Source organism: Chanodichthys erythropterus, chromosome 18 (assembly GCF_024489055.1).
Source record: "Chanodichthys erythropterus isolate Z2021 chromosome 18, ASM2448905v1, whole genome shotgun sequence".
In the NCBI taxonomy this organism is placed as follows: Eukaryota; Metazoa; Chordata; class Actinopteri; order Cypriniformes; family Xenocyprididae; genus Chanodichthys; species Chanodichthys erythropterus.
The window spans coordinates 25,368,672-25,657,029 of record NC_090238.1 but is presented as its reverse complement, the minus strand read 5'-3'; the positions used below and the strand labels follow the sequence as shown (position 1 = coordinate 25,657,029).

At 37.4% G+C, this 288,358-nt stretch overlaps 8 protein-coding genes across 13 annotated transcripts; 2 read left to right on the top strand and 6 right to left on the bottom strand.

Annotated features, from left to right (window-relative positions):
* The first annotated feature begins 13,404 nt into the window (after positions 1 to 13,404).
* On the top strand, positions 13,405 to 67,435 carry prkd1 (protein kinase D1). 2 transcript variants are annotated; one of them, XM_067366781.1, is made up of 19 exons: positions 13,405 to 14,070; positions 40,398 to 40,536; positions 47,884 to 48,015; positions 48,113 to 48,273; positions 48,560 to 48,583; positions 51,722 to 51,929; positions 54,509 to 54,586; positions 55,027 to 55,225; positions 57,791 to 57,914; positions 58,034 to 58,111; positions 58,321 to 58,591; positions 60,160 to 60,212; positions 60,629 to 60,701; positions 60,977 to 61,083; positions 62,068 to 62,229; positions 62,398 to 62,496; positions 63,185 to 63,452; positions 65,986 to 66,071; positions 66,948 to 67,435. In XM_067366781.1, the coding sequence occupies exons 1-19, from the start codon at positions 13,906 to 13,908 to the stop codon at positions 67,164 to 67,166; spliced, it is 2,646 nt and encodes an 881-aa protein (XP_067222882.1). In that variant the 5' UTR covers positions 13,405 to 13,905; the 3' UTR covers positions 67,167 to 67,435. The 2 variants fall into 2 exon arrangements, with proteins under 2 accessions (XP_067222882.1, XP_067222883.1); XM_067366782.1 differs by lacking the exon at positions 48,560 to 48,583.
* An 86,792-nt stretch (positions 67,436 to 154,227) lies between these two features.
* On the bottom strand, positions 154,228 to 165,684 carry foxg1a (forkhead box G1a). Its single transcript, XM_067368319.1, has 2 exons — positions 164,412 to 165,684; positions 154,228 to 154,440 (listed from the first exon to the last, which is right to left on the bottom strand). The coding sequence occupies exon 1, from the start codon at positions 165,682 to 165,684 to the stop codon at positions 164,434 to 164,436; it is 1,251 nt and encodes a 416-aa protein (XP_067224420.1). The 3' UTR covers positions 154,228 to 154,440; positions 164,412 to 164,433.
* Positions 165,685 to 169,313: 3,629 nt separating this feature from the next.
* sptbn5 (spectrin, beta, non-erythrocytic 5) lies at positions 169,314 to 203,989 on the bottom strand. 2 transcript variants are annotated; one of them, XM_067367318.1, is made up of 71 exons: positions 203,854 to 203,989; positions 202,619 to 202,760; positions 200,695 to 200,862; positions 200,414 to 200,530; positions 199,489 to 199,646; positions 199,141 to 199,369; positions 196,456 to 197,090; positions 195,636 to 195,774; positions 194,344 to 194,570; positions 193,906 to 194,059; positions 193,498 to 193,698; positions 193,172 to 193,378; positions 192,831 to 192,969; positions 192,593 to 192,726; positions 192,262 to 192,465; positions 192,003 to 192,155; positions 190,614 to 190,744; positions 190,271 to 190,522; positions 189,789 to 190,076; positions 189,475 to 189,718; positions 189,192 to 189,331; positions 188,986 to 189,085; positions 188,691 to 188,861; positions 188,425 to 188,589; positions 188,056 to 188,282; positions 187,674 to 187,860; positions 187,274 to 187,474; positions 187,074 to 187,187; positions 186,838 to 186,995; positions 186,607 to 186,739; positions 185,878 to 186,023; positions 185,583 to 185,697; positions 185,390 to 185,500; positions 184,602 to 184,781; positions 184,270 to 184,473; positions 183,990 to 184,139; positions 183,717 to 183,821; positions 183,429 to 183,620; positions 183,190 to 183,345; positions 182,884 to 183,075; positions 182,676 to 182,771; positions 182,384 to 182,502; positions 182,160 to 182,274; positions 181,781 to 181,894; positions 181,363 to 181,484; positions 181,072 to 181,234; positions 180,685 to 180,873; positions 180,502 to 180,579; positions 180,192 to 180,364; positions 179,279 to 179,369; positions 179,030 to 179,176; positions 178,772 to 178,909; positions 178,369 to 178,625; positions 177,794 to 177,980; positions 177,416 to 177,628; positions 177,132 to 177,328; positions 176,293 to 176,497; positions 175,863 to 176,039; positions 175,600 to 175,755; positions 175,289 to 175,506; positions 175,019 to 175,208; positions 174,332 to 174,508; positions 174,082 to 174,189; positions 173,184 to 173,915; positions 173,045 to 173,110; positions 172,818 to 172,901; positions 172,451 to 172,542; positions 172,243 to 172,356; positions 171,097 to 171,200; positions 170,894 to 171,001; positions 169,314 to 170,670 (listed from the first exon to the last, which is right to left on the bottom strand). In XM_067367318.1, the coding sequence occupies exons 2-71, from the start codon at positions 202,739 to 202,741 to the stop codon at positions 170,522 to 170,524; spliced, it is 12,129 nt and encodes a 4,042-aa protein (XP_067223419.1). In that variant the 5' UTR covers positions 202,742 to 202,760; positions 203,854 to 203,989; the 3' UTR covers positions 169,314 to 170,521. The 2 variants fall into 2 exon arrangements, with proteins under 2 accessions (XP_067223419.1, XP_067223421.1); XM_067367320.1 differs by lacking the exon at positions 203,854 to 203,989 and having other exon boundaries at positions 200,695 to 200,824; positions 202,619 to 202,713.
* A 1,541-nt stretch (positions 203,990 to 205,530) lies between these two features.
* Positions 205,531 to 219,252, bottom strand: ehd4 (EH-domain containing 4). Its single transcript, XM_067367520.1, has 6 exons — positions 218,824 to 219,252; positions 217,245 to 217,421; positions 214,312 to 214,409; positions 210,555 to 210,967; positions 208,662 to 208,826; positions 205,531 to 207,058 (listed from the first exon to the last, which is right to left on the bottom strand). Exons 1-6 carry the CDS (start codon positions 219,051 to 219,053, stop codon positions 206,501 to 206,503), a joined length of 1,641 nt encoding a protein of 546 aa, XP_067223621.1. The 5' UTR covers positions 219,054 to 219,252; the 3' UTR covers positions 205,531 to 206,500.
* A 1,819-nt stretch (positions 219,253 to 221,071) lies between these two features.
* traf3 (TNF receptor-associated factor 3) lies at positions 221,072 to 236,587 on the bottom strand. Of its 2 annotated transcripts, none has more exons than XM_067366864.1 (11): positions 236,265 to 236,587; positions 229,255 to 229,511; positions 227,687 to 227,738; positions 227,404 to 227,508; positions 227,010 to 227,174; positions 226,507 to 226,587; positions 225,976 to 226,050; positions 224,807 to 224,899; positions 224,459 to 224,599; positions 222,780 to 222,963; positions 221,072 to 222,684 (listed from the first exon to the last, which is right to left on the bottom strand). In XM_067366864.1, the coding sequence occupies exons 2-11, from the start codon at positions 229,506 to 229,508 to the stop codon at positions 222,113 to 222,115; spliced, it is 1,722 nt and encodes a 573-aa protein (XP_067222965.1). In that variant the 5' UTR covers positions 229,509 to 229,511; positions 236,265 to 236,587; the 3' UTR covers positions 221,072 to 222,112. The 2 variants fall into 2 exon arrangements, with proteins under 2 accessions (XP_067222965.1, XP_067222966.1); XM_067366865.1 differs by lacking the exon at positions 236,265 to 236,587 and adding an exon at positions 232,953 to 233,049.
* A 484-nt stretch (positions 236,588 to 237,071) lies between these two features.
* On the bottom strand, positions 237,072 to 244,330 carry rcor1 (REST corepressor 1). 2 transcript variants are annotated; one of them, XM_067367162.1, is made up of 13 exons: positions 243,893 to 244,330; positions 243,736 to 243,795; positions 243,101 to 243,181; positions 241,236 to 241,288; positions 240,839 to 241,000; positions 240,419 to 240,537; positions 240,167 to 240,245; positions 239,890 to 239,940; positions 239,548 to 239,751; positions 239,286 to 239,363; positions 239,106 to 239,163; positions 238,772 to 239,007; positions 237,072 to 238,583 (listed from the first exon to the last, which is right to left on the bottom strand). In XM_067367162.1, exons 1-13 carry the CDS (start codon positions 244,047 to 244,049, stop codon positions 238,542 to 238,544), a joined length of 1,380 nt encoding a protein of 459 aa, XP_067223263.1. In that variant the 5' UTR covers positions 244,050 to 244,330; the 3' UTR covers positions 237,072 to 238,541. The 2 variants fall into 2 exon arrangements, with proteins under 2 accessions (XP_067223263.1, XP_067223264.1); XM_067367163.1 differs by having other exon boundaries at positions 243,736 to 243,789.
* A 4,329-nt stretch (positions 244,331 to 248,659) lies between these two features.
* On the top strand, positions 248,660 to 249,952 carry ankrd9 (ankyrin repeat domain 9). The gene has a single exon (XM_067368046.1). It carries the CDS (start codon positions 248,963 to 248,965, stop codon positions 249,824 to 249,826), a length of 864 nt encoding a protein of 287 aa, XP_067224147.1. The 5' UTR covers positions 248,660 to 248,962; the 3' UTR covers positions 249,827 to 249,952.
* A 4,945-nt stretch (positions 249,953 to 254,897) lies between these two features.
* tecpr2 (tectonin beta-propeller repeat containing 2) lies at positions 254,898 to 280,770 on the bottom strand. 2 transcript variants are annotated; one of them, XM_067366828.1, is made up of 20 exons: positions 280,636 to 280,770; positions 279,844 to 280,101; positions 279,622 to 279,750; positions 277,628 to 277,759; positions 277,111 to 277,268; positions 276,693 to 276,999; positions 276,456 to 276,588; positions 274,467 to 274,925; positions 273,647 to 274,380; positions 272,735 to 272,918; positions 271,164 to 271,337; positions 269,507 to 269,687; positions 267,760 to 267,901; positions 267,278 to 267,518; positions 267,066 to 267,155; positions 266,689 to 266,922; positions 259,740 to 259,888; positions 256,239 to 256,380; positions 255,685 to 255,834; positions 254,898 to 255,371 (listed from the first exon to the last, which is right to left on the bottom strand). In XM_067366828.1, exons 2-20 carry the CDS (start codon positions 280,060 to 280,062, stop codon positions 255,220 to 255,222), a joined length of 4,110 nt encoding a protein of 1,369 aa, XP_067222929.1. In that variant the 5' UTR covers positions 280,063 to 280,101; positions 280,636 to 280,770; the 3' UTR covers positions 254,898 to 255,219. The 2 variants fall into 2 exon arrangements, with proteins under 2 accessions (XP_067222929.1, XP_067222930.1); XM_067366829.1 differs by lacking the exon at positions 254,898 to 255,371 and having other exon boundaries at positions 255,710 to 255,834; positions 256,178 to 256,380.
* Between the last annotated feature and the right edge of the window lie 7,588 nt (positions 280,771 to 288,358).

The window sequence follows — 288,358 nt, the reverse complement described above, 5'->3', positions numbered from 1 at the left end:
TACAGCTTCGTATCTCCCTAACAGGACCTGTCAAAATGGCTACCGGGTGACAGACTCTTTGGCAAATTTCTCCCTTGTGGAGATTAATTAGACCACCAAATATGACACTGAAAGATGTGCAGAGCCCTGATGGAGAGCCAAATAAATATTTCAAAATGGGATTTTATAAAGCCATAATGTAGAGGAGACTGTGACTAGTCATGCGCTTTCTTTTATTTTCTTAATAGTATAACTGCATCATTTGAACCAGAGAGACACTAAATTGAAAAGGTTGTACCCAAATATATATTTTGCACAGAAGGCCCAGTGAGGCCTGCAATCATTTAAAAAATGAAATTTTCAGTAGCAAAGAATGGAGCACAGCAGTGCAGTATACTACAAATGCATGTTGTTGACCTAGTTATGTTGTAAGAAGAGTGTGGTAAAATAAGACCAAGACAGATCTTGTAGCCACAACACCATCAATACCTTCAAAAGAACCTATTTGAAAGCTGATATTTGGGAGAAAAGCTTCAGAATGATGCCACAAACCTGAGCCAAATTAACATCAAATGGACCAAGAGCGAAATGGTGAATGTCCATTTGTGGTCAATCAATTTGAATATGTGGCAAATCTCTCTTTAAGTATGGGCCAAAATACAAAAAATAAATGAATAAAAATAACAGTGTTTGAAGCTGGTACATATTCCGAAAAGACTTGACAGGAAAATTGTTTCACAAAAAGTCCTATAGCTTATTTCCATTTTTTGTCAAGAATGTTCTCTGATGTCAATGTCGCATTAAAATAATTGATTTCTTTAATAGTGCTTTTTGAAGGAAAAATGTCAGGGGTCAGAAAATTCAGTCTAGGATTTGAATTGTGTAAAACGAGAGAATTGTACTTAGCACACTTTTGTGGCCTATAGACATTCCTTGACATAATATTGTGACGGAAAGTCCTCTGGAGAGCAGGTACAAATGAAACACATTTAATATATGCTTTAATTAATATTCATGCATTTTTATGAGGGGCACCTGCAAGTTATTGGGTAGAGGACTGAATAAATTTGCAAATCACTGAAGAATTATAAAATCTGCAGCCTAAACATCAGTCAGCGGAGTTGTTGTGTGACGCCAGATGAATAAAAATAAACAAATAACTCCATACATTTGAACTAAAGAGCACAATTTGTAAGGGGCGGCGAGAGAAAGGCCAGACCACGGGTGTTCAATTTACAGGTTTGAAACTGTAGATTAATGTAGTCTCCCGGGAATCTATTATCAAGTGTACTCATACATGCAACAGTGACCACCATCCGCCCTAAATCCAGCCACACCCAGTACCCAATTAGGCCTGTCCCTGGCGACTGGGCAAGGGGAGGGCCTGCCGAGGTCTGCCCCGTGCTAACGAGATGGGTGACAAGCGAGTCATTAGCGGCCTGTGACTGTAGAACTAGTGATGTGAGCCATTAGGGGACAGTATCCGTCCTCATCAAGTCCCAACTGAACGCAGGCTATGCTTCCACAGTCCCTGCCTGCCTCCACAAGCCAATTAAAGTTGTTATTGGGAGACACAAAATAATTAAAGGTGCACTTTGTTGTTTTTTATTTGGGGTGCTGAGGGACCGCCCCTGGCAGTGTTGCAATATGTTTTCTGATGTTTGCTTTTCAATTTCCCAGTTAAGTATCAAAAATAAGCCCTGGCCAGCATAACGAAGAAGCAATTTCTCATGCGAGGGTGTTGTAATCATGTCAATTATTTACATACTGCCATGATTATGTTTCGTCATGATGTTATAAAAAATAAACATGCCACTTGTTGATAAATATCTATGCAAAGATGAGGTGTAGCAATGTTTTCTGTCTAAAGCTCTTTTTCTGTAAACACATATGTGCAGATTAATCCACGGAGAGGAAAAATTTGCTTTAATAGGTGTACTTCACACCATGTATAAATATATATGTGGATTATATATATATATATATATATATATATATATATATATATATATATATATATATATATATATATATATATATATATATATATTCATTCATTCATTCATTCATTCCTTTATTTAACCACATTAAAAAATGCTGGGTTAAAAACAACCCAAGTTGGGTTGAAAATGGACAAACCCAGCGGTTGGGTTAAATGTTTGCCCAACCTGCTGGGTAGTTTTATTTAACTCAACTATTGTTTAAAAAATACTGTATTGCTTAATTAAAATTAACCCAAAGTATGTTGGAAATGAACATTTATTAATGTTCAATGAATAATTATTAAACAATAAACACTTCTTAAATTGGTTATTAATAAATTTAAATTAATAAACTATTAAACTATTACATTTATATTAATAAAATATTAAAGCTTATTAATAAACATTCACCTTTTGTCTATTATTGTTGTCTCTAATTGCATCTGGTTTTTAATTTCCCAACTATTTTGGGTTCATTTTAAGCCAGCCATATAGCAATTCTTAAACAATAGTTTGTTTAAATAAAACTACCCAGCAGGTTGGGCAAACATTTAACCCAACCGCTGGGTTAAAACAACCCAATCGCTGGGTTTGTCCATTTTCAACCCAACTTGGGTTGTTTTTAACCCAGCATTTTTTAGAGTGCAGGTTAAAAAACTCACTGAGATTAAAATCTCTTTTACAAAAGTGACCTGGCAAAGAAAGCAGCAGAAATAACATATATACACACACACATATATACCCCATACACTGTTTTTCATAAGTAAAGAGAAGGGAAATAGAAAGGCAATAGAATGTTGTTCTAGCCTTCAATGAGCCAGGGGTTTTGCAAATATTGTTCGAAGGCACAGACTTTACCTTCTATTTCAAATGCAAGTTCTCAGCACTCCACTTGGGTTCCATCGTGCATAAATTATAATTCGTATAGATTTATAAATGCTCTGCAGAGGGCTCTGTGACTCTACATCTGTTTTGTGAGCACATTGTCACTAGAGGATTCCCAAGGCCTCAAATTAAATGTCCCGTAGGTTCCAGAAGTAGACAAGAGACAAAGCATAGAGAAGATACACAATATGCACACACCTGCAAACAAACATACATAAATCACAAACAATTTGCCACATCATTTCATCAACAGCCTAAAACAAATATGATACAATCAAGAATCAGCCATATATCTAATTGAAGTTATGCATCTGTCACCAGTCCACAAGCACCTTTACAATGCCTTAAAGGGATAGAGTATTCTGTCATCATTTACTCACCCTCATGCCATTCTAAACCTGATATGCATTTCTATCTTCTGTGTGAGAAAGGGGTCTGTATTTTTTTTGCCCATAAAGGAAAGTCAATAAGATGGACACAAACAGTCAAAATATTTTTCAAAATAGAAAGTCATACAGGCTTGGAATGACCCTGGTGGACTAATACTTTAACAGTTATTTAACTAAATAAGGTGTAAGTGCCTTTTACTAATGCATTTTGGTTGATCAAACAGAAAATAACAGCATTTAAGGCCTTACATTTTCGTTCACCCTCAATATCCTTTCCACCAATCAATATGATGCAGTTAAATGCTGCACAAACACAATAGATGTGCAGGCCCAACCCAAAACACTTTACTTCACACTTCTATCGGGGTATTGGCATTTACATACCCTGTTATATATGCTTCCTATTGTTATTTGAATTTCACCCAGCAAAACTACAACATTATAAACAGGACCTTTTTGCAGAGTCCTCAGAAGTGTCATTACAGAAAAGGCGTCTTCGCTGTGGGGATTTAAATCGCTGCCAAAGTCACAATCACAATGAATATAAAACAAACAGAATTAGCCAATAAAATGAAGACTTTTTCTCTCCAGATATTTAATATGCATCCCTGCTGACCACATACTAAATAAACAGGCCCTGTGCAAGAAAGTTTGTTCTGAAAAGATGAGCTGTCAGAGCCCAAATAAATAAATAAATACAAAATTCTTATTAGTTTATCATATGAATAAACCACTACATCATGAACCTGAGCATTAGCAAATAGTGCACAGTTTCATGGGAAAGCAGGCACCCAATTGCAAATCATTTGAATTGTAAGTTTTGTTAGCTTTGAAGATATCTGCAGAAAAGATAATGAATGATAACAAAAGGTCAGTGAATGAAGGACTGAATGAGATTGAGCATGCAGAGAGGGTGCAGTGGCTGAAGAGGCTCACAAAAGATTGATGAGTGGCTCTTACCAAACAATGGTTTCACATCAGACATGCGTATTTTCCTTTGATGCATCCACTTTAACCCTTTGATTGCCATAACAAGTTTATTTCAGTTCTATGTGAACCCATTTGATGACTGGTGATTTTACATTGTATGTTATGGAGATAAATATTTGATTCTGAGATTTGATAGAGAATTAAAAAAACTGTTTTAAATTGAATTACCTAAATATTTCTAAATTAATATACGCATATATCCAGATGATAATATTAGCGATATTATATAGCAATATAAAGTGATGATAATATAGCGATATAAAAGGTGTTGCATATTGTAAGTAAAAATGATTATTATTAATATTCGTGATACTTTAGTTCTTCTGTGGATATGGTTTAGTGTATAATTATTCAAAATATATTAGTATCTTTTTCTCACTTCTTTCATGAACTTTGGTGTGCCATTCAGTTATATGCTTGGCTCAATCTTAGTACGATTTTGGTTGCATAAAAGTGATTAAGTGTGTTAATGTACATTAAAGGGTTAGTTCACCCAAAAATGAAAATTCTGTCTTTAATTACTCACCATCATGTCGTTCCACACCTGTAAGATCTTCATTCATCTTCGGAACAGGAACAATATCTAGTGATGGGTGATTTCAAAACACCACTTCATGAAGCTTTGAAGCTTTACGAATCTTTTGTTTTAAATCAGTAGTTCGGAGCGTTTAAAACTGCCAAAGTCACATAATTTCAGTAAACGAGGCTTCATTATGTCATAAGTGTTTAGAAATTTCAATGGTTCAACTTCTGATTCGAAACAAAAGATTTTTAAAGCTTTGAAGCTTCAAGAAGCAGTTTTTTAAAATCGCCCTTCACTAGATATTGTTTAATGAAGTCGTTATTTTGGGGTTTTTTTTGGTGTACAAAAAGTGTTCTCGTCATTTCATAACATTAAAGTTTAACCACTGAGTCACATGAACTATTTTAAATATGCTTTTAGTACCTTTCTGGGCGTTTGAAAGTCTAAATTGCTCTCAATGCAGGCCTCACTGATCCATCGGATTTTATCAAAAATATCTTAATTTGTGTCTTACAGGTGTGGAATGACATGAGGGTGAGTAATTAATGACAGAATTTTCATTTTTGGATTAACTAACCCTTTAATGTCACAGCATATTTTAGTATTATTTACATACTATTATAGTTTAATTAGCTTTTATGTACTGTGCAAAAGTCTTAGGCCACCAGCTTTGTTGTTTTAGCAATGTTTTAATGACCATCTATATTTATTTTTCAGTCACTTTATTACAATACAAACAGAAAATACAGCAAATATGTACACAAAATTTAAATCAGTATTTAGTGTGACCTCCATAGACTTCTTCCATTTATTCAAAAAATGAGAGAGACAGGTTCCTGCCATTGCTCAAGTGTAAGGGGAGGTCACTAAATACTTGCCATTTTAGCCAATAAAAGCTATTTTTTTCTGATTTGTTTTCTTTTTTTTAATACTGCATACAAATGTCCTGTATTTTCTGGTTATATTCTAATAAAAAGACTGAGAAATATTTTTATATGGTCATTATATCATTGCTAAAACAACATCTAATTGTGGCCTAAGACTTTTGCACAGTACTGTATATATATATTTTTATTTCATCTTTAGTTAACAATAATAACCCTGTATATCACATTCACACAAACTGCTGTAAATAGTGGTAAATTTTCTTTTCTCCAATATTCATGTAAAATAACTATAAATATCGATATCAAAATTTTGATTTTCTCTATGCCACTAATTGACCATATGTTTCTTTCCTACTATAAGGAAAATATATTCGCTTTTTTATAGTTGGATTGTGTGAAATGCATCTTTAACCAAACCAAAGCACAACCTCCACTGCCCCGATATGCCACACCTGACACCAGCCGTATCAGTCAAAACCTTCATGTCACAAAAAGGCTTGATGGAGCAGTCACTCCACTCTCCATAATTATAAATATAGACATTTTCTCTGTCAGTCAGATCAGCACTGAGGATGTAATGGGCGTTGAGTTAATTGCTGAGTGAGCCACAGCTAGAGAAGAGAGAGAGAGCGAGAGAGAGAGTGAGAGTGGGGTACTAAACTGAAAACTGTCATTTCTGCCAAGCCCCTAATCATTTATTCTCCATTTTCGACCATGTTACTAAATCTCTTTCCCACTTATTACATAAATTGCAATTAGAAGTCATCATGACATGCTGCTGGGGGTCCTGACCTGTAATGGCTCCTAACACAGAGAAACCTTATTATCTGTCAAGAGGTGCTTTGGCATATGCCAGCGTTTTCTCGCTCTTTCTGTGTGACATGCTCCAATAATCTTTTGACTTCCTGTCTTCTGTAATTTAGACTTATTTAAGGAAGATTATTTTACAGGCTTATGAGTGGAATAATTTTAGTTCCTTTTGTCAAATGAGAAATTCGGTGTCACGAACAGTTTACGAAGTCAAACAAGAATTGATGCACATGGAAAGGTTAGCCACCTGGAATAGAAGCTGCATGCAAGATGTTTGCGTCACCTTAACAAAATGCTCTATCCTCATGTTTGTATTTTACAGAACAACCACAAATTCACCAAGAAACATGCACCGTGAAAGAAAAACATGAGTTAATGAAGAACAATGTCTTTGTTTACACTAAAAATAAAAATTCTGTCATAATTTACTCAACCTCATGTCATTCCAAACCTGTATGAAAACCTTTCATTCTCCTGTGGAACACAAAAGGTGATAACTCGAAAAATGTCTGTGTGTGTTTGGTTACATTTTATTTTAATGTGTCAGTATTACAGTGTAATTATGCATTTAAGTACTGTGTTATAATAATTAACTACGTGTACTTACTTTAGGTTTAGGGTTAGTTGCATGTAATTATGCATAATTTATAGTTATTACTACAGTAACTACATGTAACATGTAACAAACACTTAAATAAAGTGTTACCTTGCTTTTTTTTTTCTTTTCTCTTTTCTTTTTTGTCTTCCATACAATGAATGTTATTGGGGTTCAGTGTTGTTTTGGACCTGACTGACTTTAATTTTATGGACAAAACAGAGTCATACAGGTTTAGAAAGGCATGAGGACCTCTCAGAAAAAACATGGTACAAAAGCTATCACGAGGACAATACCCTTTAAAAAGGTTCTAATACCATTTAGGTACTAATATGCTTTAGGTACAAAGGTGTACCTTTTGAAAGAGTACTGCTCCAATGACAGCTTTTGTACCTTTTTTTCTGAGAGTGTAGGGAAAAGGGTTAGTGTTCAGATAGCTATAGTTATTTTAAAAAGGGAATGTATTTTTTTATTGCAAAGTGATCATGATTAAGTGCATTAGCCATTCAAAACATTATATCTTATGCAAATAATGCGCCTGACTCCACTGTAGTCATTTTTTTTCTATTAAAAAAACAATATAGCTTTAAATCCAACTTTCTGTTGTGAAAGAAGTTGACTGTAACAAATGTTGCCACAATCAACACATCATTTGTTTGGGGAAATTTGTCTGCTCTTTGACAAAAGAGGTAGATCTGTGTGGGTCTATTCTGACCTAAAACAAACAGTCTTATTAGTGATCTCTCTAATTGAATCAAGTAATATTGGTGGCCTTCTGTATCGTAGTACAGCAGTGATGAACACACAGTTGCTCTATGCGTGGGAGGCGAGCATCAGCTGGCCTCTCTCCTAGCAACTACAAGTCCTTGAGCCCTTCTGTTTACAAAATGCCGGCACACATGGAGGTGCATGAACACAGTTGGCCCACTCAAGCCTGGTCAGTTATTTGCATCCTAATAAGTTTCAATCTAAATAAAAGACATTTAATAAGCCACTCAACTCTGTCTGGGAAAAAGCTACAACTGGTGTGCCCTCATTAATGTGAACACTGGGCCGCACTAGGGCAAACACTAACTCCTCTCTAATCAGTTTAGAAAAGATTACATGGTCTGCCTGCATTGTCACCTGCTGGCATTTACTCATGACGCATGGCAGATTTAAATTCAGACTCAAATACAGACAGAAATAAAAATCAGAATTTTTTTATTGTATAATTTTTTTGTGAGTGGTGGCTTGAGAGTTGTAATATTTATTATAATATATATAATAATAATAATAATTCTAGATTATTCTATATATATTTTTTTTTTCTATTCTTTTCTTGATTTTTGCATACATTTTCTTGTAACTTCCACGATTTTCACCACACTTTATCTTGTAACAATGTTGTGCAATGTTTACCCGTCCCCCCAATAATTAGAAATGGCACTGTGCCCCCCAATATTTCATATTCTTGAAGCTCCTCTGCTGCACTCCATTATGCACCACCCTGTTTGTTGTTAGTATGACAAAAAGTGATAAAAGTTACATTTTTAGTCTGGTCTGCCTCAGTAGTCTAACAGTCTAACTGTCAGAATGATTGGGACGGCCAATCAAATCAAAGAAGGCGAGTGCGAATTCCAATGCAACACTTAAGTTTTAGCATTGAAAGAGTGTGTGGGGAGATGTAGGTAGCTAAACATTTAATATTTCACGACTGTTTACAATAGATATGTTCAGCGACCGACAGTAATGAGATGCAAACTACTTTTTTTTTTTTATGAAATTTCACTGTTTTATGTTATTATTTACATGATAATGTTATTCATAACTGAATATGATGAGACAAGAACATTTTGCGTTTTGATATTTAAAGCCCGGAAGCTGACGCCGACGAATTAGTGGCACCGAAAGCAGACTGCGGGGTTGGCTCACATCGATGAACAAAAAATGCCTGACGGCCGACTGTCAGCTTGGTGTGTTTCTGGGCTTTAGACATAATGAGAGTCAATGTATGCATATATATTATATATATATATATATATATATATATATATATATATATATATATATGTGTGTAAACATGGTTGACACATCCAAGCTAATACAAATTGCCCAGTTGGCCATTCATTTGAATTCTCTATAAAATACACATTAAGATACATTATTACCAAATACATTATTACAGGAAGGTATGAATATTTTAAAATAATGTTTTGAAAATTTGTATTTGAAAATAGTTTAAATTGATTACTTCATAACTACAATAGACTCAAATTTTGCTAAGAAGTATTTCCTACTAAAGCTGGTATTTGACTCTGGTAAGCATATCCATAGCAGACTGGTGGGAGTGCCATTTGATGGCAACATACCCAGTCTATTATGGGTGCTGAAGTTTTCCTACCTATTTGGCAAAAGGAAAGACAACAGCCTTTTTCTCTGTTTACTCTAGACAGAACCAATTTCAAACATGATTTTGCCTCTCTACTGTATATAGTCAGACAAGTTTTTCTGAAAGCCCATTTTGCCAGCAGTGAAGTGCCCCTTTAAGTAGTCTCAGCCTAAGATACCATGCCCACGGACAGTTGGCTTAACGTTTGATGCATATGGCACACAAAATTGGGAACACTTCATGAGTTTCGAAGTCATCACCTGATGGGTTGCATTCTACAGGATGTCCAGGAGATGTGTGTCACGATCTTTAACGGTCCCCCTTCAAACTAAAATGCTGTGGTGCGAACCTCCTCACGAAAGTGACAATAATGAGCGATTATCAGTATCAATTAAATGCTGGATTTGTGAAGTATAAAAAGTTTGCGGCATAGACTCTTTAAAATGCATCCAAGAGTTTTATACACCAGTCTGTTATTGTAGGGACATCGACGTTACATTTTAAACATGATGCGGAACAAAACGAACTGTGATTGGATGCTTTACATGTCAGCCACACAGCCTCTGGGCGGTCCTTGGCCGAAGAAAGCTGCTATGGAATCCAGACCTTCTGGCGTCAGTTTGAACCTTTGTGTGAACTAGGGTTAGTTCCAGTGTTAATTTTGACAGCAAATTTTGATTTTGTTTTAGTCCTATAGTCTTTTGACTAAAATGCCATTTAGTTTTAGTCATATTTTAGTCATCAGAAATTGTTTTAGTGTAGTTTTAGTCGACAAAATATCATAAGATTTTAGTTGACTAAATCTACAGTAGATTTAATCAACTAAAATTTAATTTAGTTAAATTGTAATGCATTAAGTAAGCACTTCTCTAAAGCCGTGCACACACTTAACGATTGTAAGGCCGATTATGAATGTAAATTGATACTTATGACTGATCGCGCTCAAACGCGTCCAGTCAGAGCCAGTTGCGTTCAGTCTGCGATTCAAATTCCGTGTTTAAGTATATAAATCTGCTTCAGTCGCAGGAAACAATCGCTTGTATGTTGAGCACAGTCTTAGAATGTTTTAGGTAGTTGTTAAATGTGTGCCCGGCTTAACAATATACAGATCCAATAAACAGTTTGGGGAATATCAGATGTATAACAGTGTATGTTCACTAAAGACAACCAAACATACTTTACTCACCAAAGCAGGCGGTTTTTGACCGTTCAAGTGCAAAAAGACACGAAAGAGAGCTCAATTCAGTACTTGTCAGGGATTGACACACTTATCATTGAGGTACTGTTATAGTTTTTTTTTTTTAAATGTATTAGATTTTATTTTTAGTTTTTCTGCTTTCATTGTAATTTTAGTTATGTTTTAGTAATTTTTTGTTTATGTCTGTTAGTTTTTGCTTTTAAATGTCTATAAAGTTTTTTTTATTTCTTTGTTAGTTTCTTATTTATATCTCATAGTTTTTTGTTTCTTATTTTAGTACATCAGGTTAAGCTAAAGCTTAGAAACTAGATGAAATAAAATAAGTTTACTTTATTTATTTATTTTTTATTTCAGTTAACGTTTATTTCAAGTAATGACTTTTTTTTATGGTTTTAGGTTTAGTTAATTATATAACCCTTATACTTGTAAAATATATTGAAAAATGTGTCAAATAATGTTCTTAGTCTTTCCTACCTGTGATTCGGGCTCAATTTGATACAGCAATATAATTAAATTGAGCATACAATATATCCGAAGCGCACGTAACCGGTAACAACTAAAATGGTAAGGGGCGTGTCATTTCCGGACGCTTCACGAATCACGATGGCTCTGGATACACTGGGCCAGCTAACCAATCTGAGCACATTGCGTATTTTGGAGGGAGTGGCTTCATAGAAGCAGGAAGTCAAACGAGCCGTTCGAATGACAGTGGAAACAGTCGGTGTAGAATAAAGGTAAAATATATGAAAAATACAGCATTTTCAAAAAAAAAAAACGAAGCATTAAGACATGTTAAACTGTGCCCCAAAAACACAATCAAGCCTAGAAAAAAAAAACATTGAACCAACCCTTTAAAGGAATAATGTAATATAATTACAGTATTTTTTTGTGTAAGCTATAGCATTTGTGTATTTATACTAAATGTATTTTGGCTAAAGTTTTCAAACAAATACCATAGGAACCTTTTAGTTACATTTGACCATGTTAATGTGTGGTTTTAACTGTAGTTATCATGATCTGAATATATGCTACTATGGATGAAGATTAACCAATAATTTTAATAAAACTCAATCAGTCAGATTATTTCAATTTTACCATAAAAATAAGATTGTTATCATTTTTACGATTATGGGACATTACAGTACTATTGCCTGAACCAGTCTGTCTTCTGCCTGTCTCGCTGGCCCTGCACAGCCCCCCTCTCCCACCACCTCTCCAGAAAAAGATTACAAATGCTCTATATTTTTTTTTTTTTGGTTTCTGTATTGGTCTTCAGTCTCTTCTCTAGTCCTCAGCCATCCGTGCCATCCTGTCTCCCATCAGTCCCTTGATTCCACCTCTTCCTCCTCTCAGTAGCGTGGAACAGCCTCAGACCTGTCGGGAGCCATCTACTCCTGAGCATGAGGAGCTTGAGGTTGTGCTACGATCTGCTTCGACCAGTCACTCTGGCTCCTGTGCCTGTGCTCCTTCTGCCCTCGACCCTTAGCGTGGACCATCAGCCTTTCGGCCTCGCTGGACTCCACCTGGGTCAAACATCGCTTCGCCCTCACTGCGGAGTTGCGGAGGGTTCTCTGGTCCTCCACCCCACCTCAGGCCTCACCTCCACCCTCAGTCACTCCAGCTCAACTTCAAACCTCCGGATCCCCACCTCGATCTCGGGAGGTTGTTGCGGTTGCCAAGATCTTCGCCACCACCTCGGCTCTTTGGATGCGTGGTGGGCTCCATCCATGCCGTCCTTGTCTCCTGTCATCCCCATGGCAGCCACTGTGGAGCACTCCCCTGCTCAAGGTCATCCCTTGGCCCTCTCCACCTTCATCGCCACCCTGGACTTTGTTGTTCGTCCTCCTTCCGGTCATCCGTCCACCTCCAGAACCTCCTCCTCCCTGTCTGTGCTATCCCTTTGACAGAGTTTTGTCCATCAGAAATTGATTCGATGGTTGAGTATTGCTATTGCTGTGACCTCATGTGAGTGATAGGTCATTCCGCCCTCATGCCAGTAATCACATCATCATAGAACAGAAGAGATGTCGCTGCAAGTGGGAGGGGAAGTTATTTTGATTAAAGATAAAAAAACAATAATGATGTGCAAGAATAAATAATTTAATAAAAAAAACAAAAACATGAATTGGCCATTTTTATTTCATGGTGACTTTAAATTCAGACCAAAAAACAGATTAATTATTTCTGAATCTTTTTTTAGTCATTTGTTGTTCAATCATTTTTGAGTGGTGACTTTAGGGGTATTATTTTAGACATTATTTTATTCTATTCTAGATTTCTAGTTTTCTACATAATGTTGTTTTCTTTAAGTGTCAAATGGATTTTTGGGGGTGGTTTGTGGTTACAATGGCTTTGCTATGGTGTTCTGAGCAGTTAAGCACGTTGCTAAGTGGTTGCTGATGTGTTTTGGGTGGTTGCTAGGGTGTTCTGCACAATGAAAAAAATCCCAACCTCTAATTGCTTAAGATTCCCTGCTCCCTATGGCTTATTGAGAAGATGCTGAAACAAAACCTCCCATAAACTTACACTGACAGAGTTTAACCTGGGCCAGTAATAAATTAAACTAGCAACCAAATAGCAACACATAGGCAGGCACACATAAAATAATCTACATAGCAACCAAATAGCAACATACACGCAAAACAATCAGAAAACTTTGGCAACCATATAACAAGAGTTTTTCTTTAGAAAATGTATCAAGTTGTTTAAATTACAACTCGCAACGTGGCATAAGCAACAACTGTTAAATAAAACAAAAACAAAATATTCCTCTTACACTGTTGGATATTCCCCATATGGTTTTGCGGAAGTATTTTGACGGAAACTATGGTTACCATGGCAATTTTTTTTTTTTTTTGTCAGGGTACCGACTCTATTCCATATGACCTGTAAACGAAAATAATTTTATCTATGTTTCAGAGCGGAAAGATTCAATCAATAGCACGTAAACTTTGACATTCACATCCCCGTTCGCCATTGCAGCATCATCTGAGCCTCCGTGATGAAGGAACCAGCCAGGAGGCGGTGTCTGATCAGAGCCCAACATTAAACATATCTGACGTCTATATCTCCATCATCATCATCATCATCATCATCGCCTCTCAATGTCCAAATAACTCTTTGCATTTCCGTGCTATAGGTTTTCCTTCAAATTCGCGTTTTTCGTCTGTTTACCCTCTGAACGTCTTTGGGAATCTGAAGTTTGCCTCAGTTTGCGCAACCGGTGTGTGAACTCGATCAAACAGCCCGATCTGATCGCTGTCCAGGCGTGCTTGTGGTGACACCAGGGGATTCATATGAGCGTGCCTCCGGTGATCCGACCGCCGAGCCCCCTCCCGGGGTCGCAAGGCATTTCCTTCCAAATCCAGATCGGATTGAGCCGGGAACCCGTCCTGCTGGACTCCGGCGAGTTCAGCCTGGCGCAGGTCCGAGAGATGGCATGCTCCATCGTAGACCAGAAGGTAAGACTTTCCATTTTCCTCATGTCTCATTCAGTGCCTTTCCCGTAAAAATACCATAAATGTCATCCTAAACACTATTTGAAGAAATGACGGTCCAGAGTTTGGAAATAACTTTTACTTGCTACTTGCACTTTTGTTGGAAGTGGGGCTTTGGCGCTTATTTTCTTTCCAAACTCACAGAATTTTAAGTTACGACAAACTTGAAAGCTTTATTTAAATATTGGCTTTTGTGTTAATATTAAAATGATCTGTCTTTTGGATTTTTTCCTTCTGTTAGGCAGAACATAGAAGCTTACAAATAACTTTCAAAATAGGCAATGAGGGGAAAAATGATAGAAAATATCAGTAAAAGGAATTCTTGTCAGAATATGAGTTTACTTCATAACCTGAAGCAGCAGAATCACACTGCTTGTGTAGCTTCATTTAGTGTTCTGCATTGTATTTTCCATTGACAGTGATGACGACATGGTGACGTTGGGTACTTATTGAACCAGTGAAGGGCTTGTACTAGCACACAGCAGCTGAGTACTGCAGGCCTGTCTCTCCTACTGAAATACATTCTTCCAAAACTATTCAGTGGATTGTGTCCAGGAACTTCCTCTGTTTGTTGATATTTGGGATGTCCTGTCACAGTACAAATTTATGTTACACTGAGTGAACATCAGGGCAAGTAAGGATTTTTTTTTTTGGCTGACCTGATCAGGTTGTTGTATAAGGTGGCCTTGAACTTCATAATTAAACAATCAGATTAAATGGATAGAAATTAGAAACAAATACACACTACCTGCATTGTTGCTATGGAGCTGTACCATGGTTTTCTGCCGTGAGATATACTGCTTTGACAAAATTACTCTAAAAATTTATGAATATGAGTAGTGACTATTGAAAATGGCATTCAATTTAACAACGGATTAAAACATATTTTGGCAGAATGGCACACCAGTTGTGATCTACTGAAGTAAACTTGAAATTTAGCTCTTATAGTAACAAGTGGAAATATCACTGTTTACCTACTTTTTTCTGGAACAGAAAAAAGTTCTTTAGCAACACCCAAGTTCAAGTTGCTCTATTCCATCCTATTCTTCTCCCAGTCAAACCTAATGCATTTTTGATACAGGAACTAAAGTGAAGTTTCATTCTTATATGGTGTCAAGTGCATTTTGCTTCCGGCGGCATGCAAAAAAGTTCTCTCGCGTATCAAGAAGGTATCAGGTTTGAACTATGGTTTCCAGTGAATGACGACTTATATTTCAGTTTTTCCTCACATAAAACTACTGTGTGGCTTTAAAAGACTTGGAATATAGTCATGTGGACTTTTGATTTTTTACCATCTACTCTTGTATGGAAATGATCGTTCTGATAAATACCTTTTAATGTCTTTCATTTTGATAAATATGGTTTATGGTTATGGTTTTTTGTGTAACTTTAATGTGTTTGGAATGACATGAAGGTGAAACCAAATCTAATGCAGTTCAAGAGCATGTGAACTCACAAGTGCTTGAGTAAAGTTCAAGTCTTCTGCGTAGATTCATATTCTCAGAAATCGCATAACACAGCAGTCAGATTGTCACCACCCCTTAAAATGCACATAAGATGACATCTGCACAGTTATTAATATCTTCTGGCAAAAAGTATTTTCTGTTTTGTAAGCACCTGTGCTGTGACACATCACCAGAATGATACTAGCTCCATAAATATTACACATTGTGTGCGTCTTACAAAGTTTGTGACGGGACGTGAGGTGTTGACAACAACATAATTTCCCACCGTTATCAAACATTGTTTTCTTCCTACATCTCTTTCTCTCCCTTGGGGCTTCCTAGTTTATTCTGTGACACAAAGTGAAAGGGTTGCAGTCTGTGTTTTTTAAGACATACAGGTGTTAAAATACAAAGCAGTATTTTGATAAGCATAACAACAACAAGCATCATGTGATGCTTAGCAAGAAACACCTTTTTTTTTTAGGCCTGACATTGTCAATATGAGTTTAGGAAAACAGAAGTACTTGTTTAAATATATTTAGTAGAAAAAAATGCGAATGAGAACAACAGATCTGCAACCTGAGCTCCTTCAACGCCTTGTATACCCGTTCTCTTGCTCTCTTGAGCATAAGCACTCAGAGCATTTAACACTTTAAATAGTTCGATGTGAGAAGTTGAATAAGTGTGTATGAGGTGAAGGTGACATTGTTGTGCAGACAGTCTCAAACAATGCTGTGCTTATATTGTTTGGTTGTATGTGTTAGCATGTGTTAGTGGGATGGAAGGAGTAAGTTTTGCTTAATTTTATCTACCTCCAGTACTGTGCTGTTGTACAGGTGTTCACATGTGAAAAAAACACGTAGCTCAGACTCAAACGTAACTCAGACAACCCAGAGCTGTCACTTTGAATCACACTTCACTTCTTTCTTTTCTCTTTTACTGTTACATATAGAGCATATGATGTGTGACAACACACGTGTGACAACAGATAAATCTAATCCTATAACACTAGAACTGTTAAGTTTGTTCATATCATATATTCAATTCCCTGTCACATTATAGGCAGATTTTGTCTTTAAAGGAATAGTGACATCATCACTGTTTACTCATCCTAATGTTTTTCCAAACCTGCATGATTTTCTCTCCTCCGTGGAACACAAAAGGAGACAGTTTAATAATGTATTTTCCATGTAATAACAATGAATGGGGATTGAAGCTTTCAAACTTCAAAAAAGATGCAAAGCACCATAAAATGTCATAAAAATATTGTAAATGTTGTCAATGCAACTTGTGTTTTATATTCCATTTGATAGCTTCAGATTACTGATTATTAATCATTGAGACAATGAGAACTTGGTTTGTGAACTGGATCAAATGATTCATTAAAGAGATCAGACTCAAAAGAAAGATTCATTCATGAATAGGACATTACTGCTTCTCTCTTTACTGATTTTTTTTTGGGCATCATTAGCCATTTTTCCATCATCGGGCCAAACAATTCTTGTTGTTGAACTGTTAAATTCTGTGCCAGTCTGGCCCAGCTGGTAAGGATATGGTTTTATTTTCCATTGTGGAGCTGATAACAGAACTCTTTAGAATGTAGGGACTGAAACAAATGTGTCAGTCCTTACCTTGGTAACGCAAGAGTTTACAGACAGTATGTAAATAGCGACTGCGTTATGGAGAATGATCACATATTCATTTTAATTGTATTATTTATTAACTTGTGTTTCTTGTGTGGCCATAGAGAAGCTAGTAGATAGGCAATAGACAAGTGACCAATCCTGAGTGGCGACGTCACTACACGCATTCTACCAGCAAGGTTCTGCATGGTTAGTCAACCGTGCTAAGAATTCCGGGCCAAGAACAGTTCGTAAGCTCTAGTCTAGTGGAAATATAATGGGGACCGTTCCTTTCAGTCCTTAGAACCGTTTGGCCCAATGGTGGAAAAGTGGCTATTGGTTCCTTTGACATTCCTAAAAACCTTCCATTGCACAAATTGTTCTTTATACTGGAATAGGATTTGTAGATTTTAGATAAAATGTAGATATGGTGAAAAAAACAAAAAAAAAAACATCTTTGGAATGACATGAGGGAGAGTGATAATAAAAGAAGTTGCATTTAGGTCAACTTTACCTTTAAGGTCAAGATGTTCCACACTTAAGCTGGCCTTGGAAATAAACTTCACTTCCTTTTTCATTTGGCCTCTTTGCTCAGTAATTATCTGAGCCAGTGGTTTAATACAGTCGAGGACAACAAATGTCTCTTGAGCTGTAAGGATCAAGGTCCATCCTTATTCAGATCACAAGTCATGAAAGGTGGAGCAAGACTACTTGACCATGAACCAACTGAAAGATTTTGATACCATTCTGTTATAATATGGCTACGTTCACACTGCAGGCTGAAACGACCCAATTCCGATTTTTTTTGCCCCATGCGACCTGTATCTGATCTTTTCATGACAGTCTGAACGACACAGATCCGATCTTTTCAAATGTGACCCAGGCCACTTGGGTATGTGGTCCTGAATCCGATACGTATCCGATCTTTTGAAATGCGACCTCCGTCTGAACGGCCAGGCCACATGTATCCGACCCGTACGTCATTGATACGCTACAAATGTCATAATTGTGCGTTGAAGTAGGCGGGAACGAGAAGATAAACAACAACCATGGCGGACGATGCTGCTGAGACCAGTCAATGGAAGGGAAGCGAGGTCACAGATTTAATTAATATTTGGGGTGACAGCTCTATTCAGGCCAAACTCGAGGGCTCTTATCGGAACCGGGCGGTTTACGATAACATTTCCAGCGTAATGGCCAAGCGTGGTTACAGACGATCCTGGCTCCAATGTCAGCGAAAAATAAAAAGCCTCCGATCCAAATACAAGGAGGTTAAAGACTGGAACAAACGAAGTGGCCGTCTACTTCCGCAAACAACGAGTGACGTCGTTGACCGTTGCGTACTCTTCTGCGCATGCGGGTCACTTCTGGGTCATTTCACGTTCACACAGGAGATCACAAAAGGTCGCATTTAATTGAAAATGTGAACGGCCTTGCAAAAAAATCTAATTTTTTCAAAAAATCGGAATTGAGCATTAAGCCCTGCAGTGTGAACGTAGCCTATACACTGTTCAAACTATTCTAACAAGTTAATGTGGTGGTTATACGTTTGTCAGTGTTGAGATTTATATAACTATAAACAGATTCACAGTTGAAGACATATACTTATATTTATATTATAATTATATTGTCATTTTATGAGCAGAACATGAGAATGTTGGCTGCATTGAAACTTTCTTCACAGCAATGGCAAGATTAAGGGTCAGACTGAGGGGGGAACTTATTTAGGATGGAGTGAATATGTCTTTTTATCATCACCATCATGTTTTATTGTATTACTCAGTGATTCAGAATCACATACCATTTTTTTTTTGATTACTCATATTGTCAGAACCACAATTGTCAAGGGATGATTGACAGTTAGCATACAGTTTGGTTTGGCTGTATGGTTCTGTTCTGGGTAAGAGCTCTCTGCCCATCCATGCCACCTAGCATGGATAAGAGCATGGAGAGCAACGATAACCTCCCCCTCTTAAGGTAAAAAGAACAGAACCAACATAAATGTATTGCAGATATCATTCATGTTCTCAATGACAGTGATTTAATGTAACAACATCATTAAAGAAGACTGAGTCTGATTCAAACATGAGAAGTTATCAGAAGGCCAAGTCCTAACTGGACTAGAGGAGGAGCTGGGGATGGAGGAGGGTAATTAGCTTCTGAGCAACACGATAAGCCTATATGGATGCTTTGATAGACGTCGTATTCCTGTGGGTAGACGTGGATCAGATGAGAATCAGCTGATGCAAGCTTAAAGGGTTAGTTCACCCAAAAATGAAAATGATGTCATTAATGACTCACCCTCATGTCGTTCCGAACCCGTAAGACCTTAAAAATCTAAAGATATTTTAGATTTAGTCCGAGAGCCTTCTGTCCCTCTATTGAAAATGTATGTACGGTATATTGTCCATGTCCAGAAAGGTAATAAAAACATCATCAAAGTAGTCCATGTGACATCAGTGGGTCAGTTTTTTGAAGCATCAAAAATACATTTTGGTCCAAAAATAACAAAAACTACGACTTTTTAACGTCTGTTTTCAATCCGCATTCACGACTCCGCAGTGACGCTGCTTGTGACAGCGGTTGCTGCTGTGTAGGAGCTTCTTCCATCGCTCCTAGTTCTTCTTCCATGTATTCAGGTTCAAATAAATATGTAAATGCCTCATTCTATGAACAAGCAGCACTTGCAATACGTCTAATAGGAAGGACAAATGGATTTGCAATGGTCGCTTTGTCACGCCCGGTGTAGAGAGTTTCTCGCTGTGTGGCACGGTAAGACGCGACAATGTTCCGAAAATGAACGGAGGTCTTGGAACGACATGAGGGTGAGTTATTAATGACATAATTTTCATTTTTGGGTGAACTAACCCTTTAACTGATGTGACCTGTGATTTGTCTTTGATGAAATGACAGTCATTCACACTTGGAATTGGAAGGACGAACACTTGATATTTCTATCTTGATAAGTGATTTTGAAAATAAACTTTATTTGAAATGTTAGTATAAAACAATATTTCAACTCCAACTAGCAACAAAGGGCAGCATTATGACCTGATCTTAGGCAGAAATGAAAAATCTCTTTACCATCTCCTCTTCTTTCTCACATTGACAAAAGTCCTTAGTGCTATCAAGGGGCTGCCTAATAGACTGTGAATCCATTAGTGCTCTGGATTATCAGGCTTAATTAAAGTGATAGCGCCTTTGTTTGAAGTTTGCACCTTTTTGCATTACCGCTCCTCAAAGTGTTCATATTAATCAGCGGGGCTGCCGCACTCTTCATGCTAAGCGCTAACCGATCCATTGCTCAGTCCATAGCATAGACGCGGCTGGCAGATGAGCACAGCTGATGACGGCTGTGTGGATAAGCTACTTGTGTTTGACGAGTGATTTCACGTCAGCCTAATGCATCCATCATGGGTCTAAAGTTTAAAAAAAAGGATCCTTGTTGTCGTGGAGCTAAGTTTAATGGAGTCTTTCTGTAAACGGCCATAAAAGACCTGCGGTGTATTTTGCACATTGTTACAATGAAATAGCCTTCAAAATGTAGATTTTAATGCAATTATACATTTACAGTACCTAAAACATTATTTTTGAATTATCGATATTAGCTTATATGGTCATCTCACCAGCACTGGTTTTTCTATGTGAGTCTTTCTAGTTGCTTGGCAACTGATTATGATTGCCTGTGAAGTACTTATCTGAGTGCCATTATGATGACGAGAGCCATGTGTGGTGGGGTCACGCACTCACACACACACACACACACACACACACACACACACACACACACACACACACACACACACACACACACACACACACACACACACACACACACACACACACACACACACACACACACACACACACACACACACACACACACACACACACACACACACACACACACACACACACACACACACACACACACACACACACACACACTCCCACACTGGGGTAAAAGATGAGAGCTGCACATAGCCCATTGTTAGGCAGCTGTTCTGGAGAGTATTCAAAGAGCTTTCATTATCATGAGATACATGTGCATGTGTGTACGCCTGTTTTTGAGTATCGTGGCTTCATAGCATCTCATTCATCTAGTTTTTCTCAACAATGTGTGACAGTGCTGCAAAACACTCTTTGGTCTTTAAACCAGTCAGGTGGCTGAATGGATTCTTGCTGTCATACATAATGCTGTGGCTCTGGCAAAATAGTCATGAAAGATTTCTTGAGTAAAGTGGACCGATGGAGCTTCACTTTTGCCTTTTCATTTAATAGCATTATTGAGATATGGATTCACATGCTGTCCAACAAGGAAATAAGAAGGAGAGTTAACAAAGAAAGTTGATAATTGCTTTCAGTAATGAAGTTAACACTGCATATTGCAGTAATTGAAATGCCTAAAAATATGTAGTGTTTGTCTCAGTGTCAATGCAGTTTACTGAGAAGTTACATCATTTTCATGGGTGTTCAAGCAGGATTGGAAAACACAATTATCTCTTCAAGATAACCAAGCACAAACATGGTCATGTAATGTTTTTTTCTTTTTAGTCTGTACATCTAGTCACTGAAAAAGCCCCTTATAACAAGATATACTTGAGTCACTCATATTGAGCCTTAAAGCATCAGCATGTACTGTACTTTACAGACCAAGTGCTTGATTTACTCAAGCATTTAGCACCTTTGACATTTTTGGGTACATCAAGGTAAAATACTTTTTTTTTTGTCAAAAGTATTCAAAAATGTAATTCATACAGTGCCTTTAATACACTTCTTCTATGATAAATATGTTTTTATATGGGGGGCATAAAGTAAAAATCATACAGCTGTCATTAGCATAATCTTTTATTTATTATATCTTAAAATAATATGCAGAAACAAACACATATGTTGGGTTTCCATGTTTTATGGGGACTTTCCAGAGAAATTTTTATACTGTACAAACTGTATATTTAGGAATGTACCTATTCCTAAACACAAACCTCACAGTAAAACTTTCTGCATTTTTACATTTTCAAAAAATGTAATTTATAATTTATAAGCTCAAAAAAATGTTTAAATAGATTTTGCAAAATAGGTTTTACCAGGACCACACACACACACACACTATTGTTCTAAATGGTAACACTTTATTTTGATGGTCCCCTTTAGACATTCTGTTGACTATAAGTAACTTTGCACCTACATGTCAACTAACTCTCATAAGAGTATGTGTAGACTAGGGGTGTAAATCGGACAGTTCTTCACGATTCTATACAATATCGATTCTCATAGCCAGCGATTCGATATTTTCCGATACCTCAAAAGGTTCTGTGATACGATTATGATACGATTCGATTTGATCAATATTTCGATATTTTGAGCCTATTTTACACAACCAGCTACATTTTTTTTTTATTAACTCACAACTGCAACCAAAATATATACAAACATTTATTTCAAAATTTCACATCCTGAACCCTGATTGGGACATCCACCAATAAAAAATTCACACAGTAATCTAATGACAGCTTATGACATGACAACAGTCAAGAAAGTATTTTAGTTCTGTGCTAAAATGTGTAATTTCAAAAAACTGATAAACAGGGAATACATATATACACACACACACACACACACACACACACACACACACACACACACACACACACACACACACACACATAATTAAAAGACATTTCTTTTAAATGTATAGGGCAGGTTTTTAATTAAGCAACAACATATTATAGGTAGGACAAAACAAGACAGGCTATTAATATTCTTTCATTGTGCAAATGTATTATAAAGGCTCTAATACAGAGTGGCACAAAGCACTTGCGCGCATCCCGTGTGCAGAATGATGCGCTTGAAGCAACACAGAGTCACAGCGCGCGGCGCTCCTATGCGGCAGTTTATTGACCATATTCTTTTAGTGACCGTTCCATCAACTGTCCCGAGTAACTTTCACAAGTTCTGAAAGGTAGTTTAAATGAGAATGCACGCGTTGGCGATAATGCATAGACTGATATTGTGTGAAAATGTGGAGAGAGTGTTAAAACAAAGGTGCCTCTATAATTAGCCCACAGGTATCGATTTTTTACACATTGCATCGATGTATCGATCTATATCGATGTATTGTTACACCCCTAGTGTAGACTGCTTAATATCTGCACTTTATTTGATGGTCCACCAATAGACATTCTACTGACTATGAGTAACTTTGCAACTACATGTCAATTTATTCTACCCTTTATTAACCCTAACAGTCTACTAACAGTCTACTAGCTGACGTGTTGGTGCAACGTTACTTAAAGTCAAAGTATGATTAAAGGGGGCCATCCAAATAAAGTGTAACCTTTTATTTATTTATTTATTTTTACGTATCTGTCCTTGGGTAATTTTATTTTAGATAAAGTCCATTTTGCTGTAATTGTTACACTACCAACTACCAACCCCATCAAAATTAATACTTTTATTCAGCAAGGATATATATATATAAAAAATCTATTTCAAATAAATGCAGTTCTTTTAAACTTTCTATTCATCAATGAATCCTTGAAAAATATGTATCACAGTTTTGCCAAAAAAAAAAAAAAAAAAAAATAAGCAGCACAACTGTTTTCAACATTGATAATAAACAGAAATGTTTCTTAATCACCAAATCAGCATATCAGAATGATTTCTGAAGGATCATGTTGACAATTTCTGAAGGATAAAGGATGAAGGATAAAGATTTTTCCTTAAAACAATTATATGTAATACCCTTTTAATAAAATATGCTCAAGAGGCACATGCAACAATTAATAAATATAAACAGCTTTGATAATCTCCCTTTAGGGGCCTCTACATGTTTAAACAAACTGAAATGAGTGCCAACTTCAGTAGAAATGTCACTCCTTAACTGCTTAAGACTTTAATTGTTCTAGTTTTATAAAACAACTGGAAGCAGTACATTGTTTGCAGAAGCACACGAAAGCTCGGCTTACGTATTGTTTCGTGTTTGTTGCACCTCATGCTGAGTGAGATAGTCCAGTTCACCTTATCATAGGCAAAATATCGAAATTAAAAAGTCAATTTAGAGGTGTACCACCCGCTAAGCCTGTCATGCTATTTTAATGATCTGCTGTAGCACCTCAAAACCCAACAGAACTTGCGCTGTCTCCAGCCGAGTGCACTTTGCCAAGGGTTAGTTAGTGGGCATGTCGGCACTGAGGAAGAGAGCTGTAAAATACTGACTAATAAAGTGTGAACATACAGCTATTAAGGTGACAATGAGAATCTTAGCAGTCCTAAAAGAGAGCTGTAATTAGATACAGTGTGCAGTCTCATCTTATAGTGTCGCTCATCCTAATGATTCTCCACAGGATTAAGCACATGGAAATGTACAGTATGTGAGTGAGAACTTAATGTTGAGCTTTGAATTGAGACCTAAACATCTTTTCTATTTCAATGAATAGGGCCTGATTTTTTTAAATCGATGCTCTACTCCTTTTTGGTCGATCTCATGCAAATTCTAGTAAATGTACCATTAGAATTCGTCAGTATATATATTTAATTAAAGAGAAAACAAACAGTATTTATATTATTTTTTACCTCTAATACACCACTATGTCCAACTGCGTTCAGCACTCGGTCAGTGAGGTCTGATTGGGCTCTGACAACGGAAGTGATGTCTCGCAGTCATTGAAGTTTAAGCACGAGACATCACTTCCATTATCAGAACGTGTTTTTTGTCCTCAATAACTGAGTGCTGAATGCAATTGGACATAGTGGTGTTTTAGAGGTAAAAAATGATATAAATACTGTTCGTTTTCTCGCACAAAACAATCGTTTCGTGTCTTAGGACATCAATGTGTTGTCACAAGCCGCAGGGTTTAATTTGGATTTTTCTATGCAAGTTTTTTCGACTCTTATTGATTGTGTTTCCATTCACTCGCATTAGAAGTCTGACAGACCGCAACAGTTGGAGTTAAAAATCATCATTTGTGTTCTACTGAAGAAACAAAGTCACCTACATCTTGGATGTGCTCGGGGTAAGCAGATAAACATCAAATTTTCATTTTTGGGAGAACTATCCCTTTAATGTGATGTGATATAAAATGAACCTCGACTATAACATCTTCATCCAGCAGCCATGTCTTTGGCAGAACACCTAAATGGTTTCCTTGTGTGTGTGTGTGTGTGTGTGTGTGTAGGGTGTATAAATAGAGAAGCAGTACTTCAGTAGTATTGATCAGTGGTTGTTACAGCACAGCCAGCAGCTACTAACCTGCAGACTACACATGGCTCGGGCAGACCGATTGACTGATGGTGGTTATGGTTCATGCTGTCCAGGCTCTTTGACTGGCTCTCTCTGAAATCAAGTGTGTTTGGTGTTCTGGTAGATGTACAAACCCCTTTATTTTATTGATAAAAAACAGTGACACACGATCCTTAAAAGGTTAGTTCACCCAAAAATGAAAATTATGTCATTAATGACTCACCCTCATGTCGTTCCGAACCCGTAAGACCTTAAAAATCTAAAGATATTTTAGATTTAGTCCGAGAGCTTTCTGTCCCTCCATTGAAAATGTATGTACGGTATACTGTCCATGTCCAGAAAGTTAATAAAAACATCATCAAAGTAGTCCATATGACATCAGTGGGTTAGTTAGAATTTTTTGAAGCATCGAAAATACATTTTGGTCCAAAAATAACAAAAACTACGACTTTATTCAGCAGTCTTCTCTTCTGGAATCCTTTTCATTGAATTGATTCCATTGAATCCTTCCATCTGTCGGCGTTGGTAATACACTTTTACGTCGCCGTGGTTTTTTTTGGCGATTAAGACATCCGCGACATGCACACTTACGCACCATTTTAAAAAATATAGCAATACCAAAATACAAACAATGCAGAATAGCTTGAATACAGTGTGTGTCTCCCTCAGACTGTAAACGAAGTTCTGGCGCACCAGATAACACGTCATCAGCGTCTTACGTCAGCAGCGTCACTGCGGAGTCGTGAACCACACTCCGGAGCAGAAGGGGGTGGTAATGCACCAATAAGCTGGATGCCAACCACCGTAAAACAGGAAAGAAGAAGAACAAGAAGCGGAGTCATGAACGCGGATTGACAACATACCCGGAAGAGAAGACAATGCTGAATAAAGTTGTAGTTTTTCTTATTTTTGGACCAAAATGTATTTTCAATGCTTCAAAATGTTGCGGATGTCCTAATTGCCAAAAACAACCACAGTGACGTTAAAGTGCATTACCAATGCAGACAGATGAAAGGATTCGTGTTGTGCTGCTTAATATATTTGTGGAAACCCTGATACATTTTTTTTTAAGATTTTTCAGAAGTTCAAAAGAACAGCATTTATTTGTAACAATGTAGTAGTAGTCTTTACTGTCACTGTTGATCAATTGAATTTATTGTTGAATAATTTATTTCTAAAATCTTATTGACTCCAAACTTTTGAATGGTACTGTATAGATGTTGTTTTTTTGTTTGTTTTTTTATTCTGTCATCATTGGGCCTGTTTACACCTGGTCACTATCTGATAGCTATCCGATCGTGTAAAGACCTGGTCTAAATGCCCTCCGAAACGCATTCAAGATGGATATAAATCCAATCACTCAAACCACTTCATGAGGTAGTCTGGGATCCATTCCAGTCAAAACTGAACAGGTCTAAATGCATCTGGTTGTTGAAACCACATATGTAAATTAAGCTCCTCCCAAAAATTCTAAAAAATAAATGTGTGAGAGGGTGTTATAGGCTATATGACATGTTATAGACAGATATGACAGCGCTACTGCAACACGCATCGCTGCAGATGAGCAGGCGTGTATCTCTTCAGCAAGACAACGCGCAAACTGCCGCAAATCAAACTGAAAGTAAGTTGCAGGCGCTCTTCTTTAAAAGTAATGAGACTAAATGATCTTCATCTTACCAGTGCTGTTGCGGTCTTTGATTTTGCTTATGATCAATAAAATACGGCTCATATTTGTTGCTTTCTGTGACGTGAACTTTATGAAATCTACATAACGCAGAAATTTAATCCCTTTTGCGGAGACACATTTATGTGACCAAGTGTAGATAGAATCATTTTTATAAATCAGATAGCTATCCGATCAGAGAAAACGCACAAAGTGACCAGGTGTAAAAAGGCCGATTTACTTACCTTCATATTGTTACAAAACTGCTTGGCTTTCTTTTTTTCTGTGGAAAAAGGAAGATATTTTTAAAAATATAAAATATCTTCTTTTGTTTTCCGCAGAAGATACAAAGTCATACTGGAGAATGACATGAGAGTGATTAAATGATGACAGAACTTTCATTTTTGGGTGAATTATCCCCCTAAGGTAGCATGCATGATGTATGGTGATGTGAGGAAGTATGACAGGAACTATAAGAGCTAACTGTGTCATAACAAAGCATTTATAGTTTTTTTTTTTTTTTTTAAGAAAATACAACTATCCCCTAAACACAGATTTGTACACAGTCATCTATTGGTTCCTCAGATACAGCCTTCTTAAATATTAAAAACAAGTCTTCAGCCACATCTTTAAGGCATGTTTTGGAAAGCATAATATTGCAAATGATATTTCTCAGTACAAAGCCTTCTCCCTTCTGGCACGTTCATACAGTTTCTCACAGCAAACTGCACTGCCAAAGTTACAACAGTGTTAAGTTCATTACACTTCACCCAACCACTCTGAATTTACTTATGGTGAAACTAATGAATAAAATCAAGATGAAACTCTGAGAACTCCTCTAGAACTGCCAGAAATTATTGTGACGAGTCAAATGGATGGAAATCATAATAATTTTTACAGTGTAAAAAACTGTACATGTAGTATTTGCATAGTATTGCATCTACTTAACATTTATATATTTGTGCCAAATATGAGAGTATGTCAGCCAAAAGTAATGAATCCTTTTTCCTTGACGTGCAACATTTGACTCATGCTTTGAATGCACAAAATGGCTTGTAATATTACAAGGAAACAAACCACCCTGTTCTACTGACTTTGGCACAGTGTGAACAGTTATTTCTCCTCTGCTCATAGCCTCTTGCTTATTTATCATCCTGAAAACTGATTACTCTGTGCGTCATGGGTGTCTGTTGTTCTACTGGCATGGATTTCATAGCCTAATATAGTTAGACATCACCGCATATGCACTGCTGCTGTTGTCGTTGTCATCTTTGTTGTTGATAACCCACATCTTTAGCCTGCAATCCTCACTGCAATTTGTGCTTGTTTTTAAGTGAAGTGTCACATAAACCACCCTGATTTTGCATCAGTTTGATATTTGTGTTTTCCTTTTACTTACATCTGCCATGATGTGTGACACATGGTTCTGATGTCATAGGGCCGCCCTCGTACATCCCAGTATTTACTTTAGCTCCATATATACCGTGTCTGAATTTGCCTACTTCCCTGCTATCCAGTTTATTTTTAATGTAAGAGCGGGTCTGGCCATTTGTAACTTGAATGGGCTTCCAGTTTTATCCACTTCCAGTTATTTTTAGCTATACAAAACAGCTTGTTATATTGCAAACTAGTATTTCTTATGATAATATTTTAATGTACTGTTGTAATTATAAACATGCTGGATTTTAGTGCAAATAATTTTACCGTTTAGTGCACTTTAGGGTTTTTCACACTGCGCTTAAGCACGGGTTATAGTAGTTGTAAACACCTCTTTTAACCCCAGGTAAACTTGTAATTTAGAAGCGGGGTTAGCACTGCTTTTGTGGTGTTAACCCCGCATCATGGTGCCAAACTTGTACAGTATGAAATGATACTGTGTTTGAATGTTACAGCTAGGCACTTTGCAACAGAATTTACTTGTATATAAACAGTAAATTCAGCATTTGAGAGGAAAAATGTTGAATGCTGACAGAAAATGCAACAATTTAAGTGAAGAAGAGACCGTTTCATTCTTACCTTTATAGTCCAAAATGTCCATTCAGTATAAACTCAATAATACAGTCAGCAATACAAGGATGCACAATGTTATAGCTGAAACAGGTCGCGTACTGCGTTTATCCAATCAATGACACAGACACCACAAATATGCAAATAAGAACGTTAACCCGAGGTTTAGGAATGTACAGTGTGAAACATCAGCTTATGAATACCCAGGATTAATTGTTAACCCCTTGTAACTTTAGAGCAGTGTGAAACGTGAAGCAAGATAACTCAGGATTCTGTCTAACTACTTCAAGTGTGAAAAGCCCTATTAGCCGCGTTTTCACCGCAGGAACTTTCCCCAGGAACTAGGGACTTTGGGGTGGTACTCGTGTTTCGACCGCTGGGACCAGGGTCTAAATGATGTTTCGGGTAAAAATTCCCCCCTCAGAAAATTCCCGCTCGCCAGGTAGTTTTTTAGAAAGTTTAAGAACTTTCAGGGGTGGGGTGCTGAACAAACTGAGCAACAGCAGTTTGATTGGTTGACTCCATGCAGCATTTTATTTCAACCACCATTTTTAAAAGTCTGTTGCGATGTGTGTAGAAAGAGTTGTCCGCTATTACAATACTGAGTTTAAAAAATACGCCTGATGGACCAACAATGAGGTTCAGGCTTTATTAAGCTTATACGCGGAGGATGAAATCCAGTGGGAACTGGAAAGTTGTGCGCAGTCCTATGTCACTGGGCTAATCTTCATTGTACATTAGATCGCAATGGAGATGCAAGCAGCAACAGGTCTGGGGAAAAAAATTCCTGGGACAAATTGTTCTGGGTAATTTCGGTGTTATACTTTTACAAACTTATCACCAAAAGTTAGCATTCTAACGCGAGCTCCCGTGCCGTCTCCATTCACAGAAACATGTCATGCCTCGTATCATTGTAAAGCTCTCAGTCTCATTAACAGCACTGTCTAATCCAAATATGGACATTTCCTTTGTAGAAATAACCAACCGCGAAAGTTTGCCGGGGAATCTACAGCCGAAAACCACATCTGATTGATCATGTGAATTTCCGTCTACGTGATTGGTTCTCAGGCGTCACGCTTCCTTGTTTATTCTGCGCCTGAGAGAAAATGCGACAGCACCGAAATCAAGTCATAAAATTTCACTGAAAATACGGCAACAGCTGTCACTTGCAAAAGCTAGTAAAAAAGAAAGTAAACAACAGATTAGACGATGAAACCCCATCAGCGAGTGTCTCATCGCGTAACCTATTGTTTGGAAAGGGAAAGAGTGTTGGAGGGATTGGGAATGACAGCCGCGCCACACAGGAATGGCTCATAATTCACGTCACACGATTGTATGAATTAGTCAGTGGTTTATGTTGTCCTAACTTTGCTGGATCAGGGCTGAAAATTAACATCGATCCACAGAATCGTGGGTTTTGTAGTAGTGTGTTGCTGGAGTGTAGTCTGTGTGAGAGAGATAGGTACTGCAGAAGTTTGCAGTTTTTGTGACTGCTGTTATGTGTGTTTGTTATGGTAGTTCTCTTCAGCTTAAGGCTATTGTTATTAATAATTTATTCATTTATCAATTTCCATGTGTTTTAAATATTAAATAATACTGATATTAATAAACTGAATATATATTTTGTTTGTAGGTTGGGTTTCAATAGAAATAAATGAAATTATACAATATAAAAACTTTAAAGGCCGTTTTCTCAAAATGATTTTTTTCTCACACTCAGAGTCAGATATCTCCACTTCAGTAGCACCTACAAGCACCAACCTTTCCAGACTTATACTTAGCTATATTCTGAAGGCTTTTACAGAGGGATTTGTTGATATATCATTCCTATCCTGAGTTACAGGTCATTTTACTCAAAAAAACATGGCGAAAATAGGTTTTTTAAGGCTATTGTCAGTGTTCTCTAATTTACTAAAGCACAAAATAAGATATCCAGAATCCCTTCTGTAAAAGCCCTTTCATCTAATATGTCAACAAATAGAACCAAAAATTTTAAACCTGGATCTTTCCAATTTTCAGATTTTGTTTTTGGAAATGTATGCAAATTAGCATATATTTAAGTATATAAGGCCTCATTTGCATATTAAAACATAAATTTACACAAAACTTGTAATACATTTTTTTCTTATGTTTATGCCAGTAATAAACTGGAGAAGTTTCACAGTGATATCTTTTAATTAAAAAAAAATCCCTATTCACCTGTAGTGTCTCGCCTTAATTGATTGCAAATCATCTAACATTTCCATCTGCATATCCACTGAGATATGAAAATATATTTACATGTTGAAGCTTAATTGTAATAGCTGTAATCCAATATGTATTTTATATGTAATATAATGCACATATCATAATATGACAACAGGTTGATATCATTAGTTTGAGTAATTAAAGGGCTAAGGTTCTTTAGGATGTCAAAGCGTCGCTGGGAGGAAGGAACTGCGGTTTAGCGTTAAGAGCAGGGCATTGAGCCTGGTATGGCGTAGGCGAGAGGGGGTTGACAGTTAGAACAGATGATTCACTCCTTACGAGCTTTCAGAGCGCTCGCTTGCTCTTTCTCTCTGCCTGTCCATCTTTCTCCTTCCCTTTTTTTCCTAACATACCTGCCTTTTTCGACACACACAAGTGCTCGCTCCACCCTGACAACCAGCTTCAGCAACCGGTTGTTTAAAGGGAAGACAACATCCAAATTGATGTTCTTCTCGCCACACTAGCCTGTCATCTATAAAACACATACAGAGAGATGGCAGAAAATGACAGTCATGAAAGACCATCAAGCAAGAGGGTCTGGGCAGCTCTCTAAGAGGCAATAACATAGAGTTATTGTCAGAGGATTCCACCGTTCGGAGCCAGACATCTCCCAAGGGGTTAATGACAAGGATCGGTGTGTCTTCGGCTTTGATGGCTCAGACATGCAGCAGATATATGTGCATCCATTTGTGCCAAACAAATGAATAGTGCTCAATCAGGAAAGAGCCTTGGGTGTCCGCTGCCATGACAACCCACACTGTTACAGTGAGGCTGCTGTCATGGTGACCTCAAAAGCACACTTGCCTCTGTGTATCTTCATTGTGTAGCACTCATTAGAGCTAGACAAGAGGGGAAGGAATCTGCACAATTAAACCGCAAAAGGAAGGAAAAGAAAACGCAGAAAACAGATAGTCCGTCCCACAAGTGGTGTCAAATTGAATCTAATAAATGCCGTAATGTTGTGTGAGTCTGTGTGTGGTGCTTGAATCTAATTTCCATGCATTGGTTTGGAATGTGTGCTTGCGGTGGTATGCTTTTAAAAGGCGAGTCTACCGCCTTACTCTGTAACCGAATGATACGCTAACAGCGTGTTTTAGTGCAGCGTACATCTTGTGTGGGCGTTCGGAGGTGAGCTCATCTGCCGGGTTGCTAAACGTACTCGGTTACTAACGTAACCTCGGTTCCCTGAGATACGGAACGAGTACTGCGTATGGGGAAAGGTCTCCCTTTTTCCCCGCTGCTGAAGCCTTTTTCAATAACGCAGTGTAACTGCACCGTCATTGGTTCACTCATAGACAAGTTGTTGAACCAATGGCGGCGCGGCATAGCTGCGCGGCCTATGGCGACAAAGCGCGCGAATATTCCCGCCGAAATGGGCGGGGTATAGGGCTATATAAGCAGGCGTTTCGCCATAGGATTTCAGTGTCAATCGACTGAAGCGACGACCCTGAGCCGCAGCCTCGTGGCACGGCAAGTGACGCAGTACTCGTTCCGTATCTCAGGGAACCGAGGTTACGTTAGTAACCGAGTACGTTCCCTTTCGATACTTCACTCGTACTGCGTATGGGGAACGAATTCAACCACGCCGTGCCACGGCTGGGAACGATATAGCTTGCATTTGGCCACCCAGAGGGGGCAAAAAGGACAAGCGGAGGCAAAGCCTAACCGAACCCATGGTTACACTGAAGGAAGATACTTCCTATGGTGGCGTGAAGCGGGACCTGTTGGAAGCCGCTAATCACACCGACAGGACCCGAGCTTGTAAGGTCGGGACATCGAGGTGATAGAACCTGACAAAGGTGGACGGCGAAGACCAGCCGGCCGCCTCACAGATGTCTTGGATGGAAACTCCGTTGGACCAAGCCCACGAGGAAGCCATTCCTCTAGTGGAGTGGGCCCTGACTCCTATGGGGCAATTAGTGCCCAGTGAGGAGTAGCACAGGTTAATAGCATCCACTATCCAACGGGAAATGCGTTGTTTCGAGACCGGAGACCCTTTGGTGCGGCCGCCAAAACAAACAAAGAGCTGATCTGACTGTCTGAAAGACTGTGATCGGTCTATGTAGGTCCTCAATGCCCTGACTGGGCAGAGTAGCTGCAGCTCTGGTTCGTCCGCCGAGGGAGGAAGAGCAGAGAGCGAGATGACCTGAGCTCTAAACGGAGTTGAGAGCACTTTAGGGACGTAGCCATGCCTAGGTTTCAGAACGACCTTAGAGTCACCAGGCCCGAATTCGAGGCACGCAGGGTTCACGGAGAGGGCCTGCAAATCGCCAACACGCTTTACCGATGCTAGTGCTAGTAGCAGAGCGGTTTTTAGCGTTAGGGGCCTGAGGTCGGCTGAACCCATTGGTTCAAATGGGGCTCCTTTCAAGGCCCTGAGGACCAACGAGAGGTCCCAGGAGGGAATAGTGAGAGGGCGAGGAGGATTCAAACGCCTAGCACCTCTCAAAAACGGATCACGAGCCCGTTTCGTCCCACCGATTGGCCAGCAATAGGAGCGTGGAACGCTGCAATGGCTGCTACGTAAACCTTAAGCGTGGAAGGGGAGCGCCCCATTTCCAAGCGTTCTTGGAGGAAAGACAGTATGGAAGATACGTCACTCTCCACAGGGTCTATGTTGCGTGTTGAACACCAATCAACAAAGACTGACCACTTCTGGTCGTAGAGGCGCCTCGTAGATGGGGCTCTAGCCTGAGAAATGGTATTTAGGACGTCCTCGGGGAGGCTAGTCGGCTCCCATCGAGGGACCAGAGGTGCAGAGCCCAGAGCTGCGGCTGTGGGTGCCAGATTGTTCTGTTTGCCTGAGAGAGGAGGTCCCGTCTCAGGGGAATCGGCCACGGGGCTCTTAGAGAGAGCCTGAATAGCTCTGAGGACCAAACCTGGTTCCTCCAGAGCGGGGCCACCAGAAGGACTCTGTGCTGGTCTTCTCTGATACGCCTGATGACCTGGGGGATCAGTGCGATCGGAGGGAAAGCATAAAGGAGCGTGCTGGGCCATGTGTGGGCCAGAGCATCTACTTCCTTCGAGAAAAATGTTGGGCAATGAGAGTTGTCTTCTGAGGCGAAGAGGTCTACCTCTGCCTTCCCGAAGAACTCCCAGATCGTGAGGACCACTTGGGGGTAGAGCATCCACTCGTCGGAGGGGATGTTGCTCCGTGACAACATGTCCGCACCCAGATTGTTCCTGCCAGGAACATGAGTCGCTCTGAGCGACTGAAGCCTCGGAAGAGCCCATTCCAGCAGACGTTTCGCCAGAGCGCATAAGCGGCTGGACGAAAGACCGCCTTGGTGGTTCAGGTATGACACCACCGTCATACTGTCTGACCGAACTAGAACATGACGTCCCGTCAAGTAAGCCTGAAAGAACTGAAGGGCTTTCATCACTGCTAGCATCTCTAGACAGTTGATGTGTAAATGGCTTTCCTCGTGGCTCCACGAGCCGAAGGCCGGTCTGCCCTCGCACACAGCGCCCCAGCCCAAGTTGGAGGCGTCTGTTGAGAGCACCGTCCTCCGTGAGACCGCCTGTAAGGGGACTCCGCGTTGGAACCATACTGGATCCATCCAAGGTTTCAGGGCTAGAAGACAGGCCCGATTGACCTTGAGACATAGGCGGCCGTGCCGCCATGCGCTGGGAGGAACCCGGAACTTCAACCAGTACTGAAGAGGCCGCATCCGAAGAAGGCCTAGCTGCAGCACCGGGGAGGCGGAAGCCATCAGCCCTAGCAGCCTCTGGAAAAACTTCAGAGGGAGATAGGCTTTGTTCGTGACAGATGCCGTGAGCTGCTGAATTGCCAGGGCGCGCTCTGGCGAGACTACTGCCGTCATACGGACCGAGTCGAAAACTGCTCCCAGAAACGAGATTCGTTGAGTGGGGCATAGCGAGCTCTTGGCTAAGTTGACCCTGAGACCCAGGCATTGTAGATGGCTGAGGAGCACGGATCTGTGGCGTTCCAGCTCGTCTCGTGAACGGGCTAAGATGAGCCAGTCGTCGAGATAATTCAGAACCCGGATTCCCATCTGTCTCAGAGGGGAAAGCGCCGCGTCCATGCACTTGGTGAAAGTGCGGGGAGCCAGAGACAGCCCGAAGGGCAGGATCGTATATTGGTATGCCACCCCTTCGTATGCGAATCTCAAGAATCGTCTGTGACGGGGGGCTATCTGGATGTGAAAATACGCATCCTTCAGGTCCAGCGAGCAGAACCAGTCCTCGGGGCAAATGTGCGCGAGGATCTGCTTCAGCGTCAGCATTTTGAACTTCCGTCTCGTGAGGGAGTGATTCAAAAGCCTGAGGTCTAGGATGGGTCTGAGACCGCCATCCTTTTTGGGGACCAGAAAGTAGCGGCTGTAAAAGCCTGTCTCGCTCTCTGACGGAGGAACCATTTCCACAGCTCCTTTTTCCAGCAACGACATGACTTCGGCCCGGAGGACATGAGCGTCGTCCGGATTGACCGATGTTTGAAGCACCCCGGCGAAGCGGGGGGGCCGTCGTGCAAACTGGAGCGAGTAGCCCTGGTTTACGATCCCCATGACCCATTCTGACACATCGGGGATGGCCTGCCAGGCCTCGGCCCGAGTGGCTAGGGGTTGAATAATGTTGGGTGACAGACCGCCGTTGAGAGGGTCGTACACCGCGAGGGGTGGAAGAGGAAATTTGCTCTTTTTGTGATGAGGTAAAAATTTGTCCGCCGTGAAAACGGCGTTTGGAGTGGGCGCAACAGGTGTGGGCCCAGCTGTCACTTGGAGTATGTTTCCCACGCCCGGAAATAAACGAGGCGGAGGGGAAATTACCCGTGGGAGCTTTTGGGGTGGTCCGGTCGTAACGGGACGGTCCCCCATCCTCTTCCTGTCCGACGAATCAGGACGACTTCGGAGGCACCGGGTCCAGCACAATCCTGGGCCGGGGTCCCTGGCGCCTCGGGAAGGGAGGGCGCTTCGCAGGGCGCGAGCGCTGGCGATGCTCCTGGGCGGCGCTGCCTGTGTTGCAGGTGGGGCTGGTTTGTTCTGCTGAGCCGGCGCAGTCCTGGGGCGGCTAGACGCAGAAGCGGAGCTGGAGCGCTTAGGCAAGAAATGCCTCATAGCCTGAGACGATTTCTGCGCGGCAGTAAAGCGCTCAGTGAAGCCATCCACTGCAGGCCCGAAGAGACCAGAAGGCGAGACCGGGGCGTCTAAGAAGGCCGTCTTGTCTAGGTCTTTGATCTCCGTTAGGTTGAGCCACAGGTGGCGCTCCAACACGACCAGGCTGGCCATGGAACGACCGATGGCCTGGGCCGTAGCCTTCGTAGCTCGCAGGGCAAGATCCGTGGCGCTGCGGAGATCTTTGAAGGCTGGCGCGTCGATTCCAGACTCATCCAGAGAGCGGAGGAGTTTGGCCTGGAATGCTTGAAATATGGCCATGGTGTGGAGCGCAGAGGCAGCTTGGCCCGCCGAGGTGTAAGCCCGTCCAGCCAGAGTAGAGGTGGTCCGACAGGGCTTGGAAGGAAGGGCCCTCTTCGTCTTCCAACCCACAGCCGCGGGAGGACAGAGGTGAGCAGCCACCGCTTCATCTAGGGGTGGCAAGCGCTCGTATCCCTTCTCCTCGGCGCCGTCGACGGCGGTGAGGGCGGAGCGGTGCGTAGTGTGGAGGCGGGCAGAGTAAGGAGCGCGCCACGACTTCGTCAGCTCTTCGTGGACCTCAGGAAAGAAGGGCGCTGAACGCTGGCGAGGTGCTTGGCGGCGGCCTGGCAGAAACCATTCGTCCAGGCGGCTGCGAGACGGCTCCTCTGGAGGGGCCCACTCGAGGTCCAGCTCTTCAACGGCTCTAGACAGGATGCGGAAGAGCTCGGCATCCATGCCCTGGCCATGCTCGATGGGTTCCAAGGGAGGCGGTGGAGCGGGGTCTTCCGGCTCGCCAGCCCATCCTTCCGCTTCGGAAGCCGCAAGAGACATGGAGTCGTCTTGTTCGTCGTCTGTTCCCCCGAATGAGACGAGGTCACTCGCTTCTGCGGAGGGACGCTGCTCAGGGCGAGAGAACAGAACTGGAGAGAGTTCCCTGGGAGGAGAGGGCGAGGCACGCGGGGGCTGGGCCGGCGTGAGCTCGCTCAACTCCTGGCGCTGAGTCGCTCTACCCCGCTGTCTTTTCCTCGCCGGACCGCGGGAGGAAGGAGACGGGAGGGCGCGAGCGGCGAGATCGCCCTCAGTGAAGAAGGCGACCCGCGAGCGCAGGGAAGCGAGACTCATACACTCGCAGTGCGGGCATGAGTCTCCAGCGAGCGCGCCGTCTGCGTGGGGCTTGCCCAGGCAAGCGACACACTCGCTGTGTCCATCGTCGTCGTGCAGGGGGCCCTGCAAGTACCACATGAGTGGCGGGGCATCGTGAGACGCCGCTGCCGTGAAAACGGCAATTGGGTGGCTCTTTTAGAGCGGCGAGGGCCGCGGAAGCTCTTAAAGCGGTGAAAACCGCTGGAAATCGCTCTTTTAGAGCGGCGTTTAAGCCGCGGATGAAGCTCTCAGGCGGCGCGCCGGATGGCGGCAGGGGACGCACAGGAAGCGGCCGGAAGCGGGAAGCGGGAGGCGGCGGCTCGGCGACGGCGCTAGAAGCTGCAGTCCGCGAGGGCGCCGGCGCTTTCTTCCACCGGCGAGTCCAGGCGAGTCCGCTGCGGGAGCCTCTTCAGACGGCGGCGAGAGCAGAAGGCGGCGAGCTTCTTCGGCTTCAGGCGGAGATCAGCGAAGAGAAGTAGATGTCGTCGCTGAAGGAGAAAACACTGAAATCCTATGGCGAAACGCCTGCTTATATAGCCCTATACCCCGCCCATTTCGGCGGGAATATTCGCGCGCTTTGTCGCCATAGGCCGCGCAGCTATGCCGCGCCGCCATTGGTTCAACAACTTGTCTATGAGTGAACCAATGACGGTGCAGTTACACTGCGTTATTGAAAAAGGCTTCAGCAGCGGGGAAAAAGGGAGACCTTTCCCCATACGCAGTACGAGTGAAGTATCGAAAGGGAACAATGATAGAGTCATATCTCTATTTTCTCCAAACCAGTGCACTGGTTAGAATCAAGCCTGAAACATTAGCTCTGATCCAACGCTCTTTAGAGGATCTTACTATAAAATGGCACATTTGGAATTGTGAATAAATGTGACACGGCTATTTGACTGGATTGGGAACAAGGCGAACGATTAGTGTTCAATCTGTTAACCTTTAGTCTGATAATCATCATATGTTTTCACGGTCTGTTAGCATCCAGATATCTTGGATGGAGACATTTTATAATCCTGCAGTTGCTTTCTCAATGTTAGTCACTGCTGTTTGGTGTCTCTATTTAGAAATTGGATTTTTTCCACATTCGTTCACTTCCTATTCAGCTCTGTGCCATACTTTGCTCTCTGTAGATGCCTCTTCAGAAATCTCATTTGAAGCAGCTTCCTGAAACTTTGTACATTTAAATACATACAGGCACATACATATTCTCAGCTGCATGGTTGCAAAACTAGAAAAGTATTTATGAAGTATGAAGAGAATTCAATCATGACAAGGTTGAGTAAGATCTGGATGACTTTAAAATCATGAGTTGGAATTTGAAATGAATTGGCCACAACACAGGAAGTTTGATGAGAATGACAGGAATAACAATTAACCAAAATGCCATTCAAAGTGCAAAAATGTATAATAAATATAATATAATATAATATAATATAATATAATATAATATAATATAATATAATATAATATAATATAATATAATATAATATAATATAATATAATATAATATAATTATAATATAATATAATATAATATCCTGGACCGCAAAACGGGTCATAAGTTGCACAGGTATATTTGTAGCAATAGCCAACAATACATTGTATGGGTCAAAATGATAATTTTTTTTATGCCAAAAATCATTAGGATTTTAAGTAAAGCTCATGTTCCATGAAGATATTTTGTAAATTTCCTACCATAGATATATCAAAAATGTATTTTTGTGAGTGGATATGCATTGCTAAGGACTTCATTTGGACAACTTTAAAGGCGATTTTCTCAATATTTTGATTTTTTTGCACCCTCAAGATTTTCAAAAAAGTTGTATCTTGGCCAAATATTGTTCTATCCTAACAAACCATACATCAAAGGAAAGTTTATTTATTCAGCTTTCAGATGACGTATAAATCTTAATTTTAAAAAATTTACCCTTATGACTGGTTTTGTGGTCACATATAATATAATATATAATATAATATAATCCACCCATTCCCCAAACCGCTTTTCCTCTACAGTTGTGAGTATTATAATATAATATAATATAATATAATATAATATAATATAATATAATATAATATAATATAATTAATATAATATAATATAATATAATATAATATAATTAATATAATATAATTATATTATATTATATTATATTATATTATATTATATTATATTATATTATATTATATTAATTATATTATATTATATTATATTATATTATATTATATTATATTATATTATATTATATTATAATATAATATAAAGATTTGTGATCTCTTTGTTTGTGGTGTAATAAAACCCAAATAGCTTAGATGTGAGTACCCTTTGTGAATTGTGTAGGTTTGAATTGCCGTTACATGCAGGCCTTCTCTGCAGTGTTGCTGCAACTCAACCCAGCAGGGATCAATAGGGAATGAGGCTAGTGAGCCATTTCCCCAGCGGTCTACATGGGTCAGTCAATATGTTGCTCTCTTCTTTTGACATTGGATTGATTGCGAGGCTGCTGTTTGTAAAACTGTTTTGGAGCAGTCAAAAAAAAGAGGGGAAAAAAAGAAAAAACTAAAAGCATTTAATGCTATAAATCTGTTTTTGTCATAAGGTTTGTCTCATGAATGATCATAATGCAGTTTCTGAGTACTTTTTAATAGCTGAATAAGAGAAATGTCTGTAATTTGAATATGTGGGCAGGGCTTTTAGATGCATTATATGTCTGGCATCAGCAGACGAGCAATTCATGTAAGCTAACCATCATAAACTACACTCCACCCACTCAATATAGTCTTTACTTAGAAAAAATACCTGACAGACATAATTTTCTTCCGTTAACAGTTCCCAGAATGTGGTTTCTATGGGATGTATGACAAGATTCTTCTTTTCCGTCATGATCCAAACTCTGAAAACATTCTTCAGTTGGTGAGGTGTGCGGCTGAAATTATGGAGGGGGACCTGGTGGAAGTCGTCTTGTCAGGTAAGTGCAGTGTTCAATAGTTTCTGCTCAGCATGTAGTCATGCCCTAGATGCAGATGTGCATCTATCGTCTTTTTATTTGTGGCGTAACACATTGTTTTATAGATCAGTTAGACAAGACACTGTGACTTTGTTGCGACACCCCCCAAAGTTTTTGCAGTCTGCTGCCACACACCCGAGTGCGATTCCTGTGCCATTTCTGACTGTTTTTTGTCTCTTAGTCTTTCCATTTCCCACTCAGGAAAAGTTGATGCGCATCCAAGTTTTGATGCCGCACCCGGTGTGAAAACCGGAGTTGATTTGCTGAGGAAGCGATGGAGGTATCGCATTTGACACTGCTAAAGTGTTTCTCCAAACACTTGGCAGGCCTTCCCCTCCCTTCCTCTCCCTCTCCTCCCTTTGCTATGTCAGGTAATTGAGTGAAGTCTATTCTGACAAAATAAAGCAGGGACTGACACCTCCTCCACCCACCAGCCTCTCTAGGTCTGGTGTGTTTCTCTGTACATGTGCGTGTCTGTGACAAGATGAATCAGGTGATTAACACACCCAGATGCACACATTCTCATAGACAAGCCTTTGGGAGCCCAGAGTAACACTTCTCAGTGACACACTTGGCAGCTGCTTTCACTGTAAAGTAACATAGAAGAGTTTTACAACTGTCACATAAGTAAGGTCAACAACCCCTGAGAGGTACCCTGTGCGATTGTCTCATCACGTTTCTCGTAGGGTATAATTTCAGCGGTTACTGACGCAAAAGTAAATTGCGTCTTACTGAAATCAATGCTCCAGCTCATAGTTTTCCTTTACTAATTAAGTAAACTTATTATTTTACAAATGAATTCTTCAATGGCATTAGAGGAAAACCTGATTTTGCTCACCATATGGTTTTCAAAGCACAAGTTGAACGCTATGTAATTGGCCTGAATCGGAAAAAAGACGCAACGAATGGGCCAATAAACGATGATCTTTCAGATTATCACTTTGACAATATCTCATACAGTAATTAAAAAGAGCAGCATTTCATGAAAATATGACCTACGCTTTCTCTGTTGGGTCTCTACCCAGTCTGTTGTGGTTCTTAAAGTCTGCTTGAAGTCTATTTTCTGCTGGATAAATTTAGAGTAACCACGGGTTGGCTCCAGTGAAACGCACTGACAGGATGTTTGGCTGTGCCTAGATCAACATAATTGCAACAGAGCAAGTGCATTAAAATACAAGTGCTAGACAGAATGTGCTGGATTAATAACCGTATGTGAATATTCATGAAGAATTAAGAACTATGCATATACTATAGTGTGCCAAAGTGATAGTGATTCCTAACCATTTCACCTAGGAATCGCATGCCAGAGTGTGTAGGGCCAGAAAACTTCCAATTTCCACCAGAAGCAAGGGAAAAAAAAAGACGGGAAAAACAAGTATTTGCATTAAGTCAACTCAGGATGCCTTTTCAGCATCATACTCATTTCCCTGAAGCATTTAATGACAGTTTACAGGTAGTTCAACTTGCAAACATATCTTGGCCTTTAAACAAAAGGCAAAACAATAATTTGAATGAATTGAGGTAATTTAGCTGCAGAATGGCTAATCAGAATGTATTCTACTTGAGCGTGCTAGGGGAAGCCATGTTGGAGAGGAGGCAACATGCGTGCGTTGAGTCAGGCAGTTCTCCCGCTGCGCTCACCACTCAGCCGCTATTGGTCCTGTCAACATGCAGCCAACAAGAGCCAATCAAAACACTCCAACCACCCCAAAAGCTTCCCTTTCATAGTACAATTTGCAAATATAAATAAAGCTGGGTTTGTTTGGAAGAGTTTGGATGGCAATTAAAAATCATCATATCTCTGAATTTCGTTCTGTTCTGGATAATTATGCTGTGGTGCACAGGTTTTTGAGCGAGTATTATTTTTAGAGGTCATGCTTCAAAGCGAAATATCATGCGGCTTGAATCTGCTTCTTTGTCGTATTTTAAAGCTCAACTCATTTAATTAGTGCTTGACCACGACCCCCTCTAAAGGGACCACCATCTCTAGCCCATTAACCCTGACAGACACACGGTCTGCCCATCTGATTAGAATTCGGCAAGGCCAGAGAGCCTGCTGCCCAGGCCTTGTGGCAGATCTGTGGAGACAGCCATAGCATGCCAGACTGGCCATTGATAGATTGGATTTGGCCCACCCTCTCATCCATCTGCACCCCAAAGATACACATGCCTTGTGGGAGCTCGAAAGAGGACGGTTCATAAAATAAAGATATAACTCCCTCTGCAACATTTGTTTGCCTTTTTAATCATGATATGTTTACTCAGTGCTGCTGGGATTAAGAGCGAAGCAAATTCCCTCATGAAGTTGAAAGTCCAAATAATGCAAACAAAAATGTGGTTATTTATGTCAGTTGTTATGGGAAAACAACTTTAATTATGATTTTAAGATGTAAATTGGAATGACTCACTTCACTTGAACAACCACAATTATAAACAAATAACAGATGTCTCGGAGTTTAAGGATGTCAAAACCTTGAAGTCTCTCATCAGGTATTGCATATCCTTTAATGAATTACCAAGGATTTACATAGATACAGTTTTACCAAAGCCACTTCAAATAAAATGCACAAATCATGTTAATTGCAAGTATTAGAAATGTTAGCTGAGCATAATGAAAAAGATCAAATCAATTTTAATTCTGTAATTGTGATGTGTAATTGCGGTTGTTAAAGTGAAGTGAATCATTGATCTTCAAATGTTGCAAATTTTCGCAGCTAATGAGAATACCTGAAAATATCACATATTTAAAGACAAAGGACTCACCATTTTCACTTTGGTTGAATGTCAAACATGTATTTAGTAAATGTTGAAATAAATGAAAGGATAGTATTTGGGGTAAAAGTCCCCATGCTGCTGGGGGTACAGTGACATTGTTATTTTTATTATGTTACTTAATTGTGTTTCTCTTAAGCATCTTTCAGCATTTCTTTTTGCACAAATTGTTTTTTCGTAATTAATATATAATATAATATCATAATATATACTTTTATATAATATTGCTGTGCTTGAGCAAGGCACAGGGGATATTCATGCTATTCAGTATCCTTTAGACAGTCTGTTTAAAAATGTAATTTAAAGGGATAGTTCACCCAAAAATGTCATTTATTACTCACCCTCATGTCGTTCCACATCCCGTAAGACCTTCGTTCATCTTCAGAACACAAATTAAGATATTTTTGATAAAATCTGATGGCGCACAAAAAGTATTCTCATCGCTTTATAATATTAAGGTTGAACCTGTAACGAGGCGGGACTCAGACAGAGATCCATTTGCAAGCTTTATTAAGAATATCGTAGTCGTACAGGCAGGGTCAATCAGGATCAGACAGGAACAGCAAGGAACAGGCAGAGTCGTGGTCAGAGTACAGGCAGTAGATCGAGGACAGGCAGATATCATTCACAGGACGGTAGACAAGGCAAGGGTCAGGACAGGCAGCAACGGGTCAATAACAGGGAACAGACAGTAACGGCAACAGACAGGCAGACAGGAATATAAACGCTCAGAAGTGATACCAGAGTAATCAAGACCTCGCGGTGAGGTGGTGTATGTGTGAGTCCTTTATAGTCCAGGTAATGCGTATCAGCTGGGTGTGGTGATTAGTGTGGAGTGTGCATGACTGTATGTGGCAACAGGTGATTGGTGGAGTGAGTGCATGTGATTGACAGGGGGGATGATGGGAAATGTAGTCCGAAACTTGACAGGGGCAGACGGTGATCGTGACATAACGCCCCCCTCCCGGAAGGCGCGACCTCGCGCCGTAGATGACACCAATAAGGGAGGGGGGGTGGGTGCATTGGAGATTAAACAGCTGACAGGAACGGAATCTCCAATGCAGGTTCCAGAACAGCCACAGCAGGTCAGGTGCTACGGGCAGCCACGGCGGGTCAGGTGGCTCAGGCGGCCACGGCAGGTCAGGTGGCTCGGGCGGCCACGGCAGTTCAATCGGCTCGGGCAGCCACGGCAGGTCAGGCGGCTCGGGCAGCCACGGCAGGTCAGGTGGCTTGGGCAGGTCAGGTGGCTCAGGCGGCCACGGCAGGTCAGGTGGTCTGGGCAGTTCAGGGACCGCTGATGACCGCGGCCGTGCAGGGTTCCCACCCACAAACTCCCCACCCCTAGGTATACTGCCCCCCCCCAAAAAGTTCTTAGGGATTTCAGCGGGGCCCGTCGCAGGTTCGTGGGCAAGGGGTTCGGGTGGCGGCGGCAGGGCCAGGCGTGTGGGTGAAGCCGTCAGGGCAAGACTCCTGAGTGGCGCCGGCAGGGCTGGAAGCGTGGATGGCGCCGGCAGGGCTAGAAGCGTGGATGGCGCCGGCAGGGCTAGAAGCGTGGATGGCGCCGGCAGGGCTAGAAGCACAGGTGGCGCCGGCAGGGCAAGAAGCACAGGTGGCGCCGGCAGAGCGAGGAGCACAGGTGGCGCCGGCAGGACAAGACGTTTGGACGTAAGAGGGGGAAGAACAGATGGAGCCTTCCTCCTCCTCCTCCTCCTCTTCCGAGGATGAGGCGATGGTTCACCGACTGGAGCGGTTTCTGGAGCAGACTCACTGGCTGAAGCGGACTCAATGGCTGGAACAACCCCTGCATCCTTGAGCACCGCAGGGGCGGCCATCTTGCCCGTGGGCACTGGCAAAGCAGCCATTTCGTCCATCGCGTCCAGGGTGCATAAGTCCACTGCAATCGACGAACAAGAGTCCATGGCAACCGGCGAGCTTGAGAGCGTTGAAACCGGCGAGCTTGAGAGCGTTGAAACCGGCGAGCTTGAGAGCATTGAAACCGGCGTGTTTGAGAGCGTGGAAACCGGCGAGCTTGAGAGCGTTGAAACCGGCGAGCTTGAGAGCGTTGAAACCGGCGAGCTTGAGAGCGTTGAAACCGTCGAGCTTGAGAGCGTTGAAACCGGCGAGCTTGAGAGCGTAGCAACCGGCAGGTTTGAGAGCGAAGCGGCCGGCTGGCTTGAGAGCGAAGCGACCGGCTGGCTTGAGAGCGAAGCGACCGGCTGGCTTGAGAGCGAAGCGGCCGGCGGGCTTGAGTGCGAAGCGACCGGCGGGCTTGAGTGCGAAGCGGCCGGCGGGCTTGAGAGCGAAGCAGCCGACGGAGACTTGGGGATGCCAGCTGCTCGGACTGAAATCAACGGTGGATCGGTCACACTGGAACGCAACCCTCTCCACTCCCGGACTGATCTAGAGACCTGACGTGACTCTGGGCGATCAGCGGCGACGTGACGTTGCTCTGGGCGATCAGCGAAGGCGTGACGTTGCTCTGGGCGATCAGCGAAGGCGTGATGTTGCTCTGGGCGATCAGCGAAGGCGTGACGTTGCTCTGGGCGATCAGCGAAGGCGTGACGTTGCTCTGGGCGATCAGCGGAGACGTGACGTTGCTCTGGGCGATCAGCGGAGACGTGACGTTGCTCTGGGCGATCAGCGAAGGCGTGACGTGGCTCTGGGCGATCAGCGGAGATGTGGCTCGGTGTTGTTATGGTGGTAGCCGCCATTTTGTGAATGTCCTTTGGCGCAGCGGCCATTACGTGGTTTATCTCGGTGTCGCATTCCTCCGCGACCCCCACGGTAAACGGAGAACCAACAGTCAATAACACATAGTCCAGGAAATGACTAAGAGAAGAACGGGGTCCCTCACGAATTAATTGTTCTTTGAGTGGTTGGTTGACACCATCGCAGAAAAAGTCAATAAGTGCACAGTCAGGCAGATCTGAATAATATGCAATGTTCAGGTATTCTGTGATGTAATCCTCCAGTGATCGTGTGCCCTGCGTACTCCACAACAATAATTGATTAATGTCCATACCGTGTAGAGATCCTCCGGGAAAGCTGCTGGATCGTGGTGGGGGCGAGGTCTTCTGTAACGAGGCGGGACTCAGACAGAGATCCATTTGCAAGCTTTATTAAGAATATCGTAGTCGTACAGGCAGGGTCAATCAGGATCAGACAGGAACAGCAAGGAACAGGCAGAGTCGTGGTCAGAGTACAGGCAGTAGATCGAGGACAGGCAGATATCATTCACAGGACGGTAGACAAGGCAAGGGTCAGGACAGGCAGCAACGGGTCAATAACAGGGAACAGACAGTAACGGCAACAGACAGGCAGACAGGAATATAAACGCTCAGAAGTGATACCAGAGTAATCAAGACCTCGCGGTGAGGTGGTGTATGTGTGAGTCCTTTATAGTCCAGGTAATGCGTATCAGCTGGGTGTGGTGATTAGTGTGGAGTGTGCATGACTGTATGTGGCAACAGGTGATTGGTGGAGTGAGTGCATGTGATTGACAGGGGGGATGATGGGAAATGTAGTCCGAAACTTGACAGGGGCAGACGGTGATCGTGACAGAACCACTGTACCCACATGAACTAAATATGTTTTTATTACCTTTCTGGACATTTGAAAGTGTTAATTATCTTGCTGGCAATGCAGGCCTCACTGAGCCATCGAATTTTATCAGAAATATCTTAATTTGTGTTCCGAAGATGAATGAAGGTCTTACGGGTGTGGAACCACATGAGGGTGAGTAATAAATGAAATAAATTAATAAATAAATACTTTTTTTTTTTTTTTTCATTTTTAATGAAAGTGTGCAGCACAGAAATATGCTGTGGTCAAGCTCAGGCACTTTATTAATTACAGCTTTAATTAGCTGGGAGCCTTACAGGGTGAAAAAGAACTAAAGTTAGAATTTAGAGCATACACGAGTGTCAACCTATTTTAATCTTAAGTTATTTTTTATACTGTATATTTAACCATCTTTTACTTTTGTATAATTTTATATAGAGGGTCAGTGTCGTTTTAGTATCATTGATATACATTTATATATTTTTTGTTATTATTTTGAATTAAATTTATATTTCTGTTTTCATTTTTTTTTTAAATTTTAAAAATGTTTTTATTGAGCTTTAGTTTCAGTTTACTTATTTTTAGTTATTTTAGCACTTCTACTTAAACTAAATAAAAATGAGAAATATATATATTTTTTATATTATATTTTATTTCAAGTAGTGCTTTTTATGGTTTTAGTTTCAGTTAATGATAATAACCCTGAAAAGGTTGGAATGCTTTGAGTGAGTGAGACAAACAAGCTGATAGAACAAAACATCACAGAATTAATCGAATCCATTGTTAATGTGATGAAGTGCTGATGTCACTTCCTGGTGGACGATGTCATTAGGAACCTGGCTTTTTTAAAGGGATATTACAAAATACTAACAGGGATGCTCACAAAAAAAATTTTTGCGACACAAAAAATTATATGAAATAGTTATGTATGAAATTTACATTTTGCTTCTGTGCATGTTGTTTCAAACTTTTTAGCCTCAGCTACTGTGGAGGATTTTCAGATCAGACCTCACGCTCTGTTCGTTCACTCATATCGAGCTCCAGCGTTCTGTGATCACTGTGGAGAGATGCTGTGGGGTTTAGTGAGACAGGGTCTTAAGTGTGAAGGTAAATGTCTAAACATTCCACTAAACTTCTGTCAGATTACATTAGAGAAAGAAATAGACCACAATGTGATAATCTTTTGTCACTATCTTTATGTTAGGCTGTGGGCTGAACTACCACAAACGGTGTGCCTTTAAAATCCCAAACAACTGCAGCGGCATCCGTAAACGTCGACTATCTAACGTGTCCCTCACCGGCCTGACCAACACTCGCTCTGTGTCTGCTGAACCATCTCCCAGCACCTCTGATGAAGCTTTACTGGTGAGTTTGATGTCAAAATCAGATCCACACCATATTGTATCAGATGTTCCCTCCCTCAGTCACAATCTAGTATACTCAAATCTAAGTGTTCAAATATATAATAAAGACCATATGAATCTTTCAACAGATTTTGTCCTAATAATCTCAGATGTTATTGATATAGAATAGATTGTAGATTTGGCCTGTTTGTTCACCCTATGCCCATGTGTGTCCTGTTAATTAACACAACTCAATCTCTGTCTGTCTCTCTCTATCTCTCCCCACACTTTCTTTCATTCCTGCCCAGTCTCCTGTCAGTCCTAGCATGGAGGTAGGCACTAATTCATCTTTAACTAACCACCTTGTGATATTTTGTCTGTCATACACCCCCTGTTGTATGCAATATGAAAAAAATCAAACCTGTTTGATAAAGGGGTGATAGAGAAAAGCGTCTATTATTAATATTTACTGTTTGAATATCTTTGGCTGTACTATATATTATGTATATATACACCGATCAGAAATAACATTATGACCACCTTTCTAATATTGTCTTGGACAACCTTTTGCTGCCAAAACAGCCCTGACCCGTCGAGGCATGGACTCCACTAGACCCCTGATGGTGTGCCGTGGTATCTGGCACCAAGATATTTGCAGATGTCTGCAGCAGATCCTTTAATTCCTGTAAGTTGCAAAGTGGGGCCTCCATGGATCGGACTTGTTTGTTCAGCACATCCCAATTGGATTGAGATCTGGGGGATTTGGAGGCCAAGTCAACACCTCAAACTCTCATTCCTGAACCATTTTTTCTTTGTGGCAGGGTGCATTATCCTGCTCAAAGAGGCCACAGTCACCAGGGAATACCATTTTCATTAAAAGGTGTACATGGTCTGCAACAATGCTTAGGTAGGTGGTACGTGTCAAAGTAACATCCACATGGATGGCAGGACCCAAGGTTTCCCAGCAGAACATTGCTCAAAGCATCACACTGCCTCCGCCGGCTTCTTCCTATAGTGCATCCTGGTACCATGTGTTCCCCAGGTAAGTGACTCACATGCACCTGGCCATCCACATGATGTGGATGAGAAAAGAAAATGTGATACATCAGACCAGGTCACCTTCTTCAATTGCTCCGTGGTCCAGTTCTGATGCTCACATGCCCACTGTTGCTGCTTTTGGCGGTGGACAGGGGTCAGCATGGGCACCCTGACTGGTCTGCGGCTATGCAGCCCTATACTCAACAAACTGTGATACACTGTAGTCTGACACCTTTCTATCAGAACCAGAATTAACTATTTCTTAAGCAATCTGAGCTACAGTAGCTCGTCTGTTGGATCGGACCACACGGGCCAGCCTTCGCTCACCACGTGCATCAATGAGTCTTGGCCACCCATGACCTTGTCGCGGGTTCACCACTGTTCCTTCCTTGGACCACTTTTGATAGATACTGACCACTGCAGACTGGGAACACCCCACAAGAGCTGCAGTTTTGGAGATGTTCTTACCCAGTCGTCTAGCCATCACAATTTGGCCCCAGTCAAACTCGCTCAAATCCTTACGCTTGCCCATTTTTCCTGCTTCTAACACATCAACTTTGAGGACAAAATGTTCACTTGCTGCCTAATTTATCCCACCTGTTAACAGGTGCTGTGATGAAGAGATAATTAGTGTTATTCACTTTTCTTGTTAGTGGTCATAATGTTATGCCTGATCGGTGTATATACACACTACCATTCATAAGTTTTGGGGTCTGTTCGATTTTTTTAAAGGTTTTTGAAAGAAATCTCTTGCTGACCAAGGCTGAATTTGATCAAAAGTACAGTAAAAACAGTAATACTGTGAAATAATTATTAAATATTATTAACATTTAAAATAACTATTTTCTATTTGAATAAAATGGTAATTTATTCCTGTGACTCCAGTCTTCAGTGTCACATGATTCTTCAGAAATCATTCTAATGCTGATTTGGTGCTCAAGAAACATTCCATCAGGACTTTGATGAATAGAAAGTTCAAAAGAACAGCATTTATTTGAAAAAGAAATCTTTTGTGACAATTTAAATGTTAAAAATTTAAATTGAAATGTTTGTTCTGTCACTTTTGATCTATTGAATGCATCCTTGCTGAATAAAAGTGTATTTTATATATATTAAAACATTATTCAGTTTCTAGATTTATCTATGTCTAATCTTTTGTTGCCACATTTACAATGAAACTGAGTTCTGAGTGTTTGCCCCTTTTAAATATATTAAGCCAGACATAATGTTCTTTTCTCTAAGAGGTTAAGACATTTTCACCTGACACCAGAAATGTTGTGGTACACATGTAGAGTTTGTTTGAAGAAAACTGTTAATCGGCTGTTGATGTCAGAATCAGACATCTGTTAGCTGTTCTCTAATCTATTCCCTACACCTAAGACAGGTTACAGCAAATGAACTGCATTTGTACTTTAGCTGAATTGAGCTGTAAGATTAGCTTACCCATTACATGAATCTACTTAAGGCCTTTGGTGAAGTATACAACATGGCAACAGGAAGCTATTGATCATTTTCTTTCTTTAGAGCACATTGAATAGTTGATTATGCACACCTGCGTGATGTCAGATCTATTCACAACAGGTGGTAAGACATCTGCATCTTTGCCAATCAGCAGCACATTAAAGATCAGCTTGATGAGAAAGTTGTTGTTCTGAGTTGATGCAAATTCATCAAAGCTCAGCATATACAACAATCTCCCTCAGCATGAACCTCGTAGAGCCCTTGTGTTTTTGTTCACCTAATCGAGAGCGGGGTGGTGCTGGCTTGGCTCGGGTTAATACCAGCGAACTTGTGTGACAAATTAATCCTTTTTATTTACTTTTGATAATAGTTATTTAACATGATTTGCATGATTTATCACTAAAAAGCACAGTCATAAAAATGCTACATGCTTTACTTCAGTGAATAGCTCTCAGGGTGGGTTTATTTTTGGAAGTTAATTTCTCTATGAATATATTTACTTAAAGTATTGGCTAAAATCTATTAAACATTTAAACTCATATTGCCCAGGAAAAAAGATACAGTTGTTTTTGTGACAACATGCCCCAATTGTCACACTGTATTGGGATAAGTTGTCACAATGGGCTCTTCAGCAAAATGCACACAGTAAAACAATTATAAAACCTAAAACAATTCATGAAACAGCAAAAAATGTAGACGGTACAGCACAAAAATATCAGACTTCAGAATTGGTTTGATGAACAATTGTATAATTCATAAAATAAATAAATTCATCACGTGACACCGTGCCCCAATATAAGTGTGACACTTACCCTGACCTGACATTTATTAAAAATACTGATGTACTGAGAACACAGTCGAACCTGTGAAATATAGCCCTTGTGTTCTATGGATATCCTATATTTCTTACATAAAATGTCTATATCAGTTGCATGTCATGATATTCTACAATCTACATTATTTGTCCACAGCAAAAGACACCATCAGACTTCTTTCCTGGAAGAGGCCGCTCCAACTCTCAGTCCTATATAGGTCGGCCAATAGAGTTAGACAAGATCCTGCTGTCTAAAGTAAAGGTGCCACACACATTTGTCATCCATTCCTACACACGTCCAACCGTTTGCCAGCACTGCAAGAAGCTCCTCAAGGGCCTGTTCCGTCAGGGACTACAGTGCAAAGGTAGGAGCTTATCCTTACATTTCAAGCTAGCTACTGCTGGAGAATTATTGTCTTTATTGTCATACAGTAATTGTTTTAATATCTTATTGCTTTGCATATTAATGTGCCTCGTCTAAATCCCCTCTGATCCTGATGTTTCCATGTAATTTGAATTCTTTGTAATAAAAATTGTTAACTCATCTGAGCCCCCATTGGACTCATTACTTTCTCAAAAAATGATTGCAGTTTATTCGCAATATCTATAAAACTAATTACACAAATTAGAATAAGTACACAACTGTGTTTAATATAATATTGACTATAATACCTCGAGCAGATATGATGTTTTGCTATTATGTGCTCGGTGCATTTTATTAGGCAGAGAATGAAGCTCAGTAGGGCTGGGTTCAAAATGAAATACTAGCAAACTGTATATTGCCTACTATTTAAAAAAAAATAATAATAATATGTAATAATATGACTATGCAAATATTGGCTGAATTTAGACCTGTATCTTTCTGGATAACTGAGAATCACGATTTTGTTTGTTTAACATCACATCATTCTCCCACAATTCTGAATAGACAACTTAAAAAAAATACTAGAGGTTTTGTGTGCAAAATGTTTATTGCTGCAGTCTATATTTAAAAAATAATTTGTAATTATTTTTTTACAACTGGTTTGAATGAATGATTCAATGATTCAGTGATTCATTCATAAAGACTTCACTTGGGCCCTGCCACAAATGGCACACTTCATAGCACTTACGGTCTTGTGGACTTACAATGGCTGCCGTGTGCGCATGTCTGTTAAGTCCATAAGACCAAAGGGTGTCCCATTTGTCAATTTTAGGTTTCAGAAGGGTGCTCTCGAGCAGCCCATTTGCAGTCGATATGCGCCCTCAATGCACACTTTTGCAGCACTGGTGCGAGCTCCACAGCAGACATCTTCCCGACAGTCAAAGAGGCATTACGTATCGACTTGTAGGAAGACCGCAAGTGTTTAGGTTGCCATTTGGGACAGGGCCTTGTTTTATTACTGGATGAATCAGCTTTTTTGAATGAATCTCTTGAATGAATGATTCAATGACAAATACATTTTTAACAGTCACTTTTCGCCACCTACTGGTGAAACAATGTAATTGATACAATTTTTATTTGAAGAGTCATGTTAGGATCGCTACTGTAGGCATCAGTCTTTATATCCAAACTTTACATTTTTATCCAAGTACTTCTTTGATCATTTAAATTATTGGAACAGAAATAATAATACTGTGCCATTGAAAAGACTGTGAATCTCTTTTATACTGCAACATGTCAACTGTGCCTACACAGATTTGAATCACTATGACTGTACTTGTCAAAGGTTTAATAGACATAGCCAAATTGTTGTCGAACTTTTAACAATTCATCGTGAAGCTCTAGCTAAATTTGAAATAGAAATTTGAAACTTACTATTTCTGTCATATAAAAATACTTCGTTGAATGTTTAATTTAATGCATACTATTTTTTTTTTAAACATATATAAAATGAAACAGTATGATTATTCAACTATTGGCTGAATTAGAAATATCATATTAGCATACAACTTACTATTTCTGCTATATAAAAATACTGGTAGCACTTTACAATAAGGTTCATTAGTTAACTACATTAGTTAACATGAACTATAATGAACTGCACTTATACAGCATTTATTAATCTTTGTTAATGTTAATCAACATTTACTAACACATTATTAAAATCTTGTTAACATTAGTTAATGCACTGTGAACTAACATGAACAAACAATGAACAACTGTATTTTCATTAACTAACGTTAACGAAGATTAGTAAATACTGTAACAAATGTATTGCTCATGGTTAGTTCATGTTAGTTAATACATTAACTAATGTTTAACTAATGAACCTTATTGTAAAGTGTTACCAAAATACTTCATGTTGAATGTTTAATTTCATGCATGCTGGAAATAAATAGGTTATTTTCAGTTAATTATTAATCCAGTTTAGCGTTAAGATTTCATAACCTTTGGCAATATGATTAAATAACCAATAGCAATAGAGATGTTACAACAGTGTGCTATGGTCATCCTGGCAAACGTAGCAATTCATGCATATATAAAATTTGCATATGGCCGTAGTACATAATACATGTTACAAATAGCATTCCAAACATAGCCTATTCCTAGCCTATTAGGTGCCAATATTTAATGTATTTATGCTCACCTTACAGATAACACCGTACAGTTTAACAGATCATACAATTTGTTGATCCTTTTTTGTCATCTAGTCTGGAAGAAAGCATAAATATACAGTGACACAACAGCTGCTTTTATATATGATGTGTTTGTGCAAGGAGAATATATGCCATGTGCCAAGCAGTAAAGAGTGCAGTTGGCTGGGCTGTTACAAACAGCTTTAATGTTCATGTGTTCAATGTGCGAGGTCTCAGCCTGTCAGCCACCGGCACAACAGGAACTCATATGTTTATGTGTCAGATTGGTAGTAAACTCTCTCCCTCACTCCCCCTTTAACTCCTTTTCCTTCTCTCTGTCGCTCTCTCATTCTTCTCTACTCTCTTTTCCCTCACACTGTCTCAGATTGCAAATTCAACTGCCATAAACGATGTGCACCCAAAGTGCCAAACAACTGCCTCGGAGAGGTGTCAAGAAACGGAGGCAAGTCTAACTTTAGAGTCTTCATGCGAATCAATGATCAACACTGCATTTTCACGACAAAAACAGCATTTAATGTTTAGCGAGATAAATATTGTTATGTGAACATCATACTCCATATGTAACATACTGAAAAAAACAGGGGTAATGTTGAACCTGTTTGTTTCTATCACTGAAACTGATTAACCTTAAATTGATATTCTCAATAATTCATATTATTAGTTATAATACCAGAGCAAAAAAAAAAAAAAAAAAGAAAAGAAAGAAGTTGTAATTTCTTACTGTAGATTTATATTAAGCATTTCTGAATGGAAAATGGAAGTTCTGCTTTCTAGGGTTGGTGGTGTTAAAACGGCAGCTTTTTTACACACATACATCACGTGACTTACATTGCCTTGCTTTTATTCTCCTGTTCACTCCAATCCTCTTATCATGGCTCATAGATCTGTTGAGTCCTGGTGCTGAATCAGATGTGGTCATGGAGGAGGGTTGTGATGACCATGATGGGGACAGACATAGTCCACTTATCGATGATATGGAAGAGTCTCTGGTTGCGGATTCCGCTGCTCTTTTGGAAGCTGGACATGGTGAGCTTGGAGATTTCCAAGACCAAGACCCAGATGAATCCAACAGAATCATCAGGTAGCTCCTCGTCACCTCTAGAAGCACTATAAACAAAACAAATGTCACAAAGAGTTGACTTTAGTCCAAAAACTTGTCTCTGTCAGTGACTGCATAGAAAACTAGTCAATGCAAAATAAATAAATGAATTACTGCAAATATAAACTACCATTCAAAAGTCTAGTGATGGTAAGAAGCTCTTATGCTCATTTTATCCAAAATACAGTAAAACTGGGGCCGTATTCATAAAACATCTTTAGACTAAAAGTAGCTCCTAACTTGCCGATTTAGGAGAAACTCTTAAAAATAATGGGCGTGTCAGTCCTAAATTTAGGACTCCTACATTTTTGTTCTAAGAGTATTGCACAAAGCTTTTTAGCACTAAAACTAGCTCCTAAATCTGTGAAATGTTAGGAGTAGTCAGGAGGACTCCTAAATCACTAAGACCAAATCACAAACAATCTTAATCCACCTAAAGACACTGTACACCATGAGACAACTGCGATAGAGCCTTAGGTGCTGAACTTTTTCTTCATAAATGCAATAAATATATATTTTGATTTATAGATTTGAATCTACGATAATATAAAAATAAATCTTTAATAAATAAATAAACAAAGTCTGATTACCTGTGGCAGTTGTTTTCACGAGTTTACACTTACAAATGATCGAATAGAGTAAAAAAAATATAATAAGCGTATTTGGTATTTGGCTTGCTGTCCAAGAGGATCGAGGACTCTAAGCTTGGAATTTAGCCCAAACCAAGAGTTTTCCCCCTTATCCCCAGCCAAGAGTGAGGAATGAGGTGGCGGAGGGATGCAGAAAACTGTCGAGGTACTGTAACTATAGGTGAGTGTATACCTCCACTCAAGCTGATTAGATAGACCGTTTGAACGTTCTCCTTCCAAACTTTGTTTATAAAACATCGTTTGTCACTTGAATTCTGCAATCTCTCGAGACGCAGACAAGAGGCTGACTGAACATATACTAGTTTAATTAGTGATACTTAGCCTACATTTTAAAACCTTTATTTGAATATGGCAACATTTTTATTAAAAATTCTTTATTTGAATATGCAACATTTGTATTTTAAAACCTTTATTTGAATATGGCAACATGATACAATATTTCTATGATCACTGACAGAGACTCTTCCCCTCTCAGCCAATCACTGTGGGCATAGTTAGTAAGCGTGTTGACATCATCCATAGCAACAAGGTCAACCCTGCCCTTACTCTTAGCTTAAGACTTCTGTCTATTCCTTAGTAAAAGTTGGTCTCAGCAGCTTTGTGAATAGGTTTTAAGAGAAAACCTATTTAGGAGGACTCTTAGTGGTAAGATAAAATGTTTTGTGAATACAGCCCCTGTTTTCTATTTATTATATTTTAAAATGTAATTCCTGTGACGCTAAAAGTCACATGTCACAATAGTGTCACATAATCCTTCAGAAATTATTCTATATGCTGATTTGGTGATCAAGAAACACTTCTTATTATCATTGATATTGAAAACAGTTGTACTGCTTAAAAGGGACCTTTTAAGATGTAAAATAAGTCTCTGATGTCCCAAGACTGTGTATGTGAAGTTTTAGCTCAAAATATTTTAGCTCAAAATAATTTTTGTGTGCGTCCCTTTAAATACAAATAAGCTGGTGGTCCTGGCCCCCTTTCAAGAAGAAGGCGGAGTTTCAAGAGCTCATGCTTCGGCATACAAGCAACAACAAAACAGGACAATCTCACACACTGAAAATGTTAGAAACTGTCAGTGGTCTCCAGTCTTATAGGTTTCAGAATCAACCTTTGCGAAAATCTAGTGCTGAAAAGACCCTCGTTTGTGAAACAGTCCAGTGCAAAATGATAGGCGCAAACATGTAAGACTTCTTGGGGACATTTCCTTCAGAAATTACATTTAACCACGATGGATGGCAGGAGTCTATGGAGACAATTATGTGCATTGGTATATCCCAAAACACAGCACTTGTAATGCCTCGTTTGAAGAGACTGCTTTTGATTTATGGGAATTATAAAGAAATGAGTGAGTGGATTTTTACTATTATAGGCTGGTTGTTGGACATTGGTGTTCAAACACCTGATAAAAGTGAATTTTGCATAATAGGTCCCCTTTAATATTTCTGTGGAAACTGTGATACATTTTTTCATGATTCTTTAATAAATTGGAAATTCAAAAGAATAGCAAAGTAATGCTTCCTTGCTGAATAAAAGTATTCATTTCTCTCGAAAAACCCTTTTGATTGGTAGTATAACTATAACAGTTTAACAGACATTTTATTAAACAAAAGTACTTAATATTAAGGACTAATGCATAAAATACATTCCCAAACAGGACAAATTTAACAACAGCAATAAAAACTGAACTTACAAGTAGTCTTGCTTGCTGTGCTCTGGGTATCAATTTGAGTTAAAACATATTGTTGTTGGTTATTTCTTTGAGGTCAAGTAGAAAATAAAAATAACCTAATCTAGAACCTAAACTATGAACTAAACAGTAAAAGTATTCGAATGCTATGAATCCTGACCTGCAATTGACATTTTCTAGAAGGTTTTGACATGTCACTGTGTTTGTAAGCCCTTCCACCAGCAACAACATCCCACTTATGCGGGTGGTTCAGTCTGTCAAACACACCAAGAGGAAAAGCAGCAGTGTTATGAAAGAAGGCTGGCTTGTGCATTTCACCAGCAAAGACACGTTGGTAAGTGCTCTGGGTTTCCATTATAAACCTTATGAATTTATATGAGAATTGCCAAGTGAACTTTCCGTTATGTACCTGATAATTTCTCGTATCTGTTGTTGTTGTTTTTTTCACAATAGCGTAAGAGACATTACTGGAGACTTGACAGCAAGTGCATTACCCTGTTCCAGAATGACACTGGGAGCAAATACTATAAGGTGACTTCAAATATTAGGTCAAAAAAATAATCAAGGTGGTGTCTAGAGGGCTTTTATTATTTTTTTTAGAGAACATTTTGTCTTGATAAGTTGATTAGTATGTCTTGATAAGTTCAATGGATCACTGCACACATCAGATCCACATGCATGTCTCTGCAATATCATTGAGGTTTCAGTTTTCAGATAGACCTTTTAATTCTCTCCAACAGGAAATTCCTCTATCTGAGGTGCTGTCTCTGGAACCAGCGAAAACATTCAACCTTCTCCCTGAGGGTGCCAACCCACATTGCTTTGAGATTGCCACAGCATCTCTGGTGTACTATGTTGGAGAGAACCTGGCTACGTCGGGCTACGGAAGCAGCGTGCTTGTTAGCGGCGTGGGACAGGACGTGGCCCGCATGTGGGAGATGGCCATCCAGCATGCACTTATGCCTGTCATCGCCAAGGGCATATCTCACGGCAGTCATCACAGCTACCACAGTATGAACTTCATGGTGAAACATTTAGGGGCTTGTCTTAAGACCCTTAGAATGATTCTAAGGAGGAAAACACTGCAAATACAGAAATGCAGTGCAGTTTTAATTTTCCTTTTCTAGCTTTCTAGGCTTTGTCAAATTTTACACTTTGCTTCTGCCAGAAAACTGCAGAGCAACTATAGCTGTGTCTGAAGTTTAAACCTCACTTTAACCTTATTAAAGTACATGCTAAAAGTATGCAGGTGTGTAGTATGAATACAATCCATACATACTACATTTGGCACATTGCCTTGAGACATGCATTATTAATTGCGCCGTAATTCTCAGCTATTTGCAAAAATGACAACTCCTCTCTCATGGCCTTATAGGATAGTAAAATGTCCAATGGCAGCATTTTCACTAATGTTGCGTATTTGACATACTAGCGATTTCATTTACTGCTTTTGGCATACTGTTTTAGGGAAGTATCTGGACACTGACTTTTTTCAGAAATTATGTTTATAAATCACATCCAGACATTCTGGATAACACACTATTTTATGGCTGTTTATTGTACCCAATAAGCAAAATGAGCACCTTAAATGTATTTGTATTTTAAAATATTCATATAAGTTTTTGATGATCAACTGGACAAAAATGAAATAGTTTTTTTGCAACGATATATTATAACAGTGAAAAAGTGTGCTTGCCACCCCAGTGTTATTTTAGTATTATTTATGCACTATTACAGTATTACTTATTAATATTTTGAATTAGATATTTTGTTATGCTTTTGTCATCATTTATATATATATATATATATATATATATATATATATATACACACACACGCACACAGTCAAAGCAAAATTTGACACCTTGAACATTTATTCATTAATTCAGTTTATTCACTATAGTTTAAAAAAAAATGGTAGTAAATATGACAAGATCTCAGAGTTAAACTGTGACAGAAAAAAATAACCTTAATTATATCAGATAACAAAAGTGTCTGAATATTTTTTGGTTCCAAATTTTTATCAGTTTTACTGGTAGTCCACTGTATGAAGAATTTTTGTAACAGTTTACGTTATTTTTGAACTATAGTGTCCTACACCCACTAGTAAAAATATATCAAAAAAAATTTAAAAAATGACAGAATATATATATATATATATATATATATATATATATATATAGTTTTATCGAATTTAAATTATTAACTTTTAGTCATTTTAGTTCAACTTATTTTATTTCAGTTGTTTTCTAAATCATCATTTCTAATTTTCATTTAATTTGTTTGGCTTTTTCATTGGATATTTATATTTTATTTTATTTCAGCTTTATTTCAGTTTACGAAAACACTGGGTCTCCTAAAAACAGTATGGTGCAAGTTAAATTTCTAATTTATTTTGAGTTTTCTTTGAGATGATTTTGAGAAGCTCTTAAAATGTATTATGCATTGTCAAGTATTTCAGGTAGAATAAATTAGTAAAGGTGTAAATCCGAGGCTATGGCATTCAATACAAAAGAGACATAATGAGTTTTTTTTTTTTCTTGTTTTTTCTTGTTTTGTTTTTTTGTTTACACCAACAGAAGAGGTCTCCATTAGCATCTCAGTATCCAACTGCCAAATCCAGGAGAATGTGGTAAACATTTATGCTTTTTTTTATATTTGGAGACATAGGCCTAAATATATCTTATATTCTTTCAGTATCAAGCTTTGTTTCTGTGTGCAAGAGCTCACTGTTCCTGTCGGTTTGCCTATACCCGCAACCTTGAGTTCCAGTGTGATATAAACACACATTGCCTCTTGGAGATTATTTTGATTACCTGCTTGGCCATGGAGTTGCCATGGTTACTCGAGTCTTTCTGACACAGTCCTAGTGAGATGTGGAAATACTGGAGCTCTATAGGCTACTGGTTTGAATTCAGCCATTGTTACAGTACAAGATATAAAAAGACTAGATCCAAAGAAATCTCATGTATCAAGCATTGCTTCTGAGCTTTGGGAACAACCCATTTTGGCACATATGCTTACATTTTGTTTCTGTTTTTCTTACAGGATATTAGCACAGTGTATCAGATTTTCCCTGATGAAGTACTTGGCTCTGGGCAATTTGGCATTGTCTATGGAGGTAATGTACCAGAGCTCTTTGACACGGGCATCCGGTGTTTTGGAATCTTTATACTAGGAGAATATTTCATGCATATATTTTACTGTATTAAAATATTTTAATACAGTACATAACTTCAGAACAAATGTAGTACAGTGATCAATGAATGTGAAATGAGGGTAACTTTATTTTAATATTTACAGTAAATTATTTACTAATTATTTATATAGTAGCCATACTTCACATATAATAAATGAATGATAAAAATGCACATCATCCTTTCTGATATAATGCAGGGAAACACAGGAAAACAGGCAGAGATGTTGCCATCAAGATCATCGATAAGCTGCGATTTCCAACCAAGCAGGAAAGTCAACTGCGCAATGAAGTTGCCATTCTTCAGGTAAATACAGAAATTACATACACAATACAAAGATGCCTGAGTTTGTAGTATTTGAAATATTATAATATTATTGTAATAATATAATATATAATATTATTGTAATATATAATGGACAAATATGGATATATTGTCATGGTGGATTGTAGAGAGTGCACAATGAAACAAAGCAGTATCCAAAGTAGACAGTCACAGATTCAGGAGATTTCAGGAATAATAGTATTACACAACCACAAAAAGATGATACCAGACACAGAACTAAGGAAACTCAGGGCTTAAATACATAGGGAACATAATCAAAGAGAAACAGAACAGGTGTGTGGACAGTAACTAGGAACAAACATAGCAAACAGAGTAAAAATGACATACAACAGAATATATTTAATAATAATAATAATAAGTGAATATACACTAAAAAACACTGGGTTGAAAATGGACAAACCCCGCAATTGGGTTGTTTTAATCCAGTGGTTGGGTTAAATGTTTGCCCAACATGTTCGAATAAACAATATTTAACTCAACTATTGTTTAAAAATTATTTTATTGCTTGCTTAAAATGAACATTTATTTATATGTTTAATAAATTAACATGTATTAATACGTTTAATGAATAATAATTAAGCAATAAACATGTATTAAATTGCTTATTAATAAATGTTTCTTTATTTTTAATTAGTAATACAATTTTAATTATTGCTGCCTCTAGTAATTATGTGTCTGATTTTTAATTTCCAATGTATTGTTAAATAAAACTGCCCAGCATGTTGGGCAAACATTTAACCCAACTGCTGAGTTAAAACAACCTAATCGCTGTCCATTTTCAACCCAACTTGGGTTGTTTTTAACCCAGCATTTAATATATTATTAATAATATTATTATTAAAAGGCATATTAAATACAAATTTGGGATTAAAAAAATCTATATTAGAATATTGGCAATTTTGTAATTTTATAATTAAATATAGATGTCATATCTGTCTTCTGCAGAACCTCCACCATCCCGGCATTGTCAACCTCGAGTGCATGTTTGAGACACCAGAGCGTGTCTTTGTTGTCATGGAAAAGCTCCATGGCGACATGTTGGAGATGATACTGTCAAGTGAGAAGGGAAGGCTGCCAGAACGCATCACCAAGTTTCTCGTTACGCAGGTACATCTCACAGGCTCTGTACAGCGTAACAATGGCAGAATCAGTATACACTCAATTCCATGTAAATATCTGAAGTGAAAATAAATGGTAAAGCTTTGGATTTTTATTTAAAATTTTTTATGTTTTATTCGGTATTGTAATAACAATGCTGTTCCGCTCCTTTCCCAGATTCTCGTCGCTCTCCGCCACCTCCACTTCAAAAACATCGTTCACTGTGACCTCAAACCTGAGAATGTTTTGTTAGCCTCCGCTGACTCTTTTCCACAAGTGAGTAAAATCCGAACAGAGCGAGAAGCGACAACAAAAGAAAGGAAATATCTGAATGAAGTGAGGCCACACCGAAATTAACATAAATGGATCTGTTTTTGTAAATGCGCAAGAATAAAAGATGGTAATTATAGCGTTCTCATGGTGTGTTCGAGGCACAGGGTTGTGTGTGTCTCTACATTCTAATGAAAGATTTCTAAATTATCCTCCCATTGTTTCTTCTGTCTACTGCACAAGCTTGTCTCTGGAAGCTCTCAAGCAGAAAGATGACTCACTGTTTGAGCGCAGGCAAACATTTTGGAAGAATACTAAACAAATCACTGCGTGTCATTGACAAATATTTTGCAAAGGTGGAAGCAGAACTAGAGCTGTCAACATCTGAGCTTGGTTCTCGTGTCCTCAGGTGCTTGTTGCTGTGCAAATAAAGCAAATGTTTTAAAGGTAGAAAGTGTAGATCAGCAGGAGATACATTGTAACCACATCCAACTGGGTGATAATTTCACTTGACTTTCGTTCAGACCGTGACAACTGATCATTACGGCGTCTGTGGTGTTAAAAGCTAGCGCAAGAACAAAAGGATGTTATTTTTTTGGTCTTTTGTGCATCTCAGTCCTAGTCGAGTAAAATAGCCAATTCCTCCTGGTGTCTGCTTATTGTAAAGCTCATTATTCCTTGGTTTGTCTTGCAGGTGAAGCTGTGTGATTTCGGTTTTGCACGTATTATTGGTGAGAAGTCTTTTAGGCGTTCGGTGGTTGGAACCCCGGCGTACCTCGCCCCTGAGGTGCTTCGGAACAAGGGCTACAACCGCTCGCTGGACATGTGGTCCGTGGGTGTGATCGTCTATGTCAGTCTCAGTGGAACGTTCCCCTTTAATGAGGATGAAGATATTCATGATCAAATCCAGAATGCTGCTTTCATGTACCCTCCCAACCCCTGGAAAACAGTGACCCCAGAGGGTAGGTTCTGAGGTGCACGGGATCTTGAGTGAACTTTGGAACGCAACCGTCAGTGAATGTGGAACGAAAGTAAAGTTTAAAGGGATAGTTCACTCGAAAGTGAAAAAAACTTTATTCATGCTCATGTCGTTACAAACCTGTATGACTTGCTGTTTTCTCTGAGAAAAACAAAAGAATATATTCTGAAAAATGAAAGTCATTAGGGTGAGATGTATAGGGGTCAGTGACGTGACAGGTCTTTTTTTTTTTTTTGTCCAAAGGCCTTAATAATAATAAAAAACAAAGATATGACATCCAAAGAACGTAAGGTAGTACAACTAGATCTAATTTCTTGAATCCCAAAGGTTTTAATTATATTTTGCTACATATAAAGGTATTTTAAAGATTTTGAAGTGTCAAAAGGTCATTCGGTTTAACCGTCCAAAGGCCAATACAGCCATTTCATTTGTGATTAAAATATCTTAAAATGTATATATTTTTTATTCTGGCATGATTTTATAACATCATATATCAGCAGTGAAAAATGGTATTAAAAGTTGTTGCTTTGTTATGAGAAAGAATGTCTGGAAAAAGGAATTTCATTGATGTCATTCGGAGTATCCAATATAAAGGGACCATTTTGGATCAAGTCATGCGGTCAGTATCACGTGACAGGATGTGACATCATTCAGAAACCTGCAAAGGACCACATGGTCGTGAAGCAAATTAACTAACTCTCTTTTAACTATTTGAAAAATTCATGTTTTCAGTCGCTCATACGCATGTCCCGAAACATCAGGTCATTCCGTACAACCGCTATAAAACATGGAAAATGTTGTAATATTAAAAAAAAACTTGTACTAAATATAAAATTTTTGATTGTCCTTTTGCAAGCTAGCTAGATATCAGCCTCTTGGCATTGTTTGAAAATATCGTCATTCAGTATAACCAAAAATGTCATTCGGTAAAACCCAAATGTTGGTTAAACCGAATGACTTTTTTTGGTAACAAATTTTGTCCATATTGTAAAAAAATGACAAAAGCAGTGTTAATTGATTATAAAACCCACATAATCTCAATGTTAACACTTAATAAATCTTCAAAATCAATTATATCTCCATTATGTTTTTTTTTTTTTTTTTTTTTACACTTTTAAAAACCGTATTCATCAATGACAAAAACAGTTCCACAGAAGAAAGTCATACAGGTTTCAGCCGAGTAAATGAATTTTCATTTTGAAGTGAACTACCCCTTTAAAATCCGTGTTAATCCTCAGAAATGTAAGTAAAGTAATCCAGTCACAGACCTACTTGGCGAATCCCATTTCACATACGAATAACCTTAATAGGATAGTTATTATGAATTAACTTCCATTAGCTAATGTATGAATATGACCTCTATATACTGCTATTTCTAGTCAGCCTGCTACTGATATTCGCCTAGATGTTAAACTATTTTGAAGTCATAGTACTGCAGCTTGATGTTCCTGTTGAAGTTTTGCTTGTTCTAATTATCACCGCCCTGTGACTGTACGCATAAATGACCTCAGCTCACCCAAATCATTCCTACTTGGCTCATGGTTCATGATCTAAGAAGATATGGTCAGTATTAATTCACAGTAAAGGTGTGATTTGAGGTCTTGAATAGGTAATATTTACATTTAAGTCATATGCGATCTGTATGAATAGAATTGACCTTCGTCTCATTACCTTAACTAGATTTTTGATGCCCTCACCTTTGACCCTGTTTATTTACTAATGCCCTCTTTCTTCCTCATTAAAATAGAAAGGGAACCAGAGACCACGCTTTACTTACTTAAGAACACTGGCAATTGGAACAAATTATTCACATAGACTTTTATTTATTTATATAGTTTGGCTGGTATCAAATATGGCCATTTTAACAATTACTTTTGTGTTTTTAAAACTATTTTAATTGAATTTATTTCTGTTTACTGTGAAGTGAAAATAATTAAGTGGCATAACAAAGAGTATCTCAAAAGTGCTTTATAAAACAAGTTGCAAAACAAATGGAGAAATTACAGAACAAATTAGAGGTTAGATTCATTTTTTACTGCAATGCATTTACATGCATATACGTTTTCTGTGTAATATATATATATATATATATATATATAAAATTTTCACAACATATTACATTTATTAATTGGAATCTATTAATTTCAAAAGAAAAAAAACGTGTATCTTTGTGTGACTACCCTGCTACTAAACTGTGTAAATGTGGGAGAGAGATGTGAAAGAGAAGAAAGGAGAAAAGAAAAGATGAAGAGAAGAGAGGGCAAGGGTTAAAGAAAGAGATTTGTGAGAGCGTGCTCAATTTTTGTTACGACCCATTCATGTGTATAATTCCAAACGATCCCTCAGACTAAAGCGCAGAGGCCTCAAGGTTAAGAAACTTTGGAGTGTCTCGGAAATTTGTGACCCCTGAAATAATGTTAACATGATGTTGGTTTTGCTCATTATCCCTCTGGACACAAAATCCCTCAGATTTTCCACCACAGCCCGGTCACTGACAACCTGTTTTGTTGTTACAGCAATTGACCTCATTAATAACCTGCTGCAAGTCAAAATGAGGAAGCGCTACAGCGTGGACAAGTCTCTCAGCCATCCCTGGTTACAGGTTAGAAGATAATGACTTTGATATGCTCTGTGTAGAAAAGCTATGATATGCAAACAAAAAAAAAAACTTTGTTTTCCCCCACAGTCACATTCGGCAACTGAAGTAGAGGTGGAATTACCCCCCCCATGTCTGTGTTAGAGAATATTTTTGTCGTAACAAGGCAATAATAACCCATACAGTGTCAATGACTGGTCATCTTAATTGATCAGTTCATGTGACAGATATGCACACATAGTAGGAAACTTGCAAAATATGTTTAGAATTTTGTATAACATTTATTTATAATTAGAAAAATATATATTTTTAAAATTTTCATCATGTTACTATGTCTTGTTTCTACCCATTTAAATTGGCACAAAAATTTCTACTCTATTTTTGCATTTTTAAAAGAACCTTTCAAATGAAATAAAGACATAAATAGATAAATAACTATAGCAAACTGAATGGAATATTTTAGGACATTAATTGCAATTGCAGTTAATGTGTGAAATGTTTAATAGTTGTTAATTGCAATTAAATGAAAGTATATGATAGTTTAAATTTATATTAAATGCAATTAGCTGAACTTCAGAGTACTTTTTTTGACCCTCTTTAGTACGACTTTATTAGTACATATTTATAAGTAATTTTCGTAATTACTTGTATTGCATTTATGATAAAATTAAATATACTAATAATGCCATTTCTATTGAAACGTCAATGTCATAGTAATTAAGTGACCTTTTATTTCATTAATATTATATTAGCTGCAAGTAGTTTATTCACAGGGGTAGATATTGACAGAAAGTGTTTTTTATTATTATTTCTTTATTTTTCCTATTTTTTTTTTAGCAGTGCGAAATGTTTTTGATTTCTAAAAATATATCTTTATGTCAGGACTACCAGATGTGGCTGGACCTGCGGACTCTGGAGTGCAAAATGCAGGAGCGATATATCACCCATGAAAGCGATGATATGCGCTGGGAGCATTTTGCAGAACAAAATGGCCTTCAGTACCCAGCCCACTTAATCAACCCTCACGCTGATGTCCGCGAAGAGGCGGAGTCTGACGAGCTTGTGATGGGCATGCTCAGCGACAGAGTCAGTGTTCTGTAAATTGCTGCCTACCCCTTTAAGGGTACAACAACGGAACTCAAGCCAACTTTATACTGCGAAATCACCACTTTAGTCAACAGAAAATGACTTGACAATTCCAGAAGTACTGCACAAATTCATATAACTGTACACTACAGATCAAGCACAAATTTCATAAACACACAGTGCCTAAACCACAAAAGCCAACCTAGCCATACATTACGTAGACAAAAACAATCATACCCAAATATATGACAATAACACATAAAAAAAAAAAAAAAAAAATTAGTCAAAACAACTGCACTTAAACTTATACAATCAAATATAACTCTTGTTCTTAACCTGAGAAAAAAAAAAAATATATATATATATATATATATATATATTAATATATATTATAATTATTATTTGCCATTAACTGGCACTACACAGTTGAAAAAACTGTATCAACAGTGTTTGTTTGTATAATTCACAAAATAAGTCATATAAGAAACAAGTTATAAAGTGAACTTATTTAGCCTTTTAATAAATTTAAGAAATTATTCTGCTATGAAAAGTCAGTTAATACCACAGATATTGTGGTGACCTGTTGCATCAATGATAACTTGACAAATGTATAGCAGAGAGCATTTATAGCTTTTGTGGTTTTGTGTTTATGTGCTTATGAATGTGTATGTGTGTGTGCGCGCGTGTCTGTGTGTGTGTGTGGTTTGGGGGTTGGTTATGTATGTTAGTGTTCTGTGCAAGTGTAAGACAGCAAAGCAACACTGCCTGTGGACTGGAGATGTTTTTCCTTTTGCTTTCTTCGGATATGTTGGGATAATAATAAAGTGCAGCTGGTTGTGTACGCATAAATGTGCTTATGACAAATTTTCAGTTTTTTTTTTTTTTTTCAGTGTTCCCTTTAAGTGAAGGAGAAGTACAACACTAATGCACTCAATCAGCTGTTCTGTCCAAAAGGCTGATTAAAATGTTAACAAATTATTTCTTTAGTTATTTAATTATGGGCTGGAATGAGTGCAAGTCACAGAAGATATCAGGCCAAAGGTGAGTGATAATCCATAGTGCTGAAAAAGGATGGTATACTGTGGACTAGTGTTTTTGGCACTTTTCTGCTTCATCTTCAAATCAAGTAGGTGTGATTTGCTGTCTGCCATCAGGAAAGGTGTTTCCTAATCGACAGATGGCGCTGTACGCTTATGCAGCATGAAAGCCTGAAAGTTGGTTCGATGGGACAGTACAAACCTCTCTCAATACATCATTTTACTAGATGGGCAGACTGTTGAAAACAAAAATAAAACAAATAAAATCAAGGAATGTAATTGATTTGATATAGCATATTTAACAAATGTTGTATAAGCATGGAAAGTTGTAATATAAGTAAGCTTAAGGAGAGTATTTTAAAAAAGACTTTAATCGTGATAGATATCATATTTCATTTTTCGCGATTGAAAACGAGGATGTGAGGCGAAAAGCCGTAGAGTATATAGATTTTAAATGACATGAGTTACGGAGTTTTTCGTCAAGATTCATCCAAGTCATCGTCAGAAAAGTTAAAATTATTAGCTACAATTTTTTGAACAAATATGAAATAGTCTTATTTTGAGCGACATTTGTCTATATCACACCCATTTTCCCCTGTTGCTAGCTAGCTTACATAGGCTATCCAGCTCACTAAATGTATTTTGTCAAGAAAAAGCAAAATGCGTTTTTCTTTTCTTTTCCTGACTTTTGCCTGTTTAATTAGAAAATATCCCATTGTGAAACAGCAGTCGGTGTTTATGAATCATTTACACGACGCCACCAACAGCCTATTCCTGGACAAGAGATGACGAGCTCGCATACTGAAAGAAAGGGAAGAATCTTACAGATGGGCTGTCTATCGAGTTACGAATCATTTGAGTCTGTTTTTTCTCTCTCTCATCCAAACTCCTCCCCACAATAGATGGAGACTAGAGCCAATAGTGCAGGTGTTACACGACCAAAGCAAAATGTAGGCTACTGTATATGAGTTAATTAAAAAAAAAAAAAAAAAAAAAAAGACATTCGATTGAAAACATGGATTAAAAATGTAGAACAGCCAGGCTTTTGTGAAGTAGGCCTACAATAAATGACATCAACAAAATAAAAAATGAACATGCATAAAATAAAATATGTTAGCAGCCTAAATTATATGGGTAAGATTCTTTATAAATAGCATAATTTTATACGTTGTTTTGCGTTCAGCAGTTCAAGCTTGTCATGTAAGCTAAACCATTTTTCATGAAAATAAAAATAAATTTAGATGAGTAAGCCATATTTTAAAACGACATTGAGTCTTTAAATATTTCAGTAACAGAATGTCCACAATCAGAAGATTTAATAGGCTACTGTCTTCAAAATAAACAAGTGAAGAACTTTTAATCACGCGCTATGAATTTCTCAAGAATAAAAATAAATAAATAAGAAACAAATACATTAACAGAGCTATTTAATATCTCTCCGTTTCCTGAGACAATAATCAAGTAATATAAAAGCAATAAACGTATTAAATTATGCTTTAAAAGATTTCTTATTAACACATTTCTCCTTTTTCTCCCATATACGATGTATCTCCTGGAGTTGCACATGTTTTCTAGGGAATGTGTACTCGGAAAATTAGTTAGTATGCAAATGAAGAATCACAGCTTTGACAGTGAGTAACCATATGTTCTGGAATTGCATATTTAAAAAAAAGGAGAGAGACAGATATATCCTGAAAGGATTGTTGCCGTAGTAACTCCGTTTTTCTTCATCCTGGCTGCGTTGGCACAGACAATTTCACCAAAAGGAAAACAAATATAATAGTTTCGCACGTCTGAATTATTTGGTTCTGTCAGACAAAACACGCAAATATTTTCCCCGATTCCGTGTTGAGCAGCAAACATGAAACCAGACGGTGCAAAAAAAAAAAAAAAAAGCCGAATAAATGACTTTTTAGTTCACGAGTTTCTTTCTCTCTTTGTCTGATATTAATTCCAAACGATAATTTTTAAATCATACCTCTTAAAATCTAAATATATAGCGGGCATTGTGTTATTATTCATAGACTGGTGTTTAGTAGCCTATTTGTTTGTAATTGACTTGTTTAGTCAGCAATATTTTTGTTATCTATGACATTATGCATAATGTCTTGTACCTTGAAACAGTCATGTGTCGCTACCGGACTGACATAAACGACTCATCAAATGAAATCTTGATTATGTGAAAACAGGTTGCGCGTGGCAGGTAGACTACTGCAGCTATCTGAAAATGTGCACGTGCAGTTTTGTGCCATATGCGCGCGACAGTTTCATCAACCTCCAGTTATCTGCTCCTGCAACGGAGGAAATTTTAAAAAATGATTAAACATGTTAGAAAAACAGGTTTTGCTTTTATATTCAATTTGATATCAAATTCTGCCGGTTAGAAAAACATGATATTGCACTGAGATGTATGCCGGTCTGATGATTTAAACAAAAGAGCTATGTTGGTCTTATAAAGAATAGCTCACACCGAATTTTGCTAACTTGAATAGTTAAATAAAATGTACATATTTAAAAATAAGGAGAAAATGCACTGATATGAAATAAAATGCAGATGTAAAATAGCTTATAAGTAATAAAACAAAACAACTTAAATAATGCTTGTTTTTAGCCTCATTTAAATAAAAGAAATGTGTCTGATCATTTTTTATTTGATTTGATTTTTTTTTTAAATTATTATTATTTCTAATGAACTTATATTTTCAAGACTTTTTTAAATGCAGGTTTTTGTCTCATTATAACAATGTGTTTAGGTGTGGCGCTAGGGGACGCCAAAACAGAAACTGATACAGATCAGAAATGACAAACGAGTAGAGCATAGACCGAACAACGGGTATATTCAAGTAAATGTAAAAATAAATAAATAAATAAAATGATAATAATAAATAAGACTGATAAATAATAATAATAATAATAATAATAGGCCGAATAGTAAAATAGCCTATACCTGTAATCAAACATTCATATATTTTTGCATATTGCAAAATTGTTTTCTTTCATTTTGATTTCAAAACATTTTTCTGTCCATCCATGTAACTTGTCACAATCATTTGGTTTTCTTGTGTAATGTTTGCAGAGTTTCAACTTGATTTTCTTCACTAGTAATTAAATTCAAAGTGGTTAAAAAGTGCAATGAATTAATCACTGCAGGCTGCCACTTTGACACCACTTTAATTTGACTTAAAATGTAAGGTAGCGATTAAATGAAAGTTTTCAATTTTAGTGGGCTGAAAATTTTTATAGTGTAAAGCCATAACAATCTATTAATCTAAGTCTAGTTATCGAATTGAGCAATATGTGAACTGGGTATTTGAGTATTTAAACGAATGAATCCTGTGAAAGAAAGTTCAAACTAAACCCAAAAGTTCATAAAACTTCTTTCAGAGAACTAGCTCTCATGGACTGCTTGTTGAAACCACATTACTTCACAGTGTACACCTCAAAACTTTCATTTTCACTTCAAATATAACCTCCTGTTCTGAATTTCTCCATTGGGAAGTTGTTCAGCTGACAAATTAGACTAGCTAAATATTATGATAACCTTTTCCATCCTAATTTGTAGTGCAGTCTGCACACATGCTAGGATCAACACCAATTACAGTGCAACATTTCAAGTGCATGGTTCAGAGAAATGTCAGGGAGCCAGTGAAGGGGAACGTAGGGTTTTCGGGATGGGAGTCGAGGGGTCAGTATTCATTTCCGCAACCCCCTTAAATGTAACTCTGAATTTTACGATTAACAGTGCCTGAAACGCATGTACGACCAGCGTGTGCACGGATCACCCGCTCAAAAATCTTGAACCTAGATTTCATTTAAACTCTGCTTTTATGTTTTTGTTTTATCAAAACAGAGTTGTTTTATCAACAGTGCGGATAAGAGGCTCTGCGCGGATTGGTCATCCGGCTGTGTAAACTGTTTTCTCTAGCAAAGCAAAGACACAGAAATGGCCCTGTTATTCCACCACACCCAACGTGTTGCTAAATGAGGTTATTCTAGGTTGACAAAACCCACTGCCTGGACCACTTAGAAGTCCCTCTGTGGTGGGAATTCAATAGTTGGCACCGGCTCGCATACTCTTGCCTTGCACGCAAAGGGCTCATAGCGGAAGTGGAGCGATGGTCAGGTCCATTTCCGCCCAATGAAACCCATCCCCCAAACAAATTACCACCCCTTCATACTGACGGAGGCAAAAGCTGAAGGATAGGGCACGCTCTGCTGGGATTGGGCAGAATGGATGCACAGGGATTCTCTGCATGTTTGCGTGCTATGTGGTGAAGATTAGTGGGATTACAGGCTTGGCAGAGGGTGGTGGTAGGAGATTAAAGGCCTTCCTCTGCACAGCAGGGCAATTTTAGTACTGCTTCAGCAGGCGAGGCTGGACACTCTTAACTGAAACATGAAATATCTGCGGTGTGTAGATGATTGCTCCTGTACAAAAAACCTCACGCAAAGCTTACTTTTGGCATTAAACAACAAACAGATTAAAAGTTATATCACAACATGTCGATGTAGGTCATCCGCTGATGATTACAACAGAATTCTAATGTGTTCCTTTTCTCACATGCAGCCGCAAGTTCATTCACTCTAAACCGACCCTAACAATGCAATCCTGCAGCTGAGCACTTTTAAAGAGGCCTTTAAATACATTCCTTCCCTTAAACATTTGCACCTGACCCCTTTCCTTATTCGTGACAAGCTTCTTAGACTGGCTGAGAGCATGTCATTATGTAATGTTGGGTCTTATCATTAGGCGGACATACTATGGGACCAGCCGTCAGATGCACATGACTTTAAAAATATAACAGCGTTGTTTGAGCATTTTATAAGCAAATTCTGAATATTAAATTAGTTTTAAGATAACAATGCAATTATGAACAACATTTCACACATTTTTAGGAAATGAAAGTGGAAAAAAGTAAGATAGGAAAATAAGGGTGCATTCCTTAACAAATTAACTTTCACTTTTCATATCCTTGTTCACATTACTTAAAAAACTCATGTAACTACATGAACTTAATTTAACTGATTTGTTTCTACTAATAATGAGTATTGTCAGCTTTACTTGATAATTGTTTGTTAACATTGCCAAGTGAAATGCACAAATTAATGTTGACATAATTAACAGGGCAGTGGATCCGTATTTCCCAGCATTCTTTGCAAAGGGACTGCATTAGGAGAGCAAATTTTGGGATTAAAATTATATTTTTATGTGTTTTTCAGTAAAGGAAGGTTTGTTAGTTTATGTTAATGTTCAGTTATGTTGGACATTTGGGAGTTTCTGTAATGTTTCTTGAATTTTGTGGTTACGTTATGCAGAAGAGTGGCACCTGTGATTAAGCTGTGAGTACATATGGGTGTTGGAATTGCTCTCAATTAAATTGAGTTTGTTCAATGAGTTTTTTTGTTTTTTTTTGAGTGCATTTCGTAGAGCAAATTTTAAAAAGCTAAATTAAGTCAATAGATGTGTTCACTTTACAAAATAAACATAACATTATAAGTAGGGCTGTCAAACGATTAATCACGATTAATCGCATACAAAATAAAAGTTTGAGTTTGCCTAATATGTACTGTGTACTGTGTGTAATTATTATGTATATATAAATACAAACACATCCATGTATATATTTGAGAAATATTTACAAGTATATGTATTTATTTATATTTTTATATAATTTATATTATATATAAATACATTTTTTTTACATAAATAACATATTTCTCTTAAATATATACATTAATTTGTGTGCATTATATATATATATATATATATATATATATATATATATATATATATATATATATATATATTATTTACACGCATTACTCACACATATATTATGCAAACTCAAACTTTTATTTTGTATGTGATTAATCACGATTAATCGTTTGACAGCCCTAATTATAAGTAAACTGCACATGCACATTTTATGTAACAATTTGAAATATTTGTATTTACTCCAAAAGATTTTGTCAGCTTTACTTGAATTGTTCAATTGTTATTTGTACAAACTACTCAATATAGTTGCTTGGGACCACTTGACACTGCTTTTTTAAGTAAATCCAACAATTAATTTTTTTTTAAGTGAAGTTTTGCATCAACAACAGGCTTTTAATTGTTTATGATAGAGTTACAAAAAATATTTACTACAATATTTATCATCACCAACTATTTAAAGATGAAAGATGATTTATATTAAACAGAGTGAAACAATTCTGATTTAAAAACGTTCTTAAATAGCTTGTGCCACTTGTTCATTTTGTAAACTAATTACATTTAATGTAGGTTGTGGTGAAGCTGGGCTATAAAATAATAATAAACTTGTATTGCTAAAACTTGAACATTTCATAACACTCAACAGTTGCGTTATTTTCATTTTAAACATTTAAAAGCATTAAGGCAGGACATCACTAATGAAAAAAAAAGACTTCAGCAAAACCAGCAACTATATGTGCAAAAGTCTTAGTGATGTATATAGTTGCATACAAAACCAAAAATGCAAAAAGGCATTGATATTTTATATATATATAAAATACACCTGGTGTATTATGCAAACTATAACCAAGAAAACTTTTTTCATGCATCTCAAATAAAAAGGTAAAGATCAGTGAATAATTTTGCAATTGTGTGATGATGTGATCCTTTAAGAAAATAAAATGAATAAAACTATTATTTTTGCAGGTATCATGTGACAGTATTTACCATTATACATGTTACCAGCATATGGAAGGATTTTTTTTCTCTCTCTCTCTCTTTTTTTTTTTTTTTTGTTTTGTGATGACTGACAGCTCATCTTTTTTTCCCTCTTTTTGTTCTGTCAGTTTTGTCTATGGTCTAAAAGTTCTAAAACCTTTATTTGATCAATTCAGCACATAAAGGAGTTTTGGAGGCAGTATTTCGTTTCCTTTCTACGCTCTGTACAATTTTCTCTCAGTGCCCTATTGTTTTGTCATTCACTGTCCACAGTTAAAATAACGCCCCTGACAAGCAATCCAACCACTCGGACCAAATTAGACATCATTTCTCAGAGAGACAAAAAAAAAATGTCTTTCTAGGCTCAAAATGTCCTCCTCATTTTTTAAGTTTCCGACGATTTGGTCAGTGTGTTTTTAATCCTAATGACCCATGACTAAAGTGTTTCCACACCTAAAAAGCACAAAAGTCTTTGCTTGAAGTCTGCTCTCATATAAAAACACTCAGACATTGTATATATACACAACTGTTTTCTGTATAAAAAGTCTTTCTGCATTAACCTCCTTTCACTGTAAACAAACAAAGTTCCTTTATTTAGTACTTCCCACAACAATCTGAATGTCGTGGCAGCATGTAAACAATAAACAGCTATCAAATCCACCTTCTAATACTTTAAGTACAAATTTATACAACACATAAGCCTCATTTCTTTCCCGTGACAAACAACATGACTGCACTCAGTTTCATGTAGCGTATCTTCTCAAAAGGACAAAGAACTTGGAGGTCATAATGAAGGGTATGTGCAGTGGTTGATTTGAAAAATTAGTAATTGTGCAAGCATCTCTCCAGCCACTGGCTGTTTTAATGAGTAAATATTAACAGTAATGGCATGCAATTTCCCGTGGTGGTGCTCACCTTGCTCTTGGTTATTCACTCTAGTGACACTGGCTTTGTTTAGCTGAGGCTGTGCCTTACATCACCTTGGTAACCATAATCATAAAAGCCCCCCTAAGTGCGAAGGAGAAAATTAGAGTCCAAGATTTAATAAGGGGTCTTATGATAAACCAATGTTCTAAGGGATAAAATGAGGACATTTTTTCCCCTCTCTCTCTGCAGATATGAACATCATTTCAACGGTAGTGCGAGAAATTCAATAACTGTCCATTAGTGAGATCCAAGGATAGCTCAAATTTGATAGGAAAAGAAAATAATGAAGTCTGTTGATTGTTTTCTCTCCCTCGTGCTCCCTCTCTCTGGTTGTAGCTTGTTCCCCCTGTAAACAATTTTATGCTGAATTTTAATTCAAAAGATGATGATTTCATTCGTTAATACACCTGCCGAGCAGAGGAGAGTAATCTGGCAGAACCGAGGGAAATGCTGGTGGTGGGGGAATATCTGTGTTCACCATCACATTCGAAAAGATGAGAAAATTACACTTTTTGCATTTGTCCACTTAGTTAGCTAACGTTGACTGGTCAAGTTCTATATACGCCAAAATAGCATCGTCTCCATTATGTCTTTAAAGGTGTTTTTAAGGACTTTTTTTCCCCTTACAAGTAACCCCTGTAATGCTGAATGAGTGTTCTGTTTTGATATTTTCCAAAGGTCATCAGCCTACAGATACGTAGCAGCAAAGGTTAATTGAAATGAAGAAATTATTTTTGGTTACTAAATACCATTGCTGTCAGCGCCCATACATTCTTTCTTTAATTGTCTTTCCAACTTTTCCCCAGCTGATGAGACTGTCATTTGGTTGTGCAGGTGTATGACCATGAGTGCAGAGCTCCTCTGAAAACTGAACCATCACTGTCACCCATGTGATGTATTCACTAACTTTATCCTCTCTGTGGCATTAAGAAGAATGAGCCACACAGTGTGAGGCCAAGAACGCTCATCAAGAAAGCAGAGCCAGGAGTTTGTGGTTTGTGGGACAAACTGAACTCTGATTCTGCTTTAAAGAGAGTTTTTCATACAGATTTACACTTGTCTTAATGGGACAATTGTGTCTGTCTGACTATCTATCTATCTATCTATCTATCTATCTATCTATCTATCTATCTATCTATCTATCTATCTATCTATCTATCTATCTATCTATCTATCTATCTATCTATCTATCTATCTATCTATCTATCTATCTATCTATCTATCTATCTATCTATCTATCTATCTATCTATCTATCATCTATGTAGCAGTAATGAACTTTTTCTGACAAGTAGCACGACCAAACGCTACTAAAACGCAGTTTTTAACACTGAAGTAATTATCAGATGCACTCACTTCTTCTTGCAAACAGTGTTTTTAAAATCTGATTCGTTAGCAAATCGGTTCGGCCTAAATGAGCCTCTCTCTAATTTGTACCTCAGAAAACTCATATTCATAATGATTCAACACTCAAAAAAACTTTAACTGTTAGCTTCATTCAAACCATCCTTGTTCACAAAACTCATGTAACTACATGAACTTAATGTAACTGAGTTGTTACTACTAAAAATGAGTATTGTCAGCTTTACTTAATAAGTGTTTGTTCAGTCAACATTGTTGAGTGAAATGCACAAATTAATGTTGCATAACTCACTGGGCAGTGGATCGGTAGTTCCCAGCATGATTTGAAAGGGACTGGGAGTAAACTTCGGGATTAAAGTGTTATTTTTTGTGTTTTCAATAAAGGGAAAGATTTTGTTAGTTTATGTTAGTGTTTAATGTTCAGTTATGTTGGACATTCTGTAAAGTTTTTGAATTTTGTGTTTACCATTATGCAGAAGAGTGGCACCTGTGTTTAGGCTGTTAAGGTGATGATACACGGGGCAACTTTTTGAGCAATGTTGCTGGGCAATGTTGCTGGGCAATGTTGCCGTCAACGGGCAACCTGATGAGACACAGGGCAACAGACAGTTGGCAGCAACTAATCAGAGAGGAGCAAATCTATTGCCAACTCAATAAATACTTTATTATAAACACTTGTTAGGCACTTTATTTCAACTTTTCAAATATTTTCTTAATTTTTATTAAAAATAAATGCCTTTCCGATCTGATTTGTGACAGGAAAAGGGAGAAGAGCGAGTTCGGCAAAAGGCGGATTCGAACCCGTGTCGATCGCATCAAAACCTATTCAAATGTCAAATGCCCTACAGCCTACGCTACTACAGATGTTGAAAAATCCCGTCTTTTTAGTATTTAACTGAAACCATTCAATAGCTTCATTACAGCATACACACATTACTTTCGGACAGTTGTTGGTATTTTAAGCAATATATGCACTCAAAAAAATAACTTGTTGGTCTAACTTAATTCAATTATGACACCTATTTCCACACAGTTGAACTGATTTATTTGAACTTAAGCTAGGTTAATTGTACTAATGAGTGAAATTCATCCTAATTGAATGAGATCACACCAGTTTCATTTGACGTATTCTGTGTATGTTTCCTGAACATAATTCATTCTTGTTGATCCAACCAGTGCTTTTTTTTGTTTTTTTTTTTTGTTACCATCATGGTGAAGATGTGCGCTTGTGCTTAGGTTTTGAGTAGCTGTTGTACACAGACATACATGTTTCATTACCATTGAGAGGGGAAAAGCTGATGACCATATGTAGACTGTGTAAAATTTGTGCTGGCCCTCCAAGTAATTTATTTATATTTCTATAAAAACTAAACTAAAATAACACTTATTCATATGCTAAGTAACATTTATAGCATGCAAGTAATGAACAGATAAAGAACTTCTCATTACTGGCTTGAGCACAGTTAATGCTCGTTGAAAACAATATAAATTTGTTTTACATAGCCACCTAGAGCCTAACCACAAGGTCTACACTTCAGCATAATGGTAACCTCAAAAAATCGACATAACATAAACTCTTTTAAATGTCAAATATAACTGAACTTCAAACTTTAAAAGGTATTTCCCTTTACTAAAAAACACATTAAACAGCACTTAAGTTCAACATTTACTGTCCCAATCTTTCCCTATGCAAAGCATGCTGGGAACTAGAAATCCACTGCCCAGGTTCAATCAATGCAACATAAATGATTCATGTAGTCCCAACACAAATGGTTTAGGTTGACCTAACATTTTGCAAATTTAATTTCATTTAACATAATACAATTGAGTGCGAATGCCAATTAAGTAAAAAACTAAAGATTTGTGTTGGTTCAGCTTATTTTATTTAAATAAACTGAACAAGCAGCTAGAATCATTTTTTTGAGTGTGAGGTAAAATCCCTGTTTTGGGTTGATGCATGACAACTTACTAGCGTAAAAAAATAAAAGTTCACACTCCTTTTCTCCGCTCCACTGCCGCTGAGAGGCCGCCATCTTGTTTGAATTTTTTCTGAAATCTCCGAACCGGTCACGTGATCGGCTGCTAACATTCTGATTGTAGGATCTCAAAAAATTGCTCACAACCGATCTAACGTATCCAGATATAAAATTGTTGCTCATTCTCAATGGGAAAGTGGCCAAGCAATGTTGCCCGGCAACATTGCTCAAAAAGTTGCCCCGTGTATCATCACCTTTAGGCTCTAAATTCCTGCTCTCAATTAAATTAAGTTTGTTCAATTTAATTGAGAGCAGAAAAAATGTGCGAGTTATTTTTTGAGTGTATTTCGTAGAGCAAATAGTTAATTTAATAAGGTAAATTAAGTCAATAAATGTGTTCACCTTACGTAATAAAACATAAACATAACATTATTAAGTAAACTGCACATATAAATATTATATAACAATAACAATGACAAATTCAAATGATTTGTATTTACTCATAGAAATTTTGTCAGCTTTACTTGAATTTTTTTTGCTCATACAACTAAATTGTTATTTGTACAAATTACTTAATGTGGTTGCGTGGAACCACTTGACATTACTTTAAGTAAATCCAACAAATCATTTTTTTTTTTTTTTTTTTTTTTTTGAGTGAATGGTCCTCTCTCTCATATCTAGTTTTGGAAAGTTCAATTTATTCCAGTGAATCAATTTCATTAGAAGGTTCATGTAAATGAACTGGTTAGGGTTGCACCACCCGTTCGCAAGAAGGTAAAGTCCATCCTAGAGGCTTAGTAGCTACTAGTTTGTAACTAACTTTGTACTTTATTCGATTGCATCATTTATTCTTAAGGCAGAACATAGCTAGTAGGTCGTATGCTTTCCATAATGTAATGCATAACATGCACAACACGGAATGATGAGACCGATGAACACAGCGGTGCGCTGTTTAGGACGGATTTGTGTTGAAGAGCCACTAACAAATTTTCTCTCTCTTAAAATGTAAGCAAGTGTAAATGTTATTATTACCTCATTTACATCAAAACTACGCTACACTGTAAGTTACGCACAGCTGGTGCAACCGACCCCCAGATTCATAAAAATGATTCATTGATTTGACTCCTGTACTACTATATTTTTGATTTGGTTACGTTTTCTTTTTTGCTGTATTTAGTATAAATTTACCCTAATTAATTTAAAAACATCCAAGTATAGTAAGTATATATTTACATTTTGTTCCACCACGTGTCACGTTTGCCTTCCTTATACTTTGCCGTCAGTCTTAGCATAAAGACTCTAATTAGAAAGTCACATGAAGTGAGCCACTGTGTTTCCAGCTTTAAGCACTGTCACATGGCTCAAAAAATAGCTGCTGTTTGCTCGGTGTGACTGGGGGGATTTTACCTGTATTTCAGCGTATCAAACACCTTTTCAAACTGCTGCTTTGACAAGTTTCTTGACTGCTGCCCTGGCTGAAGTGACCGTGGCAGTAGCTATGTATATAAACAGGATTCTTTGGTTAGTAAACATTTGTCTCAATGCACATTTAAATTTGAGACTCAGATGCTACAAGGCTTAATAATAAAGTAAAATAGTTAGTTACTACAAGAATACTATAGGAATATGTACACTCCTGGGCAAAAAAAAAGGGGCCAAGCAAAAAAAAAATTTGTGGGCTTACCCATTTTAATCACAAATCACTTGTTTGAATTGGACAAATGCTGTAAATAAAGTAACTTAGCATGGAATAACCTTTCCCAACTTGCAGACAGCTTTTAACAGAAGAGTCAGTGGTGTTCCACACTATGTTGATGGCTTCAAAGAATCCGTGAGTAGTTGAAAAATATCTCCCAGTTCGTTTGGTTTAATTTGAGACCAAATACTCACTACAGGCTTCAAATCTAGTCTCTGACCGTGCACAAACATGAGCCTGATGGACTTGCTCTCAAGCCACTTCTTGGTTGTCATTGCAGTTTGGGCAGAAGCATTGTCTTGTTGAAAAATGATCATTCCTCTTTTGATAACAACTTTTCACTTGTGGGAAGCAAGCAATTCTGCAATATTCTCCTGTACTGGAAAGTATGACTTTTTATAGTGAAGTAGCTCACCAATAGCAGTAGCTAAAAAGGGTCCCTACACAATGAAACTTCTTCCTCTATGCTGCACTCAACTTCCCATATTCTGTTTTTGATGTTTTTCTGAGACAGCAATGGCTTTTTAAGTAGTGCATTTGCTTACATTTTTACTAATTTCCTGGCCGAGAATTTGTGATTAAGACAATTAAAAGCTTATTCTTTAGCCATTTTGGTTTTGACCTTTTTTTTTTTGCATGCTATACTCTACATGCATCTCTATATGTCCTTACCTAGATCCTTAAACCTGAAGCAAATCCTACCTGACAATTCATATAATATCTGGCATCAAACAACATATGACATGTCATGCATTTACTGCCTGTTTACAAATATCCCAATGGCTGAGGTTGCCTTGCTCAGTGTTGTTTACACCAGAGATCCAACAGTATTAATCTCTGCTCATTGAATGGAATCTAAACAGACAGCTTGCATGGAAGAAAGCATAAACAAATCACAGTTGCCTCATGCTTTTACAATAAGTCTTGAGGACAAGAGCTGTCAGACACTATCTGCTGACCCAGTCCCCAGTCTTGGAAATGTTCTTACATTCTCTGAGACCTCTATGCCAAAATCACTAGGTTTTTGTATGCAGGAAACTGTTAGGTTTACATATGTACACACTACCGTTTTTTAGGCAGCCATTATTCCAGCCTTCAGTGTCACATGATCCTTCAGAAATCATTCTAATATGCTGATTTGGTGCTCAAGAAATATTATAAATATCTATGTCGAAAACAGTTGCGCGACTTCATATTTGTGTCGTACTGTGATACATTTGAAACTGAAATCATTTGTAACGTTATAAATGTATTCCCCTCTAAAATATTTTCAAACAATTCAGCTCAATGGTCCAGAGGATCCCCTAAAATAAAACTTAAAAGTTGTAAAAATCTGTGAAAATTTCTACTTGGTGAATGCCGTTGGAGCTTTAGTTGCTTTTCTTCAAATTTAACAGTACAAAAGAAACAAACAGCGTGAAATTTCAGGACTCTCACAAACTATGTAGACATTTGAAATGATTGCGACTGGTTAACTGCCATTTTCAATATTTCACTGTCTCTTTGTCTTTGGGGTTTTGGCCAATCAGGAACAATCATAGCTCATCAATGTAGTGCTTCAGAGAGACTGACCAGTGATTACACTCTTACAAGACAAGTGTGTGTGGTTGTGTGTGCGTGTGACATGTGATGCTTGAGTGTCTGTGAGCGGTTGGGGCCTCATCTAACTTTAAAAAAAAAAAAAAAAATTCTGTTAACCACTTTAAAAAAAAAAAAAAAAAAAAAAAATCAAACATGTTTGTAGCATTTCATAGAAATATGTCAGAATATAAATAACTCTCAAAGGCAGGATGAAACATTTTAAGCTATTTTTTTTCCCACTGTATTGGTATTTTGAGCATGATCTACATTTGGTGCATTATTTATGATTAAACATTGCATATTGCCAAATCTTTTTGTCTAATCTCCTTTTTCTCTGTAGTCAGCAACCATACACCCATGAACATCAAAAGTTAGCCATGTAACAAGCAACATTTTGCTTTAAGGTTAGGATTAAATATAAGAAAAATATACGTATGGTGCATTTGTTTGTACCTCTCACTCCACAAATTGTGATTTAAGAGAAAATGGCAATACATTTGACATGGATGCCTGATCTAACAATAACACCATGACAAAGCGTATCCACCATCTCAATTATTTATAATTTGAGAACATTTTCATTTACAAACTGGAGCTTCATGCATATAATCTTTAAAGTAAGAGGACACAATCAGATTAGCTTACATAAACTGCAAATAAAAGAATCAAGACAATGCTCTGCTCTGCTGTTAACCCATCAATTCCTCTCACTATTAACATCCTGGGCCCTTTTGTAGAGAACTGCAAAATGTATTTCTTTAAAAAACATTTATATCTTGTTCTGACGACCCATTCTTTTTTGACAGAAGTTTTTTTTTAAACTGCTTTTGATAAGCAGTTAAAACCACTCTTATTAGCCAAATATTTTTTTTCCTCACATAATCATTTATGGCTCTAAAGGAGCACTAATCTAATCATCACAGTTAACTAAATTATGTGCTGTAGACATGAAAGTCCTCTTGTGAATGGTATGGGTTTTTAAGTTAATCACAGTCCGAACACAAAATAAGAATAAAACCAATCCTCTACTCTTAGCACCTTAACAAAAATAAACAGTCCCGGGAGAATAGCTGAAACAAATTCTCAGTCACTGAAAGGGATAGTTCACCCAAAAATGAAAATTCTGTCATCATTTACTCCCCCTCAAGTTGTTCCAAACCTGTATTAATGTCTTTGTTCTGCTGAACACAAAGGAAGATATTTGGATGATAGGTGATAGATGTGCACAAGCAAGGGTAACATGTCAAAGTTTATTTTGTAGATGATGCCTTCTCATTCCTTCTCAGCTCCATTAACACATATAAAATTTTACCCTAAGTTTAGAGAAAAACACAATTAAGCCCAACTTCAAAAGCCTCCTCCAAACATAAATCTGTCATTTAAGTCTTATCATAGTCATATGAATCGTTCCTGCTTGCACCAGAGTTATATGCCATTCAGAAATAAAATTTAATGCCTGAATTTGATTTGATGTAGCAAACAGGATGCACAATTGCAATTCGAATTTAAATATAAGGAAGGCGGAATTAAAATGAACTGAAATAAAAAAAATCGTTTTATAAAACATTAATCTTGAGTAATATTAATTAACAACCTGCAGTAACTATAGGGTTATGGTTAGGATTGTTGTAGGGTTAGTTGCATGTAATTATGCATAATGTATAGTTATTATATTGTAACTTCATGTAACAAGGACACTGTAAAATAAAGTGTTACAGATGTCAAAGTGGCACTCATAATTTCTCTTTTAACAGTCTTTTGCAGTTACTTGTGTTTGTGTTCCACACCTTTCTGCAGTTGCATTTTGGAACAAACAGGTATTTACGGTCCATATTAACCCGACGTGCACCACAGTGTTTGTACCCTGGGAAAGGCCCATCTCCCAGAGGGCTTGCTGGGCCAATCTGGTGGTGTTGTTCCTAACCCTGGGAATCCTTGTCCACATTGTGCACACAGTGAGAAAGGTAATCCGGACGGATGGTCTCCATGAATCACCGCCACATTAAGAGTTTCAGCCCTCTCATTATCCTGCACCACATTTCCCCCAGGGGGCCGGTACTGTGCCTGAGCCTCACCACATACAGCCGCTCATTACCAATCTGCCAACCGAGGCCCGTCACGGCCAGAGTCCCTGGTCTTGCACAGGTAAGGGGCCTGGTTCCTTTCTCCACCTCCATACAACATCCACAGACTCAAGGGTGAACAGAAACAGCATGCTTTTCAAAGGCGCTGCAGGTGTCACCATCCCAGAATCCACCAGCAGAAACCCTCCCTTCACATGTGCTGTCAAGAAACAGAGGCCGATAGGAGAGCCTGGAATAATGGTGCGGTAAGTGTTTGCCTCACTCACACGTATTCCCTCATGAGAATTTATATTCCCACAATTTCGAGATACTGATATTGGTGGGAGAGTTTGGGTTAAACGGCACTCTACCAATTAGGCTTTTTTTTTTCCCAAGGATGTTTCCCAAGGCAAGGATGACTGTCATAGCACAGCCAAATGTAATGTCTTTAAAAAAAGACTCTTCCTGCATAAAACAAAGCATATTTGCTTTTTAATTTGTGCCTAACGTTCCAAAGTGTTTTTCGAAGTTTGTATTCAAATTTAGTGACAAAGTTTGAAGCTAGCTTCAACTGTAATTAGGGAGCAGAAGCAAAACACAATTATTATTTTTTTTATAACAAGTATTATGGTTCACTAGGTAATTTTGCTAGAATCAGTGGCAGATGGCAGTAGTGCTGCAGGACCTGCTCGCTTTTGCTTGTTATTAGCTTTATTTGAAACATACACATCCTCTTATTAATGGCTTGAGGAAAAAATGCAGATGTATCTTATCAAACTATATACAGTGGCTCCTGCCTTCTTTTTTGAATATAAACATATATTCACAAAAAGTGGAAGTTGGCTGTATCGATTATATACATGCTTGCAATTAATTATCCATTTCTGAACAAATAAACATGCCTCTAGTAATGTAAGTTGCCATGATAAACCATGCAAACAGAATAGGTGATCAGTAACTAAACAGACTATAAAACTTCAGAACAATTTAATAACATCTGAAAGGAAGACGGTCATAGATACAACCTTAATTTATAAAAACAGTACTCATGGTCTCTATATTGTGTGTTCCTCACAGATTCAGAAGAGATGCATTTGAGATGCTTGGGAGTCATGTTTGTTTCCAAACACATGGTATTGTTCTGGTGAAACTCGATACCGGCGTGCCAGCTGAGTAAATGCGTGGGTTTTGCAGCTGCCGCTAATCCAATGTCTTCTGTTCCAAAGCCGAGTTTACCTGCACGGCCACCACTCATTGTCTTCAGCAGCCTCTACCTATACTTTGTCACTTCACCTGACAAGAAGGCATGCTTGACTTTCCCAGGCCCTCACTGATCCACTCCAACACTCCCTTGAGTGCTGTTTATGAAGTTCATTTAAGCTCCCTCACTAATGTCTGCTCTGCACTGGCCATGAAAGACAGCACTTAAGATAAATCAAATATCCAGGAATAAACCCACTTAATTTTATTAGAAATTTATTGGAAATTACTCTCTACAAATAGGATTAAAAAAAAATAGGTCTTTCAATAATGGCGAATATAGGTGCTAAACCTAAAAAAAAAATGCTAATTGATTTTTGTAGCAAGTATGTGTGTGTATATTATATATTTTATATATTTTATATACACAAACACACATTGCTCAAATCAGCCAACCTCTAAAAAGAGGATAACTCAATAACTCAGATTTTGCTCATGACAATCTCTCATCAGGTTATTATGCCATTAATTACCGTGAATAAGCCATCTGATGAAGAAGTCATGCTACTGTTAAACACTCACTTCTCAGGGTTTAGTGGTCTCAGGGGATCTGACCTCCACAGAGCGGACTGTTGATGTGTTTGAGCCAGCTGCTTATATACTGTCATGATGACTTTGTCTCTGCTTTCATGGACTCTTATTTTGATATTCTTTAGTCTTGTTGGGCCTATGTTCAGTTCCTGTGTTTTTAGTTCCAGCCTTGCATCTCAGTCAGCTCCCTAGCTTCCTAGGTTGTGAATCAGTATATCGTGTAAATGAATGTGGCCGACTCCCTGATCAGTGCACTGGCTACTGAACTAGGGAGCTGACTGAGATGCATGCCTTGTCTCTATTATCTTGTTAGTTTCCATAGTTACCCTTGTTTGTTACCATATCAACTAATCAGCACCTGTCCTTCATTTAGCCCCATTTCATCTAGTGTATTTAGTGTATCTGTTCAGTGTCTTGTGTTAACGTTATCTTGTTTCTCATTATTGTTCCTTGTGTTTATTAAATGTTATTTCTAGTGATGGGAGAAACAAAGCTTTTCAAAGCTTTGAATCATTTGAACCAAATGCTTTGCAAAATGATTCACTTTTTCGATGTGTTCGAAACGCCACACGCTGGTGACCCGTTAGTCAGAACAGTGTAAATGCAACAAAAACTCAGACCAAACATGCATAAAACATCTTTTTCAAACCCACTGCAAATGTTTTATTGAATATAAAATCTATAAAATGCAATTAACTAAGCATCTAATAAGATTAAATATATTAAATAAACGATTAAAAAGTTTTGTTTGTTCCATGGATGGCTCAGCTAAACAGGCCATTAAGGGAATACTAACTACTATTATTCGTTTTAATTATACTAATGTCTCATTAAAACATCTACAAATGTATAAAACTGATCAGAGATCAGGTAAGAGCCATAGACATTTGCTCAATGATTCGCCACTAGGGAGCGATCTCAGTAAATCCGCATGATTCAACCACTGAAATTTCGAAACATATCGAAACGGTAATGACGTAACGAAGCCTCATTTACTGAAATCTTGTGACTTTGGCAGTTTGATACATGCTCCAAACCAGTGCTTCGAAACAAAAGATTCGTAAAGGTTTCGAAGCTTCATGAAGCGGTGTTTTTGAAAGCGCCCATCAATAGTTATTTCATCATTCATCTGCGTCAAGCCTCTTGAATCTGGATTATCTAGTTAAGCCAGTATGTGACAGTTACATGAATTTCCTGCTTTCTTAAGCTTATATAAGACATTTTGATGTTGTAGAGTTGTACAATTATCTACTAAGGCCTAGTCCACATGTACCCTGGTATTTTTATGAACTGAGTTTTTCCTCCTTCGTAAAAAAAAAAAAAAAAAACGTCCACACACTCTTAGCCCGGATTTTATATTTACTTAAACTATGTAATTACAATATACTTAAAATATTTAAGTTTGATTGCATTACTTATAAAATATAAGTATATTCTACTAAATTGTGGATGTAATTAGAATGTGTTAATAAATTTAAGTTAAATCCACTTAAATTATTAAGTTTTTCTCCTGACCACGCCTCTTACACATTGGTTTACGGCAGGTAATGAGGCCATTTTGTCCTGGTGTGTGTGAATTCAAGGAGCTGTTGATGAGAAGTTGGAACATTTGTTTTGGCAAGTTCTACAGACATATTTTTTTTCCAAACATTTGCCTTTTTATCGTTTCCCCCCCTGAGAGACTGTTTGTGAGCAGTGAAAATCGTTTGTTAAAGTTTAAACGACGGAACTATTTTCTCCGGCTAGCTAGTGTTCTCTCGCGTGTGGTGGATCACCGTGCATGAACCCCTGATCGGCGAGTTTGACGCGCGTTATTTCGTCGTTTGTTTCTTTTTCACACGAGGAGCTGTTGTTGGGCGTGTAAACTTAGTTTGAACCTCTGGCTGTCGGCGAACACCACGCCCGCGCCCGCACCCGCACCCGCGCTCCCAGCAGAGGAGGGAGGATGAAGCGCGAAAATGGTGAGTGCAATAATTTAACGACCGTGTTTTATTTAGACACGGCTATTGATTGAAAGATTAAGTTAAAGTTAATTGACGAGTTGAAAACAAAAACCGATGGATATACTGTTTTATCTAGGTTCATAGCTTTCTTAACAACAGACTATCTTGTTTTGTGTTGAAGGTCAAGAAGCGATGCTTTGGATTAGAAGTGTAAGTATTGCCCTTATAACTGTGAAAAAGCTCAGCTATTTAAACATTATAGGCTCAAACAATGAAGTTATACAAGAACAGAACAATTTCCTTGTTTACTGGAACATATGTACATTTATATCACACGTTATGCACAATATGTACACTTATACAGCCTTCACCAAAACCCCATATCAGCTGTATGTCATGTGGGTTTACTGAGACCTGTTCTTTGGCTGATTATTTTATTAATCTGCATACTGCACGGTGAACAATTACATGTAAACCATAAAATCAAGTGCCATAATCAAGACTTTAACTTTAATGTTTGCTCCTCACAGAAAAGTTGTCAACGACGAGCCTGACTCCAGCCTTCAATGGCCAGCTCTTTCTACAGTAAACCAGGTATGTATTGATGCATGGAGTATTTGACAATACCATTATCTGATGCATTATTATATGATAATGTCTTTGTCGATCTTTGTCTTCCTCTACTAGGTTGCAGCTGACAAGGATTCATACAGGCAAACTTCAGTGAGAATCGTCTGCGTTGAACTATAAAGTGCTCAGCTAAACCCATCATGAGTGAAGATCGTCTTGGAAGGATGTTTGGTGATGGATGAACCGACCAACCTCAGGACTTCTGTGTCCTTTTTTCTGACTGATTTATGCCCTGCAACTGGACTACCCTAACCGTATGAAAAATACTTTATATTTTATTCAGCAGGTAATGCTCAACCTAGGAAAATGTGAGCTGGCACCTAAAATGGAATACTGCCACTATTGTGAACTCAGGAGTGTGAACAAACCATATAGTTTTGATGCAATTTGTTGTGATTCTTAACAATAAGCTGATTTGTTAAAACTATTTTTTTTCACGTTTTCTAAGGAAATGTTTTCAGGACATAAAATGTTGTATTTTGAATTGAATTAAAATAAAACATAAAATTGAATTAATGTATTTTTTATTTGCTTTTTTTCTTAATTTTGTAGTTAACTAGAAGTTGCTATAAATTAACTTGCTTAGTACATTGAACTTAACTATACTATGTGTAATACCTACAAAGTAATTAATATTACAAAACATTTTAAGTTAAATGAACTTGAATTTTTAAGTTCACATTACTTAATCATTACTTAATTTTTTTAGGGCAACCAGTTTCCTCAAATTTTTTAAGTAAATTCAACTTATCCGGGCTAACAGTGCATGAAAAAGAAAAAACACAATATGAAGCATTGTCAAGAGCATGCCAAACCAACAGGTGGTGATATACCCCTAACCATAAAGCCATGTTGGCCAATCAGAAGCCTGGAAAATAGGTTATTGCCAGTTCCGACGTCACAAGCCAAAATCTCCGGTTTCACCATCTACACGACAACAATGCAACTAGAGTTTCTAAAAATCTTCACCCTGGCAGCAGTTTTCAAAAAAAAAAAAAAAAAAGTTTCAGTGACTGGATACTGCATGTGCATATAGAAAAACGGCCAAACCACATAGAAAATGCTGCGGTTTTGAAAACACCCGTGTTCGTGTGGACAGAGCCTAAAAACAGAAAGGTTTTTCCTTTGCGTCTTTCGTATACAGATGACAACATTGTCAAAATGATCCCTGTTAAACTTCACACGTATCTGCAAACATTTTTAAAAACGCTGTATTTTGCATATCAGGCCAGTAGTTGGCAGTGTAATTTTGTAAAGAAAAACTACGTGCCTATAGACTAAACATGATACAGGTGCTCATGATGCAGGTATAAAATCACTAGCCTTAAAAACATACAACTTTAATCTACGTACACTCTAAAAAATGCTGGGTTGTTTCAACCCAAGTTTGGGTCAAAAATGGACAAACCCAACCATTGGGTTAAATTTTTAAATGCATTTTTTAACCCAACGGTTGGGTTTGTCCGTATTTGACCCAAATTTGGGTTAAAACAACCCAGCATTTTTTAGTGTGTATCAGAGAGAAAAAGAAACTACATCCTTAGTACTTCATCTTTAATGTGCACATTTAAGCAGGATGCATTTTCTTTCTAAACTTTAGCAAAATATAAAATTCTTCCAACATTGTCATATTTCATGCTATAAATCTCATCTAAAATCTTTTAAATATGCTAATAAATTGCAGCATACTGCTGAAGGCAAGAGTTAATACTGTCAAATAGCATCACGTTAGCAGTGATAAACATTGATCGTGGCAAAACAAGTATCTTAATGCCATGACTGACAGATGGCTGTCAAATCAGATGAGAGTGATAAGTGCCTTGCCATTTTGAAAAAAACAACTTCCTCTTCATGACCCTCTGACCCTTGACCTCTAACCTGACTCTTGTTCTGTTTTCTTAGCTCACAGAGGGGATTCTCTACAGGTGCAGGACCAAGAGGTCACAGAGTGTGTAGCAAGTGACCACCAATTGATGCCCCTCCCAAACAAGCAGAGAGCAATGGGGATCTGACCCATGGGCTTTGTTCCTGCCCCATGTCATTGTGAGAAAGAAAGATGATGATATTGAATGACTACAAGAAGGAAACAGCATATTCCAAGCCCAAGCAAACAAGCTTCACACTAAAGCAAAAGGTGAAAGCGTAAGAACCTATTTAAAGAAATAAACAAACACTGTTCCACTCCGATTTAGTGCTGTAGATAATGTGCAGGATGATTTAATATTAACTGTTAGCTTCTCAGTTAATGTTCTTTTAATTTTACTGCACTAATTACACTCCTACATTATCTATGCTAGCCTATGTATCAATTCATACATCTACTTACTCTCTCGCTCACCCACTTGCACATTCGCTCAAGCATGCTTGCGTTCACACAGTCAAGTCGAGGCACTTAGACATGTTGTGTTCAGATTCCTCGTGTCAAAACTGCCAACACTTAGCTGATATGCATCTGATGACTTATCTGTATATTAAAGGGAACTATTTTATTCTGCTACACGTACCTTAAAAGAAAAATAAAAGCATTTCCCATTGCTTTTCAAGCAAAAATAAACTGTTTATTCATCCGTAAAGTCCTCCCCAGTTGTGGAGCTCTGCGACTCGACAGGTAGACGAATATAAATGCAATATATATATATACAGTAAAATCACCACCAGACGGTAGGATGACATTTAACATGTGTTGTTCATTCAGATGAAACTTAGCCTAGTAATAGTGCAGCTCCTTGTTCTGACAAGTCAGTAATTAATTCTCAGGGTTAGGTTTTCTCTTCATGACTTTGGATTGGTAACACGTGCGAAATGCCACATTGGATGATTGGATTTATTTAAAGCGATTGTCAGTAGAGTTTGGCCAGATCGGTAGGTGGGTTTTGGGAAAATTTGGTTTTGTACATTATTTGTCAGTACTCAATCAAGGCATTGCTTACCTGCTCGAGTGATTTCAAAGGCTCCGTCCCCCTTCGGTGAGACCAATGAACAAGTGCATGTTAAAACAGGCATGTTCGAGCCATTTAAGATGTGTGAGCCACACTTCAACCATATCAAAGCAAATAACAACAATTATTTCTCTCTTTCAAATGCTGGCGATTATTTGTACTTATAGAGGTGTAATGAATAATAGCAGTTTACTAGAGGAGGGGAGGGCTCTCTCTCCCACCGGAGAGAGGAAGAATGAATTAATAGGCATCACACCACTCAGCACAGTGCGTGGTAGAGGAACAGCATGATTACAGTATGCTATCAAGAAAATTAGTTGTTTCATTTAAGTATATCCCCAGCATGCCGAAGAAACATAACAACTTGCTTTTGTTTACAGAATGCTTCATTATGTAAAGACAAGCTCAAGATTCCAAACACCTGCTACCACCAAATCACATATTCAATTATTGTGCTTGCTTAAGATCATCCAAATATTTTGTCCACTTACCAAGAGCAAAAACAGTACTAAAGTGATTATGGCTGCGGAGTCAAATTTCTGCTCCGAAGCAGCAGGGCTAGGGAATAGCGTGGCACTAAACCTTCATGAAATTGACTCTATATATCTCTAGAGGTCGTCTAGCGGGGTCAGAGGTCGCAACCTGCGGTCATTATTCACCCATAAAGTACTTTGATGAGTAATGCGACACTTTGTCGACAAGGTTTTCAGATAATTGTCCCAACAAAATACCGTGATAGAGTTACTCCCGGAAGGCAAGACATTTTGATAGAGACATGTTGTTATGAACATGAATCTGAATTTTAATTTTGTGTGTGTCCATTTCACCAATGTATTTATGGGCAACTGAAGGAGTTCACATGCAGGAAGGACTTGGTGAGTTCTACGTTCAAGACTACTTAAATAAATGTGTAGCTTTTACAAGATTTTCAGATAACTGTCACAACAAAATGATTGAGTTACTCTTGGACAGCATGATATTTCTTTATAGAGAGGTTTTGAAACAAACTGGATTTTTAATTTTGCATTTGTCCATTTCACCACAACACACACTGTATTTATGGAAAATTGAGAAGTTCACGTCCAGGGACCAGTTCCATAAACATAGCTGCTAACTTAAGATTGTGTCCTAACTAGACTGACCAACTAGCAATTAGTTGGGGCTAAACAGTCTTTTTAATTCAAATTAGACAAATCTACCTTTTCATGAATCTGACATAAAAATAAAAAAAATTATGACCAGTCTAGAAGAAAAAATTAGATGATTAACTTGACTAACTGTTTACAAGTTTATGCAACCAGCTACAGGAATAGTCATCAAGAGTGATAAAAAGAAACAGGTTTGACTTGTTCATGTAGAAGGACTTCGACAATGCAATGGCCAAACATTCTACCTTCGAGACCAATTATAAAAATAAATGTGGAGCATTGAAAAAGTTTTCAGATAACTAGCCAAAAAAATACTGTGATTGAGTGCCTCCTAGACATGACATTTCGACAGAGACATGTTTTTTGGAATTTTATGGATTTTAATCATCTAAATACTTTTGTGTGTGTATCGATTTGACAGCTGCACAATGTATTTATGGGCAACTAAAGAGTTAATGCGCATGATTAGACATCAAGAATGATAAAAAGAAACAGGTTTGAATGGTTGTTAGGACTTCGAGAATGGTTTCAGAAAATTGTCCCAACAAAATATGATGATTAAGTTACTCTTGGACAGTAGGACATTCCTTGACATTGACATGTTTTATGAAGTATCTGGATTTTAATTAATCAAATCACTTTGTGTATCGATTTGACAGCAGCACACAATGTATTTATGGACAACAGAAGAGTTCATGTGAACAAGTCATAAAAAAGTTTTGACTTGTAATTCCTATAGAGGGACTTTGAGAATGCTTTAGTCATCTGTTCCAGCTTCTACACCAATTATAAAAATAGAGTGTAGACATGCCAGTAGAGATGTCTATTCAAAGGAGTAAGCAGCTGTTTATCTTTAGGAACATGCTCCTTCCAAACTTTCATTTGGAGCTCCTTTTAGCATATTGCGTTAGAGCGTGGCATTAATTTTGCTGGCTTCATACAGAGTACGTACACGGGGGTCTCGCAGAGGCCATGTCTTTCACTGCGCTATTGTGTGGAGATGGAGGGCACCATCGAGAGATCTGCCAAGGTTGCCTTGTGTGCTTTTTGACTGACAGGAGGCCTGCGGAAATGGGGTGAGACTGGGGGAAAGCCATTGCAATGGGAACTACACTCAAGATTTGAATTGCCTTCTCCACTCCAATCAGCTTGGTGCAAGTTAAATGAAGTGCCTTTGCTCCTCCACCTCCATCCCTCTCACTCCCCATCTGCAGAAAGAAACCATGCAGGAGGCTGACAGCGCTACAATCAGTTTGCCATTCACCGCTGCCCCTATTTTAACTTGTATATGTGGAAATGGCATTGATTGTTAACTCCGACCTTAGCAATTAGAGCCAAGAGAAATATTTGAAGAGTTTCGAACGGAGCCTCGCGAGTGTTTTAAAGACAGATCAGTTAAGCGTTAAAGGAAGGGAAACACCATGTTTGTTTTCACCCATCCACCATCATTGTTTCCGTCGAGTTCGGCGACGAAGCCGCGCCGCGACCGGGGGCGTCTTAGAGGAGACGATACGTGCGTCTCGCTCGCGTCAACGGGGGGGATCGAGCGGGAGCCCAAGCGACCGAGTCTGGAATTAAAAGATGTACAAGGAAAATGTACTATTTAAACAAATACTTCCCCTCGATTGCACACACAAACACATGCAAATGCATTGACGCTCACAATGGATAACTCGGACTCAGTGTAGGAACAGGAGGTGCTGACTGAAGTATTTGTTTAAATGAATCGGCGCTATGAAAAAACAGATGCAGCAATTAGGAGCCCCATTGCCGCACACCGGAGACATGACAAGAGTGCATGACAGTGGCTTTCACCCTCACTCCCCCTTGTCTTCAACATGAGTCCTCTAACAATCCCTGTCAGGAACACTCTTTGAGAAGTGCTTGCACCAGACAATGGCTCTTCACCCTTATTTTGTGCTCTAAGTAGTGCTGCAGAATGCTGGAAGGAGCTGAAAACAGGCAGTAATGTGAGAAAGACGGGCAGCCATTGTGGGAAGTGTGAAAACCAGAAGGACCCTTTTCAGAGGCTCGCCTGAAAGTGCTATGAAGACCTTTAGTCCTTTGCTCTCCCTGAATCCCCAATTAGACAAACATTAACATCAATTAAGCCTTTATAGGACACAGGTTCCATATAATTACCTTAATGGGTTGACGCTTTCTTTAGCAGCAATTTCTTAAACAAACTTGAGCCTTTGTGTGACGGGCTAAGAAAATTTTCAGCAGGGAGTATTTGCTTTTGTCAGGCTTTCTAAAGAGACAGACGAATTGTTCTATTTAACAACAAACACCTTCAGAGAGGAGCCTCAAGCAGGCCCAGTTCCCACCACATCTGACTCGACCGTTCCAAGCTGATTATCCAATGGAGACAAAAAAATCTGACCAGCCGGGAGAGCGAGGACACATGCGGTGAGGGGCAGCACACAAAAGGGCCCAGTGAGCCCAGCCCAGCTATGTGAGCAGAGCACCAGAGAAAGAGCCCCTCCACTTGAATTAGCTCTCTATTTAATGTCCCAAAGAGCCAGATCCGTTCCCTGTCTGAGAAACAAAGGGGGAAGAATTAGAAAAACAGGATCTCTCTTCATAAAACAAGGCAAATTCGCACTGGCGAATCGCAAAGGAGGCGCAGTTAATTAAGCGCAGACCCCGTTTTGTTCTTCCCCTTCCTGTCCTGCTGCCCATTATCTTCTGTAATCTGTAACGAGGCAGGTTGTGGTGAAAAAAAAAAAAAAGAGAGAGTGTCACGGCATCAATCATAACCTTTTATTCGCGATTCAATGGAACTTATATCTCACAAATACGTTTATTGAATTATAAATATGGTCAAGAAGAGAATACACTCCAAGGATAACTTGAAGTAGCCAAAGAAAAACACGCTCTGAGTAGGGTGCTTGAATTGAGAAATTTGGAACAAATTGCTCACCAATCAGTAGCACAAATAACACTTTAAATCACGGATATTTTTATTCTACTGGCACTCTGTGTTCCAAAAGTGTGATGATTTTATATTCAGATACATAATAGCTTGTGCCGTAGTTCTTTACATTCGTATTTGAATGTGGTTTGATAGTTTGATATACTGACTGATAAAGTTTTGGCACTATAAAATATTTACTTTCCGCAACCATTATTAGTAAGAAGAAATGTTACACTTTTGTTGTGCTCACACACAAACATGTGAGCATGGTCAAGCACTGATGAGAGTGGGATATAGTATATTAAGTGGCAATTGGCCTCTAGAGGGCAATGGCTCCATAGCCCACTCAGTCAGACCAGGCATCACATGTGTCTGCCCCTAATGTGACAAGGGCTAAATATGTAAATCATGCTATTTGGCATCTATAATTAGACATACTCTCTAAATATGGAAAGCTGTGTTAACCAGCACTCCGATATTAGCATATATATATATATATATATATATATATACACACCTTAAATGTAGATTAGTATATAGATATTTGAAGCTAGCAAATCATGTCACCTTCATTGAAAACAAACTGAGCCTTTATAATAATTGTGACGTGTGTGAAACCTCGCTAATGGGAAGTGATTCATTATATCACCTCCAGTCTTCAAAAAAATCACAGTCCAGAGGGTGGTATTGTTATTTGTCTCACACCTTAACAGTTGATGGAGTTGCAGAATGAAACACAAATCTGCTAGTGTGGTGAAAAATTCAAAGCTAGCATTTTCAGAGGTGAAATGTGGTTAATGGCATTTAATAACCCTTGTCGAAGTAATTTGTTTTGTTTTGTTTTTTAACATTCATAAATAGACCTTTCCAACTGTGTCTCTGTAAACTATTATAAAAAATTAACTTGACAAAACGAAGCCAAATATTCACACTTGAAATACTTTTGCCATCAGTTCTGTTGAAACTACACATTGTCAGTGATACTAGGCTTTGTCTGTTTGTTCTGAGAGCTAACACAAGTTTGGACACAATCTGAGGAACATTCAACAGACAATTATGTCTCAATGCAATGCTGTTGCTGTGACTGTGAGGATTTCTTAATTCAAAACAAAGGCTTTACAGCCAAAATTGTGATGTTGGCAGCCAATGAAAATGAAAATATTTTGAAATGTAAAATAAGACAGAGCTACTGATGTGACAAACAATAATTATAAAAAGTTCTCTTATTAAAAAGAAAGAAAGAAAGAAAGAAAGAAAGAAAGAAAGAAAGAAAGAAAGAAAGAAAGAAAGAAAGAAAGAAAGAAAGAAAGAAAGAAAGAAAAAGAAAGAAAGATTTAATAAATCACATGTTAATACCACTGTTGGCATTTCAAACAATGGTCATTTTAAAGTCCTAAAAAGGAAAGATATTATATAGTTTTAAATTCTTAATGGATTAATTTGAATCTGCAAATGAAATGATAAAGCTTTCAAAATGCCTAATTCAGTACAATACTGTTTTTACTCAATTAAAAGTACAAGATATTAAAATTACTTCAGGTATAAAATACATTTTTATTTCTTAGTTTTGTTTTTTGAATTGGTTATTACTTTTACCTAAAGTATTTCTAGATGTACATTTAAATAATTGATGATGGACACACAGCGAAGCAGTCTTTGTATTTAAAGAAACAAAATGTCACAACAGTTGAAACTCGGGTTCCTTTTGTGACTGTTTAAATCCTTCAACCCATAGGAGTTCATTTTCATTGCACTAATCAAAGCTTTTTTTTTTTTAGAGAGAGAGAGAGAGAGAAATATCATTCACAATCTGTCAAAATCACATACCAATTAATGTATATTTAGATTACATTAACAACCGTGCTACTTCCAGAGGTAAAGCTCGTGGAACCAGGCTAGAACTGACAGTTCAATTGGAAATCCCAGCATGATCAGTCTAATGACTGACAAAAAAAAGAGAAAAAAAAGAATATTACGACTCTTTGTTGAAGCTCTGTTTTCTAATAACCTCCAATCAATTGGAAATTGATTGCTTAATAACCATTTATTCAGTCGCATAGTAAATAACATTTTTAGAACTGTAAAATAAGGTCCTAATAATTACCCACTGCCATATTCTCTCAACTAATCTGTGTGAATTTATGCCTTAATTCAATATGCCCTTTTGTTCTAACCAGTAAAATGAGGACTAAAATGGATGTGGTTATTAGCTCTGGCTCCTGCAGTAAGCATTTATTACTTCAATAATTTTATCTAGTGAACACTCAGCCAGTGAAATAGCATTATATAATGAATTTTTCTGGTTACATGGGTTGTTTTGCGTGTGACACTCTCAACCTCTCCCCCACAGAAAAAAATCCTGCTTTAGCCTTGAGACTTGCTCTAAATCACAGCTTGTCCAATCAAACCTGCTCTGTGCAGCCTGCAGTATTACATTTCCAACACCGTTAGTCTAACGAATGAATACACATGCACTTAGATTACAAACACACTTTCATTCATGTTAAAATCTCCCGGACAATATTCATTTGCAGCCCATCTCCTTCCCGGTCGGATACACGGAGTGATAATAGCCACCACCTTTAAAAGTCATGCTCCAAGGCTTAATCTTTACGAGCAGTAAGTGGCTACATGTCCTACAAATGCGCCGAGGTGATTTTTATCTAAGAGAAGAATGCCACTTGTGTTCAGGTGGTAAAGTAGTTACAGAGACTGGAATTACATGGTGAAACAATCCTCAGCTCTGTGTCTATGCTTCTCCACTCACCGTGACACAGTGGCAAAGCCTGTCACTGGAGCCATTTAATCAATGCGTTTTAAATACATCCAAATGTTTAATGATTAATGACTACATGCCACATCATACATCATAGCTATAGTGCACCATTTATCATATATCCTATTTCTATGAACATGTATTTTTTTTTAAAGGGATAGTTAAATGAAAATGAAAATTGTATCATTATTTACTTACACTCGCGCTGTTTCAAAAAAAAAAGATATTTTTTGTAAGAACAATGAAATATGTTTTTTTGTTGAATTTTTTTGGGGGTGAACTATCCATTAAATGCTTCAAAAGTTGCATCATGTTTTTATAAAAACAAATTAAATGTTGCATACGTTCCTAGAAAAACAAGATATTATTTTTGCGTACAAAGGAGCAGATAATTTCTTTCCATCCACTTTCTGATGCCGCTATGCTAAAATAAATGTTTTAGTGTTCTTCCTATCAAGAGGATGATTGATGTTGTCTCATTTCTGTTGGTGACCGAGTTAATACGCAACATAAATAAAGCTTGAAAACAGCTCCAGTCCACATTTGCTCAACTAAATAAACACATCAGCACAATCTGTCAAGTCTTCAAATAGTCATCATGGTCGACTTGCCAAAAAGGGCTGGAAGCGCGGGGCCTTTTTTTTGCCGAGTATCGGGCGTGCTTCTTTAGGAAGTGTTCAAACATGGCACCTCTCTATCTCCATTCACACCCTCTCCTCCTCATCACCTGAACTGTCTGATGCCTGTCAATCTGGAGCCGTGGGAGGATATGAAAGACGGCTTTGAGTTGTGGTGGCGTTGATGGGGAAGGGATGGAGAATAGCACACCAGTGGTGCCAGCAAGAGAAATGGTGCGGATTCCTCATGCCTCCCCATCAGCACCCAGCGCACTGTGAGGCTCTTTTAAAAGAGCAGATTGACTCCCTCTGCCCCCCTCTTGAATGAAACCCCAACCCTGAGCAGATGTCAGAGATGGGAGCCAGAGATGGGCCGCTGAGCCGGCCACGAGGTGTGAGGCTTTGTGACAGGTTCGCTGCTAAAGGACCAGACACAGCGGGGTTTTTAGCACATCCATTGGATATCTGAAGTCCCTCAGAAATGATGGAAGGGCCATCAGGGGGGTGGGAGCGGGGGGTGTTTCATTGTGAGAACCCCACCGGCTTCATTTAGCCAATGTTTACAGATGTATCCTGGGCCGCAGGAGAGCAGTTCAGCATCGTGTCAAAACTACGATCGGTTTTCAGAATTGGCACTGCTGCGACGGAGGAACAGAGAGTCGCTCGGAGGTTAAGAAAACGATCCGTTTCCAAACGGATGAAGGCTAACCTACAAGACTGATGCTTAATGCGTATATAATCCTGCGAATAAACAAACCTCGACAAACGTCCCCTTCTGCGCAGCAGCCTTGTGCTTCTTCGAGTCCTCTAGCCTTGCCAAGCGTCTCATGTATCCCTAAGAAAATAAAGAATTTGTTAAATTAGTCGCTGTGTTGACCACAGCCGAAGCCCTTAATGCGAGCATGTGTGTCTCCCCAGAGCTGGTGGGCGACTTACAAGCAGAAAACATTTCAACATGGCACTCCATTTTACCAACTGATGGCAGGAACAGAATGTCTGTTATCATTTATGTATTCACGGTTGATTCTGTGAATGTAAGGGCTGAGAGCAAACGTTACGCTGCGCAGTGGCTGTGTGTACTAACCGAGTGGGATACTGATGATCATTTGCTTTGATATCAGAGTTTACTAATCACTCGAGGTGATGGGACTCGGAATTATTTCACTCCATCTGGAGTTCAACAACAGCAGATTTCGCATGCTAGTATTACTATCTTTAAGGAACAGTATGGATCTTTGTGAATGTGTGTGTGTTCCTTGTGGAATAACGTACCCCCTGAGGTGCTCTATCTCAGACAATACCTATCCATATCCCTTTTCTGGCGCATGTAGAGGCCCAGATGGTTTAGTATTCACTTCTCTGCCAAGCAGATGGACCTGCAATGTACTTCAATGGTCTCAATTATATATGCACACAACTACCGAGAAGGAAACCAGAACCAGAGAAGTTTAGGACCATGATTTCTCATATTGGCCACCCACCAAGCTTGAAGACCTCAGTGATGTCAATGTGTTTGAATGTTATGTGTAATTAATAGAAAAATGTACATCCCACAGGTGCTGCTTTTCTTCATTGAAACAACACAAAAAACATTTGCTATGGTAGTTGCCAGCAGATACATTTTGCAGATTTCAAGAATGAGGGCTAGTTCTTATACAACTACAAAAAATAAATAAAATATTAATAAATCAACAACCCATCCAAGAAAAAAGAAGGTGAAATTCCCAACTTAATAAAGCCAAAATGCAGTTAACTCACCAACACAAAAAATGCTTGGTGTGGTACTTCACAGCCATTACATTTGCAGAATGTACCACATTTTGGACGTGCTTTTGCCTTGTGGTCATAATAGAGGGTATCTATGTTGCTGTTATGTTTGGTTCTCAGTATCTTCAAGTGCAAACACTAGCCAAACTGATGTAAACACTTTCTGTTTTAATAGAGACTGGTCAGGCCCAGTCTAATTGGCCACTGTTGATGGACAAACCCCAAACGGAGAAACCTGAGAGACATGGAGAGGGTTTTCTTCCCCCTCATATTCAGACACTGCAACTGTTTGACTAATCGTTAAGGCCAATTTCTCCACCGGAATGAAATATAAAACAGATTCAACCATTTAAAAATATACTATTTCTGAAGACATGTCATTTTGACCATTATGCTGCTGTTTTATTGCAATAAGAACATGATGAGACCACAGTGAATGATTTTTTAACATTATTTGTGTAGTGTGTATAATCCCTTTTGTAACGGTTTTAAATTTAAATAAGCTTAGTAATGAAACCATGTCATTTTAAAACCACAGGCATAATTCTCCTATACTGACAGCCTATCCAAGACAAATAAGTGTTAGCATTGCTACTTATTGTTACACTTGTGTAGACATGTCAGGATTGTTTTTTCCATGCATTGAAATCTCACAGTAAAAACCTGTCAAATGGAACTTCAGTATTTTTGTTAAACAAATTCTCAAATGGACGTCAAGTAGACAACACATAGTTTTCTGCCGAAGCCAGCTGCATTCTACATTATATTAGGAATAAATACGGTCTACAGAGTTGTCTCAGCTGTCAGCTACTTATAGCTTCTGTAGGCCTATATAAAATTATTTCACTCCTTTACGTGCTTGGGTTCAGCAAATTCCAAAAGCAGCTTTGGTTCTGGCTGCAATTGCAAACAGTTGACGGGTCAGTGGACTCTCTGCACTAACCTCTTGAAGGCAGGCATCAGGCACTGTGTAATTAGATGACTGTAATTAGCACTATGCCATTTCAAATGTCCAGCATTCCTGCATTATAATCAAAAAGCAACAAACTCCCAAAGCCACCTGGAGAGGTCAGTGCGCAATTACTAAAAAGGGAACTTCTTTAAATGACAAATGAAATGTTGTCTAGAATTTGACTAGTTATTCTTGTTAATGCTCAGCATGATGGTATGGAAATAAAAAATTATTGGTTTTATGTCAGCGAGTTCCAGCCAGATTTTAGCTGATCAAAGAGCTTTAAATCAATCTACCATGTCAAAAATGGGTGAATATCCTTAAGTGACCCTGTCAGAGTATTAAAGGTGCCAGCGAACGTTTTTTTACAAGATGTGATATAAGTTTAAGGTGTCCCCTGAATGTGTCTGTGAAGTTTCAGCTCAAAATACCCCATAGATTTTTTTCTATTAATTTTTTTAACTGCCTATTTTGGGGCATCATTAAATATGAGTCGATTTATGCTGCAGCCCCTTTAAATTCTCGTGCTCTCCACCCACGGAGCTCGCTTTTGCCTTGAAGAGCATAAACAAAGTTCACACAGCTAATATAACCCTCAAAATGGATCTTTACAAAGTGTCCGTCGTGCAGCATGTCTAATCGCATAAGTACAGTGTTTATTTGGATGTTTACATTTGATTCTGAATGAGTTTGAGGCTGTGCTCCGTGGCTAACGGCTAACGCTACACTGTTGGAGAGATTTATAAAGAATGAAGTTGTGTTTATGAATTATACAGACTGCAAGTGTTTAAAAAATGAAAATAGCGACGGCTCTTATCTCCGTGAATACAATAAGGAATGATGGTAACCTTAACCACATTTAACAGTACATTAACAACATGCTAACGAAACATTTAGAAAGACAATTTACAAATATCACTAAAAATATCATGTTATCATGAATCATGTCAGTTATTATTGCTCCATCTGCCATTTTTCGCCATTGTCCTTGCTTGCTTACCTAGTCTGATGATTCAGCTGTGCACATCCAGACGTTCTGCCCTTGTGTAATGCGGTGAACATGGGCTGGCATATGCAAATATTGGGGGAGTACACCCTGACTGTTACCTAACAGTCGGTGTTATGTTGAGATTCGTCTGTTCTTCGGAGGTCTTTTAAACAAATGAGATTTATATAAGAAGGAGGAAACAATGGAGTTTGAAACTCACTGTATGTCATTTCCATGTACTGAACTCTTGTTATTCAACTATGCCAAGGTAAATTCAAATTTACATTCGATGGCACCTTTAAAACAATTATTAAAAAATATATTAAAAAAGGTAATCGAATTAATTACATGATATGCTGATTAATTAACCGTTTCACAACTAAACACATACATAGCATTAAAAAAAAAAATCACTCAAAGCAAAATGGCGAAAATGATTGACGAAATTATCTTGTGACTCCAGCGTTAGTTTTTTTACCTGTTGGAGTTCGGCGTCTCGTGATATTAGCGCCAAATTTTTCAAATTGCGTGTCAGCTGTCAGGTTTGATTATTCAAAGTGTCTCAACATGTGAAAATGCATCTCCACACCATTAAGTTTGGTACATATTCGGTTTTTAACAGAATAGCATCCTGTGTAAACAGCAAAATCATTCCAGCTTGAAATTTGAATCGCGGTAGGAAAATACTTCCTGATTAGGGAATTTACGGTATCACAGGCTATGTATCATGGGAAATTATTGAATATGCTTTATTTGTTTTTTACTTTTAGTTGTACATTTTTAACACGTTAATCGTAATATATTAAAATATTAAAAAAAAAAAAAAAAAAAAAAAAAAAAGAAAGAAAGAAACAGCCCTGCTTTGCTTTCTATTAGGCCTAGCTATGTGACGTAGCCTACTGTATTTAAAACAAACTTCAAAAAGAAGATAATGCCCAACTACTACAGTAGCTACTACCAACAGCTTCAGAGCAAGTGCCAACTGTGTAGCCTCCCACAACATGTCTTCATAATTAGAAACCATTGTGTAGCCTAACAGAAATAAATTACATTTTAAAAAGCTAGATATTACAAGTTAGAACATAAAGATTTTTTTTTTTAACTGCTGTTTTATTCAACGGGCAAAAGCTTTGAATCCAAAAGCAAGCTGAGCCTCAGACATTCGTATAGCTGCATAGTTTGCCTTTACGTCTGCACCCTTTTCACAAGTGCTTTCTGAATGAACTCCAGTGTCTGATTCCAGCTATGACTTACTCGTCAAGCCTCTGCTTCAGCACACACATCAGCACCCTGCTGTACCATTGTGGCCTGTATTCTCATTTCCACACCGGGCATTCCATCTACATTTGGGCTATTACAATGGTGGCCCAGCATGTTTTCTCCCCAATTCTTAGCCTCTTCAGAATCCATTACTGTCCTTACATATTTTCTTTGAAATGGCATATGCTATTTGTAAGTATTTTAAGGAATCACATAATGATCATATAGCGATATCATATAGCAATCTGATGTAAGTCTATGAAAAATACTTTTAAAAGATGTTTTAGATAATTCAACCAACACATAGACGTAATTGGAAGAATGACCTAAAGCATTTTGTAAAAGTATTGCATGTTGCACACATCTAAGGTTCTTAAAGTCACCTGGAACCGACCGACATCTTGCTTTTTTGAATTTTGACTGCAAAGAGATGTAAATATCATAGCTTATCATCAGAACATGGTTCTGGAGATGGGTTTAAATGGGGCTACAGGTATTCATGGTCTAAGACAGAGTTGCTGCCAATGCATGCATGCAGTTCAATGGCAGCCATGGAGTGGGACACTGTGGGACTTAGCAGCAGGAGCAACGCACCAGGTCCTCAGATAATGGACTCGCTGAATGTCTACCATCTGGTGTTTGTTTAATACACAGAAAAGGTCAAACGGCCAGCGATCCTTTTCTACTCGCGTGCATTCACTTCTTAGATTGGGGAAATCATTGATTTTACCCCTCTACCGGATGATCTTTGTGTGTTGGAGCTCAGTATGACAATGACAACAACCTTATTGCTTAAAACAGCACTCTGTAGGACTGAAACAACCTGAATTCAGCTTGGGAAGTGAATGCTCAGTGGTGTGTCTTTGCTTTGATTGAGGCCCCCAGACACAAATTCACCTCATGTCTTCATACATTCGGGAAGGCTTGAATTATTGGACTTTCATTTGCTTTGATCTCCCTTGCTTATCCAGGGTGGTTGGGTGCTTTACGGCTCGGCGGTTACACTCATGTCGAAATTCATCCATTGTATTACTCTTACAGGCATTCCTTATATTGTTTTATTTGCGAATCAGTAGGTAAATTTACATAGCTGTTGCCTTTCCACGACATCTTATAGGGCCTTGTGGTTTTGAAAGAGTGAATGGATGCTCATTGCCTCTTTCAGTTTTATTCATGAGGCGCTCGGTTGCATCGTGTACCCAGGCGTGTTTGGCGGTGTCCTCATCGGTGGAAGTTACACATGCTAATGATCTCTTAAGTGCTAGACTGGAGAGTAAACCATGACTAACTGCAGAGATGAGAGAGAACGGGACACGTGCGCAGTCTCATTTGGCAACAAGGCAGGCTTTCCTCTCAAATGTGAGGCAACTAAATACACTTAATTGAGAGTGAGTGGACATAGAGGACAAGGGTGAGGAATACAAGCTGTAACTTGGATTTACTTGATTACAAAAACAAATTTAAGGACTATACTCTTTACAGTTGTTAATGAGAGATTTAATTTCATGCTAATTAGCTGGAGATATATTGTTACAACAGGAACTAAAATAGAACTTCTTTCACTATGGATTAAATGAATCCTCCTACTACACTGAGCATCATTATGTGGCGGCTGCATCAAATCTGTGAGGGTGGGAAAATTACTTCATGCAACTTAAGAAGAAACATGCTTATTAGAAATATGATATAAAGATGTTGGCACCTCGCATGAGGAGCCAGTCTGTAATGCCCTAAGCCGCCTCATAGCACAGGCCTCCTCGGGAGGGAAGCAATGCAGCTCATTAGGATGGACAGGGCTTCTCAGAGGCATACAATGCTTACAACCTCCACAAGCAGGAAACAACTTTGAGCCCGGTCCCAGGAGGTCAGTAGCAAAAGTGGCAAAGTCATTTAAATCTCCTTAATGAACTGTTAATAGGTCAGGTGTCTATTTGTGCCTAGTCTGAGCCCGCCTCCCCCTTAAGTTCCTGTGTCTGTCTGCTGGATCTTCAGCCAGTCAGGAAGTGGGAGGAACAGGTCAGGAGGTTGCACTTAAACCCGTCACCATGGAAATAAATGCTGTATATTCACACTAAGTGTTTTTGAAAGTGCAGCTGAGAAAATTACAATGTTATGCATGTTTTTATCTCTTATGCAACACATGTGAATTGATAGCTACAAGCACCCTGATGATAAATGAAATCCAGTGTATGATTTGCATCCATATGTTTGGCACTATTGTGGCGCACATGCTAAATTTGTCACAGATCATGGCTGTGTTTAGTGATTTGCTTGTTGCAGTCGTGAATACCTTTGTTACTATAGGTCAAACTGACTATCCTCAATATCATATTGAAATAGCTCTTTGAATTGGTTAGTGCTGTGTGCAACAAGACAAGCGTGATCTTTTTCTAGGCCACTGAGATACAGATTTTTTTGCAAGAAAAGTTCCAAGTCTTTAGCCAACTTATATGGGTTTTAATTATAGTATTGTGTGAAATTCAAATGAAGCCTTCAGGGGATTTCATTATTTAATCAAGCAAGTCCTGTCTAGAATCTTTGGACTGTTTTCCTCAAAGCTTTTTCGCATTCACTATCATTGAGCTAATGAAACTGTATTTTTTGTGTCCTGGGATCTAGCACATATTTCCCAAATGCACAGATTTCATAAATATTGTTTACTACTTGTGTTTTATCAGTTCCTCCTCTTTCTTTTTTTCCTAAATAAATGTAAAGCAATTGTAAATGCATATAGGCATACTACACGTTATAGTAAGTATCTTTTTTGTGGATCAAAAAGCATTGATTGTTAACTAATTCCAATGCAAACAAATATTAAGAAATCAGCCGAAGAGGTTTTCAAGCTCTGGTTCAATTAATTATTCAAAGATTTTAACATTTTTACAATATGCTAGTGCTAGAAGAAACCATTAGCCCTTTTTAAAGTATTTTTTAATTTCAATTTGCACTGCGGAAACATTTTGATGAATTTGATGAGGGCTGGGGATTTAATGTTGTCCCACTGGGAGGAATTATTTGATTCTGAAAAGACACATCATAATGGAAAATGTGGAATGAAGGAGACTGCAATAGATTGCTGTAATTCAGACTCTTTGGCAACATCTTAAATTGTTGCTAGCTTCAATCCCAACCTTCAAAGAAACGCTTGACTGTAGAACCACTGTACCACTTTTCACCACAGGTAGCGATATAATGCAGCCAATGATTAATTTTAATTAAACACATTTTGGAAAATGATATTGAATGTTTGAACCCCTGGTGCTTTAATTACTTTATTGCCTCTCTGCTCTAACTCTGAAATGCTTTGGCTGGATGACATACTGGAATATATCCTAAAAAAAACCTCACAGCTGGCATGCAGAGAGCTTCTTCTGATTTCTATAGTGCATTTGCTATAAGGGTGATACAGTCTAAGTATGTTGAAAATTAATACCACTATGAATGCTAATTTGCTCGCACCCTACGAGCTGTTTTAAATTAGCTGTGAAATTAAAGAGAACATCTAAACCAAACTGTTGACATACAGCTGAGGTTATTCATTCATTGTCAAATAATTGCAGTCTGTGACGTAAGCAGGCTGCCTGACCTCAGAAGGTCCTTTAAAGTGTACATAACACACACAGTTTCGGCCAATCTCATGTTAATCTATATCTTGAGTAGTATAGCATCCTTCATATCTCTGAAAAGTCTTTAGTTCATTATATGTTTGTGTCGTTTACATTATATGCGCTTATACGCACCGACTGCCAACAGTTTTACTTAGGTTTTACTTATTACCTGCGGTTCCGATTCATGACCGGGATCTTTTATCACTTGAACCACTCCATCTTTCAGTTTCAAACGATCTATAAATCCAGCATTGATCTGGGCCTTGTTTATAAAACCATAAGCACAGATCCTGAGGGCTCGAGCAGCCACGGAAAACACAAGATATTCTCCATTCTTTTTAACCAATAAAAAAGTGATTGCAACTTTCAGACACAACTTTATCCTTATTTTGATAGTTAATTTAAGGCTGTTTCTATGCCCATACTAGGGGAAAAAACTTTCTGAAACATGTAGGAAATCTGAAGGAGTGTATTTGGCACAGAAGCTTTAACAGTGTAAATATATCAGAATGCATGAAATAGCATTAGGCCCCCCTTTAACATTTTTCATACCTCTGCTCCCTTTACACTTCTTAGACAGCTGGAGAAAGTGAAACATCCTCAAGACACTTGGGTTAAGGTGCACCTTAAGTGCGGTTAGGGAGGGACAGAGAGGCCAGAACTTGAGTTTGGTCCTCATGAGCTCTAATGACCTGACAAAAGTAGGATTATTGCACGTGTAGAGAGACAAATGGCATCTACAAGCATTTGGCCCTAAGCCTCTTGAAGATCCTCTACCCAAACAAGACAATTCCAACAAGCCCTTTACCCATCCTTTGTCTATGGGCAGAGAAGTTGAAACAGTTCAATGGGAGGATTACCCCCACTTGAGCTGTTCTGAGAGAGATGAATTGATAAGTTCCTGTTGGGGTTAAACCAGGTGGAAGCAGCTATGCAGATTCTTTTTGTAAGCAGTTCTAGGATGGTCAAAGAGGAAGTTTCACCACAGGGGAGCTGTTTGTAGTCTTTAACTCAGACGTATGTCATCTAACGACAGTTAAAGATGTCTTCTTAAGAATCAATAGGTAAAACTTCCTATTTTTTTTTTATCATGAATTTACCATTGATCTGAAAAGAAAAGAATAGCATTTTGTTTCATCTATAAATAGTCACAAAGGCAAGTCGCTAGAAGAATGCATTATCTGGAAGCCTGTGTGTCTTTACCTTGTAGTTGGAACAACATCTTCCTATTGCACACTGATACACTGGTGTGTATCAAAAGAGATTTCCGTAAACTAAGCTGAGCTGGTCTGAAAAGGCCAGGGGCAATGGAACCAGCAGCTGATAAGATCTTCATACTTGGCTAGAGCTGGAGAGGCAGTGAAGAGTTAGACAGGGAAGGCAATACATCAAACCTGCTCCATGGCTACCCTTAAGAAAGGAGTATAAATAGACAGGTTCTCATGGTGCCTCTTGAAGTTTTGAAGCCCAATTTGTCCAACAAGATGCCATTTACTGCTGAGGGAATTTTTTTAACTAAATAATGTTTTCTCTACCAACACCTGAGCACAGTTTTTTTTTTTTTTTTTACTGAAAATTTTTCCATATTTTTCCAAGCTTTGAGCCCCAATAACATTGTTTTTTTCTTTATCATTATTATATTTTGGTCCAACAGTATTCCGCTATCCAAACGCCAATAGTTAGTATGCTAAAAATGTAAATACTCAGGATCAACACAAGATATAGATAAATAAGATAGATAATAACATGACAGAATAAAGGTAGTTGATTATTTCCTGCTGTGTCAGATTTTATATTTAACCTAAAACTGTTTTAAACACTATTTTGCTATTTGTTTGATTTTTATTATGCATGTAGCTTTTGCTCAAATTTTCCCCTATCGCCTTATTAATTGAGTTCAATACTTTTACCCTTAGAAATTAAAAATTAATTTTAGAAATTGGTCCAAAATACCAGATTTCAAATGCACCAGCTAAATACAAAATGTAAATTTTGATTAGTTAAATAATCTCTATATAGTAAAAAAAAAAGTAATATATTTAAAATACATTTATTTTACATTAAGCATAGTTCAAATATATTAATATATCTATTGACATATTGATTGAAACTTACTGATATAAAAATTAAAATTAAACTTTATTTGGAGTACTACTTGTGCACAATGTACATTTCTTAATATTAAGCCTAAAATGTGTTTTAATGTCAATATTCATAAGGATTGAATGAACTTTAAATAATAGTAGACTGTAAATGCAAGATATTTAAAGTGTACTTAAAGTGTAGTTGCAATAGTTCAACTGTAGGACAATCAAATATACTTCAGTCTATCTTTAGTTGGACCTCAGCACTACTTCTGCACAATTAAAGTGCATTAAGTACAAAATTAGTTGTTCCAATTTAGCACACTTTAAGTATACCAGTTAGTGTACCAAAAGTACAATTGCAAGATATTTTTATTAAGTACATAAATATACTTAGCATGAAATGTATTTCAAATACATTTTAATTTTTTTTTTTTTTCACTAGGGCTAATATAATAAAATATTATTTGCTTAATAAATTATTTTTGAAAATACAATTTAATATAAAGTGATAAAAATAAATTATATTGATTTTTTTATATTGATTTCCATGGACACTCACATTATTTATGTGTCAGTTATGCATAAATAAACACATTTTAAAAGCTTTGTTAAAATTGTTTAAGTTTGAGGTAATATAGAATGTCTTTTGTGAAAGCCTTTCTACCCTTTGACAGCAAAAGGCACAGAGAGGGAGATTACATGTATATTGATCGTCTTAAATAGCCCTGTCTTTAATAAATACTACATTATGACGGTGAGGTTCTGTCGGCGTGTTGGCTGATGAAGGCATGCCTCTTAAAGTCGGCAATCAGAGGAAGTTTGGGGGAAAGATAATCTTTCGCTCCTAGCATCCTCAGAGACGCAGGCCAAGCAATCAGGGGATAGCGGTGATTGCTTGGGTTGCACTTGTGAAATCACAGCCTGCATTGGTCCCAGACCTGAAGGAGATGCTAAAATCGACCTCTTCTAAGTTTCTCTTTTCAAGTAAATACTGATTGGGGCCTCCATAAACCAGCTAGCACCTTCCTCTCTTCAGACATCTGGGGGATTCTCACATACAATCTGTCATAAACAACAATGGGAGTAATTTATTGTACTTGAAATACAAATGTATGGTGACTGATGATGTGGCTTTCTATAGTTCAGCCACGCATGAGGAAAATACAAATACTTTTTTTTTTTCCTTCAGTAGATGTATTGGAGCAAAAATTTAATATAAATTCCTCAAATTTTACACCATTGGTTAAATGTGAAAAAGGGGAAAAACATGTAAAGCGTGTTCCATGTGTAGGTGGAAAATTGGCAAGTAGACAAGAAGAAAGCAAGGACCTGCTCCAAGATGGGTTGTGTTAAGATTTCACACATGCAGAAAAAGCCAATAAACAAATAGCCATCCCTTGATGGCCTGAAATCAGATGCTAAATGAAGTCACTTGGGATGGAGCCGACAAATGTAGCCAAGGCTCAGAGAGCATCTCAGACTCTGTTGTTTTCTTCTGACCCGACCCCCTAAAAAGCCTTTCCCTGTTTCATACTTCTATGATTGAATTCAGTAGGATCATGTATCCCAAAGAAAAGGCAATTAGTAGATGACACTGAAATGGCAAAGGAAACAAGCTTTAAACACGGCAGAAGACAGCTGTCCAGATATTACCAGTCGCCAGAGCAAACTGCACCCGATTAAAGTTTAATGCGGCTTTTAAGCGAGGATTTTGCTTATCAGTGCGATGGGGTCCGAGGGAAAATATTGTTATTGATTCCATCATTTTAGACGTAACTGATCCTTTAAGTAATTTCTCTGGGTTCCTGTGTGTCAGTTTTTAAGTGTCTGCTTGGGTTGGATCACTGAGGCCCAAGTTCATTTAGAATTCAGAGCTTAATGCACAAAGTGTTCCCAATACGATTTCAGTCACATCTGTTGGAGGATGAGACATTTATTCCATCGGAGACCCGACCGACGACAACATTGTCTACGGTTCAAGTCGGGGCAGCTGAATTATGAAAATGAAGTGCTGTTCAGAGGCATCTTAATTGATGGGAGATTCCAAGGGAGAACATTTTAAAATATTGATCCATCCACCATATCTTAAAAGCTATTTACATCAGTTCATTGAGGTATCTAATTTATTTTTGGTAAATACACTACTGCTCAAACGTTTGGGGTCAGTACATTTTTTTTTTTAAGAATTTAATACTTTTATTCAGAGAGGATGCATTGAATTGATCAAAGGCAGAGTAAAGACATTTATTATGTTACAAAACATATGCTGATATTTTAAACTTTCTATTTATCCAAGAAAAAAAATATTAAGAAGCACAACTGTATTCTGTATTGGTAATAATACGAAACGTTTCTTGGAACACCAAATCAGCATGTTAGAATGATTTATGAATGATCATGTGATACTAAAGACTGGAGTAATGATGCTGAAAATTCAGCTTGGCCATGGGAATAAATGAGATTTTAAAATATATATATATATAAAAACTATATAATAAATATAACTTTGGCGAGCATTAGCGTCGTCGTTCAAAAACATTAAAAACATCTTTCCAAACCCAAACCAAAAACTGTAATGCTCATGAACAGTGTAAAAACATCCAAGTCTATTATTTGAATTATATTCAATATCATCAGACCCAAATATCTACTTTGATATGAAGGTTTAATTAAAGAAAATTAAAGCCGGTATACACTCACAGATCGAAATTGAGCTTTAAAAGCGAGCGAGAGAGACTCGGCAACAAAGTTTGGCTCGTTGTGCAGGTCCCTCCACTCCATGAACAGACTGCAGCGATATACAATAGCCCCGCTCAGGAATGGAGGTGTGGGCTAATTTGTCCATCTCCTGCAGTAACCCTCCACTGCTGTAAGAGAAGAAAGACCACATTCAGACCTCAACTGGATTAGACAGGCCAAAAAGAGCAGGATGTTGAAAGAATGGGAAGCTTTTGTTACATTCCCTTTCAGATCATATAAGATTTTGATTAAAGAACAGTGGTTTTAATGCATATTGGTCGATTCAAATCCAATCTGAACTTTTTAGACATTAACGTACAAACCAACAACAGTAACCCGAGCTTAAGTAGTACATCTTTGGCACATTAAGGGTTCTTCAAGAAAGGAAACCAAAGACAGAAAATATAGGTTCAGGTTTCAGGCTTTAGCCAGTGTGAAAATATCGTCAATTTGATCAAAAATTTATAATGCAACTTTCCAGGTCTTAAATTTCCTTCGGCTGCACTTGAAATGGGCACTTGTTTCCCCATTATGGCTTTTTTAATCTACTTATGTCCGACTTGTCTTGCTTAAAGATCACTCCACCGTATTGGATGTTCAGTATCTAAGGTATGTGTTCCTCTGCCGGGCCTGATGAAATAACACAACAGTTTACATATTTCTAAACCCGATCTGCAGACCGATTGAAAAATCCATACCGACAATCAAATTTCCCTGAAAATATATACATACAAGTCTGCTTTGAGGTGACTGAAATGAGCAAATTTGGTTTCAGGAGACAGGAAGAGAGACGGGCCTAAGGAGCACGGATCAGGCGGTAAATGGCTACTCATCGCGACCAGGAACGAAACTCATCCATCCCAAGAGACCCTTAGAGAAGGGTGAGAGAGGCAAGCGGTGAGGAAGGAAGAATATGCGCTGCTCTCTCTTCCTTGCAGCTGGTATGAATTATTTAGCTAGGGGGAAGGATCGCCTTACATTAGCCATCTTGTTTCTTGTGCCTTTAATGACAGTTGTTGTAAACATACATAGACAAACACCGTTCCCTCTCCTACACAACTCTCTCTCATCTGACTGGGAGAAATATCTCGATTCCTTCAATGCACGTTTTTTTTTTTTTTTTTTTCTCGCTTCCGAGAGATCAGTGAAGAATATATCTTTTTCCCCCCAGTGTTGCCCTTTAATGTCCCTATGTGTGTTTTCGAAAGTTGGATGGGAGGGAGGGTGTTCGTAGCAAACTGTCATCACCACCATTTTCCATCAGGCATAAAATCAGGGTGCCGAATGACATGTAAGTGTTTGTGTGTCCCACTGCTTGAATTTGCAAGGTCAAGGGGAGACATTTGGCCCCTACTAAGAACTAAAGCCCCCGGTATTCAAAACATTTACCCATTCATGTTTAAGAGATGGCCTGCTTAAATAAATGATGACTGTTTACATTAAAGCTTAAGTGTCTACCTTTTTACATGGAGGAACAACATTCGGTCTCACGTGAGTTCCTGTGGCCATACGGGTTTCACAGTTTTGGCATAGGGAGAAATTGCTCCCTATGCCAAAATTGAGAAACGAAATTGAGAGTTAAAGTAGGCCGCAGTAACACCGTATCGATGGCCTCGGGGCCTTTTAGAGAGATATTGTAGAGGGGGGACGTATGTTTTCCTTCCTATCTACACCTTTGGTTTCCCCTGTGCTTAAATTGTTAATGCTTATTTCAAGATCAAGAGGCGATACAGGATATTTGAGAATCCCGAGATATTCATCTTGTCTAGTGCACACTTCAACAGTGCTGACTGCTGGACTGAATACTCATCATAAACAAAATCAGGATCCCATCAAGTGCTTTAGAAAACTAAATGATACTATTTAACACACTGAGCCTACTAGGAGACTTTCCTATGTATTTGCTAATTCTTCCTATATGTCTTCCCAGTGTCACAGCCTTGTATTCAGAAGAAAAGTCCAGGCATTTGGGTTGCGGGCACTTGAGGTGGACCGTCTGTCAACGGCCAGCCACCGCCGCCTGAATAAGTGGACTGAGAGCTGCTTTGTCCCGATCTGCCCTTCGCACCCAAGCAGACCAAAGGAATGTCAGGTCTCCGAGGTGAGATTGCATGGATAGCTTCGGCTGATCACTTGAGGAAGTCCCATGTGTTAAAGTGAGTCTCGGAGGCACCTCCAAGCAGCTTAGGTGAATCGCCATATTGATATACGATGAAAACTGGGGGCCCGGCAATCCCTCCTTAATCCTATAATGCAACGCTGTGCCGTGGATTTTGTTATCGGCCGGTTCTCCAGTGTCGCTTGGGAGGCGTATCTGTGTGACCTGACATGGTGACCACTATCGCTGACTCGCCTATTCAACTTGACTCAAGTTGATTTGCTCGCTTGGATCTAGAGTTTCCCTTTCTCCCCCTCGCTCTCCCTTTTCCCTCTCCCTCTTCCTCTCTCTCTCTTTCTCTCTCCTGTTTCAATCTGAGATCAGACAGCAATGTTACTACACCACATCTTGATTTGTTTGTGTTGTGCTTTTCAAGAACCGCTGAGGAAATGGAAACAGAGAGCCTGAAATTATCTTGCATTATTCAAATGCTTTGCCAACTAGCACAAGCTATTTTATCTCTATTTACTCCATGACCCGAGATCAGAAGCTAAGTGGCATATGTATGTCCATTAGCTGCAGGATTGAAGCTCCCTCTCACCCACCGCCCTGTTTTCATAATTAGCCCTTCCCTGCTAAATGTCAGAGTCTGCTGCCGCACATCCATCCGACGGGCCCTTGGCAGCGTACGCTAACTCCTAAACAACACTGATATGGCTAAGTGTTTCAGGAAGCGAGGCCTCGGTTCCAAGGGGTTACGTAATGGAGCCGGCTCCTTCATTAAAGGCTTCCTGCTCGCCGTTGAGTGTGCCTCAGGTCCCTTGGCTCCTTGCATTGCCATTCATGCTGCCCACATGCAAACAAATATTAATTTTACCCCAGCACAAACAATAACAAAAGCAGATGTCAGTCAAACACTCTTGAGTGTGGTGGTGACCTGTCGTCTTAGGGAGGATTGACTGGGCGGGACTTTGAAGGCTGGCTCTACAGAGGCTTGGTTATGTTTAGGAGGGCGGTAGGCGGACTCTGGGCCTCTCTGTGCTGTGTCCCGTCTCCACCATTAGATGGAGTGCTTGCTGTCAGTGGAAATGAGTCTGTTTTGTGCTCACATCTCATGTCAACTGGATGCAGACAGAGAAACTGATTAGATAATTAGCATCACCATTGATTATGATTTATTATTCAAATGATAATCCACAGATACAATCATTAGTTGATATGTGTGCTGTAAATGCTTATTCATAAGTGTGTTGCAAATACCGAAAACAACTTGATTTTGCAGTTTTCTGTATTTATTAGTACTTAGATATCAATTAAGCACTTCAGTGTACTGTATAATATTAATTTTCGAAAAATACGTTACAGACATTCCCTTCAATCACGTACGATTGACTAAAATAATGCAAGAGATGTTAATTAGAAATTATAAGTGTTTTATTGAAAATGCAGTACAATAGTTTATCTTGATATCTTGACAAGATACTATTGCACAAAGTAGCTAAATACATCAAAGCTACAATTCTTTTTAAAGTTTGGGGTCAGTATGGTTTCTCCCTGAATGTTTTTGAAATAAGTCTCTTATGCTCACCAAGAATGCAATTATTTGACCAAAAATACCATAAAAAAATATATATATATATAAATATATATATATATATATATATATATATATATATATATTTTTATGGTATTTTTGGTCAAATAATTGCATTCTTGTAATAATATATATATATATATTATGGAAACCGTGATATGTTTTTTCAGGATTCTTTGATGAATAGAGGTCAATGCATCCTTGCTGAATAAAAGTAAAAATAAATAAAATTACTAACCCCAAACTTTTGAACGGTAGTACATATAAGGGACCAATATCTTCAGCTGTGTACTTCTCAGATTATGTGATTCAGTTAAAATGAGAAGTAATTAAAAATATGTAGTAGGATTTATTTTTGTATTTATTTTTCTAGAAGAAAAAGTTCAAATGCTTTGCAGTAAGTTCCAGGATCATAACTAAATTATTCAATTTAAAATGGCTTTTCTATTTCCTTCTCACTTTAGAGCTCTTTCCTCATTCATGCTCGTAAGAAGATATCAGAGTACTACAAGGGCGTTTGGTATGAGAAGTATCTCGAAAACATGGGTTGTGTGGCTGTGTTTGTTAAAGAGGTGGGAGGTTTGACAAAAATGTCCTCCCCTTTCTCGGAAGATGATAGTGAGGTTGCCGATAGATCTCCAAGGTGCCGATGCCGAGAGTGGGGACTCACTGCACTGACGCTTGACAAAATATTTTGGTAGGAAATAAGTCATTACCAGAGCCAATGACAGGCGGACGATGAGTCTGGCATTGATCGGCGGTGGAGGGGGGTGATGATCTGTCCATTCTTGCAAGTAACTCCATAGGGCACCACTCTCTCAGATTTCCCTGCACTGTGCCCATAACCAAGAGGTGGCCTGTGAAAAAACAATCATCAAAAAAAAAAAAAAAAAATCACTTCATCTCCACTCACCCCCCACCCCCTTTCAGGGCAGGGGACAAGCTTCTCAGGCTTTGTGCAATTAAACACTCCATCTGTCTGAGAAGCCTACGTCCTCCTGGAGCATTCACAGCCTCTTCTAATTGCAATTCTTATTAGAAATCAAGCACCACGCTAAAGACACAATGCATGCATTTCAACATCTCCTCTGCAAAAGAAAAGTAGACAAAAAAAATCAAGCTAATTAATGATTATCCATAAGCTGCTGATCTGCATAACTGCAGCCATCCCTCTAGGGTTCAATTTAAGCCTGATTATGATGCCATATATCAGCTTACATTGTGATTTTATTCACACAAACGGTGGGCAAACTTGCTCTGAAAACACATGTACACTTGAATACTTTATGTATAATGTATGTGACAATGTTTCTGCACGGCACAAAGAGTGTGCATCTTTTGATGTGTTCTTTGGGTGAAGTGTGAATTGAGGAAGGCTGGCGGCCAGATGGGACTGCTGGATCAGGTTACCTGTTAAAACTGCGCATCTGCCCCTGCAGTCAATCTCACTGATGTCTGTGACAGGTCGATGGAGCCTGTGCAGGAAGAGCTGAAGCACAGGATGGGAAGAGTGAACTGGGATGGGTCTGACCAATATAACCAACCCCCTCTCTGGGATTTCGCTGGACAGAGCAGGAATTCTGTCAGGCCACTTGGTCCTCTGGAGTCAGTGAGACAGAGGGACAAAAGCAGAGTTCAGTTACACAGGGGCCAGGGCCGTGGCACCCAGTCAATACAAAATAGATTTACAGAGTCTCTTACATAAGTTTTTGAAATGTCACAGGCTCCTCTGTCCCTTCTTTGTCTGCAAACATGGTGTCGAGCATTATCACAGATTCGTTCACACAATTGCCTTGGGGAAGATGAGACTTTTGCTATTCATTTAACATGTGTCCAAGAGCTTCAAAACAATATTATATACTTTTTGTTATAGTGTGCTAGATTATGACAATGCCTATTTTTTTTTAGATTGCAGAGTGAATATTTGCATTAAAGGGTTAGTTCACCCAAAAATGAAAATTCTGTCAATAATTAATCATCCTCATGTCGTTCCACACCCGTAAGACATTCGTTCATCTTCGGAACACAAATTAAGACATTTTTGATAAAATCCGATGGCTGAGTGAGGCCTCCATTGACAGCAAGATAATTAACACTGTCAAATGACCAGAAAGGTACTAAAGACATATTTAAAACAACTCATGTGACTACAGTGGTTCAACCTTAATGTTATGAAGCGACGAGGATACTTTTTGTGCTCCAAAAAACAAAATAATGACTTTATTCAACAATTTCTAGTGATGAGCAATTTCAGAACACTGTTTCATGAAGCTTCGAAGCTTTACGGATCTTTTGTTTCGACTCAGTGGTTCGGAGCATGTATCGAACTGCCAAAGTCACGTGATTTCAGTAAACGAGGCTTCGTTATGTCATAAGTGTTTCAAAATTTCAATGGTTCACCACTGGGGGGCGTGACTTTGGCAGTTTGATACATGCTCCGAACCACTGATTTGAAACAAAAGATTCGTAAAGCTTTGAAGCTCCATGAAGGAGTGTTTTGAAATCGGCCATCACTATTGTTGAATAAAGTTGTTATTTTGTTTTTTGGAGCACAAAAAGTATTCTCGTCACTTCATAACATTAAGGTTGAACCACTACAGTCACATTAACTGATTTAAATATGTCTTTAGTACCTTTCTGGCCATCTGAAAGTGTTAATTATCTTGCTGGCAATGGAGGCCTCACTGAGCCATCGGATTTTATTAAAAATATCTTAATTTGTATTCAGAAGATGAACAAAGGTCTTACGCGTGTGGAACGACATGAGGGTGAGTAATTAATGACAGAATTTTCATTATTGGATGAACTAACCCTTTAAGGCTAAATACCACTATAGCCACACAGCACAGCTATTGCATCCTAATAGTCTGAACTACAATACTACAATACTACAAAACTTCGACCATTGAGTTGTAGAAAATATATAGTGCATTTTATTGCATAGTTTATGTAGTGTGTGAACATACATTTATATTTAGTATAATTATATTTAGTGTAAGTAGAATTTTTTTTATAATTAATATTCTTAATATAAATTTATGATACTTTTTTTTAGGATTCTTCGATTGTTAGTTAAAAAAACAGCATTTATTTTTAATTTATTTTTGTAACAATGTAAAAGACTGTCACTTTTGATTAATTAAAGGCATGAATAGTGTTCATTTAAAAAAAAAAAATCTTACTGACTTACTGAATTTTGATAGGTAGTGTTAATTATAAAAAATGCTTCTGAGAAAGCAGTTCATGCTTATAAGACTAGGTGTCCAGAAGAGATGGATGAGAAATACTGGATATATATCATGTTCAGCTCATAAAGTGGCAGGTCTTCAAGAGGCCAATAGCTTTATAGTACAATTAGATATAGTGTGAAAGAAAATTATAGAAAAAGTACTATAATACTATTAAATACTAAAGAAAATACAATAAGGTCTCATTCATTAACATTAGTTAATGAGCTAACTAACATGAACTAAAAATGAACAATACATTTGTTGCAGTATTTATTAATCTTTGTTATTATTAGTTAATAAAAATAAAGTTGTTCATTGTTCATGTTAGTTCACAGTGAATTAACTAATACAACTTTTGATTTTAATAATGTATAAGTAAATGTTAAAACTAAGATTAACTAATGCTGTAGAAGTATTGTTTATTCTTAATTCATGTTAACTAAAGTAGTTAACTAATGTTAACTAATGAAACCTTATTGAAAGTGTTACCATATAATTATAGTTATTATTCAATGTTTTTACACTAAGCGTAATACTCCTATGTATTCTATTACTGCAAATCATGTACTGTTTTAAAGTAGCATATTACCATGTATGTGTATGTTAGTATTTACACTAGGGTGGAAATAACATTTGCTTTCCTTTACATCTGCCTAAAAATAGCCTCCGTATGTGACCATTATTGTATAAATACCCCTGCATTTACAAAGCCAGATTTCAGGAGCAGTGTGGAATCAACCATAAAGCATTTCACCTGCCACTCACATAAAGGTAAAAGACTGATCTTTGCTCTTTGAATATCTCAGGCAAGAAAGGGTCCCTAACCCCGTTCCTGGCCTCACTCGTCTATTTTTGATATTCCGCTTATAAGTGATTTGAAAGTTGATTGTGAGCAGACAGTCTGAAACTTTCCTGTCAGCTACTTTAAGGGCAAATAGATAGCCTCATGAATTATGCATAGGAGACAATTTTCTCTCAGTCACTGAGTCATCAATCAGAAGCTTTGCGAGGACCCAAGAATCAGCCAGCCCAGCTACATTCAAAGCCTCTAATACACAGGGGCAGTTTGGGCAGCGTTTACGAATTCTTCACTTAATACAGCAGTGGTGCGAAAAAATTCCTTTCTGACTGCCTAGCTTCACAATGTTATGCTTTTCGTACTATTTAAAATGCACAAACTGCAGGTGCAGAATGGTTCCATTTTTCAAACAAAGATGTATTTTTATAAGGCAAATAAATGCAAATATTTGCACGTTTTGTCTTTTTTTTTTTATTGTTGTTGCTTTCAGACGTGTGGCTGAAAGGACCCTCTAGAGCAGCAATTTGATCCATGATTGCATGCATTTACCCATGTAATTGAAATAATGAGAGATGATTGCTTTGAGCTATTAGTCATAAGTTCCTGATCTTTTTGTTTAATCCTGGCATCAGCTGTCAGTGTGCTGGTAGGAGCTTTGGGGAAGAGACACTAAGGATATCATTTGCATCACCTCAGACTGTAATTTTTTTCCCCCTCTTTTTTTCATGTTCTTTCTCTCTCACCCTGACTGTCTGTCTCTTTGAGCTGATGTTCTTAATTCTCAGTAGCTCTCCGAGGTGCATGGGTGTTCTTGTGATGTTTTGATGGGAACAAAGTAAGACAGAGCCCAAATATTCATGGTACTCATAACCAGGATGTTGTCAGCCATAAGCAAAATAAAAGTCTTGGCAGCAGGTGTAAGGAAGGTGTAATTCTTCCACAGAGGCCATTTTGCCCTAATGGGGACACACTCTACAACAGTCTGTAACACAAGGTGTTATGTATCAGTCCACCAATGACAAACCCTCACAGCGTTTTACAAATGAAGTAATAATTCCCCATTGTATCGGGACCAGCTGTCTGAGACTATCAAAACAACAAAGGAAAGGAAGCAGGGGGAAAAAAAGATAGAACGGCAATTAATCACAACCATTATCTTCAAGACGAATCAAAAGGTGTCAAGCTGTTTTCTAAATATTACTGTGCCAGCAATATTTGATTATGAATTTGACACAAGACAACTACAGCAGGTATCATAAACATCTGGTAATTACACAGAGACAAAACATTTGCCTTGTTTATATCAGCTGCGGCAGGCAGACTTGTTTAATTGACTTGCTTTTTATTGTTAGGCTCCAATTTTAAACTTGTTTAAAAACACATGGTATGTGTTTCAGGTGGTTGGTGGAATGATGTCAATAACAAAGATCACTGTGAATACTGGCACAAAGTTAGATGCTTTTGATTAGCACATTGTATGTTTGTTTTAATCTACACTCTGAAAGCATACACGGATAAAGGGCTTGTTTTTTTTTCTGCGTTTGTTTGTTGATGATTTTCTGCCACTGCAGAACTAAACTGAGCTTTCTCTCAGAACTTTCTTTGACTTTTTTTAATTGTTTAGACTCGATGGCATTTGCTTACTATAATATTCTCTTTGAAATGCTACATTTGGCATAACTTAAAGATGCAGTTCTGTCATCATCATTTAACCAAACCTGCATGACTTTCTTTGTTCTGTGTAACACAAAAGAACATATTTAAAAATAAAATGTTTGTTTGTTTTTTGTACAAACAATAAAAGTTAGTGTTATTTTGGACCCCACTGAGGCATTTTTCAAAACTTTGTAGTATTTTGTGTTTAACAGCAATGTAAAAAACCTAAAAAAAAATCTAAAATAGTATGTTTATTTGTCTTTAAAACATAAAAGAAAAAGTGAAATTATCATCACATCGCTGTCAATGTTGAAGCACTGCCGGCCTTCCAACACCAGTCATCAGATCTCTTGCTTTTAGGGCTTCTGAAAGCCTCACCAGATAGTTGAGTGAATCTCTTGTATTTTTGAGCTGGAGAGACAGTGCATTAGACAGAGTGACAATTCCTGCAGGTGAAATGTGTGTCAATTCTCCGATGAATGCTCGTGTGTCTCCCTTCACTCTCTATCCTCTCTTCAACCCGTCTCCCAAAGGTAACAGGTATTAGTAAGAGATCTCTACATATTCCCCTGTAGGCTTTCCTTTAAAGAGCATCCTCTTCAAACGCCTCTCCTATTCAGCCAAATCTTTCATCTAAAGCATCCACTGCAGGCTATTATGAACCCTGACACTTACAAAAGATTTTTTTCTTTTTTCTCTCATATCCACCTGCGTGTCAAAGAAATGAGGTGACACACACATTAGGGGCCGCATTTCTCTCCAAATCTGGGTTCCTGTCTCAAAGGAACAGTTAGGCGGAACTCACTTTCTGGATGCTTCATTGCTATTCTGAAAGCGCCGCCGTTGTTTGTCTGAGGGTTCGCTTCTTTTCCCTCCGAGTCTTATTCCTTCTGTCAGCATGTCTGTGAGTGCAGGCAGGTACACACATGCGCCAAATAAGCAAGGTCACCTCCAAACTCTCTGAATGTATGAAATCTCTCTACTTTCTGGCAATTTAGTGTTCTTTTCTTTTTTTTGTAGCCGAGCGTTTGAGATCCATAACACGATATGGAATACATTCTGCGGTCACTTGCCTGAACTCTCGCGTTCCAGGTGGCCCCGGCGTGCTTTTCTGCTCAGCGGTACGAGGCTTTTTAGAGGCATCGTCTTCCCCCAGACACAATTTCAATGTTCAAAGCATTAGGTAGAGGCATGAGAGAGATCTCACTGTTATCGCCTAACACTCTTGCTACCATAATTAAATAGAAATGCAAAGCACAGAGCAATTTGGGCACCGGTGAATGCTGGATATTTCCTTTAACAGTTACAATTTAATTGGACCATATCAATTTATTTCACATTTTAAAATGTCATGGCTTCGCAAGAACTAACAAAATTTGCATCCTGCACAGAATGTTATTGCACAAGAGTGAAATAAATATATAAGTCTAAATGCCAGTGTAAATGCCAAGTATTTCGAAAGCCGCTAAAGTAGGCTTGTAAAAGCACAGCATCCTCTCTCCTGTGCCTGCTCTTCGCAAAGTTTGCCAAATGCTTTCAGTGCAAGCAGTCGGGCTGGCTTAAAAGGATAGCAAACTGTGTCATGCCATTGTTAGTGTTTTGACATCTGTTTTCAAACTCAAAGAATTACTCATCCACACAACCAAGGAGCTACAACTTTGACACGCAGCCAATGAGGACAAAGGACTACCAATTTGTCCAATAACAAATTATAAAATACACCAGAAGCCACACTGTAAATTAGCCAAGGTCTTTAGATGCCTCTCCAATAATGAGATAAAATGTGCTGCAGTCATTTAAAGAGGATTTTATATCATATGCTTTCCGTTGCTGTCATTAAACTGTGACCCTCGAGTGTGCGTTTCAACAGGATTCTCAGTTGCAAACTGTTAAACTGCTGTAAATATGAACCATCAGCAGTCTTTCACCATAAAGCAATGTGCATTTACAAATAAAATCTTATCCCCTCTGCTTGTTTATACGATTAATTCAATTTTTCCTCGTTGGTGTAATTCTAAAATACATTTTTGGTTTTACTTGCTGTTTCTGTTCTTTTGAACAAATTACAGCATTGTTATATTAAAGTGGTTGATCATCTAAAATTATAAAAACCCACTAAGAATTTTTAAAAATAACTTCATTTGTCTTCAACAGATGAAAGAATGTCATATAACATGAAAGTGAGAAAATCATGACAGAATTTTAGGTTTTTGATAAAGTATCTCTAAATTATATTATTAAATGAACCTTATTATAGATCATCAGTATCATCAATAAACTGCTGCCATTGTAATGATAGCATAAGATAGGTTAACATTTGGCAAATAGCCCATACAAGTTCTTTTACAATTAAAAAACCCTTAACCACAGGACCTTCCCTCCATTCAAGCCTAATGAATTCCTCATTGCATCACTCATCTATTCCATCTGTTCAGAGCAAATCTGAGTGACACTCTAATGATTTTCCTCAGTTTTGTAGTCAGTTTAGTGATATTGTCATCTTTGACCCCATCTTTTACATGACAATATTTCATTTGGTAGATTTCACCTTCTTTACTTTTAAGCAATACAATCTGCTGCATGTCTTGCCTAACAACACTGTTATAAAAAAATATTAAGGACATAAATGCTCATTAAAATGTTATTTTAACCTTTTCATTAAAATAACAAATTCAAGGGATAATTTAAGCCAAAAATAAAAATTCTGTCATCATTTACCTTCCTGACACTCCAAACCTGAATGACTGACTTTATTCTAGGGAACACAAAAGAAGATATTTTGGAAAATGTCTTTTTGTGTGTGTGTGTGTGTGTGTGTGTGTGTGTGTGTGTGTGTGTGTGTGTGTGTGTGTACTTGTTTTTGTGAAATATCAGGACACAAATGTGTATAATGACATGGGTATGACATAGGTATTACAAAAAGAGGTGAAATATGAGGACATTCAGCATGTCCCCACTTTTCAAAAGGCTTATAAATCATACAGAATGAGTTTTTGTGACAAAGTAAAAGTGTGCACAGTTTCCTGTGAGGGTTAGGTTTAGGGATAGGGGTAGTGTAGGGGGATAGAAAATACGGTTTGTACAGTATAAAAACCATTACGCCTATGGAATGTCCCCACATTTCACAAAAACAAGTATGTGTGTGTGTGTGTGTGTGTGTGTGTGTGTGTGTGTGTGTGTGTGTGTGTGTGTGTGTGTGTGTGTGTGTGTGTGTGTTCCATGGAAGAAAGAACGTCATACAGGTTTAGAATGTTATGAGTGTAAGTAAATGAGTAAATGGGAAAAAAATGTGTAAAGTAATATAGTCCCTGACATTTAAAACTTTGCTATGCTTTGTCAATAAAATGGTAAACAGGTAAAAACTGTTAAGGTATTTTGGAGTATAACACAGCTGGAATGCTGAATTGACCAATGAGCTTCCAGAACCTGGACATTAAAGGTGCCGTAGAATGTCTTTTTAAAAGATGTAATATAGGTCTAATATAGTATGTCCCCTGAATGTGTCTGTGAAGTTTCAGCTCAAAATACCCCATAGATTTTTTTAATAAATTAACTGCCTGTTTTGTGGCATCATTAAATATGAGCCGATTCAGGCTGCGGCCCCTTTAAATGCTTAAACTCCCCGCCCACGGAGCTCGCGCTTGCCTTTAATAGCATAAACAAAGTTCACACAGCTAATATAACCCTCAAAATTGTTCTTTACAAAGTGTTCGTCATGCAGCATGTCTAATCGCGTAAGTATGGTATTTATTTGGATTTAGTTTGCATTTGATTCTGAATGAGTCTGATAGTGCTCCGTGGCTAAAGCTAACATTACACACTGTTGGAGAGATTTATAAAGAATGAAGTTGTGTTTATGAATTATACAGACTGCAAGTGTTTAAAAATGAAAATAGGGACGGCTCTTGTCTCTGTGAATACAGTAAGAAATGATGATAACTTTAACCACATTTAACAGTACATTAGCAACATGCTAATGAAACATTTAGAAAGACAATTTACAAATATCACTAAAAATATCATGATATCATGGATCATGTCAGTTATTATTGCTCCATCTGCCATTTTTCGCTGTTGTTCTTGCTTGCTTACCTAGTCTGATGATTCAGCTGTGCAACTCCAAATGTTCTGCCCTTGTCTAATGCTTGAATATGGGCTGGCATATGCAAATATTGGGGTGTACACCCCGACTGTTACGTAACAGACGGAGTTATGTTGATATTCGCCTGTTCTTCAGAGGTAAATAAATTAGATTTATATAAGAGGGAGGAAACAACGGTGTTTGAGACTCACTCTGTATGTCATCTCCGTGTACTGAACTCTTGTTATTTAACTATGCCAAGATAAATTCAATTTTTAATTCTAGGGCACCTTTAATATATTACATTTGAAATATAGTACCACAGTTCTTTACCTTCACACAATGGATATACTGGAACTGTTGTCATTATTTAATGTGGAACATTTTGCCTTTACTCCCCCTCTGTTTCGCTGCATTTGGTGCTAACTGTCACAACAGCCTTCACATTTAGTTTTCTCTTCCAGGCCTTTGGGTGGTGTCTCATTGTGTTCAATTATGAATCCAGATTAATTCATTTCAGTCCCTGCTTTGTTGTTTTAAATGGGTTAAAAGTTGAAAGATGAGCAAACTGTCATATCAGCATACTCCACTGGGGCAGACAAGGAGACGAACCTGCCTGGGAAAAAAAAAAAAACTGCCTGTTCAATGAGGCCTCAAATTCCAAAACAATTTATCACCAGATTAAATATCCCTGAAGAGGAGAAGGACTTGTCCATGGGCTGTTTGTAATTCAATGCAGCAGCAACATTGTCAAGTGCCAAGGCTGAACTAAGAGACTTATTACTCCTCTGTGACAAGTTTAGCCCCCGGGTGTCTGCAGAAAGCCTCCCGTTACACGTAAAAAGTACCCCCCTTGTAAAAGTGTTGTCCGCGAGTATTTAAAGTCATTATCGCACGGTATTTACAAAACATCCCATCAGAACAGTTTGACATTTGACCGCCTATTTTGCTGATTGTGTACAATAGAGGTGTCATGGTGCTCAAAAAAGCTCTTTGGAATGTGTACAAACTTTGGGCAAAGTTTAGGTTATCATGTAGCACTCAACAGAAATGAAGACGTGCTAAAAGAGAGATAAGACGGAGAGAGAGAACATTCTCTCCCACATTCCTTACCTGCACCTTGTGGTGAGGAACCAGTTCACTGACACATGATGAATTAGCCCGCTCATTACCAAGGACAGGAGTTTTTCTTTCTAAACAGAGGAAAGGGCTCAGAGCAGCAGCTTTCCAGCCGTTTGTCACTGACTTAATGACTCTGTTGAAATGTGGAAGTACATACTGGTAAAACAAATAAGCTAACACAGGCAACAAAATACCAATAATAATTGAATATGTGTGTATGTGTTTATGCACACACACACACACACACACATTCTACGATACAGCAACAGATTTTGTGAGCTATGAACAGTGAGCTGTTATTTTGTATATATATATATATATATATATATGTATATATATATATGGGTCATTGACGAATAAGGTTTTTAAAAGTGTAAAAAAAAACATAATGGAGATATAATTAATTTTTGAAATTTTATTAAGTGTTAACAATGAGATTATGTGGTTTTTATAATCAATTAACACTGCTTTTGTCATGTTTTACAAGATGGACAAAATTTGTCACCAAAAAAGTAATTCAGTTTAACCAACATTTGGGTTTTACTGAATGACACTTTTGGTTATACTGAATGATGATATTTTCAAAAAATGCTAACAGGCTGATATCTAGCTAGCTTGCAAAAGGAAAATTAAACATTTTATATTTAGTACAAGTTTTTAAAATATTACAACATTTTCCATGTTTTATAGCGGTTGTACCGAATGACCTGATGTTTCGGGACATGCGTATGAGCGACTGAAAACATGACTTTTTCAAATAGTTAAAAGAGAGTTAAGTAATTTGCTTCATGACCATGTGGTCCTTTGCAGGTTTCTCAATGATGTCACATACTATCTGAGACTGACCGCATGACTTGATCCAAAATGGTGTCTTTATATTGGTTACTCCGAACGACATCAATGAAATTCATTTTTCCAGACATTCTTTCTAATAACAAAACAACGACTTCTTCACATAATTTTAATACCATTTTTCACTGCTGATATATGATGTTATAAAATCATGCCAGAATAAAAAATATATACATTTATTACATTTTTACGATATTTTAATCACAAATTGAAATGGCTGTATTGGCCTTTGGACGAACGACCATTTGACACTTCATAATTGTAAAATACCTTTATATGTAGCAAAATATAATCAAAACCTTAAATACTTTGGATGTCATATCTTTGTTTTTTTATTATTATTAAGGCCTTTGGACAAAAAAAAAAAAAGACCCATCACATCATTGACACACACACACACACACACACACACACACGCACACACACACATTATATATATATATATATATATATATATATATATATATATATATATATATATATATATATATATATATATATATATATATATATATATATATATAATATAAATAATGTAATAATTATCACAAAATATTTTTGATTAATTAATTAATTAATTAAAAAATGTGCTTAGATGAATTTCAGACTTTCTTAATGTTTTTTTGCAAACATGATTGTTATGTAGGGAAATAGAAATAATTATTTTTATTTTTGCCATACCTTGTTTTAATTTTATATTTTTCCAAAATATTTCAGATTGACATAAAAAAAAAAACTTGACAAAAATAATACCTTGATTAAAAAAACTTGATAAGTCTTTAGTCGGAGTCTGTAGTCCTCAACATGTTGTATATGATCTTTTCAAATAACCCTGTCATTAGTACCTCCGCCTGTCTAGGAGGAGATTGTTTATAGATACCAGAAAGTCTTCTTGGCTTTCAATCAGTGATGTTTCATTTAACTTTAGGCTGTGTTGGTGCTTATTATCTACAAGTGGATACATAGAGCTCTTGTTGCCTTCTTGTTTATACAACAATCAGACCTGAGCAGTGCACAGAATAATGTCACAAAGTCAAAAGTTGAATCGGTCCAATGTAGCGATCACAAAAAGAGGAAATGGAAAGTAAGATAACAACAATATCTGATTTCCGAGGCCAAGCTGTTTCATAACAGACGACACAACGCGCATGAATGAAGTCTATTGTCTCGAACATGCTCAAATATGGCAAACAACTCTGTTATATCAGTTCTGGTAGTCACTTCAGGGACGTGTTTAGCAACAATGCGTGTCAGGATCACGCAAGAGAAGAGGAAACAGTTCAAATATACCATGCATCTGTGATATCCATCTGTTTAGAATTAGGCTTGGGATTTAGGAGGCAGTCAGTCATAATATTTGGCTATCTTGGACCTTTTTCTCTGGAAGACCTCCCCCGCTCCGTCCTGGGAATCGCCCTCCATTTGCTACTACAAATAAACTTTGGATTCATTCACCAAGTTTGGTGACAATTGGATGTAAACTGTTTTCATCACTTTAAAGAGAGATTTGCCTCCTTGCCTCTCTAGTGAAAACACCTTTTGACTTGAGCCAACAGTTCAAATTATCGAGGAAAAACAAACAGTCTGGAAGGGAGCGGACCTTTTTGTTCCACGCATAGATACGGATGAAAAGCCCCTGTTTTGTCGAATGAAGGGATGTCACGGACATGGTGTACACACCTGTTATTCCGTCTCTTTTCCATTATGAACACCTTCACGACAACAAAGCTGCTCTGAGCAAAAGACACCACCCATTCTTTCGTCCACTGTCGTGTTTTCTCCACAAGACTGAATAAACCCCATTAGCACCTTTAGAGTAATTATATCCTCTCAGGTGTCATTTAATGCCTCAACTTGACAGCTTTTCAAGACTCCCTGTCATGTTTTGGAAGGTCAGAACCCTTCATCTGACGTCAAAGGATGGGACGTTCACTTTTCGACAAAAAGATATAAAAATAATAGTGACAGTAATGATCATCTTGATGTTTTAAAGTGTCTGGGTGTGGCCACAGAACACATGTATCATCATACACACACGTATACAGACACACACACACATTGTTCACCTGATCCCACTCCTTGTTATCGTCTTTGTTTCTCCTCCTCTGACAAAGAGCCCCAACAAACCGTGTTTCACCTGCAGAAACACAATGTAAACAAGTGACTGATGGCTTCTAATAATGAATGTAAAGAGCCATTGTTCTGTGTGGAGTCATTGCCTCATGTAAAGATTTAGTGTCAGGCCTCGGGGTAGCTACCTAATGCTTGTCTCACTTTTCCTCATAAACATCAAAGAGAGCTTGTCTTTAAAAGTCACAATAAAGCACATAGGTAGAGCCCTGGAGTTTGCAGGGCGCTCATTCAGCAGACACCCACCCATGTCATTGTGCCGATGGGTAGATATCTTAGATGTCAGGGGATGCCCTACGTGGCTTACTCGAAATGAACTCGGCAGAGCTGCCAAATCCCTACAGGAAAGGAAAAGGTTGTGTGTTTGTTGATGCGAGGAGGGCTTGTCTTTTGTGAAGGTAATTATCCAGTGTGCAAACATAGTCTCTTAGCTTCAGCGTGAGTACAGATGTGCGTTTTGTTCGTCTTGTTTGTGAATGTATGTAAGCATCTCCTGGGGAGGGAAAAAAAATTAAACCACAGGCCTCAAGGTCAGAAGTTCAGCCGTGATCTTAGATCTTAGTTCCGCCTGATTATGATTTCAATTTGATGTTTAGGGGCGTTTCTTCAACTTTTGGCAGTTTTATATCTGGGGGTTGATTTTTATTAAAACTAACTAAACTTTCTTCTTCTTCTTCTTCTTCTTCTTCTTCTTCTTCTTCTTCTTCTTTTTTTTTTTATTTTGGTATATAAATTACACATTTAAACCTTTTTTTTTCATGCTATCAACATTTATTTTTTGCTAAATCGTATGTGTATATTTTACATTTTAATTTGACTGTCATAGACTATGAACATCAATCATAAAACATATAATTATTAATATAACATTATAAAGCATTTCAATATTTATTGTGTGAAAATGATTTATGTTTCACAAATTACAACTGTCCCACGCACTGAACAATTTTGCTTCACTTATGTTTTATTGAAAGCTATTATACTTATTAAGAGAAATCAAAGTACATATCACTATATTTTTATTGTACATTATTTGTACAGTCAGTCTGTAGTTAGGCAATAATATTTAATTATGTGTATTTATAAAGCCGCTGTCTGTGAAATTAGCCATATCAATTTAAAGGAGTCAGTCATTATTTTCCAAAAATGTAATTTCCATCACAGATTATTAAAGACTATACATATTTCGAGATGTGGTTACTTTCATAAAATAAAAAATGAAAAAATAAAATGACAATTATCTTTAATGTATGTATACATAGTGTTTTTTCAAAGAAACGTGTTAAAAATGTGTTTTTTTTTATTTTACTGAAACCTCACACTTTTTCTGATTAATTCTAAATATAATCACAATTGGATTGCTTGGTTTAATTTAACTTCAATACTGTGTCACATTTAAGTGAGTGGATTACTTTATAGAGTGTTTGTCTCCCTCTTTTAGAGAAGGGGTGTGGACTTTAAATGCTGTCGAGGTAAAAACTAAGGTCGTGAGAGCTCACCTCTAATATGTGCTTTGGAGGACAGTTGGCTGTGGGGCTATTGGTATCCGTGGCAACCGCTGATAAGGATCATTAGTGGGGTCACTGGTTACTAAGGAAACCCATGAGGTTGTCAGCAGGCGGGGGCAACTGGTCAGATTCGTGCTTCGGGAGCACAGCACATCCTGTGAGAAGACAGACTAGAGGTTAACCATAGCGGAGAATGTGGTTGTTGGGGGTCAGAGATAGTGTCTCTGGTGAAACTGCACCCCTCTTGGAAAGAGTGCCAAAAACAAAGCTCTAATAAGTAAGCAGCACACTTGATACCACTCTTTGTGGTGGTCTGTACCTGTCCAGGCATGCAGATGAAAACACAGTTCTGATATGAACTCATGAGCAGCCCTGAACAAAGAATCTATGTTATGAAACTATACAGAAATGGGCCAGTTGTGATTGATTTTTTACTTGTTACAATTACAATAGGATCATAATTTTGACATTGACCTGATATCCCAGAGGAAAAATGTTACTGCATAGAGGTTGCTCTTTCAAAGTTAATGGAGATCATGACCATTTTTTTTATGTTTTTCAAAGAAGTCTCTTATGCTCACCAAGGCTGCAGGGCCGGCGCCACGAGGGGGCAAAAGGGGGCATTGCGCCAATAGATCTGATTTGCCCTCCTCCACCCACCCCGAGATGGGATTGATTTTAATCCTTTGACGAGTACGGTCACACTGGTGTGATTAGAACGTTCAGAGCGTCACTGCTAAATTCAGACGTGTTCCGCGCTTTGGCTGGCGCTCCAACACGATCTCCTAGTACTGCGTATCTATAGCACGAGTTTATGTTTGTATTTGGCATGCTATTCATACACTGAAATTACGTTTTGCATGCATATGATACGCAGTGGGTGGGGTAGGATTAGTGGTGCGGGGTTGGTGCGTAGCCTATCATATGCACGCGAAAAAGTGCGTATTAGATGCACATCGGACGCGCTCAGTGCTCTTCATATATCACTACTATTCAATGTTTTCAACCGTTTATTTGAGGTGTCAGCCATTAAATCAGACATTTAAGTGAAGTACTTTATATAAAAAAAGACATTTATAATTTGTTAAATTCAAATTCCATACACTGATGTCTATGGAAGCTGCAATATTTTTTCAATTATAATTTGACATATAGTTCATTATATAGTTTGTGAATATTAAGATTAAAAAAGGAAAAATGCAATAAACGCGATACATATCTGTCATAGTTTGCCTGCATGGCGCGTTGCCAAGAAGTTCTAAAATAATGTTCTAAAATAACGGTCGCCTTATAAAACTCACGCTGGCTCAGCTAGAATACAGAGCCCAGAAAATACACCCCCATCTCCGCGATGAATTATGAATGTCCCCAATCCCCCCCTCCCCCCCAAGTCGTGTGTCCTGCGAGGCAGCATTTATTTAATCAGTAAAAACAGTATAGGCTAATGTTGCGAAATATTACTACGAATTTCAAAAAAAAAAAAAAAAAAAAATTAATTATTTTAATATATTTTAAAACATAATTTATTCCTGTGATGCAAAGCAGAATTTTGAGAATAATTACTCCAGTTTTCAGTGTCACAAGATCCTTCAGAAATTATAATATGCTGATTTGCTACTCGAGTAACATTTCGTATTATCATTATCAATGCTGCATAACATTTTTGTAGAAATGGTGATACTTTTTTTTAGGATTTTTTGATGAATAGAAAATTCAACGAACATTTATTTGCATTTATTACATTTTTCAATGTCACTTTTGATCAATTTAATGCATCCTTAATGAATAAAAGTATTAATTTCATTCTCTGTCTCTCTCCCTGTGTCTTTTAAATTTTACCACAAATGTTTGAACGGTATCATTATTATTACACACACACACACACACACACACACACACACACACACACACACACACACACACACACACACACAAAAAAATATATATATATATATATATATATATATATATATATATATATATATATATATATATATAAGCAGCAAAAACTGTTATCAGCATTGATGATGATGATGATGATAATAATAATAATAATAATAATAAATGTTTCTTGAGCCAGCATATCAGAATGATTTCTGAAGGATCATGTGACACTGAAGACTGGATTAATGATGCTAAAAATTCAGTTACGTCATCACAGGAATACATGTTTAAATGTAATAAAATAGAAAACAATTAAATAATATTTCACAATATGTTTTATTAAATAAATGCAGCCTTGGTGAGCATAAGAGACTTTCAAAACCATGAAAAATGGTAATGTTTGCAAACTTTTGACAGGTACTGTATTAATTTACATAAATTCCTTGATAGCCATAGTTTATTAGGATACACAGTTTATGCAACTGCATTAATATAATCATTAAACCTTATTTTCCCCTGGGTAAGTGATTGATGGAAATATAATTGCTTTTTACCTGTAATTTTAAATATGAAAGTGGAAAGATGTGATGTTCCTTTTTTAAATGAGATTAAACAGGAAGACAAAACAAGTAATCTGCTTCTTCCAGCTTCTTACAGTGATGTACTACCAGTGCAAGCGCTGTGTTTCATGATGTTTTCGTCAGGGTGCAAGGCATTCATCAAACACTCTAGGACATTTTCTCAATTAATCTGAACCTTAAATGGATTTTCTCATGACACAGAGCATGCAAAGTTTCCATGGTGATGGAAACCACTGCTCAGCATCTCCTCAGTAAAAAGCCACAGTGACTGACGTGCGTTGAATACTACAAAAAGAATGTGAGGAGGAAATGTGCACATTAGAATATGCACATAGCATTTACCCTGTGACAACTCCCTGATGTGTTAAAACACAATTTGCCTCAAGTTGGAAAAGAAACAGACTATGTTTCTAAAACACGCACCCACAAAACTAGCCATACGTGATAAGAAAGCTGATTAATCATAGCTACGCCGCTGTTTAGAATAACTATGCTCTGCCGAGAGGATTGAAATCTTTTAGAATCACAATGCCACAGCTAATAATAATTTAAATGATTGTTGACAAATACATGTAAGGTGTTTGAATTGACAGCATTATTATAGATTTGTGACACTCCCTCAGAGAATTTGAAACAGACTGCATTGTCAGAAGTGTTATGTCTATTAGTTAGATCAGTATGGTTGCCTCTATACCATAGATCTAGAATAAATCCCAGTATTTTCTGCAATCACTGTCATGACAACATGAGTGCCTGTGGTCATGTCGGAGAAATGGCCCCTGCTGACTGCCATCTTGTCTTTTTTTTCCTGGGGGACAAAGACTGTTGTACCTTTCAAGGGTGATTCTAGGTGTATCTTGTTTCACTCGGCGCTCTCTCCCGCCCATTTGTAAAGGCAAAGATCATTAGCCTCTAAAATTACGTTCCTCCTTCGCTACTTTTTCCAGCAGCCCAGTTCTTCTCCTCTCCATCACGCCTAGACAAATTAAACATGCTGCAAATGAGATGCTGTCTCGCCATCCACACCATCTCATAGTGTTTATTTTCATTCAATAGCAGGGGTTATTGTGAGGTCTCTTTCTCAGCTAATCTTTTAAATGGTTGCTTGTCTTTTAGATCAGGTTTGATACAACCCTCTGAAACGCCACCCACATAAGGAAACAATGTCAGTGTTTGAGTGATCCGCTTAACTTATAAACAGTGTTGCGTTGAGTATCGCCTAAGAAACCTTTTGATAAAAGCAGAGATGATGATGTTTCATGAAACTGTCTTTTTGTGTGTGTATGTGTGTAAACTACACACATCCATATTGCAGGGTTTTAAAAAATTCAAAAAGAAGAACTGTCTCCCTTTCAATAGCTGAGTTTGAAAGTGAACTGGCCACATTCGATAGAAAGCTGAATTAGAATTTGAATGGGAATTAAAGGAAGTCTGCTTCTTCCACCTTGGTCTTTAAATGTATTCAAAGTAAATTCGTATAAAATAAATTGCATAAAAATTTAAAAATGACATTCTTAAAGGGTTATTTCACCCCAAAATGACATTTCTGTCATTAATTATGTCACCCTCATGCTTTTTCACACCCGTAAGACATTTGTTCATCTTCAGAACACAAATTAAGATATTTCTGATGAAATCCGCGAGGGGTTTTTTTATCCTCCATTTAAAGCAACAAAATTACCACATTCAAGGTCCAGAAAAGTAGTAAAAACATTGTTAAAATAGTCAACGTGACTACAGTGGTTCAACCTTAATGTTATGAAGTGACGAGAATACATTTGTATGCAAAAACAAAATAAAAATAAAAAACTTTATTCAACAAATTTGTCTCTCCTCTGTCATTCTGCTACACTATTTACATTGCAGAGCTTCCTTGTTTACGTCCGAACGTAGGCTCAGTATTGGCTGGCTCGTGACCAGCACGATGCATGCATGTGATGTTGACGCAGGAGCCGGTCAATACTGAGCCGGCATTCTGACTTGAACAAAATTGTATTAATAAATAATTTATCAAATTTGTTGAATAAAGTCATTATTTTTGTTTTGTTTTTGTGCACAAAAAGTATTCTTGTCGCCTTTTACTTTTTAATACTTTTCTGGACCTTGAATGTGGTCATTTTGTTGCTTTCAATGGAGGATAAAAAAATAATAAAAACTCTCGGATTTCATCAAAATATCTTAATTTGGGTTCCAAAGATGAATGAAGGTCTTACGGGTGTGGAACGACATGAGGGTAAGTAATTGATTTTCGGGTGAACTAACCCTTTAAAGGGGCTATATGTAAGAATTTTAATGTATTTATCACTTTTTGTGTTGCCAAAGTGTGAACGGCTTGTAATGAAAATTTGAATTTCCCAGACTTCCTAGGTTGTCTGTGAAAGCCTGTAAGCGAAGAACAAAAAAGAACTTTACCGTGAGCATCTCCACGGTCTCCAATATTTTTGAATAATGCACAACTCTGGTTTATTGAGACAAAACGTTACTAAATGTCACTTTTAGTTGCATTTATGACAATAATGTTCTAGTTGAATGTTTAGTTTCTTTATTTTGCCTGTTTTCATTTGGTGACATTTTTCATTTTTTGGGTTTCTCCAAAATGTAAATTTTGTAAATTACCACTTATTAAATCACACATAATAATTTTTAAAGCATATAAAAACCCATTTTTGAAGATATGTTTGTTTTCACTAGCAGGGACTCCATTCCCTCAAATGCCTTTCTGGGACTTAAAATCAATCAGAAACCGACAACACACTATCATTATATGGAACAATACAGAAGGTAACCCATTACCTGCATACCCACCAGGAAACTTCTATGTGTTTTCAGATAGATTTTGTTTAGTGCAGCAGTACAACCCTGCATTGCTTTAGATCCCATGCGTCCAAAAGCAGACCAAAATATTTCTGTTATTTTTTTAATCATGCCAATTTAGGTCTTTCATTTCGCAGAGGTGCTTTTCAATTAGTGGCTTGTTTGGCCCATAGAGGTGCCACTTATTGACTTATTGACTGTACCTGTGCCAGTCCTGGGGTCAAGTTGTTTCAGTTTGTGGTGCCAAAGCAGGTGCTAAAGATTAGTGCCGCCAAGAGTGTCTGTACCTTGAAGAGGCAGTGTTTTATTTGAAAACTGAATTGTACTAAGACGTATTCAACACAAACAGTTGGACACTGCAGTAATACTGAAAGGAATTTTTTGTTTATATTTCAAGCCAGTAATCTGGACTGCAACGAAACCAGCCTTAGCTGTGAGACCATTTCACTTTTCAAAAGAAAAACTAAGATAACATGATGAGTGCGAACAATCCCTTAAGCTTCATAATAGTAAATGTGAGTTGTTTTGCCACAGCTTGTATTTTGCATGCACTTATTGGCTGTGATTTGAAGTCCCTGCAATGCAAAAACACATAATGCACTTTCAAGATCATTTGCATTTCCTTTTGGTGTCTTTATACTGTTGTCTTTACTGGGTAAAATGCATATTTAAAAAAATTAACACTTGCATGGCAACATCGTCTCAATTTTCAACAAACAGCTTTTAAGCGTATGTAGTGACACTAAAACATAAAACATCACTTTGCGGGCACGATACTCTGTTCTCTGAGGGTAGAGAAGGGACCAGGTGCTCTCTTCTGATCAGATACTGTATTTCTCAGTGAGGCCTGAGGGAATTAGGCTAGCCTTTGACTCTCTACTGGGACAATTATAATGAGCCGCCCGTTACGTTCTCCTGAGGGTACAACATCTTACCTGTGCAGTGTTCATTGTGCTGATTTGTGATGTCTGAGAAGGTTGTGTCACTCCCTGCCGCTCACAGTAATCGCCGCTGTATATGTGCAGATTGTGGACAGACACACTGATGTTTCCCCACAGAAATGGTGATTATTTTAGCATCTTCTCAGGTCTTTGTCAGAGTAGCTACATGCGAAACCTCATTCCGTGCCAAAGTTTAAATGGGTCAAATTAGACTTCAAAAATGTATGATTTAAAGAAAAATGGTTCAAAACAGTACCAAATTGTGGTTCTTCAACTTGTAACAATACAGGATCCTTTTTGGTGCTAAATAGAACCATTTTTATAAGGTTCCATAAAGAACCATGCTTTAAAAGTGCTATATAGGACCTTAATGGTGTTATAAATAATCTTTTTAATAATGGTTTCTGGTCATCAATATTAGTATATTAGTATTTTCATATTGATAATATTAGTAATATTAATACAATTTTATGTATATTATTAATATTGGTGTTTTTTTGTTTGTTTGTTTGATTGATTGATTTTTTTAGTCCTCTATTTGCCTGGTCTTAATATGATTGTTGCCTCTATTTGGGTTTTACATTTTAAAAAAATAAAATAGTCAATTAGGTGCTTTAATTTTTTTATTGACATGGCAAATTATAGCAAACATGCTACAAAAATGCTCTAACAACAGTTATTAGCTGCATACATTAAAAAATAACAATTGACATTACAATGATGATATGGTTCTAAATAAAACTGTTACTACGTGTAAAGAACCTTTTAAAGAACCCTCTTTTTTAGAGTGTATTTATTTCAAGTTAATAAGAGAATTTAGCCTCCTTTTTAAAAAGGGGTGGCTGACTCAAAAATAAATATGTATGAAATGTATATGTATGATCTGTTGTTTTTTTTCTCTCTACATTTTTGGGTGAACTGTCCCTTTAAGTTTTTAGCATTGGAGAGAGTGCAGTCCATTCTATCACATGCCTAAAGAAGGGATTTGTGGGATTTGCCATCATGGTTTTGTTAATGAGCACAGAAGGATTTGAAAAGTGAGAGCCATAGATAGGGCTAGTGCCCTCAAGCCATTCTGGAGAGGTGGGGGGGAAAGACTGCCTCCTTGAGGGAAGTGTGTGCGCTCATTGGAGTAGATCTACCCTCAGCTCTCTCTGTCCTTTTCTTATGTACTCAGGGTGGATGGGCTCAGACCTTGGCTGCTCCATGGCCCTGAATGACAGGGTCTCTCGCACAAAGCCAACAAAGCTCCTGTCTGCCCTTCCCACCCCTCCTGACCTAGACAATGCAGGTAAGGAAAGCGTCACACATTCATCGGGCCAGCCTTTACCCCCGTAGGTCAAGCCCTCTTAAGCCACTCGTTCCTCTTGTGTTAACAGCAATTAACTAGAAATGAACCAATTTACAAACAAAATGGACATCATATAGCAAGCGTCCTACCCAAGTGCAAAGGGTTGGTAGTTTGGATCACGCCGCCATCCCACCTCGTTGCCCTCACTCTCCCCAAAAAGAAAGGAATCCTCAAGCTGTGGAGGAGTGTAAATTAGTTTTCTCTTTCTCTTTCCTGGTTGCTTCAAAAAGCCAACAGAACACCTCTCACCCCATTCCTCCTGTAATGAGGCAGGCTATACAAAGCTCTCAGAGTCTGTAAAGGTGCCATGTGCTGCGTAACTCAAAAAAAACAAAACAAACAAAAAAGATTTTCTTTACACTTAAGTCATTTAACTATTTAAAAATAGTAAACCCATTATAGTCAAACCTATTACATATCCTGTTCTCAATTTATTCCAAATTTAATAAATTATTTCTAAGTAAAGAATAAAATAAGAATGAAAATTCACTTAACTTGGTTTGCATATACTTTATATTTTTTTCACTGGGATTGTTTAATTTCTTTAGAGATAATAAAAAAGCACACAAACATTTCTGTGTTGGATGGGCTCCGACATATGGTGAATTCCCAACGCTTAGCACCAATGATTAAGTAACATCGCTTCAAAAACTGCATTTAATTACTTTTTCAAAGCCTACATAATAACAATTTAAATGTAATCAGAGAAAACTGACACATCAAGATTATGATATGCACATATTTAATGAGAGCCCATATTTTGTCTTACCGCACTTTGCTTTGCATTACATTTGTACACTTGAGATAAATTTAATTGTCACGTTTAAACATAAATGTTCGCATCTTGCAAGTTGTTTGCAGAATTGTTTACCTCAAAACAGTAATGTTTGTTATTTTTGTACTGACTTTTATTGAACAATTTCCCTATCCCAGGAGTGGGATCTATACAGCTAGCATCAAAAGTGTTGCCAAAACACCTATCTAAATTGACAAGTCAAACAAGTGAGGCAAGTGATGTGATGCAGTGACCGGAAAGATGTGTTGAAGGCTGAGAAAGCGGGTGATGCCTTGTCTTCAAAAGGAGAGAGTGCAGACTGTGGGAAAGAGAGAGGAGAGGCATAGATCCTGATTTTGTAAGATTTGAAGTGTGAATGTGTTCTTGGCTCAAGTTGTAAGGCAGTTCACTGCTGTCATATTCAGACGCTAACCACTAAAGAACTCCAGCTTGTTGTGGTGAGGGGACATCTCAAGAGAGGCTATTAATTTTTTACCTCCTGGTTTCCCCTGTCAGCAGGGCGGAATATAGCATATGCAACTGAAATGTTCACTTTATAAGAGTTAAAAGGCTAATTATAAGATTTTTAACATCGTTCAGATTAACCAATGTTACATTTCTCATGGAGTTCGATACATATTGATGAAGAGTAGGAAGCTTTTTTTGAAGTAAATCACTGGTTTATTCGGTCCTGGAGCGACTATGTAGAACAATTGGATCAGGAGTATTACTTTACAACAATTGTAAACCTCTTGAAAATAGTGATATTGCTGATAATTGAATAGTCTGGCATAATTACGATTAAAACTTTTCAAACACTCTGCTGGGAATCACCTTTCCGAACAACTAGGTAACAGTTTCTTCCCTGTCATTCCGAATGTGTGCGCACAAACTGGGGATTGTTATTTTCAGGATAAAAAAATGTGTGCAAATATTAAAAATGGAAAATAGCACACACTCATCCTCCCAGCTCCCACGGGGGCAGGGTGATATTGGGCACACCACTCCAGTGTCAATTTATGCAGTCCATGCTTCTGTTGCCTCGATTCATTAAGATGATTCACGCTGCTGAAATGCTGTGAGGAAAGAGACAGAGTGCAATAGGGAAACATTAATTACATGTGACTTAATTCTCCATACTCTTAAAAAACACCAAAAGTGTATGCGACCATGTTTTACATTTAGACACCAGTCTTAGAGGAATACAAAGAGATGAATAATATCCCAAGGTGTTTTGTGGGCTCCATTAAGGCGTATTTCATGAATTTACTCGTTTGCTTTAGAACACAAGTTCAGCTGTCCCCGAGGATTGCTCAGTGAATGGTAAACAGTTGGAGAGAAATCAATGCAAAACTGTTTGAAAAAAAGAGTTCATAAAAGGAGTTTCTCAGAATGCAGTGGAGAATCTAATTACGACCTAATAAACAGTGTCTCAGAACCCACCACTGAGAGAGCAACGCAAATGGAGCTGGAATTCATACTAAACCACTCAGACCAATGAGCTCTGATCAATGAAAACAAACATAAGGAGGAATCATTAGCAATTATTCAGCTCCAGATAAAAAGCCTGAGACACTGTCTAATACAAGTATTATGGCCATTTGTCCATTTACAGTTTGTTTTGCTATCGGATCAGGTTACAGTCTTTGCTTCTCTTTTGTTAGAGTCATCATAAATATGGTAACAATGCTACACATATAATGCATATATATTTTTATTATTATTTAGGCCAATATGATTTTTTTTAAAATGTGCACAATATATAATTACATACACTGCAAAAAGAATTGTTGATTTAACCTAAAGTCTGGGACCTGGTTGCCTTAAAATTTTGAGTTCATTGAAATTAAAAATTTGAGTTAATACAATGAAGACTATTGGTTTAATCAGCAGAAACTCAAAATATTATGTTATCTGAACCATATTAATTATCTAAGTTGATTTGACAAAAGAAATAAGGTGATAATAATATTTACAGTTTATTTATGAATGTATAATATATAAAATATACTCTTTTTAATGAGCGTTTTGCTTCAAAATGAACACTGTTGAAAGATGTCTCTTATGCTCACCAAGGATGCCTATATTTGATCAAACCTGCATTATATTGGACCTATATTTGATAAAACAGTAATAATGTGAAATATTACTACACTGTAAAATATCAAAAATTGAGGCAACTGTAGGAGATTTTTGAGTCTTCTCAACTTGTTGCAAATTAAACTTGTTATACAAGTTGAGAAAACTCAAAAAATCTCCTGCAGCTGGTTGCCTTGAAGTCGTCATTTACTTTGTTAGCGCCTATTACTAGTTTTGTGGTGAACAATTAATCCATGCAAGTTAATGCACAGAAAATTGTTTGTCGTGGTAATCTTTAATTAAAATCTGAAAAGTTACTTCCGGTCTGGAATGGCGTTTCTTCTCTGATGACGTCAGTTTGATGGCTCGGGTTGAAAAACGCTTAAACCACTCCTCTCCAACCTATGAGTGCGAGACGGAGAAGTGCTAAAGTAAATACCTGCCCTCTGTTCAATATTCCATTTCCCTTGGAAATACGTCACAGAGAAATGTCGTTTGCACCTTCCGGTTCACGGCAACTTTAAACTTTTAAGTTTTCTCAATTTTAATTTTACAGTGTACATTTAAAACACTCCAGTATTCAGTGTAACATGATCCTTCAGAATTCATTCTAATATGCTGATTATTATAAATGTTGAAAACGTTTAATATTATTGTGTAATATATGTTTTTTTTTTCATTGCATATGCTGATTATTATAAATTTAATGTCTCTTTTTTAAATATATATTACCCAATATCCAATCAAGCAATACATATATTAGAAATATCTATATATTCATTATATTTATTACTTGATTGGATTCTTATATGCATATTTTTAAGCTAAATTCAGCTAAAGCATATGTGTGGAGTGGTGTCATCATCATAATTGCAAATAATTGCCTTAAATATTTTTCTCCTGATCCCAGAATAGTTTGTGACTTAACTCTCTTGACCCTGTCTTCCTCATTCATTACTTTATCACAAGTAACAATGTTTTGCAATGTTTGGTATCATCCTTCTTCTGTTGCATGATAAATTCCTCCTCTGGGATTTCAAGCTAATACTCTCAAGCACAGTCCAGCCCTCAGCCCGCTCTTCTCTATCAACAGCCACTTGTTCAAATAATTAGAGAGCAATATCTCACTTTACCTCCCTCTTTTCTTTCAAAACTTCTTCCCCAAGTCTGTCGCTCAGTGTCAGCCTGAAGCCCAAACCCTGTGTTGCCCCAGGTGTGCCCTTTCAGTGTTTCTTCCATCAGTGTTTATGCTAAAAGTGCATGTTGAGGACAGGATGGTTAACAACACTGCGTCTGGCCTCGTGATGTTTAAACCCAAAACATCCAACTGCCAACCATTAGAGCTCAAAATCTGACTATCATCTTAAATATAACATGTAACTACAATGCTTTCTATATTTCTGTGCAAAAATAAAATAAAAAGAAGACAATTAAGGTGTCATCCAGCTGGGATTTTTCGCCTACTCTGTGTTCTGGCTGGACTTTGTCACCTTCACACTCTTCACCTCCCCAATCAGCCAATCCAGAAGGTCCTCATTCTTCATTGGCTTGTATATAACATCTGGCTTCTAAGGCTAAAGTTGACATTCATCAATTGCACTGAGGTCCAGTGTATGTTTAGATGTGAAATTGGGCAAAATATCCTTGAATGCAGTCTATATGCAGTCAATCGGAAGCTCAGGACAAAATAGTAACAATAACAGTTTTGCATTGGGCAGACATTGGGTAGAAGATCTATTTTTGTTCAGTCCAGTAACTTAATAAGAATCTTTTATTTATGCTTTAATTATTTTTGTTATATTCACCTCTTATTTCTTGATGATATATAAACACATGTGTGTTGATCAGGAAGGAAATTCACCTTTAAGAGTGACTTGAGAAATTTAAAATAATAACAAGAACAACAACCGCCACAATAATAATAATGCTGACATTTAACCAGAATAACTTGAATAGTAGAGTCAAAAATTCCCTGTTACATACAGTCTTTTTTTATAAATCCATATGGAATGACTTTATACAACTGACTGAACATTACAAAACACTTCCACATCTTATCTGCATGATAATGTTTTGTGTGTTTCACTGCTCACATCCATCTCCCCCAGGAAAAAATATCAGCCACAAACAATTCTAAGGCACTTTGAGAGCAAGAAAATCTATTCCACTTAACAAACTGCTTGATTGTTCAGCTATACTATTGTCCTAATACTTGTAAGCTAATTTTCACTCTGGTTAACAGAGCACCGTTTTAGATCTTTGACTTCTAAAACATTGTAAAATGACATCTTTCAACACGAGAGAAATTCTCATCACTCTCCTGCAATTCGTGACAGTTTTAAAGGCTTAAAAGATGCTAATGTATGCCCTCCTTCGCCGTGTGAAACCTGTAAAATGGAGTGTAACAAAGCAAAATGTCTTTGACAGTCCTGTAAAATACCAAAACATATTCCTCTTATAAAGGATCTACACTTTTCTTCGGTATTAAGAATAGTGCCTCACATCACACTTTTCTAAGTGACTCTTGTCTGCTGAAGAAACATGGGACACATGAGCTACCAGGAGCAAAATGTATGTCTCAGAACTGTTGGAATATGTAAAACATGCAGAATGTCCAACATCTTGTGAAACGAATCTAATTTGTATTTTTAGTTAGCATAAAAGCCCACAACATAAATCTTCAATGGGACTCACACTATAACCTCATCTACGATCTCTCTCAAGCATTGTTTGCTTCGATACCTGGTGGATTACACTAATGGACAAAGCAATCTGTCAGTGATATCTTTATCTCACAGCTGTTCTCAGGTCAGTCAGGGCACACAGTTGAGTGGTCAGTGATACACCACTCATGCGAGCTGCAAGGGACATGAGCCCCAGGACATGAGCCCTAAAACTGCGCAAGGCTCAAATATCGCCCTTTTCAACCACCTTATCTGTCGCAAAAGTGCAAGATGAATTTGGACATATACCCAAAAGCACATCTGTGAGCCTGGAGAGTTTGTGTGCATTTTTGTTTGTGTGTCCTTTTTCAGTTTGAGGTATGGGGTATCACTGAAGCAATGCATTGCCTTAATTATCATGCACAATATTTATTAAACTAATCAAAATTAGTGCATGAACTACACAGTATGACTATGTAAACAATTAAAAGAAAATTAGCACTCCATTCATTGGTTACATAACATTGTTTTATTGCATAACATAGAATCTTTTACTTTCAAGATGAGCTCCACAAAGGTTGAAACGGATAAATATTATTATTCTTACCATGCAATGTTTGTTGAAGGGCAATAAATATTAATCTGCAATGCACTTCAGTATAAACTGAGTTGATTCTATTAATACTGACTAATAATGACCTTTAAAGAGATATTTTGCCTGAAAAATGAACATTCTATCATAATTTACTCACCCTCATGTCATTCCAAACTTTTATGGCTTTCTTTTCTATGAAACACAAAAGAAGAAACTTTTTTGAAGAATGTTGTCTTAGTTACAACATCGTTTTGGTTAGCTTCAACTTACATTCAATGGACAAAAAAAAACAAACAAAAAAAAATATTTCTCAAAATATCTTTTTTTATTTGAAGTCATGTTTTGTTTCATGATTTGTTATCAAAACATTTTTTTCTTTTGTCAAATCAACTTAGTTAATGAATGTGGTTCAGATAACATAATATTTTGAGTTTCGTTGATTAAACCAATTGCCTTTATTGTATTAACTCAAATTTTTTATTTCAATGAACTCAAAATTTTAAGGCAACCAGGTAACTTACTTTTTTAAGTTAAATCAATTCTTTCTTACAGTAATTGTTCAGGTGTGGTCAGTTATTTTAGTTTGATTAATTTTACATTTATATTTTGTAAGTTTTAGAACATCTGTTTTGTTGTTGTTGTTGACTGAACCATATACAGATTTGTTATATGAATTTGATTTTCTGTATACTATGCCTGTGTAAGATAAATATTGTGAATAATTTATGAATGTGTCCCAACATGTCTGAAGACCATGCATGCTGATTTTTAATGTTATTCATAACCCATCAGTGAGAGGAAATGCATATTTTTTGCATTATTTGTCAGCTTTATAGCCACTGAAACAATTATTAATTAATTTATTTTATTTTTTTGTTCTTTAATATTTAATCTGGATAAGTGTTAAAAACAAAACCTCACATTTGCCAGTATATGCAACAAATATACAAACCTCACTACTGTTACCCTCTGGCAAATTACAATACAGGCTGTTATGATTCATTATATTTATTTGATCATATCAACATAGATGTAACATTCTTAAAATGGTAGTGTCCGAGACATCACAGTTGTTTATGTACTGCAACATTGCATGAAACAGATACAGCTGTTATTCACAATGTGCCAACAACATTTTTTTTTTTTTTTTTTTGAATAAAGAATAAAGCATGAACCTCACAATCATTCATCTTTATGCGAGTTATTTGAAATTCAAACATATTGGACAACTTTTCAAGTACTCGGTCTGCAGACAAGGCCTGTTATTTTTAGGTAGCCTGTTATATCAGTTGTTTTCCAGATTTCCCGTAATTAAAGCCTGACTCAACTGATTTAAGACAAATGCTTTGAAAAGAAAGCACAAAACATTCATTTTGTCCTTTGGGTGGGATGCACTTTTTTTTCTCTCTTTTTTTTTAATTACAGGCTATTGTTGCTTGTTTGGTCTGTTCATATTCTTACTGTTGGTAATGGTAGCTCTAAGTGTGGCTGTCAATGGTGTCTTCAGTTTTCATAAATATTCTCCTCAGTATAGACACTGATGCAAAAACTTTTGCCCTCACCATGTCAGTTACACCTCTGAGATGTCAGGTATATATTAATCTGTCACACAGGGCTTTGAAGGTCACTTAATTACTCTCTAATCAGATGTATTTCAGTAGCTGAATGACAGATGTAGACTATTCTTACTGATGTTATTCCATTAGTGGTCTTTCTGACATACTGGTCCCTCCTTCCATTACATGGACCAAATGATTGTCATTGCATGATAACCGCACAGGTGCTTTGTTACTGCAATGCAGGTGCTTCTTGTGTGTTTGCAACAAGAGTAAATATCAGCTAGGGCTTTGCAATAATTGCGGACAACACGGCAGCAGTTCACATATATGTATTATATACTAAAACAAAGCTTTTGAGAATGTTCCATTTGCCACATGTCTTCTATCCACCCTGACCCACACTCCACTGAACAGATCTCCCCCTCATGACCTCACAAAAACTCCAAACGCATTTGATTCATTATTTGTCTCTCCTACTCACAGATTAGCTGTCTGAAAACAGACACACATTGCGCGGGTCTTGTGTATTCCAGCACATCTGTTTTGAATAAAGACTTCTCCTGTGGTCTTGCCCTTACTTAGCAAGACTCCCTGGTTGAATCCAAGTCTAATTTTCAGTATGACACCCTGAGGTATCGCTTACCGGGCTTTAGTGGTGGAGCGGCGGCTCTTTGTGGCCAGCAGGTCGATATATGAGAGTGTTCCTGCTGGAGCTGGGCACAGGTGAAAGCAGTAGATTAAGATAATGAGACGAGTGAAGCTAGTCTTTGTGTCCCCTGAACACATTCAGCATGTGAGAAGGTGGTACAGTATGTGTAGTTTAACTCTGTTAGAAAGATGCGCCATGGGAAGAGACCGTTGTGTACATTGGCAGATAATAGGAAAGATGAAAGCGTGGAAAAGCATGTCTCCAGGCACAAAGATGTAACAATGTTCAAGAAGCTGTCATCGTGTTGATTGACCACAATATGAATTTTGGGGGAATGTGTCCCCCTCAATGTTTATGCTGGTTATGGCCCTACGAAGGAAGGAAAGATGAGTATTAAATTGAGTTTAATACACGATTGGAAGACAAGCTTTAATCTTAATAATCATTAAAAAAGACTCATTCTCATTAATGCTGGGTTAAAAACAACCCAAGTTGGGTTGAAAATGGACAAATCCAGTGATTAACCCAGCAGTTGGGTTAAATGTTTGCCCAACGTGCACTGGGCAGTTTTATTTATCCTAACTATTGTTTAAAAATTACTATATGGCTGGCTTAAAATGAACTCAAAATTGGTTGGAATTAAAAATCAGACACATAATTTCTAGAGGCAACAATAATAATCAAAAGGTGAACATTCATTAATAAGCAATTTAATAAATGTTTGTTTAATTATTATTCATTAAACTAATTAATGTTAATTTACAACATATTTTGGGTTCATTTTAAGCAAGCAATACAGTAATTTTAAAACAATACTTGGGTTAAATAAAACAACCCAGCAGTTTGGGCAAACATTTAACCCAACTTGGGTTGTTTTTAACCCAGCCTTTTTAGAGTGTAAAAATGCATATACTCTTAAGGTTTTTCCAACGATGGAACAGAAGAACATTTTTAAATCCCTAAAGAACCTTTCAGTGAACAGTTCTTAAAAAACATTATATATAATATATGTCAAGAACCTTTTTCCATTATAAAAAACCTTGTGTGCAGTGGAAAGGTTCCATGGATCTTTATAAAGGTTCTTCATGGAGCAATCAATGCCAATAAAGAACCTTTATTTTTAAAAGAGACTATTTCAAAAGGAATTTCTGTTGTTGTTGTTTTTAATATTCCATGCAGTAAAGAAAATGGATGCACGACTGAATCAAAGAAACACCCAAAACAAATTCCACAGCCAGCATGCAGCAACACCCAATGCGACAACCAGGTTCGACTCTTGTCAGTGTACGTCTCGCCAACTGAAATAGCAGTGGTGTAAGGCTATTTCTATTTCAGCCGACCACGACAAAATCCAGTTCATTGGAGAGCAGCTCTCCCTCGTTTTCGTGAGTCGACAATCATTGGAAGCGTGTACAACTTCGTAAGTGAGGGGCTGCCAGCTGCCGCGACGGGTAAGAGCAGGTTGCCATGGCAGCCGCGTTCGGAGGAGAGCTACAGATTGGCAGGAAAAAGCGTGTCAACAATTGCCCTGTTGCAGCGCGAGAGAGGAGCCGCTTCGTAGCCCTGGCCTCCTGACGGCCCCGTGCATCGCGCCTCAGCCACCCCATGCTGTTTAATAATATACATTCGCAGAAAGTGATTGATCTCGGACTGTGTGGTAAAGATCAGCAGTCAGAGACTTTCCTTTTTCTTTCCTCAAAACTCTCCAAACAAACATAACTGCCGCAATTAGTAAACAAAGGTCTGTCTCCGCGATAACGCTTAAACGCACGGGCAATTAGAAGAGATTTTTTAAACCGCGTGTCTACACCATGTACAGTGACAAACTGAAAACTGGGCAAAAACACTGTTGTGTTTGACATATTAGGGGTAACAAAAACGTTTTATTTTGTCGACTTCAAATCGAAATTATCAAGCCATTGTGAATTTAAAAAGGGCTTATAAACGAATCCACGTGGCCTAGTACATTCTCTGCCATCCTGTTTACAAGGTCACTATGGGCCACGTTTTGGTAAATGAGCTATGCATATCAAATTAGCTATGCAAGAGATCTAATGATAGTTTTATAAATTAGCATGGGTCTCTTAAATATATATATATAGATATATATATATATATATATATATATATATATATATATATATATATATATATATATATATATATATATATTTTTTTTTTTTTTTTTTTTTTTTATGTGAAAAAGTATAATTGTTTAAAGTTAGAGTATCAGCAGGTCGCTTCTTGAGCCATGGCACAACATTCAGGTAAAATGGGCCAGCTGTTCAGTTAAAATGGGCCAATATAAAAAGAGAACAACACAGGTAATTTTGGCTGAAATTGTTTTATTTTTAACAGTAAATTGACACTATTGTCATTAGTGTTCCATAGAAACACCATATAGTTATTTCATTAAATAGAAAGTTGAACGAATATTTCATTAAAAAATGCAATTAAAAATAAACTGATCCTGTTTTATGTGCGTGTTTCTGTGCATTGGTGTCTTTTGTGTGCATGTGCTTGTCAAATATCTGTCAAATGTTTTGTTAAAGATTAGAGCATCTTTGACAAAAAACAAAAAACAAACAAAACAAAAAAAATCACTTTAACATTTCCACTTTAACAACTATAGGACATCTTCCTTTCTTTTCCTTTCTCTTCTCTCTTCTTATCTCTCTGTTTCCTTCCTTTGCTTGTCCTCCTGCCATACTGTCTGCAATGCAATTTCTTTTAAAAGGCTGTTAAGATTGTGTATGGATACAACTAGGCCTATAAACCTATTTTCACCCTCAATTTCTGTGTAAAAGTGTGTGTGTTGCATACACATTTTAAGCTGAAAATTGTGGCCCATTTTAGCTTAACCAGCCATTTCTAACTAAAATGACCTTTTTCACAAAAATCGAAGTTTCTTTTTTAAATTAAACTTTTTAGGTTACCCTTATAGTGATGAAGGAATTTTACTATTGTTACATGTCAACAAGTGTTGAAACAACAATACAAGATCAGTTATTGTGACTGGCTGTACAAATTTAAAGAGATATGACACTACAACCTTATTTGGCCCATTTTAGCTGACTTAGTTCACTTCACGTGACAAAATTCTTTTGGAATGCCCAGCAACGTCATCAAACATAATGACTGTTGCAATGTTGTATTTGAAAACAAATGTGATTTCGTTTATTTTATAAATGTTTCATGTTATTTGACCCATTCTTATGATTATGGGTGAATTCTTTCGCGCTAGAAGTCCACAGCGCGAAGAGGAAGCTGTCCATCCAAACGAAAGAGCACAAATTGGGCCTCCCACCAATCCCTTGTAGGCTAGTGTGCATTCCATGGTCACACAAAGGAAGACATTTTGACATTAATGATCATGTGATCATGAATGGCGGGTCTTCGCGTTTCATTTTGAGATTAATTTGAATTTGAGATGTTACAAGACCAACGTTAGGTAGCCTATTTCAAGTTTGTTTTTATAAAGCGCTGCACAAAGAGATGACACATAAAGCTATTTGACGCAGATTTATTTAGCCTACTACGTCATAATAGTTAAAGCCTAAGCATTGATTTAGGTTTAGCCTACTGCTATGTTATCAAGAGAATATTTTGTGAACACAAAAAAAATAAAATTAAAAAAATAAAATCAATAAATAAAAAATAAACCGACAATGACATGTGTGTAAGGTATAAAGACTTTGTAAGGTTATAGACAGTGCTCCCTCAAATGCCTCCTAGGCTACTCACTAGGGAATATTTTCGAATGGAATTCGAAGGTGAATTCAGGAAAATAAAAATTGCCAGTCCACGTCGTCGGACACTATGGCTATGGGAACGTATACCCAGAATCTTGACGGTTTATTTTCACAATAGTTTTTCGTTTTCGTTATTCTTGTTTTATGAATGTTGTTTTGTCGTGAGATAAAATAGCCAACCAATATTCTTTCCTTTTTGCTGTCTTTATTTTACTGTATTTGTTCCCTGGGGTCGATGAAACCAAACCTAAGGTGGTCTTTCGATACATAACTACTTTGAAAATTGTCAAAAATATTTTTTCATAAAATGCAGCCCGAATGTCCTCGGTAGCTACCGTGCAATCATTCCAGATTTTTACACCTTATAAACAAAGACGGGGGGATTTTTCCTTTGTGTGCAGACAAGTGCGACTTATTTGCCATACACCTCGTCTCTTCTGAACACTCGCGGCTGAAACTGTGAATTTGCTGTCATCGGTCTAATCACGGTGGCATTGATTTTTGGGACTGTGGAGCTGTATCTGCCCTAATAGCCGCACAAGTGCAATTGACTGGTCTGAGGATGACAGACTGTTAGTGTTGTTTATTTAAAAGCGAGGCAAAAGAATATGAATCATAATTGCTATAAACAACAGCAGCAGCATGGCCATGGATCAGCACGCAGAACTGTTCGAAGAATTAAGGCTAATTAGATGCATAGTATGGAGGTAACACATGTATAAAATGGACACCTGTTTTAAGACAAAAATAATCGATGCATATAGGTGATGAGAGTGTAGGCAGGGTGATCATCGATGGCGCTTTGTGATGCAGAATTGATCTGGGCCGTAGCCTGAGAGGGGCGCAGCGGGGCTGCCGTTTGTTTAGTAAACTCCCATGAATCCAAGTAGATAATTGCTCTGTAAAATTGGTGGCGAGGGCAGCTTGGGTTCCGTGTTCCACCCACCTAGAGGGCCGAATGAAAGTCTGCATCTCTTTATTTTCTCAAATTATCAAAAACCATCGCAGCATGAGAACGAGGAGAGAGGTATTTATATTTGTTGCACCAGGAAAGAGGACTGCGCACAGGCCGTTGTGTTGAAACTGGTGTTCGAGCTCTGATCCGTGTTGAGCCTCTGTGACGAACTTACCGATGATGACAGCGACTGTTTATAGAAACAACACATATGCATAGCTGTTCTCTTCCGATACATCAATGATTATGTCCTCATTCAGAGAATCACCCCCAGAGCGTTTGTTACATTGATGATTTATTTTGTTTTAATTATTCATGCACGAACTGAAGTGAGATTTTTTAAATGATCTTTACTTTTTTTTGCGGTCTTCTCGTTTCGTGATAGATAGATAGATAGATAGATAGATAGATAGATAGATAGATAGATAGATAGATAGATAGATAGATAGATAGATAGATAGATAGATAGATAGTGTTTGACCACAACATAGATTAATGATTAATGTTGCATATATTATTATTATTATTATTATTATTAGCATCGATAATAAGGGCATTGAATGAATTATAAATGAGTTTATATATATATATATATATATATATATATATATATATATATATATATATATATATATATATATATATATATATATATAATATAATAAAAAGTTATATACACCATATACAACATATAATACAACATTTTATTTAAAAAATAAAAACATTTAATCATTGTATAGCTACAATGTACGTACATGTTTTTCAATTATATTTAAAAAAAAAAATTAACTGAACGTTATTACATATGTAATTCATTTCAGTAATAATGAAAACCTATCCGCCTTAAACCTATCCCTACCCATATCCCACCTCAGTAGCAGCAAATACACACAACAAATACATTGTACCTATTAATTTTTTGACATAATTAGTGGTCCATATAGTGAAAGACACCTAATATAAATTTGGAATATATATATATATATATATATATATATATATATATATATATATATATATATATATATATATATATATATATATATAATATGCATGTTTTTTCACACTTTTCCATTATGATGTTTTCTCACCTAAGAAAGCAACGCAAAGCCCTCATTATCTCCTCCATGATGTATTAGTTCTCTTTGAATGAGACATGTGTTGTTTACTTTCAGAACTGTAGACAATAAAAGACACCCTCAAGATGATATCTCTGGAGACCTGTAATGTCTACAGTGAGTGAAGCCTTTGGGTGTTGAAAGTGTGCAAGCTTAAACCTCTCACATCACATGAGGGAAATGTGCCATGGCCTGATACATGTTTATTTTTTGAATAAATGCATGAGAGCTCTCATTAAAATAGCTGCCGTGACACTTGTCCATTGCATCCACCCTTATGTGCATGTGTGTGTCTAAGGAGACCTTTGTTCAAGGTTTCCTTAAGTTTACAAACTGTTGCACACAAATATGATATCATTTATGCATCAGACTAATTTCTGTCAGCAAACTGGCCAAATGTTGGGAAACATTTCAGGTAATACAGAAATGTAGAAGCTTCAGCGGTCATGCAAAGGCTTCTCTCCCCAAAGGAATTAACGACAACAGATATGTTTTTATCTCCCAAAGTAACAATTTACTGGGTCACAGTAGATCAGCATGTTTCCTTCTTTACAGCAAAAACATTAGCAACAGGGGAATACTGTCTTGACAACAAACAAAATGTCACAAAACATTGCTTGTAAAATATAGAAAATATACAGATCTTCATATGTAAAGCAAATTGTTGCACAATGCCAAGGTTTTCTTTTCTATTTAATTTAAATTAATAAAGATTGTCTAAAGAGAGAAAAATTTAACTCCTTCTAGAAAGGGGATGCAAAATAATAGTCTTGGTTTTGTACAATGCTTCTGTTTTCTTTTTCTTTCCTTTTTGTACTGACAGCAATTTAATCAAACTGTGACTTCATGCCCTACTATTTGCAAATTGTATAGCACCTCTAAAACATAAAGGCAAAACATTTCACAAACAAGTTACATGGACCTTGATTACAACTGTAAACATTCTCAGCATGGGTGAGTAACGCATCACAGGGTGGATTCAGGCTACTGCAGCACACACTGCCAGACATCTAGGAGGAAGACAATGACAAATTTAAGACTGTTATTTCTCTTTTCAATTTATGCACATCCCTCTATCCCCCCTCCCCCCGCCTCTTTGGCACTAAGAGAAATGGTGACACAGTAACACTAACAGATGCCAGATCATTCATCATAAGGCAAGATAACAGTAATATAGCTAAATTTACCTTATATTTAGAAAAAAAGAAAAGAAAAACATATGCTGGTAAAATGATACTGGGAGCATACTGAAAACAGCAAATATAGAAACAGGGTGAGCACAGCAAAACATCTTTAACACCTGTACAATTGAAATGAAGATCATAATGTAAGGACAAGTTAAATTACATTAGGAATTTATTAAAATACACAATATATTTTGAATCAGAAATTTTATAGGACACATAATTCATATTTTATTAATGCAACATGTTTTTTTGTTGATGTATAAAGAGCAAAATAAAATACATTCAGAGTCATACGCTGTATGATTATTGACTCATTTTTATTATAAAAAAAAATGTTTTGTTATAACGGCAAAAGAAGAAGAACTGAACATTAGTTCATTTTAGACATTATTCTGTCCCAACAAATAACATGTGATTGACATCTCACCACCTTTAAAGATACTAATTGTTTTCAAAATGCAAGTCTGCCTTGTATTATAAAATAACATTGTAAATTCTCAGTGGACATTAAGCTAGTAATACTGACTCTTAGTTTTATTGCCAAATAAAGCATTGTTATTTTGACTTATGAGTTAATGTCCGGTTATACTGAAATTTTGCTCTAATTAAGTACTATCATTTACTTGCTAATACTAAATTCCACATTTGTGTTCTGTGTAGATGACCATATGCCACCCTCAACATCCTCATAATAGTCATGTCCAAATAATATGTGACTTAATCTCTCTTCATTCTTTTTCCTCTGTCTCCCTCCCTTTCTCTGGTCCTCCTTGAAGTGCGGTCACTCTGACGAGGATGAATAGTGAAAACTATTCAACGTGTCACGGGCTTGTGCACAAAGCATCAGAGGGACAGAGTTGAGGTCAATAGGAGGCACCTTAAACACCCTTATTTCCTCCCAGACTCTCAAATACTTTTATTTGGACAAAATGATTTATATAAATCTTCAAACTTCATATATCACAATGCCGCTTACTTGTACACACTTTTATAACTTAAAATAAAGTACTTTTTTTTTTCTTTTTTTTTGCAACTTTGTAAAAATAAACACAAACTCCTTATTTACTCAATGTTTAAGAACCTCACAGCACTCAATACTGGCTTTATTGTTTCTTCCAAAGAATATCTCTTGCACCTCAAAGCAAACAGCCAGATTTTCTCACAATATCAATACTCCCATTTCCCCCTTATACCTTTATTTAACCTGGGAAAACTCTTAGAGAACAGTTTCTCTTTTGCGGCGGTGCCCTGGATGGAGGAGGGGTTAAGGGGACCAGAGTAACATGATGCAGAACTCAACTTGGGGTTAAGTGCTTTGCTCAGGTGCACAACGGCAGTACTATACACTAGGACCCTTCTGTTACCCATTCATTCTCTTTGGTGCCCCACTTGGGAATCGAACCCACAGACCCCCAGTTTGTAGTTGATAGCACTGTGTGCTCAGCTAGCTACCCTATAGACACGCATGCTCCCTCAGATCTCGGCATCTTTCCTCCCAGTCCGTCTTTTGGAATACCCCCTTGATCTTAGTCAACAATGCCTCACAAATTAGAGCACCATTGATTTGCAACCTCATCTCAAGTCCTTGTGCCCAAATCCTTTGGGCCTGTCTCTGTAACATTCTCAAACAATCAGACATCTTAACACATCTTCCTGTATACAATCTCCAGCAGGCTGGCAAGCGAGAAGTTTGCCTTGTTTGTTGAGCAGCCAAAGTCTGGCTGTAAGGCACCATTTTTATCAGTATAAAAAGAGTCGATGCACTGATAAGATACTCCATGGGCACGGATGACCCACATATCTGCTATCTTTGGAATGATGCCACAGCCACCATTTAGAGTATTGTCCATTCATATATTTCACAGGTGTAAGGATGATCATCAAGAGCAGTGTTACAGCCACCACATTTTGCATTCAATCATGGTCTCAGACAGCACTGTTTACTGAAGATAAACGACAGCAAGTGCAAAGTACACAAGTTTGCTGCTTACATGTTTGTTCGTTTGGGAAATGTAATGTTTTAGCATCAAATGAATAAGAATTTAAAGAGCATTCATTTTATATGGTGACCACGTGCGCTGTTTGATCGAATTCCACGAATCGGACGTAAACTCTTTAAATTTTGATTTTAAACTGATACACAAGCAGGTAAGACAAAATATCACACTCTGACTCTGTAATTCGTGTGACTTTTATATTCATATTTATTCACCATCACGTAAGATGACAAAGGATGCGCCGCATGCCACGGGGTTTTAACATTTGTTTGATCCGACTTTTATGTCTTGCATATGTTCAAAAAAAAAAAAAAAAAAAAAGTAAAATATTATGGCTCTAACAAATCCGCATGCATTTGCATCCGAAATTAACAAAGGAGTGAAATAAGCCGAGGCAACGTTTTCCTCTCTGGTTAAGTTGGCTGTCTGTCAGCAGCAGCAGCACCGTGTTCGAGGCATACTGATAAAAGAGGTGGGCGCAAGGCTGTATGAATGAATCTGTGCGACACCATTGCAGACGAATAGTTGTACAAGATCAGAAAGTAATCTTGATATGTTTAACAAGCAGCCCAAAGCGAAGCCTGATAAATAATAAAGGAGCTTTTAGTGGATCCAATTTATGAAACATTAACTCTAGGGGCATAATGGAGTAATTAGTTTTATCTCACGTTGATGTTATTGGACACTGCGCCTGTGCTGAATGAAAACTTTTCTTTTCTGGCCTAACTGTAAAGACAACGGGGAGTAATTTTCTGCACCGGGAGAGAAGGGTGGTCTCTAATGCTGCTGGTGAGATCTGGATGTTCAGGTACAACACAGTGTTTATGTAGTACTCCCAAAAGTGTATCAAAGTTCGGATCCATGGAAATAAAAGAAATGTCAAACAAAACAAGCATTAGACTGCATAAAATAAAGTATGGACAAGGGAAACAGGTGAGGCTTTGTTTAGGTGGCTGAGGTAGATCAATATCTCGGCTTGCAGGCCAGGAATCTTGCCCGTTTTCCTCTAGCACTCTGCAGATCAGCTTACGGCTTGTAGACAGACTGTCGCCTATACCTCACTGACAGACAACCTGCCTCACCCCAAAAGACGGAATAGGGAAAATATCTTCATTCTCTTCTGAAAGAACCGGTCGAATTAGTCCGTCAAAATAATAATAAAAAAAATGTATAGGAATAGATTGGGTGAAATAATGAACCTTATCTGTAAACAGTGAGGCAAAACATGACTTTGTGGCTTTTCAAAGTATAGGCTACGCGTGTTTATGATGCGACCGTTTAAAGGCTAGGCCCATCCTTCTCTAGGCCTCCTCCGCCTGCACTGAATAACCTACATAACATCTTCAGTGTTTGTTTGTCTAAAACATGTTGTTTTCAAATAATAATAAACATTTTTGTAATACGTATTGATATACATTTTGCTTTCACATTTGGTCTTTCAAGACACCATAGCGTGCTGTCCATCAGGCCGGGCGGAAGTCGAAAGAAACGAAAGATGCATCTGTGCTCGATTGGCCAAATGACAGCGAATGTCTTTCTTTCTTTTTTCTTTTTTTTTCTTCAAATTTGGTTTATTTTGAAGATGGAACCTCCTCATGGTGCTTGATATGCCAGTGTAACATTATTACTACTAGCCTATTATTATTGTTTTGTTTGTCTTATCATTCTCTAACAATTTATTGACATTATTTTTTAATTTTGACTATATTATATACGCTGTTATTACTGTATGTTTCTCCACAAGTCCATTAGGTTTTAGAATTAGGCCTTAAAAAAAAAAGAATAAGAAATTGGTACTATGATTCATTCAGTAGACAAGTGTGCTACACTGGGTTCATAAAAACCCCATGGGTCTATGTGTTTATACTGACAATCCGAATTGCTTGTGAAATCTATTCATTATAATCAGATCAAATAAAACGTCTTTCTATGGACTATGTTTGTATGTAAGCGAAGAGAAAGTAGCTAGATAGTAGACATGAAGGTTAGCGTTGTGGCATTTGCATTTACAATATTTATATTAATGCTGTGTTACACATATAGCATGTCCACAGAAAAAAGACAGCTCAGACCTTGAGAATAATGACTAGTTTAACTAAGAAACTCACACTGGTGTGACATCACAAATAAGAGCTTGTTGCATTAATCTATCACTCGTTTCAGAGGTGCGAGCAAGAATTCATTACAATCAGCAGTCCTTTTTTGTAAGCCTGTTGGTTCCGTTTCGGACACCCAACCCGCACTGGGAGTTTGCAATTTGATAGCACGAAGGCAGTGATTCCACTCATTGTCTCGAGGCTGCTTTTGATAGATAGTGCTTTACGAGTGAAGGAGTGATGTCAGGTAACAATAAGAATTTTGGCACCTGTTAGTAACGTTTAAGACTAAATAAAACAGCTGTTTACTTAAATAATAAAAGCGACTGAAGCACAGTGGCAAAAGAACATTGACCTATTAGCTATTTACAGTAATAATAATTGTATTAATAATAATTTATTTAAAACAACTATATATAATATGTTTTTCATTAGCCTGAATGAATGTTATTACATCATGCATCCCAGGTGGTGTTTCCTTCTTGTGACTAAATAAACCAGACTAAACATATTGGTTTAGCGCATGTCTTTTATGTGTCACACAACTCTCCAAAAATGGCTTTGGGGTCTGTTATGAGACCGAACAAACGATATTAATGCTCAAACTATCACAATTTATTGTAAAAAATAATTTAGAATTCAATTGAAAATGTAGATCCAAATTGCAGTCAATTTCATAAAGATATTCAGTAAGATATTAGTTAAGAAGATACTTATAAAAGTGCATGTGATATACGAAACATTCTGCAGTAGCTATAGGCTATCCCCTTGCGCTTTTTAAGCAGTAGTAAGCTATCAGCAAAATATGTGAGAAAATAAGTAAATAAATGGACAGATAAATAAATAAATAAATAAATAAATAAATAAATAAATAAATAAATAAATAAATGTGTCTTAACAGACACAAACTTATTAGTCATCAAATGCTGTCTACATCGCTCTCTAGCCTACAGAATATGTTGTGAAATTGCCACGCGTACTTCAGCTTTATTTTTTCCCGTTTAACAGTATTATTTTGCCATGTAAATTCTCATTATTTCGGATAATCTGGGATAGTAATCAACTATTCCTCGAGAGAATATTGGCAACGTTATTAATTTAAAATCTTGAATTGAGAAATGTATTCATGGACACTAGCACGCAAAATTTAAGAGAAGAGATAGACAGATAGAGAGAGACAGAGGAAATAACGGAGAACTGGGGTGAACGCACAGGCCAAAGGACACATAAGAGCGCAAGATCTTCAGAAATAAAACTTTAAAAAAATATATATAAATCAGTAAAATAAAATAAAATAATATTTATACATATTTATAAAATAATAAAATATGACGCATCTTACACTTATTTTTGGTTGCTTATTCCACTGGGGTTAACGGACCCGGAACACAAAAGGTCTCTCAGTGGACACTTTTAGCAAAACCATAGCAAAACAAGACCACATTTAGATCAAAGTTCATTCAAGGATTTAAATAAGAGTGATTTTGCTCTTCTGATTGTAATCCTTCTCATGCTACCTTACTAGTGTACATACAGGACTGTAGGATATTCTTCACCAAAGAAACACGAAAATCACCTATCTGATAATTTTTTAATTTATAATGTAAAGGGTGGACAATTAACTTAAAAGTGTTTTAATCAGCAATAATTCGATAGAGAATTTAGTCAAAAGAAGAATAAATATATATTTTATTTGTGCTATTGTCTACGTGTCTTTCTGTTTGTTATAATATGCTGCTTTATGATGCTTGTCATAAAATAATCATTAAAAGTATCTGGAATAACTAGAATTTTCTATATAAAATGCACATTTCCGGAAAGATCATGAATTGGAAGAATTACATTTTGCTTTTAAGCAATCCAATTTAATCACGATACAAGTTGTTTGTTTAACCCGACAGCTCCCTTCACTAAGTCGGGAGCTTTACACACACTCATTAAAACGATTATTCACGATCTGTCGAATGTTTTCTTTCACTATAGCAAATATTTTACTACAATAGACCGGGGAATACCACAAACCCTCTTCCAAAACTTGACCCAAAGACAAAGAAGATTAGCTTACTTGGTGTAATAGCAAGTAAACCTTGTTTCATATTGCTTAAGGAAGTCTTTTGTATGTGTGTGTGTGTGTGTGTGTGTGTGTGTGTGTGTGTGTGTGTGTGTGTGTGTGTGTGTGTGTGTGTGTGTGTGTGTGTGTGTGTGTGTGTAAAAAAAAAAAAATCATAGAGCTGACATGATAGCCTACATTTGTACTCACTGTTCTGACATTAGTGCGATTTTTTTTTTTTTTTATCATTTATTAATATTATGTTAAACGTAGGCTATAACAGCGTAAGTGATTGGTTTTTGTTACTTTTTATGAATTTCCAATAATAATAATAATAATAATAATAGGCCTAATTAAACATTCCACATATTCTTTGTGCTTTGTGCATTAAATTGTTAAAATATTAAAAGTGGTTTAGTTGGAGCGAATTTCTGCATATCGCTTGTGGGGTTTTTTTTCACAGCTTGTAAATGATATTACAGTTCGTCTTGCCACAGGCAAAACTAACTGTACAAGAGGCCATGTATTTTGCAGAGATATGAAGTTAATGTCACTACAGTTCTGCGTCATTCTAGCGCCCTCACTCTGTCTGGCTCGTATTACTTGAAGAGAGGAAGCGTCCTTTGCATTTTACAAGTATTTTAATGGTTCAGAGTTGTATCAGCTTCGTTTTACCACACCATTATCCGTCGATTGGCCAGGGGGAATTACCATTATAACACCGATTTTTATCACATATTCTATCTTGGCCTTTTCATAGGGCTGTAGTGACATATTTTATAAGACAACTAATACCAAGCAGCACAATTAGACTATCTAAGAAGCCAAGGAAGGACTTTTTTTATACATAGGCCTACATTTAATGTGCAAATAGCAGAATGGAATAGCCTATTTAAGCACAAGCTGTCGCACGTAAGATACTGATGACATATTTGACAGTTTGTTGGAATAGATGATCGGATTCAGGTACTAGCACTTTTTCAATTAGCTTTTGGTTACAGAGCTCACATAATTATTTCAGTGTAATTTCATGAACATGGCAAAATACTTTATATTCAATCAGTGTCGTTAGTATTTCATTTTATAATGTACGTAGGCTAAGCGAAACCACATTTATTGGGAAAAATGTTTTGCAGTATTCCTTTTGTAGGTGTTCTATTGTATTTCCGATTTTGTCTCATGCATTAATTCTTGCAGGATACTGCGATATTACGATGATGATGTGCTTGCGTGCTGTCCCCAGTTCCCCCCTCAGTCTCCCTGTGCCTCGGGGTAATAGGCAGAAACCACGCCTTTTGTGTAGCCTGTGACTAAACCCTGCTTACAATATCTTGTCAAAAGACACAAAGGAAAAAAAAACTATTATTTCAAGTGCACGGCTTCGTTAAATCTGCATAAATGTCAATACAAGTTCAATACAAGCGATTCGTCTTAAATATGGGTCCACACAGCGCCGAAACGAAAATAATTCCCTTGCAGATTCCAATTATTGGTGCGGTTTTAGGCCTCGTTTCTGCTTCAGATAGATTGATCGCAAATTTTTGTTGATTGAAAACTCAAGCTGTTGGCCGGAAGCAGACTAAACAAGCTCAGAACAATCATTAGCCTACCCAAAGATCATAATTTTGTTCATGATGTTACTACATCCACCACATGCAAGCTCTCCTTTTGATCGCTTATATGTAGAGAACATAAAATAAAGCACAAAAATTAATCAATTACAATTGAAATTCAAATGAAGAATTTATTATAAGTATTGAAATTAAATCCTCATAATTATTTAGCATCTAGCGTATATAAATGTATATGCATCTATATGCTAGTATAGGCTAAATAAGAGAGAGAAAGAGCGGAAGAAAAAAATAAAATAATTTTGCATCTCAACACACCAAAGTAAGGTATGAAATGTAGGCTTATAATTTTGCATTTCAAGTAAAAAAAATGTTGCTTTTAAATTTGACCTCTGTTTTTTTTTTTTTTTTTTTTTGCTTTTGTTTTTGAGTGGTCACCCCGTTTAACATTTGAGCGATAACATCTTGCGAGGAGATATTGAGTTCCACTGGTCTATTGTATAGCAGAAAGGTTATTGCATTACGGTTGTGCACATTTAGCACAATGTCTCTTTTAAAAACATGAACAAATCACTGGACTTTATGTGTTGAAAGCTAAGTTGTGTCTCTGTACTATTGCAACTAATGACTCTATTGTTGGCGGAAAACAAGAGCTGATAGTGGTTATCAGGCGTTATGCACTGGTCATATGGCCTCTACAACCAGGAGACGCTTGTAATAAACGTGTAATAAGCTACAGCAAAATATTTCAGAATAAAATAGCATAAAATAACAAAAAAGGAAATGGAAGAATTTTATACAGTTAAGGTCGGGTTATTAGGCCTGCGATTGAAGTAATAATAATAGTATCGACTGCCATTGTTTGCTGTTTTTTTTATTTATTTTTTTTTATGTAGCTTATCGCTAAAGCAGTAAGGAGCCCAAATATTTTTTGTCTTTTTTTTTTGTCTGTCCCCCTTTCCTAAAAAAAATACATGTTTGTTTGTAACACATTGCAGGCCTAGGCCTTCAGATATACCCGCAAACTGTCGCTTAAATGTTTTATTAAACACACTGTTTAGTCAGACAGCTAGGCTACTAAAAATGCTAGTTCTTCAAAAAAGACAAAATGTTCGTAATAAATGTACTTAAACCTACTTTTTTTATTTTGTTGTGTTAACAGTTTAAGCGACAAACACGGGCATAAGACCACAAAATCACAACCATGGAATTTAAAGACGACATAAACAATCACTCAATATTTTATGAGGCATTTACTCAACACGGGTTACACGTTCGCAAAGTTATAACCTATAATTACAACAGGTATTGACATTTCACTAATTACAAAAAGAATGTGACCTGCATGGTGGTGACCACATACAGTAAATATGCAAACACAAGCTAAAAGCATTCATTACGTCTGTCCCCTTCAGAACTGTCTGTAAAGTTATGAATACTGAAAAAACTATGTTGTTGTTTGATAACCATTCTTTGGTCTACAAAGAAACTGTCTTGTTAATATATGTATAAAATGCACTATAGATTATTATTCAGTTTGTATTATTAAAAGAACAAAACAACAAGGAGCCACGGATTTCAACGGGCATTGTGCACTTATAGAACATATTTATTTAAAAATGAAAATAAAACTTTGTGTTAATTTTTGAAAAATTTCACCCCACCAGTGCGCTCATGATACGTGATAATACTGCAAACATGATGACTGGAGGTTGTTCTGTAATGTATTAGATATTTTAACATTTAAAATTAGACAAAACTGCAACCACTATTTAAATAAACATTCTAAAGTAATCATTATGCCTTTCCAGAAAAAAAAGAAAAAGAAAAAAAAGAAAACCCTACTCTTTATCCTTTTTTTTTTTTTAACTCTGGTCACATTGCACGTTGTTGACAGTGGAATAATAAACAGTTCCGCGACACTTGACGTTTGTATACAGTCAGAAATAAATGAATAATAATAATAATGATAATAATAATACAAAATACCTGGAATTCGGCTTGTATTGTCCGTTCATTCTCCTTAATTTTTTTCATTTATATATATTACAGTGTAAATTGGTGTAAAATGTTCACTTACAGTCTGATCCTGTGGATGCTAGTTAGTGTATAAGTGGATTTGATGTTGACCCTTGATTCTGATGTGTGAAGTAGTCAGAAAGTCCACTGGAAAGTCCGGAGGAAAAACTGGGTAGGGAAGGCCTCAAGGAGTCACACGGGAGAGAGGAGGCCGTTTGCGGGGAGGAGGAAGAGGTGGCTCGGGAGCTCATGGCCGTGCTGCTCTGGGAGGTCATGGATGGGTGAGGGACGTGGGGGAAGAAATAACTGGTTTGGCCCGCGAGCAGGTTGACTGAACACGGATTCAAAGAGTACGTCCCGGAGCAGGGTACGGAGAGCCCACATGGCACTGAGGCGGCCAAAGCGGCCGCTGTGAGGTGGTGTGTGGCGTACGGAATCTCTCCATTCACGAGTCTGTCAACACTCAAGCCATTGGAGGCCGGGAAAGAGTGATTGTTCCCCAAACTGTTTTGAGTCAACATTGTGCTATAGGACATTGGGTGACTAGGGTAAGCCGACGACGTACCGTTGTAACTCAACGCGCTGCTCGCCCTCGGATGGTGGAGTGAGAGGAACGGCGACATGGGCCAATATAAAGAGCCAGCTCTATCCATAAATGTCAGTCCGGTGGAAGTAAGCCTCGCGCCCCTTTTAAACGCCAGCTTTGCCCGAGAAGTGGTCGATCTCCGCCGAAGTTTGCCCGTCGTGCCGCCAATGAACACGTCGTCACTGGAGGGGTCAAGCATCCAGTAGTTCCCCTTCCCAGGGTCATCGTAATGCCGGGGCACTTTGACAAAACATTTGTTCAAACTCAAGTTGTGTCTGATGGAATTCTGCCATCCCTGCTTGTTCTCCCGGTAATACGGGAAATTTTTCATAATGAACTCGTAAATGCCGTTAAGGGTTAATCGCTTCTCCGGACTCTGCCGAATGGCCATCATAATCAAAGCGTTGTAGCTAAAAGGTGGTTTCTCGTACTTGCCGTTTTTCTTGTCGCCTTCTTTGACTCCTTCGCCGTCTTTCGAGTCCCTTTTTTCTTCCTGCTTCTCCTTCTCGTCCGTGCACGAGGAGTCGTGGGATGAATTGTCACTTTTAGCGCAAGTGTTCTCCGACTTTTGCTCCTGTACTTGGGCAGGTAACGGAGTTTTCTCTTCTTCCTCATGAACCGTTCTGTGGTGTTGGTGGTGGTGATGGTGCTGGTTGTCGCTTTGGACGGCTTCGGGAACCAGACTGTTTATACTGAACGATGATTTAGGAATCATTTTGACTTCTTTCCTTTCTCCCATATCCAACATCACAAGTAAGATAGAGTAGCAACAACCAGCAGCAGCAGCAGCAGCAGCAGCAGTTGGACTTCAAATCTCTTGCTCTGGCAACTCCTCTAATTAAAAAACACAAGAACTATTTCATGTTCCTTAAAAACACGTCGATATGAGACAGCTAGCTACAATTAATTACGGAGCCACAGACACTAAGCTGTAAAAAAATTGCTTGAACCTTTTTAGAGACTGCAGCCAACCACAGCAGCATAAGTATTAACCGTGCAGCCAATCATTGAGCAGTTCTTAGCGCCTGTTCCAGTGCGTAAGGATACACAAGATCCACCAATGCTCATGCCTAGTCAACAATGGCTTTCATTTCCCCAAGCAAACTCCTACCAAGAAAACAGACCACATAACCTCAATCAATTTTTTTTGTTGATAATTGTAGAGTGCTGTTTCAACATATCCATGCGTCCTCAATTTGTTTTCATACCGCAGGGGGAAAAACAAAAGGGACTCAAAGGTAGCCACAGAAAACAGGTACTACTTCCTGTATCGGAAATTTATGTCTTTTAATATACATGGAGCTACTGCACAAATAACATTTGATGATAATACTCGCTGAAGAGCGACAGTAGGCTATATTTGCAGCATTTGCATTCAGTGTAGCTATATATCCTTTCTGACAACGATACGCTATATGTAGCCTATATACTTAGGCTGTTCTCGTGTAGCCTATCACATTATAAATATTTTTCTTAAAGCGTCAGGTTCGAACACGTATAGCCTATTTAGTCGCACGTTTATGTGAACGATTTTGAAACAAAAACGATATTATGACGTTCATTCGTAGACGCTATAAGCATCTTTATTCCTGAGTGTATGTTAATAATCATGCTACTAACTACAACATCATTCGCAGCAACATCTGAGGCAGATGAAAATAACAAGATCAAGCATAATACTGTTTTAACTCTGAATAGTAATAATAATATTAGCTATTAATGCTAGCAACAAAGATAGATGATCATTTATTTCTGGGTGTGTTTATAGGTTATTAATTTAACGTGATAAACCAGATGCATACAGATTGCTGTATTCACAGGCGTACAGAAACAGCCAATATAACAGTAAATGTAGATCTCCACATATAATCTTCTCGCATAAGTGAAAGAAATATCTATATTTGCAGAGGATAGAGTATTTTCTATAAGGATTGAGACACTCCCAACACATAAAATAAGAACAAGGGCCCTAGAATATTTTTTAAAAATTCAGAAAAGACCTACAATTCATCATTGTTTTAAAATAACAATAATAATAGGCCTAATATAGGCTAATAACAATAACAATAATGTCAATAATAAATAAATAAAATATATCTCATTAAGGACGCAAGAATAACCTCACGGATGCCGACATCAATTAGTTGCTTTATATTTACGGTTGAAGTTTCTCTAATGGAAGGGCTGATATGTGTGTATTTGTGCTGGGGACGTTGCAGGGGGGTTGACTGAACAACAGACACACGCACGGCACACACGCATTCACATGTGCAAACAAATCGTACACAGAGACACACGCAAACAAACAAACAAACAAACGTACTGGATTCCTACAAGGTGGAATTTTGATAATAAACTCAGAGTCAGGCCTGCAAACATATATAGTTTTATATAAACATTTAAATAAAATAAAACTGTGTTTACAAATTCAGCATATAACATAAGCAGTAATAATAACAAAAATAATATATATTTTTCAATTTTTTAATATTGTTAATGATGTGTTTGTGCTACATTATTAAATAACCCTTTTTTTTCTAAATAGACCAAATGCATTAACCCACACTATTATGCGATATAATTTCATTTCAAAATGGAAAGTTGAATGAGACATTGTATATGGAGAACATTGAGAATTATTGGGCGACCTAACGTGTTTGTTGCTTATATTTGTTGCATTGCACAATCTGGCACTTGTTAATCTCTCTTCGTCATTGTCTGACTGAGACCAAATTGGACCAGAGGTGCAAAAATATCTGTTCGCCAAAGAAAATAAGAAAGAAAGAAAATAAAACCTGCAAGATCAAAGATTACAAGTAGGTAGGCGGATAATGCATACGTTTTCAAACTTCTCATTTGATTACAATTAAGACATTTTCCTTTAAATAAGTGCACATTGTTATGATATATTATTTTCTAGCCCATATCAAACATAAGCCTTTTCGCTTTCACTGCGAAGTTGTTTGGTTTGCGATGGGCCATTACTAACAGGTATATGCCTGTGTCTAATATTATCAAATTAATTACATAGGACATTACTGTATTTGATTTACTTTGATAAATTGTCATAAGAAATATAAATCGGTCATTTTAGGCTATTGTATTCTATTAACACTGGATCGTAAGATATCAAAACTATGTTCTAACAATTTATAAACTAAACGGAAGGGGGGGGGGGGTTATTTATTTTTTTATCATTTATTATTTACTTTTTTTATTTTAGTATTTTTTTTTTAGGCTATCTGCATTACGCCAACTTGAATGCATTGATGTGCATGCATGCAGCTATGTAACGTAAAGGTTGTATACATATATGAAGACAGTGTTAGATATTTTGCTTAATGCTTAATAAAATTATCACCACCAAATAATTTTCGCTAACATATTTATTTGGGCAATAACATCACCTCCATCTTTTACCAGCAGCGTAGGCTACGTTTGTGTTAATGACAGCAGGCTGATAAAGTTATTTTTGCGCAGTGATGTGGGCTCTTCCTAAAATGACTGAAATGTTCATGAACACGTCGCTTAAATAAACACAGTTGTCACTTACCTCAACAAACATAACGCCTGTGTTGAAATAAGAACTGATAAACAGGGAGGTAATCCTGGCCAAAATCAGACCTGTCTGTTAAACCTGCAGGTTGTGTCTTTATTAGGATGCCCTCTAGCGGCGTGGAAAAATTCAGCAAATCTTCTCTTTTGCGCTTGGATTTCAATCAACAGAGATCTTGGGGAAACTCATTTCTTTTCTTTATAACAAAATATACAGATTTTTTTTTTTTTTTTTTTTTTAGCATTTTGTTTTCCAGTAGGCTTCTAAATAATTAAACTAGCTACTTCACAGGGTCGAAATGACAAAACCCATGCAAAAATGTTACACAGCTAGAGGACGATTTAAGCCTAATTAATTCAGTTTGTAAAGCCAAATAAATAAGAAAAGAGATACATTTAAAGCATAGTCTACTTTTCATACCTTCTTCAATCCTATCCTTTGCGTTTTTTATACTTGCAGTAAAAATTGTATAAAGACTAAGAAGCTTCTGATGAATTAGTAGCTAACTTTAATGACATAAACAATTAAGTCATATTATTTGCACCCCATAGCCTACCTCAAACTTAAATCTTGAGTCGAATAAAATTTGACAACGCGTCAAAACAAAACTGGTAAATGCATTTTATGCATTTTTATGCAGGCTATATCCTACTATAGGCCTATACAAGTTCTTAGGCTAGAACTAAAGTAAATTGCTTCTTTTTGGAGATATGATTTTGCCGTTATGTGCGAGAAAAACAACAACAGCAACAACAACAACATATAAATAAAAATAATCCGAGGTGTATTTATTCATAATGTTTATTGTGTTAGCTACCGAAGACGACCACCACAAAATTAAGTTCACAAAGTTTTCAATGGCAAAAAAATAAAACCGTGCACTATCATTTTATTTATGCATTATTGTTGCACAAAATATAGGCTATAGGCATCATAATTAATAGGCTAATAATAACAAAAGTTTTGTGTTAAAAATAGTTTAAGATTGTAACATCAGCAAATAGTCACGGGAAATATATATTTTTGTATTTTACTTTGCCTAAATGTAAATTATGAGGGATCATGTTTTTGTAAATTATCGCTAAAAAGATAAAATGTTTATAAACACGAGCACGATGGCTTATGGGGTAAATTGTCTCAAGGACTGTGCGAACAATCGCTTTTTTCATAGTCTGTAGCGCCATCATGTGGCGGGTGACTAGGTTCATTTAGTCATTATGAAGGTAAGTCTTAAACACTGCCAAATGTCTTGTAATGTAAATCTTAATTATTTATATGATCTAATTGTATAGGGGTGAACAAAAGTTTTTGATAAATTCATAATGGAGCAGATAAAAGTTTTATACTATCAACCTTTGAGTTTTTTGAGATGTGCTAAAGTGTATTGAAATAATATTTAATAAAAATTACATTTAATAATTATAGACCTTTGAACACACTAAGCACAGCTTTCCCCTGCTTTTTTGTTCTTGTCGAACACTTGTAGTGACACTTGTAGCAATTATTGATGACAGTTTTGTTCATCCTAATTGTTCCTTCGTAATTGTTTTCTCCTGTTTAAAAAGACAATAAACCATAAAAACTGTCCCATTTCACCTGATGTCCCACTGAAGCCACCCCACAGCATGCATATTCATCAGCAATAGAATCCTTAAATATAATACAATCACAGCTGAGCACATGATTTTTATTCATACACCATAATATATATATTCATATACTAAAAACTGATCTGATGGATTTGTTTTTAACATTTGCATTGTACCATTATTTGTGAACACTCATTTACTGTATATCTTTTCACATATTAAACAATTATTTATGAGGTATCATTCCATGTCTGTAATCACAAAAAAGACATTAGATCAGCAGTATTGCTTTCAAAGAAAATTAAATCTTTGAGAGTATATTATCAACATCAATGTATAATATTAGATTAAAATATAAATAGCCTTTAAAAGAAGTAAACTGTCAACTACTGCCATATCAAGCTAGAGGAGAAGGTGAAATCTGCTATTGTACGTAAAAATCATTTCTTGAAAAATTTCATAAAGACACTCCTGTTTTTGGACCTGTCCTTGGCTCCTTGGCTCTCTGCCTCGTTTTGTGGTGGAGGAGGCGGGGCGAACTGGGGAGGCTGGATCCTCTGTAGACTTCTTATATTTTGGGTCATACTCACTGAAGAGAAAAAATATTCTGTTTCAGACACACAAGTGACACCCACAGCAAGAAAATATGAATAAATGTTTTAATACATACAAATAAATCTTTATCCAGCACTTAAACATTAAACCATCATTTTTGATTAAAAAACGGTCCAAGCTCCGATACTAGAGTAATTCGATTTTACAGCAACACTTTCAGATCAGACACATGACTCACTGGAGTTATGGGATCTCACCTGAGTCTTGGCTCTCTCCTCCATCAGGGTAGCGGTGTTTGTTGTAATAAGTGTGGGGAGGTTTTGGTGGTGGCTCTCTCTCTGTCTCACAGCTCTCCGTGGAGTCTTCTGTTAATACGAATCCATGGTAAGTGTTAAGCAGAAGCACACACATTGGCACACATAAACGCACAGAAGTACTCAGGCTCTGTTTGTTCTCTCACCCTTTTCCTGTTTCGACTTTGTGGTGGAGACTTGTGTGTCAGATGTGTCGGCTGGCACAGACTCACACTGCTCTGTGCTTTCTCTACTTGCTTCAGTGTTAATTCTGTGTGGGGACAAACATGACAATCATTTAAGCATTTGAGAAAACCTTGTTGTCCGATAATCTAAAAAATGCTGGGTTAAAAACAACCCAAGTTGGGTTAAATATGGACAAACCCAGCAGGTTGGGTTAAAGGGCACCTATTATGCCCACAATTTTGCCCCTATTTAGGGGTGAGCAAAACATGCCTTTTACTATATTACTATATTGCTGGCTAAAAAAATAAATCCAAAATTGGTTGAAAAAAATGGCTGGGTGAAAACAACCCAATCCCTGGGTTTGTCCATATTTAACCATTTTTTAGAGTGTAAAATATCCAGCTAGTAAAAATGGATATATTTTCTTTACACCTTGAACATATGTGAGTGTACACTATGAAGAATTTATAAAATAAATAATACATTTTCAGGTTGGATGTGGAATCACGTGACATGCAAAACCTGAAGTAACCTTGCCAGGGATATATTTTTGTCAGCAATACTTTCAGATGGTTACATCACATTGAGTTTTACTTGGAGGATATATATATATATATATATATATATGTATATATATATATATATAAAGATGAATGCTTACTGTTCAGCAAGAATGCATTAAATGGATCAAAAGTAACAGTAAAGATATTTATAATATTACAAAAGTTTTGCATTTCACAAATTCTTTTCCTTTGAACATTCTATTCATCAAAGAATCCTGAAAAATATCAAAGTTTTCATACAAATATTAACCAGCACAACATTGATATTAATAAGAAAGGTTTCTTGAGTACCAAATCAGCATATTATAATGACTTCTGAAGGATCATGTGACACTGTAGACTGGAGTAATGATGCTCAAAATTCAGCTTTAACATCACATAAAATAATAAAATCTCTGTTGTTGTTGTTGTTTTTCCAAGATGTTCATTCTTTTAATGAAACTTTTTCTTCATTATGATATCAGGACTGTTGTATTACCCTGACATATTTATCTTTATGTCTCATTAAAATATCAAAATGAATTTCAATTAAAAAGAAGAGGTGTTTGTTTAGAAAATGGTTACCCAGGATTGTTTGAAGACATTGTTGGATTTGTGCAATTCTGAAGCTCCTTCAACCACTTTTGCTGTTCGTCTTGAGATGAGGCGGCAAACAGATACTGACTGCCATCACTCAACCTAAACCATAGAGTGAAACAGATTTTTTTTTTTTAAATCTGAAATGTGAGCAGATGTTCCTTTTTCACAGCAGGAGGCATAAATCATAACTCACATGAGTTTGAATGTGTGCTCCTTTCTTCTGTAGTAAGGATTGTTTTTACAAACTGCTCCAGCCAAGATGATCGGTGGCCAACGTGTACAATTCTATTAAATGACATGGATTAAAGAGGAAAAATAATCAGAGTCCACAAAGTCCACCACAGAAACATCTCCTTTATTGATACAATGGCTCTTAATTGTTGTCATCATGTGGTGAACTCACTGATGTGGGGTTGTCTGCAGAAATAATTACCCTGTCTGTCTGGATATATAGTTAATTAATATTAAACAGCACTCACAGAGTCCTTTTTTCTCTAGCGTGTCTAGCCAAATATATGTGTGTGTGTGTGTGACCATGTTGTGTGTGTGTAGAGCCATACCTCACTGGCGGCATCTTGGTCTTTAAACAGATTGAGTGTCTCCTCTTCCAGTAGTGCATAGACTGTTTCCCAGTGATCCAAGCCCTGATCCAAACCAACAGATCAATGTTACACCATTAAGTGCTCTTACAGAAACAAAACCACACTATAAACAAAGAAGTGGAGCTAAGGATGTCAGAGAGAGCTTTTTAATCAATATCACCATTGGTGTTGGTTGGAAAGCTTACTTTATTTCCACCTTGCTTCAGTTTAATCTCCAAGGTTCCCTCCATTTTGGCACGTTCTGCTCTGATCTATGAAGAGACACAAATTGCTGACCAAAAAGGTGGAAACTAAAACAAAAAGGACAAAAGAGTGTTTATTTACCTTGGTGGCAACAGCCGAGAGGGCTATTGGAGAGCTAGTAGAAGAGGGTGCTTGAACTTCTTCTGGGTCTGAAGGGGAAGATGGAGGAGATGACTGAGGGTTTTCTGGTGGGGTGGAAGGGGGAAGGTTTCTCTCCTTTGAGTTTTGGTTGTCGACCATTTCTGCATCTTTGGAGGGTGGCTCAGGGGGTTTTGATTCAGGTGGACCCCAAATCTCTTCATCAGGGGTTGATGGTTTCAGACACCTAGGAGTGATCCTTGGTTTGGCAATGACAATGAGGGAGGGTTCGGTCTGTCTCGGTGTATCAATCTCATCTTCAGATGTGCTGTGGTCAGTCTTCTGGACATTGTGTAAATAATGGGGTTTGTAATCAGCACTAGAAGCTTCTGAGGACTTGGGGTTGTCCAGAACAGAGGTGGACGGTTTGTCGGGGGACGTTATGATATCTCTGTCGCTGCTGCTGTTGCTCCTGAGGCCTGATGCTACTCGTGACACCACAGAGGAATCGGTTTTATCTCTGCTGTTTCTCCGCAGGATGGCAGACCTGGCTGTAGGGACTGTAAATGAATTATCACTCTTATCACCGCTGTTCTTTAGGACAGGACTGGTCAGTGAGGGACGTGGGGGCAAAGCAGGACGCTCAGATCGCTTTAGCGATGATACATGAACGGGCTTGTCCCTGCTGCTGTCTGTATTGTCACCTCTTTGAATTTCTTTTATCTTCTTTTCTCTCTGGGAGAACAAAGAAAGAGCAGAGAAATCAAAAAGGGTGAACTGAAACTGATTAATGTGGATGTTTGCATCCTTTAAAAGTCATGAAACTGCTTTTGAATTTGATTTGAATTACGGAAAATGGAAATATATTGAGAAAAACAAAAAGTATAATAGTATCAGTAACCTGTGTTCTTCTGGATTGAAGGGCATTAAATCTCTCGCTCTGGGCTTGAATCATGGCTTCCAGATCCTCTTGCTTCTTCATTAACTCCAAAACATCTGAAACCGAGTCCTGTCCACACATTCGATACAATTAGATTTCATGAAACTGTTCGCAAGTTAACGGGAGTATTATGTTTATAATTTTCCCAATTCCCAAAATTCATAAAAAAGAATACTTAAATCAGTAAACCATAAACAGCAGACTGCCTCACCCCATAGTCCTCTGCTCTGAGCGTGCTTTCATAGGTGTTGAGCCAGTGCTCAGCCTGCTCCAGCTCTCTCTGCAGCTGCTGCAATTCAAGGTCTTCCTGATATTGAGCTCTCCTTTCAGCCCAGGCCTCCAGCACCCGCACCTCCAGCTCCTGCAGCTGCACAAGACGATCCTCCAGCTGCAAAGACAAAGATATAGAAAGACATCAAGTATTTTTTAAAGACTTATTTCCATCTGCTGTGACGTATAAAGTGCATTCATAAAAAGGTTCAAAAGGAACACTGTATATGTTGCTCATGTTTTGTTGTTAAATAAATGTTACTGAAACTTTTCTAAATCTACCTGAATTAAGTTTTTACAGCATCCCAGAATTTTAATTTAGACCTTAAAATTAAAACTAACTTAAAAAACTTTTAGATGCTATTGCAACATTTCTTAAGTATTATTTTTTACAGCTTTATTACAACAATTATTACTACAACTTTATTTCAATTCATAAAAAAACAAAACAATAACAACACTGAACACTATGAAATATTTTAAATGAAATCTGTCCACTCCGACTGCCCAATATTTGCAGACTAGCTCTTATTTTTACTAACATCAACTATTTCAGATTGCAAATTGGGGCAAAAATCAGGGCAAAAGTTGTGTAGAGTATTCCAGACTTCAGATGTAAGTGCCGTACCTCGTGACTCATGAAGTTCCCCTCTTCCATCAGACGTCTCCCTTCGCTTTTAATCATTTCTGATTTGTCTAGTTGCCTGTCAATTTGTGTGCGGTACTCATTGTGTCTTTTAATCAGCTGCTCCAGGTCTTTAACCTCGCCTCCAGCCCCATCCCCTGACACTAGGGACAATGTCTCCTTAAGCCAGCCCCTAACACAGTATCAACAACATCAATGTAAAAGAGCAGAACAACACATGAAAAACAGCCAGAAAAGGAAAACATTGCATACATCAGCTCTCTCCATTCAGTCAGATATCTCTGAACGGCCTCTGCCTGTTGGAGCCTTTGTCTGCGCTGGTTGGCCTTCTCCAGCAGGCTGCTCCAGATCTCCTCCATTTCCTGCAGCCTCTCGCTCAAACTGTCCTTCACTCGAGGACACCTGCGGACCAGAGCTTTGCCTTCCTCTTTTCGACGAGACACGTCGTTTTCTATCACTGCAAGGTCCCTCTGATGAAACAAATGGTTGCACTATTAAAAATCCACCTGTGGTAAATGTTTAAATGTTTTGAATTAAACATCAGGCGAATGAATATTGGGTACCTCTAAGCCTTCATGTTGGCGAATGAGAGCTTGGACACTCAGCAGGTCGTTCTCCTGCTCATCAGAGTCCAGAGCCACCTCTTTTTCATTCATCCAGCTCTTAAGCTCATCCAGGTCATGGTCAAACTGGTGAACCTCTCGAGCGGAACGCAGGTTCTGTCAAAAACATGCTATTATTACTCAATCTTTCACATCAGTCAAATAAAAACAGTGAGCAGAACCTTAGAAAAACTGCCATTGTTTATTTATTATTTTAATATTACCTCTGCTCTTGCTTTCATATCCTGGTTTAAATCCTCCCAGAGCTTCAGTAGATCTCTCTCTCTTTGCTGTGCTTCTGATAACTGCACTGTCTGCTTCAGCTTTTGGATAGTACTCAGCTTACTCTGGCCCAGAGTGCCGACCTCTTCTGCAAAATCCTCAAACTTCTTCTGCAGTGCCTAATAAGAGCAATCAAGTTAATTATTTTGATGATTAAAATACTTTTTACAGTTACAAAAGGTTTTTTTTATTTTTTTTAAGTAACAATAGTAGACTTATAATACATGATCTATGAGAACAAATAATGTGCCATGTAGAAGGAAAATAAACAATATTTAACAGATATAGGTGAATATATAAAGATTACATCAATATTAAAATTGCATAGCATGTTTTTGCTCTCTTGGCAAACTAGTTTTGAGGCATTCTTACCTCCACCCCTTCCAGATCTTGTCCAAAATCATCAGACTCCGCTATGGTCTTGCGAGAAAGGAGCCAATACTGTAGGTCTCTGGCTTCTCTCTCAAATACATAGAGATTGTACTGATTCTCCAACTCGGTGCGACGTTCAGCAGACAGCTGTAGTAGTGTCTCAAACTCACCCTGCATATCTTCAAGGCTCTTACTCACTAAATAGCTGCAAAAACACATTATAAAGTCAAAATATCATTATTTCAGATTTTCAAATTATACTACCATTCAAAAGTTTGGGGTCAGTAAAATTTTTAAAGAAATTAATAATGTTATTCAGCATTACAAAAGATTTCTAATTCAAATAAATTCTCTTTTGAGATTTCTATTAATTCCAGTCCTGAAAAAATGTTTCATGTTTTCCACAAAATATTAAGCAGCACAAGTGTTTTCAACGGCACAAAATCAGCATATTAGAATGATTTCTGAAGGATCATGTGACACTGAAGACTGAAGTAATGATGCTGAAAATTCAGTTTTGTCATCATAAGAATAAATTACATTTTAAAATATAGTAAAATAGTAAACTATTATTTTTAATTTTAACATTATTTCACAATATTACAGTTTTGATTTTAAAGAGACCTCTTTAAAAAACTTACCAAGGCCAAACATTTGAACAGTAGTGTATGAGAACATGATATACTATATATTCTTCTGCTTTCATCAACAACAACAAAAAACGTTGCACTGTCATGTCTGCTTGAATCAAAAATGTTGACTAACATTCTGCTGACATCTCTGACCACAAAAGCCATTAGTTCAATTAATCAGTGCTCATATGACCCTAATGACTGCACCTGTTGGGATGTTGGGACTTCTCTAGATCAGTGCCGGTTTTCAGGAGTGCCTCTACTTTTCCATGCTGGCTTTCCAACTCTAGGTCAACTGTGTCCAGTTTCCTGAGGAAAGCTTCAGTGGCCTCCTCACTCTTTCCATAGTCCCTAGACTCCAATACAGGCCTCTGTTCCTCCATCCATTGCTCCAGTTGGGAAACCTGTGTCATAATGGAGAGACATCAGACATCAGATTTAATATATATATACATATATGAATCACATTACTTTATGAACTGGTAACACACCTCTGAGAGAAAGGTCTGGATTTTTAGTGCTTGTTGAAGCAGGCGATCTTTATTCGTTGACTCTTTCTTCAGAGTGTCAAAGTTCTTCTTTAACTCAGAAAGTCTTTCACTGATCTCATGTGATGCAAAGTGTCGTCCTCGCACCAGGTTCTGTCCTGCCTCCTGAACAGCCATTATTAGAGGGGTGCGGTTCTCAATTTCCTGCATCATAACCTGTAAGGGAAGGTATTAGCATATCAGTAATGGCTCTTTATGCTTGCTGAGAAGACCTGTAAAAGAAAAAGCAGAGCAAAAAGCCAGGACTACAGTCCAGCAAAGTTTAGAAGCACATGTTAAACATGCATAAGTATATGTTACAGATTTCTGGACCAGACTAACCAGATGTTTTTTGACTATGGTTTGTATGCTCTGCAGGGATGTGCCCCAATCTTTCATGACTGTGGACTGCAGCTTGTCCTGAATCCACAGCAGCTCATCCTCTAAGTCCCTGTAGAACTGGAAAAGCAGCTGCCATGACTCCAGAGTTTCCCTGCGGGCCTGCAGCGGATCAGCCAGGCCATTATACCTGAGAGAAATGATTAAATGTCAGTGTTTTTCACTTGGTCTGTCAATCAAATGAAGTAAAACATAATACCACACATGCTATAGGATTACATGTAGTATGACACAGCAGTCATGTGGTGTGTTATGTTTTAAATCATTTTACTGGCATTTCAAAGCTCATGAATAGTGACCACATTAATGTTTAATCTTGAGCAATATTTCTTGCTTGTGAATAAGAGATTATCAAATCTTTCACTTTCTCAATTGTTAGTTTTTGCCCATCACAGGATTTGGACCATGGACCATTGGACCACTACTTTCAAACTATCTACTATCTACGGCACCTAAACTTTTTCCACAGTAAGATGAGCTGTTTTTCTGTGAACATTGGGGTGTGAACAAAAACATACCTCTTGACCACCTCCCAAACCCTCTGCTGTATATTTTCTGCAAGGAAGTTGCCTTGAGAGCTGAAGTCTTTGGCTGTGTCCACCAGCCCCTGGACCTTCTCCATGTGTGCATCTACCATTTCTTCCAGACCCTGCAGGGCCTTAAGCAGCCTACCAACTGAGGCAAGGTCACCTCCGTAGTCCTCATTCGCCACTTCTACCTCCACTAATCCAAGCCACTCCTCAATGTCATCCAAAGAGCGCTGAAACTGCAACGCCTAGAGGAAAACCAAGAAAAGGCAAACAAAAACCCCATATCCAAGATGATATTTCAGACCAGAGTCAGTAAATCTGAAAGTCATGAGAGTATGCTGGCGTATCTAATATTAATTGTCAGAGAACAATGTGTTTTCGCATGCTGTACCTGATATGCTTGCTGTAGACGTGACTTCTTCTGTTTGCAGTTGCTTAAAAGCTGGTCCCAGCTGTCATCGACATCCTTTATTCGTGGTTTTATCTTGCTTTTAGCAGGATGACTGGATACTAGCATGTTTTCACCATCCTGAGGAAACATTTCCTCTTTTAGGCTAAATGCTGCTGATGCTTTTTTAAGTCTGAATTTCATACAAATAGAGAAAGATTAAGATAAATTTAGACATTATTTAAGAATCCAATGTCATACTTTCATGAGGGTCTGCACTCTGTTGCGGTTAGCCAGAATCTCTGCCTCAAAGCTCTGGTGTTTTAGTAGCTTTGCTTGTAGGTTGATAGGATCTCTCCAGCTCTCATCAACAGCCACAGAGTTCTTCTCATTCAACCATGAGGAAACCTTTACAAATGAGAATTTAACTTAGTAAAAAATATACAGATGTGTAAAATAGATCAGACTACATAGATGTCATTGCTCTTTTTTTTTTTTTTCTTCACACACCTCATAGCTTCCTTCCAGGAATTTCTGCAGCTGTAGAGATTCTTCCAAAGCTTTTCGTCTGGCTTTGCTCATTTCCAGTAATTTGTTCTTCCTGTAAAAAAAAAGGAATTTTACCTAAACAGTACTTTATAATGTTTTTGATCTTCAAACCCTTCTGAAAAAGAAGTGCACTTAAATGTACTGAATGTGCACTTGTAGAGTTCCTAAAATCTTAAAAGTATATTTGTCTTGCAGATAATATATTATTAATAAAATAAAAGGTCACTTTGTAATAATGTTATAAAAAGGGCACATTGTAATAATGTCAAATTAAAGGTTTTACTTTAAAATAAACTTTTAATAATCATTTACCATGCTTTAATATACTTATTTTAATGTGTTGACTAACATAATAAAGCACATGTTATGTACTTTAATTATAGTCTTATTTAATATTACATTTAAAGTTGATATATTTTAATTTTTAAGTTTCATTTAAGTACATTTAAATTTTTAAAATTACTTAAATGTATTGTTAAATGTGTAATTACAAATATATTTAAATACACAGTTTACCCTAAATGCTTGTCAGTACATTTTGACCATATTTCAAAGACAACATAGTTATTATGAAATTACAAATAAAGCTGTACTTATATCCTTCTTAAGTGGGTCAAAAGGCACTCTGAAATTCAGCTAATTGCATTTAATATAAAAGAACTATAATATAATAACAATATAAATTAACTATTATACATTTTTTATTTAATTGCAATTAACATGCAGTTAAGTGTCTGTAAAAATTACATTCAGTTAGCACTTAAGTACATGCTTTTAAATATTATTTCTGTAATTACTACTCTAATTAGTTAAAGTGTGCTAAAGTATAATTCTTTTTTACAAGGCAGATGAGTTTTGTTTGTTTGCTGCATACCTGAGCAGAATAGCTTTAGTCTTCTTCTTGATGTTGTCAGAGTCATAGTGCTGTGCCTGTATGAGCTGTTGAGCATATCTGTCAACCTCTGCCACCTGCTCCATCTGAGCTTCTAGAGAGTTCTCAAACAGAGCGTGCTTCCTCTGCAGAGCCTCCACCTCTGACAATGAACCCTACAATGACAGTGTGAAACATCTTTCAGCATCCATTTCCAAAGTTACAGAGGATAAAACAACCAAGGCCGTTTTGTTTTCTTATAAGGTGAAATGTTACTCTGCCTTTAATGGGGTCCAAGAAATTAAACTCTTACCCCAAGATCTTCATTGATCAAGAAAGCCTCCCTGTTACTCATCCAGCTCTCAGTCTGGTCAGTATAGCCCAGGAATATCTGCAAACAATCAATATCTCATTATGCTCCACATAATACCTCACAAATACTCTGGAATAAACAGAACCTTAATGAAGCAAAACGAACTGCTGTTATCTTAATCACCTGGAGCTTCAGTGCTTGATCCAGAATTTTCTTTCGGTCCTCCCAAGCCTGAGCAAGCTTTGTTTTGGCGTCCTCCAGCTTATGTAGGGCTTCTTTAATCTCCGCTGAATCGCTGTGTCCAGACTTCACAAGATTCTGTCCAAAACTCTTAACTGAATCTATACGCTCACTGCGGGCATCAATCTCAGCCTGCAATCGTTAAATGTTGATACATCTGAAGTCTGGTATCATCTAACAGTACAATGTACTATGACAAATCACTTGAGATGTTACTCATTTTAAGTTGCTTTGGATCAAAGCATCTGATAATTGAATAAAGGTACATTTAGCTTTGTATAAAGATAAGAACACACAAAACAAGAACAATAATCTGCCATTTTTAAATACCTTCCAGTTCTGGTGCTCTAGTATGAAACTCTCAGCTTCAGTCTTATTCTTTGGCAGGCCTTTCTTTGCCATTTCATTGCTTTGCTTCAGGTTCCAGTCCAACAGGAGGCGCTGGTTAGCTTTAAACAGTTGCAGCTGATGAGACTCCTGCAACCGCTCCTTCCTACACAACAACAAAGTGTATTCTTTCTCATTTTATGTATATTTTATATTCATTTTTACCATGTTATTTAAATATCACATTATTGTTATTTTTATAAACTAAGAATATAGCAACTAATGGCAGCATACCTTCGTTTGATTTCCTTGTCCAGCTTCACTAAAGCAATGTTGACCTCTTCCTGCTTCTTTCTTAGTTTATCAGACAGATCACAGTGTCTCCTCAACCGATCTTTAGTGTCCTTCTCCAGGGCCTGGTTTTACAAATTAGAGCAATTGTGTTCTTTGTAACCCTTCTTGTAAGCAGACTAGCTTTAGTGATTTACACAAACCCTCGCACTACAGCATATAATGCACCATGAATGGTTTATTTAAAGGCTTTTGTACTTACAGCAGTTACTTCATTGGAAGGTGCTGAGAGTTTTTCTATAAAGCCTCTAACCACAAAGCCAGCACACACAATAGATATTGTATAGGACGTGCTACCCACAGTGCACTGATTAATATGGATGAATGTGTTCTTTGTATTACAGCTGTCCAGTCTACTCACAGCGCCTCTCTCCTGGATGACTCTGGCCTCCCTCTCCATCTCCTCGTGTCTGCGAATAAGGTTTTCCACACTCTCCACATCCACTCCACAGCCCTGACCCTGAAGCAGTAGCATCTGTGGCCCAATAACAATTCAATTCAATTCAATTAAGAATATTTCCTTAAATATATTCAAAAATATTGTTATATTGTAAAATTAAATATAAAATAATTTAAATAACATTTATGTATATTCATCAAAATGAAAGAACTGAAGACATTTAAGCAGCTACAATCTTGCTGATATGATAAATTGAGTATTATATTGGGTTCCCAGCCAAAGTTGAGTTCAGATTCAAATACATATAATTTGATAGCTATACAGTCTCTCTCTCACGCACTTTCACTCCAGCTCGGTCCCGGACTTCCTCTAGCTCTCGAATCAAGGCGTGGACTTCTAGCGCTGCCTCTAGCTTCCTCTTATAGCTGCTGAGGTTTCCATGGAAATTACTCCATCTGTTGGGAAGGTGACAAGAAAGTCAAAACAAACAACAATATGCAAGATATAACAGAAGACAAGTGTATTTTATTAACATGATCTCAGTTGAAATATAGGAGGCTGTACCGTTCATTGAGTTGCTGCCTACGCTTTCTCACAGTCGCCAACTCATCACTGTTCTGTCTCTCTAGCCGGGCTGCCAGAGTGTTGATTGTCTTGATGTGAGCATCATCAACAGTAACATCCTGAAAATGATGAAAACTACTTAGTGAAAGAATGTTACTGCACAAAGCAATATGCTGCCAATATAATATATACAAAGCCTACGGTATGCAATTATCATACGGAGTAAACAGAGTAGTTGATGTGTTTTTCTTTAAGTTAACATTTGCTAAATCAAGCAGAACACCAGACTTACTCCAGAACCTGAGCCTCTGAATTCACTGAGCTTCTTGAGCAGTTGCTGACCATGTTCATAATCCTCTCCAACATCACCAACATTTATCATCACCTCCTGCAGCAAAGACACTGAGGTCAGTGAAACTAAACATTAAGTAGTATACAAGTACTGTGTATATCAACACATGTTTTCAGCTATTTGTTATGGAATGGCCTCATTTGTTCACCTTTTGCCTAATCCAAACTTCAACCTGTTCCACTTTCTGCAGGAACTCAAGAAAATCACGGTTATCCTCAAGAACTTTTCCACGGGCAGCAACTGCTTGCTTCAGAGCCTCCCAATGAGAGATCAGCGCAGAAATGGTCTGCTGTATCTCCTTTGATTTCGGATGCCGCATGGTCACCAGTTCATTTCCAGCCTTGTGACAAATATGTGACAAACTATGTTAAATATACGTATGAAGAATAAATAAATATAGGATTATCTCTTACTGACTGCTGAACCACCTTGTGACTTTGGTACAGCGACTCACCTGCTGGACAGATTCAATGATATTTCCATGGGCCAGAATCTCTGCTTCAAACACCTGATGCTTCTGCAGTATCTTCATTTTAGTCTGAAGGTTGCTCATGTCCATTTTGGAGTCTTCTTGTATCTTATTCATACGGTCTGTGATCCATTCCTCTGCCTAGAATGCAAATAAATATCATAAACCAACCAATTAAATTGTTTGTTTCTATCTGTTTAAGGTCACTTGGAAATGAGAAGTACCTCTGACACATCTCGGTTGAAAATACAGAGAAGTTTCGAAATCTCAAGATCCTCTCTGCGTTTTTCAGACAGATCTTTGATGCGTTCCCTCCTCTCCTGAAGAGCTTTCAGTTTGTTCTTAATGTTGGTGCTTTTTTCTCGATTCAAACCTTCTGTCCTTAAACGCTCCGCTGACTCCTGAAGAGCCATCATCTACACAACGTGATAAGACATTCTTTCACCTATTCTTAGTCTGAAAATGTCACTTTGTTTTAAATGCTTCAGGCTGAAGAAAGAAAACCAACCCACCTTGTCTTCCTGAGAATTAAGAAGTTTTTCAAAGGCTTCGTGGCGTTTAATCAAACTTTCTACATCATCCACTGTTGTTCCCAAATCACTGTTCTTCAACTGGATCTGCAAAGAAACAGATGTTGTTAGCTTTAAAAATATGAATGTCTAACTACAAACTTGATTCTGAAATGAATTTGTGAACTATCTAATACTATATGAATAATTATTTAAGAGGTCACCATGTTCAAATGTAAATGTAAGTAATTCCTGCTAGTTTACAGGAGCACTAACCTCTTGAGAGTTAGTGATTTTTTCCATGTGCTCAGTGTCTCTATAAAACACCTGCTCCAGATATGTGTTCTCCAGCCATTTCTGCTTGGACTGCCAGTTATCAGAAAGCGTCTCTTTCTCTTCTTGCAGAGCTTTCAGTTTCTCTTGGATCTGATGGCCACACAGAATGTTTAAACATGTATTTGGTATGTATTCAGTGCTTATATGTCGATTGATAATGATAAATAATATTACAGTTTGCAATGTTGTAGTATAAACCAGACAAATTTGAGTTTCTCACTTCTCTAGCATCAGGTATGTCATGCTCCAGTTGGTCCTGGCCCATGGATATGGCCTGAGCATACGTCTCCTCATGTGCCACAATCTCAGCCCAGAGCTGCTGATGCTGCAACAACTGCAGATCACAGGTGGCAACGTCTCTAATGGACTCCTCTGCCTTCATCCCACTCAGCACCTGGGAGCACCAGAGGGAGTAGTCCTGTGCCTGAGGAACAAGGCAATATGAAAGGGTTATAAATTAGTTTTCAAACAATATTTTCTAATTTTCCACCAAATCAAACCTTGGGAGTTTAAAATCTTTAAAAATTGAGTGACAAAATGATTGTAGGCTACCGTGTTGAGGAACATGTAGCGGTCCTTAGCTGACTGCAGCTCCTCCTCCCTCTGCTCCATGTGCATACGGAGTTTTTCCCAGCTCTCCACCACCTCCTGCTGCAGCTTCTGCAACACCACCTTCAGCTCAGGAGAGCACATGTCCAGAATTGCATCAGTTCCATCCAACAGCTCCTGAAGCTGTAGAAAAATCACAAAATGTAAACACTGAAACCAAGAAAGAGATTTATGTGAGCATTTGTAAATTGTTTATTTATTTGTTTGCTTATTTGCAGAGTAATTATTTTGTAAACTATTTATTTATTTGCTAATTATTTCATCCATTCTTTCTACTTGTACATTTTTTAAGTTGTAGCTACATTTTCACAGAACATCTCATATTCCTTTTCAGAATGAAACTGAAGGAGACCAATCAGACGGCAGCGCGGGTAAAGCTACTAGGTGCGAAGCATAGATAAGCATAAATAAATAAAAATCCATCATTTAACAGCAGAAAACCAGGTAAGTGAGTTAAAATAGGCATAGAGAAACAACCGAGTCATCACTTATTATTACCCCTATAACGTTAAGATATTAAAACACTCCATAAAATGACAAATATATACACCAATAACTGACTTAATACATATATACAACAATGATCAACTTAAAGTTGCACTTAGTAGTTTTTCACTTTGCACAAAAGCATCCATGCAACCCACTAGGTGTCAGTATAGTGTTACTCCAAGATGATGGCATTTCAGCAGTGTTATTACTGAGCACACCTGTAATGAATGCTCTCTCTATACCTGTTGCTCTGTTCCAGCCAGCTCATGTACAAGAGCTTCATGTTTCCGTAGCTGTGACAGCACCCCCTTCAGATCTTTGGCTATGTCATCAGGAACGCTTTTGTACCTCTCCTGGTACAAGAAAAGCACAAGGGCGGATTTGTTTATTGTATTATTCTGGAGCATGACTTTATTGTACAGCTGGACCAGTTACCTTTATCTGTCCTAGCGCATCAGTCAGATCTTTGTAGAATTTGTGACATTCCTCAGATTTATGTAGTTTTTCTATACGATCTTTGGATAAGTTCTGCAGCTCTTCCCATGATTCTCTGTCATTCATAAAATAGACTTCATGTAAGTATGAACTGCAAATGATATCTAAAGACTGTAAAATTATATACACAGGTCTGACACATCACATACAAAAATAATTTGACACAAATGTGAAATTACTGTATTTGTTTATAATATTTTGTTTATATATGTTTTTCCTGATCACATGCCATTACCTTAGTAGACTCTGTGTTTCTCGGATGAAGCTGCTCTCAGGGTGATTAGTTTTGATGAGTTTGTCAGCCAACTCTTCACAGGTGTGCATCCTCTCCAGTCCCACCTCCAGCTGCTTTAAGAATACCTCAAATCTCCCACGCAGTTGCTATCATGAAACAAGAGGTGCTTAGACAGATCCTGATCACAGACAACATGCATAACTGTTTATCTAATCCTCAAGATACAGGATTCAATTCATGAATCATACTGAAATTTGAAAAATTTTAATAGTTTTTAAATAGTAAAATAAGGTTTCAAATATTTTGATGGCAAGGTCCCAGAATATATAATTGCTAGGAGCAAATAATAAGTGTGAAATAATAAAAAATAAGATAAAAGACATAAAATAATGAGAAAATAATATGTGTGATATTGTTAATAATTAAATTATTGGCTTTTACTTTGTCACTGTACTAAAGCTAAAGAAACGTGTGTCTTTTCATACCCACTATTGGATTAATATTAATTGAAACAGTACTATCAAATTCAATTAATATATTTTTGTATTAATATCTTAATTAAACATTAAAAATGACATCCCTAAAATATCTTTTGCAAAATATAGATTTTTCTCTAAAAATTCTTGGACCTTAACCAATTAAAGTACAGTGCTAAGTAGTTTAAAGGTAAATATGCAGGACAGTGACAAATCTTTGGACAGGTGGTCTGCCACAGATAGTTAGTCTCACCAGTGCATTTTCATAATCACTCCCAAAGTCATTAGAAGTGGCAATCTGTTTCTGCTGAGCGATCCATTCCTCCAATTCAGCAGACTCGCGTTTAAATTCATGTAGGTTTAGGGTCTCTCTAAGCCTCTGCTCTCTGTTATAAAGAGACATGTTTGTTTTAACACTGCAAAGAAACATGATGGTGTGTACTTCTTTTAGTTGTCCTGATTTATCTACGGATTGTTGTTTTACCTGACTGTCGCTGAGTGTTGCACCTCACTAAGCTTAGATTTAATGTGGTTGTAGGGCTTGTTCAACTCCTCTAAACCCCACACACGTACAGCCTGCTTAACGTTGGACTTGAGTTCATCTACTTGAGCAGCAAGTACCTCAATCTGCCCCTCCACACCCTGGAAAAACCAAACCAGTATGTGTTAACATGTTAAAACCTTAAGCTATTGCATTAGTACAAGCTAAACATTACTCACCTCATGCTGCTTTATTAGACTCTGAGTAGCTAATTCAGTCTTGCCATAATCAGTGCTGACCAAAGCTGATGTTTCTGACAGAAGCGTTTCCAGCTCATTGCAGTCAAGCAAAAGCTGTCCATCAGAAAAGAAAAATGTTGACACTAATGGCTTGAATAATTACTGGACCAAAAAAACTGCAAACACTCCTACACTTTTACCTGCTCCCGTGTAACTGCCTTGTTAAGTTCGCTGGACCGTTTCTCACATGACTCCCCTAACTCCTCCCACTCTGCAATCAGTTGCTCGCACCTTTGCTGCACTTCCTGACCATTCCACTGATTGGACTGGGCCATGGCTTGTCCTCTGTCCAGTATTCGTTGCAGGTACTTGCTGTGGGCATTCACCTCTGCCTGCAGGTCCTAGAAGGGGTTTTGAAAGATTTAACAGTTATAATGAATACAGCTTTACTCTGAAACTTTACAAAGAAATGTACAATAAATGGAAGCATGCATGGCAATATAAAAGCTATAAATCACACCCCTATTTGGAATCTACATTGTATTTTTGAATAGGTAATTTCATTCCCAGCAATATTCCTACACTCGTATCTAATCATACCTTGTGTTTCTGAAGCAGGCTAACTGCCCCAGCCAGAGATCTTTCATAGTTTGTCATATCAGCTACAGGGTGATGCTCTGATATCCAGTTTAGCTCTAGGTCTACATCATGGTAAAAGCTATATAGAGCCACATCTGCCTCTAACTGGCTTCGGCGATGATCCAAAGGTTTCTGTAAAGACTTAAATCTGGCAAATAAAACAGAGGTAAAGGCTTCTTAAAACATGCAGAGAAAGCAACTCCTTACTGTTTTGTATTAACTGACCCTGCATGTACCTATAATTTATCGTCAATTTATTAGCTATTGTTTCCTTAAAACAAGACTTTCATTACAGGTAAGTTTTCACTATGAAAGAAATTTTTGAGAAAAAATTAGTACTAACAGTTTCAGGTAAGTGTCAGTCTCCCTGAGAATACGCTGAGAGTCAAAATGGTTGGTGGCCAGGTGTTTGGCACGGGTGACAATGGAGTTGATTTTTTCTGCAAGTTCTTGAGCTTCCTCCTCCAGCTGCTTGTGCTCCTTTAGGAGCTGTCTGCTTGAGCGAAGGTCATGGCCCCTGATTGCATTCTGTAGCATTCTCTCAATTGCCTCAATCTTCAGTTTTGCATCCTGAAAATAAACAAAATAAACTTTAAAATATAGAAATGAATGAATTTTTTAACCCGTTTAATTTAACGACCCAAAAGAAAAGATTTAAGAATGACAGAAATTTGTTCTGCTTATACATTTCAAGGATAAGTTTATAAAGTACCTGAAGCAACTCCATGAGTTGCTCCTGCTGGCCAGCCTGTCGTAGTTTGTCCCCTCTTTCTGCCATCTTCCTCTGGAGTTCAGTCCACCTTTGGCGTACTTCTCGAGTCTTTTTCTGGATGCTTTGGCTGTTATAGTGATCCTCTGCCAACATATCCTCTCCAGTCTAACCAAATAAAATCCAATCATCAAAAATGTACAAAATCATGGCAAAAAACTTGGGTTGCTTGAAGAATAGGAAACAGTACTTCTGATGTGGTACTGTACCTCAGTCAGTCTGTCTATGCGGACTTGATTAGCCTTCATCTCTTTTTCTGCCGCCTCATGTTTTTTGAGCTTGCGAAGGATGTTGGTTGGATCTCTGTACGATTCGTCCTCAGCAATCTCAAACTTCTCCTCCATCCACAGCAGCATTTCCTCTGCATCTCTTAAAAATTCCTATACAAGGGAAAGTATTTTAAAGCACTATAGTTGTTTAGTTTTATAGTCTGATAGCTACTAAATAATTTTCATTATTTATAAATTATGCTGTCACATTCCAAAACATAAATTGAAGGTCTACCTGGTATTTGTTTGAGGCAAGTAACTCAAGCCTCCTTAATTTACAACTCTCTTTCAGACTCTTAAATCGATCTTGAATGACCTTTGATCGCTGTTGAATTCTGGAAAGGAGGAATATGCCAGTTTTAACAAGATAATAGGTAATAGCACTATAAACAAGCTATTATAATTATGCCTATGTAAAAACAAATAATAGGCTATACTTACTCTTTAGCAGCAAAGTTACGCTTACTGATGAGCTCCATGCTCTTGTCTTGAAAGAGGTTGGTGGATCGCTCTAAAGCCACAAGCAAAGCCTCAAGCTCTTCTTGCCGGCCCAGTAAACTGTGAACGCTGTCAACTGAGTCCTGTGCAGAAATTATGCATTAAATCTTTACAAATGTGTAGCTCTTCCTTTGACAAAAAAATGTGCTTAAGAGACATGAAATGAATGAATTTATTCAATGAGTAAAAAGAAATGAAATTTAACCGTATCATAAATTTCATTTACCCCCAAGTCTCTGACTTTCAGTCTGGCCTCATGACCAGAAATGGTGGCCTCTATGCGATCTGCTTCCTTATTCAGCCTTTGAAACTCCAGTCCTTGCTCAAGCCTTCTGTTGCGACTAGACCACAGTTTGTCCAGCTGGCTCCACTCGTGATCCAACTTTGTGAGTGTCTGCTGAACATCTTTAGCTCCTTTCTCTCCAGATGCCACCTCCAGAGATTGACCCAGCTTCTCCATATCTTTTAATCTGAAATAATTTTACTGTCAAGCATAGGCACTAAGCAAGAATTGCAAAAGAAAGCTCAAACACAACTAACTTTGCTCTCTGCAGGTCAATCTCTTGTTTCAGATCAATGTTATCCTTCAGCAGGGCTTGAGCAGATGCTACATCAGATCCAGTCTCCTCTTCGAGAAGGTGTTCCTGTATTGCCTCAGCCCACATAAACAGGTCTCTGGTCTCTTTCTGAAAGAGTTGCAAGCGTTGGGCTTCCTCAAGCATCTGTTGTCTCTGAACGGCTTGGGCCTTCAACTGCCGCAGCAGCTCTTCCAGAGCACTTACTTCTTCCATAATAGCGGCGCTCTCTACTGGACTACAGTCCTTTTTCCTGTGGCAATAGCAATGGGACATACAGTTAACAGGCAAATTAATGAGAATTGATTTAGGTTCACTACTATATATAACATTCTCATAAGTTATTGCTGATGTTTACAAGATGTGCCAAGGTTTAAAATAAGAAATATCAATAAATAAATATCATCAAAAATAAGTGGTACTGCAATAATTTTGTAGCAAACCCACATCTTGGCCACACTTTTAAGGTACTCTATTTTTCTTTCCAGGGCTTCTATGTCCCTCTCAGCCTGGGCTTGTCTGTGTTCCTCAGCCTGTAGGGCTGATGCTGAGCTTCCTACATCAGGTGTGTCAAGCTGGGAAAGCCTGTCCTGGAGCTGAGCCTTGACATCCTGGCAGGTCTGCAGGAAGGACTTCACATCAGCAGAACTAAGCAGCTCATGAGCCATCTCATCCTTCAGTTTCTGAATATGTTCCCACCTGGTCATGCAAAGAAACTTTAAAGACCTTTTAACAACAATATAGTATGCTGGGATTGTACGGCTGCACAGTGCTGATTTTACCCACATACCTGCGGGTTACGCTTCCAAGTTTGAGGTGAATCTCTTTTTTCTTGCTGTACTGCTTTTTCACAAGCTCTTCACCAAGCTTGTTAATGTCATCAAGCTGCTTTCTACCACTGGCTAGTTCAGTTAGAAAGTTCTGCATATGGCATTGAGAAGCAAGAAGTGAATGTTTTAAATCAAAATACCACCATGTTATCAAAAGAACATACAGTGGGTACGGAAAGTATTCAGACCCCCTTAAATGTTTCACTCTTTGTTATATTGCAGCCATTTGCTAAAATCATTTAATTTCATTTTTTTTTTCCTCATTAATGTATACACAGCACCCCATATTGACAGAAAAACACAGAATTGTTGACATTTTTGCAGATATATTAAAAAAAGAAAAACTGAAATATCACATGGTCCTAAGTATTCAGAACTTTTGCTGTGACACTCATATATTTAACTTAGGTGCTGTCCATTTCTTCTGATCATCCTTGAGATGGTTCTACACCTTCATTTGAGCCCAGCTGTGTTTGATTATACTGATTCGGACTTGATTAGGAAAGCCACACACCTGTCTATATAAGACCTTACAGCTCACAGTGCATGTCAGAGCAAATGAGAATCATGAGGTCAAAGGAACTGCCTGAAGAGCTCAGAGACAGAATTGTGGCAAGGCACAGATCTGGACGACTGGTTGCAATCGAGGGAAAGATGAATGCGGCCAAGTACAGGGATATCCTGGACGAAAACCTTCTCCAGAGTGCTCAGGACCTCAGACTGGGCCAAAGGTTTACCTTCCAACAAGACAATGACCCTAAGCACACAGCTAAAATAACGAAGGAGTGGCTTCACAACAACTCTGTGACTGTTCTTGAATGGCCCCGCCAGAGCCCTGACTTAAACCCAATTGAGCATCTCTGGAGAGACCTAAAAATGGCTGTCAACAAACGTTTACCAGCCAACCTGACCGAACTGGAGAGGATCTGCAAGGAGGATCTCCCCAAATCCAGGTGTGAAAAACTTGTTGCATCTTTCCCAAAAAGACTCATGGCTGTATTAGATCAAAGGGTGCTTCTACTAAATACTGAGCAAAGGGTCTAAATACTTAGGACCATGTGATATTTCAGATTTCCTTTAATAAATCTGCAAAAATGTCAACAATTCTGTGTTTTTCTGTCAATATGGGGTGCTGTGTGTACATTCACGAGGGAAAAAAATGAACTTAAATGATTTTAGCAAATGGCTGCAATATAACAAAGAGTGAAAAATTTAAGGGGGTCTGAATACTTTCCGTACCCACTGTAGGTACATATCTTGGAGTTATTTCTCCAAGCAACTTTATAAGATGCTCTGAAGGTTCTAAAGGATTCATGTTGTGTTATTTTGTGTTTTCAGGGAGAACTGACCTCATATTTGGCTTGTACAACCTCTAAGTTGTTGGAGTTGGAGTTGAAAGTGTTGAGGACATTCTCCTTGTCTCCCATCCAGGACTCAAACTCCTCACAGGCATTATAGAACCTATGTAGTTGTGCAGCGTCATCCAGGATCTTATTTTTTGACTGGTGGTAGAAATTGTTTAAAATTATATTTTAAAATAAAATATCATTAAAATGATAAAGAATAAAGTTCTCTAGAAGGATGCTTGGTAAAACCTTGAATATTCACCTGTGCTAAATTATAAAGGCTGTTGAAATCATGCTCCAGAATGCTTTGTGTGCTCTCTATTGTGTCTTTTTTGAAGTGTTCATCAGGCAACGATGAGGCAGATAATTCAGCTGTACCACGGCGCATGGAACGAGTGCGCCGGGGGCGGTTCACTTTCCTTTTTGGACTCTCAGGTAGTCCATTCGTAGGCTCAGGTTGTGCTTCCTGAATTTGATTGCATCAAAACACAAGCAAAAGCTGTCTAGTAGATACAATTTAAAGAGAAGTTTTTATGGTTCATAAGATTTGAATTTAAATTTCAAATTGAATTGAAATTGTTAAAGAGTCTTACAGAAGATGGCAGCTCCCTTATGTATGTGGAAGATACTAGTTGTTCATTTCCTTTGCTGTCTCGAAGAAGAAACTTATCATTTTCCCTGCTGACAACTGTCAGTATTTCTCCTCTGTCCCAGGTTATTTTAGGACCTGGAAAAATGTCAGAATGAGCTCAAAGTCGAAAGTGGTTCATGGTACACACAAACAAGACCAGTAGCATTTATCAAATTTTAGCTCTAAAGGATGCTGTGTACCTCTATATTTGAACCTAATCACTGCTTGTTCTTGTGGTAAAGCCTTGTTAAGGACACGTTTGTCAGCTTTTTTCTCCTTTTCATCTTCGCCATCTGATGAATCACTGTAGTGGACCATTCTGTTCTGCTGGGTTTCAGTCTTAAATGAATGAAAAAATGTGTCAGTGCCCTTGAAGCTGTATCCATAAAATTATACAGGCATTTTGTGTTTTAGACTAGGAATGATTTACATTTATTGCATAAATTTACTATTTTTTTTCACCATTACCCTTGGATTATTCAGACAGAGTGAGTGCTTTAAATGTGTAGTAAATTAATAGGCTGTTTTGGTTGTGACTCACAGTAAGAGGAGCAAGTTGGGCAGCACTCTTGGCCTGCTCCCCCAGTCGTTTCACTTCTGAGGCATATGCTTCCATTTCTTTCTCCAGTCTTTGATGACGCTGGAGCAGAGCAGTACTGCTGGCCTCATCTTTTCCATAATCTTCGTCAATGAGAAGTGGCTTGCGGTCATCAAGCCATGATCTGGCTTCGGTAACATCTGCAAAATACTGAGGGAAAGGAAGAATGGTATTTAGAACACATTTTTATCCCAACCTTGATCCACTGAATCATAATTTCTCACTTTCCATTCAGAAGGAGCCTATGCACAGCCAAGTTTGGTTTCTACCTGCTTGATGACACTAGCTGCATGCAGTCTGTTCTTTCGGATGGTGACTTGTTCTTTAAGTTGCTGCCATTGTTTCTGAAGAGTCCGAATCCACTTTTGAATGTCTCTCTCATTGGGGTGTCTCACCCTGCAAAGCTCTTGGCCTTTGGATAAAAGCCCAGAGCACAGAGATTCCTGTGATTGAATCTCTGCCTCTAAAGCCTGCAACATACATAGCCATTTTTGCTAATCTTAGTAGCTCTGATCCAGTCTCACTGAGGTTAAGCAATGTTAGTCTGTTCTCTGTCATAGTAGTGCCAAACACAGCATTAAGTATCAATAAGCATTTATGGACAGTAATGTATTTCTTTGATTCTTGAATTTGGTATTTTATTATAGCATGTATGTGAGTATGTGATGGCCACATACCTTATGGTTCTGAATGGCCTGCTGAATTTGACTGAGGTCTCTCCCCAGAGATGCAGCCTGTGAGAGGACCCATTTCTCATATATCCATGCTTCCACTTCTTCACAATCATGGAAAAACTCAAAGACCTTCAGCTGTCCCTCAAGAGCTTTTCTCCTTTTTTGACAAGAACAGACAATGTTATTGCTGTACAGTATATTTCCATAGCCAATTTTTTTAAAACCATTTCTACAATAGTAAAATTGCACAGTAAACAATCCTGTCTGCATTTCATTTAACTTACAGTCTAGCTTCTGTAAGTCTAGATATGTGTCTAAGTATATAATACTTGTCACATTTTTTTTATTTTTTTTTATTTTGTACTCAGTTTAGAATCAGTCGTATATATGTCCACAACTAAAATGGATTCTAGAACAATCAGATGGGTTTAAAGTGTTTACCTGTTCTTGCTGAGACCCAGTAGGGAGTTATACTGGCCATTAAGATCTTTAATTTCTCTCTGGACTTTTGTGGCACCTTGGTGTTTAACCTTTAAGGCACTGCTGCTGCTAATGGCATTCAGGGTTTCTCCAAGTGAGATGATCTGAGCATCTAGCAAGTCCTGCTTTTGCAATAGGGCTACCACCTCTGGCAGCTGTTTTCCTATGTCAGAGGAATCTGCCTGGGCCTTTAAACAGGAATTAAATATATTAAACATTCATTATATATTCAAAATTCATAATGCTCAGTGAGAATGTCTGTTTATATATATATATACACAGTACAGTCCAAAAGTTTGGAACCACTAAGATTTTTTATGTTTTTAAAAGAAGTTTCGTCTGCTCACCAAGGCTACATTTATTTAATTAAAAATACAGTAAAAAACAGTAATATTGTGAATTATTATTACAATTTAAAATAACTGTATACTATTTAAATATATTTGAGAAAGTAATTTATTCCTGTGATGCAAAGCTGAATTTTCAGCATCGTTAATCCAGTCTTCAGTGTCACATGATCCTTCAGAAATCATTCTAATATGCTGATTTGCTGCTCAATAAACATTTATGATTATTTTCAATGTTGAAAACAGTTGTGTACTTTTTTTTCAGGATTCCTTGATGAATAGAAAGTTCAAAAGAACAGCATTTATCTGAAACACAAAGCTTCTGTAGCATTATACACTACCGTTCAAAAGTTTGGGGTCAGTAAGAATTTGTATTTTTTTTAAAAGAAATTAAAGAAATGAATACTTTTATTCAGCAAGGATGCATTAAATCAATCAAAAGTGGCAGTAAAGACATTTATAATGTTACAAAAGATTAGATTTCAGATAAACACTGTTCTTTTGAACTTTCTATTCATTAAATAATCCTGAAAAAAAAAATATTGTACACAAATATTTTGTACAATTGTACACATTAAATGTTTCTTGAGCAGCAGATCAGCATATTAGAATGATTTCTGAAGGATCATGTGACACTGAAGACTGGAGTAATGATGCTGAAAATTCAGCTTTGCCATCACAGGAATAAATTACTTTGTGAAATATATTCAAATAGAAAACAGTTATTTTAAATTGTAATAATATTTCACAATATTACTGTTTTTACTGTATTTTTAATTAAATAAATGTAGCCTTGGTGAGCAGACGAAACTTCTTTTAAAAACATAAAAAATCTTAGTGGTTCCAAACTTTTGGACTGTACTGTATATATACATATATATATATACTACAGTATGACCCATTCACCTGTAATTCCCTGAGGTCCTGAGATATTAACTCAATGTCTCTGAGGACAGCAAATGTATTCACAGCATCTCCAACATATTCCTTCTGCTGCTGCAGAAGCTGCTGCAAAGTTTTCCACTGGTTCATGATATCCATCTGCCTGTAACACACAATACAGTAATGACATAATAAGCACATATTATCTATGATTATTTTCTATTAAATGCTTCTACACCTTTAAATTGGTTTTTACTTAAAAAAAGTCATGCAAAGTCAGTTTCGATATCCACATTCCTAAGGATTAAAGGGATAGTTCACCCAAAAATGAAAATGTTGTCATCATTTACTCACCCTCATGTTGTTCCAAACCTGTTTGAGTTTCTTTCTTCTGTAGAACACAAAAGAAGGTATTTCAAAGAATGTTGGTAACCAGACAATTTACGGTAGCCATTGACTTTCATAGTGTTTTTTTGTCCTACTATGGAAGTCAGTTGCTACCATCAATTCTTTGACTATCAACATTCTTTAAAATATCTTTTGTGTTTAACAGCAGAAAGCAACTTATACAGGTTGGAAACAACTTGAGGGTGTGTAAATGATGATAAAATTTAAATTTTTGGGTGAACTATCCCTTTAACAAATGACTCAAGTTTTGCCATGTGTTATGCTAATCTTTTTAGTCTACAAATAAGCAATAGCCAAAATGAGTAAAAACGTAGCATCAATATGAATTAAAAAAAAAAAACTGCATGTTTCGACATGTCTTTGAAAGGTATGAAAAATAGTCATAGCTTGTTTCAGTAAGTGATTATAAAGAACCTGCAATTCTTTGCCCCTTTACCTGCGAATCACTTGTGCCTTGCTGTGGTAGTTCTCTTTCTCAATGACAGCAGCCATTTCACTTAAAGCGCGGAAACGTGGTTCACGAGCCAAAACATCTGCTCCCAGGGCCTCCAGTCTGCGAGCTGCTTTCTCAGCCTCCTCCAGTCTTTGCAGCCCTCCCAGTTCTTGTTGTTGAATCAGTTGCAGAGTGTCCTCCAGGTAGCTCTCCCTCAGCGTAGCCTTACGGCCAAACTTCTGGGCCAACTGTTCCAGCTGTTCTAACCTTATTAGAGCACTTTGGAGATCCCGCTCTCGCTGGTATTCTGCTCGCTCAAGCAAGGTCCAATTCCTTTCGATATCTCCCAAGGTCTTGCCTTCTGGAGGAATGTAGTCCCTCTGGTTGTTTGCCCTCAGCTTGGTTCGCAAGATGAAAAGGTGAGCTTCGATGGTCCCCCGTTCCTGGTACTTCGGAGGCTTCTCAATAGTGCGGTATGTCTTGAAGGCAGCCACCAAATGCTGCATTTCTCGCAGGGAGTTGGGGAAGGAGTGGTCATTGAGCTTCACCACCTTGGTCTTGATCCAGCGTAGTAAGTCAGACACCATGCTCTCATACACACGTTTCATATCATCCAGCTCTTTCAGAAGGTCCACAATCTGCATGCAGAGAGAAGGTCAACAGAAATAATCTTCATATTTTAAAAAACACTGATGTTGAAGCAGATGAATGAAAGAACAGTCAGCATTAAACCATATAGAGAGGATACTATACCTAAAAATAAAACTTTTTTAATAATATACTGACCCTCATGTCATTTCAAACCTGTATGAATTTCTTTCTTCTTTAAAAATACAAAAGAAAATATCTCCATACAATTACAGTCAATAGTGTCCAATGTGGTTTTGTACCCCACTGACTTTCATTGCATGGACAAAAAACAGTTGAATAATTCCTCAGATTATTTTTTAAAATGTTTCATAGCAGAAAGAAAGTAATACAAGTTTGGAAAAAAAAAAAAAAAAAAGGTATTAACCACTAAATAATAACAGAAATAGAATATACTTTGATCACAAGTTCTATTGCACTGAAGGATGGGTGATTTGGGTTCCTGTTCAGCTACACTACATCTATCTACTTAATACACACCTTTCCCACTTCTGGAAAACTCCTTTGCGGCTCAATAATTGTGTGTCTCATGTTCTGCCATCGCAGCCACTCACTGCTGAAAGAGCCACTGAAAGCCATTGTCATCTGGTATCCCAACTGTGTCACACCTGAGAGCTGGCAGTCTTACCATAAAATGAACACAGAGTCTTGACATCTCAGAGCCTGGCTGGGCTTATCTTTGTCCCATCCATCCATCTGACGAGATCTGTCTGTCATTGTTTAATACACTTTTGTGACAGCTAACACTACTCCACAGCTGTGACCCAGTCAACACATACCAGTATTTCTATTCACACTTGTGGACATGGTGGTGAGTGAAAGTGTCTTACTGCACAGGCAGAACAGGACACTTCACGCCCATGTTTTTCTCCATGTGTATCCTGCCGGCATGTTAATGGCATCGTCTGACCTCTGAGCTCATCTTTGCTGGATCAACTCCTCCTGTTTGTCAAAGAGTATCTGAGAACGTCTTCCTCCATATTGTCAACATTATCCGAAAAGCTGTTTCTTGACTATGCAACGCAGGCAACTAACTCTCTTGTTTAGCAGAATTTACAGCCCAGAGTTATGCTGATCTGATTAAGACCAGGGCTCCTCCTTTTGACCCACAGTCAAATCCACTAATCCTAAAGAGTCTCTGAGATAAGAGTCCTCATTCAACATTGCAGTAGCTGCAGTTCATACTTTCACAAACAGAGGGTGCCAGTGCTTGACATTTCCCAAAAAGCTTTGTGTAAATGTGCATGGAAGGACATGCTCATGTAATATTGCTTTGTCCCAGTGGACCAAAAAAAAAGTGCATATCTCTCTAAATAATCACATCTATGGTATTCCAAACCGAGCCTAAGGGAATAAATCTTATATGAATAATAACTATTTTGGAATTAGTGCAGGTCAAATAACTTACGTAAATAGTAAATATAGATATGGCTTGGGTCTCGCCTTCAGTATGAGTTTATGGGATTTTTTTTTTTTTTTTCGGCAGGTGAACCTAATAAGCTGATTGCTTAGAAAAGTAGGTGCACACCATTTCTCAACACACCACACTATTTGAGGTATCAATGATGTTCTTTTTTAATTCCATATTGTTTGTGTTAAGGAGAATGGGAAGAATTATAAATTCCATATTTATTTTCTAAATGCATTTTTTAATTGGACGTTATTGATTTTATTGTTAATGATTCATCCAAACATGTTAAAACAACAGTATAATGACAGACAGCTCTCTGGTGACATATGGCGAACTTCTCCAATCATTTCATCCAAACCTGTTCCTTTCTTACAACAAGAATGTGTTTCAAGCTCACATTCAGATCTACCTCCATCCAATCAACAACCAGTAAATAGAACCAAGTCCCTGCCCCTTTTTTCTTCTTCTCAATAACTCATTTCTCTCTAAATGAGGTTAAAATATGGAAGAAAAGATCTGTCGCTACTTGTGTTACATCGTGACTAAATACCAAAGTATGAGCAATAGTAATAGTGATGCTTGCCATAACATTTTACATTTCTTTAAACTACATGTGTTTGCTAACTAACCTTAGCTATCCTCTTCTGGATTGTCTGGCCCTGCTTCATTTTGGAGAAGTAGTGGTAGTACAGAGAGACATAAGTCATGATAGACTTCTCATCGGGATGGGGCACCATGACATCTTCCACATCCAGGAGCTGCATTATACCAAACTCGTCCTCTGCCAGAGCGAAAGCATGGGTGAGGTTCCTCTTTGCATCATCCTGGCGTAGTCGGTTGTAATCAAAAAGATCAGGCCTGGAACAGTGTTATCATAAATCATGAGACTGAATTTGTGGAAAGGAAACTTGAAATACTGACCTTAGCCAAACTATGTTCCTTATTAAAAGAAAGTGCTATCCACTCAAAATAACTACCGATGGGCGTGAATTAGAGCATTGAAGGCCAGTCCATCTCTCCAGCTGCTTGAGAAGTCTTGCACATTGACATTGGTGTAACCGGCAGTCTTACGCTGACACCAGATCAACAGAGCTTCTTTGGCTGAGCGCCGTGCAGCACTGGCATCACCACCAGCCTGAAACCAAAAGAGAATGTAAACAGAGGCCCTGTTTCCACCTGGTATTAAGATGTGTTTTGGATGATTGGATCACAAGTGGATAACACTAAATACAGGTGCAAACAGGGTGTAAAACGTTTTGAGCTTGTCCACTTTCAATCAATCCCAGAGGTAGTTGAAAACACATTTTTTACCAGATTGCTCATGTGGTCAAATGTGTTTTAACAGCCATTAAAAGCCACCCACTCTCCACCTACTGACCTAACGCATAGACATTATGAAAAGTGAGTGCTAGACAGGATTTAAACTGTGAAGAGCCAAATTTGGTTTGAAGATGAAAAACCTAAAATTTGGTTTGAAGATGAAAATACCAAGCACAGTGTTCTCTCACTATTCCTGATTTCTTCACAGTGTTTGACGTGGTATTGCGGCTGTCAGAGCAGAAACGAAAGCTGATGCTCTCTGTATGTTTTTCCGTCGTCTCCAGGCCCGTTCATATGTAAATTGTGCAAGATTATTTTATCAATTAGATCAAAAGATCTGAATATACCCATACGTTTAACCACCCATAGACCCTCCGCTCGAAGAAATCAGGTCAGAAGTGGTTGAAAGTGGACAAAAGAGATGGATTAAAATACCAGGTGGAAACAGGAATGTGTCTACCTCGTCTACTTGTGATCCGATCGACCAAAACGCATCTTAATACCAGGTGGAAACAGGGCCAGAGTGACAAACACACCTTTTGCTATTAAGAGTGTCTACAGGAGCCACTCTCAAGGCCTTACCTCAACAAGATTGATGGCTCCAATCTGGAAGCGGAGAATGATGATCCAAATTAGACCCAGGATCAGGGTTTTGTCTCCATCCACAATATTTTCCGGACCAATCAGATCTACGCGGATCTATATGAAGATAAACAGAGAGGAAAAGAATAAACTACGATTATCAAGTATATCACTTATTAGTTTCTAAGTGTTTATAGTTTACTTTTTAAGAAGTTACTTTGTGAAAACAATGTGTTTTCAAAGATTTATATTTGCATTGTACTTCTTTACTTTCAGTGTACCTTAGTTTTAAGGAAGGTAATGGCATTGCTGTTGTTTTCCAGACAGTGAACTCTTAGAGTGCGTCGACTGGGAGTGGGCAGTTTCTCCCCAGAGATGAGCTCCAAAAGTCGCATGAGATGCACACCAGTTCTTAGTTCAGTAAATACATCAGTCAAGACAACCTTTTCCTTTAAAGTGCATGTACATTAAAAGAGAATTACACACATTTCCACCACACCCAGTTTATGCAGTCATAAAGTGGAAAGACAATAGATGTAAACAAGTAAGTTTGCATACCGTCTGTCTCAGGTGACAGTGAAATACTTATTAAAATCCAATAATTGCATTTGTTTTATGCATCATAGGCAGTTTTAAACAAGTTTTGGCATGAAATTAACAGTTGGCTTTGTTTTAACATCCTGCTTGGCTAATAGCCACTGTATTCCACTATGACTTGAGTCAGACTCCTCTCAGTAAAGCTGTCCTGCTCTCAGCTTTCAAGCAAGAGCCTTGCAACCACTCCCTAATCCATGTGTTGTGGGAATCTGATGTCTCTGAACAGATCTGCTTACTGCCTCCAATAGGTTCTGCTTACCCAGGGAATAAACCAAGGGAGCTTAGAGCACACCCTGCTCCTCTGGTAGGTCCTCAGAGATGTAGTTCATCACTCAAGATCAATGATAAAAAAATAAAATCTGCTTGAAATTTTTACATACTTTTTTTTGTAGCTTTCATAATTACTTTTGAAAGCAAGAGAGATGGTATCAGCTAACTGCTAATTTTTTACATATAACTGACTGTCAACTGAAACACACTGCTGTGTGTTTGGGTGGAGTTTATTTTCTCAGAAAGCAATATTTAGTATTTTTTAATAATCAGCATGACCTTTTATCATAAACATGTTATGAACAGTGTCGTTTGATACAAAACAATACACAGGAGCAAATGAGGAAGGGGAAAAGGAAAGGGAAACATTTAAAAACATGTCACTCTTTCAGACAGCTGCCTGAATAGAGCTATTAATATATTTGTGTGCTCTAACAAGCCAAGCATAATTGTTGTAGCACCACTTGTCTCCTGTTGTTAGTGTTTATTCTGTAAGTTAAGTCTCTCACTTTACACAACAATGGCAGTAAGTATGAACGGAGGTAATATGTAACCACTGTTAAACATAACATGCAAAGGGAGACATATGCAGTGGAAATATCTGGTATAAAAAACATGCGATGACAGTCAAGGCGGTACTATTTCCTTCCTAAATCTAATATTGGTAATGTTGATGTAAGACTGTGCATTACATGGTAAATCATCTGTGCTTTTCCAGGCCCTGTGCTGATCTGTCACAAAAGGTTTGTGTGACAGTGTATAACAATTAACTATTGCGTTTCCTTTATGTGTACCTGCAACATGCATTCATTATTATTATTAAACTCATCTGCAAGTGTGTATTTATGAAAAACAGTGATCTGACTTGAGTACTTGAATACCGTCCCCTTATCATAAGACAAGAACATAAAGTATATAGGTGGTAATGTAATGAACAATGATTAAAATAATTATGACCTTAACTGGGTTCAAGGGTTCACAACTAGCGGTAATCATGCTGGACTGAGCACATTACATCATGAAGTAAAGTAAGTCACAGGACTGGAGTCACTTTTACTAACATTTATTTATTGATTTATTGTGATATCTAGTCATGAATCACAAATGTTTGCGCAAATGGATTGCTGAATCATCAACCGATATCTGATTAAACTAGGTGGATTATTTATATCATTTATAGATAGCCATATCTGGATAATAACAATTGGTAAAAGTGTGAATCATTGAAAATGTAAGCTACGTCTGAGCGTTGTTTGTGCTTTGTTGTCACTGGCTGTAAATCTTGTTGCCTGAGCTAGCATTGAGGTTCAGGAAGGCTTTGGGAGGACCTGTTCTTACCCCATTCTTTGAAAAGACACTGTTCATCCATTTTGTGTAGGTCTTCTTCTGCACCGTCATCCGCTGCTCCTGGAGCTCTCGGAATCGGCCATCCGACTCCTCTCCATCTCCCTGTTTAAACATCTCTTGACTGTGTCAGCTCCTGATGACAATATGAAAAATGCATGTTAATGTTTCAAAGATACATATTTCAGCTTCACCACATGTCCCTCACTAGAGCTTGTTCATTTACAATAAATAGCTGCCCAAGATGGGCTTAAACATTAAGCCATACACATGACTGGTGAGGCCTTTGCATTTGGATTTTTTGAGAACTTTTGGGGAATTTAAAATAAAAGAGAATAGCACCAATAAAAAAAATATATATAGATAGATATATATATATATACATATATATATATATTTATATATATCTACTTTGTTCTCTGGTATTAATGAGGAAGTGAAAGAATCAGGGCAATCATGCCTCTCCTGCTGACAGTGTAATTATGTACTGATTTTATAGACAAATTTTAAAGCATCATAAAAATACCTTGCATTTCCAAATCAGGTGGTCAAATCACTGTATTCAACCAAATCACTGTATCAGTCATCAAATAAATACCTTGTCATCAAGGATTACATATAAATAGTAAACTGGCCAATTTCTGATGTTACACTTATAACATAATCTTAGTAGCTATGGCATCTTAATACTATGGTGCTATTATACCTATATAGAAAATATATATATTATTTTATATCCATATTTACAATTCAATTTTGACATTTGTTTAATCTAGGCCTGGTTTCTCAGACAGGGCTTAGATTTAGCCAGGATTAGGCCTTAGTTTAATTATGACATTTAAGTAGCTGTTATAAATGCGCCTTAGAAAAAAATATATATATATATTGCTGGTGTGCATCTTGAGACTTTTAGATATGTCAGTGTAAGTTGCTTTCAGTTGAAACAGCTCAAATATGCATTTTAGTCTAGGACTAGGCTTAAGCCTTGCCAGTGAAACTGGGGGCTAGATTAAAATAAATATATGCAGTTATACTGTAATATTACAAATCATTGCAAACAATTCAAAATAGAAAAAACATTTAGTTTTTTTTTGTAAAACTGTTCCGTAACAGGCAGCAGATTCAGTGATAGCCATGTTGTCATTTGTACAACTACTTCAAAAACTTGTAAAAAGTATGACATATTTTGTCAGTATGCACAGCATACAATAAACTTTGAATTCACTTACCCTTCTCAAGGTTTGTTTTCAACTCTTAAACAGTCAAAGATAATTACAGGCTTTCATCATGGCAAAAATTCATGATTTGAGAGTAATCCGATAAATCCTCTTTGAGACTGATCAGTGTTGAGGAACTGAACTGAACTTTGATGCTGTTGTAATGAACTGAAAGGGAGGGTAATTCTCACTCACCTGGCAATGTGCTACTTTAGGGGCAAAGGTTGCAGTCATATTCACTGTTTCATGCAATTCAGCAGCACACACCTCTCTATATGCCTGTCCAGGAACAGCCATGCCAGTGGTAATGTTGATTCAGGGTTGAAACAGCTAAAATTACTGTTCAAAAAAGATTTAGTACACAAGATTTCTAAGTTCAAAATAATGTAAAACACAATTTTAATTTGAAATTGAAACATTTATTACATTCCCTTATTTCTTTTTAAAAAAAAATTCTTTTTACAATGAATTATACATTAACAGATGATTGGAGGTTATGTCAAAGGCACATTAAAGTATAGGCAGCACCCAGCAAACACCTATAAATGTGCTTAAGTGTCCCAAAAACATGAAAAGAATGGCTGTAATCACTTAATTTCACAGATAAACACAATGATCTTTCATGTTCACATGCCATAAAAGCTGACATTATGACAACAAATTACACAGTCTAGTTCATGTAATCTACCTCGGAGCTGACAGAAACAATCTACATATATTAGTTAAAATGTACATATGGTTACTGTAACAATGTTTAACATACACAGTTTCATCAGTATAATAATGTATTAATGTATATACATCATAATGGAGTTTTCATAATGAAAACTGATTTCATTATACAACAGAAGTTCTTTTGCACCTCAGAAAGATAATAATAACACTATTTAATTTGATGTTTTCTCTTTCTCTAAAATATTTTATAGAAACAAAATAGTTATTTTAAAAAACAAGTTTACAGTATATATATGTATATATATATATATATATATATATATATATATATATATATATATATATATATATATATATATATATATGTATATATATATATATATATATATCCAAGATCCAAGATCCATAGAGGTACTAAAAACATATTTAAATCAGTTAATGTGAGTTCAGTGGTTCAATCTTAATATTATGAAGCAATATTTTCTGTGTGCCAAAAAAATTAAAATAAAATAATGACTTTTTAACAATATCTAGTGATGGCCAATTTCAAAACTCTGCTTCGAAGCGTTATGAATCTTTTGTGTCAAATCAGTGATTTGGATCGCATGTCAAACCGCCGAACTGCTGAAATCACATGACTTTGGTGCTCTGAACCACTTATTCGATTCATAAAGCTCTGAATCTTCATGAAGCAGTTTTTTTAAATCGGCCATCACTAGATATTGTTAAAAAGTCGTTTTGTTTTTTTGTCACTTTATAATATTAGGATTGAACCACTGTACTCACATGAACTGATTTAAAAATGTTTTTAGTATCTTTATGGATCTTGAGACCATTGCTGGCGATGCAGACCTCACTGAGCCATCGGATTTGATCAAAAATATCCTAATTTGTGATCCGAAGATGAAGGGAACTAACCCTTGATTGCCAATCTCTCAAAAGAAATCCCCACTAAGGAAGGAGCATGGTAATGGGACACTAGTGTCTCTGCTGAAAACTGAAATTGTAGAGTAGTTTCGTAGATTTTTTTTTTTTTTTAAACGTATAAGTTAATTTTATTAAGTTGTATATTTAAGTTAAGTTGTATATTTCTTTAAATGCTTGTTGCTATATACTACTATAATTCTTCACTAACTAGTCAGTGTCAGACAAATATTACACAACAAAACACTTTGGCAAAACTCAGTGCTGTTCAGTATAATGCTGTTATTAATGTGTAAAATTTATTCAATGTCATGTAATTCAATATAAAAAAATATGTAACACCCAGTGTGAGAAAAAAAAAGTATATGTAGTATTTTTCTATTAAAAAGGTCAATCTAAAAGATTAATAATGAGCATAATTTTAATTGCATCATGACACACTGAATACTGTCTCAATTTCCCCATAAAGAGTCTATTTCAGGATTATGACGCAATCATTTTCAAGTTCATACGAAAACACTGATGTAAAAAAAAAACTGTATTGTGCTGCAAAATGAATTGAACAGCTAGGTAACATCTGTGGATATTCACACTGTCTCAAAATGAGTGAGATGAATGGATAATTCTGTCAGTTCCTCTGCGATAGTGTGTTAGTGCTGTTATGCACACTTAGCAACTACAATTTTTATTTCATATGAAATGTAATACGACATCTTACAATACATAAATGATCTACAACTGCGCTTCCATCTGTTTTCACAATCTGCAAGTACATGGCGAAATAACATAAGATCAGGGATAAAATTAACCATATAATTCTGTTGGCTGTAATTTAAATTGGTATGCCGTGTCTTTCAATATGTTTGTTCATTAACTCCAATCCAACCTACTCAATCTTAGGCATATGAAGCTCACAGAAGTCTAATGTCTAATTTTGACCATCAACAGCATTACTGAATAAGATGACTTAACCAATAAAACTTCATTTTCATAAGACTTCATTTTTCAAAGGCCACTTTGTGCTAGCAGCTGGCTCATGAATATACAGATATGACGGTGCTCAATCCTCCATGTGGTTGTACAAGATGTCTGCGGTGGGGTTCTTCCTGTGCGACGGAGGCACTAGGTGATTTGGTAGCTCTGCGGGGAGCTCAAATCCCTCCAGTTTGATCCTAATAAGGTGCTGAGCGAGAGCAAATTCCTCATCATCCAGCATCCCATCCTTATCACAGTCTGCCAGCTTCCAGATCTTTCCCAGTACAGTGTTGGGCAGGCGAGAACTCATCATCTCCTTCTTGGCATTGATGCCAGTTACCTTCCCATTGACAGGCATCAATGTATAGAAGATTTCGTCGTAGCGATGTTTGTCACGACTTACGATCCAGTCCTCAGTGTCAGCCCCTGCACTGATACCCTCACCGTAGCCGTGGCCAAAAGGCCCGTCGGACGAGTCCTCAAAGGCTCCACCCATTACCATCTGAGACGGCTGTTTGTTTTCTTCCTCTCGGATCATGTTCATCAGGCTTGAGATCTTGGTGGACAACATTCTGTCCACAGATTCAATCAACTTCACCTTCAAAGAAGGGAACTTGCTGAAGTCGTAGTGTTGCAGTTGCTCCTACATTAGTAGATGCGACAGAGGGAGACATTTAATGTCAAATTAAAGTTTCTGTTATAATATAGCATTAACAGACTGGGTTATATGAATATATTTGTTTCATTATTTATTATAATTTTTAAAGCATTAGTTCACTTTCAAATGAAAATTACCCCAAGCTTTACTTACCCTCAAGCCTCCTAGGTGTATATGACTTTCTTCCTTTTGATGAACACAATCGGAGAAATATTATAAATATCCTGTCACATCTGAGCTTTATAATAGCGGTGAACGAGACCAACCATCTACATCCTCCTCCACATCATAAACATATTCCACACGGCTCCAGGGGGTTAATAAAGGCCTTCTGAAGTGAAGCGATGTGTTTGTGTAAGAAAAATATCCATATTTAACAAGTTATGAAGTAAAATATCTAGCTTCCATATTCAACTTACGAAAAAAAGGAACTGGCATCACGTCAGTTAAGCTTTTTCAGTAAGTTGAATACGGAAGGCGTAGGACGTAGCGTAAGCTTTTTGAACTGTGAGAGTTTTTACACTTTCTTCATAAGTTAAATATGATGCATCGTTTCGCTTCAGAAGGCCTTTATTAACCCCCTGGAGCCGTGTGAAGTACGTTTATAATGGATGGATGTGGATGGAGGCACTTTCTTCAGCTCATACTCGTTGGTCCCGTTCACTGCCATTATAATGCGTCAGGATATTTATTAATATATCTCTGATTGTGTTCATCAGAAAGAAGAAAGTCATATACACCTAGGATGGCTTGAGGGTGAGTAAAGCTTGAGGTAATTTTCATTTGAAAGTATACTAATCTTTTAATAATGTATGTTTATAGATCATGACTGAGAAGTAGGGCATACAAAATAAGGCATCCAAGTGGTTAGTTCAGTGATATGATGTCTAATTCTGGAGTGAATCAATGTTGCCTGTTGGAGCTATGGTCTATTTAGAGCATGGCCTTTATCTTTCAAGTGCTGCCTGGAAGCTGTCTGGTCAGAAAGTTCTTTGTTAGTGCATGTGCAAGTCAATAATTGCCAATATTAGTATATTTGACTATAATATGACTGTTGTCTTTTTCATAAAAAGTGAAAGACTGAATATGAGATGTGTGCCTGTTAATTTCTGGAAAAAAAGTGAAACTGCATTACAGTGCTTGACTGGTGTCTTGTTTTCACATACAGGCATAATTCAATGCAATTTCTGATGTGGGGCTAGAGTCTACTGAGAGTCATGCTGGGTAAACAACCTCAGGCAAAACCTGAAGAAAGTGAAAGTATGCAGTCTGTCTTCTCTACAGACAACAGCAGGGCTCTGAATCAAGCAGCCCCCTCAGGGACTCAAACTTTGAGCTAAAACACTGTATAAAATAAACTTTCCTCAGATCTACAGTCTGGAATCCATCATGCATATGTGCACCAATTAACATAAATTAATAACCAGCAGTTGTTGGAAATTGTATTCATGCAAGAACAGCTTTATTTAAAAAAAAAAGTGCTGGTTAGCTCACATCCTGGTTAGTTTTGTTTACTTTGTGAACAGTAGAAGCGGTAATATAACATCTAATATTTACCCAAGTTCCATGGACAGAGGCCAGGTCTTACCTGCATTTTGATAACATTAGGGAAATCTCCAGGTGAAATGTGGTGCTCCCTCTGTAGTATCTGATAGATCTCAGGTAGGTGGGCAATCAGCTCCTCCTTTTTCTTCTCTTTCCCAAACAAGGAGGGCATTTCTTTCTTTAAATAGCTGATGATGTAAGCATGCACCTATAAAACACACAGCAAATTATAATTAGTAAGTTCCAATGTTGATAAACAGCAGATGTGTCATATTGTTATAATAATTATTTTCTTTCTATTTAATTCATTTTTTTTTAATAAATTACACTGACCTAATATTTAGTCTGTACGTGTAAGATACATTATAACACACAAGACGTAGCACAGTGACAATATCAGATCAAACTAGATATAAAATGTAAGTTAAAAATAAAATAAGAGGTCAAATGATATCACAATGCTTGAAGTTGTATTAAAAAGCACAGGATTAATATCAGTGATGGGGTTGGGGGCGGTCTTTTTTCCATTTTTTTCCATTTGGGGCGGACCATTTTTCTCACATGACATCCACCTCCTGCTACTCTAGAACGGTTGCATAATCAAACACTATCTCTGTGTTTACACCTTGGAAATGCCCATGCCAAAGGAACATTCAAAAGCATCTGTGTTTATACAAACTTTTTCCTCAATATAGAGGAAGTACACCACAAGAGATCTAAATTAAGGCTGGGCTTTTTCCTTTTATGCTATGTTTATTCCTCTTAAGGATGATTGGCGGCTCGAGGAGGACAGGAAAGGCGTAAACATGACGAGTGGCAAGACTAAGTGGGGTGGAGAGGTTAGGAAAAATAAGGGCTGTGCTCTCTTTGAGCACATTACACACATTCCTTTGTACCAAGGAAAGGGACTTTTCTGGGCTTTTCCAGGAGATGGAGAAGGCATTTTACTGCCTCACATGGCTTTACCATTACAGGAAGGCATGCACAGGGCTGCAGGATTCCTGTTTGCTGGATGTGTTTGGAAAATATTGCGGAAGAGATAAGACACACTTTCTGTCATGGTTCCATAAGTGAATTGTTTATACTGTCCAGATTTAAGTGCAAGACGCAACCAGGCTGTGTTGTTTGGAGCTCATGTGGCACAATGTGTAAGTTCGTACAGTGCAGTCAGCCAAAAACAATAGTGGTTGAACTAAGGTCAAACACAAGACAAAATAACACAATGAGCAGCGATACTGGAAAGTTTCAGCATGGGTTTTAACCATTTAAGATCTTAAAAATTAATAATAATTATTTATAAATAATATATATATATATATATATATATATATATATATAAAATAAGTATAAATAATATATAATGTATAAATATTATTGTTCACATTCTTTCATGAACACCAGGTTCAAGGACCTTCAAAGAATTTTTAAAGCACTTTTTATTTTATATCACACACAATAAAGACAATAAAGACGGGACTGTTACTACCAATCTAGATAGTAACAATGACCTACTGTACTATCATTACTGCATATACTGACAACTGAAATCAAATTTGAGGGGCATATAACTTTATTATTATAAATGTATATTATTTTATGTATGACTGGTTTTAGTTTTCCTTTTTTTAAATTAATTTAAATTAAAATATAGAGAAAATATATATTTGCAACTACATGTCAACTAACTCTCATTAGACTACTAGTAGACTGTAGTTGACTATTAGGTTAGGGTTAGGTGTTAGGGTTTGGATTACTAGAATGTAGTTACTTATAGTCAGAAGAATGGACCATCAAAATAAAGTGTTAGCAGATATTAAGCACAGAGTTTACTAATACTCTGATGATACAATAATAAAAATGGCGCTAACCAATTTTAAAAAGTGTCAAAATGCATTTCTTTGTAGACCTTAACATTAAAACTAGTTAGACAGCCTACCTTGGCAAGGCGAGCTCTTTTGATGAGGTCATTCAGCTTACGCAAGGCAGCGTTGCGAGGCAAACCCTGGATGTCTCTGAATAGATCTTGTGTTTCAGCTTCAAAGAGACGTCGATTGTCTGCATTTTGGAGAGGTTTGGCCCAAAAAGAGCCGAGATAGACCCTCACCACCTCTGGAGTATTGATCACCTTTCCCAGCGACCACATCAGTGCACCATAAACCCGCATCAGCTGCTGAGTATCCACTTGGTCGGCCTTGTTCAATACCACACGGATTTTGTCATCCTGGCCACGAAAAGCTCTGATCGCTTCAGAAAACTCATCAGATATGTCCAGCTTATGGGCGTCAAATAGGAGAATGATGCGGTCCACTCGCTCTCCAAACCAGCGCAGAACCTCAGAGAAATCGTAGCCTGTAGTGGAAAAATGTCAAAAGAACAGAATAAGAATTGAAATACTGTATACTTCATTGCCGAGGTAAGGGAAAATGAATTGAGTGTATCACATTCATAACACACCATAGAGATGTAAAAATACAGTAGCAAAATAACAGTATAAAATAACATAATACAAAAACTTATGGTATGATAAAGGGATTCCTAAACATTTTTCAGCCAATCCCTTTGACCTAAAACAATTACTTGAAAAACCCCCTTGAGATATTAAGCTAATATCTTTATATATTTTAATTTAACAGCACATTCACATGTTCATGGTTTTCTGATGTTGGTTAATGGTCACATGACAGGCAGGTAAACAAGTAAAACATTTTCATATTTTAAGTTCATATTTTTTAGAGTTTTATTTTCATTGTTTTATTTTTTAATTTTAATTTATATTTTTCATGATTTAATTATTCACTTTTCATCAACTCACAAACCCCAGTTCGGGAAACCCTGATAGAATAATAAAATATACATAATATAATATATTATAAATAAACTTTCTAAAATAACATAATTGAATAAAAATAGATAAGATCAAAATTCATATTTAACCTTAACTGTAACTGTCCTTGGCGCTCTTCTTATTTAGAAATTTTTTTTCATATAACATATTTTCTAATCATAAATTAGGTATCATTCGAAAGCTACAAACTCAAAATTCATCCTGTGAAAACCGTTTTGAAATTGAACTTGCGTTACCATAGAAATGGTACTTTCATTCTTTTAGCGGCTCCACCCCTAGTGGGCGGTGTCAGGTTTCATGATACAAATTTTATATTGAAACTCTCAAGGTTTCTCAAAGTCTCAAGGTTCCATATTTGGTGATTGTTATGTGATAGAACGTACATTTGAATAGAAATGTATACATTTGTTACAGAAGAATGCATCAAAAATATTTCAAAGAAATGTGTGTGACACTCAATGGATATTTTTGGTACAGCACCTAAACAAAATTTAATGGGATATTCAATTTTTGTGATATCAACTTCAAATTTGGAACACAACTTGTTTAGACATATGGCTTTGATTTGATAAAAAATATTTGATAAAATATATATTTTATATAAAATAAAATAAAAATGTTTATTACATTTGATTTACAGTAAATATAAACTTCCATAACTTTTTCATACTTTTTTTTGAAGTGCTTTCACTTCAGGAATAATCTGCTGAGTGTCTTATTTAAAACGTCAATATTCCAAAATGTCAATATATGTCTATATTCCAAAGCATTCTTGCATTACAAGCTTTTAGATTTGGATAGTGCGTTTTCATGTCTCAAACAGGGGGTGACAGTTAAGGGGTTAAAACACTCACAAATTCATCACACACAAATTCATTTGAAATTGATATATTTCCCAACTGGAAAATTTTTTAAACTGTCTTTCATGCATAAATAATGGTTACACCTTTCTTTCTGTAGCTGGAAGAAACAGGTATTGAAAGAGAGAAAGGAGTAACGATCAGTTTTCAAGCCTTGTATCAGTGCACAGGTCACAGACCAGGTGTGACCATGAGAATCTCATAATCACACAGGAACATCATTTCAGCCCCCATTCACACATAGCTCATTATAAGCAAGTACATATATTGATAAATTCATTTTAAGCAACAAGATCCAGAGTATCCAACCACCCAACAGTCATGAGGAAATTACGCTGCTCCAACGACAATGGCATGGATTACACATCACTTTAAAAATTTTTACAGAAAGTTCTGCCAAGATTTTACAAAGGAGGAGCTCAATGCTTAGACTGTGGGAATGGTATTCCATGTAAGGCAACTTAATACAAAGGAAAAACAGGCTTTTCCTCACTCAAAATTTACTTTTATTTAAAATAAAAATCAAGATTTTAGGTTCAAATTTATTTAAATGTGAAAGGGGATGTTTATATCTTGGGTCCTACAACTATTCATAATTTCTTTTTAAATATTTTACAATTTCTAAGTATTCATAGTTCATTTTAAACAGTCCAAACTGAAAGTATAGTTTAAAATTGTAGAAAAAAAAGTAGATGGTTGTACTGTATAACACCAGAAGTCGTCAACTTACCAGCATTATTTCCCATAATTATTTAACCACTCCGAGCAGCCTAAATACAAATATGTTGGCCTCGTTTATAAATCTAAAAAATGCAATATGTATCAGAATTTAAAGCAGCCACAACACAAATGTCTGGTAGAAAATTCATAGTCATATTAAAAATCAAATATGATTTTATGCACAAGACCAATGGTGCATCGTGAGATGTGTCAGAGACGCTAACATAAGAGGAATGCAGCCTCAGCTGAGCGGCGCTAAAGCAGGAACAGATGTGGAACGCCCATGTGTCTTATCCCTCATGGCCGAAGTTGCGTCCGTACATTTGTGCAGTTGTGGGCTCCGCCACCAGGCCTAATCTACAGTTTGCAGACCCTCTCGCGTCATACTGTACCTCTGCTGCTGTGCATTTTCATAGATAACAATTATACAGCATACACAGACATATTCCACAACTGTTAAAAACTGCTTGGCCACATCTCAGAAGTGCTCTGCCTTCTTAATTAAAAAAAAAAAAATGTGTAAACAAAGCAAGCTTGTTTTGTTTATTGATGATCCTGTAACACATGAACACTATCTACATACTGAGCTACCAGAACTCTGATGTAAACCCAGAAGTGAGTTGGCAAGCTACACTCATGCTTGCAAAAAGAGGAAAAAAGAAAGCGAGAAATGCTGACATCATAACACCACAGTCTCATCAGGGTTTCCAGAGTGTCTGCTTGTGTCATGTAATGGGAGACAGGGACAGAAACAACAGAGGAAATTTACAACGAAACAGGCCAGATCTGGTGACTAAAATGAAAACTAATGCATTATGATTGTTCCTTATTCTTGGAACATGAGCTTCAGTCCTCTAGGGAGTTAACCATTCTCCCTGCTGTAACAACTCTATTTTCAATGAGAAATTGCCACAGAGACTTCAGAATGAAAAATTCTGCCTGCTAAGCAGCACAGTTCATGCTGTGTTGATCATGTGACATTATCTTGTTCACTTTACTAAGATGATTAGTTTTACCTGAACGAATGGCTATTCTCTAATAAACATCTTTGGAGAGAACTTAAGAAAACTGTCAAAGAAATAAAGAGGTGCATTTGATGGAGTCCATTTTGTCATTTGATATCCCATTGTTTGTGTGTGGCCAAATGACCAAGTCTGTGCGTAACTCCCGGCCTTTGTTTATTACACAGTACAGGATGGACTGGCTCTAAGGCACTATAAAGAGCAGAATGAACATCTTCCTGTACAGTAAGCATTGAAGCCACTGACCTCTGCTTATGCGCTGCTTCTCTCCAGACAAGATCCCAGGTGTGTCAATGATGCTAATGCTCTGCAGAACTTGGTTGGGCATTTGCGAGCAGATGAACCTAGCAAGACAGATGGAGAGAGTTCATCACCTCATGTTATCACCGGAAATATTGGTAGTACTAATTATGGTCACACAAACTCTTTGGCTGACGAACAAAAATGGACTTGAAAGTGGTTTATGTGTGAGCTGTTCTTCATACATTGCTACCAGTGTTGGGGAAAGTTAGTTTTAAAAGTAATGCATTACAATACTGCGTTACTCCCTAAAAAAGTAACTAATTGCGTTACTTTTTATGACAAGTAAAGATGAACCTAACAAGACAGATGGTGAGAGTTCATCACCTCATGTTATCACCGGAAATACTGGTAGTATCACTACATTTGTCGGGTGACTTGTTTGATCTCAGTCATGGGAAACAGCTTAGACACTTTCGTACAAAATGTTTTCAAAGATAAAAGAATCAAGCCTAAAACAATGGGATACTCTTCAATGATGAATAATGAGTATAAAAATACAAAATAAAATGAGATTTTGCTCAGGTTCAAGTTGGTCACACAAACTTTGGCTGACAAACAAAAATTGACTTGAAAGTGGTTTATGTGTGAGCTGTTCTTCATATATTGCTACCAGTGTTGGGAAAAGTAAGTTTTAAAAGTAATGCATTACAATATTGCGTTACTCCCTAAGAAAGTAACTAATTGCGTTACTTTTTATGATAAGTAATGCATTACATTACTTTTGCGTTACTTTTTCTCACCTTGGCTGGGCTTGCTTGTTTGTTTTTTAATAACAACAAACAAATTGTTAAAGGCCCTTTTACACCAAAAGTGAAATGAATAACCCTCAGGCTGAAGGAAATGCATATTTACACCTGTACAGTAGAGGGCGCAGCTCAAACAAACCTTTCAGCTGTGCTGCCATTCTGGATTAAAGAAGAATAGATCGAAGTTCAACACTCTTATTTGTAAATCTAATCTAAAGTATTTTTTTTTAAATTTAGTCTAGAACCACAATAACCATCATGTTTACACCACGCACATGCCACTTCTGCACTATTTTTCTCAACATGGAGACAGGAGAGCTGTCAGTCAATAAATGTGAAAATGTAACTTGCGTTGCTTATTTGAAAAATATATTTAATTGAAAAATTAATGCGTTACTTTACTAGTTACTTGAAAAATTAATCTGATTATGTAACTCAAGTTACTTGTAATGCGTAACCCCCAACACTGATTGCTACATTATTGAAAATAAACCTTTTTGGCACACAGAATTCAGCTGAAATTTTGCTAATGACCGCATCTTAACAGAGACCAACTTTATGAAATAAATAAGACATGAAACCTAAAAAATAAATAAATAAGACACTGCATCCATCCAGAACACAGTGCTGTCAGTGCTGCTTTTAAACATGTTGACTGAGGTCTAATGGACAGTGGTAAACTATTCCATAACCTAGGGGCAACCTTTTAGAAAAAACGCTCAGATATTCAACAAATGAATAATACAATTTTCTAAATGTAACTAAAACTATTATTTAATATAATATCTAGAAATCTCCATTATGATAATGTTAAGATTGCAACATTGTCTCAAGTGAATTTGAGGATTTATCTTTTTTAAAAAACAAAACCTAAGAGGAAATTGCAACATCTGTGATCGAACATCACCTGTCAGCTGCAAAGCAGAAGGAAATGTTGAGAAATTGAGGAAGAAACATTCAAACAAGTTTCATTTTCAAGAAAATGACACATGCATTTTATTCAAAAAGCCAGTAGATAAAAAGCGTAGCGAGAATGAGAGAAAGAACCTGCTGTGCCTAAACGTGCCATCACATGACGCACAACGAGATCCACAGGAAACGAAGTGCATTGTTTTGAGGTTCCTCTGGAGGAGAGGAGATGTTCTCTGTCAAGTGTGCCTTTGACCTCTATAGTGGTCACTGTCAAAGAAGTACTTACCCATTTCCCCTCCACATAAATATCCAGCAAATGGGGGGGAAAATCCTTTGTCTAACTGTCTAGGTTCTAAAATTAAACATTAAAACTTGTGGAAGCTCATGCAACAGTTATAGTTACCTAAAAGAAGTGACCCTTTACACAGTTTTTGAGACACTCTGTTTGTGGAAAATATTTGCCTGTAATAGAAAAACAGGTTGTGTGGGATGAAAGGAGGAAAATGAATGAGCTGCAGAATGTGCCATGTTGAAAAACATGTAAACCCTTATGGAAAGGAAGCGATATACAAAACTACAAAGCATTGTGACATAATGTGTATTTAGCGTGAATGCATGGTCTTTTTATAATTATACTGTAAACCTTGAACTGTACTTGTGCCATTACAGACAGATTTCCTTCTTATCCTATGCCACTGCCAGGGCAAGATAATGGAAAATCCTTGTTTTGGCAACACCACGGGCAAGAGGGACATCCGTTACAGAATGTAGCAGACAAGAATATGTGCCCACATTCTAGATTTTCCTGCCAAATGATATGATGTTTAACAACCTGGTTCAAGCTTGACATCCGTTTTTCTATGGGGTTAGTTTGCCCAAAAATGGGTAAACATAAACATGCTTGCTTGAAGTGCAAGAACAAACCACATTGGTTCTCATGCATCAAGCCAGTCCAGCAGAATAAAAGCCTAAATTCAAATTCAAATATATTACTTTTATGATCTCTGTGTCAAAATTTAGGTGGATTAACATTAAATGGAGGGACAAAAATAACTCAGGTTTCATTTTAAAATATCTTAATTTGTGCTTCAAAGATAAATTACAGTCTTATGGGTTTGGAATGACATGAAGCTGAGTAAATGATGATGATTTTCATTTTTGGGTGAATTATCCTTTTAATATGCCATGTTAAATAATACTACAAATAGTAGGGATTACCTGTTTAAGAATGCATTTCCGAATGCATTGAGCTTGCGGAAAGGTTTCTTGGGGTCCACAACCAAGGCATTTCCAGGAACAACTCCCTCATTCTCATTGTACATCACAGCTATGAATCCATCTGTCGTTGGTTCAGGGCCAATTCGCATCCCTGGAAAATCCTGCTCCAGAAGATACCTGCAGGAGAGAGAGGTTAAGTATTAACAAACCACTTCTTTGTCGACCGGAGCGGCAGAATTAATGTGACAGCACAGGCTAACAACAAAACGTCACGGTTAGGTGAGAATACAACGAATGGAATATTTTACAGCGCTACCTTTAGGTTGAGACAGAATGCAGTAAGATAAAGACAGTCAATAAAATCAAAGCTGACCAAGGATCAAAGGTAAACAGTGGCACATAACCATTAGACGATGGCTAGAATGTGAAAACAGACCTATCCATCAGTCTCACTCTTCCTGTAACTTCCTAGCCAAACCATAGATTCCTACCACATCCTGCCAGAGGATAAGAAAGTGTCAAAGGTTTCCGAACAAAGAAACACACATGGCTTGTCTTTCAAATCTAACATAAACATAAGGGAATTATGAATCAGACTGCATTCATTGTTAAATATGGCTGAATTTCTCCTCAGTGCTCATGTAAGAGGAAGAGACACTGACCTGAAAACTGTTTTATGGGGGAGAGTTTAGAAAAATAATACAAAAATAATTTGTATTGGCTTTTCATACTCACTTATACAAACAAGTACTTAAATACTTAGAAACTTGTGCACTTCATAATTCTTTAGACTGGAATACGATACTTAGCCTTAAACATCCATCATTTCCAATTATGACCTAATGTTTCATTATAAAAGGCTGAGTTAGTAATAAGCCAGTTCTACTTTAAGAGGAGTACAACATGAATCACAGAGCTACTGGTTTTTCTTATTTATTCAGAGACTCCCTGTCTAGAACAGGATCTGATGAGACCCAGCACAGACATTAAAGCTGGATGGTATTGACCTACAGTGAAAAGTCAATAAGAAGAATAATGATGCTTTTATGAGTTGTTTGCATTCTCTCCAGCCTTCAACATCTCTTCACAGATGAATGGACTATGTGAGCTGGCATAAGCTGTTTTACACAACTACTTGCAAGGGTTTGCAGCATGTGGCAGCAACCACAAAGAGCTCACTGTACTAAACTTAACACATGTAGTGTACGTGCTGTTCTATGAGTAATTAAAAATAAATAAATAAGTCACAATAAATATAGTCGTGTCTAATAATATAAAGCCCTTCTTGGCTTGCTAGACATTACTATTCGATTACACCTTATTTTAAGGTGTCCTTATTACAGTGTAATTACACATTTGAGTACTAACAACATGTATAGTGTTAATATTGGGGTTTGTTTTTGGGTTAGTGGCATGTAATTTTGCATATTTTACTGTTATTACTATAGTAAATACGTATAAAATGTGAAACAAGGACGCTAAAATAAAGTGCTACCAACTATTCATTCATTCACAGGCAGAAAACTATACCAAGTGTTTTGCTGAAGTGTTGACTTTCTGTCAAAGCAATGCGTTTTACCTTATGAAAGTGGTCTTCCCAGTGGAATACTGTCCCACCAGGAGGACCATGGGCTTGCTATGGAAATCCGCCTCCTCCAGAGCCGGTGAGTGGAAGTCGTGGAAGAGGTAGGTTTCCTCCAAAGGTAGCAGTTTTTTAGCATAAAGACTCTGAAGTCCTTCTGTCACTGTTTGAAACATGTCGCCCTCCTTGTTTCTTCCACCCTGTTCCTTATTTACCCAAGAGAACATGTTGCCGTTCTTCTTAGAGCTTTCTTTTATACGTGATGCAAGTTAGTTCCCTTTTTTATACTGGAGGAATTTAAAACGGTTCCAGTTTTTTTTTTCCGCCTTGTTTATTTCCTTTATTTGTTTCAGTAGCAACACTAGCCTGTCTACTGGCCTCTGCGCGTAGCGTCCAGCTGTGTGTCTGTCGCCGTGACCTCACCTGTATCCTTTTATGTGACGCTCTTTCTCATGACTCTGTGTTTGAATATTCATGAGCTACACTGACGTATCTCCCGCTGTTGTTAGGGAGGAGTTGTTGTTAGGGCGCAGTGAATCTGTAGGCACTCCATTGGGCGCTGCTGACTGCTAGTTCTTTTCTGTGGAGACGAGCAGGGCGCAGCAGAATATTTAAAACCTTTAAAAGAAGCACTTTAAAACAAGGCGAATGAGCATTACTAGTGTGTCTCTTTTGAATGAATCCAGATTATGGACTGGCGCACTTTTAAGTTACGTTGTTTATATGTGACTGAAATTCCCCGCTATATATTAGCAGAACAGACCAAGTACTCCATAGTGCAACCAACCTTGTGCATTTACGTCACCTAGTGGTAAGCAATGAAATAACAGTATTTTATTTTATTACAGTAGTATAAATTCACCAGGGCTCGGAGCAAAATGCCCAATATATTTAAAATGTGAACGCGCCTGCAGTGAACTTTAAAACTGTAGTTATCTAAAATGTTTTATATTTCGTAAAATATTTTATTCTATGGATTTGAAATAAATAGAGAACAAATATGCCACATGCCCCTTAATAAAAATAAAAACGTTTTTGGCAAGGATTACATGTCAAACGGGTGTGGTTTAGGCGGCACGGTTTTTGACCCTTCTAGGATGGGTCTAATAATATATGTTTCTTAAAGGGTTAGTTCACCCAAAAATGAAAATAATGTAATTTATTACTCACCATCATGTCGTTCTACACCCGTAAGACCTTCCTTCATCTTCGGAACGCAAATTAAGATATTGTTGTTGAAATCCGATGGCTCAGTGAGGCCTGCAAAGCCATTCAAACTCTCAAGATCCATAAAGGTACTAAAAACATATTTTAAACAGTTCATGAGAGTTCAGTGGTTCTATCTTAATATTATAAAGTGACAAGAATACTTTTTGTGCGCCAAAAAAAAAAAAAAAATAACTTTACAACAATATCTATATGGGCCGATTTGGAAACACTGCTTCATGAAGCTTCTGAGCTTTTTGAATCTTTTGTTTTGAATAAGTGATTCGGATCTCCTATCAAACGACTGCTGAAATCACGTGACTTTGGTGCTCCGATTCACTGATTCGATTCGTAAAGCTCTGAAGCAGTGTTTTGCCCATATAGATATTGCTGAAAAGTCGTTATTTTGGGGGTTTTTTGGCGCACAAAAAGTATTCTTGTCAATTTATAATATTAAGAACCACCGAACTCACATGAACTGTTTCAAATACGTTTTTAGTACCTTTATGGACCTTGAGAAGTTCAGTGGCTTTGCTCTCAATGCAGGCCTCATTGAGCCATCGGATTTCATCAACAATATCTTAATTTGTGCTCGGAAGATGAACTAAGGTCTTACGGCTGTAGAACAACATCAGGGTGAGTAGGTTAATAAATTACATTATTTTCATTTTTGGGTAAACTAACAGTTAACCCTTTAATGTCATTAGTCAAATGTAAATTATTGCTTAGACTTCTCATGTAGAACATGATAATTTTCTTATTGGTGTCATCAGTTGATGAATAAATTGAGCTTTCCACTCATTAATTGCAACCCACTAACTTGACCTGTTCATGCTTTGATTCATAAAAAACAAAAAAACGATATTTTGTGCAATTGTATCAATTTAGAAAAAAACAATTTGAAATTGATACAATTTCTAGAAAGAGATTTGCTTAAATTGCATAGTGAGGCAAGTTTAAGTTGTATCTCAGCTTGACACATCCATAAACAACAGAATTCAGAAAGTTTTTCAACAATTTTTATATTGATATATTTATACATATATTACACATTTAAACAATACTTGTGCAAAAACCATCCCTACCATGAAAAATGATCTGGATTATTGTATGTGTCTCTGGCAGCATGGCTGGAGGCATAAAGGCATTTCAAACTGTTTTAAAAAATAAAATACAAAACACAAAAGGACAATAGATTCTGATGCATAGCATCTATTAATTAGAACATTACAAAAAATAATGTGTCAAAGTGGTAAACGCAGGGAAGGTAAAGTCATGTAAGAATAGGTTTTACATGCATAAAAACTGAGGTTTTGCTTTTTGACAATGGAACCCTTGCTGGGTCACTGTTTAGTGCCAATGTAGTCCTTCATGAATGCTCCATAGTCAGGTCCTTTATATCTACTACACAGAAACACGTCCACCCCTGCCCGCACAAACAAGACTTTCTAGTCACAAAACTCCTCTTCATATCAACTGTTCTCAACATACCACCACAACACAACAGATGTCAGCTCAAGTACTTATTTGCATATTGTACAAAACCACCAAAAAACAAAACAAAACAAAACAAAAAACACCAAATACTAAACTTGTCATGATTACCAAACATGAAGGGTTACCTTGCAGACTTAAACAATTTGAGAGATGACCATTAGCCTCAAACGCATTCATACTCACTGAAGGCTAACACGATGATGAGTGTAAAAAAGCTTTTTGTTTCACTTTGGGCTGGATGTTAGTCAACCAACACATCATTCGCTTCCATTTCTCCTTGTTCCGTAGATCCAGAGACATGAACATTCTCTTGCTTGATTAGAGTTGACATATTACTCTTCACTGCATCTTATATGTGGTTGACACGGGAGATTTCATCTACTCAAACCTCCTCTTAAAGGCCGTAATTAAAAGGCCAAGCAAGGCACTGTTGCTTCCCGAAGAGTGCACCAATGCACGAGCACAAGCTGACGGCTCGGACTGTTACAAATCCAAACCTGTCCTGGGTTCTTCCTCTCTCAAGCAAAGTCTTGGCTGGGAGAGCTGTGTGACTCGATATTATCTGAACCCAGTGAAGTTAAATTCAGGGGTCCGGGAGGTCAGAGGTGTCTACAGTCACTTTGATGAAGATGGTATCGTCTTTGATGTAGGTTCCGTTCTCCAGGACAGTCTGAGCCACGAAGAGCGGACAGCCTGAGGCAATGTTCATTTCCCCAGTGGGCCGGCGAAAGCTACTGCTATGGGGGTCTGGTTTGAAGGCATCACCTAAGTGTTTCCGTGCCGGCCCCTGGTCCATTAGCATTAATGTTACTTTCTGTTTAAACGGCCAAGGCAGCAAGGCGTCATATTCCCCGCGCATGACCACGAAGAAGAGCGATAGATGTGTACCTTTTCCCATTCCATCCCCATTGAGATAAACGCGGGCACACATCTTATAGCCGAAATAGCCCGTGTAGAAGGGCTGGCTGTAGAGCGAGAGGGTTTTGGAGGCCACGGCTTCCTGTTTCCGCCTTTTGTAGTCACGGATCTTCCAAATGAGTGTGCCATTGAAGCTGGCCGTCTCTAGCACCTGCAGCTTCAGGTCCATCTCTGCCAGCCGGATGTCATGGACACTCATCATGTCATCGTGACGTGAGAGCTGCTGCTCTAAGGAGCCTGGTGACAGTATCGAAAAGTGTTTCTCAGTAATCACGAATGTTGCACGATATACTGTGATAAAAAAAATCTAGGCATATAAAACATTTTCTTACCCAGGGTGTGAGAACCGGAACCGGAACCAACGCGACCCGAGTCGAGAGAAGATACGACTGAACGCATGCTCTCCACAGACCCTCTCAGAGCCTCCACCTCTTCCCTCATAGTTCGCAGAGGACGAAGCTCCCGCAGCTCCATCTCAACCTCAAGCAGTTTCTCTGAGTGAGAGCTCATCAACATCTACACACATAAACGCATATGGAGAACTGTTTAAGAAAGGTGCTTTCATCACAGGTTCTAATATTTCATAGCTGGGTCTCTGGTAATTTTAGGTTATTTTTAGTAGAAGTCATAAATCTTAAAGGGTTGGGGAAAAAATGAAAAATTCTGTCATTAATTACTCACCCTCATGTCGTTCCAAATTAAGATATTTTTGATTTAATCCGAGAGCTTTGACTCCTCCATAGACAGCAATTTAACAAACACTGTCAAGGTCCAGAAAGGTACTAAAGACATTGTTAAAATAGTAGATGTAACTGCAGTGGTTCAACCTTATTTTTATGAAGTGATGAGAATACTTTTTGTGCACAAAAACTAAACAAAAATAATGTCTTTATTCAACAATATCTTCTCTTCTGTTTATGTCCAGCGCTTCAAGGTTCTACGTCAGACTCGTTATTGGCCGGCTCCTGTGCCAGCATCACACGTATGCATCGTGCTGCTCAAGTGAACAGCATCTGCCAATACTGAGCCAGCGTTCTGACGTACAACCGTGAAGCACTGGACATAAACAATGTAAGCTAATGACATAAAGAGAAGATATTGTTGAATAAAGTTGTTATTTTTGTTTCGTTTTTGCACACAAAGTATTCTTGTCACTTCATAAAATTAAGGTTAAACCACTGCGGTCATGCAGACTATTTTAACAATGTCTTTAGTACCTTCTGGACCTTGACAGTGGTTGTTAAATTGCTGTCTATTGAGTCAAAAATATCTTAATTTGTGTTCCAAAGATGAACGAAGGTCTTGTTGTCCCACACCCTCATGAGGGTGAGTAATTAATGACAGAATTTTCATTTTTGGGTGAACTAACCCTTTAATGCGCTTATTTTGCACATAAAAATAGCAATAACCTAACTACAGTGTATACATATTTAATAAATTGTATAGTACCTACTCTACCATTCATAAGTTTAGGGTTGTAGTAATATTGTGAAATGTTGTTAGAATTAAAAATAACCATTTTCCATTGTCATGTTTTAAAATGTCATTTATTTCTGTGAAGGGAAAACTGAATTATCAGCAGCCAATACTCCAATCTTCAGTGTCACATGATCCTTCATAAATCATTCTAAAATACTGATATAGTACTCAAGAAATATTTATTATTAAACAATTAATTTGTATAAAACATGATAAATGTCATATATTCACAATAATATGATTTTCGACAGACATCTTAAATGTGTTTTATTTATAATGTTTCTTTAATTTTTAATTTTTTCCAGGTTTAAATGACATTTTGATTCCCATATTTTCAGTGTGGTCTCAGACTTTGAACCCACTGTAGAAGTCGTGTTACAAAACAAAGGCATTGAATTATAAAAGCATGTGTTAGACAGAAGTACTGCACAGTACAGCAGACTTACGTCACTATATACAAAGTGGAGGTTATTTTTATCTTCTCCAAATGACTCAAAAGAAAAGAAAACCACTACTTTATGACGGCTCTCACCTGCATGCTGACTAGCTTCTGCTCCAGCTGCCTGTTCTTTTCTCTCATCTCTTCATACTGTGCTTCTACCTCTGCAAGACGACTGCTGAGGCCGGGCAGAACTTTATAACGCTCCATCAGCTCGCTCTTAACGTCCTCGACCTACACAGAGAGTTTAATCGGTGTACATGTTTGATTTGACTACATGCATGGGGAAAATATAAACAGGAAAAAGCATATTCATTTTCACACCGGAAACTGATGTTATTAAAAGAAAACTGTCTCTTGTTTCTGATATGTTAAACACTGTAACTATAAATATAATCTCACATAATATAAAGTTTATGAAATCTGCGTTGATTGCTATACCTTGGCCTCTAGTGTGGTGTTCCTGACTGCCATCATTCTCAAGTGCTCGGATGCAAAACTGGTCTCATGTTCTCTCATCTCTTGATTCAGCCCCTTTAAAATAATTAGAACCATATTATTAGTCTAGAGTGTGAAGAAAAAGAAACAAACTACAACATGCACAATATCTGATTTAAAGGGTTAGTTCACCCAAAAATGAAAATTCTGTCTCACCCTCATGTCCTTCCACACCCGTAAGAACTTCATTCATCTTCAAAACACAAATTAAGATATTTTCGATGAAATCCGAGTTTTTTTCTATCTCCTATATGAAGCAACGTAATTACTGCCATTCAAGGTCCAGAAAAGCAGTAAAAACTTGTTAACGTGACTACAGTGGTTCAACCTTAATGTTATGAAGCAAAAACAAATGAATTTTTTTGTGCGCAAAAACGAAAAAATAACGACTTTATTCAACAATATCTTCTCTTCTGTGTCATTCTCATAAGCTGTTTACGTTCAGCACTTCCAGGCTCTACGTCACAACGCTGACTTGTTATTGGTCGGCTCCTGTGCCAGCATCACACGTGCGTTGTGCTGCTCACATGAACAGTGTCGGCCAATACTGAATCGGCATTCTGACGTAGAACCTGGAAGCGTTGGACGTAAATAGCATAGAGGAAAGACAGGAGAGAAAGATATTGTTGAATAAAGTCCTTATTTTTGTGTGCAAAAAGTATTCTCGTCGCTTCATAACTAAGGTTGAACTACTGCAGTCACGTTGACTATTTTTTCTGAACCTTGAATGATGGTAATTGCATTGCTTTCTATGGGAGATTAAAAGAAAAACCTCAGATTTGATTAAAAATATCTTAATTTGTGTTCCGAAGATGAACGAATGGTCTTACGGGTTTGGAATGACATGAGGGTGAGTAATTAATGACAGAAATTTCATTTTTGGGTGAACTAACCCTTTAAATTATAACAAAATTATAATATACTGTCATATGCAATGCATATTATATATTTTATTATAAAGTTGATTTGTTAAATGTACAATGTACATACTCATTACATTTAGAAGCAAATTCAGTTTTTATCAAAATTGAAGTACTACAATACTGCTAATGTGAGAACATTTCAAAAGGTTTTTAAATCAATATCTGATCAAGTAACAAACTGAAAGTCACCTTATAGGTGCAACCAAAGCGAATGAAGGAGCAGGTCACCTGGGCCTTTGGACAGTCATGCTGGTGACTGGACAGCTATAGGAAAAAAAATTCATTTCATAAATATATCACAATTCTTCTGCCTTTACCATTAATTTACAATTCAAATAAATTTGGTGACACATTACAATAAGGCTTCATTAGTTAACTACATTACTTAACGTGAATAACAATGGATAACACTTCTACAGCATTTATTAATCTTCCCTAATGTTAATCTCAACATCTACTAATGCATTTTTAAGATCAAAAGTTGTATTTGTTAACTAACATGACTATAAACATTTTCATGAACTAACATTAACAAAGGCTAAAAATGCTGTAAAAAATGTATTGTTCATTATTAGTTCATTTTAATTATACATTAACTAATGTTAACAATTGAGACCTTACTGTAAAGTGTTACCATAATTCTTCATGCTTTTAAAAGCAAACACAAACACACACACATTAGTAAATCACAAGTAATGCTCATTTGCACTCCAAGCCTACCTCACTTCTTAGAATGGAAGAAAACGAGCAGTGATTAGGGCATGCTACAGGAAATGCAGGACAGACTGTTTCTTTGTGTTTCTGCAAAGAGAGACGACTGTTAGCCTGAAATGCACTAAAAATATATACTGTATACGGCTCACTTTCAAAGTTTGAGATGCTCACGATTAAAAAACTGTTAGTGTGTGGCGTAATAATGACAGGATTAACCAGGCATTCTTGAACTGAAAACACAGACCAATCATTCTCTAAATGACAGTCAACATAAAACGGGAGATTCCCCCAAGTTCCTTGTACAAATGTGAAACTTAAAGGTCATGGGACATTAATGACAGAACACAAGGGGAATACTTCTCATAGAGGAACTGAGATGTCCACTAATTCCAATCAAGGAAAAAAACTCAATGACAACTGAAAAAAGATCTTATGAATTTTTAAGTACTTTCCATTTGATTTCAGGTCCTTTTTATGGGAACTGGGGGATTTTGGGCAATGTGCATTACCTGTAACTCAGTGAGGGCCATCTTATGATTGCAGAATTCACAGGTGATCTCTCTGTGTTTGCATTTGCGGCTCAAGTGCTCGGGCATGTCTTTCCTCATCATCTTCTCCTTACACTTTCCCAAGGGGCATGGCACCTCAAAGTACGGACAAACTTCCAAGTGGTCCTGTCGAAAAGAGAGAGACAAATCTGAATTCTGTGGCCTAACTTTGCCTGAAAGTCTCTATTAAACATAAAAAAACATGGTATTTAAACTATAAATAAAACTACACTCCCCATTCTCACACTTGTAAAAAGTCTAGGCTCACATTTCTTTGCGCTCAAGGCAGGTTCTAGTCAGGAGGAATTTACCATACGATATGTAGACTATTGTGTCTAAGAATCATATGACTTACCATGACCCGTTGTAAACTCATCTGTTCTTTACATCCATTTTTCTCACTTCGACAGTAGACCTTCAGAGCCATAATTTCCCTATTGCAGCAAACATCCCGGAATATCTGACATCACATGAAAAAAAAAAAAAAACATCCATCCATTACAAGGCCTGTATAAGAGAGATGTGTTGAGTGTTGCCCGTTATATGGCCCACATTACTTTCACTTGGAGCTGTGAGAGTGAGATTTAATATGTAACGGAGTGGGTGTGTTCTCGTAGGTTTTAGCTTCACTTTCTTACCTTATCTTCAAAGAGTGGTTCTAGATCAGCTGGACACACTGGGTTAGGCTTACTGAGAAAAAAAAAAGTCAGATTCAAATATAAGCAAATTGTGTCTGTAGTTCACCTTACATTCAGAAATAAAAATACTGGGAATACCCAAAGATTATTTTGCAAATACTATTTAGATAGTGTTTCTAAACCTTTTTCATTGTCCACAACAATATTCGTCCCTTGACCTTCCAGTTGTTTGTGATTTACTGGATAAGGATTAAAGGGTTAGTTCACCCAAAAATGAAAATTCTGTCATTAATTACTCGCCCTCATGTTGTTCCACACCCGTAAGACTTTCATTCCTCTTCAGAACACAAATGAAGATTTAATGAAATCTGAGAGCTTTCTTTCCATCCATTGACAGCTACGCAACTACCACTTTGATATGTATTGAGCAGTTTAGTCCATTTTAAACCACTCAATTTATATGGATTAGTTTTACGAACTAGTTGCGTAGCTGTCAATGGAGGGACAGAAAGCTCTCAATTTCATCAAAAAAAAAATCTTCAATTGTGTTCTGAAGAGGGGTTGGAATGACATGAGGGTGAGTAATTAATTTTTGGGTGAACTAACCCTTTAAGCATAAGAATTAAAAATATATATATATTTTATAACTAGAGCATAACGAGAAAAATGGATATTCATTATAAAAATGTACATGGAGTTTTATAATTTTATATGATTGCGGGTCTAAAAACTACTTTAAAAACTAGGCTACCTCATCGATTCAGGTTTTTTAAGACCATGGAAAAGTTGATTCTTCAAAAAAAGAATTTACTAAAATGGGTAATATCTTGATTTTTTTAGCTTAATTTAATGCTTGTTTAAGTAATCTTGAACATTTTCGGTTCAAGATCGAGATCTCCTCTGATTAAAATCATATTTAACAACACTGTACACCTGGTATTAACATACATTTTCAGTGATCGGATCACAATCGATCATTACTTTACCATAATAAAAGCCAGGTGTAAACACCCAGTACACACTGTGGTCGGATTCGAATTACTGAAAGAAAATTTGGAGGAGGTAAGGGATGGATTCTGGTCACATGGGTTTTTTTATTCTGCTCACACTTTGTAAAAATAACCTTGCAATTTTGATTTGTCTGATTTGTCACATGACCTCTCAAGAATTCTTCCACTAAACTACACTCATAATATCTTGTTTCTCTCCCAAAAATCACAAAACTTCCTCACAGCCTATTTAAAACACTTTTAAACTTATTTTTTCCTAATTTTTCTTTTTAATCCTCATTAGCATCTAGAATAACTGACAGAAATGTTTTGATAAAAACAAACTCCAATGTAAAAAGTAAGAAGCATTTTCCATCTCTATTATTCAAGACACACTGAAATAGAAGGTGTAAATGCAATCCAGCAAAATAATATACAGGAATATCTGAATAGGAAATATGCTGGAACAGTATGTTGAAAATAAAATATCTGAAATTGCTTGGCTTATTCCTTGGCTTGTGATAGCTTTCTCATTATTGCAGCACATGTAATAAACCTCACTAATGAATGCTTGCCCACCTGAGCAAGTCTGTGATGCAACTCTCGCAGAAGCGATGTCCACACTCAGTTTGCCGCGGTATACAGAGCACTAGCCTGCAGGCCTCGCAGCAATACTTTGGCTCAGGTGTCGTGACAAAGCGGTCCCTGAAGCCTCCGTGAATGGGCAAGAAGCCCGGCTCGGGCCTGGGCCGCTGGGCCATGGAGGACATAGCAAGAGATGGCGGACGCTGCTGCAGGGCAATCTGCTGTTCCACATTACGCCCTGCGGACATGACCTGAAGAACAACAGACAAATTATGGTCTAACTCTACACCCATGACATGTACATGACAAAACAGAAACGCTGAATATCTTAGTTACATAAAAAGTTCACAATGATTTCTAAAATATGAAAACAGATTTACTACATATTCTCATTAACATTCTAACAGACAAAAAAAAAAAAGATAGTCAACTGTCATCTTTGGCACATTAAATTCCTTTCTTGTCCAGATTGAAGCTGTCAGGAATTCTGTATTGTCTGGGAAGCATTACTGAAAGTAAAATAGAATAGGCTGTTGTCTGATTGGGTCCAGACCTTCTTGTCATACACCAATTTGTGGCTGCCTCTGTGCCATTGTTTCAAGAACACAAGTGCTGTTAAGTGTTTAGTAGGAATACTGTTCTGACCTTATTGAGACAGAAGAGTTTGATGGATTTAAGGTACGACTACCTAAGGCCCCCAAAAGCATTTGGACAATTAAAGATGCACTTAAAATGTCAGCAATATATCAATCCAAGTGACATTTGCAAACAAATGATGCATGACTTTCAGTTCAGTCTAACTTCACTCTTGTAATTACTTTTACTGGTCCCAAGGTGATTTTAGTGGATGAATGAGTCAGTTCCTCTTAAACTCATACAGGTGTCCTAGTAGAAAAACCACCGACGTAGTTTATTACATTAGCTATGGATGTTTCAAATGCTTGAAATTAGCATTGCAGACAATGATAAATTTACTTTAAAAAAGGGAAAAGGACAAAAAGCATTGACAGGAACTCCTTCAAATATACAGCCAGTTTTCTGTGGAATATAAACACTTAAGTTTAGGCTCAGTAGATTTGTTTAAAAAAAAAAAAAAAAAAAAAAAATAATAATAATAATAATAATAAATAATAATAATAATTATAATAATAATTATTATAATAATAATTATAATAATAATAATATATATATATATATATATATATATATATATATATATATATATATATATATATATATATATATATATGATAATAATAATAATTTTATTCAGCGAGGATGCATGAAATTAATAAAAATTAACAGTAAACATTAGAAAAAAAAAGATCACTGTTTTCAGAAAACTATTAAATCAGTTTTCAACATTGATAATAATAAGAAATGTTTCTTCAGCACCAAATCAGCATATTAGAATGATTTCTGAAAAATAATGTGACACTGAAGACTGGAGCAATGGCTGATGAAAATTCTTACATTGAATGGCAGAGTACATAAAATATAAATTTTGTATTGTTTTATCATTAAGGATGCACCCAAAATATAATTCTGGTCAATAGTGAATAGTTGATAATCAAGTAATATCAAGAATATCAAGTAAATTAAACATCAGTTACATCCCAATTTATCAATGTACTTACATTCAATTATTATTCTATAAATAATTATCAATTATTTGTTAGAAAGCAGATTTGTCTATCCAACAACACAATACAAATCAGTATTCTTTCTGAATCTTCCAATCTGACACACACACACACAAAAACTAATTATTATAAAATGATGTCAGCATTGTCATTTCATAATTGCTTATGAATAGCATGACGGCAAAGTAAGCCGTGACTGAATCATCTTGACTGCGAGTAAGTGACGAGGGCATCGTCGGAACTATTAACCTCTTAAATGCCGTAAGACATCACAACAGCTTGACTTCTGCCTCTCTGCCTGTTTCACATCTTCAGCCGAGGTTAGACAGATAGAAGTTAGTCATCTCCTCTTACATTTTCATATGCTAATGCCTGCCATTGAGGCGATGTTTTTACATTGTGCATACATTGCCACATCAACAGCTCCTGACCGGCAGCTCTCAGGCTGGGAAATCCCTTCATAACAGGCATAGCTCTCTAGCTCTAATAATATCTCCCCTATGAGCCAGCTACACATTAACCACACATGCAGGAAGGTCCCGGCTCCGTTGCTGAATGCTGCTAGAATTCCTTTAAGCAGAGGACACCACAGTTATTCCACAAGAGTGACTGGTCCCCACCACACATGCCTCTTCTCCAGAACAGAGACTTTCCGACACAAAAGGAAACAGAAATTATAGCTATTTATGGTGCATTTTTATGAATGTACTGTAAGTAAACCTCGTAAACAAATATTTTAAATTGGAAAATTAGAGCTCAGTCATAGATCAGACAAAACAGTTTGGCCAAGCACCCAGCGAAAAACAACTGTTCTTGATGACAAAACATTATTGTTGTTATTGTCTGCAAGGCATATTTACAGTTAGGGTTCTGAATAAACTACTAGCACCAAGTAGCAAACTTCAGCGTGTAACTCGTTCTGCAAAGACTGTACTACGGACAAAGATAGTAACTAAAATTGTGAGAACTGCTGAAGAGAGGTGTGCTACTATTTTTTAACCAATCAGCTTCATGACTGACACCTGGTGAAAAACAAAATGGTGGAAAATTCCATAAATCTACAAATCCACATTCCTTTTTGCAATGATGCACCAACTTTGGTCTTCTGTTATAAATTCAGCACTAGTTTCTCCTTTACAGTAGCGCACACTTTGTCCCTCCCTAAAAGACCAAACTTTATAATCCGTGATTATATATATATATATATATATATATATATATATACACACACACACCCACACCCCAACACAACATAATTAGTTATTATAATTAATATTAAAATTATTTTCTTAAAAGGTTAATAAATTAATGATGTTTCCTAAGTCAGTGGGTAATGATGTTAGATAATCATTATCTCATAATCTTTCCAATAATAATCTACCAGAAAACACCCAGAATATGCTAGAGACCATATAGCAACATGCTGAAAACCATTAAAAACACTTTTTTGGAGAGTTAAGAAACACTTTTTCAAATGATTAAATGTTTGCCCAGATAAATGGCTTTTGGGAGGAAGATGACAGCCATGTTTGGACAGTCATGTGGGATGCTCACACTCACACACAGTCACACCCTTCAAACTATTCACACTCTCAGCAAGAAAGGTTAAATCCCATCTGACGTATACAACACGTTACAGCCTTAGTGACGGGTGTTTCACAAACACGCTACATGGCTCAACATGCCTTTGTAAACTTACAATGATAGCTCAACTTATTCCAGTTCTATCCTTACTGGACAGACTGTGAGTGAAAAAAAATAAATAAATCCAGAGTCACCCATGAAAACAAAAGCGAATATTCCAAACTAGCTTTGTTGGAAAGTTATTGGATCTTGTCCCAGAATTTGTTTCTGTTTTACTTAAGCTACAGGTACTTCCCTACCTTTATCTCGCGTGTCTCACGCTGCACTGTGCTGAGGTCAAAAATAAAACCACCTACAACTAAGGACCAAACTGTCCCTGAAATAATCCACAAACTCTGAGAAAGAAAAATACTCAACTACGCAAACAAACAAAAGAGATATTCAGCAAAATAAAAATCCACGTACTGGTAGCTGACCAGAACGTGCAGTTCTCAAGGAATTTCCAGGAATATTTAAGGGGCTTTTCCATTTGCTGCCTCATCCCTCTCTGTCACTGCTGACAATACACACCCACTCACACAAACACCCATTAAGAAAAAAGTCAGTAAGCTGCTGCTATAAACTGTTGTTTATGTGAGGGATTATGTGACCTTATCCAAATGTAAAAGAAACTAAATGATTAATTAATTGTATAAACAAAAATTTGGGGGTAAAATGTTTTCATCTTTTTGAAAGTAGCCTCTCTTAGGCTGCATTTAATTGATCAAAAGTACAGTAAAAACTGTAAAATATTATTACAAATTAACATTTCTGTTAGATTTTAAAATGTAATTTATTTACGTGGAATTTTCAGCAGCCATTACTCCAGTCTTCAGTGTCACATGATCCTTCAGAAATCATTCTAATATGCTAATTTGCATATTAGACATTACAAAACATGTATTATCATTTTGAATGTTAAAAATGGTTACGCTGTTTAACATTTTTGATGTTTTTTTCAGGATTATTTGATAAATAAAAATTTCAAATGAACTACATTTATTTGAAATAGAAATCTATTTAAATGCCTTTACTGTTATTTTTGATCAATTTAATGTCCTTGCAGAATAAAATAATTAATATCTCACTGCCCCTAAACTATTGAACAGTAGTATAAATGTAAAAAAATAAATAAATAAAAAATTGTGACCTAGTATACAATTCACCCAAAATTAATTTACTCACCCTCATGTCGTTCCAAACCATTTGGAAAATAAAATGAGATGTTTAGCAGAATGTTTAAGTTGCTCTTTCCCATTCAATGAATGAACCATTTAGCCTTTCACTTTCACTTTATGGAGTCATTCAGATTTGGAATGACATGACAAAGAGTAACTATTCCTTTATTGCTATAATATACATTAATGAGTCCCAAAAATGCAAGATAAATCTGTCACATAATCAGTGCATTTATAGTTTATGCAATCTTAAAATTTAAACACCTCACTTAAAACCAAGAACAAAAATCACAAGACTAAGAAATGCTAAAGTAAAGCAAGCATCCATGTAATAAAGAACATAATACCAGAGAGAGCTGCAGGTGAAAACGTAACACAATACATTTCAGACTGTTAGTTTAGAGCTGAGAAGCTTCAAGGTAATACGGATTCTTTGAATGTATTTGTGCTGCAGGAGATCTCATAACAAAAATGAAAGAGAACTAAGAAGGGGAATATCACCTCTTCTTTCTGGCCTGACCTTTTACCAGAGGAAGACATGTGTGACTATTTTAGGTCATTTACAGGAATAAAACACCATTTCAAATGTGAACATATGATGAAGGTGTGATGGTTTACTTTGTGTGAAAATGCAAAGGAAGAAGTTAGGCTTATGTCATCTTTTCAGCCACCTTCTGCTTTCACAAAAGAGCCTGCTTGAAATCAAGCCCCAAATGTGTGCTCCCTGTAGTGTATCACAACACTTTACTGTGTTATTCTGAGAGTGAAACTAAGCTGGATTCAAACAGTCTCAGTTTTGATCTGCAGCACATGTTGGACTATTTTAGATTTTCAAACTGCTTCTGTGTCCACTGGCTTTTTTTCATCAGTGGATTTGAATAGAGAGTGAAAGAAAATTGTTTTGAATGATATATTTACACTTTCCTAATTTATCAGCCTTCACTTCAATATTGAAGTATAATCAATACTGAATTTACAGATAAATGGAATATACTCTTCAAAGTAATAATATTATGGCATTTGCATAACGGTCGGAATATGTAACCAGAGCTTGTAGCAAAATCCACTAGTGCAAAACGCACTATACAAGTTAGTTTGTTTTTAGCATTACATATAATCCACTTAATTACAACTCACACATTTAAAACAAAGATCTAAATTTATACACAGTGCGTGCTGTTCAAACGTTTGCGGTCAGTAAAATTTTTTTTTTTTTTTTTTTTTTGAAAGAAATTAATGCTTTTATTCATCAGGGATGTATTAAATTGATCAAAAGCGACAGTAAAGACATTTATAATGTTAAAAAAGAAATTTGAATTTTCCATTCGAAGAATCCTGAAAAAAAAAAAAAGTATCACGGTTTCCACCTGTTAACCTGTTAAATCAAGCAGCACAACTGTTTTCAATATTGATAATAATAAGAAATGCTTCTTGAGCACCAAACCAACATATGATTTCTGAAGGATCATGTGACACTGAACACTGGAGTAATGGCTGCTGAAAATTCAGCTTTCCCATCACAGGAATAAATTCGCTTGAAAAATATATTAAAATATAATACAGTTATTTTAAACTGTAATAATATTTCCTTGGTGAGCGTAAGAGACTTCTTTCAATCTTTTTGAACAGTAGTGTATAGACGGTTATTATTAGCTGATATTATTTATACATGTTTATTTTTAGAATTAAAATACTTTGTTTTAGGTTTGTATGTTTTTTTGTAGTTAACACGGTGCAAAAAAAGGCATAAAAATATTATATATATATTAATATATATATGTACACATATAGGTTACATGACATACGTTAACTATTTGTTGTGAAAAATCAATATTAGTATACTAAATTTGTACAGAAGTATTGTGTTTAAAAGGAATGTACTGATAAAAACTAATCTTTTCTGATATGTAAGACAGCAGTACACCCATTCTCTGTCTCATAAACTGCATCCAACAGTGGAATACAGTATGCCATCATGGTTTTTTCCATCAGTAGCGTACAGGCCTAAATCATGCAAGAATTTTGCAAGTTAGGTATTGCCCCCAAGGAATAAGACCACAGAAGATTAAAGAGCAGAAGAAAAAGAAAACACATAAAAGATCACACTGTGTGTGAAGGTTATATAGGTATAAGTTTATAGACCATACCTATTCTATACAACAAAGCCTGTATAAAACATAATATATGGAATTTATTGATCCTTAACTGTAAACTCATCACATTGACGATCATAATAAAAGAAAAGTAAAAAGTACACTACACACATAACATGCAAAGGTGAGCTCATCTTCATCTACCATGAATTTGTAAAGGAGCTCTACGGGATTTAACCTGTTAACATGCTTTACATGTTTCACAACTTGAAGAATCGGAGCCCAAAAGAGCCTATATTTGTCCTGGAGACGGTTAAGAGAGCAGGTGAACATCTCAGACCAAAGCAGGACACACTTTGATCACTGTAGGTGAACCCATAGACTTTGGGTTTACCTAATCTTACCTTTCACTAACATGAGCTACACGTTATTTTACATGTGGATCTGTGAAATAGCCATCCACTTACATGAATCAGTTGATCAACGATGTCGTCCGATGATCCAACCGTGTTTCTCTGAAGAATTTCACGAATGGAGCCACAGATGGTCCACTCATATGACAGACACACCGAGACAACAACGTCCAAATTTACGCGGCCACAGCTCCGTCCTCGCTTCTCAAACAGGCAACAACGGCCATATGATCAAAACGGGTCATTTTGACATCGGAATGTTCCAAAAACGGCTCGGTTGAGGTACACGAATAGGTAGAGAAGCCGCCACTGTGGCAGAGTGCTGTTGATATCAAGTCTACCAACTGGAAAGCCCCCTTGGTCTGACTTCCTCAGGAAATCCCCGTCATGAAAAAAAATGTAGCTGGTTGTAAAAGGACGCCATAGAGAAAGAACAGGCTGTGGTGTGGTGTCATGGCCGCGGGGTGGCGCCAGATCGTAATTAGAGGCGCTTTCACTTCAGCAGCTCTTTTCCACGTGTTTCTAATAGGTGGTGAACTGTAAAATGCTTTTGTTACATTACTGTTCAAATTTCCTGATATATCGAGTTAGTTGAAGGAATCTAATTACAAATAAATCACAATATGAATGAGGGGCTATTTTCCCACCAGCAACCCAAAAATATTTGTCATGAGAACTGGGGATGAAAATGTACTTAATTGTCATTGTCAAGACAATAATATATCACAAAGCAAAAAAAAATCATTTTGCAATTTATTTTGGAATAAAATAAAACCCAGATATGCTCTCTGTGAGATTTATCCACTTTTGCAAATTCCTATGCTTTATTCCAACTGTGATCCACCAAGATCCGTATCACAAATTATAATTTATTATTTACTAACAATGGATTAAATGTAACAATGTATATGGGTTGAATAACAATGAACGCATTCAACAGTATAAATCCCTTAGTTTTATTATGTCTAATGTGACATAAACTGATTACATATATATATAGGCCACCGTTCATGACCACATTAGCTCCCACCCACCCACACACGCAGACAAACAGAATTTCACCCCAACCATGTACACGTTATCTGCACACATAATAAGTTTAAAAGGAGTTCACACATGTATGGTACCATTACAGTTATGAGAGGGAAAAAGTTGGTCAAAACAAGTGAGAGTGCATGTATTTTAAATAACTTATTCCACTTTCAAATTAAACAATAATAATAATAAAAAAAAGAAGAATTCATCTAACTTTAATCTCCAAACACCATAATAATTAAGGTATTGAAAAACATCTACAAGCATGGAATAATAGAAATTTAGATGTGCTGCAATATTTTAATATTCTTAACTACACATGGCAATTCATATATGTTTAAACACCCGTTAGAGGGTGAAAAGCTTGACCTTGGCATGAAGAAGAAATGGTTCATGCATGCAAAACAGTTTCAAAAAAGATTTTAAAAATCCAAGAAAAAAAACAAACAAACTCCGCATTCCATTACATTCTTACAATCATCAGCCTCAGCCAAGCAACCTTTTAGATAAAATGCATTTCAAATACACCATGTACAAGGGTCCATGATTAAACATTATATGACCTAATACTAAACCAATTCACTTGAACAATATAAGAGCTGCATTTTAAAAAGAATATTAAAATTGGTATTTTTTTAAACTTCATCCACACTGACATTTCATTTTATCTATACAGTGCAGTTCTTATAATTCAATTTTATGCAAATAAATAGCTTAAAATTCCACCCAGAGATTAAAAAAAAAAAAATCAAAATATCAAATCATATAACTAGATAATATGCTACAGTAATAAAAAAGTAACTGGAAAGGGATGTTGGACTAGGATCAAAGTCCTATGAATATATCAAGAAAAAGAGATGGTCAAGTGACAGTAAACTCCTTCAGACAACAGATCTTTCAAGACCACAATTCACTGTTCAGTGACATTGGGATGGGTGTATATATATATATATATATGGGTGTTTTATTCCCCCTAAAACAGACCAATTACCATTTGTGGAGAACTGCTGGCGCACCAGATTGGTAGAGACCAGACAGAAACTCTACTTCTGTTGGCAGTGACTAATACGATGGTCCTAGTTCCTAGCTTGGTGAAGATTGCGCTCCCATGCGGTAGCACCTGTTATAGAGTCCTGGGTTCAGCAGGGGGGTGAGAGCTGGAGGAGCTGGAGGGGCTGGAGGGGAGGAATGTCCATTACGAAGAGGCTTCACTTGAGGCCATTGAAGCCTTAATGCCTCTAACGCACAGCTGCGACATCAACTGAATCTGAGCTCGTCTGACCGCTGTTGGAGAACTCAGGAAACTGAGGGGTTCTGTGTTTCCATTGCCGTTGGTTCCTGAAAAAGATAATTTGATGATCATTCTCAAATGAGATTCATAAAACATAACCAGATTCAGGAAAAACACTTAAATTAGAGCAAGAATTTCCAGACTGACTGTAATCTAAGGCAGAATTTTGGTGGAAAAGCCCATTAACTACTGTAAGAGGTTCTGATGGGAAATGGAGAGTATAAGAGCTAATGACCTCTGTCTGGTTTTCTGAAGGCCCAGGGGTGGTCCCCTCTTCGGATGACACCTCCATCTTCTCTTCATCTATACCCTTGCGTCCCTCCACGCCGTGCTCAGCTTCCCACTCCTGCAGGACCTCGTCCAGATTGAAACGACGTCGGTAATTCACAAAGAAGTTTTTTACTTGAACCACAGACTTGTTGCCGATCACATCAGAAATGGCTTGGAAATCCCGCCCATACTTCCTTATAGCTGAGAGAGGGAACCGAGGATTGACCAGAATTTCACTGCTTTCATTTAACTAATCAGTCTTTATCCAACAACCATTTGAGAAATGTGGCCAAATTTACCTTGTACTGCAAGCAGCTGCTCTTCTGTGGTCCAGCGGGTATTAAATTTCTGATTAGCCTGAGGAAAACAAAGCACATTTATATCTTTTGTGAACAACATTCATGCAAAAAAATTGTAAATATGGCTCTCTGTGAAATAAGTTGGATGGAAATAAATTGTAAAGATGTGAATATTGTTACCTCAGATGGCCTAAACTCTTCCACACCCGTGTCTAGCTTATCTCTGAGGGCACTATTGTGCTGTTTAATGCTTTGAATCTGTAACAAAAAAAAGATAAGGGTTATTTGCATCATTTTCAATGTTCTCAGTTTTTGACGATAACATACTTCTAAACTACATCACTGTCTGTCATATTTACTTGTAGCTCATCCTAAAGTCTCAAATATACATTTAAAACACTGAGATTAAAGTGATGTTGCTGAGAAGTAATGAAACTCTAACCTGTCGTTTTATGGCAATGAGCTCCATATCCAGCTGCCTCAGAACACTAACTGCGGCCGGGCCGCTGCTGGACATTGCCGTCACATCATCTGAGTTTAAATGCATTCCTTTAGGAGGTTTCTTCTTTGCTCTATGTAGGTTTCTCCCAGCAAGTCCCTGTACCTCCTTCTTAACATGCAGTGACTTCTCTGCAATATTTGCTGGCTGCAGAAACATATTTGAAGCCATTTGAAACTTTGATTGATTTAAAACACGTTTAATGATGTAGATTTATTTATGTACAGAGAATGAGTATTGCACATTAACAAAAAAAAGATATAAAATATAAATTTAGTATAGTACCTTTTGCACAACTGCAGGTTTTGATTCTTGTTTCTCAAGTCCAGATGTTCCCTTAAAAAAAAAAAAAAAAAAAAAAGAACTAATGTTTTATTGGAGATAGACGCTAAATATGTAAAGTGCAGCAGCACTGCTAAAAGCTTAAATAATCTAAATAATATAAAATATTTAAAAAACAAAAAACACACCCATCATCTAATTATGTTAATGCATAACTGAGATGCTATTGCTGAAAAACTGTGCATAATAATGTGCAGAAATATATCCATTTATATGTTACCTCTTTCTTCTCATCCTTATTTGGCTCAAATTCAGCATCCCCTGGAGAGTTGCAACCATTCTCTTCTCCTTCTTCATCACTACATAAAAAAAGTTCAAATATATAATTTCCTTTTCAACAATGACAATGCTGTGTTCTAAAAATAGACCATGCTAGCATTCCATGACAGCATAATCTTTGATCAAGTCTCTTAAAACCAAAGTAAACACAAAAAAGAGACATCAAACATCCTAATAATATTTTCATGCTGACCTCTCCTCTCTGTCTCTCTTCTGTTTGCGTGCATGGCGGTCCATAACACTCGTTTTGCTGCGTGTTTTCTTCCACGAGTAATAGAATCTAACCAGGCTTGCAATTGACTTGTCTGGAAGCTGGTACAAAAGAAAGCTTGCAAATCAAACACATAAGCAATGGAAACATCGGACATACCATAATGATACATCATTATTCATGATCAAAGCTGACACTGATTCCGTGGTAGTTGAGCCTAAGCATTAGAATTTGGGACTTGACAGAACCCATTTGGTATTCATATGCACCAGTGACTGTATTAATAAACTGAATTTCAGAGACTCCTCATGACTGGATGTCACTTTAATTTGTGAAGATGCTTATTCTCTCAACTGCATGTTTTATTTTAATGGTGAGAGTGGTTTCAGACATCTCACTCACCATCTGCTGGATGCGGTGAAACGTCTTTCCGTGAAAGCTGAAACCCTGTTCAAACAGCACCTTGTCTTCAACTGTCCACTCATCTGGAAAAGGGGTGAAGTTGGGAAGATCTGCCAAAGATTTTTCAATGTTGTGCTTGTGCCAAAACAGCATGCCCAATGCCTGTTAAATACAGAAAGCCACATAATGACCCATGTTTCGCCGACATTTTAGATTGTTAAAATTAAAAACACACCTCATGTTTGATGCTGTGAAACTGTAACTATAAGAAACTTTCAGCTAATGCAGTAAAAAAATTCTACCTTATCTTATGAGTTACAATGAGATACATCAAAAAAGTATTGAAAATCATTGATTGTGCCTAAAAAGCCTACAAAAATGTCAACAATCATTTTACCTGCTCCATATTGTACCCATGTTTTTCTTTGGCTATTGCAATATACTCATCCACTGTAACAAAAACAGGAAAAAAACAATCATCAGAACATCTATCAAAAATAATTCAAAAGACCAAAAATAAAAACCCTTGAAAGATACATATTTTACATAATACATTTCTTTGAATGACAAATATTTAATACATTAAAATCATTATTTCCTCCTATAAATTGTGTAATTTCCTATTAATTGTGTAATTTCTGTGCCACTAGATAATACCATTGTAGAATTGACACGTATCTCACATACTATCTTAAAAGAAAGTATTACAGACATCCAGTAGCGGCTCCTGCCTGTAAATTTAGGTAGGGCAGATCCTGGGTCTTAGCACTACTTTGTGATAAACATTTTGTAAGCTTTATTTTCTAATCATTGAACACAAGCAGACACACTTTTGGTAGAGTTCTAATGTCCTTGCATAATTCAGCCTGAAAGCGGTGCTCTAATGATGACTGACAGGCTTTAAAGGGATAGTTCACCCAAAAATTAAAATTCTGTCATCATTTACTCACCCTCAAGTAGTTCCAAACCTGTATTCATTTCTTTGTTCTGCTGTACACAAAGGAATTTATTTGGAAGAATGTCAGTAACCAAACAGGTCTCACCCCCCCATTGACAACCATAGTATTTATTTTTCCTACTATGGTAGTAAATGGGGGGTGAGATCTGTTTGGTTACCAACATTCTTCCAAATATCTTCTTTTGTGTTCAGCAGAACAAAGAAATTCATAAAGGTTTGGAACTACTTGAGGGTGAGTAAATGATGACACTTCATTTTTGGGTGAACTATCCCTTTAAGAACACACAACACACACAGAATGCTATCTATTGCCTTAGTATTTATCGCCTCTGAATGTTGTTTTAGAGTGTTAGAAGTTGCGGAGTAATTCCACTGAAAAAAAGAAAGTAATTTTTATACTCAGAAATTTCATATAACAAAAACAACAGAACAATATAAAGGCTGTTCACATTAGCACGTTTAAACTTTCATTAATTTGATACGAAAAACAGACATGCCAATTAGTTACCGACCTGATTCAGACTAAAATATACAAAGCTGAAGTGGATTCATATAGTCTTGGTCTGAAACGAGGTTTACATAAGGAAACGTGAAAACAAGCAGGGCAGTCTGAAATCTGCCCCAATGGCTCTCAATTAGAGCTCGCTGCAGTTACATTTTTCACCACATATTCACATTGGAAAAATGTAGGGGAGCTGTTTACGACTTAAAATAGCCTATAAATCCAAAAAATTGTGACAGAATGCTGCAGTAACAGTTTATATAGAGGTCTATGTTTTGGATGAATATTTTGGTGACTGCCCCACCTGCCCTTACAGACGAGCCATGGCATCTATGTACGAATTTCCTATTATTTTGTTTTCTTATTTCTATTGTAATGCAATGTTCAGTAAGGAGGAGGGGGCCTTTGTACCATCTGAAATGAGTTTTTGCTTAGTGGGATGTCTGGTATTACACAGTAATACTACTATACAACCTCTTTGAATATTCACTGGCTATCTGAATACAGCCATTGTCTTCCATTGGTTGGACAAACAGTCCCCCTCCAGACTCAAATGTTGGTTAATTATCCCATTTGGGCTAAACGGATCAAAAATCACACTACAAATGGCCCTCCGTATTATGCTGTGAGAGCAGAAAGTAATTTATCCACAAAAAAATTACACACTTCAGCTTTAAAGCGTCAGAATAACACTGGGTAGCATGATAAAATTAGAAGGAATGCCAATATTTACATATGAAATATTGGCATAATGCTGGTTTATTATTTATAGAGCCAATTAACATCTTCATAAATGACTCACATTTGGCCTCTGGTATGCTCGGATTTGGAAACCACACCAGCATTCCCAGATTATCTCTCTCTTGGCTTGCCTTTGCTACTTCTGATGACAAAAAAAGAGAGAGACATTAGTGGATTAAATAAGAACACATCCATCTATTTTGACTTCAAACAAAACTTTTTTTTACTACTAATAGCAATTTTTCACTAAAAGGCCTTTTCTTATATCCACGCCAAATCTTTTAACAATTAGATAAAAAGTAAAGGTTTAAAGATAAACGAACTAAAAAGGAATTAAATGAAATTATAATTAGAAGAAGATATTTAAAAAAATAAATAAAATAAAATCAAATCAAAAAATGATGAACGCTCTTCAGTATGACACCGATCAGGTGCTCATTATCCTCACCTCAAGTTTCAAATATCAACCAACAACAGTTTTTACTTTCATCTTTTGTTTTGATTTAAAATCTTTATGAACAATAACTAACTATTTTCAATGTAGGTTGCCAAATAGACAAAAAATAAGTTATTAGTGTTACTGAAGATGAAGTGCACTAAACGGACCAACTATTCCAACAACGAACAGTGTTTGAGGCTATTACGCCATCCACCCTGTGCTGTCAAAGAACCTTCCAACACTCAAAAGTCACATACCAGGATCATAATCGGGAACAACTGCCTGATACTGCAGTCCAACTCGCATCCCGCCTGCACCTTCGGAGCAACAAAATAACAAATGAGATGGACTGATTACATTCATCAGAAGTGTATGAACTTGTGAAGAGGGACCGAGGCTACCACCGTGACTTACCATGCTCGTCATCACTTGAGGAACCCGAACTTCCTTCCTCCCATGAATTGTTACTGTTCCCATTTGAAGTAAAACTTTTGGTCGGATTATTTACAGAGTTTCTACCCCTTCTTTTACCCGATATCTCAGCGGTGCCCTTCTCTAACATCGCAGGCATCTTGACAGCGTAACGCAAAAGAGGTTGAAGGAACTTGGGCTCGCTGGCTGCTCGCTATAGCTAAGCTAACTCAGCTCAACTGCTCTGATCTGAAACAAATAACACCGTCCTGCACTAATGCAAACTCCCCCAACTGGCTATATAGAGCTACGAATTCTTAAAAATGTGCATCGAATGCATAATATTTCCCCCAGTCCCAATATTAAGTGAAGTTTGGCTTTGGAAGCGGATAAAAGCACATATGGCTGCAGTGCTAGCAGTGCGGCTGTTCTAGCGTTAGCTCTCTCTCTCTCTCTCTCTCTCTCTCTCTCTCTCTCTCTCTCTCTCTCTCTCTCTCACCCTTTTTCCCTTTTTCTCTTTCTCTCTGATTGACCTGCTTTAGCTAACGTCAGTTCCTCTTTAAGACAGAAATTGTTCAAACTTCTTCTTCATATAATAATAAACGAAATTATTTTCTCCAGGCCAAGCGTCAAAGTAGGGTTTGTCTAGAAAACATCGATGTACATCTAAATCAACTCTAGACAGCTATAAGCATCATCAGCTCACACTCCGTACTTTCGGACTAGTTCAGTGAAAATCCATGCTTCCTTAAATTCCTAAAACGAATGATTATTTCTTAATGTCTTTTTTAGCTATAGTAAACTATTGCTTTGTCGCTATAGTCACTATCCCAGCAGAGATATAACTATTCTCTGTTAACAAATGACATCTTTTTGCAGACAGTAACCACTACGGACATTGATAATGAAAAAACTCACATGATTCATAAAACTCAAATTAGAAGAATTATCATCCGCAGACTTCACCTAGCATGTGCTTTGCCTCAGATGTGTTTTTAGATTGTGGATAATCATATTTAATTTACATTCTTGTTGAACTAGTTTACTCTTATTTTTTATTCTTTATTTTAATCACTTTAATGATGTATTTTGGACAAAAAACTCAAGTGTCAGGCATGCACAAAATTTAAAAAGCATAGTTCACCTAAAAATAAACATTGTCATTATTTTCATTTTCTTTCACTTTACTTTTATTACATTGAGTACCTAAAAGGCCCCCTGATATTTAAGACATGGTTACAGTTTTTGCATTTTTGTGTATATTGACTAGTATGTTATAGCAAGTTATTAGATATTGTGCATATTTACTAGGTCTGTCACAATTGTTAGACCAACAATTGGAATGCAAGTCTTAAAAAAATAAATAAATAAATACAGGTATAGTTCTATTCCAGACTAAACTCTAAAAAAAATCCGTAAAAATAGGGCACAGTGTACTGTATTACTTTAACAGAATTTTCTGTATTATTATTATTATTATTTATTTATTTATTTTCAGGTGAGTTGTGTTTTAGGGTAAATGGAAATGTATGTGCAATTACTGTATAATGTCCAGGTAGAGCTGCCAGTAATTTTTATTTTATTTTATGGATTTATTTTTTACAGTGTATAGTGTATATACTAAGAAAACTGGAATATACACTAGTAGTCTAGTAGCCTAACAATAGTGACTAATAAATGTGATGTTTATGTATTCGGTATCACTGTAATTTCGTGTCATTTGAAGTACACATGTCAGTTCAGGACTACAAAGTCATCTATATGGACTGTGCCAGTTGCACTGCATGCACAACATTTGTCTCATTGTTCTGGAAGTACTCTTAAAATATTGATCTTTGCCATTATTAAGGCCATTTCTTAGTGTGTATGGTGGCAGCTCAAAATAAATATACAGTATAAAAAATATATTTTTGAAAATTTGGAGTGGGAGCCCACTGAGATCCTGAACATTAGTGTAAATAGCACACATGACCTGCAAATAGTATTTAAAAACATTTTAATTAATCAAATCCAAAACACCTTAAAAATGAGAAACAGTAAATTTTTTTATATACAGTATACAGTTACACAGGTTTTAACATATTATTTTATCTGATTACACACTCATTTCATTTCATAATCTCAGGGCCTTACCTCATATTGTAACATAGGCAAAATACATTTTAGGGCAAAATCTCATGTTATAAAAGATGAAGAGCTTCACATAGGCTATATTTAAGACAGTATGGCTGTGCTTCAACGGCACTCTTCTCCGCTCCTCAAATACATGAAATATTAGCCTTTACATATAGTGTTTCATAAGAAAAGTAAACACAGTATTCAGAGGACCAGTTTTTTATTTACCATTGTATTGCAAACAAGCAGAGATGGTCCAAAACCATCTTTGGTTTGCAAAACCTATGCTACTGACACACATAAAGGGTGACCAATAGTAATGATTTATGAAAAAAGGGACAACATATGGAGATATACGAGGTTTCTGCCCAATATTTAAAATTTTGTTAATTTAGATAATAATTGTCTGAAGAATGAACTGATGTGATGTCATTTCAAACAAAATCAGGCCAAAATAAAGTCCATTTTGGGAGTTTGAAACGGCTTGCCAATGCTAATTCTCAGGAAAAATGAAGGGGAATCATCCAGATGAAGGGGATCATTTTCATTGCATGATTTATAAACACCCACCAGTTTGAAAACACTCACAAATACAGAAACACACACTTTTGTTCTGCGGAGACCTCATATTCAGATAAGATCTCATCGGGTCAAAACATGAACACACTAGATAGCCGCTTTATAGTAGAAAATGAAGTTGTGCTTCTGATGAAATGAGGCACTGACAGTTCTTTTCATGTCTGATACTGTAAAGCTGCTTGTTTTTAAGCAATCTATTGAATAAAATGCCAAATAAATAAACATGATATGAGATTACTGGAGTGCTTATTTGCAGAGCTTGTGCTAATACCCATGTTATGATCAGATCCTTTTCTCTTTTTATAAAACAAAAATGCTTGCTGTAGCCTAATAATAATAATAATAGATAATCATTATTATTAAAATACATTATTTCTCCTCATTGCATAATCTGATTATGTATTGATACTCTGATCATATAATTAGAGTTAAACCAATATTATTTAGAAGAGATATTTTTTGTCTCCACCAATAAGCAGAAACTTGTTTTATTTTATTACATGAAATAATAATAATAATAATATTTGGTTATTATTATTATTATTATTTCATGTAATAAAATAAAACATATATGATATATGTCAGACCTCCGCTATTATTTGGTTATTATTATTATTATTATTGATTGAATGAAAATGATTTAGTGATAAACGTACATATCTATTTTTTTTAAGAAACCAATATATATATATATATATATATATATATATATATATATATATATATATATATATATATATATATATATATATATATACACATGTGTGTGTAATTTATTCCTGTGATCAAAGCTGAATTTTCAGCATCATTACTCCAATTTTCAGAGTCACATGATCCTTCAGAAATCAATCTAATATGATGATTTGATTTCATTATTATTAATGTTGAAAACAGTTGTGTACAATTTTTTTCAAAATTCTTTGATGAATAGAAAGTTCAAAAGAACAGCATTTATTTAAAATAGAATATTTTCTAACATTATAATTGTCTTAACTGTAACTTTTGATCAGTTTAACCCATCCTTGATGAATAAAAGTATTGATTAATTTTATTTCTATCCCCCAAAAATAAAATTAAAATTCTTACTGACCCCAAACTTTTGAATGTTAGTGCTTAATGTTACAAAAGATTTAGATTTCAGACAAATGTTGTTCTTTTGAACATTCATCATAGCATCATGAAATAAAAATGTAAATAACTGTTTTCAACATTGATAATAATCATAAATATTTCTTGAGCATCAAATCATCATATTAGATTGATTTCTGAAGGATCATGCACTGAAGACTGGAGTAATGATGCTGAAAATTCAGCTTTGATCACAGGAATAAATTACACTTTACTGTATACTGACATAGAAAACAGCTGTATTAAATTGGAATAATATTTCACAATATTACTGTTTTTGTTTGTATTTTTAATCAAATAAATGCAGGCTTGGTGAACAGAAGACACTTCTTTTAAAACATTAAAAAAAATCTTACTGACCCCAAACTTTTGAACGGTAGTGTATATATGTATATATATATATATATATATATATATATATATATATATATATATATATATATATATATATATATATATATATTTTTTTTTTTTTTTTTTTTTTCAATCACAACACTTATCCGCTAGATGGCGCACATGCTCCTCAACCATCCCAGACACCCCTTGATAAGGCTCCAGTTTTGTTCCTTCAGTTTAGACATTCCAAACACCGTCTGGAGTTCTAAGCCTGGTTATTGCCCAGTTCTATTAATTTTGACTTTGTCCTTGACTTCTTTCAAAAGACAAAAATGAAGAAAAAAAAGTGAATATTTATATAATTAATAGCCAATAGCCTCGAAGAAAACACTAATAATTGTTTTCCTTAATAATAAACATTTTTCAGAATGCCATGATCGAGTAGATCACACCGTGAAAGAGCGTGTGACTCGGCCTGAGGAATATTATGTAACGAGTTGTGGTGAATGTACTGAATGCGCGGGGGTCACTCGATATCGCCCAAACATACAGTACGCACACATGCGTTCTACACTAATAAGGAAAGGTTGGAGGCACTTTGTACCCTTGTGACGTGCGCTAGCATCCAATGGCAAAGAGCGCAGCGATATGCGTAAACCAACACGCGCTGCCCAGCATATAAAAACTCTCGGTTGAGTTTGTAGTGGGGTTTGAAGGCGGGTGAACGGTTTTAGACTCTATCGTACGAAATTACCGCCTTATTATTTATTATTCCGCCTAGTCTCCTGTGTTACATATTTATAGTAGTCTCACAGATGTTTCAGTATCAGCTCTGGCTGCATTGAACACCACGAGAAACAAAAATAAATCGCAAAACAGCCCCCCAAAACGTTTAATATAACGGCGGAACTCACAATGCCTTTGGAACTGGGGATGTACGAGAGTCGCGCGGATTATAAATCCCCGAAACAATGCCAAAAAACCTCATTTGCATTTTATCAGGCTGTACGGGACCTGTTGCCGGTGTGGGTCCTGGAGGATATGCGGACAATGGAGGTGTTTCATTGGGAAGACGACGGACAGGCGTGCGCGTACTCCCCGTCGGAGGCGTTTCTGTACGCGCTTGTGCATGATCACCAGCAGTACGCGCGTTATTTACTCAACAGGTTCTCCGCCCGCGCACTGGAGATGCCCAGCAGAAGTTTCTGCTGCTGCCAGGCATCCACAACACCGCACCTGACCATAGCCGTCCGCTACAACCGCATCAACATCCTGAAAATGATTATGGACACTATTAAAGACTTCACAGAATGCGAGAGACAGAGCTACCTGAACCGTCACGGATGCGCGCATACGGACGGCAGCAAGACCGCGCTGCATCTCGCGTGTGATCTGGTGCGTCCCGAGTGCTTGATACTGTTGCTGGGTCACGGCGCCTGTCCTTACGCAACGGACCTGACAGGGAACACCCCCTTGGACTGTTTACTCACACAGATTTGCCAGAGCGACTTTGACATGCGGACGAAACGCATCTGCCTTGGCTACCTCATTTTATTCATGCCCACATTTCGCTTCCAGATGAAGAGACAGTTGCAGGACAATGCCGATGTGTGGAAGGGTCTTATAGGAGAGCAGGCCTTCCAGCTGCTCTCAGAATCATCACCTCCTTCACTGTTCGTTCAGGCCATGCAGAAGCTCAGCCAGTCCATTCCCAAAGAACAGCTGGACTCACTGCCGGACTTCTTGAAACCTCTGGACTTCAGACTGGATCAAGCTTAATGTAATAAAGCACATTGTTTAACTAAATTGTTTCTTGAAATATTCAGGTTTGAGTGTATGTGATAAGCTCTGTACATATGTGAATAGTTTGGTGTTGTACATTATAGGGTACATGCATTGTGAATGACACTGTAAAATTATTAAAAATATATATTTTTTTGCATTTGTTGCCTTGGAGCTTCATGTTTCAGATTAAGTTGATTCAAGATGCAGTCTTATCAATGAAAAATTAGAGATCTTCCTCTGCCTTAAACATAAACAGTGAAAAGTTTTGGACACAATTACGCATCTCTAATATTACTATCCTCGATTTAGGATAAAGTTAGTGTAATAGCACTAATTAAAATAATTCCAGTAAGAAAGATTATGCAAGAAGCCAAAAATGATAAACACATTTTGAGCTTCTTCAAAGCTCTTCTTCTGCACCCATTCTCTCAACCAACTTCATGTGGTGCATCCAGGGATGCTTTTTAAATAGAAAGGTGTTCCCATGTATGCTGGGAACTTGTTCGCTATTTAGTTCAACTCACTTCCCACTTTAAAAACACAACAACAAAAACACTAGTTTTTCAAAGTGTAAATTAATATTCATGCACAGTTTACATGTGCCTTTACATTTTGATTTCAAGCATTTAAACACATAGTTTGTGAAATACCATTACAATTAAAAGAATTGTTTTCTCAAAGCTGAATTTTCAGCATCATTACTCCAGTCTTCAGTGTCACACGATCCTTCAGAAATCATTCTAATATGCTGATTTCCAGTATTGGGGAAAGTTACTTTTTCAAAAGTAATGCATTACAATATTGCGTTACTCCCTAAAAAAGTAAGTAATTACGTTACTTTTTATGAAAAGCAACATGTTACATTATTTTTGCATTACTTTTTCTCATCTGGGCTGGGCTTGCTTGTTTGTTTTTTAATAACAACAAAAAAAAGTTATATTTTTTGGCAAATGTTAAGGCCCTTTCTCACCAAAAGTGAAATGAATAAGCCTCAGGCTGAAGAAAATGCATATTTACACCTGTACAATAGAGGGCAAAGACATTGATTAATAAAGTGAGATTAAATACAACGGGGCGGTTTCCCAGACAGAGATTAAACCTACTCCTAGAATAAAATGGCCCTTTAAAGCAGATTAACAGAAATCTGCTTTCTCTGTCATGGTTTAAAATAGTCCCAGACTTAGTCTAGTCCAGAGTTTAATAAGCTGATTTCCTGGAGGAAGACTAGAGCTACTCCAGAACTAAACTGAGGCTTAAATTAAACCTACCAGGAGGCAGGTTTAACTTCAGATTAATGTTGTGTTTCAAAGAAGACTTGGATATATATTGATATACACTATACACCATTGTTTCTGGTTCAAATGTGATTGCTTCATGTTAAAGGTGCCATTGAACGTTTTTTTACAAGATGTAATATAAGTCTAAGGTGTCCCCTGAACGTGTCTTTGAAGTTTCAGCTCAAAATACCCCATAGATTTTTTTTTTATTAATTTTTTTAACTGCCTATTTTGGGGCATCATTAAATATGAGCTAATTCATGCTGCGGCTGCTTTAAATCTCGTGCTCCCTCGCCCACGGAGCTTGCACTTGCCTTAACCAGCATAAACAAAGTTCACACAGCTAATATAACCCTCAAAATGGATCTTTACAAAGTGTTAGTCATGCATGCTGCATGCATACATCGGATTATTTGAGTATTGTATTTATTTGGATGTTTACATTTGATTCTGAACGAGTTTGAGGCTGTGATCCGTGGCTAACGGCTAATGCTACACTGTTGGAGAGATTTATAAAGAATGAAGTTGTGTTTATGAATTATACAGACTGCAAGTGTTTAAAAATGAAAATAGCGACGGCTCTTATCTCTGTGAATACAGCAATAAACAATGGTAACTTTAACCACATTTAACAGTACATTAGCAACATGCTAACGAAACATTTAGAAAGACAATTTACAAATATCACTAAAAATATCATGTTATCATGAATAATGTCAGTTATTTTCAGTTATTATTATCTGCCATTTTTCACTATTGTTCTTGCTTGCTTACCTAGTCTGATGATTCAGCTGTGCACATCCAGACGTTAATACTGGCTGCCCTTGTGTAATCCATTGAACATGGGCTGGCATATGCAAATATTGGGGGCGTACATATTAATGAGCCCGACTGTTACGTAACAGTCGGTGTTATGTTGAGATTCGCCTGTTCTTCGGAGGTCTTTTAAACAAATGAGATTTATATAAGAAGGAGGAAACAATGGAGTTTGAGACTCACTATATGTCATTTCCATGTACTGAACTCTTGTTATGTAACCATGCCAAGATCAATTCATTTTTTAATTCTAGGGCACGTTTAAATTGACTTGAAATGGTTACTAGAACTCACTTGATGTTTTCATTTTGAAATAACATGTTTCAGTCAAGTAACCCAATCAAACAGGACTTTCACTTCCCATCATTCTTTGCACCGGGCTGAATTGGCTGAATGATGAAAAAGTGTCATTTTATGCATTTTTTAGAAATATGAGAATATGGAGAGACGTCTTACTGTTTATTGTTCTATTATGTAAATTTTTTTGTTATGTTAGGGTTTTTTGGAGATTATGTTGTGGTGAAGTGTTGCGCTTGTGCTTGGGTTGAGGACCTGCTAACAAGAATTGCTTTATGTATATATATATATATAAATATAAATAAAGGGCTATCCTGTCTTAATTTAAACCCTGTCCGGGAAACTGCCCCTTAAGGTATATTTGTGTAATTTAATACAGTTAATTATTACAGGTTTGTGTAAAATTCTGAAATTGCATTTCACTGTTTTTATTCATTTTGAGGAATACTGAATGTTTTCGTGCAAGTGAGATGAGTAAATACCTGCTCACATTTAGTCTAGAACTACAATAACCATCATGTTCACACCGCGCACACAACACCTCTGCACTTTATTTCTCTCAACATGGGGACAGGAGAGCTGCCAGTCAATAAATGTGAAAAAGTAACCTGAGTTACTTATTTAAAAAAGTAACTTAGATATTTAGTTGTAAATTGAAAAATGCGTTACTTTACTAGTTAGTTACTTGAAAAAGTAATCTGACTACATAACGTTACTTGTAATGCATTACCCCAAACACTGCTGATTTCTTGTTATCAGTGTTGAAAACAGTTGTGCTGCTTATTATTTTTGTGAATACCATTTCTTTCAGGATTCTTTGGTGAACAGCAAGTAAAAAAACAAAACAAAAAACAGCATTTATTTGAATTCTTTTGCAACATTATATGTTTTAACTGTTATTTTTGATCAATTCAAAAGTATTCACTACCCCCCCCCCCTCATAATATATATATTATATATATATATATATATATATATATATATATTATATATATATATATATATATATATATATATATATATATATATATATATATTATATATATATATATAATTAGTATACATATATATGTAAGATGATAAGGTTGCAATTAAACCACAACATGTAGAGACACTTATTGTAAACATTTTATTTGGAAGTTTGTCATGACTAAGCATGGAGCAAAGACCACAGAATTATAGTTTAATATGTGAGTTGAATCACCACTTAAACCACACTGGCTTAGCATTACATGGCCAGTGTACCACATTTATCACTTTAATATGACTTACAATATGGTCTAAGTGCAGAACGGAAACTAGTGGGGCAGAATAGTCCAAAACAATGGCAAATATAACGGACAAATAGCAAAAAAAAAAAGTTGCAGCAATGCTTACATGGTCATTTCAATCTTTTTGCATATGATGCATTACTGAGGTGTCAAAATCTCAAAAATAAAGACTTCACAGTCAGACAATAAAGAGAGAGGAGAGGAAATTAAACATCAGACCTAGCACTGAATTAATATTTAGTTATCTATGATAGATTACTCATCAAGATGCGTTCTGTATATGGACGTATATGAGGAATGCTTGTCTAGCATTAATACACAGTTTTTTCATAACAGACTATGATAGATTCTATCAACCAAGTAGTAAGTTCAAATAGTTGTGTAAATCTGTTTTAAGAGTTTAAAGTCAAACCGTCCTTTTAAAATACCTTACAATAAACTGCAACACATCACTACAGTGTTGGCAGAGGTAAGCCAGAGACCATGCTCTCTATTCGACTCACAGATATGTGCCAAATGCTACCATGATTTTTACTCCTGTCAAGTATTTAAGAAGGTACAAGTGTATTTACAGATAGAGCTGAATCCCTTAACTTCCTCAACTAAAGCAGATGCAAACCTAGTACCTTTTCTCAAAAAAAGAATTCACCTTGCCTTTCCAAATGCCCAGTTGTTTGTTAGTCTAAAGTGTATTGTGACATAAATTTCCTGTATCTATAACTATGCATTTAATGAAATGAGTTTGGTCAAATAAGAGATATTTACATAATCTATCCTTCTAAAGCGGTTGACCACAGCTACAGTATAAACAGTTTCACATTAAATATTTCCCTATCTAGTGAGCAAAGTGCATTAGGATACACTACCATTCAAAAGTTTGGAGTTGGTAAGATTTTTTAAAAATGTTTTTGTCTCACAATGGTGCATTTATTTGATCAAAATACAGTAATACTGTGAAATATTATTACAATTTAAAATACTTTTTTTATTTTAATGTACTCAGTTTTATTTTATTTTATTCATAAATGTTTATTGTAATGTATAAAAATGTAATTTATTCCTGTGATGGCAAAGCTGAATTTTCAGCATCTTTACTCCAGTCTTCAGTGTCACGTGATTCTTCAGAATTGATTCTAATATGCCGATTTGCTGCTCAAGAAATTTCTTATTATTATCATTGTTGAAAATGTTTGGGCTGCTCAATATGTTTTTGGAAACGGTAATTCATTTGGTTTCAAGATACTCTGATGAATGGAAAGTTCAAATTATTTGAAACAGAAATGACATTTTAAGTCTTTGCCATCACTTTTGATCAATTAAATGCATCCTTCCTGAATAAAAGTATTAATTTCTCTCAAAGATACAACTGACCACAAACTTCTGAATAGTATAATGGAGCCTCTGTTTTAAATCAATACAAATAACAAAATAACGGCTCTAACTGTGCATGTGGACATTAAACTTAATAAATAATATGCTGAATAAAACAAAATGGGTAAACAATTTCAGGTCACAAGGTGCACATGGTATTTAAAAAAACCTCAGGTAGAGTTCAACAGAGCATAAAACACTCATAAGGATTTGAAAAGCATGAGGGGTAAGTAAATGATGACAGAATTTTCATTTTTTCAGGTGAACTACTCCTTTAAGAAGAAATGAGTAAAGTGCCTAGAAAGAAATTTCATATTACAGTGACTCTGGGATGCTTTGACACAATTTGTGGCATCTAAATCACCTCCCACTCTTCCTCCAGCTCCTCTCCACTCAGAGAACCTGTGTTGCCATGGTTTTTGTTCCTATCATTTTGTAGAGTTTTGGTAAGACGCTGGTTGAGAGCACCATTAGGTGCAACTGCCCACAGTTCATCCATTGGGGTCACTGCAAAAAAAGGATACTTGGTCAGTTTTTATCATTTACGTGTGCAGATGTTAATGTACCCTTGGTTTCAAAGACAAGGCTTAAGCCTTGTCCCAGACTAAAGAGCATTTTTGAGCCATTTTAGCTGAAATCAACTTGCATCTTGTCAGTGCTATTGGTTTGTCTCAAGATGCACACCAGTAATGTTTTTTTCAAAAGCACATTTATAAAAAGCTTCTTAAATGTCCTAATTGAACTAAGGCCTAATCCTGGCTTAATCTAAGCCCTCTCTGTGAAACCAGGCCTTTATCATTAACCAATTTTGAACGCTCACCTGCGAGCCAGTTGACCAGTCCTGGGATCTTTTTCCAGTAGTCTCCAGCTGGGTTCTTCTCTGTAATGCCGTATCTACGAGCCACTTCACCGTTAGAGAGGCGAACCCAAGCGGTCCTCATGCTTAGAACCAGTTGACTTGCCAGTAGTCCTACAATTTGGAAAAAAACAAACTTGAACCAATGACTAATCCAACAAGTTCCTATGAAAGAGCATTGAATTCTGAATCAGGTTGACAGTCTCAATACGAGAATAATAAAAACAGTGAATGAGATTATGTAATGAAGGCAAACATCCCACCATACAAAAACTTATTTATGGTTTTAAATACGTTTTTATTAAAAAGACTAAATTGGATAAAAGGAATCCAATTAAAAATACTAAAAGGATTGGATCACCGAAAATGCTTCTTAATACAGGTGGAAACAGGCCTTCTCTCTCACTCATTCAATTTCCAGGACATTATATATAATTTGCGGGCATCAAGGAGTCACCATCAATATGTGGGAGACTCCCGGAACTTCCGGGAGAGGTGGGATGTCTTTGAAGGCATACCAGGAATGTGCTCCCATGCAGTCCCAACAGGCATCTCCTCAGTGATGCCGCTGCGCACGTGCACATTGCCTCTGTTGTCCAGTGCCCACAGCATGCGGTCATTAGGACTAGTATGAATTTTCACCAGATGAAGCCCAGCAGGCTGCTCAAAGAGAACATGAGAATAAAAAAAACGGCATGAGGCTGGGGAAATAATGATAAGGTATATTCCAAAGGCTAAATAATACCTCACAGTCTCTTTTAATTCACTTAAAGATATTATTAGGCAGCTTAATCCTACCACATGTCTACATGACATTCTTCCGACCCATTTTTTGCTGCAGGTCTTTGATTTTGTTGGGCCTAGTATTTTAGCTATAATAAATAAGTCTCTTTTAACAGGTGTTGTTCCTACATACCTAAAACATGCAACTGTTAAACCCTTGCTTAAACCCTACCATTCTATCAAATTATAGACCTATTTCCAAATTATCCTTTATTTCTACAATTTTAGAGACAGTGGTTCTGGAACAACTGCAGAGTCATTTGGATTTAAATAGTGTGTTTGAAGAATTCCAATCTGGGTTTAGAAAACATCACAGTACTGAGTCAGCTTTACTAAAAGTCTTTAATGATATTTTGTTGTCTGTTGACTCAGGGGATTCTGTGATACTCTTACTTTTAGATCTAAGTGCTGCCTTCGACACTATGGACCACAAAATTTTGATCTCACGACTTGAACAATGTGTGGGTATTGAAGGTTGCACTCTAAATTGGTTTAAGTCCTATTTGAATGCCAGAATGTTTTCTGTTTGTCTTGATGGGTTCTCTTCTTCTGTATCGTCTTTGAATTATGGAGTCCTTTGTTCTCTTTATATATGCTACCTCTGGGGACTGTTCTTTCTAAACATGGGGTGTCATTTCATTTTTATGCTAATGACACCCAAATTTTTCTGCCCTTAAAGAAAAATGACAAAAAAGCTTTAAGCTCTTTATCAGCATGCTTGTCTGATATTAAGTCTTGGTTCTCTTTTAATTTTTTGCATTTAAATGAGAGCAAAACTGAGGTTATCGTCTTCGGGCCTACAGATGTGTTAACAAGTTCTGATGGCGACCTGGGAGATTTGGCCCCTTATGTAAAAGACTCTGTGAAAAACCTGGGTGTTATTTTTGATTCTGCCCTTAAATTTGACAAGCAGATTAATGCTGTAATCAAATCTAGCTTTTTCCAATTATTATCTAAAGCTAAGAGTTTTTTAACATTTGCAGAGTTTGAGAGAGTGATCCATTCGTTTATTTCATTGAGACTTGACTACTGTAATTCTCTTTATATTGGTATGGGCCCATACAATATTAGTCATCTCCAGATGGTCCAAAATGCAGCAGCCAGGCTGCTGACTGGAACACGGAAATTTAATCATATTTCCCCAATATTACGAGCGTTGCACTGGCTGCCGGTTTGTTATAGAATTGATTTTAAAATTTTGCTTTTTGTTTTTAAAGTCCTAAATGGATCAGCTCCAAAATATCTCTCTGAACTGTTGAAAATAAATAACTCTGCTAGATCACTAAGGTCATCTAATCAAAGATTGCTAATGGTTCCGAGATCTAGACTCAAGACGAGGGGTGATCGTGCTTTTTCTACTATTGGTCCAAAATTGTGGAATAGTCTTCCTCTATCTTTAAGACTAGTATCCACAGAGTCTGAATTTAAATCTAAGCTGAAAACCTACCTTTTCACACAGGCTTATGACTGTATTTGATTTTTAACATTGATTTTTAAAGATTTCAAATGAGTGTTTCTGATGAAAACTCCTTTTATTATTGCATTATTATATTTATTCATTTATTCTCTTGTACAGCACAATGGCCAACTGCTGTTGTATTTATTGTGCTATATAAATAAATGTTTGATTGATTGATTGATTGATTGATTGATTGATTGATTGATTGATTGATTGATTGATTGATTGATTGATTGATTGATTGATTGATTGATTGATTGAGGTCATGGTAGGAACTGATCATCAAAAACAAAATTTTTACTGTAAGCAAGAAACCAGTATTCGACTGGTCAGTTGTAAATGTAATTGATTTAGAATTTTTTTTATGAGCTTTTTTTCCAACTTGAAACTACTTAATTATGATACTAGTTTTATACTAGTCACTAATTTTTAAAAGTTTGGAGTTGGTAAGATGTTTTAATGTTTTTGAAAGAAGTCTCTTATGCTCATTAAGGCTGCATTTATTTTATCAAAATTACCGTAAAAACTGTAATACTGTAAAACATTATTGATTTTAATATATTTTAAAATGTAATTTGAAGAGTTTGGTTCCAAAACGTGATAAACGCCATTTTCAAAAAATTGAGTTTTCGCCAAAATCAGTATTGTATCTGGTCGGTATTGAAATGTCATTTATTAATTTTATGCAAAATGTGATATCCGTCGTGTTATTCTGTCATGTTTTCTCCCTTTCTTTCCAAAACACGACAAACGCCAGTCTCCTTTCTCTGCAGAACGCGATATATCCGCTCAACCAATCACAGCGCTCCATTCCATGCACTGTAAACACTGAAGGCTTTTTTTAAAAGCCGTTTTTAATACCAATGTACTCAGCAAATGTGTTTATTTAACCGTGCGGTGGCGCCAGATACTCTTTAATCGGTAATGACAAATAATTTATAACATTAACAAGATTCATTTTGGGAGTGACGGCTGAATGTATTTTTAGTAAAATGCCTGTATATAAGATAAATATTGGCAAAGTTTAAACTCTGTCATGTATATGAATCAACTTTGAAAAACATTTGAAAAATAACTTTTATATTGATGGATTTATTGCATTTAGAAAAAAAAGTGTCATGGATTTATTGCATTTTGGGAAAAAAAATAATACGTTTTTAACTTTTTAAAATCAAAATGTAGATTTGAATTTTTATTTTTTTTATAACCAAAAGATGCTATTTGAAAGTTTGAAACAGAAAATAGTGGTTTTCATCTTGCCACTTTCTTGGTAAAGAAAACACCTTTTTACTCAAATTAATCAAAATGGAGTTATTGCTTTTGGAACCAAACTCTTCATTTATTCCTGTGATGGCAAAGCTGAATTTTCAGCAGCCATTACTCCAGTCTTCAGTGTCACATGATCCTTCAGAAATCATTCTAATATGCCGAATTGCTCCTAAAGAAACATTTCTTTTCACTATCAATGATGAAAACAGTTCTGCTGCTTAGTATTTTTGTGAAAACCATTTCTTTCAGGAACCTCTGATGAGTGTTTAAAAGAACAGCAATTATTTGAATTTGAAATCTTTTTTAAAATTATAAATGCCTTTACTGTCACCTTTGATCAATTAAATGCATCTTTGCTGAATAAAAGTCTAAATTTCTTTAGAAAAAACGTTTTGAACGGTAGTGTATTCAAGTAATATACTATTTTATCTAGATGTAAGCTTGTGTATAAGTCTACATTACAGTGGGGATTTTGCAGTCAATACAGTCATGTCAAATAGTTGTCTACCTGTTCAGGAGGTTCGATGCAGATCCAGGCAGGGAGCATCATGCTGGGGTTCAAAGGTTGAGTTCCAACCCGAAAATACACCATTCCATTAGCATCACATGCCCAAACATTCTGACTGCCACAAGACAAACTGAGAAACTTGACGTGCCCTATGAAGAAGCAAAAAAGAGATTTTGCATGTCAGCACAATAGTTGAATGAAATATGATTGGCACATGAGAGGTTCAGAGACTGATCATTCATGTGTGTGGCACAAACAACATGGGATGAGTTACACACCAAAAGTTCAGAAAATATGGGCAAATTATAACATGTTTTTTAATACAAGTTTTATGTGTCAATAAATTCCTGAAGTGCCTGACTGTACTGGAAATATTCAGCCATCACAATCCATCTGAAGGCTGTCAAAATGGACTGTGACCTTGTGCAGCGTGCATGAGTTAAGCTCTAAACCATACTTCACATCTAGCACAATTTCACTAATGTACATATCAAGGACATCCAGGGTCATTTTCCATACTAAAACGTTGTGTCCAGAAAACAATGCCCTTTAGAGCGCAACCTATATTCAGTAGGAATGAGGAGGGAGTCTAGAACTGTACAGAGGTCTTGTCTGTACACTGCGATATGATAGGGAAACCTTGACACGGCATTTACGTCATGGGACATAATGAGGGCTTTGTGTTGAGGACTTAGATAGCAAATCTTAACATAACTTGTGATACACCGGCACACATTCTCACTTTCTTTTACAGCTTATATCGTTCATCACACTTTCCATGACAGTATTCATTTCACTGTATGATTACAAACAGTGCACAGCATAAGAGTACACCCCCTCTGAACAAATACAAAAGATGTATTTCATTTATGATCTAATAAAAATTAATGGAAAGATGGCAAAACTAAAATGTATTAAACATATACATAAAAACTGAGAAATATATGTCATTAATAGCCATAAAATAAGTAAATTAGCCAATTTTGTTTAAATTAAGGATTGTAGAAATGAGTACAACCTAGATTTAATGTATAATATTCTAGCACTTAGTATTCCCGTTCATAATTTTGAATATACTGCTCTGACCCTTCTTGGTAAGGAGGGTACAAGTTCATGAGAAATTGTCACATCTGTCCTCTTTAACTCCTGGATGATGAGCTCCTTAAATGCCCTGATTTTTAATGGGGAGTGTTGCTCAACTCTTCTCTACAGAATCCCCCACAGGCGCTCAAGAGTTTTTTTTTTACCTTGAGAGAATGCACATCCTCATTGTCACGTTGAAAAATGCCCAACAATGCAGGGAATGAGGAAAGGGTAACATCTTCTGTTTCAAGTTTGTGCATTAAATTACACAGTGGTGTGGAAATTCATGACAGCATTGATAAAGCACAACTCCCTTCAGCACACCTTCAGCACTCATTCATCCCTATATAAGAGATTTACTACCGCTTTACTGCAGGCACTTCTCACTGTACTCCTCCAACACCATAACATTTTGGATGCTATTAGATCCAAATTGATTGATTTGGTCTCATGAGACCAGAGTATTGATTCCCAGAATCTATAATTTGTAAATATGGGCTTTGGAAATGGCTAACTGACTTTATTGCGCTTTGGCTGTAGGTAGTTCCAGTGAGAACAATAACCAGGCATGTCATTTCTGCAGGCTGCATCTTACTCTGTGAGATAAACGGTCTCTCTTTTCATAGCTTTTCTGGCTCTGAGACACTCGTATGGTATTTCTTCTGCTCTCTGTCTAGCAAAAGAATCCCTCATCACTAAACGAAAGCTTAAAATGAAGGCCTGATTATTGAAATTTTTATTCAAGGAAAGCCCCTTGAGATGCAGCATCTCGTTTTCAAGGGGGACCAAGAACATACAACAGATACAGTGCACTCAATACAATACAAAACAAACAGAACATTACTAGACAAATCTGCTCAAAAATACCCCCTACCCTCCCAGGACCATTTCAGAATCTGCAGGGTATACAAATGTTTACAAAGACAGTTGTTTCAGGAACCATAACAATTACAAAAACTAAAAATTATTTCAGGGGCCTTGTCACAAGTCCATTGTTTTTGAATTTCTGTGTTACTTTTGCTATATTTTCACACTTAAAACAATGATTTGGTAATCCTCTTGTAGCACTGTCCTCTTTTGTGCTAAGAAATACGTCTCCTGACAGTTCTCTCCCAAGTGAGTCAGCATTAAGTCTGAGAATGATTCAGTGGGCTATATAGCACTTTTAACTGTCAAGAAATTACTTCTCTTTAAATGTTTTGGTTCAACATACTTACCTGTTGATCAAACATTGCCTTAAATTTACACCAGAACATTTTTATTTCGTTTTATTTAGTAACTTTTAGGACGGTGTACTCATTTTTGCTACTCAACATTTTATCACCTTGATAAGAAAAATATTTTCCTGAATAATTTTGACATGCTTCTTTGGTAATTGATCAAGCAGACTTGCTGGAACATTATATCTCTAAAGAACCCTAACATGTCTTCTAAGAAACTGATTAATTGCTGACTTTCAGAAGTTTCAGAGGGGGTGTACTCATTTATGCTGTGCACTTTATCTATGGAATACAGATAGTAAAAATGATCAAAAGCCACTATAAAATGTAAAATTTACACTATTTTTCAAAATTAGCCCTTATTCAGCAAGGACGCATTATATTGATCAAAAGTGACAGTAAAAACATTTGTAATGTTACAAAAAATTCCATGTCAAATAAACGCTGTTCTGAAAAAACAAAATGAAGAAATAAAAAATAAAAAAAACAGGTTTCCACAAAAATATTAAATAGCACAAAAGTTTTCAACATTATTTAATAAAAATAAATATTTCTTAAACACCAAATCAGCATATTAGAATGATTCCTGAAAATATAAAACTATTATTTTAAATTGTAATAATATTTCAAAAAAAATTTTAATTGTAAACTTATTAATGCAGTCTTGGTGAGCATAAGAGACTTCTTTAAATAAATAAATAAATAAATAAATATAAATATAAATATATAAATATATATAAATATATAAAAATATATATATATCTTACCAACCCCAAACTTTTGAACAATAGTGTACTGATATATATATATATATCTTACCAACCCCAAACTTTTGAACAATAGTGTACTGATATATATATATATATATATATATTACACACACACAATACTTTTCTTTCTGGTAAAAAAAAAAGAAAAAAGAGGAATAGCTAACTAATTAACTAATTGTTAATTTTGTTATATGTAAAATTACATGAATACTTTTTTAATTGTAGCTGTTTAAATATAAGTGTCATCCAAATGCAAAACTGAAAACAAAATAACTTGAGATCTACTTTATCTCCTATTGATGTGGCATTTCACATTCTTTCACTGGGCTAGAGATAGTATGAACCACACTTATCTACCAAATCAATACAAAAAACATTATGGGTGCCTGATGAGCACAATGAATGAAAACAATAGACTGCTTACATGTTGTCACACCCGTGGCCTTTGGCCGCAAGAGCTCTTTGCACACTGTGCTGATTCATTACCAACAGAACTAGATAAAGCAAAGCTGACGCTTCAGTTCACAGGACGGCCTTTTTCAAAACCATTAGTGTTTTTTCTGCTGTGGCATTTTAAGAGTTTTCCTGAAACGAGACAACTCATTGAGAACAAATACCACAGGACAAGGGACTTCATGAGACTAACCTAGAATCTAAAGAACCAGTATTTCATCAAGCAAAACAATGTATTAGACCAGCTGAACTCCAATAATAACCTTCATTGAGTTTTAATCCATAGGCCTGAGTCTAAAAGCACAGAAAACATCATGTGCCCAGTCTGTACCCGATCTAAAAATGCTTGTACATCCAGGACTAGCCCTAGACTCATCTTTCACATTGCCGCGCACACGCAAACAACCAGAGACAGACAGGGCTACAGCTGCTCCGTCACATGGCTCTGCCTATTTGTGTCTCCATCCTATCGTAGCACAAACACACACACAAAACACACACACTTTTGCTCAATAAACACACGCCTTACACTGATTGCACTGAAGTGCAAGCCGTGTAATTAAAATATGTCTGATGTAATCAGATTAGATCAGCCAGCATTGTCATTTCACAGTGAAACGCTGCATTGATTGCATTTGCGAGTCTGACATTGTGAACTTGTGTCTTGTTACCAAATTCACTGATTAAAATGTGTGTTTAATGCATTCCTAAAGCCTAATCACTGCAATATTCAATACTAAATGATTGATCTGTTCTTCTCATGACCTTAGCTTGCAGACTTTATTACAAAACGTGTTATGCAAGAACCACCTGCTTGAATTAAAAATATAGACACCACCCTTAGCAACAGCAACATGGCTTGGTATTTAACATGCTAGAGCTCTTCAATTCCAAGAAATGGAAATTAAGCCGTGAAAGTGAAAGCTAAGTGTGTTTAGGAGTAAAGCTTCAGCAGGAGTGGGAGTGGGCTGGTTATACGTGAATTTGACAGAAGTAGGTCAGCAGCAGAGCACGTGGACAGCCAGAAGACAAGGTAATCTGAACTAAGAGAAGAGGGTCCTCAGCAAGGTATGCTCAACATGCGTCATTCCCTCACACCGGACCTGTGCAAACAGCGCTTGAGACCTTGAGGAGCAGCAACATTTGAGCAAATTATTTAAATCATGTGTCAAACACGTCATCATAGGGACGACTATGTGGTAACTAATGCATACGTGAGGGAATGCAAACAAGCGGAAAGAAACACTGTGGTATTTCTCTTAATGTACCAAGACCTTTTGTGAGCATTCTGTTTAGATGTTGGTAAAATTAGCTACAATTAGTTAAAATTGTAAAAAAAAAACCTGATCAGGTGAATCTGATTTATAGAGTACAACAAAGCTAAATGTGCTTTTCGCTACTTCCATAGTGTCTGCTTGCAGGAAAAAGATGTTTTGACTGAACACTGATGGAGCAACAGATTTTGTGTGAAAATAAATCATAAAAGTGGCTTGTTTTGTTTAAAAATCTTACAAATGTATGAAATGGCAAGGTGGGGCAAAATGCATAAAGTATACAAATACTTTAGCTAAAAGTACTGTTTTGAAAAATATCAAGTTAATAATTGTTTAAAACAATCACTTTAGCAAAGTTTGTATTAATTTCTGTTTATTTTGATAAATAAAATAATTTATTTTTGTTCAATAAATATACTGTCATGAAAATATGTTCATTTTAAAAATAGAGGAACAAAATTATTTGAAAAAGTAAAGATTCTGAAAGCATTGGCAGAGATATTATCCCCATAATAACTGAATATAGCTTTACAGTAGTAACAATAAATATGATATTATATGATGTGATTAATATCCTATTTCTTTAATTAGATTGGTTTCATTTTTTAATATGGTGATTATCTCTAGGGTGATTATCTCCAACTTAATATATGATGTTTACCATCTGAATCTAAACATGTCGTGTCAACAAATGGAAAAGACAGCCATCTCTTTATTATCATGTTAATAATTTTGCCTTTAACCCCAACAGCAGGGGCCCCTTTTACCCCAAATACCATACTTTACATATTCTTCCATTATTGTAAAACTGTTGCTTTAATTACCTTGAACAAAACTGAAAAACCTTAACAAGATCTTTGTCTCAAAATATAGTCAATTTTATCAAATCTCATTTGCTACATAAATCTACATTTTAAAAAAAATTGGTGCAGAATTAACGTTGCTGTGTGCATAGTCAAACGAAATGAGGTTGTTAAGAAAAGTGCAGAGCTGAATTTTTGTGCCATCTAGTGGTTTAAAGGAGAATAAAGTAAAATATGCCTTTTACCCCGGTACGCCTTTAGCCCCATTGTAGCCTACCCTACCATATGTTCAGGTCAAATTTCACCCCAAAATAAATTAGAAAAAAAATTGATAATTTAGGAATATTAAGGCGGTTACATTATTTTTGTGAAAATTAAACGTCACCCCTACTGGTTAATCGGGCTGTAGTTGATCCGTTATCCGTACAGAACCGGACCCACAGTTCGGCACGCATGTGATTTGCAAATTAACTGCAAAGTTTAACCATCATAGAGTGAAAGTTTATAATTTGCACATGTTTTCTCTAGCCAATATACACATGCAAGTGGTTTAAAACCATTCCAGTACAAGAAGAGGCAAAAGAGAACTCAATATGGTACTCACACGCTGTTATCTATGTGCACAGTCTGCCTCGCACACAGAGAAGCGTGTTTTAGATAGCGCGTGACCACCGAGTTACCCAACTGATTCATCTTTCGCATCTCCTTGCACTTTGTTACTAAAAATTTCTGTTTCAAATAAATGTTGTTCTTTTGAAGTTTCTGCTCACCACAGAACACTGAAAAAAATGTATAATGGTTTCCACAAAAATAAAAACAATTTATGAAGGATCATGTGACACTGAAGTAATTCAGCTTTGCCATCACAGGAATACATTTTAAATTTTATATTTTAATTTTAAAATATATTAAAACAGAAAACAGTTATTTTCATTTGTAGTACTACTTCACAACATTACCGTTTTTACTGCATTTTGTTCAAATAATCTCATCCTCATTTATATTTATTAATAAATAATGGTCATATTTGTTGGACTGATCTAAATAGAAATAAAATAAATAAATAAATAAATAAAAAACGTCCAGACACATTACTGTTATAAAAATATGGAAAGGGAGTGTATAGATTATGAAAATTCATCGTTATGAAATACTTTTTTGCATTGTGACAATATCTTCATGAATAGAATATTTTATCTGTAAATATAAAAATATAATGTATTTACTTCATGCAATTTCTTTGAAATTGCTGTTCTCACATTACAAGAGTTTAATTTAGTTTAAATGTACAGCTGACATGTGATCCACTGATAAAACTATTGTCTATGGAAAGAAAATTCTCTCACCAAGCTGGCTGAGGTCCAACAATGTCCAGTGAATTCCTGTAAAGCAACTGGCTGATAAAGTGCGGATGTGGACACGACCGTAGTGATCTAAACCCCAAAGAGCGTCACGACAGGCAGAGAGCTGCACCATCTCTACGTCTGGAGGAAACTGTATGGTTAAGGGCCGCATCTGGAGATCTTGGTCCCAGATACAGAACAGATCTTTCCTGCTCTGACCTAACCACAGGAAACTCCCTGTGGAGACACCAGCGAGATTAATAAACATGCTTGAATATACAGATTTTAATTGTGCAGTCAAAGTACAATAATATTTCATTGCTTCCTGCCAGACACAGATACTACAGGGGTGTGAATGCGAAGACAGGATTTCTACATACCCTCTTTGGCTGGAACAGCAGAGGAGAAAACAAAGGCCCATTTCGTGGCAGAGGCAGTTCCTCTGGGTACAATACTCTTCCAAAATGTTCCTGCATTAAGGTGAACATCACCATAAAATAAATCTGACATTTTCAAACAAGTACCAATCAAAAGTTCCTCAGTCAATAGGAGAGTGTATTTCACTTCTAAGAATATGCTCATTGTGTCATACCGATGAGGGTGCCCTTGGCAACGTGGAAGTCATTGCGTCCAGAAGCAATCCAGACGCCACTGGTGCCGACACTGATGAGGCTAGGCTGGCACTGGGAGTGCTGGGAGAGGAAGGCCACACGCAGACGTTCAGCCACCCGCTCTACTGGAGCTCTGGTTGCTGTGGCGACAGTCTGTGTGGCCTGGATCAAAGTCTGTAAAAGACTGCCCTGATCAAACACCACATAGTCTGTGATGCTCACCTAAATGAAAAGATGATGAGGGGAAAAAGAAGATCACATTTGTAGTGTTTAAGGCATTATTTTGATACATTTCTTGCAGGACGAAACATCTTAAGGCTTAAAAAAATAAACTGAAGCTCTTGGAATAATTAGCATTTTTACACAAAACGAGTGATTCATCTGCAGAAAGGGCGTTAAACACAGCATATAGACAGAAAATTCCCATCAGCTCTAGAAGAGGATATATTGTGCATATATGTACCTGCCACCAGTGGTCATCTTCACCCTGGGGTTTTTTAGCCGTGACCCCCGTTCTGAACCATAAGCTGCCACTGGTGTCCAATGCCCAGACTGTGTTATTCTCTCCCAGGGCAATACAGATGGGTTCCAGACCTTGGCTCTCACTATGGACATGCATATACAATATCTCAATGTTTAAATTTATTTCTACAGCAAAAAATGGATAAGGTCAGATCTTGCTTGCAGTATTTTATGACAGAGTTTTGACCCACCCTCAAAAAATGGGTTGCAGGTCAATTGTGAAATGTTCTGAATGTTTAAATGCAAGGCAAATTTATTTATATAGCACATTTCATTTTGGTAATTGAAAGTGCTTTACATAAACAGGATTTAAAAAAAAAAAAAAAAAAAAAAAAAAATCACAAGTGTGTAGGAAATAAGAATGACAAATAAAAAGACAATTGATTTAAAATGCATTAAAACAGTTTAAAAGAATAAAAAGAGGACACATAGATGAGATAAAGTGCAATCAGTCGGACATACAGTAGCACAGTGCTCATTCAGTAAATGCACAGCCAAACAGATGTGTTTGAGTCTGGATTTGAATGTGGCTACCATCATCTGATGTCTTCTGGAAGCTGGTTCCAGCTATGGAACTAAAAACTTGACTGGAAGCAAAACATCTATTTCTTGCAATATTTTTTCGATGATGGTATACTCATTTAGTTATTGTTTTGACATGACTACTGAAACTAAGGTCTGACTCAAAAATCACACCAAGCTTCCTGACATTTTTTTTTTTCTCCACCCCTTGAGTCAAGGCATTGACTCATGCATTCACCTCGAGAATTTCATCTTTGTTTCCAAATACAATGACTTCAGTTTTGACTTTGATTAACTGAAGAAAATTTTGGCACACCCAAAGGAAAGGGATGGTCAAAATGTCCCCCTCTTTAAAAACCATGAACAAAACTAAGTTAAGGGAAATATAACCCAATTAAATTATATAAATGATATATATTAAAACAAGTCTGTTTAATTTAAAAAAGAAAAAAATCCTTTGAAATAATATTATTAAATTTCTATTCAATTATGAAATATATATATATATATATATATATATATATATATATATATATATATATATATATATATATATATATATATATATATATATATATATATAAAAACTAAATTGCAATGTTATTAAGGACTTTTTTTTTTACTTATTCAATACACTGTCCACTTAAATTTTTAATGTAAGAGTGATTTTGGCCATTTGTAACTTGAATGTCCGAGGCTTCCAGTGTCATCCACTTTCAGTAATTTCTGCTGTACAAAAACAAGTCAAGTGAAGTATATTGTCTTTCCGCTATATGTGTGGAGATATACAAAGGAAAACGAAACTATTGTGCCTCACAGGACCACAGGTGTATAACATACATATCTGCCTAACCTATTGAAAAAAGTAATCTAACTATACATATATTTTACATAAATACTTTACATATACTTTCAATATTGTAATCATAAACATTTGTAGCTCAAATAGTTTTACCTTTTACTGCACTTTGTTATTGTTCTAGTTATTTATGGCTTGTTCACAGAAAAAGCTTACTGCCGCATTGCAAAATAGGGTGGATACAACTTTGATACTGTTTTAGGAGACAACTTGGTGCTGAAGTAAAACCAGTTGAGAACCAATGCTTCATCTGTTCACTATAGAGAATTTGCTATCTTCTAAGAGAAAACCACGCTGACAAACATACCTGATGGTGTCATACTTCCAGTGTTCTCCCTCCGCACAGTAGCTGCTGAGACCCTCTCTGTAAAACACGCCCCTCTGCTCGCTCAGTGCCCACACCACACTGCCCCGTGCTGCCATCTGCGCCATGGGGCATGGACAGTCCACCTTCACTGACCGAGCACATGGCCTGTCCACACTCAGCCCTGAAACAGACACAGCAACAGTAGAATTCTAGCCGTTTTATGCATATTTTCATGGTTAAAGTTTCCAATGAAACCAGAAACTGCTACTAGTGTGTTTATAGTAGTATGTTCACAGTACTGGACTGGTAAGGGTCATAAAGGAATGACAAGGTTTTAACAGGACTTTAAGGTAACTGGAATGCATCTAGTTGATTATGCTCTTCTTTATTACATAATCCTAAAGCAAAGCCCAGCCCAATGTTACATTCCTTTAGAACAAAACATCTGTGACAACAGAAAACACCAAGAATAACAATGCAAAAATACCATATGTGATTTGACTATTGTTTTTGTCTTTGGAATAATCAAAAATGAAAGTGCTGGTGATATCACACCCATACATTTCCTTTCTTTTGTAAAACACACAGAAATTGTGTTTGCTCTTTTCCATTTAATTAAACTCTTGTATAGATCAGATTTTTGCCAGTTAATTCAATCTTTTTCACACACAAAGTCATATGGAACACTTTTATGATGGTTTTATTTATACTTTTTTAATCTTTTTATAACTGCATAATAAAAAATAACTAGTGTGTTTCATTTTTTGCATTCCATGGAATAATTAAAGTCACATGAGTTTGGAACAACATGAAGTTGAGTAAATAATGACAGAAGTTTTATTTCTGGGTGAAATGTCCCAAACACAAAACATTTTTCAAGAACATACAGCACTCTCTAGTGGCCAAACAATGAAATAACTGGTAGTAGATTTCTGTCTTTGGTTCTCTGTGATCTGTGGTGATATGTGTAATTTCTTTGAAGTTAAAATACTTTCTTCTATCCCAGCTGAATATACAGAGACTATAAGCCCCTGTTTACACTTTGTATTAAGATGCGTTTTGGTTGATCGGATCACAAGACGATGAGGGAGACACATACCAGTTTACACCGGTTTAAATTCCGTCTGGCTAGCGCACTTTTCATAATGTTTACTCATTAGGTCAGTAGGCAGTCTTTTGTAGCTGTTCGAACACTACCAACCCATTTGAATGCTTTTCTGACTACCTCTGGAAGTGGTTGAAAGTAGACAAGTGTCATCTACTTGTGATCTGGTCGACCAAAAAGCATCTTAATACCAGGTGTAAACAGGGCCTAAGACAGGGCCTTGCTGGTTAATTTCCCCAGGAAGTGTACACACTGGCTCTGTGAAGCTATCAAAACATTGCTCTGTTTAATTGAGCATCCCACCAGGTTTAATTAATGAGTTTGGAATGGGACTATCTGTTTATCTAACCAGTGGAGGTGTTCAGGAAACCTGTTTGAAAGTAATCATTTTTGCAATTCTGTTTGGCGGCAGCAACAGTGAGCAATTTTTATACAAGTAGTATTAATTAAAAGGTTGACTCAGATTACTCAATTACAAGCTTTTCAGAGTTATTATACAGAATATGTTATTGTAATGTGAGGTTATTGTGAGTGTCTATTATTCTCTCACACCTGTCTGTAGGTACAGGTCTCCATTAGTGCGAATGATCCAGGCTGTGTCATCACTAAGTGCCACAAATGCTGTGTCATCCAGGGCTTTGTACCAGTGTCTCTTTCCCTTGATGGTGACTTTCCCGCAAGCATAAGCAGTCATGGTCTTCTGCTCCACCTTCCACAGCAATGAACCTAAGAAAACACATCAGCCAGATAAAACAAAATAAAAAGTACTAGCTTTTGAAAATAGGCTGAACTAGAATTATAGATAAAAAGGATTTTATTTTAACATGTTTGCTACCAACAAATCTTACAGTTCTCAATACTTAGATCAATTTTTTTAAACTCTTTACACAGTGAGCAGCAGTCTATGTGGGCTAAACTGTGGATTACTTATTGCTTTGGCATTCAGTGACTATGTCTTTAAAATTACATGTCATGAATGGTCTTCTCATAATAGCCACCAAAACTCTGTAAGCATGTGCAAGTTGGCCTGTAGGTACACAAACTCTTTTCAAAATTGTTATACTTAAATTTAAAACCTAACATAATACAAAACTGAATAAGACAGCAAGAAAGAGCAGTGAGTAGTAAAGAGTAGAGAGCCATCATTCTTGTTTTTTAAAGAAATTTTACAAATGAAAACACTGTATAATGCACAGTATGCACAGTATAATGCAAACTGCACTTGTAGGGCGACAACCTTTGCTAGTGTAATATGCTTATTTGTTGCCTTTCTGAAACCTTTCTTATTTTTAACAATAACGAAAACAATTGTGCCGCTTAATAGTTTTGTGGAAAAAGTGATATATACAGTACAGTACAAAAGTTCGGAACCACTAAGATTTTTAATGTTTTTAAAAGAAGGTTCGTCTTCTTTATAAAAAAATAATAATAATAATAAAAAAAAAAAAAAAAAAAAAAAATTATATATATATATTATATATATATATTATATATATATATTATATATATATTTATTTATTTTTTTTATTTTTTTCCCTCTCATGATTCTTTGATGAATAGAAAGTTCAAAAGATCAGAATATTTTAACATTATACATTAAGGTCACTTTAGATCAATGAATGCATCCTTGCTGTATAAAATCTTACTGATCCTAAATCTTTGAATGGTAGTGTGCATTTATGATTAAGAACAATGCTGGATTACTGGAATGCTGTTTTTTTTTCCAGGACTAGGCTTAGTGCAGAACACCATCAACTAATATTTGCTTAAATAGGTGTATGCTTATTTAACGGGATAGTTCACCCAAAAATGAAAATTCTGTCATCATTTACTCACCCTCAAGTTGTTCCAAACCTGTATGAATTTATTTCTTCTGCTGAACACAAAAGAAGATATTTTGAAGAATGTCAATTAATGGGCCCCATTGACTTCAATAGTATGGGGAAAAAAAAAACTATGGAAGTCAATGGGGCCCATTAATTGACATTCTTCAAAATATCTTCTTTTGTGTTCAGCAGAAGAAATAAATTCATACAGGTTTGAAACAACTTGAGTAAATGATGACAATTTTCATTTTTGGGTGAACTATCCCTTTAATAACAAACCGAATCTATGTCCCTTACCTGATGGGGACAGAGCCACCTGATGGACATTTTCTTCAAACTTCTGCCAGCTCAAGCCACCGTCAGGAAGACCACTACAGAAAAGGCTTCCTTTGAAGTCCAGACACCAGATAAACCTGTCCGTCACTACTAGACTGAGGATGCCATAGCCAGGCCCACTGTAGCCCATCCAACTTTCAGCCAACTTCAAACAAAGAGAAATACATACAGAAAGGGATTAAAACAGATAACAGAACACATGACATCAGTTTAATTTAATATGGTGATTCTCACAAAAATAAATAAATAAATAAATAACATTACTATTCAAAAGTTTGGGATCAGAAAGATTTTTTTTTAAATACAGAAATTAATACTTTTATTTAGCAAGGATGTATTCAACTGATCAAAAGTGACAGCAGACATTTAATGTTGCAAAAGATTTCCATTTCAAATGAATGCTGTTCTTATGAACCTTGTACTCATCAACAAAATCCTGAAAAAAATTATCACAGTTTCCACAAAAACATTAAGTAGCACAACTTTTTCAACATAGATAATAATAATAATAAATGTTTTATTGAGCACCAAATCAATGTGTTAGATTTATAAAGAATCATGTGACACTGAAGACTGGAGTAATGGCTGCTGAAAATTCAGCTTTGCCATCACAGGAATAAATTAAATTTTAAAATATATAATAAAATTAAACTTAACTTTAAATTGTACTTTAAACTAATAGTATTACTGTTATTACTTTGCTTTTGATCACATAAATGCAGTCTTGGTGAGCATAAAAGACGTCTTTCAGAATCATTTTTAAAAAATCTTACCAACCACAAACTTTAGAACGGTAGCGTTTATTACACAGATATAAATTAAATAAGTAACTTCTGATATGAAACAGATCTATTAGTTGGTTAGCTCTATAACCTGGTCAGCTTTGAGAAGCTGCATCTCTTCATCCTCTTTCTGCTTAGCAGATGAGCTCTGCAGACTCAGAGCGTTTAATCCATCCCCCAGACTAGCACTGGATGGCACGCCGTGTGCATAGATGTCCTCCTCGTCACTAGATGGCGTTGGTTCAGGTTCCGGGGAGTAACCCAGTGGTCTAATGGGATCATAAGATAAGTCCAAATTAAAGTCCCCATGTAAACTATTTTTAAACTGTTGTTCTGAATCCTCCAGGGTGTCTTTGCCCTGCTTCACATATTCCTTCATGATGTCCTGCTCATCAGATGCCTGCATGTACGAGAAGGTACATTCCAGCAGCATGTCCACATCAGGAGTAGCTGCAGTTTGGTTGTTTTCTGCAAACACATTTTCACTGCAAACCTGACACTCCATGTCTTTTAGTGACAGTGATGTAGGGCAAGGCGGCAAAGTCTCTGCTGTTCGGCTAACTGGATCCTGACAAGTCTCTTGACTTTGTAATGGTTCTGATGGGCTCTGAATGGGAAAGGCATTGGTATTGTGGGATTCTCCACATACGGAACCGTCCTGGTCGGGTGAGCCGGTGCTGTGCAGGTCGAGGCTGCTGAACAGGATGCTGGTGTGGTCAGAAGGAGGCTCGCTCATGGGTGTGTTTAGAACATCACTGCCTGCACCGTCCTGGCTGAAAATGCTCTCAGACCAGCTGTTGCGCTCGTTGACACGATTCCCACTATCTACAGTTATACAAGAATATATGGAGTAGAAATAAACAAATTCATACATCAAATCACACCACATCATGTGATACTAATCCTCTTACCTTGCCGTCTCCTCTTGCCTTTCTTCTTCAGCTTGATGGCCTTGACCACCAGCTCCTGTTGGAAGTCTTCTTGAGTGATGGTGCTGTATCTGCTGGAGGAGAGCTCTGAGGTGGAAGCCTCTGTGGCGGTGAACATGCCCTGTGCGCTCTCCCATGAGGTGATGGAGCTGCTGCGGCTGCGGGACTCCACTGTACCCACACTGGCCCGCTGCTGCTCCAAGTCCTCTGCCACCTCCAGAGCCTCGACTGCATGACTAAATAACTCAAGATGCTGCTCCTCCTGCACCTCCTCTGACTCCTCAACCCCATCATGTACCTCCTCTGAGCTGGGACTAGCTTGAGTCTGCGGCTCTGTAATGATGGGCATGGTCCTTATTGGCTGAGCGGTTTCCACGGCACCATTAGGAGGGAGCAAAATGGTGGGTGTGGAAAGAGGAGATGTAAAACGGTGGTCTAATACTGAGGGGAGAAAAAAAAAAAACAAAGATATGTAAGAGAGTGGCCCCAAAAGCATTATGGACAATGCTTGTGAATTAAATATTTTATTAAAAAAAAAAAAAAAAAAAAAAAAAAAAAAAACAGTTTAACACATTCTGTTTGTCAAACGTATTGTAAAATTTTCATAAGCCGCATTTCCACCGCAGGAACTTTCCCCACGAAATAGGGACTACTTGGTGTGTTTCGACCACAGGGACCAGGGTCTAAATTAAGTTCTGAGTAAAAAAATACCCCCTCAGAAATTCCCTGCTCACGAGGTAGTACTTTTCAGGGGCGGGACTTGGGCACTGAACATGTTGATTGGTTGAGTTCACGCAGCATTTTGATTGGTTGACTCCACGCAGCATTTTATTTCAACTACTATTTTTAAAAGTCTGTTGCAGTGCATGCAGTAAGAGTTGTTTGCTATTCGAATCAACAATGGAGTTTAAAAACTACGGCTGATGGACCGACTATGAGTTTCAGACTTTATTAAGCTTATATGCTGAGGATGAAATCCAGCGGAAACTGGAAAGTTGTGCACAGTCCTACATCACCGGATTAATCTTCACGGTACTTTAGACCATGATGGAAACGCAGACAGCAACAGGTATGTAAAAAAATAACTGGGACAAATGGTTTATTTCAGCAAACGTGGCTATAGGACAGGGATAGTTCACCCAAAAATAAAACTTTTGTCACCAAAAGAATATATTTTGAAGAATGTGGGTTAGCAACATTCTTCAAAATATCTTCTTTTGAGTTCAGCAGAAGAAAGAAATTCATACAGGTTAGGAACAACTTGAGGGTGAGTAAATGATGACAGAATTTTCATTTTTGGGTGAACTATCCCTTTAAGGAAACTCACACGAAAACCACCTGACATACTTAATACATAGAGAGAGAAATGGCATATTTTTCTATGACAAATAGAAAACAGTTATTTTAAAATTGTAATACTATTTCACAATAGTACTGCTTTTACTGTAATGATCAAATAAATGCAATCTCGGTTAACGTTAGAGAGTTTCAAAAACATAAAACATTACTGACCCCCAAATATTGAATGGTGGCGTATCTGCCAAGGACTTAAGGTTACACTTTATTTTAAGGTGTCAGTATTACAATGTAATTATACATTTAAGTACTGAGTAATAATTATTAACTGCATGTACTTCTACTTACTATAGATTTGGTTTAGGGTTAACTGCATTTAATTATGCATAATTTCTAGTTATTACTACAGTAACTAACTACATGTAAGATGTGTAACAATGACACTGTAAAATAAAGTGTTACCGAACTTAAATATCATCTTTTTGTTATACACAACAACCACAACTCATGAAGCTACTATTCATACCAGTCGACTCTTTGAAGGATAAAAACAATTCAATTATCAGAGTGCCAAGGGCAAAAGAGGCTTTTTCCTATCCCTTAATATCTGAGTACTGCTGATAGAGCAAAGTGCATGACTAAAACTGCCATTATGGCATCAGTACTGCAACTCACAGTTAGAAACCAGTCCCTCAGGGCAATTTGAGATCCGCAAAATGTCCCGATCTCCTTTCAGAATGAAGATTTCATTCTCAGTGCATGACACAGACACTATATCTCCACTGCTTTCCAATCCTCCAATGATGACCTTAATTAACAAATGAAATAAGTGAAAAACAACAGTACAAATTATGTTTGCATTAGCAACATTTCAATTATTGATATAATTTAATCTAAAGTGTGCATTTATACCTGATTGGTACAGTCAACAACATAAACACTATATTCATTCCAGCTGAGGACCCAGCCCTCCTTCAGGAAGCAGCTGACCATTCCCAACTGTCTTTCTGAAGGTCTGTAGCCACCGTTAGAGCCTGAACGTGGGAACAGCTCAAACTGAGGTACATCCTGATTAAAAAGGGGCTTTAGGACATGGGTCTCCCCAACACGTCCTCGCACATCCGTCCTCCAGAGACGCAACCCTGGCCTGGCTGCATAAACCACCAGATCGCTCTGCTTGCAAAGAGCTGGCTGAAAGCAAGCGCCAAACTTGCCATTGCTGAAAAAAAAAAAAGCCAGATATTAAGAATTGAGCATAAACTCAGAGTGGTGGTGCAACCCTGATAATGATAGAGCACTTTCAGGTGAAGATGGATTAAGGATGTTGTACCTTTTACGTGGTTTAGTGCCCAGCTGCTGATGCAACTGCTCTTGCGTGTAGAAGAGCACTGAGCGCTGATAGGATGAAACCAGAAGTACTTTCTGACTATATTCCAACTGAACTATTGCTGAAGGCTCTTCGAAGAGGACCACTGGATTACACACTCCCTAAAAGAACAATGCGCACACACACAAATCCAGCTATTAGACAGTAAAACAAATAGATTTCAGACTGGCAGATTTCTTTAAAACTATCGCAATATCGCGTTCATTATCGAAGGCGATTCATCTGCGATAAAAACGTGATATTGCGTGGCTTGTCAGTGAACTACGGCTCTGTCTATTAAATGCCGCTCCATTTGAAAGCAGGTGATGGCGATTTAGCGGCAATCAGGGAACCGGCTTTACTGACGAAATGCGCGTGACAATCGCATGCGATATATCGCCCAGCCCTATTTAAAACTATATTGTCCATGTAACAGTGAATATCTAAAATTGACTCAACTGACTACTTATTAAAAGCTTACTTGGTCCAAGTCCACAGCAGAGTAGACCACCTTCCCTTTATCATCACCAGAGAAGAGCTTCATGCCATTAGCACTCCAGGCTAATGCAGTAATTGTGCTTTTGTGCAAGCCCACCACATCAAACCTTCTCAGCTGCAACAAGATTACAAAAAATGTGACACCATGGCTCATTTACTAAGATTCATTCATCAAAAATCATCATAATCATCAGTGTTTATACTTTTTACTTGTGGGGACAAAAAAACAGCTACTTTAAACAGACTTAAAATAATATTATTATGTAATAATATTACAAATATTACATAAAATATGAAAAGTAAAATGCTATATTAAATAGTCAATCCGTGAAAAGAACAGCAACAATAACCAAAAAAAATTAAAATATTATACAGTACCCTCCACAAATATATGAGCAAGGGTGGCTGTGAAAATAAATCTGCATTGTTTATCCTTTTGATCTTTCATTCAAATTCACAAAATTCTAACTTATCATTGAAGTAAAAAAATTGAAAGTGGGGGGAAACTCACATTATGAAATAAATGTTTTTCTCTAGTTCACGTTGGCCACAATTATTGGAACCCAATTACTGCAACCTCCTTTTCCCAAGATAACAGCTCTGAGTCTTCTTCTATAATAGCTGATAATATTGGAGAACACCTGACAAGAGATCAGAGACCATTCCTTCATGCAGAATCTCTCCAGATCCTTCAGATTCCAGCTCCATGTTGGTGCTTCTTCTCTTCAGTTCACTCCACTCATTTACTTTAGGGTTCAGGTCAGGGGACTGGGATGGCCATGGCAGAAGCTTCATTTTGTGCTCAGTGACACATTTTTGTGTTGGTTTTGATGTTTGTTTTGGATCATTGTCCTGATGGAAGATCCAACCACGGCCCATTGTTGGATTTCTAGCAGAAGCGATCAGGTTTTTATTTTTTATCTGTTGGTATTTGATAGAATACATGATGCCATATATCTGAACAAGATGTCCAGGACCTCCAGCAGAAAAATAGGCCCACAACATTAAAGATCCAGCAGTATATTTAACCGTGGGAATGTGGTACTTTTTTACCCATGTGTGCACCAAACCCATCTGGTGGGTTTGCTGCCAAAAAGCTCTTTTTTTAGTTTCATCTGACCATAGAAGCCAGTCCCGTTTGAAGTTCCAGTTGTGTCTGACAACTGGAGATGCTGGAAATTGTTTCTGGATGAGCGAGGAGGATTTTTTTTAGGTGCTGTTTAATAAAAATTTTTATGCTTTCTGAGACTGAAGACTCAACTAATCTCTGCAATTTCCCAGCTGTGATCCTTGGAGAGTCTTTTTCCATTTAAACTTTCCTCCTCACCGTGCATTAGAACGATTTAGACACACCTCCTCTTCCAGGCAAATTTGTAACATCTTTAGTTGATAAGAACTTCTTAATTACTGCCCTGATGGTGAAAATGGGGATTTTCAAAGCTTTAGATTTTTTCTTATAGCCATTTTCTATTTTGTGACGCTCAACAATCTTTTGCTGCACATCAGAACTATATTCTTTGGTTTTACTCATTGTGATGAATGATTAACGGAATTTGGCCTTTGTGTTTCCTCATGTTTATATTCCTGTGGAACAGGAAGTCATGGCTGGACAATTTTATGCTCCTAGTCACCCTGGTGTGCTAAAAAATGTAAATATGAGTGGGAATATACTTCAGAGATATTTTATAAGAATTTCTAGGGGTGCCAATAATTGTGGCCAACATGTATTGGAGAAAAACATTTATTTCATAATGTGAGTTTCCCCCCACTTTCAATTGTATTACTTCAATGAAAGGTTAGAATTTTGTGATTTTTTTAAATTAAAGATCAAAAGGATAAACGATGCAGATTTATTTTCACAGCTGCCTTTGCTCATATTTACTAAGTGTGCCAATATTTGTGGAGGGCACTGTAAATAATTGCTAATTTAATTAAATCCTTGCTACCTGAAAGCTGTAATCAGAGATTAAACTGTACCTGTTTATTTCTGCCAGGCAATGGTGACACAAGCTGAAAGAAAGCAACCCGGCCTGATGCCGTTCCAACAGCCACAAGATCATCGAAACAACTTAGCAACTTCACGGCAGTAATGGCCTCACATTTGCCCTATTAAAACATAAGATACAGAAAACAGTTCCTAACCAGACCAGACCAACTGTGAGTGCTGCAGAAAAGAGAGGAAGCACTAAGTGGACCTACCTCTAAATTGTATTTGTTCATCTGGCTCACTCTCCTACAGTAAAGGTACAGCATGCCAATGCTGCTGCCAATGGCTATATAATCATTGTTGCTGTCCAGCGCAGTCAGGTAGACCAGTACCGAACGGAAACCTTTCTGGACTTTAGCAGGGATGGCATTAAGAAGGTAGTAGAGTGGGCAGAACTCCCTCAAGGGCAGCGGTGCTGGATGGGTGGCCATGATCACCCTGTGGATCTGTGCTCCCACTGCAGCTGAAATCTGTGCAAAAAAGGCCAGACATTTCCAAGAACAAGATTATAAAAAGTGTATGCCTTGCTGATGATAATAAAGAAGTTACTGTGCAGCTTTATACATTTATTGTTTATTTCAATCACGGGGACAATCAGAAACACGGCTAGTCATTCATCTAACACAACACGTGACTGGTGCAGTAAGTATTACACGCATCCAAACATCTGTATAGTGAACTAAATAGTGGACACACCCACAAGCCAATAACCATTCTATCCACGCCTCAAATACACAACACAAAAGAGCATCTTTACCTATTTTACAACATTATTGAGGCTTCATCGAGTTAAACACGGTCATGCAGAACCGTAAGCGTCCAGCTGTTTTATCTGTGGCCTATGCACTAGTTTGAATAAATATCAAAGACTAATAACACACACACACACACACACACACACAAAAACAGTCGTTTACAATTAGCTGTACAACGTGAGAAGGTTTTCTAGTTAGCGTGCTCTATGCAGTAAACTACGTGAGCTTTTCAGTTTCTACAAAACTTACCACCGGGAAAAGCTCACATTAATCCTGAACCGTAAACGTTTTTATAGTTTGGATGAGGGCGATCTGTTGACATTTCTGCTGCTTTCACAGATAGCTCTTGTTGACAGCTCGCGTGTCTTCTTCGTTATGTTTTGGGTTAAAACAGAATTGTGACGCCAGCGACACCTACAGCAGCGGAAGTGAAACTCACATCGCTTAAATTCCTCTATTCTCGTGATAAGTTTTTATTTAGGCTACAAATAAATGAAGATTTCGAAAATTGCTCCCAAGTGTTGTGGCTTTTAAGAAATGCTTTTAAAAATGAAAATTGTATTTAATCCTTAAAGTAGCTGAATGTCTTAAAGCGCTCTAAAATACTTGGCTACAATTCCAAAATGATTCAGTTTAATTTAGGCCTATGTTATCATTTGTTTTAGACTTATTTTTTTTAAGTCTTTTGAATATTTTTAATAGGTTTATTGTGCTTGTGTTTAACAAATGTCTGTTGTTTGCTTAATGGAAGAAGTTTAATAACAAATTCTCTTCTCTCTTGGAATGATTTACATTAAATCAATAAATGCTGTCCAAATTGAAATATTCTTATGATTTATTAACCAAAAATATTTTAACTTAAAATGGTTTGAAAGCAACATACAATTCTCATTTCTATAAAATGAGATGGAAATTATGCACAGCTAATGAAATAGGACTAATGATATCGTCAGTATATGGAATGACAGCGCTTGTCAATGAACCACCATTACAAGGGGCATCAGCAGAGCAGAACGGACAGTCTATATTTCATTAGCTTTGATGATATGCACTCAGATTTAATAGGCCATAGAAAAAGACATACCAGACAGTGTTGGATCTAAAATGAAACAAAATTACATACTATAGTATAGCCTAACAAATAGTCAGCCTCTGAAGAGTTTCTTCAAACTCTTCACCAAAATGTCTGATGGATGGACCCGTCAGCATTATAATAATACACAGAACACAGCATGTTGGCACAGACACAACAGGACAGGATCAATGATTTTTCCAATCAGTGTTTAGTCACAACATGATTATCTGCCATCATAATGTTGTTACATGCATGCTAGGCTTAATAAAAATGAATATGAATGATTATCGATATATTATTGAATTCATGGATCTTTACCAAAATAAAATGCCACACTGGATAATGTCATGCATTCACATTCACATCCATCCATCACTCCAACTATTATACAGTGCTCAGCGTAAATGAGTACACCCCCTTTGAAAAGTAACATTTTAAACAATATCTCAGTAAACACAAAAACAATTTCCAAAATATTAATAATAACTTATAACTGTTTAACTTATAACATGAAAGTAAGGTTAATAATATAACTTGGATAACACATTTTTCAGTTTTACTCAAATAAGGGTGATGCGAAAATGAGTACACCCCACAACAAAAACTACTACATCTAGTACTTTGTATGGCCTTCATGATTTTTAATGACAGCACCAAATCTTCTTGTTACAACAGAGACACCGGAAGCAGAGATAAAAGCAGTTGGGTTGTTTATTGAGACAATCAGCAGAGCAAACAGGTAAGTGACTGGTGAATATGAGGGTCTTGGAGGTGAAAGAGAGGTAATACTGTCCTTATTCTTTGTATTGCAGGTGATGGTGGAAGGAGACGCTGGAGATGGGTGACTGGAACACTCACACACACAAGCAGGTAGGGACACGAGGAGTACTGGAGACAATGGAGACGAAGGAGATGATGTAGACAGGTAAGTATCGTTTTGAGAGTCCTTGAGGTAGGTGAACAACGAGGTGTATCACGAACGAGACCGGACAATGTGTGTGTGTGAGTGTGGGGTTCTTATAGTGAGGCTGATGACTGTGGTGATGAGCTGCAGGTGGCGGTGATTAGAATTCCGGTGATTGAGTGCGCGGGTAAGGGAGTGAGGTGGAACCTGACGTGTCTGTGACAGTACCCCCCCTCCCACGGCCCGCTCCTGAGGGCCGAGGACCCCGACGTCGTGGTGGTCGTCCTCGAGGTCGTGGGGCAGGTCTGTCCGGGTGGTTGGTGTGGAAAGTCTGTAACAGAGTAGGATCAAGGATATCATTCTTAGGGACCCATGAGCGTTCTTCGGGACCGTAGCCTTCCCAATCCACCAGATATTCTAACAGACCACCACGGCGCCGGGAGTCCAGGATCTCTCGAACCTCGTAGGCAGTTCCATCGTCCAGGATGAGTGGAAGGGGGGGCTCGACGGCTGCCACGTCAGGTTCTGTGGAAGGAAGAACAGAAGGGTGGTGAGGTTTTAGGAGTGACACATGGAAGGTTGGATGAATTCTTTTATATTGTGCAGGAAGTTGTAACCGGTAGGTGACGGGGTTGATCTGTCGGAGGATGGTGAATGGGCCAATGAAGCGGGGACTCAGCTTCTTGCAGGGCAGGCGCATCCTGATGTCTCTGGTGGACAGCCAGACCTTCTGCCCCGGTTGGTAGTTAGGAGCGTGGGAGCGCCGAAGGTCGGCTGTCATCCTGCGCCTGCGCAGGGCTCTCTGCAGTTGGTGATGAGCTGAGTCCCATACCCTCTCGCTCTCCCGGAACCAGTAGTCGACCGCTGGCACGTTGGAGGGTTCCCCGTCCCAGGGGAACAGTGGGGGCTGGAAGCCGAGCACGCATTGAAAAGGTGTTAATCCTGTTGTAGCTTGACGGAGGGAGTTCTGGGCGTACTCGGCCCAGCCCAGGTACTGGTTCCAGGAGTCCTGGTGGCCATGACAGAAGGTACGCAGGAAGCGCCCAATCTCCTGGATCTTCCGTTCCGTCTGCCCGTTCGACTGAGGATGGTATCCAGACGATAGGCTGACGGTCACACCCAGGAGGGAGAAGAACGCCTTCCAGACTCGAGAGATGAATTGGGGTCCTCTATCAGAGACTATGTCTTCGGGGATTCCATAATGACGGAAGACATGGTTGAACATTAATTCTGCTGTGGCCATGGCAGTGGGTAGACCTTCCAGGGGGATCAGACGGCAGGCTTTGGAGAAACGGTCTACGACTACTAGAATACAGGTGTGACCATCAGATTCTGGGAGGTCGGTAATGAAGTCTACTCCCAGGTGTGACCAGGGTCTCTCAGGAACGGGCAGAGGATTGAGCTTGCCGGTTGGAAGATGGCGTGGGCTCTTGGAGATGGCGCACTCCCTGCAGCCCTGCACGTACCTTCTGACGTCGCTGGCCATGTTTGGCCACCAGAAGCGCTGTTTGAGCAGCGAGAGGGTCTCATTGACCCCCGGGTGACCAGTGCCAAGTGAAGAGTGTACGGAGTGCAGGAGTGGAGTGCGTCGTGTCCTGGTGATGTAACGCAAGCCTGGGGGACAACCCGGCGGAGTGCGTGAGGAGGCATTGGTGGAGGGTAAGGTCTCTTCCGACCATTCGATGGGGCTCATGAAGAGAGACTCGGGCAGGATAGTTTCAGGGTCATCGTTCTTCTCCTCGGGAGCGTGGAGACGTGAGAGAGCATCGGCCTTGAGGTTCTTTGATCCAGGGCGGTATGAGATGGTGAAATTAAATCTTGAGAAGAACATTGCCCATCTGGCTTGACGTGGGTTGAGTCGTTTGGCAGCTTTCAGATACTCAAGGTTTTTATGGTCAGTAAGAACTTGGAAAGGGTGGTTAGCTCCCTCCAACCAATGCCTCCACTCCTCAAGGGCGAGCTTGACAGCCAGGAGTTCACGGTCCCCAATGTCGTAGTTTACCTCCGCCGGGTTGAGCTTGCGGGAGAAGAAGGCGCATGGATGGAGCCTACTTGGATTCCCCTGCTGCTGTGAGAGGACCGCTCCCACTCCGGTGGTGGAGGCGTCCACCTCCACGACGAATGGTAATTCTGGATTGGGGTGGACGAGGAGGGGAGCGGTGGTGAAGGCTTTCTTGAGGGTCTCAAAAGCTTCTGTGGCAGGTTGGGACCAGGACAGAGACTTGGGCTGTTTACGGAGCAGGTTGGTGAGTGGGCTGACGATGGTGCTGTAGTTCTTTATGAAGCGACGGTAGAAATTGGAGAAGCCGAGGAAACGTTGGAGTTCTTTAATGGTAGTGGGAGTTGGCCAGTTCTGGATGGCGGACACCTTCCCCTCGTCCATCCTGATGCCACTGTGGTCAATCACATATCCCAGGAAGTGGACAGAGGACTGATGGAAGGAACACTTCTCTGCTTTTAGAAAGAGTTGGAACTGCCGTAAGCGCTTGAGGACCTCCGCAACGTGGTGGCGATGTTCGGCCAAGCTCCGGGAGTAGATGAGGATGTCATCAATATACACCAGAACGAACTTGTGGAGGAACTCCCGGAGCACCTCATGGATGAAATCCTGGAATACGGAGGGGGCGTTGACCAGGCCATACGGCATCACAAGATATTCATAGTGGCCGGTGGGCGTGACGAAGGCGGTCTTCCACTCGTCCCCCTCGCGTATCCGGATGAGGTTATACGCGCTGCGGAGGTCCAGCTTGGTGAACACAGTGGCACCGCGGAGATGTTCCAGGGCCGCTGGGACGAGGGGAAGTGGATACCTGAACTTCACGGTAATCTTGTTTAATGAGCGATAATCGATACAGGGCCGCAAGCCTCCGTCCTTCTTGGCCACGAAGAAGAAGCTTGAAGCAGCAGGGGAAGTAGACGGGCGGATGTATCCTTGGTTAAGGGCCTCTTTAATATATTCCTCCATGGCCTTCTCCTCCGGTACTGATAGGGGGTAAATGCGTCCCCTAGGCACTGGCTCACCCGGTAACAGATCGATGGCGCAGTCCCATGGCCGGTGTGGAGGAAGCTTGGAGGCGCGTTGCGGGCAGAAGACGTCACTGAAGGGGGCGTAGTCGGGTGGAACATCGACGGAGCGTTTTTCCACAGGACTTTCGATGGAGGTAGCGTTCACGGAGATATTCTTGGAGAGAGGAGATCTTGGAACAGGAAGTTCTGGGAAACAGCTGGAGAAGCAGTGGTCGCCCCACTTCAGGACTTCGCCCGTGCGCCAGGAGATGGTGGGATTGTGGAGTTCCAACCACGGGCGCCCTAGAACCACGTCAGCGGTGGATTCCTCCAGAACCAGCAGATGGATGGTCTCAGAGTGGAAGATACCCACTTGCAGTAGAAGAGGACCAGTGACGCGACGAACCATCTTTCGGCTTAGGGGTTTGCCCGTGATGGAGTGGACCTGGTAGTTAACCGGAGAAGGCGAGGTCTTGAGCCCGAGGTGTCGACAGAGGGCGCCGGAGATGAAGTTTCCTGCTGACCCTGAATCGAGGAGCGCCACCACTGGAACGGAAGCATTAGCAGCAGTAAGGTTTACGATAGTAGTGAGTGGTTTCATCTTTTGGATTGAAGGAATGATAGCACTCACCACAGGTCGAGGAGGACGGGTTGGGCATGTGGAGATGACATGCCCAGGGGATCCACAGTACAAGCAAAGATTCAGGGTCAGCCTTCTCCGCCTTTCTGCTGGAGACAAACGTGAGTTATCCACTTGCATGGGTTCGGTGGCTGGTTCTGGAGAGCTGACGGGTTCGGACCGACGGAGGAGGGTGGTGGTCAGTGGTTGGCCCTGGTGCTCAAGGAGACACGACTGCATACGAGAACCCACACGGATGGCGAGTTGGATGAATTGTTCGAGTCCCATGGAGTCCTCGTATGCAGCGAGATGCAACCGCACATTAGGCTCCAAACCTTGTCGAAAGGTGGTGATGAGGGCTTGTTCATTCCAGCCGCTGGTTGCGGCGAGCGTTCTGAACTGCAAGGCATAATCGTTAACAGTCTGGTTTCCTTGTTTTAAATTGTACAGTTTCTCACCAGTAGAAGAGTCAGCCAAAGGTCTTCCGAAGACTTCTCTGAAGTGGGAGACGAACGCTGGATAGGATTTAACGACTGAGCCTTTTTGAGTCCAGAGGGAATCCGCCCATTGAAGGGCCTTACCTTGCAGTTGGGAGATTATGAACGCTATCTTCGCCGTTTCGGTGGGATAGAGGGTGCGGCTGCATCTCCAGGACCAACTCGCACTGAAGAAGGAATCCGCTGCAATCCTCCGCCGATCCTGAGTAGGGCGCTGGTTTGGCCATGGGACTGGCGGTGTAAACAGGTGAAGCAGCGGTGACAGTGGATGCGGAAGTGGCAGCGGTGAGGGGTCCTGGCGACGGTGACTGTGGTTGAGGGTGAGTGCTCGTCGCAAAGCGTCCACGAGCTCTTGAAATGGGTCATGGTAGCTCATGCTGATGTATGGCTGTTAAGGTCCGGTCTTCTGTTACAACAGAGACACCGGAAGCAGAGATAAAAGCAGTTGGGTTGTTTATTGAGACAATCAGCAGAGCAAACAGGTAAGTGACTGGTGAATATGAGGGTCTTGGAGGTGAAAGAGAGGTAATACTGTCCTTATTCTTTGTATTGCAGGTGATGGTGGAAGGAGACGCTGGAGATGGGTGACTGGAACACTCACACACACAAGCAGGTAGGGACACGAGGAGTACTGGAGACAATGGAGACGAAGGAGATGATGTAGACAGGTAAGTATCGTTTTGAGAGTCCTTGAGGTAGGTGAACAACGAGGTGTATCACGAACGAGACCGGACAATGTGTGTGTGTGAGTGTGGGGTTCTTATAGTGAGGCTGATGACTGTGGTGATGAGCTGCAGGTGGCGGTGATTAGAATTCCGGTGATTGAGTGCGCGGGTAAGGGAGTGAGGTGGAACCTGACGTGTCTGTGACACTTCTAGGCATGGAATGAACAAGCTGGCGACATTTTGCAACATCTATCTTTTTTCTTTCTTCAAGAATGAACTCTTTTAGAGACTGGATGCTGGATGGAGAGTGATGTTCAACAGAATTCCCCATAGGTGTTTGATTGGGTTCAGATCAGGAGCCACTGAATCACTTTCACCCTGTTCTTCTTCAGTAATACAACAGTGGCCTTAGATGTGTGTTTAGGATCATTATCATGTTGGAAAAGTGCACGACGACCAAGGGCACAAAGTGATGGTAGCATCTTCTCTTTCAGTATAGAGCAGTATATCTGTGAATTCATGATTCCATCAATGAAATGCAGCTCCCCGACACCAGCAGCACTCATGCAGCCCCACATAAGGGCACTGCCACCACCATGATTCACTGTAGGCACCATGCATTTTTCTTTGTATTCCTCACCTTTGCAACACCATACAGTTTTGAAGCCATCAGCTCCAAAAACATTTATCTTGGTCTCATCACTCCAGAGTATAGAGTCCCAGTAATCTTCATCTTTGTCATTATGGGCCCTGGCAAACTCTAGGTTGGCTTTTTTGTGCCTGGGCTTTAGGAGAGGCTTCTTTCGTGGACGGCACCCATGCATGCCATTCCTCTGCATTGTACGCCGTATTGTGTCACGGGAAATAGTCACCCCAGTTTGGTTTTCTACTTCTTTAGATAACTGCAGTGAACTTGCATGCCGATTTTCTTCAACCCTTCCCATCAGAAGACGCTCCTGTTGAGGTGTTAACTTCCGTGGACGACCTGGACGTCTCTGCGAGATGGTTGCAGATTCATCTTTTTTTAAATTTTTGTACCACTTTTGCTATTCTCACTGATAAGTAAAGCTTTGCTGATCTTCATGTAGCCTTCACCTTTCTGGTAAAGAAATTATTTTCTTTCTCAGGTCTTGTGACATTTCTCTTCCATGTGGTGCCATTGCTGACAGCATGAAATGGGAAGGAGTTTTAACACCCTTTTATAGT

Excerpts from the sequence above, each read along its gene's own strand:
- rcor1 (XM_067367162.1), bottom strand. The coding sequence starts at position 244,049 with ATGCCTGCGATGTTAGAGAAGGGCACCGCTGAGATATCGGGTAAAAGA. Across the intron at positions 241,289-243,100 it reads GAGCATACCAGAGGCCAAAT|TGGATGAGTATATTGCAATA; the intron begins GTGAGTCATTTA and ends TTTTTGTTACAG. Across the intron at positions 239,364-239,547 it reads TCATTGCCATAAAACGACAG|ATTCAAAGCATTAAACAGCA; the intron begins GTTAGAGTTTCA and ends TTTTTGTTACAG.
- tecpr2 (XM_067366828.1), bottom strand. The coding sequence starts at position 280,062 with ATGGCCACCCATCCAGCACCGCTGCCCTTGAGGGAGTTCTGCCCACTC. Across the intron at positions 277,269-277,627 it reads CTGCTGTGGACTTGGACCAA|GGAGTGTGTAATCCAGTGGT; the intron begins GTAAGCTTTTAA and ends TTGTTCTTTTAG. Across the intron at positions 259,889-266,688 it reads GTTGGACCTCAGCCAGCTTG|GGCACGTCAAGTTTCTCAGT; the intron begins GTGAGAGAATTT and ends GCTTCTTCATAG.
- prkd1 (XM_067366781.1), top strand. The coding sequence starts at position 13,906 with ATGAGCGTGCCTCCGGTGATCCGACCGCCGAGCCCCCTCCCGGGGTCG. Across the intron at positions 54,587-55,026 it reads AGAGGTGTCAAGAAACGGAG|ATCTGTTGAGTCCTGGTGCT; the intron begins GCAAGTCTAACT and ends CATGGCTCATAG. Across the intron at positions 66,072-66,947 it reads TCAGCCATCCCTGGTTACAG|GACTACCAGATGTGGCTGGA; the intron begins GTTAGAAGATAA and ends TCTTTATGTCAG.
- ankrd9 (XM_067368046.1), top strand. The coding sequence starts at position 248,963 with ATGCCTTTGGAACTGGGGATGTACGAGAGTCGCGCGGATTATAAATCC.
- ehd4 (XM_067367520.1), bottom strand. The coding sequence starts at position 219,053 with ATGTTCTCTTGGGTAAATAAGGAACAGGGTGGAAGAAACAAGGAGGGC. Across the intron at positions 214,410-217,244 it reads GGAAATGCATTCTTAAACAG|GTTCATCTGCTCGCAAATGC; the intron begins GTAATCCCTACT and ends CTGTCTTGCTAG. Across the intron at positions 207,059-208,661 it reads CTAATGTTATCAAAATGCAG|GAGCAACTGCAACACTACGA; the intron begins GTAAGACCTGGC and ends CTACTAATGTAG.
- foxg1a (XM_067368319.1), bottom strand. The coding sequence starts at position 165,684 with ATGTTGGATATGGGAGAAAGGAAAGAAGTCAAAATGATTCCTAAATCA.
- traf3 (XM_067366864.1), bottom strand. The coding sequence starts at position 229,508 with ATGTCCGCAGGGCGTAATGTGGAACAGCAGATTGCCCTGCAGCAGCGT. Across the intron at positions 227,509-227,686 it reads AACCACTCTTTGAAGATAAG|ATATTCCGGGATGTTTGCTG; the intron begins GTAAGAAAGTGA and ends ATGTGATGTCAG. Across the intron at positions 227,175-227,403 it reads TGAGTTTACAACGGGTCATG|GACCACTTGGAAGTTTGTCC; the intron begins GTAAGTCATATG and ends TCTTTTCGACAG.
- sptbn5 (XM_067367318.1), bottom strand. The coding sequence starts at position 202,741 with ATGTTTAAACAGGGAGATGGAGAGGAGTCGGATGGCCGATTCCGAGAG. Across the intron at positions 187,188-187,273 it reads AGGCAGTTACACGGGAGCAG|CTTTTGCTTGACTGCAATGA; the intron begins GTAAAAGTGTAG and ends TCTGATGGACAG. Across the intron at positions 179,370-180,191 it reads ACTAAAGCTATTCTGCTCAG|GAAGAACAAATTACTGGAAA; the intron begins GTATGCAGCAAA and ends TTTTTTTTACAG.